The 288,358-nt window shown below is 33.0% G+C and overlaps 3 protein-coding genes across 15 annotated transcripts in view; all 3 read left to right on the top strand.

The window, feature by feature from the left end:
• Positions 1–13,126: 13,126 nt before the first annotated feature.
• Positions 13,127–27,155, top strand: LOC126892717 (uncharacterized). The gene is made up of 2 exons (XM_050662355.1): positions 13,127–13,546; positions 26,584–27,155. The coding sequence occupies exons 1-2, from the start codon at positions 13,267–13,269 to the stop codon at positions 26,760–26,762; spliced, it is 459 nt and encodes a 152-aa protein (XP_050518312.1). The 5' UTR covers positions 13,127–13,266; the 3' UTR covers positions 26,763–27,155.
• Positions 27,156–58,703: 31,548 nt separating this feature from the next.
• On the top strand, positions 58,704–176,466 carry LOC126892715 (RING finger and CHY zinc finger domain-containing protein 1). 2 transcript variants are annotated; one of them, XM_050662351.1, is made up of 7 exons: positions 58,704–58,975; positions 89,095–89,256; positions 89,314–89,469; positions 104,272–104,550; positions 134,902–134,995; positions 160,118–160,225; positions 176,069–176,466. In XM_050662351.1, exons 1-7 carry the CDS (start codon positions 58,880–58,882, stop codon positions 176,137–176,139), a joined length of 966 nt encoding a protein of 321 aa, XP_050518308.1. In that variant the 5' UTR covers positions 58,704–58,879; the 3' UTR covers positions 176,140–176,466. The 2 variants fall into 2 exon arrangements, with proteins under 2 accessions (XP_050518308.1, XP_050518309.1); XM_050662352.1 differs by lacking the exon at positions 160,118–160,225.
• Positions 176,467–221,997: 45,531 nt separating this feature from the next.
• The window catches only part of LOC114325175 (protein daughterless), a 551,617-nt gene continuing 485,256 nt past the window's right edge, over positions 221,998–288,358 (top strand). For 7 of the 12 annotated variants that reach the window (XM_028273163.2, XM_028273159.2, XM_028273160.2 and 4 more), the window contains exon 1: positions 221,999–222,141. In XM_028273163.2, the coding sequence (XP_028128964.1) occupies positions 222,057–222,141 (85 nt within the window). In that variant the 5' untranslated portion in view covers positions 221,999–222,056. Of the gene's footprint in view, positions 222,142–260,477; positions 260,552–268,149; positions 268,224–288,358 lie in introns of those variants that run through there. The other 5 variants (XM_028273157.2, XM_028273154.2, XM_028273153.2 and 2 more) reach the window with 3 other exon arrangements.

The raw sequence follows: 288,358 nt of genomic DNA, 5'->3' as shown, positions 1-288,358 counted from the left end.
TGTTCCCCCAATCATCATATCGTTTGTCGAGCAAAGTTCTATTAATCTCGTGCCATTGTCATTGCTTTCTCCCATGCCATGAATCCCCATTACATGTTCCTTTCCATTATTATTAGATCCTACTTTGGCGTTCCAATCCCCCAAAACGATTTTTATATCCCGTTTATATGTTTTTTGTATTTTTGCTAGCAACATATACATCTGGTCGTAGAACTCTTCCTTTGTTTCATCTTCTTGTTGATTTGTTGGAGCATACACATTAATTATTATTAAGTTTCTAAATTTGCTTTGAAATCTTCCCCATATAATTCTCTCAGAGACATTCTCCCACTCCACCAATGCTTGGGCCGATGCTTTATTTAACATTAATGCCACCCCTTTTTCTTTGTCTGAGTTTATATCTTTGCCAGAATAGATGACAGTAGTTCCACACTGTAATTGGATTCGTCCTGACCCATTCCATCTAGTTTCACTGATCCCTAGTATGCTTATGTTGTATCTACCCATTTCTGTTGCTATCTGATGTGCTTTACTTATTTCCGCCATTGTTCGTACATTCCAACAACCTATAAATATGTTTTCCCTTGTATCAATTTCTCCTTCTATTGATTTCCAAGTTTTGTTTCTATTTCTTTTTTTCTTGCTATTTACCCTATTTCTCCCCACCTTGTCTGTTTGCAAAACCATACTCATATCCATTTCGCGCGATGTTGTCTGCGTATGTTGTTCTGGTTTTAATCTTAGTTTTTTGCTGGATGGGTTACTTTCATCATTTTTTCTCTTTGGTCATTTTCGTTGTGTGGAGATCTATCACTCATTGTTCTGGCTCTAGTTTTATCTATGGGAGTTTCTGCAATATTTTCCTTTCTTTGTTCATCCGTTGGCCATGTTTTGACTTCTTCTATTCCGTATTCATCTCCGTTTATTATTAGCTTGTCATATTTAATCTTCGCATTATATCCTTTTGTTCTTGCTTCTTTCATGTGCTTTAAAAGTATTTTTCTTTGTTCCAAGATGGTTTTTGGGTAATCCTCATTCACGAACCATTTTGTTCCTTTTAATTTCCCGCTTGCCTTTAGGATTTCCATTTTTTTACTTCCACTTGTTGGCTCAACAAGGACCGGTCTTTCCGAGTTGTTAGTTTTACCGCCTAATCTTCTAATTTCTGTTGTCTCTTGGTCTGCTCTGCAATGTACTTCCATTTTGTTCATGACTTCCTGCACTTTGTTTGACAACATTTGGGTATCTTCATTTTCTGTTTCTTCAAGACCGTATATAATTAAGTTTTTTCTCTTCATCTCTCTCTCGATTTTCTCCATTCTATTTCTCTGTTGGTTTATTTCTTGCTTTAGTAGCATATTTTCTTTTTTGAGCTCCTGGTTTTGATTTCTTAATTCTTTAAGCTCTTCTTGGATTCCATCCAATTTTTGCTCTATTCTCGTATCTCTTGCTTCCATTCTGTCCAATTTTTCTCGCAAATCCTTAATGAATTCTTCCATGTTGTTACTATTTGACTGTGGGTTTAGGGGGAAATTTCCACAAAGTTTGCGTCTCCCGCACGGTTACCGCCGAAAACCTACTGCAATTCAGCCCTCAGCCCGTACGGGAGCTGGCTTGACTTGCTTCGTTCTCTCTTTTTCTTTTATTTTTTCGTATCCTCCTAGAACCGACTCTGGGTATTCAATCGTAGTCAATTAGATACTAAAGTATATTTTTACACGCAAATAATTTGGCTGTCTGCGGTAAGTGCAAAAAAAACCGAATCGACTTCGTGGAAATTTTTGCCCTTCTTATACTGGCCTATTTAAAAGGTATTTATTTCTTCCTTCCCTATTTCTCCGTGCTTTTTCAGATTTGGCAACACCGCCAAAAATTGTTCAGTGATTACCTTCTTATGGAATTAAATAATTAATTGTTTTGTTTATTTATAGCTAACTTTGTTTTTTGACTTGCACTTGCTCTGCAGGTTTTATTCACTTAAGGCTATGGATACATAATTCGCAAATATTTTACGTGTATCCCTACTTTTTCTGTCTTTACACGGCAAATTACGTGTAGTAAAATTCACACTGGTATGGATATGTAAACATTACTAGAATGTCATTCTACTTGAAAATGTCATCATTAATTTAAAGAGATGGGTTTTGAATGTTCTTGGATAACTGTTATTTTTATAATTGCAAATTATTAATTCAGTTAATAAATGTGATATTTTTTTACTAACTATGTACCTATTCAGTGATTGTAATAATTTATTTGTACAACAAAGACTAATACTCAATCGAGAAAAGAGGAAAAATGTTAAAGTGATTTTTTAATAATATTGTTATGGAACGCTTACAATTTTGAACATCTTTAACAACAAAATACTTGGATCACAGAATATATTATCCTGATGTATTCTCTGCTTGGATCTTCCACAAATAATACACAATAAATAACTTTTTATTAAGTTCACGTCTTAAATCAATTATTTATCAAATACACTATATATCAATAACATTTAATCAATAACCCAACATATTCCCGGTGCAATGTCAAATATTTAAAATTGTCACTGATTGTCAGTGTCTGACTGAAAATATATGCTGACAATATTATATTCGGCTGAGTGCGTTGTAAGACAAAGATAGATTTGGAAAATATTACCACGGCATTGTGTTCATTTTTTTCGAATCCTGAAAAAACCAATAAATATTTTTGAAAAATTTAAACGCAGAATGAAAGACTAAATTATTACCGAGGGCCGAAAGTCCCTTAGAAGAAATAAAAAGTTTATTTTGAATGATATATTTGAAATTAAAAATCACACTAAATTTTCTCTTAGTTTTTCACCCCTGTAACTTATTAAAATAAACATTATAGAAGTTCTCAGGGACTTTCGGCCCTCGCTAATAACGTAATATTTCATTCTGCGTTTAAATTTTTCAAAAATACTTATTAGTTTTCTCAGGATTCGAAAAAAATGAATCCCCATTTGAATAGCATTGCAGCCGAAAATACGTACCGATCCTCTTAAAAATGTTTGTTTCACTGGGAATTACCTCGGAATACCTTACCGGCAAGCAATCTGCAATCTTGGTTGTTTAAAATCAGTTTTATAAAGACGATAGAGAAAAAAGTATTTTGTTTTTGAAGAGGTCCCCCAGTATGCGCCAATGTTTCTTCTTCTTTGGCATCATAACTCTGGATGGGTCTTTGCCTGTCTGGCTATGTCCTTCCATTCGGATTTCTCTTGTGTACTTTTTCTCCATTGTCTTATGTTCATGGTTTTCATGTCGTCTTCCACGTCATCCATCCCTCTCGTTCTGGCACTTTCTTTTTTTTTTCGACTTCCTATCGGCTTCCATTGTAATATTTTCTTTGTTGTTTATTCATTGTCTTTTCTCTGCACATGTCCCAGCCACGACAGTCTTTGACTTTTCACAAATTGTACAATATCGTAACCTTCATTCAATTCATTAACCTCGTTGTTTCTACTGATTCTCCATGTGCCGTCTTCCTCTTGCATCGGGCCATGTACTTTTCTCAGTATTTTTCTCTCGAATGTACTGAGTTGGGCTTCATCCCTTTTCGTCATTGCTCAGTAGTGATGTAACGAATGTCATTTTTTGAACATTCGCGAATACGAATGCGAATATCTGCTACCGACATTCGCGAATGCGGATGCGAATATTTAGTTTTTTAAAAAATTTTCTATTTTTGTAATGTTTTCTAAATTTATAATGAGAAGTTAATTGATATTTAGTGTAAATCAAACTGAATCTTAAGCTCTATTACATAATACCAAATAAAAAATAAAGTGAAGATTGATAATGTGATTATACGAGGTTGTTACATTTTCTTAATAAAAAAAAGATCATAAGAAGTGGATAGATTTTGATTTTACTAACCTAATGTTATCTTCAAATTATTTTTTTCTGATATTCATATTCGCAAAACATTCGCACAAATTTCGCGAATGCGAATATGCAAAAATATGCGAATATTCGCGAATGCGAATACGAATATTCGTTACATCGCTATTGCTCAGGTTTCACAACCATACGGGTCTAATCAATGTTCTGTAGATAGCCATTTTGGTTATTTTGTCTAATAATTTCGATCTCATCAATCTTTTAATAACATAGTATGTACGATTCCCCTCTGGAAATACGTGCAGTAATTTTGATCCTTAGGCTACGGCTCCACGGGCGAGAAATTGACGCTAGCAGTAGCAGTAAAATGAACTTAAGGTTCCGCGGAACGGAATGGGAATAGCCGAACTGAACCGACTACGCACAAATCCTGTAGTCGGTACAGTTCGTCTTTTCCTATTCCGTTCCGCGGAACCTTAAGTTCATTTTACTGCTACTGCTAGCGTCAATTTCTCGCTCGTGGAGCCGTAGCCTTAAGGCCGCGTCTCACCATCAAATAATTTGATCAAACTTGACGTACTTGAGGAAGTACGTCAAAGTGACGTCAGAATTGCAGTTTTTTTGAAATTCTAAAAATCTGTGCTCTCACTATCAGTCTAGTTTGATCAAATTTTTTGTATTGAGTTGTCTAACTTGTTTGTACTTTATTTAAAATTAAAATTTTTCATTATTATCCACAATGAACACTCAGGATGTGACGTCACTAACTGTCACTTTCAGTTTGCTCAAACCAGTTTGATCAAATTATTTGATGGTGGGACGCAGTCTTTACGGAATTCTTCTGATTTCTGTAACCAGATATGTGAAGGCATCCACACGTTCAAGAGTATAGTTGTCTATTGTGATAATTTTCATTGTCAGGTGTTCTTTTGACGGTCATGTAATTCGTTTTTGCTGTTTTTGAACGCTTCAGTTAGTCGTGTTAAAGTGTAGAACTACATCGTCTGCATATGCAGTAATTTGTACTGTCTTAGTGTTTCATTGGTTTTTCTGATGAGTGACTCAAGAACTAGGTTGAACATTGTTGTTCAATATGCAAATGCAGCCATAAGTGGTTAAATTTATCCATTGTCATTCGGTTATATTTAAAAAATTTTTTTTGATCGTCTAAAAGTTGGGAGTATACGGTTGCAATTCTCCTGCTTTTGTGCGTTTCCTTAGCATTTTAAGCACCCAACAACGTTTTTTTCTATTTCTGCAATATTTGTTTCCATTTTCTGTGCCTTCGTCTAATATTAGAGCAATTTTTATGAACGTTCAATTTCAACATTGTTCACTACACAAAGCAACCAACCCGCGGCAAGCCTTTCGCAGTGTGCATTGGCTCCGGAAACCTTGCCCGTGTCTTGCCGTTGCCGGTCCGGTTCCTTGCACGTCTAATGATAATCAGGCTTTAATTCGATATTTCATAAACCGACGACTTTAACAAAAAATCCCGAAACAGGTCGATTTTCAACGAAAACGTTTCGTGTATAAATTCGCAAAGTCTGTGTGTTATTGCGTTGCCGCTCCTGCAACACTTAGAGCAGATTTATCGATGGATTCGTATGTAGTTTTGTCTTTTGAATCCAAATCTGAAAACGGCATTTCGATATCTCTAACCGTCTTTGAGATAATCGACCTCAAAGTCTAAAATGTGACGTCACAATCCTTTTATTTTCTTCCGACACACTAAACGTCAGCTGAAATCGTTGCTAGTAAGTAGGCTAATTTTTTAATCTGAATTTGTTAAGCAAAGCATAGGTTATTTACATTATTTGAGTTTGACACTTCGTGAATGTCAAACTAAATTTTAAATAAAGTATTAATAAAATATGAATGACATTTGATAGTGAATTTAATTATTAAATAAAATAAATGCGATGTTCAAAAATACAATTTGAGTATATTTTGAAAGCAATAATTTATTAACAATTTTAAAAAGGTTTATACAAGTATACAGCCTCCCCTTTAATGGACTTCTTCCATTGTTATGAAATTCCTCCTTCCATTTGTTATGAAATGAAATTTGGTATTATAGTCGGTTCGCCAAACTTAGACACAACTGGCTAGTGATTTTAGTAGGTATTTTTTAGTAATTATTAACTATTTAGTACAGTAGAGAGTCGATAATCCGAACCCTGGTAATCCGAACGCAAAAAATAATTATAAAATTAAAAAATATGATCACGGACCGAATTTTTGGATTTAATATGACAATATGGGCAAAATATGACCGAGGATTTTTGTTTTGTTTATGCAGAAATACATACAATATATTTGTTTATAATGGAGGTGTTTTATTCCTGGAAACAAAAACGTATGTACATATGTAAATTATGTACTATGTTTATGAGCTTTGTATGTATTTTGAACATATGTTCGATAATCCGAACTACCCCTGTACCAATTAGTTCGGATTATCGACGCTCTACTGTAATTATTTTTTTTTTGACAAATTTATTAAATTGCATGTGACAGAAAAAAACGCACGTGCGTCGCGTCGGTGACATTTTATAACATTTATTCTAGTTGTCAATAGATGGCGCTATAATCGAAAAAAAATTATATACGAATTATACAGGGTGTTTCATTAATAATTGTCCATATAGTAACTGGAGAAACCTTAGCACAAAATACGAAGATTTAACCTAAAACACTTAAATAAAATGTGGTTCCTTACTGAGTTACAGGGTGTTTTATCTAAAAATTTAAAAACTATTTTTGCTCAGCATTTTAAAACTATTCGACGTATCCTTTTCATACTTAGCAGAAATTATAGGTGCTGTGCAAACTACTAAATTGCGTAAAACAAACGTTTCTGGCTATTACCAGATGCGTACGACGGGGGAAAGTGAATGGTTGACCCTTTCCAAATTCTACGCTACTGGCGGAATTGCTATTTTAGTTCAATTTTTGGATTCTCCAATACTTTCTATGAAAATAATATACTCTTCATTCGTAACGATAAAGTCATTAGTTTTCGAGATATTTGAAGTTAAAAATGAAACGACACGGTTATTTTGATTAATGTATTGTGTCGCTTCATTTTTAATTTCAAATATCTCAAAAACTAATCATTTTATCGTTACGAATGAAGAGTATATTATTTGCATAAAAAGTATTGGAAAATCAAAAAATTACACTAAAATAGCAATTTCGTCAGTTTCGTAGAATTTGGGAAGGGACAACCGGTCACTATCCCCTGTCGTACGCCTCTGGTAGTAGCTAGAAACGTTTATTTATCTTAATTTAGTAGGGTGTACAGTGCCTACACTGTCTGCCAAGTATGATAAGGATACGCCAAATAGTTTTAAAGTACTGGGTACAAATAATTTTTTAAATTTTAATCTTATGAATCATATCATAAATAATCAAAATAACTGTGCCGTTTCATATTTAACTTCAAATATCTCGAAAAGTAATAACTTTATCGTTACCAATGAAGAGTATATTATTTACGTAGAAAGTATTGGAGAATCTAAAAATGGCACTAAAATAGTAATTCCTCCAGTGGCGTAGAATTTGAGAAGGGTCAACCATTCACTATCCCCTGTCGTACGCCTCTGGTAGTAGCTAGAAACGTATGTTTATCATAATTTAGTAGGGTGTATAGTAGTCGCACTTTCTACCAAGTGTGAAAAGGATACGTAGAACAGTTTTAAAATGCTGAGCAAAAATAGTTTTTTTAATTTTTAGATAAAACACCCTGTAACTCAGTAAGGAACCACATTTTATTTAAGTGTTTTAGGTTAAATCTTCGTATTTTGTGCTAAGGTTTCTCCAGTTACTATATGGACAATTATTAATGAAACACCCTGTATAATATATCTACGGATATAATATGTACAAATTATAAGACTATACAAGTCAAAGAAAATACCATTTTATAAATGCAATAAACACAATTGATTTGATTTTATGCTAAATTGCAAATAAAATGTGACAACTTTGGGCGCTTGCCATTTTTTAATTTAATTTTCCATTTCCAACAATCGTTTTTTCCGATTATAACGCCATCTATCCATAACTCGAAAAAATGTTTCGAATAAAAGTTACTTATTTTTACGTAAGGAATCCAAACCTGTAATAAAAAATGGGGGCCCCTATTTAAGATTTTAAAGTAACCCCCACCCCACCTCCCTAGGGGGTCGTGTTTGGTGTCATTCGATAGATTTTTCAAAAATATTGAATAAGTGTATTTTACAGTTTTTCGATCTGATGTTCATTTCGCGGGATTCGTATTTAAAATATTAAATTTACCCCCCACCCCTCTCCGTAGGAAATGGTGTTTGGTATCATTCGATAGATTTTTAAAAAATATTGTGCACATATATTTTTTAGTTTTTCGATCTGTCATTCATTTTTGTGAAATATTCGCTTTTTTCTTGTGAAACTTTGGGACTCACCCATTTCCTTACGCCCGGCTCAAATCGTCAGATTTTTGAAATATACACTCTTTTGCATGTATCTAATCTGACAATTTCGAGTTTTTTTTAAGGATATAAATATATAAGCAGTGGCGGTTTCTCCATAAGTGCACATGTGCACGTGAACCCCCAAAATTATTTTCACACCAACATTCATATATATGTAATATTTATCATTCTATAAATTATAACATTTTAATCTAACTATACAGTAATTGAAATTCGAAATAACAGATCCAAGGAGTTTATAAGTATCTAATAGGTAACATTTAATTATTTTTATTCTATTTCAAAGGAGAAAGTTGACGGATGCGAGGCCTTAGACAGAACCCCGCGTTCACCGCTCTCACAGTGGTTCCTATCCCAATGACTTTTCATACGACAAAATACAACTCACCACCCACCCCGCTACCCGCTATAGCCCACAAGTTTAGATGGCTACAGGATCACAAGTTGGATGTGATCTTATGGCATGATCTTTGGTGTTTTCAACGTGCACGGAACACGTATGTTTAAATTTTGCTTTCATGAAGTTCGAATTTCGGAACTATATTAAGAATGGAAGGATTTGTGGACGTAAATGTTAGAGTGGAATATTTAAAATCAATTAAATTTTCTTCATTATATTTAGAAGAAAAATTAAAAATGCCGAAACCAAATTTGTTAATTAAGAATGTACCAAAGTGCAAACGTCGGGATTATACATGATTAGGTATTTAAAATGGAGATTTGTGTAAAAACTTACAAATTGTGTAGGTGTGAAGCACATATTTAGAGAAGAGGAAGCATAATGAATAAAATAGAAGATACGATTTTAACTATCCAGTTGGAATTCCAGATTGGAATTCTCCAATTATGTACTTGTTACGATGCCAGTGACAACTGCAGAAACAGAACGATGTCTCTCTGCATTGAAACGTATCAAAACTTTCCTTAGGAGCAGTGGCGTAGCTGAAGATTGGGAGGCCCCCCGCGACAATTTTTGTGGGCCCCCATATTATAAACATAACATATTAGACAACTAATAACAGTATAACTAAAACATGTGTACATGACAATGTTTGGCCTTTCTTTAATGAGTCTTCATCAGTAATGTTAATAGATTTTTGGGAATAGACATGAAAACCTATTATATGCATGTCTCTTAATACCACAAACGTATTAGTAAGTTGTTGCAATATTATAACTAAATTTACATTGAAAACATGAACTTTTTTTTGCTACAAGTTATTTTTTCGTCGCAGCTGAGTCAATTGTAAAATTTTTTATACGTTTTATTTGTTTATTTTTAAATTCCGGTATAATACTCCACTTCTGCTATTCCTGCTGCTTCTGCTAAAGTTTCGGAAAACGAGTTTCTCATTTCTCAAAGATTATAACGTTTTTTCAAAAAGTTGAAGGGCGGTCGTTAACTCTACCGTTTCAGATTGCAAAATTTTTAATGTTAGATTAATAAAGTTAAGTATTTTAGATCGAATAGTAATGTTAACGCAAATTCAAAATTATTTGTATGCTCTAATAATGCACAAGCTTCTAATTTTTCATCGTCTTTTTTAGATAGCAATGAAATTTTCGTTAAAGATTTCATTACTTGTCGGAAAGCTCGAAGCAAAGCCATAACAGCATCATGTCTGGATGACCACCGGTTTTCACATAATCTTTTAAGTGTTGGCGTGGCGATGAATCCCAAGTAATAATAGTACATAGTACCTACATCCCATCTTTTAATACTTGCACCAAAAAAACATACTCTCTTAATTATATCGTAAAAAACAACTCCTGTACCTACAAGCTGTTGTACGCCTGATGAATATACAGCACTCATAACGCTTGTCCCATCATACCCCTTTCCTCTGCAGTTGTGTACCGAAAGGTGCTTTGACTGTATAAATTTTAAAATTTTATTTCCAAGACCTTTGCACTTTGGTCTAACATGCGAATAAATCCCAAAAAACTTTCAACAACTTCTGCTTTGGAAGGTAAATTATTTTCATCGCAAGTTATTTTTACGTACCGGAAAATAAAACTAATAGTAGTGAGGAAAGTATGCTAAATTTGCAGTTACTCGAGCGTTATGGGGACTTATTGGGTTACGACGATTAGATCCTAAAACCAAAAAAAGTTAAGTAAAGTTTTGCATTTAAGTGGGGAAATATGTCTAATAAGAGTTACTTATTTTTAATGTCTTAAGTAATCCAAAATCTGCAATAAAAAATGGGGGCTCCTATTTAATATTTTAAAGTAATCCCCCATCCCACCTCCGTGGGGGGTCATGTTTGGCGTCATTCGATAGATTTTCTAAAAATATTGAATGCGTATATTTTGCAGTTTTTCGATGTGATTTTATTTGGCGAAATATCGCGTGGTTCCTATTTTAAATTTTAAATTTACCCACCACCCTTTTCCGCCTCGGGACGAGTTTGGTATCATTCGATAGATTTTTAAAAAATATTGAAAACGAATTTTTTAGTTTTTCTATCTGACGTTTACTTCTCGAAATATTCGCTTTTTTCTTGTGAAACTTTGTGGCTCACCTATTTCCTTACCGTCAGATTTTTAAAATATACACTGTTCTGCATGTATGTACTTAACTTATCTTATCTTAATTTGACGATGCCGGTTGTTCGAACGCTAATCAACATTGATCACTATCAAATATTTAATTACTGTCACAACTGTCAATGTCAACTTTGGTTGGGTTGCTGAAAACATAGTTAATTATAATTATGAGATTAGTTAGTCAATTAACATAACAATTATTAGCATAATTGATTAACTAATTTCATAATTGTCATCAATAATTATGTTTTCGGCAACCTAACCAAAGTTGACATAGACAGTTGTGACAGTAATTAAGTATTTGATAGTGATCAATGTTGATTAGCGTTCGAACAACCGGCCCTTAGAGTTTTTCTAAGGATATAATTTTTTTTTTCGGGCCCCCCTTAACGAACTCCCCTCTATTAAGAGCTAATATATGGAAGTGGTACATTTACAGGGAACAAGGTTTCGCACCATGTCATATTCTGACGCGCTCGAGTAACGGCAAAAATCCCTGCTTGGGCTCCCCTACCATGAGCTGATCATGTTTTGAAATATCTTGAGTGGTATCAAGTTTGAGTGGTATCAGTTTCTTGAGCCAGCAAATTTATAACTTCGTTTTGTATTTGGGGACTCAAGTAATTTGTTTTAAGTTATTGTTTTTATCGATTAATTTCTTAGCTAAAACAGGATCATATTTAGCTAGTAAAAGAACCACTGACAAAAAAATTACCTTTTTGGGATTCACTTTCATCTAAACTACCAATATGTCCACTAAACGCTAAATTGCACCCGGAAAGAGTAAAGGCCGCGTCTCACCATCAAATAATTTGATCAAACAGTTTGAGCAAACTCCGGAAGTACGTCAAAGTGACGTCACAATTGCAGTTTTTTTTTAAATTCTAAAAATCTGTGCTCTCACTATCAGTCTAGTTTGATCAAATTTTTTGTATTGAGTTGTCTAACTTGTTTGTACTTTATTTAAAATTAAAATTTTTCATTATTATCCACAATGAACACTCAGGATGTGACGTCACTAACTGTCACTTTCAGTTTGCTCAAACCAGTTTGATCAAATTATTTGATGGTGGGACGCGGCCTTAAGAGTTCGTCAATTACTTGCTTCATTACTTCCTTCCAAATTCCCTATTTTGATGCTTATTAGGGAAATATATTTTGATCTTTAAAAAAAAAGTAGAAGTATTAAGCTTGAAGGCTTTAAGGGGCCCCTCCTAACGTCGGGGGCCCCCCCTAACGTCGGCCCCCCCCCCCCCCGCCTTGCGGGCGTCAGCTACGCCACTGCTTAGGAGTAGCTATTTCAGGATCGATTAACTGCACTCGCAATGTTTTCAATAAAAAAAATGATTCAAGAAATTCCAAATTTTACTGAATTTGTTTGTGAATAATTTATCTAAAAAATAACAGGCGACTGACTTTCGTTACAAAACTTGCTTGTAACATTTAAACACTAAATTATAATTTTAAGTCAATAAAATACATTATTTATTGTAATTTTTAATAAGGTCCTTTGATTTTTACAATTTGAAAACACTCAAAAACCTTTACCTACGGAAATAGGGTCTCAAGGCCTTTTTATATGTGTTAACATTATGTGTGCACCCCAATATTTTACACCAGGCGCCGCCACTGTATATAAGTGAAAATATATAAATTTATGATTAAAGTTATTTATAAAAGAAATTTTACCCTATAGGCTCTGGATATTCGTCTATTAAAGCCCTTGTACTTCGTTCAACAATTTCTCCAAACATGAGAGAAGTCATTTTTAAAACTATTTCAAATTTCAAAACAAATATGCTGACTTGAGAAATTTAGGCATTCCAAATCACGTGATATAATATGGCTGCTGGATGGCGAAACTGTCATCCATAGGCGTATCCAATGTTTAAACCACTTCATATTTAATTTGCTATCACAATTTCACAAATTTCGCTACACAATTAACAAAAAAAAAAACCAAACAGGATATTCTTTACAAATTTGTCAATATTCAATGTAAACATTAGATACGAAATGACCACCCCCCTTAACTATGTCTATGGCCATGTCAGTTTAGCCATCCACCGGCCACCACTGACAGTTCATTGGAATCCCGGGAATCCCTAATTCCAAAATTCCTAACCTCAAATTATTTTCTTTTCTGCTTCTATTTCATGAAAGATTTACTTTTATCTACTCCAAACGTCAATGGATAAGAAATGTTTGTATGTCTATGGTTTTGTGTCACGGTAACCTAACCTAAACTTACTTCGCGCCCTAAACTTGTATGCTTCTATCTTCTTTGTTTACATTTTTTACAAAAATAAACTTTTTTCATAGTTATAGCACGTTAACGTTACGATTTCTCTTATCCAGAAAAAATTAAAACTGTGTTAAAAATGTCCAGTTCTGATAGTGATAGTGAACAAAAGAACATTAAAAAACCCAGGTACCCTCGGAGATATCAAAAAGAATGGGAACAGCTGCCCGAGTTTAAAGAATGGTTACAAAAAAGCGAAAAATATGAATATGCAAGATGTAAATGTTGCTACAAAGAGATTAATATAACAAGCGGAAAGGAGGCTTTAATTAAACACAGTTTAAGCAATGTGCATAAAGAAAGATTAATTACCCCTTTTATTCCTGAGCCTAGAAGTTTAGAGGATGAAGTCGATGATGGTAGGTTTATGATTTATTCTTAGTGTGACCAGCTCCAATTCAGTGCAATTCGGGACAAGGCTGAAAAAAATATCTAAAATCCGGGACCTTTCAATGAAAATCAGGCCATTTTTTAAATGAAGAATTTTAACCCTCGTAAGGCGGTGCTGAGATTATTACGTAAACAACGGTGCGGGGTGCATTTGCACCTGCACCCCATCTGTATATCCATTTTTTTTTATATGTGAACGTCGGGGAAATTAATTTGAAAGATAATTAGGACTTATTTATTATAGTACGAAACATAATCTTGCAAAAAAGTACTCATTCCTTCTTAAAAAAAAATTATTATCGTCGCAAGACAAACACATGAAATTTTTCACAGAATGAGCAACACAAAGTTTTTACACATAATACAGTTATGCCGGGACTTTCGATCTTTTTTCTTCAACATAAGTAACACCGACCTTGTCCCATAGCTCTGTTAGCTCCAGGTGGAACATCAGAAACGTCAGATGATACGAAATTTTCATCATTTGCACCCAAAAGTCATTTTTTTTCAAAAAAGCACGTAAACGCAAAGAGTTTTAAATGCTGTAATGGGTGGAATACGTTTAGAATTGAATTTAAAACGAATAAAAAATGGGCAAAAATCAAAAAAAAATTATTAAAAAAGATAGGTGAGAAAAATGAGGTCTGGGGTGCACCTGCACCCCACACTGACTTACGAAGGCTAATATCATTTTATTGATTATTTAACATTTTTATGTTGACAATATTTTTGATGGCATTAAGCCACAATAGGGAACTTGCATAAAATTTTAAATTCGAAAAAAATGTTATAAATCACAACAGAACATAATTTAGAACCTGTATCAAAGATAAAAATGTTTTGTTTGTCTTTCGTTTGGCCCCTAAAGACGACTAAAAATTCAACTTATACCAGCCACCCCAAAATGCCTCGTGACGTCACGCCGTTGTATGTTTACATTATACACCAATTGTATATATAATTTTAAATTAGACATTATAAACCTCAGTAAAAAATACAGTTATGTGACGTTAAAAGTGTGTTTGATCGTTTGAACTATTCATAGAAAATTTGTTCTTTTATAAAATGGTTTTATTTTCAATAGTAAACCTTCTTTCCTTTCCTTCAAAAACTGTATCAAACTCCAATCTCAACAAACTGGTATATATTATTACAACAACATACGATAAATGTCATTAGAATATAAATATTTTTCCTTTATTCCCAACGACGAGCTGGCCAAATACCCAAGTAGGTGGAGGCCAATAAACTAAAGAAGGAGAAGAAGAATATACCTAAATATAATGCTGTGTCTAGGTACACGCTAACGTGTACGCAAATAAAAAAGTTAGAGTGTCAGAGTGTTGGAATTTGTTTAATCGCGTTGTGTTTACACTTTAATTTTAATATTGATTAGTAAAGAGATTTCTTATTTTTTATTTGTTTAGTGTTTGTTTTTAAATTAACTATGCAGTGTGGACAATTATTTAGTTGTTTTAATGAGTTTAACAACATTTTAAAACAGTATGAAAAAGTTAAGAGACTGTAAATTAATATATACTTTTTTAGTTATAAGTGTAATAGTACTACCATCCAAAATTAAAATAAAAGGAAGACCTAAAGCTTTCACAATGATAATTAACTTGTTCTGAAGCTATTTGCTTGTGGCTTTTTTGTAATCAACTATTCTAAATGGGAACTAAGCCACAATTTAACTAAAAAAATGATTTTATTAACGTTTCATCTAAATCGGATGTTGTTGTCAAAATACAAAATATTATTAAATTAAACAAACATGTTGTTGCTTAGTAAAAAATTTTTTCTAATAATTTATTTAATCTGACTTTTTTTTGTATTTTGACTAAGACATCCAATGTGGATGTCGAAACGTTAATAAAATAATTTTTTTAGTTAAATTGTGGCTTATTTCCCATTTAGAATAGTTGATTATAATAATTAACTTATGTATAAAAATTATTTTAACAATATTTTGTACGTGTCATGTCAACTAAATACATATATTTATTTTGCTAACCTAAATATATACTTTTATATATACTATATACACTGATTTATGACAATTAAGTTTGAAACATCTGAATAGTTCTGCTTCCCTTCCCTTAACAAATATTTTTCTATCACACAAACACTAAACATATCAAAATAGCATGTACCAAAATATTATATACAGTCACTGCGCACACTAAATAATGACGTCACTGGCTTGATGAAGTTTAATTCTCGTGTACCTAACTTTTTTATTTGCGTACACGTTAGCGTGTACCTAGACACAGCGAAAATAACCATAGAGTAGAGTAGAGTAGAGTATTTATTGGTAATAATGTACAAATGTACTTTTACAGGTCAGCAATAATTAAAATTGTCTAAAATTACATTAAAAGTTGACAGTACTTCAGTAAAAAAACCTATTACTAAAATTTAAAAACTAAACACTAATTAAATTACAGGACAAAACAAAATTTAGATCTGAAGTACTCCTCAAATGAGTAGAAAGCACCCATCAGAAGATAATTTTTAATTTGTCTCTTAAATTGGTTAAAATCAAGACTTTTAATAGATATTGGTATACAGTTATAAAATTTCAATGCTAGGTATCTGGTTCCATTTCTGGTCCTCTCAAGTCGACTGAAGTCTGGTACAAGGGCATCATGATTTCTAGTCTGATAAGTATGCTGTTGTGTTTTATACAGATCTACATTTTGATGAACATACAACAGGCACTGCATAATGTACACAGAAGGTAGTGTGAGAATCCTCAGGTTTCTAAAAGACTGCCTACAATCGTCCCGATAACCCTGACCTGTGATTATGCGAATACACTTTCTCTGCTGACCAAACACCTTATCTATATGGCAAGAGTGTCCCCAGGAAAGGATTGCGTAAGTTAGTCGTGAGTGAAAGTTGCTGTGATATGATGTAAGAAGGGTTTGAAGGGAGGTAACCTTAGATAGGTTTCTAAATAAAAAGAGTTGGCTTGAGAGCTTTTGGGAAAGTTTCAGTATGTGCCGTTCCCAAGTGAGTCCCTGATCAAGATAAACACCAAGAAATTTAGCTTCCTGTGAACAATCTGTTAAAATGGGATGTGTAATGGTGTTATGTCTTAGGGTAAAGTTCACTGTTTGTGATTTTGAGTTATTGAGAGAGAGAGACGATTTGCCAAAAACCATTGGAACAAATTGCTCTCTGTGGTCTCAAGATCAATATCACTGATTTGGAAAGGGTGGTAACTTTGATAGCATGTAGTATCATCAGCAAATAGGACTGTGCTTACCGGGCCCTCTTGTGAAAATCCCAAGTCATTTATATAAATGAGAAATAATATTGGACCTAGAACTGACCCTTGAGGCACTCCATACATCAAAGGTTTTTTATCAGATTTAAGCTGGTTAAAAAACACATATTGAAATCTATCTGATAGATAAGACTCAATCAATTGAATAGACATAGGATGAAAATTATAGGCATGTAATTTTTTAAGAAGAATACTATGAGTGACACAATCAAAAGCTTTAGTAAGATCAAGGAACGAGGCAAGGGTATCAAGAAAGTTTTCAAATCCTTCCAAAATACTGCCTGTAAAATAATCGATAGCAAGTGTCGTTGTTTTGTTTTTTCTAAATCCAAATTGCTGCACTGCAAAAAGCCGATTAGATTCAAAATAGTCATTGATCTGCTTCTTTAGGATTCTCTCAAACACTTTGGAAAGAATTGGCAAAAGAGAAATTGGACGAAAGTTATTATGATCATCAGCCGAACCTTTACGTTTAAAGAGAGGTATGACTTTCGCAGTTTTAAACACTGAAGGAAAAATGCAGGATGAAATTGAGTAGTTTATTAGTTTAGTTAAAGGTAAGCTAATGTTGTGTTTAATTGCCTTGATTATTTTTGTGTTCATTCCATCCGGGTCCTTGCTCTGGCTATTTTTTAATTCTTGAATTGCTTTTACAACTTCCTCCAAATTTGTTGGCTCAAATCTGAAGGAGCAATGATTAGAGGCGAATGAAGGAGCATGTGGTATAAAACTAAGGTATGTATTGAATGATTGGTCAGTATGATTAAGTGTATTTATTACATTTTCAGCAATACCACAGAAGAAATCATTAAAACTATTTGCATTGAGTGATGAATTTTTTATTGGTAAATTCTTACATCTTGAGTTTATTAGGGACCACATAGCCTGTTGACGGTTGTTAGAGTTTGATATAAAATCATCATTAGATTTAATCTTTGCCTTATGTATAGCATGTCTGTATTTTTTCCTATATTCTGAGAGTGTTTTCTTTGTCACTAAAACGGGGTCACTTTTATTTAAAGATGTCAAAAATTGTAGTTTCTCCCTCATAAGTTTCAAATCATCATTAAACCAAGAATTTTTTAATAATAATAACTAATGTAAAACTATGTGACGTCACGGTTCGTTTGAACTATTTTATACCGCAGAAGACTTTAAATATGTATTTCTAAGTTATTATGAGTTTTTGAAGCATGAAATTTTGGAAATCTCATTTTTAAACAAAGCTGAACATTATTATGCAATCAAAAAAATGTGCAAGTTCCCTATTGATTGTAATGATAATTACATTTTTGTTAGTTTTTGACGTTTCAACTTCCAATCCGGAAATCATTCTCAAAAAATGAAAAATTAGAAAATCAACTGATGTTGGATTTCCATGTAAATACATATCACCTTAAGTTAATATAAAATTGTAATTATGATTACAACCAATTGTGGCTTAATCTTATCAAAAATACAATGTATGTCTTTTCATAAGACGATAATTAAAATACAATAAATAAAAATGAAAAACATCCACTAATAATTTTATTAGTACAGTAGAGCGTCGATTATCCGAACTAATTGGGGGATATGGGTGTTCGGAAAACCGATTTGTTCAAATAATCGAACTATATTGAGATTGTCATACATATTTATCCACAAGTGAATAAAAACCATATTTATATAACTGTATATTTGTTTATACCTTGATAATGACAAATAGCAATTAAACAAAAAGTGTAGTCTTTGCAACAACATATTTTCAAAGTTCGGATAACCGGTCGTTCGGTTGATCGACGTTCGGATAATCGACGCTCTACTGTATTACATTTTAGAAATTGTCGACTTTTTTCGCCCAAAAATTCAATTTGATGTGAATCCTTAGAAGAATAACGTATTCAGAACTTCAAAATAGAATTTTACCAAATAGTTGAAAATTCGGATGGCCCGAAAGCCTTGTCCGGGACGCCGGGACACGACTTTGTAATTCAAGCCATGTCCCGGACTTTTCGGGCTAGTTGGTCACACTATTTATTCTGTAAGTTTAATATTTATGAGCAATGTTTTTACTTTTTCTATATAGTCCAGTTGGGTTAAACGAATAACATGCCTAACCTTGCATTACGAGTTGCCTCAAATTTTATTTTTCAAATCTTTAGGCATTGTAAGTATAACTAGACATGTCTAGTTAAACAATGCTTTAGGGGAGGGGGTCAACAGTAGTGTAAATGTTGTGTTAGCCGCCATCTTGATTTTAAACGAGAACCGTTTTTGGTTTTTGTTCAATATCTCCGCCATTTTCAAGTTTTTGACAAAAAGTGTAGAAACTGAAATTGTTTAAAATGCAATTTTCTATAATTTCAATTGTTATAATTTTTATCGTGCGGTCGATATTTTCCGAGTTATGGGGAGAAAATAGTGATAGAGCATAAATATTGAATTATTTAATTATCTAGTTCATTAATAGTTTTACATTACAACAAATATGTACAGGGTTATTCACTATATTTTGACACCCCTGTAAACTGCTTTATTTAGAGAATTAGAAAAAAATGTAAAATACAAAAGTTATTCGATTTTTAAATTATGATTTTGTGACATATATATCGTACTCGTGACGTCATCCATTTGGGCGTGATGACATAATCGACTATTTTTTTAAATGGGTGTTGGGGTCGAGTGCTAGCTCATTTGAAAGGTAATTCAATTCTCTATTCAGTAATATAAACATTAAGATAATTATTTGTATAGGGTGCATTCTACTGCTGTCAGAAAACAGAAAGAAATGTTTATTGAACAAATAAACATTGAATTTAAGCAAAAATCAATGTTTATTTGTGCAATAAACTTTTATTTCTGTTTTCTAACAGCAGTAAAATGTATTATAAATTACATACATTCTTCTTTTTGTGTCAAAAAATTTTTGGATATCCTGTATAAATAATTATCTTAATGTTTATATTACTAAATAGAGAATTGAATTTCCTTTCAAATGGACTAGCACACGACCCCTATTCTCATTTAAAAATAATAGTCCATTACATCTTCACGCCCAGATGGATGACGTCACTAGTATGTTATATAATATGTCAAAAAATCATATTTTAAAAATCGAATAACTTTTGTATTTTACATTTTTTTCTAATTCTGTAAATAAAGCAGTTAACAGGGGGGTCAAAATATAGTGAATAACCCTGTACCTATACAAGAGAATTAAATTTTATACAATGTTGATGTCTTTCATTTTTTTTATTTGATATTTAAGGTAGTATGTATTTGGTAAAAGTGCAAGCATAAGACCCGCCTGATTTTATAGCAATAGGGATGTTCACTAATTTTTAAATATAGTTAAATTCAATAGATTACAAGGTATATAAAAACGTAACAATCATAAAACTGTTTAAAAATGTATATTTTTTAAGATAAATGAGTTCATAATGTTGATTTTCTAGGAGGCTAGAAAAACGGTACCCTGCAGCGAGGCTACGGTCTGTGACGTCAGCAGTCGTAACATCTTTGATCGACGACTAGTTTTGTATACTTATTTACGAAGTGTATTTGAATGTGCGCAGTTTTCTACGTATTTGATTATTAAAAATGAAGCCAAATAAGTGGTGTTTTGTTTCTGGGTGTGTAAATACATCAAAAAACAGTTCTGACAAGATGTTTATGACCGTTCCAGCCAATTTAAAAGAGAAAAAGAAATGGTTTGTTGCAGCTAGAACTTAAAATAACTAACTTAAAGAACTAACTTAATAAAATAAATATTATAGAAGTTTTCCAGAGACTTTCGGCCCTTGGTAATAATGTAATTGTTCTTTCTGCATTTACATTTTTCAAAAATACTTATTAGTTTTCTCAGAATTCGAAAAAAATTAATGAACTTAAATAGCATTAGACCAAGCTTTTGCACCTACCCCCTTAAGGAGTAAATGAAAAAGTTTCGGGACCTCAAATTTGTATTCCTTAAACTGGGATATTCCTAAAAACGAGATTCTAATAATACATACAGTAAAAGTAAACCTTGAAATAACTACATGTGGATGTAGGTATGACTTTATATTATATTAAAATCATTAATAATTTAGTGAAAAGATTGGTTGAAATGAAAATGTATAATACCCAAGTTCAAAAATATTTTTTACCTTGGATCTAGAGTTGAAAAGGACAGAGCAACATTTAACAACATGCATGAGAAATATTTTCACCCATTGCGACATAATATCTCTCTCACTAAAAATGCGGCTGCTAAAATGTTATTATTTCCGGTCTTGCTATATGGCGCAGAGGCCTGGACAATAATGGAAACATTAATGAAAAAGCTAGAGGCATTCGAGATGTGGGTGTACCCAAGTATCCTCAGGATATCCTGGCGACCCACACCAACGTACAGGTATTGCGTCGAATGGGAAAACAAAAAGAAATCTCTTTTACAATTAAGGAACGAAATCTTAAATATTTCGGTCATCTCATGCATGATAAATATCGTATACTCCAACTGATAACGCAAAGTAAAATAGAGAGCAAACGCGGACCCGGAAGAAAAGACACTCATGACTTAAAAACTTACGCCAATGATTTGGACAAAAATCGATCGAGTTATTCAGAAACGCCGCAATGAAATTAAAATTGCCATGATGATAGCCAACGTCCACAACGGACAAGGCACATGAAGAAGAATAAAAATATTTTTAATACACCTAACCAAGGTAAGGTAATAACCAGCCAATGTATGTATACAATATGCATGCATACAATGCATGCATACAACTTTCTCTATTTTTTTTTTGTGGAGTATTAAGCATTTATTTTTTTAGCTTAAAGAAGACATGGAAAATTATATGGAATATACACTCAGTAAAGCTGTGGTAGATTTATTTTTTTACAAGATGCCAATAAATCATACACCATTGTTACATCTACACTACAGTCGGTAGTTTATACGAATCGGCTTTCTGAAAGCCTTCTTCCATTCTATTTGTTTATTTTTGTAAAACCCAAAATATGTCCTTACAAACAGTCTATCCACTTTAAACTAAACAAATTCACTATAAAACTCCACTTTAACCCTGATAAAACAAGAAGAGGACAAAATAAAATGACCTGAAACGTCAAACAGGTAAACAATAACACTATGAGAATGGCGCGCGCTTGGGGTATGCAACTAGTGACGTCAGGCCAATAGAGAAGCGTTCTTGAAATTTAGAATAATGCTAGATTTCTAATAAAGATTTTTTATAGAAAGGCTTTTTCAATTTTGGTGAAATTTTGGACAATTATTCCTAGGGTACTTCTTAATCGTTTTATATGTTTGAAATTACTTTTTAATTTTTTGTGAACATCCCTATTGTTCAATATCTCTGCCATTTTCAACTTTTCGACAAAAAGTGCAAGGACTGAAATTGTTGCAATTACGATTTAGAGTCTTTTCGTCTTCCTCGTTTTTAACTCGAAAAGTACTGACTTGGTGAAAAAATTTTATGGAACAAAAGTTGCTTAGAATTAGTCAGTTTATCTATTCCCGGACTTGTGTTTTTTTTTACCCCCGAGAAAGGGTGAAACTCACCCCCAGGGCAAAAGCACGCATCGGCACAATATCACTTTTTTTCTTTGACTTGTTAACTAAGTGTGTGCCTTTCATGTCAATCCAAGCGGTTCTTTAAAATTTAGAGGTTTTGCAATATTTTACCGTTAGCGAAGTACTAATCCTATGTATTAGGATTTTAAATTTTAAAATTTTATAATTTTGTATTGTATTTAAATCAGTGGCGGCCCGTGGGGTAGTGCCATGGCTCTATGGCACTACCTTCCTAACTATGCAGAAGCATATTTTTATTTTTAAAATCTTTTAATGCCTGTTAATTTTTTGTGTGTATTTCTTTTTATCTTCATAAATGATATAAAATCTGGCAACTGTGCGCGTAGTACAATCTCTGCCACTTACAGCGGAGATTATTCGGCTAGAGAATCTTGAGCCAAAATTGGTACTGCCACGGCTGAAAAGAGAAAGATTTTACAAGAATCCTATATAAGCGATAGAGAAAGAGCTATATTGGACTATTTATTATACCTTAAATCAGAATCTCGTGCCGGGCACAAGATTTTGAGTTTCTTTAAAAAACTGGCTGGCTTGTCGCTTTTGTTATGTCTATTTTCTGTTTTTGTATTTATAATACATATTATTATTAAACTTTTAGTGCATCATGATCGTGGGTGTAGTATAAATAATATTTTGATTATTAGTTTAATTTATTAATTCACAATAAATCAGATTAGTATCTTAAAAAACTCTTTTGGTGGTTTTTCTTTACAAATTTTATAAGGTTTTGTGGAGCTTTCGAGTTAGCTTAAACAGGTCACGACGAATAAAAATTCACAAAATAGAGGCATATTTAAGGAACTGGTCAATTTTAGCGCCGAATTAGACAACGATTTAAAGGTTCATAATATTTAAAGTTCCAGATCTTTTAAAGGTCTACCGTCTCCTGACATGTAGTTGCTTCTAATTTATTTACCTATGTCGGAGAAGTTTTCTGCTTACAAGCGTCGATTCCCCGAATCATTTTTTAATGAAACATGGAGACAATTTTAATTTTTAAACAAAACTCGGTTTAAAACTGAATTAGAAGTACTGTATTAGTGAGACGAATTAAGTACTACTACCTCTGGGGCTATTCCGCTATGAGTTTTATTAAATGAGGAAGGTTTAAAAAGCACATTGGAAGAAACTATTAAACTTTTAAGCATTTTAATTATGGGCTATTCCACGAATATACGCCGGTCTTGGATTATCGCGACAACGAATATTTTAGTGTGCAACATATGAAGTGCGAAAATAAATGGCTCTAATAATTGTTCCAATAAATAACAATGTATTTTGCAATTTACTTTCGTTCTTCATAATTTGCACAGTAAAATATTCCTTGTCGCGATAATCCAAGACAGGCGTATGTTCGTGGAACAGGATATGCCATCCCTATATCAATATCTGAAGCAGAACGCTGTTTTTCGATGTTAAAACGAATTAAAACATTAGTTAAAAATCCAATGAAAGAATAACGACTTAGGTAGATATGTTATCTGCAGAAAAGTATTTTGTAAATGGTATTGATAATTTTAATAATAAAGTCATTGAGTACTCTGCAACCAAAAAAAAACAAGAAGGATGTATCATAAACTTCAAAAGTGGTATTAACACAACGTTGTGCTTGTGTGTAAATAATGAAATAGTATTATTTTTATAATTTTGTAAATAGAGACTAAATCGTAATATTAGGCTATTGATTATGTACTATATAAAGGAACTACAACGTTAACGGGGTTTTATTATTTCATATGGTCAATGAACATCTATATATGAAAAAACCGCGGAGTGCTACCATTTAAAGGGGTGCGTTTTTGAGAAATGGGTGAATTAGTACCTGGGCACAGGTTACATTAGGGTGAGTTCTATGCACTTTTGGTACAAACACGTCTACATAAAAATTTTTCCTGGTTAAATTTCCTATCTAAATATAACTTTTTAAAGTCAAAGATACGTTTTTTTACAAAAATATATTCAAAAGAAAAAGCACAAAGAAACCCAAAAGAAAGAAATTTTGTTTTTTGTCTCATAACTTTTGTCCACGGGGATATAGGTATAGACATTGCTTCACAGAGAAAAAACTTACATATTTTCTCTTTAAAATGATGTTTGGTAGAGGTCATTAGGATTTATAGTTTTCGAAATATGATTTTTCAAAATTCGCCACTCACAGCAATTTTGGGCAATTTTCCTTGTTATTTCGCAAATATTGTTCTGTAACTTTTTTCTACGCAACTTTAGGTATATGCAATGGTACATGTAGGTAAGAGGAATAGAAATCAATTACCTTTAAAATGTTCTACTGTATAATGTTGTACGACTTCTTTTAAAGAGGTTATCTTTTTCAAGATTTTATACTTTTAACGAGTTTTTATATTTTTTACGATTATTTTTTAAATTTCCCATTCTAACTTTTTTTCTACATTTAGATATATTTCAAAATATGGATTAATTCCAATATTTACTGTCAAAGCTCCTTTGCTTGTCAAAGCTTTACTTGAAAAAATAGCATGTAAATGTACCAAAGGATGTACAAAAAACTGCGGTTGTAGGAAGATAGGAATTAGTTGTTCAATATTCTGCAAAGGGTGCATGTACATGGGTACTAATTGTGGGAACTCTAAGATAACTGAGGTGTTAGAGGAAGATATTGAAGCTAAGGCTAACGAAGAGATGGACTTTGGTTTTAAAAATTTTTTAAATGTCAACGTTTGAATAATTTTAACTAAAGTGATCCATGTGTAACTGACTAAGACTTATGCTTATGTAATTTTTTTAAAAGAAATGATTTTAAATAATACAGGTAAAAAAATATCAAAGAATCACTCGGTTTCCATTATTTAAATATAGATGGTACACCATTTTAAAGAACAGAAAGTAAGCCCTCTTTATTGAGCAATATATAGTATATTCATGTACAAAAAAAAAGTTATAATGAGAAATTTAAAAAATAATCCTAGAATTTTTTGTAATACACCATTTTAAAGTAAACAAAATAAGCTTTTTTTATTATATAATATAATATATAATATAATATTATATTATATATAATATATTATATAATAATATTATTTTATTTTTACATTATATTATAAAAAATCGTTAAAAGTATAAAACCTTGAAAAACCATAATCTCTTAAAAAAAAGTCGTACAACGTTATACAGTAGCAGTAGACCATTTTAAAGGTAATTGATTTCTATTCCTATTACGTTTACCATTGCATATACCTAAAGTTACGTAGAAAAAAGTTACAGAACAATATTTGCTAAATAACAAGGAAAATTGCCCAAAATTGCTGTGAGTGGCGAACTTTGAAAAATCATATTTCGAAAACTATAAATCCTAATTACCTCTACTCTAACAGCATTTTAAAGAAGAAATATGTAGGTTTTTTTTTCTGTAAAGCAATGTCTATACCTATATCCTCGTGGACAAAAGTTATGGGACAAAAAAGAAAATTTCTTTCTTTTGGGTTTCTTTGTGCTTTTTCTTTTGAATATATTTTTGTAAAAAAAAGTATCATTGACTTTAAAAAGTGATATTTAGATAGGAAATTTAACCAGGAACAATTTTTATGTAGGTATGTTTGTACCAAAAGTGCATAGAACTCACCCTAATGTAACCTGTGCCCAGGGACTAATTCACCCATTTCTCAAACACGCACCCCTTTAAATGGTAGCACTCCGCGGTTTTTTCATATATAGATGTCCATTGACCATATGAAATAATAAAACCCCGTTAACGTTGTAGTTCCTTTTAGCTATCTTATTTTGAATATAATCAATAGCCTATATGTACAAGCTAAGTAATATTAGCAGTAAATAATGGTTGTAAGTTGAGAGTTTTTTATTGTTAATGAATTTCCGGAACTGTTTTGATAAATTTTGAACAATTTCTTGGCACCTCAGGTAAATATACATAAGATACATAAGGTAAAAGTATCAGCGCCTATTTTTTTTTAAATTTTTGTTTTATAACTTTTTTGACAATATCGTGAACCCGTCACTAAAAATTTTGGCGGCTGTCCGAATTCTGGCACTACCTTCTAAAGTGGTACGAGCCGCCACTGATTTAAATTGGGCATTTGCTTATAAACAAATACATAAATATTTATATGTATATGTATACCTATAAAATTTTTTAGCGGAAAAAGTTCTGGCAGATTTTGTTATTAAACACAAGTTTCCGCCGCTTGCCGTAGAACATCTCCCAACACTTATTGCAGCATGTCTTCCCGATTCAGAGATAGCTCAACGATTGGCAAGCAGATTGGATACCAAGACAAAAACTGAAGAGACTGTAGATGAACCTCATCTACATTGAGACTTCAATGGACTTCACAGTTTCCAGCTATTATAGGTATTGTGAGAAGACCTACGAAATACCAAATTTTTTGTAGATACCTGATGAATCTAGTAATAAGACTACAATGAAACACCTGTGTTTAGTGGTTATAGTACAGGATCATTTTTAGCATTAATGCAACTTTCTGGGGCAGATGCAAATACGCTGTGTGGTCACATCAAACATTTTTTTATCATTTTATCTTTTATTTTAACATTTTATTATTTTATATTTTTATTTTTTTATCTTTTAAAATTTTAATGACATTATTACAGATGGTGTTTTTCGAATGTATTTCTTTTATTATATTCGTTTTAAGTTCTAAGTTTTTTTGTTTTTAAGTCCACCATTAAAAATATTGTTTTGTAGAAATTTTTGTTTTATTTTAAAAATCTACTGATTTTTGTCGAAATCTAACAATTTTTCTCGACAATTCTACCGATTCTCCTTCAACGGAGCCTTCACTGGAGACAAGGCTCCCATAACTGTTGATAGCCCATGTTATGAGGCCGCTACATAGACATAATAAGACACCTCGATGCACAGCGCGGCTCATACATCACCTTGTCTATCATTATTATGTCTATAGTTCGCTCCCATATGAAACAATCTGATTCGGTTTCTTTGCGGATTTCTGTTAAAAAATGTCCCCTTTAAACAAATCAGGTGCCGGGCGAAATTTTTTAGCAGAAATTGCAGAAAATAATTCAAAATATCATTTTTTGCTCCGAAACTTACTTTATATTGTTCAGGTCATTTTAAACAAAAAAGGTCTCTTGTCATTTTTCTCACGTGCTGGTAGTTTTCGAGGCCTGGAAACTTATACGTAATTTATTATTTTTGAGGTTGTCAAGTGCCTAAATGAAGTTTAAACATTAAATTTCAAGATTCTAATGAATAATCGGGGCTGGTTTCAATTTAGACTATTGCTTTCTAATTGTTCATAATGCGCACTATATGGTGCGTCTCTTTAGTAAGTTTAAACATTCAATTTCAAGATTCTGATGAGTAAACGGTGCTTATTTCAATTTAGACGATTGCTTTTTAATTGTTAATTATGAGCTCTATATGGTGCGTCTCTGTCGCTCTATCATATTATTGGAATTTTAACTATAATGGGAAATAAGCCACAATATTATTAAAAAATGATTTTTATTAACGTTTCGACGCCCAAATCGGGTGCCGTTGTCAAAATACAAAATACTACTAACATAAACAAAAATGTTGTTGCTTAGTAAAAAAATTCTTCTAATAATTTATTTAATCTGACTCATTTATATCGGCAATTCAGATACATATGATACATTTTAAAGTAGAAGACTTTAAAATGATATTGCCAATATTGATGAGTTGCGTTCCTGGGACGACTTTACTGAAAGATAGTTCATTCGATTACATGAAATCAACCCAACTCAAGAATATCCGTCACAAAAAAAAATCATAGCATGTGATCTGTCTTTAAAAAGACAACCATATGCAACGGTGACATTAAAGTTCTCGCGTTAGAGATCTCATAGTAAATCACGAGGGAAAACCAGGAAAAACCTCGTGATACTATCCCGACATCGTAAGTATTTGGTCTTACATTTAATTTACTCTCAAAATTAATACCAAATTCTGACTTTACTATAATTTTGTTTAAATTATAAATAATATTAATAATACATGGATATATAAGTAATACTAAAATATAAAATATGTACTAATTCGACTATTGACTTACTAATTGTGGTATTTTCTTTCTATTGACTTCCTCTTTCAGTATGGGTATCCACATCCTACTGCATTCCACCGAGGAATTTGCTACACAATTGGTTTCGTTTAGCATAATTAGAGCTGCTTCTTTGATTTTTCTCTTTTTATTATCTGTTTCTTTCAGGACTATACTTGAATCTCTCCACTGAACTCTATGTTCATTATCCCATGCGTGTTGACATATTTGAGATCTATCAAATTTTCTATTTTTAATATAAGATTGATGTTCACTTATTCTAACGTTTAATGGTCTTGATGTTTCACCTATATAAAACTGTTCGCATTCACAAGGTATTTTATAAATACAATTCTTTGTTCTTTCTTGTTCATTGTTAGGTTTAGTTTTAGATAGAATAGATCTCAATGTGTTGGTTGTTTTGAATGTTGTTGAAATGTTGAATTTATTTCCTATTGTTTTAAGTTTCTCGGATAGTCCTTTTATGTATGGTATTGATATTTTCCTCGTATTATTTCTTGTGAATGTTGTAGGATCCCGTTCTATGTTGTTCTGTTCCATTCGATCCAATCTTGACAATTCCTTATTTATAAACGATAAAGGATAATCATTTTTTAATAAAACAGATGTTAAGAATTGTTTTTCTTCTAAAAATGAATTTTCGTTAGAACAAGTAATTTTGGCTCTATCATATAAGGATTTTATGATTCCCTTTTTAACGTTGATGTTGTGATTTGATTTGTAATTGAGATATCTGTTGGTATGTGTTGGTTTTCTATACACTTAGTCGCATATCCAGTATCCTTTGAAACTAAAACATCGAGGAAAGGCAGGGTGTTATTATATTCCTTTTCCATTGTAAATTTTATTGTCTCTTCTTGATCTTTTATAATATTCAGGAATGTATCCAACAATTCTGATTTATGAGGCCATATTGAAAACACATCATCTAAATATCTCCACCATACAGTGGGTTTTAAATTTTGTTTAGAAATGATATTAGTTTCGAAATCCTCCATAAATATATTAGCCAATAATGGAGATAAAGAGGAGCCCATTGCTAGACCAAAATTTTGTTTATAAAATTCATTATTTAGTTGAAAATAGGTATTATTAGTACATAATGTCAATAACTCCATTATAGCTGATACATTTAGTCTTGTCCTAGTTGTCAATGTATCATCATTCTCTAATTTCGTTTTGATTATCTTTAAAGTTTTATCTAATGGCACATTTGTAAATAAACTGTTTATGTCAAAACTTACTAAAATATTATTTGGATTAAACTCAATAGTTGATAATTTGTTTAAAAAATGTTTTGTATTTTTTATAAATGTGTCATCATTATTAGCAAATGGTTTTATAATGTTTAATAAAAATTTTGATAGTTCACTACAAGGAGAACTGATGGTACTACAAATGGGTCTAAGTAGTATGTTCGTTTTATGAATTTTCGGCACTCCATAAAAATGTGGTGACTTACTGTAATGAGGTGTCATTAATTTTCTTTGATAGTATGTTAGATCATTTTTAAATTTGAATAAAGTTCTATAGATTTTGTTTTCCAGTGTTTTCGTTGGATAAATAAAAATCATTTTTTAATAATATTGTGGCTTATTTCCCATTATAAATAGTTAAAATTGTAAAAATGCCACAAGAAAATAGCTTCAGAACAACATATTATTGGAGTATTTAATAGCACATTAGCAATAATTAATTGAATAAATAAAAATAATTTCTGTTTGTTCTTTACTTTTTCTTTCAAATTGACATTGAGATACCTCTTGCCGTCATTATCAACATGAGTTCATCTGATCCTAGGCATTTCTTTTCACTTTTACCACCTATTTTAGCATTTAACAAGTTTTTGGCATTCTATCTTGGGTCATTCTTCTGCCATGCTCTAACGATCTAAGCATTTGTGTTCTTACTACTGCAATTATTATATTAAACTCCTTATACAATTCTTCTAATTATTTGTTTGTTCTTCATTTCCACTAATTGTTTATCATTGTTCCGCCAAATATATTTCCCCTACTTATAACATTGATTCTGTTAGATTTAGCCTATAATATATTTCCCGTACATATAACATTGCTTAAAGACTGTCCTATCGACCGGAAAAGTGATGGCCACCATTTTGTGGGATTCACAAGGTGTGATCTACGTCGACTACCTGAAGAAGGACAAAACTATCACAGGGTTCTACTATGCCGAATTATTGGGCTGATTTGATGCCAAATTGCAGAGAAAACGACCCCATTTGGCGAAGAAAAAAGTGCCCTTCCACCATCACAGCGCACCTGCTCACACCTCCACCGTCACCATTGCCAAATTGGCAAGTTTGCCAACTGTTGCCCCATCCACCGTATTATCCAGATTTGGTCCCGTGCGACTTCTTTTTGTTTCCAAACTTGAAACTCACTGGTCAGAAATTTAATTCGAATAAGGTCATCGCCGTGACGGAAGACCACTTTGCAGACCTCGAGAAAATGTATTTTTCAGACGGGTTAAAGAATTTGGAGCATCACTGGTCAAGTATATCGATATAAAAGAGACTATTAGTGAGAAATAAATAGCCACTTTAAAAAAATTGTTTTGCATGCTAATAAAGTACTTATTGGACCGTCCTAGTATGTGGCTTGATCTGTTAATATTCATCATCATCATCATCATTTGGCTCTACAACTCTATGTGAGTCTTGGCTGCGTTTACTATTTCCCTCCATTGTTGTCGGTCCTGAGCAGCTATTTCCCATTGCTGTACTCCCATTTTGCGTAGATCGCTGGCTACTGCGTCCTTCCATCTCTTTCTTGGGCAACCAACTGACCTTTTTCCATCGGGCCTTTCCCAGAATGTGGCGTTTAGAAGTCTTTCGTCACTTGATCTTAGTACGTGACCCGCCCATCGTATTCTGTTTGATTTAATGTAGCGTACTATGTTTTCATCTCCGTATATTGTCTGGAGTTCATCATTGTGTCTTCTTCTCCATTCTCCTGTTGTCTCTTCTCTGCAAGGCCCATAGATAGTCCGCAGTATCTTTCTTTCCAAGTACCAGTAATTTTGTTGTTTACCGCTGATTCAGAGTCCAGGTTTCGCTTCCATACGTTATTGTGGGACGAATTATTGTCTTATATACTCTTATTTTTGCTGGTCTTGAGAGTATTTTTGATTTAAGTAGGGTCCTTAACGAGTAATATGCCCTGTTTCCTGCAATAATCCTGGCTGCCACGTCCTTTTCATAGTTATTTCCAGATGTTATGATCGCTCCCAAGTACTTAAATTCTTTGACGACTTCAAAATTGTATTCATTAATTGTTACGTTTTGTCTAACCCTTGGTCTTGGGTTCTTCGTAACCACCATGTACTTGGTCTTGTCCTCGTTGACCTTAAGACCAACTTCCTTGGCTCCGTTCTCGAATAGGGTGAAAACTTCTTTTGCATCTCTGGTGGATTGTGCAATTGTGTCCACGTCATCCGCAAAGGCTAATAGTATTTTTGATCCTTGGGCGGCAAATCCGTTAGTCAGTTGTGGCTGAGCTTTCCTTACTGCATGTTCCAGTGCGAAGTTAAACAGCAGGGGGGCGAGAGGATCTCCTTGTCTAAGTCCGGTGTCAATGAGGAATTCCTCCGACGTGTTGCTGCCAACTCTGATTCGTGCGGAAGCGTTCTCCGTGCTCACCTTTGCTAATCGTACCAGTTTTCCAGGTACTCCCATTTCTACCATAGTCTCCCACAATGCTTCTCTGCTAACAGAATCGTAAGCTTGTTTGAAGTCCACGAAGATTTGGTGTACATCGCGGTTGAATTCCCAGTTTTTTTCCAACACCTGGCGTAGGACGAAGATCTGGTCTATAGTCGACCTTCCCGGTCTGAATCCGCTTTAGTAGTCGCCTATTATTTCCTCTGCGTATGGAGTTAATCTTCTAAACAGTATTATGGATATAATCTTGTATGTTGTATTAATTAACGATATTCCTCTATAGTTCCGACATATCTGTTTGTCTCCCTTCTTGTGAATAGGTATTATATGGCTTTCATGCCAGTGTTTCGGTATTTCTTCTCTTTCCCAGACTTCTCTTATAAGATGATATATCTCAAGATGTAGTTTGTCTCCCCCTTTTTTTAGTAGTTCCGCCTGTATGCCGTCTGGGCCTGGGGCTTTATGGTTTTTTAGGGACGAAATTGCGGACTTTACTTCAGCTAGTGTGGGCCCTGGTATTTCAGGTTCGGCTAACTGGTACTGTCTTTGTTGCCCTGTCGTTGTGGGGTTTTCTGTATTTAAGAGTTGCTCAAAATACTTTCTCCATTGGCGGCTTATCTCTTTGTCGTCAGTGAGCAATTGTCCTGCATCGTCTTTTATAAATCTTGGGCTGTTGATCGTGTTGCCCGTCATTGTTTTTATGTCCCTATAAAACTGTCTAGACTGACCGGTTCTATGTTCCTCCTCGAGTTGCTGTATTCGTGCTTCTAGGTACTGTTTCTTTTTTCTTCTCAAAAGTCTTCTCGTTTGAGTCCTTACTCTGTTGTAGTCTTCCCTGTTCTCTTCTGCAGGTCGCGTTAGTAGCTCCAGCCTCTTGATTGCTTTCTGCTGTAAGCTTTGTTCGCACTCCTGGTCAAACCACTGGTTTTTCTTCTTGTTATTCTTTTGTTTCCCTATCGTTTCCGCTGCGGCGCTTTCTATGGCGTTTGTTATATTTTGCAATTTCTGGTCTATGGTCAATTCTGGTGTTGATGTCTCTTCTTCTTCCATTGTCTGCAATTTATTTTGGATCAGTGACTGATATTGGTGTTCATTATCAGGTAGATCGAGCCTTGAAATGTCCCATCTGTTTCCTTGTTGGCGTTGCTTTGGATGTCTCGTGTTTAGCCTTGTTCTCATTTTTATTCTGACCAGGAAGTGGTCAGAGTCACTTTCTGCTCCCCTTAAACTGTGTGCGCCGATGATATTGCTAGAGTGTCTTCCGTCGATGAGCACGTGGTCTATCTGGTTTCGTGTGATTCCGTCATTTGACACCCAGGTTACTTTATGTATATTTTTCCTTTGGAACTGTGTAGTTTTCACTACCATATTGTTGGCTACAGCGAACTCTGCCAATCTTGATCCGTTATCATTGGTGTTATCGTGTAAGCTATGTGTACCGATCACCGCTCTAAGATGGTCCTCTTTACCTAGTTTGGCATTGAAGTCTCCCAGTATGATTTTGACGTCGTGTCTGGGTGCCATTCTGTACTGTTGTTCTAGAATTTCATAAAATTCCTCCTTGTCGTCTTCAAATGGCTCTCTGTCAACTGCTCTGAAACTTTGGGTTCTGGTAGTCCTTGATGTGTAGAACAAAAGACTCACTGGGCGCGTAGCTAAAAATGGTTTTAAGATATAAGCATCTGAAGATATAGGTACAGTAAGGACGATCCAGATAAAGAGATAAAATGTAGAATCGAGATAGCCCGCACGACATTTTTAAAAATAAGGTCATTCTTCTGTAATGATCCCTTGCAACTTCAACTTCGAAAGCGCATGATTAAATGCTACATTTGGTCAGTCCTCTTATATGGTGTCGAAGCATGGACATTAAAAATATCCACCATTAACCGTTTGGAGGCCTTTGAAATGTGGCTGCACAGACGTATACTGAAAATACATGCTGACAAATGTTGCAGTCCTTAAGAGGGCAAATGCTACCCGCGAACTGCTTGATTATATCAAATATAGAAAGATGGCCTATTTTGGACACGTAGTAAGGGGAGACCGGTATAATATTCTTCAACTTATTATGATGGGTAAAATCGAAGGACGCAGAGGAATTGGTAGAAAGCAGGCCTCTTGGTTGAAGAATATCCGGGAGTGGACAGGAATAAAGAAAGCAGAACACCTATTTAGAATAGCTCGAGACAGAGACAGTTTCGCCATGTTAATCGCCAACGTCAAGGGGACTTGATAGGGCACGTTAAGAAGAAGAGGACGTTTGAGTTGGAATAAATTCATTTTCTCGAGAATGGGTGATTCTGGAGATAAATTACGAATCAGGTCGATCTCTATTTTTAAATTATAATTTTGTATCATATACAGGGTGAGGCAGATAAAGGGCCTATTAGAAATATCTCGAGAACTAAAGGTAAGAAAATCATGAAAATTGTTATACAGGGGTTTTGAGGTGTGAACTATTAAATGAAAATATTTTGGTCTCTTTGCTACTTCCGGTTATACCGGAAGTTGACTGTAACTTCGTTTTTTTAAATGGGACACCCTGTATATTTTTACATTTTTGGATTTTCCTTGATTTCTTCTTTCTTTCAATATAAAGTTTTGTAATATTATACAGAGTAGGTTAAAAGATAATTACGTTTTCTTATTAATTTCGCAGCAAAATTCACACCCTGTAGGCTTGTAGTAGTTTGACATAATAAACTCTATTTATGTTCAAATGATTTTTAATATAGTCTACTATTGTTAGGAATTATTGGTATAGTTAAATTTTTCGTTTTAGTATACAAGGTTGGTCGAAACTCGGAATGAGTATTTTGTGAGTTTTCTTAAATGGAACACCCTGTATTTTAGTATTGTAATGAAATGTTGTTTTATAGTACATTTTAATTACTTAAGCACTCCCTATACCTAACTGCTTTAATTTGTGAGTTATTGGTGATTCAAGCAAAACATTAATTGCAACACAAAATATGTGAAATTGTATTAGGTTGGCCGTGAAAATATTCAATCATAAATAATTTTTTGAAAATAAATACATATTAATCTAGACTGATACTTAAAATTGCCAATAATGGTTGAACTGTCAAAATACCATCGAAGTTAAGATTGTTGGTGCGGTTAACAATTAAGCACAATTTAAAGCAGTTAGGTATAGGGAATGCTTAAGAAATAAAAAAGTACCATGAAATATCATTTCATTACAATACTAATATATAGGGTGTTCCATTTAAGAAAACTCAGAAAATACTCATTCCGAGTTTAGACCCACCCTGTATAATAAAATTAAAAATTTAGCTATACTAATAATTGTTAGCAATAGCAGACTATATTAAAAATCATTTGAACATAAATAGAGTTCATTATGTCAAACTACTACAATCCTACAGGGTGTGAATATTGCTACGAAATTAATAAGAAAACGTAATTATCTTTTAACCTACCCTGTATAATGTTACAAAACATTATATTTTAAGAAAGACGAGATCGAGGAGAATTCAAAAATGTCAAAATATACAGGGTGTCCCATTTAAAAAAACGAAGTTATAAGCAACTTCCGGTATAACCGGAAGTACCAAGTAGATGAAAATATTTTCATTAAATAGACCAGTCTTCAAAACCCCCTTATTCCAATTTTCATAATTCAGTTACCTTTAGTTCTCGAGATACTTCTAATAGGCCCTTTACCTGCCTCACCCTATATATCATACTAGTGACGCATCCATTTGGGCGTGATAACGCAATCGATGATTTTTTTAAATATGGGTCGTGTGATAGCTCATTTGAAAGGTTATTCAATTCTCTATTCATTAATATAAACATTAACATAATTCAAAAATGAATAACCATTTTCAATTTCGTTGCAACGTGAAACTACAGCCGCATTATTATTACAGTCCAATCAGAGAGAGTGTAACAAGCACCTCTACCGGTTTCGAAACTTATTAGTCTCTCATCAGGAGGCACATATGCTGCTCTCTCTGACCCAACTAGGAAAAACCCCGGCGTGCAGTCATGTATTGCAACGAACGAAATGGCAGGGATGTCCTAGCGGCAACTGCTAGCAAAAGACTAAGTTTTCAATCTAATAGCACACAAAGCAACATCAAAAAATGCTACTCTACATCCTACCAGATTCAAAACAATTGGAACCTTCTCTGCTAACACCTCCGAGGCTTCTACAATTTACAAGCCATAACGGATGCTGGAACTTTACCGCGCTGAGCAGATGGGACGTGAATTATAAATTGTAAAATTCCCTCATCTTCCTTAGTCTCAGCATCCGTTATGGCTTGTAAATTGTAGAAGCCTCGGAGGTGTTACCAGAGAAGGTTCCCATTGTTTTCAGTCTGGTGGGATGTAGAGTAGCATTTTTTGATGTTGCTTTGTGTGCTATTAGATTGAAAACTTAGTCTATTAAAATATTAATTTATTTAGAGTGTGTCCAAAATTTTTGAAGTTATACTTCTTTAGGCACGAGGGTGAATTTTTATTTTCCCGGGCGCATGCGCACACCGACAGTATGGTATTAGTCGCTCAAACGTTATACGGGATCTGATTGGGTGTTAAAATCATCTGTCAAAATTGTTCAATAATATGGAGATTATGGATAAACAAATGTTGTGTATATTAGTTTTTATTGTTGTGATGGCAGAGAAAAAAGTAAGTTTATAATTGTAGTGACTTTTTAAATAGTTTTTAAAAGCGACAGATATGTAATAATTGTAAATGTTTCAGTATCCTAATAAAATATTACATGGGGACCTACCTATTTGGAAAATTTAAAATGAACCTACCAAAACAGTATGTAATGCTTTGATTTCTTCTTCTTCGTCTAGCCATTCACGTCCACATCTGAACATAAGCCTCTTCAAGTCTTCCTTTCCATTGTTTTTTGTTGTACGCTACTTGTAGCCAATTTTTCCCGGCAGTTCGTTTCAGATCATCTGTCCATCTCATAGGAGGTCTGCCTCTGGGTCTTTTGTGTTCGTATGGTCTCCAGGTTAGAATTGTTCTGTGCCATTTGTTAAGATCGCTCCTAGCTACATGTCCAGCGTATTCCCATTTCAATTTTAGTGATTTTTGTACCACATCGGTGACTTTGGTTTTCTGTCTTATCCATGTGTTTGTTTTTCTGTCCTTAAGTGATATGCCAAGCATTGCTCTTTCCATCGCATGTTGAGTGACTCTGAGTATGTTCATATTCTTTTTTGTGATTGTCCATGTTTGTGCCCCATATACCATATGTTAATATCGGAATAATGCATGCATCAAAAACTTTAGATCTAAGTTGTAGTTGAATTTGCTGATTTCTGAGTATATAGTTCAGTTTGCTGAATGCTGCCCATGCTAACTATCTTCTTCTTTTTATTTCTTCCGTTTGAATTTCCCTATTTAGTATTATTTTTTGTCCTAAGTATATATATTCTTCAACTTTTTCTATAACTTTGTTGTTTATTATTGTCATCGTTTCTTCGGAGTGCATGACTTTTGTTTTGTTTAAATTCATTTTCAGTCCTATTTTAGAAGGTTCTGTGTATAGTTCTGAAAGCATGGTTTGCAGTTCTTGTAGGTCAGTAGCTATCAGGATTATGTCATCCGCAAATCGTAGATTACTGAGGTAGCGGCCATTGATGTTTACTCCCTTATATTTCCAATTTAGATTTTTAAAAACGTCCTCCAAAACTAAGGTGAACAGTTTGGGTAATAGAGTGTCTCCCTGCTTAATGGTTCAGGGTTCGTGTATTCATTTTCATTTAGGTAGTATGTAGCTGTAGCTTGGTTCATAGTTTCTTTTATTAAGTTAATATATCTGCTGTCTATTCTACAATTTTGCATTGCGTTTATTACGGCCGTGTGTTCTATAGTGTCGAAAGCTTTTTCGTAGTCTACAAATGCTATAAAAACTGGAAACTTGTATTCGTTACATTTTTCTATTAATATTTTTGTGGTTAACAGGTGATCGGAAGTTGAATAGCCTTTTCTAAAACCTGCTTGTTCATATGGTTGGTATTCATCTAATTTTCTTGTTAGTCGGGTAGTTATGACTTTGGTGAGTATTTTAAATAGGTGTGACAATAGACTTATGGGCCTGTAGTTTTCCAACTTTCGATTATCACCTTTCTTGTGTAATAAGATTACTTTAGAGTTGTTCCAGCTCTTAGGGACTTTGCCCTGGTGTAAACAACTGTCTATAAGCTTAGTTACAATTGCAATGAGTTCCTTACCTGCTTCTAATATCATATCTGTAGTAATACTATCTTCTCCTTTAGCTTTATTTCTCTTCATGTTTCCCAATGCTGTAGTTACCTCTGAAATTGTTACTTTTGGCATTATTTCCGATCCAACATTTTTTATTAATTTCCGTGCTGGTCTCATTTCATCGTCTTGTCGATGTGTTCTGTAGAGTTCCGTGTAAAATTCTTCTATTCGTTTCAGTATGCTTTCTCTAGTTGTAATTTCATTTTCGTCTTTTCTCATTAATGATATCTGACGTCGTCCTAGTGTCGGTCTGAGGCATTTCATACTCTTATTTTTTTCAATAGTTGTTATTAATTTTTCTTCTTCTTTTCTTTTTTGTTTTCTGATTCCTTTTCTAATCTGTCTATTAAGTTCTCTATATTCTGCGGTTCCCTTTTTGTTAGATTTATTTAAGATCTTCCTTTTTTCTATTTTTTGTCTTCTTCTTCTTCTTGTGCCACTCCTATCGGAGATTGGAAATCATCAAGGCTACCCTGACTTTGTTTACAGCTGACCTAAAAAGTTCATTAGTGGTGCAGCCAAACCACTCTCTCAAATTCCGCATCCACGACATTCTTCTACGGCCTGGATTCCGTTTTCCTTCTATTTTTCCTTGCATTATATTTTGAAGTAATGCGTATTTATGACCTCTCATCAGGTGACCCAAATACTCGAGTTTTCTTCGTTTTATCGTTAATAAAATTTCTGGGTCTCTTCCTATCCTTCGTATTACTTCAAGATTTGTGATTCTTTCAACCCAACTTATCTTCAGCATTCGACGGTAGCACCACATCTCGAAACTTTCAATATTTTTTATGTTGTTCTGTTTGAGAGTCCAGGCCTCTACACCGTATAATAGCGTGTTAAACACGTAGCCACTTAGCATTCTTAATCGTAGAGGGATGCTTATATCCCAGGCAACCAAACGACGTTTTTATAACGTAGATAACACGTCATAAAAATGACCAATTGACGTGTTTCTATGACGTAGTACTGACGTTGAAAATCACGTGTATTTGTCTCATCGATTTGACGTCATAATTGTGACGATTTTAAAACGTAATCGTATCTACGTTTTTTTCACGTCGAGATCGTGACGATTTTCAAACGTCAAAAAGATGACGACCTTTATGCGTCGGTAAAATCACGTCTTTAATACTTTCAAAAAGTGACCTCTTTCAGATGTTTCAAAATAGTATAAAAATAGGTAACATGAAACCTATAGGCCTACTTCCCATGTGTCGAAAATATACTACCACTTGTTTAAGATCGCTTGTGCGCTAGAAGCAAAATTGATTCTGCATGATTGTACCAGCTCTCACATTATAGAATTTTCACTAGTTATATATACCTACTTACTGTGTCAAAACTGAAACAACATACATATATGAAACTAATAAATAATTTATTAACAAATTATCCAGCGTACTGGATTTTAACGCTGTCTTAATATCTTCATTTAACGCTTAATTAAAAACAAATAAACATAACCTCAAATAGTTGTCAAGAAGAATTCCTGCATTAAACTAACTCACTTAGCAAAAACGCATAAAAATCTTTTAATTAACACGTTTCTTCAACTATATATCTAAATGAAAAGTCTTATTTTATCACACAAAACACAAACCGCGTAAACAATAAATGAGAAATTTCTTATGAACATTTAGCGTTATACCTAAACGAAATTGTTTGGAGTCAATACAAACAAGCAAGCTCCTCCCAATTTTGTGACGTCAGACTTAGGGTGTCTAAAATTAAAACGTTTTTTAAACGTAATTTTAACGTCATTAATCTTACGTATTTAAAATCACCTACAAAAGACGTCTATATGACGTAATGTTCAAACACGTGTTATATTCAACCAAAAACTGACGTTTCGTCAACGTTATATGACGTCACTTGGTTGCCTGGGATCTCTGTTGCAGAAGAATTTTCTCATCTTTATGAAGGTGGCCCTGGCAATTTCGATACGTCTTTTTATTTCATTGTTTTGGTCTCCAGTTTCGTTTATTAAAGTTCCCAAGTATTTATAACTTGATACTTTTTCAATTTGAATGCCGTTTATACTAATATGTGCTGGTTGTGTCATGATTTTACTGAAGACCATATACTTGGTTTTTTTGATATTAATGTTTATGCCATAATTGTTGCAAGCAATATTTATGTTTATAAGTAATCGTTGTAATTCTTCTACTGTTCTTGCAACTAGTACAGTGTCGTCTGCGTATCGAATATTATTTACAACCTCTCCATTGATTACGATTCCTTCATTTGCTTGCAAAAGTCCCTGACATATGCTTTCACTATATACATTAAATAGCAGTGGTGACAAAATGCATCCCTGTCTTACTCCTCTACGTATTTCTATTGCTTTTGATATCTCGTTTTCTATTTTGATGTTAGCTTTCTGATTCCAATATAAGTTGAGAATTATTCGCAGATCTTTATTATCTATGTCTTTTCTTTCAAGAATGTCTCTTAGCCTATCGTGGCGTACTCTGTCAAACGCTTTTTCAAAATCGATAAAACATGCATGTACTTCTTGATTAACGTCTAGGCATCTTTGTGTAAGAACATTCAAACCGAAGAGAGCTTCTCGAGTACCTAGTCCTTTTCTGAACCCCATCTGTATATTACTAATATCTGACTCCAACTTTTGATAAACTCGGTTGTGGATGATTTTTAGAAATATCTTTAGTAGATGGCTCATTAAAGATATTGTTCGATGTTCTGAACATTCTTTTGCATTGGATTTCTTTGGCAGTGTAACGAATGTAGACAGCAGCCACTCTTGAGGTATAATACCAGTATTGTATACTGTGTTAAATAAGTGCAATATTATACCTATTGATTCATCATTCAAGAGCTTTAGTAATTCAGTAGGAACCTCATCGGGTCCATTTGCCTTTCCAGTTTTGGAATTTCTAAGTGCCATTTCTACTTCACATTTTAGGATTTCAGGTCCCGTTTCACCATTTACCTTGTCAATGTTATTTCTGTTGTCCTCAAATAATTCTCTTATGTATTCACTCCATCTATTAATTTTTTCTGTTAAGTCTACAATAATATTTCCGTCTTTGTCCTTAAGCAAACTTATTTGATGTCTTCTTTGGGTTCCTGTAAGTTCTTTTACTTTTTTATGTATATTGAATGTGTCATACTTTCTTTCATAGTCTTCCATTTCTACACATTGTTCTTTAATCCATGATTCTTTGGCCTTCTTTATTATTTGCTTTATGTTCTTATTTGTTGTAATATTTCTTTATCTAATTCATTGTGTATTGTTTTTGGTTTTTTCAGTTGCAGAATGCTTTTGTTTACTGTTTCGGTTATAAGGTTATTCAAATCATCAATATCATTGGAGTTTATCTGCTGCATGTTAACTTGATTTAATGCATGCATTATCTTTTTATTAAATCCACTATTTTTTATTTCTTCAGATGTCCATTTTTATCTTTTTTCATTCTTTTTCTTTCTAGTTTTTTGTTTATTACTAGTTTTGTTCTTATTATTCTATGGTCGCTTCCTAGGTCAAACTGATTTAATACCGATACGTCTTTTACTAGGTTTCTATTTTTCGTTAAGATATAATCTATTTCATTCTTTGTCTTTTTATCGGGGCTCATCAATATCCATTTTCTGCTTGGTTTTTTATTGAAAAAGGAGTTCAGTGAGTACATGTTATGTTCATTCATGAAATTGAGAAGCATTTCTCCTCTATCGTTTCTTTGCCCGTAGCCATAATTGCCAATTAAATGTTCATAATCTTCTTCTTTTTTGCCCAATTTAGCATTAAAATCTCCTAATAGTATTTCGTAGTTTGCTTTATTTGTTTCTATAGCTGTTCTTATTTCATCATAAAATATTTCTACTTCTTCTTCATCGTGGCTTTTGGTTGGTGCGTATACTTGGATCACTTTCAGAGTGGTTCTTTTATTAATTCTCATGATAAGATATGCTACTCTGTCTGATATGGGCTTGAATTCTTCGATACACTGTGTGAGGCTTTGTTTTACCAAGAATCCCACTCCAGTGTATTCGCCACCTTTATGCATAAAATGTGTGCCATTTTTTAGTATTACATACTCATCACTTTTTCTTCTGGTTTCGCATATACCCAGGATATCCCATTTTATATCCTCTAGTTCATTTTCTATTTCTGGGAATCTATTGTCGTCCGTCAAAGTTCGAATATTGTAAGAACATAGCCAAATTGTCATCTTGTGGCAGCCGGGTCCTGCCCAGGGATTCTTGGCACCCACTCTTCCGTCTGTTGTTTGATCGCTGCCTTGATCAAGACTTTGGGAAATGCTGGGGACTGGGGGCCTTTTCTTTTTTGTGCTATCCATTGACTTGAAGGTCCAGTGCGGGTTGAGGAGGGAAGGATTTGGGTAGGTTTGGGTTGGTGGGTAGGATATAGGGACTAGGATCCGCTTCTCTCCCGGAAGAGGATTGGGAGAAAAAGCCGAGCTCGCGTACGCAAGGGCAGGGGCGCATCCCTGAAGCAGACTTGTCCTTAGCCAGGCCGCACATCAAAGAAACATGAAACGTAAATTACGTTTCATGGAAATAAACCACTGCTAAACAAATATACGTCCGGCCATTTATGAAACTCTCCGAAAATAAAAATGTGTCATGAGCATGAATCACACTCGTTTCATTGGTAGGCGGACTTTGAGATTTGTTTAGCAGTGTTTTAGTTTCATGAAACATGTTTTCCTTTCATGTTTCATGTTTTTCGTTTCATGTTTCGTTGGTGTGCGGCTTGGCTTACAGGGATCGTAAAGAGAGTCTACCCGCTACACCATGCTTTGATTTACATGTTTCTTTACTTCTTTCGCAAGAAGATTGTAGCGGGATTCGTGGGAAGTTGTAATAGTTTATCCAATGCTATAGAAATGAAGTTTGCATGTGGAATAAGAAAAGTAAAGATTATCACGACCGCAATATGAAAAATGCTGCCTACGATAGGCTAATAAAGTACAAACCTATTGATTCTCATGCCAGTAGGGATCTTTGTGTACGTTCCAATTAAAGTATTATTGCGGTACCATTAGTTAAACACAATGTTTTTAAAACTTTTTTGCCTCTTTGCATTTTTTCAATAAGGCACCTTTTATCGAGATGTGGCTTCTTTTTTAATATGGTTCAAAATATACCTAAAAATGTAAATCATAAATAAATTTTCCTATTATTATCAAGTCTCCATAATCGTACTTAGCCATATACAAATATGTGGTGGATTTGACAAATATGCAAAATATCTCGATAAATACGCTGACTTTTCGAAAAAGTACTAAGAGGCAAAAAAGTTTTTAAAGCATTGTGTTTAACTAATGGTACTACAATAATAATTAAATTGGAACGTACACAAAAGTTTGGGGGGTTTAAAGGAACAAAACCCCCATCAAATTTTTATGGGGTGTCTAAATTTTACTATAATTTTTTCTTAAGATACTACTGCCATAAGAATGCCACATGTTCATTTTCAATAAAAAATCTCCCAATAGTTTTCGATATATTGGAAAAAATCGATTTTCATTTTGTAACTTCAAAGGGCTGTAACTTTTTTTATGTGCACATTTGTACTAAGGTAAGTTAGGTTCAATCGAACTATTTTTGGTCCCAGAATATGTGATTAAATTTATGACCTGTATTTTTGTTACAACCTGTATTATTCCATAAAACAATTCAATCCTAACTGCAAGACGCAAGAGTCTCGCAGGCTTAGTCGTGTTGTTGCTCAAGTCTTGTACGGTCAGTCTTGGTCTTGGTCTTGGTCTTGGTCTTGCTAAAATAAGGCGGTCTTGGTCTTGCTAAAACGCAAGAACAAGACCAAGACCGATTTTGGGCAACACTACTCCCAATCAATAAATGAACGTCATAGATACGCAGTAGGCATCTTTCTAGACATGGCCACTTATAAAAATTATACATTCCTTTCTCACCAATCGGACAATACGCTTCAAAGTTTCAAACCAGTTATCATTCACTCCGCGAGCTGGGGTCCCACAAGGTTCAATTTTAGCTCCAACATTATATACAGTCTATAAGAGTAACATCCCCCATCCTATAAATAGGTCCGAGTCTGTCCTACCGTATGCTCATGATATCGTTCTCTTTTCTTCAGGCAGTGCATACTGCACCTGTTCTGTATTCGATTACCCCAAACGCAATTAAATAAAATCGTGAAATGGTGTAACAAATGAAGAGTTACACTCAATCCCACAAAAACTCAAATGATTGTTTTCAGACATCCTATGTTAGGATAACTCTCCTTGAAGAAAGACTTGAATTCAGATCATCGGTGGTCTATTTGGGAATTCATTTTAGTATCTAGGACTCTCAACTGGAACACGTATATCAAAAACACCCTACACAGGGTAAGAAAGAGAGCTAACCTTCTGGGAGCGTTATGTGTGAAGTTTGGAAACACATCTAGCAATCTCTCCTACACACCTAAATCAATGTTTTTTACATAATCATTTATCATCATAATATATGTCATTTCCTTCTTCCAACCCATTAAATATTTCACAAAATTGGGGTTAAATTCCAACTATTCCAAAATTCCTAATTTCGTTATTAGTCCTGTCGCCAGGGGGGGTACAACGGCCTCGTTAATTCAGATGGACTTACCCAAATTTTTTTTATGTATTTTGACCCGTAGAACACGAATTTTTTGGGTAACAGTTGATCCGGATGTCGATAAGATTGTTATAGACCAAGAACTTGAGGAATCAAATAACAGCGATTTTTGGCAAAACAAAACAATATTTTGTATTTTTTGGGTCATTTTAAGCAAAAAATATTTCTACAAGTTTTTTAGTAGGATGCACAGTTTTCGAGATAAACGCGGTTGAACTTTCAAAAAATCGAAAAACTGCAATTTTTAAACCCGAATAACTTTTGATTAAAAAATAAAATAGCAATTCTGCTTAGCGCCTTTGAAAGTTCAAGTCAAATTATGTCGGTTTTGATTATTTGCATTGCTAAAAATTTATTGTGTTATTGCTAAACAAAGCTACAAACAACTAGTGCGTGAGTGATGTTTCTATGATTTCTCATTTAAAATCGAACGAGTAGGTAGAATAGGTACTAGTGCAATCAAGACTATTTCTACGTTACATGCGTTAAAACGCATGTAAAAGCACGGGAAACCCTACGTGTTTATAGCTTTGTTAAACAATAAAAAAATAAATTTTTACCAATGCAAATAATCAAAACCGATATAATTTGACTTAAACTTTCAAATGCGGTAAGCAGACTTGCTATTTTATTTTTTAATCAAAAGTTATTCGGGTTCAAAAATTGCAATTTTTCGATTTTTTTAAAGTTCAACCGCGTTTATCTCGAAAACTGTGCATCCTACGAAAAAACTTGTAGAAATATTTTTTACTTAAAATGGCCCAAAAAATACAAAATATTGTTTTGTTTTGCCAAAAATCGCTGTTATTTGATTCCTCAAGTTCTTGGTCTATAACAATCTTATCGACATCCGGATCAACTGTTACCCAAAAAATTCGTGTTCTACGGGTCAAAATACATAAAAAAAACTTGAGTAAGTCCATCTGAATTAACGAGGCCGTTGTACCCCCCCTGGCGACAGGACTATATAGTTCGTGATGCGCGACGTTAGTAACTTCGTGGTTTTTATTTTTTTGATGGCATACCTACTTTTTATTTTGTTTTCGTACTTCTTATACATACTGGTGTACCTTTGTACATCACGCCGTAACCTCCTTCACCTATAAGGTCAAACGACGTGAAAATTTGTGTATTGTTCTTCTCACGATGAATCAGCGTGGATCCAAAATAACTAAAATCAATAAAATATTCAATTAATTTTAACTCAACGAGCATTGTCATAATGTAAACATGCCTTTAACAAGTCATTACACGCACGTGCGGCAATTGGCAGCAGTTTCAAAAAGTCTCAAAACACATCACATCCTTGTGATGATTCAGTTTATACTGAGAATATTTTTTTTGATAAAATACTTACTTACTTTTTGTTTATTTGCGAAAAACAGTCTAAAAACGTGTTTTTTGTTGAAAAATAAACATTTTCAGTCGCAAATAACTCGAAAAGTATTAACTTAGTGAATTAGTGAAAAGACCCTATAAAACGAAAGTTGCTTAGAATCAGTCGATTTACCCATTTCTGGACTTTTCTTAAACGTAAGTGTTTTCACTCCCCAGAAGGGGTGACTTTCTCCCCCCAAGTAAAAGCAAGCCTAAGCTTAAGTCCAATAATGACGTACAGGGTAAGAGGAATCTAAATACAAATTTTCAGTAGTAATTGCACGAGAGCTCTAAAATTATCGATTTGTTTCCCGAGTGACACTTTGACAGTTCTAATTTATTAAATTATGTCAAAGTGGCACGAGGGCAACAAGTCGATAATAATTTTAGAGATCGAGTGTAATTCGCTGAGATTATTTCATGAATAAAGTCTTTTAAATCATTTTAACTAATATTTTATTGATATTTTCACCTGAATATTTGCTAAACCTGTTTCTTGACAAGTATTCTCTGTGACAAGTTGTAAAACATTTACTGCCATTATAATGTCACTGAATGTTCATTTTTGCGTAGTAACCAAGGGCATCTGACGTAATGCTTGCATAGACATAATAACTAGTAGATTAGGCAAGGTATGGGCCGCTCTGTGTATCGAGGTGTAAAGCCAATATTAATAAGGATTGAGTGGTCTAGCCATCTTCGTCTGTCACATGCGCGAAATCGCTTGGTTAAAAGAGATAGATAGTTCCGTGTTACGCTTTTTTGTTCAGTATGTCTTGTCTACCCTTAATATGTCTATGAATGCTTGACGACGGGATCTTATCAAAAATTGTCGCTGTAATTTTTATTTCTGTAGCTTTCTATTGGTTAGAATATCCTATGAATGAAATAATCAGTACCTAGTAATTACACGAGAGCTCTAAAATTATCTATTTGTATCCCGAGTGACACTTTGACAGTTTTAGTTTCACGACTCGAAGGGGAGTGAAATTATGTCAAAGTGTCACGAGGGAAAAACAAATCGATAATTTTTAAGAGTTCGAGTGTAATTTGATAAGATTATTTCATGAATAAAACTTTTTTAAATCATTTTAACCAATATTTTATTGATATTTTCGCCTAAATATTTGCTAAACCTGTTCCTTGTGTTCTCTTTGACAGGTTGTAAAACATGAATTGTCATTAATATCACTGAATGTTCATTTTTTCGTAGCAACGAAGGGCATCCGACGTAATACTTGACGACGGGAAATTATCAAAAATTATCGGTTATAATATCACAAGAGAGTGAGAATAAATTGAAAATAATGCGACAGTTTTTCGAAAATTTGTTGAATGACCCCTCGCATGTGACTGACAAAGATGGCTAGACCACTCAATCCTATGTCGGCGTTACACCTCGATCAAAGAACACCTAACTACCTGGTATACAGATATGTATTCTTTTCCTCGATGCATTGAGGGGCATATCCCTAGCCAAATCTATCCTTTTACATGTCTCTGATTAATACGCCTTTAAAATACTAAAGTGGGAAAATAGAGGAATAAAAATAGATGGGGAAATGCTCAATCATCTACGTTTTGCCGAAGATCTGGGTGAAGCACAATAAATGTTACAAGAATTAGAAAACGTATTCAACAATAGATCTAAAAATGAACATCAGGAAGACCAAATTTATGACAAAGTTAGTTCCCAGCGAACACCTAACCATCCAAAATCAAGTGGTAGAATTAACAGAAAAGTACATATATCTCTGTCATGAAATCAGAATAGGCAAGGACAATCAGACCTGCGAATTTCAACGACAAATAACACTTGCTTGGGCGGCGTATGGTTCACTAAGAGACATCTTTAAGAGTAGCATCCCGATAGCTATGAAACGGAAGACATTTGACCAATGTGTCACGCTCACAAAAACAACAGCACTAAAAATGTGAATGGCACAAAGGCGCACGGAAAGATCGATTCTCGGCGTGACAAAAAAAGACAAAATAAGGAACCAACACCTAAGGAAAAGACCAGGTATCACTGATGTCGTCGAACGTATAACCTAGCTGAAAAAGAATTGGGCTGGTCACATAGCGAGACTAAAAGACTCAAGATGGACCAGAAAACTAATTGACTGGCGCCCAAGAGAAGACAAACGCAGCAGAGGACGACCACCAACACGCTGGATGGACGACATTAATCGAATATCTAAGAACTGGCAACAATACGCACAGAACCGTGAAGAGTGGCGAAAATTGGAAGAGACCTATGTGCAGCAGTGGGTAGAAGAGGTTGCATGATGATGATGATGATTTTGGAATTGGTATACAGTTTTATTTTAACGACTTTTATGTTTATACTTTTTTTATTCATGTGTCATGTGTACCATGATACTATAAATAACAAGATAGTATCTTCCCGTAGCGCAAATACGTCCGAGTTCGCGCATCGCATGACGTAACTGGAGATCGTAATTTGAATTCTTGTTGTTAGCTTATAGTCCAGCGTGTGTCGTCGCCCCCGTTAGGTAACATATTCCGATTCGATTTTGTTGCACAAACTCACTTAAAAAGAGTTTCTTATAACAAATATACAGAGTGCCGGGAGGTCCGCGGTCGGAAAATTGTTTAAACAATTTTTTTAAACAAATTCAAAATATCAATTTTTTCACTTCAAAAAAACAATTTTTTCACTTCGTATAATTTTTTTGATTCTTTGGGCCATTATGAGCCAAAAAAGTCTCTTGTAATTTTTCTCTAAAATTGACTGTTGTTGAGTTATAGTCGATTTAAAATTTGAAAAACGCGAAAATGGCTATTTTCAAGGCTTAATAACTCGGTTAAAAATTATTATTATGAAAGTCAAAAAGTGACTGAATCAAAGTTAAAAGCCCCCCTACAGGATTCTGAAGAAATTTTGTCATTATTTTATTACTGAGCTGTTATTTTTAATTGTTAACCAAGAGCGCTAAGTGAGGCGGCCGTCAATGTGAGTGCAAGTGAGATGCACCATTAGACGGCCGGAATGGTGCATCTCTTTCGCACTCACTATTGACAGCCGCCTATTTATATTCAGTTAGTTGTTAATAATTAAAAATAACAGCTTAGTAATAAAATAATGACAAAAATTTCTTCAGGACTTTCTAGGGTGGACTTTAAACTTTGATTTGGTCACTTTCTCACTTTTTTTTTTTGAGTGAATTTGATGGCCTTGGCCGAGCCAATTAGCCAGACATTTTGTTATTTTAAAAACAAACAAATTTGATTTTTCAATCAGAGGAATTTTTTCTGTATTTCTAACTCTAAATACATAACAAACTAACATTATTATCTACAATTATTATCTAAATAATACTCTGTTTTGGTTGTTCATTTTTTTTTGTAAATTTTTATTTTTTTTTTTGTATTTTTTTTGCATTTTTTTTATATTGTTAATTTGTTTTTTTTTATTAATTTTTTATTGTTATTTTTTCTAAATTGGTTTTTTTACTACGCTAAGACGTAAACCCGATTCAGCCTCGCGGAGGTTTACATCTTCTTAGTTTTTTTTTGCATTTTTTATTTTTTTTTGTTTTTTTTTGCATTTTTTATTTTTTTTTTGTTTTTTTTTCTTTTCTTTTTCTCTTTTTTTTTGTTCTTTTCTTTTTTCAATTATAATATACAATAATTACTTAAATCTACAGGATTTAAAACAAAATAACAACAAAACAAACATGTTTGTTTTGTTTTAACAAACATGCCTGCCTTGTTTTAACAAAATTTCCTAAATACAGGGTAAATTTTATTGCTACAATCTATATTTACAATTTTTGATATGTTCGTAAATTGTTTTTAATATATTAATCTCTTCAGAAAAAATCAAATTGTTCAGGTAGACGGGAAGTGGAATTTTTAATATATTAAGATTATCATAAAATTTGTTTATATTTACTGATTGATGTGAACATTCGAGGAGAATATGTAGTAGATTACCTTCTTTTCCACACTCACAGTTAGGTGACTCTGTGAGACCCAGACTGTACATATGAAGGGGGGTAAGAGCATGATTACATCTCAATCTATTTATAACTCTTATGAAATGGCGGTTTGATACAGAATGAAACCATCTTTTAATGGGAATTTCAGGTCGCATTTGTTTGTAATTACTACCAGTTCTCGTGTTTCGATAATACCTTTGCCAATTTTCTTTTTGGTGTCGTCTACTAATAATATCAATATCCGAAATGGGTAGTAAGTTCATGGGAAGTTCTTCGCCTATTTCTAGGGCGGATTTGGCTAGCCTGTCTACTATTTCGTTACCCCTAATGCCTGCGTGTCCCTTTATCCATGATATAATGATGTTTTTTCCTAAATTTGCAATTTTATTATAAAGAGTCATAATTTCCAGTTCTATATGATTGAGTTGTTGGTACTTATGTACGTTAGTTAGTCTATCAACGACACTCTTACTGTCTGTAAATATTATGCAGGGTTCGTTACTAAATATGTGTCTTAAAGCAAAAGGTATCGCTATCATTTCAGCGGTGTATATCGATGATTCACAAGGCAATTTGAATAATTTTTTAAATCCACTTTGAATATTGATTATTGCACATCCTACTTTGTTTTGTACTTTGGATCCATCTGTATAGTAAAACTGATAATGTGTCCATTTATGAAGTATAAATGATTGAAAAACGGCTGGATTTAAATTAATATCCATAAAAAAAGTATTAATTTGTTTTGAGAAAATTTCTTCTAATACATGGGAATACATAGGTGAAACTTGATTTTCATAAGTATAGAAAGTACTTCGGTATTGAGATATTTTCAAGTAACTATCTACAAGAAGGGGACATTTTTTCTTTGTCCAATATTTATGAGTTAGATCTAAAATTGATAACTTATGTATATCCTGCAGATAGTTTGTATTTTTTCCTATAGCTCTAGTAATAAATTTATCACTTAAAAACTGTCGTCGAAATTCCAGGGGTGGTTCTATCGCCTCAACTTCCATTATATTAACGGGTGTAGACTTCAAATATCCAAGACAAAGTCGAAGACATTTATTTTTTTGTATTTCTAATTTATTCAAATGTGTGTTTGCAGCAGTTCCATACAGATGACAACTGTAATCGAAAATAGGACGAATCATAGTACGGTAAAATAAAAGTGCTATATTTGGATCGGCACCCCAATTAGTTCTACAAAAGGCTCGTAGAATATTCATTGCATTTTCAGACTTTTTTATGATATGATGCATGTGATCCTTCCATAGAAGTTTTCTATCCAAATAAGTACCGAGATATTTTATACAATTTTTAATAGGATATTGAATTTGACCTACTGCCAAATGACCTTGTGGAATTTGACGATTTCTGGAGAAAATGCAAATTTCTGTTTTAGATTCTGATATTGCTAAACCAATATTTTGATAGTGATTAAGAACAGCCTTAATTGAGACATTAAAATTATTTTTACATATATCCAATGATTTGTGGGATGTGTAAACTACTACATCATCAGCATATTGAATAATCTTGTTGTGCTATTAATACAATTTTCTAAATCAATATTATATAAAATATATAACATTGGACTTAATATGCTACCCTGTGGTAGTCCTATATTTGTAAGACGTGGAGTGGAGATGGAATTGTTGATTTTTAAAACCGTCCATCTATTAGTGTACAGTGTCCTCAGAAATCTAGCTAAGTTGATGGGAAAACCAATGTCTACTAGTTTTTTATACATAATGTCCAAATTAACGGTATCGAATGCAGAAGAGACATCTAGAAAAGCAGCCATAGTATACGCATTATCAGTAAAGTTTATTAGTATAGATGAGACTAAGGAAGTTATCGCATCTTGAGTTGATTTTGATTTTCGAAATCCATATTGAGATTTTGGGAAAATATCTTCTTGCTCTAACCAGTGTTCAATTCTATTTTTTATTAATCTTTCTAACGTCTTTAGGAAGCAAGAAGCTAGGGATATTGGTCTATATGAACTATAAGAATTTTCTGGTTTTCCAGGTTTGTTAATAGGTATTAGAATATATTCCTTCCAACTCTCTGGAATTTGTGACGTATCATTCCAAATTTCATTAAAAATATGTAATAATGATATTTTATATTGAAGTGGTATATGGTATATCATGGAATATGAAATATTGTCTTTACCTGGAGCACTGCTATTTTGTTGACTAAGTACTCGATCTAACTCCCACAATTTAAATGGTTGTTCTAAGCCAAACTTATCCCTTGAAACTGTTTCGCTGTATTCTGGAAAATATTGGGAAGGTACCCACTGAGAAGATATTTTATTATGAAATTCATCTAGCCAGCTTGAATTTGGATTTATTGGAAACTTGTTGGACTGTTTGCGGTTTTTAAAGGCGTTTACTTTCTTCCATACTTCACTGATTTTTGTTTTGGAGTTAAGGCTTTCGCAGTACTCTATCCAATTCTGTTTTTTCTTTTGCTTGAAGAGTTTTTTTGCGACAGCATCAAGTCTCTTAAATTCAAATAAATTATTCCTTGTAGGGTTTTGTTTATATTTTCCGTATGCAATTTTACGGTTATCAGCAGCAGTTTTACAACTTTCGCACCACCATTGGTTTGAGATTTGTCTCTTATGTATGACGTTAGATGAAAACTTCGGTATTGCTAAATTGGCTGCTTTATTGATGTTTGCTATTAACTGTTGATAATTACCGGGAGAATTTTCAGCTTCTAGTACAGAGGTGTATAAGTCCCAATCGGCCTTGTTAAGATTCCAGATCTTATGAAAGTTTTCAGTTGGAGATGAAGTTGTATTATCTGTTTCCATGTTTATGATAATCGGAAGATGATTGGATCCATGAGGATCTTGTAAGACACTCCACGTTAAAAAATTTGAAAGATCTTGAGTACAAAATGTTAAGTCAATAGCAGATGGACTGTTACTAGTTGCTAATGTGGGCGACCCATCATTCAGACATATCAAATTACAATGATCAATACTTTCTAAAAGTTTTTTACCATAATTGTCTTCAATTTCACAGCCCCATGCGATACTGTGGGCATTAAAATCGCCACCAATAATAAAAGGCTTAGGAATATCTGTAAAGAATTCCAACCATTGTCTTTCAGATATCTGGGTTTTTGGTTCAATGTATACTGAGACAATAGTAATAGGATTTTTGTTTCGAAAAATTTGAACTGAAATACATTTATGAGTGAAAGGATGTCTATTTTTAAGATTTATTTCTTCACATCTTATGTTTGATTTTAATAAAATGGCAGTTCCACCATACCCGTCTGCACGATCTGATCTAAAGCAATTATAACATTTAAAATTATAATAGTATTTTGATTTAAACCAGGTTTCTGAGAGTAATGCTATGGAAATTTGATTTTGATATAGCAGATATTCTAAATTTACTTTATTAGCTACTGCTGAACGACAATTCCATTGCAGCATATTCATATTTGTGATGTCTGCGAATTTGAAGACAAGGGTTGGTTTACATGATTACTAATTAATTGAACTATTTCTGACTCTGATACATTAACATTGTTTGTTTGTTTTATATTATTTATAATATTGAGAACTACTTCTAAAACTAAACTTATTGTTGAATTTAATTCCTCTGATTGTGATTTTACTCCAACTGAGTTTTTTAAATAATGTTGACTATTAAAAATTCCTCCCGAGACAAAAGATGAGTTTGGTTGAGAAAGAATTTCTTGTCTTGAAATTTCAATGGGATTAGGGCTAATTGGCCTGTGCCTTTTGTTTGGGCTTGAAGATGTAGGAGAAGAAAACATGTAATTAGTAAAATTATTTTTATACGATTTGGGTTGTAAATTCTGGGTCTGCGAGAATTGTGATTGAGAAGAATGAGACTGTATTATGCTAGATGGGGTAAGTCCAGATTGAATCCGTTGGGGATAATTTGTCGAGGAAATTACACTATTTTCCATGGCAGAGGTATTAAGAGCGACTATGTTGGCGTATGTATTTTTTGGGACCTGTTTATTTGCATCAAAGAAATTAACATTGGAAGAGCTCATGGTTTCCTTCACAATTTTTTGCCTTTTAAATTCTGGACAAGAAGATAAATTAGTTGTAAGGTGATTTCCTTGACAGCTAAAGCAACGTGGTAGGTAGTCAGTACTAGTACAATCTTTTGTGGTGTGGGATTCCTGACATTTACTACATCTCGGTCTACTTCTACACTGACTACCTAGGTGGCCGAAACGGAGGCAGTTATAACATAATAGTACCTTTTGTTTGTAGGGTCCTACTTCCTTAATAACCTTATTAATAGAAATATATTTTGGCAAAATTTGGGATTTAAAAGTAACAATGCAAGACTTAGTAGCAACATATTCTATTGACTTACCTTCATCTGTAATTTTTTCTACTTTACGGTTTATTCTTTTGACGTTAGAAACTTCAAAATTGCAATGTTGATCAAATGGTTTTATTTTACCTTTTATATACTCATCCGAAAAGTCTTGTTCAATATCTCTAATGACGCCCTGTCTATGGAGAATAAATTTTGGAATGTACAATACAAAGTTATTTTTAACAAAAATGTTATCGTTTTTATGAGTTATTAGAAAATTCGCTGATTTATAATCTTTTAACTTGATTCTAATCCTATTCCGACCTATAGAATCAATACTAATAATTTTGTTATCTATTTGCGGGAAGTTAGAGAGAATTATATCTCCAATTTTGAGAGCATTTAATTTGCCTTTGAATTCAGCTGTATTATGTTCAACATAAATATGGTATGGCCCTAAATCAGTACTTACATACACAAATTCCTCTCTTTCTTTTGACATAATATTGTCGATTTTATCATTTGTTGACGAATTTTGATTAATTAATAAATTATTATCAGTACTTACCGGATTATTTTCATTACAAATGTTATTTTTATTAAAGGTTGTCACCTGTCCGACTGGATAAATATCCATACTTACATCTTTAATTAAACTTATCTTTTTTTGAGGTATATCTGGGGGTACAGGGTCAGGGGGTTTCCCCCCGACTTGCAGGTCCATTTAATTGGTTTTGAACACTCTATCCAAACTTCCTTATATACCACCAAATTTGAACAACTATTTTAAGACACAATTTTAATCGGATATTGTTTAATTTGGTTTTACTCTTGCCGATAAACACGTCTGAATCGTAGGTGAACTACAGTAGAACTTTAATGAAAAAAAAAACGCTAAAAACTAATATTTTCTTCGGAGAAATTTAAAATATTGGTTTTCACTTTTGACGTTTTTTTGACATTGACTTTCTCACTTTCATAGTAATAATTTTTAACTGGGTTATTAAGCCTTGAAAATGGCGATTTTCGCGTTTTTCAAATATTAAATCGCGTATAACTCGACAAAAAATAAATTTTAGAGAAAAATCACAAGAGATCTTTTTTGCTTATAGACCTAAATTCCGCTTACCAAAAAAAGTTGATTAATAGCAAGCTGAAAATATGTTAATAGCTTAACGGTGTCTAGTCGGACAAACTTTGATGTAGGGGAACATTGGAACAGGGTAAGTTTTAATTGTGGAACAGTTTAAAAATTTGGAACGTCAGATTACGAAAAGGTTCCACGTGTTTTGTCGGACAACTTCCAATTGATTTCTTACCATTTCATTAAACCCTCATGCAAAAATCAGACTGGTGTTTATCACCAACTGCGCATTTTAATGAGTGGAACACGAAGAACATGTCAAATGACAGAAATCATGTTGGTTAGTAATAGCAGTCTCATTTTTGCATGAGAGTTTAATGAAAGGGTAACAAATCACTTGGTTCTGTCCGACAAAATACATGGGACGTTTTCGTAATCTGACGTTCCAAATTTTTAAACTGTTCCACAATTAAAACTTCCCCTGTTCCAGTGTTCCAGTACATCAAAGTTTATCCGGCTACACACCGTTAAGCTATTAACAGATGCTTGCTATTAATCAACTTTTTTTTGATACGCGGGATCCAGGTTTATTATAATGATCCAAAAAATCTAAGAAAATTGAACGAATCGAAAAAATTAATGTTTTGAAATTGCTTAAAAAAATTGTTTAAACAATTTTCTGACCGCGGCACCTCCCGGCACCCTGCAGATTTTTTAATAAGGAACACTTTTTTAGTAAGTTCGTGCAAAAAAATCGAATCTGAATAATTTACCTAACGGGGGCGACCATACAGCCTGGACTATACAACCGCGAGCAATTCAAACTAATCGGAAATCATTCGTTCATTACGAACCATTACGAACTTGGGTCTCCAGTTACGTCACGACTCCCTTCTCTTCGAGATGCGCAATATATTATCTTGTTATTTATAGTATCATGGTACTAAGTATTAGTCAATATAACTTTTTTAAGAGTATAATTATTAATCAAAATTTCAAGTAAACTTAAACATCATTCAATTTTACACGAAAAAGGTACTCTTGGTAAAACTCGATACTGTGTACCGTTTTCGGAATATTTTGATTTGAAAATTATGAAGTAATAATTGATGCTGGTAGTAATGATAAAGTTCTAATAGGTATACCTCTATTTTCTCCAAGTGTGCCATGGAAATCTGACATTTATTGATTGTTATGACGATAAATCAACAATAATTAGAGTTTTTAAACCTTGTTTCAATTTTTCAATTTTCAAAAATGCGTAAAATTTTTTTTTCTTCAACGCCCTGTATCTTGAAAACGGATGGCGTTACAAAAAGTTTTTACTAAGCAAACCCCAATTATTTTTCAGTTTTTTACCTACCCTAGAGACGGGGTTACCTTTTTTTGAAACACCCTGTATATTTTTACGTTTCAACAATTTTTTTCTTTAAATTTGAATCTTGTTAAATTTGAATCTTTTTCCCTCCCCGTAGATTTGCCACTGACTTGCGTACAGAAGTGCACAGTGCACACACTCTTTTTTTATTGCTGTATTGTATATTTATACAGTATGTCCCTGTAAGTTGTATCCATATTATGGAAAACTTTTTTATTATTAACTTTACGAAAAAAGTTATTCTTCATAAAAAGCTCTGCATGGTTCAAAACCTAAGATTTTACCATCAAATATCAAATTTTTTGAATATTATACGAGGTATGTCAAAAAGTTTGAATTTCACTTAAGAGTAAAGTAGCTTTATTTTTCACAATATTGAAAATTGCTATTATGAAAAGATGTTTGGAATTAAAAACTATATTCTAGTATGCAATTACATTCTTCTAATTGAAAAAAAAATTTTTTTTGAAAAATTATGGATTAACATTATTTTCAGTTATTTCAACACAGATAACTCTTTTATAATTAATTTTACGAAAAAAAAGTGATTCCTAATAAAAAGTTCTGCATGATCTAAAACCTATAATACAACCATCTTATATTAAATTTTATCAATTTTATACGAGGTCGGTATATGTCAAAAAATATGAATTTCGCTCAAGAGTAAAATACGTTTATTTTTCACAATATCGAAAATTGTTATTAGGAAAAGTTATTTAGAATTAAAAACTATGTTTCAGTATGTAATTACATAAAATTGATAAAATTTGATATAAGATGGTTGTATTTTAGGTTTTAGACCATCCAGAACTTTTCATCCAGAATCACTTTTTTTCGTAAAATTAATAATAAAAGAGTTATTAAAATGGAAATAACAGAAAATAAGGTTAGTTATCCATAATTTTTCAAATTTTTTTTTTTCAATTAGAAGGATGTAATTGCATATTAGAATATAGTTTTTAATTCCAAACAACTTTTCATAATAGCAATTCTCAATATTGTGAAAAATAAAGCTACTTTACTCTTGAGTGAAATTCAAACTTTTTGACATACCTCGTACAATATTCAAAAAATTTTATATTTGATGGTTAAATCTTAGGTTTTGGACCATGCAGAGCTTTTTATGAAGAATAACTTTTTTTCGTATAAAGTTAATAAAGTTTTCCATATGGATACAACTTACAGGGACATACTGTATATTCTCTCCTTTTCGTGTGACTGTTCCTTTTAGCCATCTTCTTGCTCTGTCAAATATTTTTGAAGTCCTGGAAATACTTTTGGAACAGAACTTTCTATTTTAGAGGTCTTTATCTTGAAAAATTATTAGAAAACCAACAGAATGCATGTGTAAACAAGCACACAAAGATATCTTTATAGGACCTTTATGCTCTGTTGCCAAATTTCAATGTCTGGTCGTGTGTTACGGAGGCTAAAAGCACGAAAAAATGTATACTGACGCGCAACTTATTTGTCATTTGTCATGGTTTGTCCAGTCAAGAGTCAAGTCATTTGTGACGTCATTAGGAATAAGTGCGAGAAAAAATTGTGACATTTATTTCAAGCAAAGTTAAAACTAAAACTATTCAATTTTAAAACTTCTTGGATTTTTGTGCAAAATTGGTTTTAATATTATCTTTTTAAAAGGAAACAATGGAAGGAGTGTCCACACCCAGCGCTGAAGGACCGCCAGAGGAAACAGTTAAGCCTGTTGGTTGTTGCCATTACAAAAGAAAATCAAAATTTGTGGTAAGCTTATTATCTGCACTAAAGCCAATTGCATTAATCTTATCTAAATTGCATAGATACGATTTAGTTTCTATTATTACATAGTTTATGCTAGGCACGATAAAACAGATAATTTTTGTCCTCTAATCTTGACCCAAAACAAAAAAAAATAAACATAAAAACTGTCATATCTTTACCTAAATTAATTTTTTTAGAAAATCTGGAAACATTAAGTGATTATTAAACTAATTCTCTAAATGTTGGAAGTAGTGCCTCTCACTTAACTTGCCCTTATTATAAGTTTATTATAGGTACCTATTCTTATTTTTTATACAGTAGACTACCTTTATAACGAGAACTGAAATGACTAAATTACCTCCTTATAAGCTGATTTTGTTATATCAGAAAACAATAATATTGTTCATACATTTATGAATATGCAATTTTCGAAAGCAATTACTTCCTATAGTGAAACCATTCCGAGCAATATAAGATGTTAAATATTGTTTGAATGGTGCTTTTGAAAAAGAGTAGGTGGATAAACATGAAAAAGCTGACAGGCGGAGGAGTTTATTACATTACTCGCCTCGATAAGTACACAGATTTTAGGCATTTCTGTATACAGGCAGCTGGGTTATTTATTTATAGCTATCACCACGCCAAAAACAGGTATGGAATTCATGTTCTTCGATTCCATTTTCCCTCATTATAACCAAATAGGCCTCATTATAGAGGTGTTATAGTTCAATAGGAATTTCATGGGACACCTAATGTATCTCGTTATAAGCGAAACCTCGTAATACCTGTGTTTGTTATAGAAAGAGTATACTATACTAATACAGACATCAGAATTTGATTCCATATAATTCTAGCGCCATTTATTCACCATTGTATGCATATTTTCAACATGACTTTTATTTTATGGTTTATATTCTATTTTAAGCTAGTTTGCCAACTAATCTCTTGGTGTTTTATTAGTTTTTTATAGTACCTTTTGCATGCATAGAATCGGCTTGTCAGATACTCCTAATTGTACTTGTGGCAAAATCGGAGATCTAACACATATGTCATATTAGAATGTCATTTACAAATAAATAATATAAACGACCTTTATAAGGAATTAAAAATTTTAAAATGTTTTTTCCCAATAAACCTTAATACTTTAATATTTACAAATGATATGGAAATTCTTCATCTCATTTATAAACATGTTCAATTATGTAAATACAAGTTGTAAATGTAATATAACTACTAACTAGGTATAATTTGTTAATGTGGTTTGAAAAAATTAAAAAAAAAAAGAAAAAAAATATAAAAAACACATAGGAAAATAATAATAACAAAAAAAAAATTAAACAAATAAAAAAAAAGAAAGTAAAAAAAAGTGTTTCGCACAAATTAAAATGTATATTAAAAAAAAACAGTAAAATAATTCAAAAAAGCAACACAATGTACCTACACTCGTGATCATAAAATCCGGGTCACCTTAAAAATTACTGATATTTCATTTTTAACAAGCTTAATCGTAAATAATAATAACACAAATACAAACTAATATTCTTGTTCTCATGATCATTTTTCAGTGCGTCATTAATTATGACGTCATATACTGTATTGGGTGTGTCGAGACTTATTTCATGTAATTATTGACGAATCTGACAGATGCTAGAATCGTACTTAGCCATAGGTGAAAAGCTGGTGGAATTAAACTACTTAGGAATTTAGTATATTTGATTTTTACACAATATGTTAACATGTAGGTATTTTTTATAAAGGGGAATAAAATTAAAAAGTAAACAATATTGTTAATTAAATTTATAAATATGGAAACATTAAAAAATGACACAAAACTTTCCATTAATTGTGTTTTTATCTCCTTCTCTAGGTGCTGTCTCCGCTTCAAAAGTTGGCAGTCATCAGAGCGATCTTTATTTCTGAAGCCGCGGCTCTAAATAATTAATTGTTATTACATCCAAACCAGTTCCTAAGGTTCTTCAGCCATGAGTTACGTCTCCTTACTATAGATCTTTTTCTTGCATAATGGCCTGGAGTATTAGATATACATCTCTCATCACATGTCCCATATATCTCAGTTTTCTTCTTATTTGTTAGTTCTTCTCGTTCCTTATGCGTAAGTCTCATTACCTCCACGTTGGCTATTCTATCTACTCATGAGATATTTAGCACTCTTCGGTACATCTCAAATGTCTCTAGTCTCCTCACGCCAATGACTAACTTTTAACGAACTAAATTCTAAACCAAAACACAAAAAAATGCACAAAGACGTTGTGAAACACAAGGGAAGTCGAATTCGAAATTTCAAAATGACAGGTACACAAAATACTGACCTGAATAATAACCGTCACTTGACTCTTTGACACTTCTAAAAAATGGCCAAAATGAACGAAGTTTTCGTCAAATGTTCGTAATACGTGTATTTGATTGGCTAGAAAAAACGCGCATTCTAAATATCAACGAATCAAACGTAGGTTAGGAATAGACATCTTATGTATATAACCATTGTAATGCTGCATTATTTTTGTGTTTAATCACGGAGATACCGCTTTTTCCGTCTCATCTAACTTAATGCATTAGAGAGATATCGAAAAACTGTGACGCACTGAAAAATGATCATGAGAACAAGAATACATGTTTCTGACAATTGTTGTCGGCTTAGCGATTTCCTTTATAACAAAGAATTCCAAAATTGCCGATTTCCCGGAAAAGTGCAAACATGTCAAAATGAATGGTATCTATAACTGTCAAACGCAGCGAACACCGTTTATTATTGCCGTCTTAATTGTTCATTAGTGTCATTATTAGTGTTTATTATTGTTTATTTTTTGCCAAAAATGCCTTTGACTGTTGTTGAAACGGCACGAATTGTTGTGGTTGTGGAAGACGGTCATGCTCAACGGCAAGTCGCAAGAATTGTTGGTGTAAGCCTTTCTACGGTTCAACGAGTACTTCAAAGATTTCAGGAGACGGGTTTGCTAACCAGACGGCCTGGCTCTGGACCGAGAAGAAAGACCACAGCACGAGATGACCATTTCCTTGTGTTTCAAGCTTTACGAAACCGGACCTTAACTGCAGTTATGCATCAAAATCGTCTACAGGAAGTGTGAAATTGCAATGTTAGCGTTGCAACAGTCAGGAGAAGACTTCGCTCTTCTGAATTATCTTCTTGGGTAATGGCTACAGGTCGCCACTTCGCCGGGAGGATCGAGTTGCACGACTAGCTTTTGCTCGACAATACGCGCATTGGGAAACTAACGATTGGAGCAAAGTGTTATTCTCAGATGAATCCCGTTTCTGCCTAACTGGATCCTCTGGAAGTGTAAGAGTTTGGAGGAGAACCAGCAAACGATTTTCACAAGCTTGCATTGCTCCAAGAATGCCATTTGGTGGTGGCTCGGTTATGGCTTGGGGAGGTGTGGCTTCTGATTTCTGCACAGAGTTACCTTTTGTCGAAAATGGGTCCTTAACTGCACGAAGGTACATTACGGAGATTCTGGAGGAGCATGTTATGCCCGCCATGGTGGGGCTTAGAGAAGATGCCGTTTTTATGCAGGACAACACACGACCGCACGTTGCCAGGATCAGTATGCAATACTTGGACGAGGTTGGAATTACGAGGTTACCCTGGCCAGCTAGGTCCCCGGACATAAATCCTATCGAACATATCTGGGATGATTTGAAAAAACGTATTCAAACCCATATACCTTCTCCTAACAACGCACAGGAGCTTAAGGATCTGTTAATTAGAGAGTGGAATAACATACCACAACATCTAATCCAGAGTAAAATTGAGAGTATGCCCCGTCGTCTGCAAGAGGTTATTAGAGCAAGGGGAGGCAATACACGATATTAGACATTGAAATTTCACTGATATTCTACCATGTTCTGTACTTTCCATTTTTTTTTCGTTTGTCTGAATTATCAAAAATTTTATTTTGTTATCTGCTGTTTCAATAAAAACAATAAAAAACCGTTTTTTTTTTCAAACGAACATTGATGACAAATAAAAAATACATTAGCTTAGCCTAAAAAAATGTTATTACTGTACCAGAGTCAAAAATGTTCTAAGAAACTTGAAATTTTCAGGGTGACCCGGATTTTATGATCGCGAGTGTACATATCTAAAAATAATATTGTAGTATGTACTTATGTTATGAAATAAGAAATTTATGACTATGAATCTGCAATCAATCACAAACAAGTCTGGCTAATTGGCCTTGCCAAAGCCATTTTTCAAAAAAAAAATAGTACCTTTTGTTAGCATTTTTATTCATCCTACTATGAAAGTATGTATGAGTAGAGTAGAGTAAATTTTTATTTGCATAAATTTTTAACATAATTGAGCAAATAACGTCACATTACTAACAATCACATATTAAAAAATATTACTAATAATCACATATTAAAAAGATATATTAACAATACACTAAAATATACAAACAATACAAATTACATATATGCTGATCAAGGCTGATAGGCCAGGTACTCCACCACAGTATACGGCTCAATGTTAACCAGGTGTTGAAAAACCGTTTTTTTAAAAGCTTTATAGCTTGTTTCCCGTTGAATGTCAGATGGTAGACTATTGTAAAATTTAACGCACGCATACAAAGGACTTCTCTCTGTTAGGGACAATCTGTGAAGTGGAATATTCAAATTAAGGCTTCTTGTGTTATATTCATGATTTGGTAGCAGGTGATAAAATAAAGTAAAATTTTTAAAGAGAAACATAATACATTCATATATATAGATAGCTGAGAAAGTGAGTATATTGAGTGATTTGAATCGGCCTCTACAGGATTCTCTCGCCTTTAGTCCTAGGATCACCCTGACTGCCTTTTTTTGGACTATGAAGACAGTTGAGCTATCCACCGAAGCACCTCAGAAGACTATTCCATATCGCATAAGAGAATAAAAGTTTGCATAATATACCGATAGTAAGATTCCCTGGTCTAGATAGTTTTTCAAAACTCTTAATGAGTAGCAGGCTCTATTTAGTTTTTTTGTCGCATTTTTTATTTGTTGTAGAAGGTTCTGTGTTTTGGGATAAAAGGTTGACTGTATCTGGGAACTCTTCTCGTGATTGGCTGGTTCTAAAGTAAACAAATACTGTTTTATCAGTATTAAGCACCAGCCTATTTCCACAGAACCACTGTTCAGCCTTGTCCAGAGTTTGTTCTGCCACTGTGAGGAGTGTTTCTAATGTTTCTTCCCAAAATAGCATGTTTGAGTCATCAGCAGAGTTTACAAAAAGAGAAAAGGCCCTAAAACGCTTCCCTGTGGTATACCTAATTTTAAGTTTATCGGTTCAGAGTAAACCTTACATCCCTGTTTCTCCAAGCATACTTTTTGTGATCTATCTGTAAGAAATGATTTTATCCATTTCAATGCTGGTCCCTGTATTCCATAACAATATAATTTTTGCAATAGGAGAGCATGATCTAGGCTATCAAAAGCCTTAGATAGGTCTAAAAAAGCACCTAGTGTTTTCATTTTTGACTCTAGTTTTTCTAAAATTTTTGATATAAAATCATAGGTAGCTGTCTCAACTGACCTCCCTGCAAGAAAACCGTGCTGCGAATTACTAAATAAGTTGTTTGTAGTAAAAAAGTTTTGTAGTCTGTAATATATTGCTTTTTCGAATATTTTTGAGAATGATGGAAGAAGGCTTATTGGTAGTTCTCCATCTTAGTAGCATCACCTTTTTTATGTAGTGGCTTGACAATTGCTAGTTTTAGATTTTGAGGAAATTTACCTTGCCTGAAAGAAGTGTTGACTATAAAAGATAAAGGAAGACAAATCTCTGATGAAACAAATTTAATTAAGCTGGTTGATATTTCATCATAACCAGAGCTATGCTTGTTTTTTAAGTTATTTATTATATGGTTTATTTCTTTTTCTGAAACAGGAGTTAAAAACATGCAATGATTATTTTGTTCGATATTAATTTGAAAATTTTTTACAGGCTTTATTTTCTTTACAGCTTCAGCCGCAGCATTTGCCATAAATTGATTTATTTCATCAGAAAGCACCTGAGGATCACCCTCTAAACAAAAATTACCTTGATTTTTTGAATTGCCCTTAATCTCTTTTACCAACTGCCAAGCCATTTTAGTTTTATTTTCACTATTTTCAATTCGTTCCTTATAACAATTTTTTCGATATTGAGTGAGTAAAGCATTATACTTACGTTTTTCTGCCCTGTAAATATCTTTATATTCATCATTATTACTAGATAGTGTAAACAAAACATCAAGCCTAGATTTACAGTTTTTTATATCATCATTTGTATATTTTTTATATCATCATCAAGTAGAAAACAGTTTACAAAAATTTTTTGAACTATATTCATGAAAGTATCCCACTGATCATCTACTTCTAATGTCTCGATAACAGATACCCAGTCAACATTACTCAACATAAGTTTAAAAGAATCTTTATTCTCATTGTTAAATATTCGTTTTTTTGTTATATTTGAGTCAATATTATTTAATTCAAATTTTACCTTTTGAGCAGTATGATCAGATGTATGGGGATTGAATATAACAGAATCAAATATGTCTAGATTTGTAAAAATATTGTCTATACAGGGTTTTTTGTTACCTTGTATGCGTGTATAGTCTTTGATGGAGGGTTTAATATCAAAGGAGCTCAAAAACGTTTTTAATGTACCTGGCCAACCTACACCATCGAGCAGCATATCCAAATTAAAATCTCCAGCCAGAAAAATGATGAAGTCCTTGTCAACTAGGTCACAGAGTATTTGGTCCATTTTATCTATTAAAATTTGTGGGTTTTCGGTTCGGTATATGGACAGCACTACGATCTTTTCCCATCAATTCGCACCTCTGCAGCAGAACACTCAAACACTGATCTTTCTGATAAGCTTGAAATGTCTTCCCGGGCTTTTGCAATAAACGGTTCTTTGATATATACCGCACTACCACCATGTTCCTGTGAACTGCCTCTACAATATGAAGATATCAGTTTGAAATTTTTCACATTGTAGTCCCTCAGTTGATCTTCTGTTTTCCAATGCTCAGTTAGACACAGAGCAAAACATTCATCGTGGTCTTCTACAACAAGATTGATTGCATCAATGCTTGTTGTGATTGACTGCGTATTCAAGTGTATTATTGATATCTTTTGCTGTGTCTTCTGACACCGGGGTGCCTCTGAACGTTCTGAAAATGGTTAAATATTATACCATTAGGCCATAATTCTTCCTTCATCAACTGGGGTATTTTTAGTTCTGGTGCAGTTATTTTAAATGAACTTTTGTATTTAAATTTTTATGTTAGTTATTATGTAGTTAGTTTTATGTAGTTATTTTAAATGAACTTTTGTAAATTAGCTCTACAGACAAGTACACAGGGAATTTGAAAAACACTTGAAAAGCTGACGAACCGACAAGCTACAGTCAAGGATGGAATACCAAACAAATTACTGAAATATTGTGGAGCAGCAATAACATAACAATTAATAGTATTAATAAACGAAACCATAAAACACAATAAAATACCAGAAGAATGGGGAATGAGTGAAATAATTCTGCTATTCAAAAAAGAAGATAAAAAGCAACCAGAAAACTACAGAGGTATCAACTTGTTAAATACTAGTGTAAAATTTACAGCTAAAATTCTACAAGACCTAATGAATCAGAGGATAAGTTTAGGAGATGAACAACAGGGTTTTTTTACTAGAAGTCTGCATGTACAAGTCAACCTTGTAGGTGTAAAGTTCCTGGACCTCGATTTTTGACCCTTCGCTTCATTATCGATCATTCGCTATCTGTACACTAAACAAATACGAAGTAAATACGTTCGATAATGAAGCAAAGGGTCAAAAATCGAGGTCCTGGGAGACAATCCATAAGATTCTAAAGACCAGTAAATTTGTGTGAATTGTTTAGTGTCATGGAATTTACATTAAAATCACCTGTTAAAAATAAGAATTTATGTGGTATAACATTTGAATTCAAAAGAAGATTAAGTTTTTCATAAAATACCTTTAGAAGATCTGTAGCATACTAAAATTTTGTGTTAATTTGAATTATAATTCCACTTCAGTCCACATACCTTGTCTTTTTCAACATACCACTGATCAACGGCGGCTCATGGCTTTAGGGACAGGGTCGACAAGGTTTTGTCTCCTCAGATAGGTATGCCATCTAATTAAAAGGCTTCAATTTCATAGGAGATTTTTGAGTTTTGTTTATTTTTATTTTTTTTTTTAATTTTGTTTTTTCTTATAAATTTAGAACCTAAACCTGTTTATAAATTAACTCTAGTCTATGTTGTTTCAAAGTAGCAAAATGAGTTATAACGTCATTGTAAAATTTATTATTGTTTTGGAGAGATTTTAAAAGATTTTTTCTATTGACATTTGAGACAAGCTTGACATTCTTTCTTGTTTCATGGTGTTTCGACAATACGTTTTGACTCTTTTGAGACAAGAGAAATCCTGTTCATTTGAGGCAGAATTTGCCCACATTTGAGAACAATAATTTATTAATTTCGCGAATTGTCAGATTCGTGAATTAGTATTTGATGATATGCGTATTTTAAATCAATTGAGCTAAAAAATTTATATTTCGATATCTTAGACACTAGTGAATCAATATTCGGCAATGGATAAGCATCAGTGGATAAGCACATTTATGATTTTCGTTTTTAGTTACAAATACTTGGGCCCTCCAAGGTGATTTACTCTCTTCAATAATTTCTTCTTGTTTTAGACGTTTTATTTCTTGTTTAATAAATTCTTCATCTTCCTGTGAATGTCTGCGAGATTTAGTAGCAATAGGGTGACAATTTTAGCTTCAGTAGAAGGTGGCTTAATTTTAGCTTCAGTAAGACAGCATATCTTAAGAGGTTTTCTTGGTCCTCCAAATTTAACTTCTACACTTTCATGTTGTTTCATAATATCTTGACCCAAAATCACATTTGTACATAGGTTGGATAAAACTAAAACTTTTGTTTGATCATATTTTTCTTTATCAATCTGAATATTTATTAAACAATAGCCTTAAATATTTGCTGAGAATGACATAAATGCCATAGAAACTTGGACCCCTTGTATTGAAAAAATTTTAAGCTTATTTTCAATAGCGAATTCATGATCTATAAAAGTATCTGAGCTTCCAGTGTCTATTAAAGCTTTGGCATCAATTTGGTTAACTGTTAGTTTGGCTATACATTTTGAAAGCGATTGAGGTGTTTCCATTGAAGAAGCGATTACCATTGTAGACGCATAAGTTGATCTCGTTTGAAGTTTCTTTGATTGCAGGCACATTTTAGCCCAATGTCCAATTTTATGACAGTTTTGGCAAGTCGCAGCCCTTGCTGGACATAAATATCGAGGATGTCTTGGATGTCCACAAAAATAACAAGTCTGACCAGATTTTGTTTGAACAGAAGCTAAAGTAGTTTGTTCTGAATTTTCATGACTACAAGATGCTATATAATTTAATGCTGCATTATATGTATCAAATTGTTTTTGAGAATCTTCTAAAGATCTAGATTTAGATAATGCTTCGTCCAAAGATAAAGAACTAAACTCTAGTAATCTTTGACGTATATTAGATTGAACGAAACCATTAATAAAAGCATCACGAATATAGCCATTTTTATTTTCTTCTGAAGAAACTGCTTTAAAATTACAATTTTTAGCCAAAAGCTTTAACTGTTGTGCATACTGATCTATAGATTCGTTTATTTGTTGTTTTCTTGTAGCTAGAATATGTCTTGCGTAAATCTCATTTGTAGGTTTAATATACAATTCTTTCAAAATTTTGATAGCAGAAATGTATGTTTTTGTAAATTGATGTAAATTGATTAAAAGCATTTACTTATCTTTATCTTCTAGCGATTTTTCTGTAGATTCATTGTTTTCCAAAAAATTCTTAAATGTTTCATACCAATGTTTGAATTCTTTAAGGCAGTTTGGGAGTTTATTTCAGCCTCTAATTTATCAGGTCTAAAGTACTTCTCCATTGTATATTTATGTGAATAAAATTGTAGTAAAAATGCCTTTTACAGAATTAGGCTTTTATTCACATAAATGCCGATAGTGGGCAGAAAAACTGTAGTCGGATCCAGACACAAAAAAGTAAAGTATTCACATAAAACTTGACAGTAGAATGAATTAGAGTGACAAAACAATTAATCAATAAAATAAGCAATGACAAAAAAAATACTAGATTATACTACATCTACTAAAAGAATTTACAATAATTTTAAAATTTGGAAAATTATAATTAATCACATCATCATCCACTGACCACGTTTCAGTAATGCAAAGATATTTCAAATCAGAGTCCTTATAACCAGCATATAAACAATCCAATTTAAATTTATTTTAACAGTTGTTTCTTCATTCTTCACTTTATTTGCGTATGTGTTCTGGATGCTTCATAAAAAACCTGCTTACATAGGAGCCTACAGGCTATAGTTTTGAGTCCATCGCTAAACCAAAATGTTGTTTAAAAACTGAGACTTTAAAATATGAATATGTTGGGATACTTAGCCATTAACAACGTACAGCTGCTTCCAAAAAAAAAACTGATACGACTCTTAAAGCGTATTTTGTATAAAATAATTGAGCAGTGTATTTTGAAGAATAAATAGGTACTTATTATTTACATACTGTCACTGTCGCGTCGCTGCCAAATCTTAAAATTTGTTGTTTATTTGGGTTTATATGACTGCGGACACTAAATCCATTCTAAAATCTTAAAATTTGTTAGATAACTTATTCTGTTAAACCTCAGAAAATGGCTCCACATGCTAGCAAAGAACTAAAAGCAAGAATTGTAACGAAATTAGAAGATGGTTGGTCACTATCTGCCGTAGCGAAACATTTTAACGTAAGCAGAACACCAGTTTTTAAATGAATAAAAGATGGAGAGAACAAGAAACTCTCGAAAGAAAGCCAAGGTTTGGGAAGAGCTCTCTGAAGAAGACAATTTCATAGTTCCTTTCACGCAGATGGACCGAAGACTAAAATCTGTTATCAGTGCTAATGGAGATACACACACCGGCAAAATTAGCCGAACACGTTAAAAATGGGACATGTTTGATGTCTCGTATTTCATAAACCAGTGGTCCGATTTGAGTGATTCTTTTAGTATGTTATAGCCTTATTCTTTATCAATATCGGTGTAATAATATTGTTGCTAGACAGGTAAATGTCATTTTATACTGGGTGTAACAAGCATACTGTGTTTTTTTCTTAAAGTTCGGAACACCCTGTGGAATATTCCAGCATATATAAAATATTAAAATTAAAACTCGATTGTAGAATTATGCTTTCTTAACATTTTCTTTTTTGATTCATTTGCTTATGTTGGAAAATAAAAAAGTTATGTGCTTTAACAACTAGCCATGTTTTTTATCAATAAATCCTCATAAATTTGCAATTACTCGAGCGTTCTTGTGACCTGGAGTGGATTGTGAAGAGTGGGTGCTACAACCAAAAAAAGTTAAGTTAAGTTTTCCATAAAGTGTGGGACTCTCCATTTTTCAATTTAATTTTCCATTTCCACCAATCGTTTTTTCCGATTATAGCGCTATTTATCCATAATAGGAAAAATGTTGCGAATAAAAGTTGCTTATTTTTACGTCAAGGATCCAAATCTGCAATAAAAATTGGGGGCTCCTATTTAATATTTTAATGTAACCCCCACCCCACCTCCGTGGGGGGTCGTGTTTGGTGCCATTCGGTAGATTTTTGAAAAATATTGAATAGGTGTATTTTGCAGTTTTACGATCTGATGTTCATTTCGGAAAATATCGCAGGGTTCGTATTTATAATTTTTAATTTACCCCCCACCCCTCTCCGTGGGGTGTCACGAGCCCCCACGGAGGTGCGGTGGGGATTTAATTTAAATTCTTAAATAGGAGCCCCCAATTTTTATTGCAGATTTGGATTCTTTACGTAAAAATAAGCAACTTTTATTCGACATATTTTTCGAATTATGGATAGATAGCGCTATAATCGGAGAAAAATGATTGTTTCAAATGGAAAATTAAATTAAAAAATGAAAAGTCCCCCACTTTATGGAAAACTTAACTTAACCTTTTTCTGATTTTAGCACATACTCTTCACAATCCAATAGTTCCCATAACGCTCGAGTAACTGCAAATTTAGTATACTTTCCTCCCCTACTATGAGGATTTATTGATGAAAAACATGGATAGTTGTTAACGCACATAACTTTTTTATTATCGCACATAAGTAAATGAATCGAAAAGGAAAATGTTAAGCAATCCTAAGTCTACAATCGAGTATTAATTCTAATATATTACATATGCTAGAATATTCCACAGGGTGTTCCAAACTTTAAGAAAAAACACAGTATGATTGGTACACCCGGTATAAAATGGTATTTACCTGTCTAGCAACAATATTATTACAACGATATTCTTAAATAATAAGGCTATAACATACTAAAAGAATCACTCAAATCGGACTACTGGTTTATGAAATACGAGACATCAAACATCTCCCATTTTTAACGTGTTCGGCTAATTTTGCCGATGTGTGTATATTACATTACAAAATATTAATTTTATTTTCACATACCTAAAGGGCCTAGCCGGGTAAGATGATGAAAAGTGCCCCCAACCCGATTTGAATTCCTTATAGGTCACCGTTTAGCATATGTAGTGAAATTCACTTTCTGAAATTGTTAGCCCCCTAGGTGGTCATGTGACCCACCTAGAGCCTAATTAGGGTTTTTAAGTTTTTATTTTTTATCTCAGCCGTATCGAGAACTAGCGAAAAACTTTAAACAAAAAAGTTGTAAGATTTAAAAAGTTATGTCCGAATTTTTTTTTTTTTTAATTTTTGGCGGGAAATTATAATTTTAGAACAATTTTAAAATATTAAATGAGTATAAAAAAATAACCAAGACATTCGTTTTCACGAAAAAAATATATAACGTGTATTTTTGCATAATGTTTCACCCTGAATTTTTTCAAATTTTTAAAATTGGTGAAACGCACCTTTAAAAATAAAACACCGCATTTTTTCGGTTTTTTTTTGGTTTTTTGATACAATTTTATACATATTTTTCAAAGAAGGTAACACCGTCACTAGAATAGGTAAAAAACTGAAAAATAACACTAGTCAACAAATAAACAAAAAATTTTTGCGACAGATGTTAAAAGGGCTGTACCGTGGAGTTTAAAGCGCCCTGAATGCGAATTCAAACACTAAAATTTTCCACCACGTATAGATTTTGAGTTATCTTCTTCTTAAGGTGCCGTGCATTTCTGCGCAGGGGTCCACGCTTACATTGTCTTGTCAGGTGATATTTTAGATTTTGAGTTATAGAATGCATCAAATATTGCTATTTATTATAAAAATTCTTTTATACTATATACACATAAGTTCAGAACTAGAAACAAAAACATAGTAAGCCTTTTGTACACAATTTTATGCATATCCCAATTGTCCCATAACACTATGTGGATTAACACGAACACACATTTTATCCTGCATAGTAAAAAACTAGGATAACTCCTGGTTCCGGTTCTTAAATATTATAAGTTTTACTGGCTAGTAAATTCCGTTAAAAAAAACCAATAATTGTAATCTAGAACCTAGAGTTAAGCATGTCCTTTGGACAAGTGAAGGTCTCGAACTAAATCATGTAATTCGGCTTGTTGGATGCAATAAGGTGCTTTTCGTCGCTTTCGTGAAAATAAGAATCATTCTTTTCTGATATATCATCGGGTTTACTTTTATCGCCATACATTTCCAAATCTTCCTCCCAATTTGCCGTGGATCCTAGAACTGGTAAATCTTCTCCATGGAAAGCCGGTTTTATTGCTGAGATAATATCTGGATATTCAATTTTATGCTTGCTTTTCCTTGAAAACACAGACACTTTTGTCATGCAGAAGTAACAGTCGTTAAAACGGTTTAGAACTATATAAGTTTAAATGGGTAGGTTTACTGATTAAGGATCACCTTTGGTTTATTCTTTTTTTAAATAATGTGTTATTCGTAGACATTAGATATCCCAGTGTTCTCAAATTATGCACAATTTTTAGAAAAAATGTTAATTTGATAACATCACTCCCCGACATATTACAAATGACTGTTTTAAAAAAAATTTAGTAAAATATTCATAACTCAAAAATCGTAACTCATTTTTTTTTTTTTTGAAAAAATCATAACTCAAAAATCTTACGTGTTAGGAACTTTTTATCATCATAATCATATTCAGAGAGCAAAAATTAACAAAAAACTGCACATTGCATTCCAGTCGCAAATTTATTGTAAAGTAGTGTAATTTAGGTTTGCTTAACAAAATTTTTTTGTAACGCCATCCATTTTCAAGATACAGGGCGTTGAAGAAAACAAAATTTTACACATTTTTTTACGATTTTGTCGAAACTACTGGCAACATTGTAATAAAACTTAGCGGGTTTTAAGAGGTAGTTACTGTGCATGTTTTGACATACAATTAAGGATTTTGTTTTTTTTTTATTTTTATTTTTATTTATCCGCATCAACCACTCGGGTTATTAGCGGTACATTTATAATACAAAGTAGATAGAGCAAAAGATACATTTTTAGAATATAAGAATGACAAAAATATGGAAATTATTTAGAGTTTACAAAGAAAAAAATGAATCATAATTTGTTATACAGTTTACAGTGATTTACAAAAGATAGAACTTCATTGAATTTTGTGACCAGTGCTTCTTTCAGGCTGTTGGGTATCTTGAATATCGTTTTCGCTGAAGTGTACTCTGGACATTCTATTATTATATGGTTAACTGTGAGAGGTGTTTTGCACATTGGTGGCGGTTTCTTGGAGATTACGTAGCTGTGGGTAAGTCGTGTGTGTCCAAGCCGGAGTCTGCTGATAATTACTTGGTCTTTTCTTTTTGGTGGCATAGGAAGATTTTTTGAAGATACGTCTGGTTTAATGGTTTTCAGATTTGTGTTTGTTTGATCCCATATTTCTTGCCAGATTTTGTTTACATGATTCTTGAATAAAGGTTTAGTGTCAGAGATTGGTATGCCTACTGTAGTCGGAATGTTCACATTGTTTATCGCTTCGAACGCTGTTTTGTCTGCTAACTCATTACCAGTTATTCCTACATGGGATGGGACCCACATAAATGAGATGGTTTTCCCAGAAAATTGGAGCTGATGCAACGCGTCTTTAATTAGAAATAGATTGATGTGGGTAGGATAAACATGTTTGATGGCCTGTAAAGAACTTAGTGAATCTGATAATATTAGTATTTGGTTTTCATTTGGATTTTTACAATGATTTAGTGCGTCAAGTATTCCTTGAAGTTCTGCGGTATAAATACTGCAGCCATCAGATAATCTAGTGGCGGAAATTACGTTTTCTGATACAGTAGCAGCAGCTATTCCGTTGCAACTTTTGGAGGCGTCGATAAAGAAAAGTTTGTAAGAAGAGTATTTGAGTAAATTTGTATGATATTGAAGCCTGATCTCAGCAGAGGTGTGTGAATGTTTGTTAGAATTATGTAAGGAGAGGTCTACTATTGGTAAAGAAACTGTCCAGGGGGGTGTCTGATATTTTTTTATGGATGCTAAGCTGTTTTGATTGATGCTATACGGTAATCTTTTAATGCGTTCGTAAAATGGTATTGCCTTGGTGGTGTAATTTCTGTATTGTTCTGGTGGTTCTTCCGATACTAAACTTGCGAGAAAGGTATTTTCCTTTGCGCTTAGAATTTTTGAATTGTAGCATAGTGATAGGTATTGTCTTCTGAGGTATAATGGTATTTCTTCTGCTAGAACTTGAAGGCTTCTTATTGGAGTAGTTCTAAAGGCTCCAAAGATTAGTCGTAGAGATGTGGTTTGAATGATATCCAGTTTTTTTAGTTGATTTTTGTTTGCTGTTTCATAACACATGCATCCGTAGTCGAGCTTGCTTCTTATTAATGTTTGATATAGCTTTAGGAGAATTCTAGTGTCTGAACCCCATTTATGATTGGATAACACTCTTAGTAAATTTATTCGTTGTTGACAGGATTGAATTAAATTGTTGATATGTGAAGTCCATGTGAGTTGTGAGTCAAATACTATACCTAAAAATTTGATTTCACGGACTTGTTTCAGAGAATATCCATTTAGACACAGGTTTAAGTTGTATTCCTCTCTTCTTTTGTCAAAGATTATTACTTTAGTATTCTCAGTTGAAAATGTTAAACCAGTCTCTAAAGACCACTTTTCCAGGCTGTTTAATGTTCTTTGTAGAATTTGCCTAGCTAAACCTATATTTTTACTTTTAACATATATTACTAGATCATCAGCATAAGTAGCCAAGCCGCACACCAAAGAAACGTGAAACGAAAAACATGAAACATGAAACGAAAAACATGTTTCATGAAACTAAAACACTACTAAACAAATCTCAAAGTCCGCCTATCAATGAAACGAGTGTGATTCATGCTCATGACACATTTTTATTTTCGGAGAGTCTCATAAATGACCGGACGTATATTTGTTTAGCAGTGGTTTATTTCCATGAAACGTAATTTACGTTTCATGTTTCTTTGATGTGCGGCCTGCCTTACAGGAAGCTCTATGTAGTTTGTTATATTATTAATTGCGATTAAGAATAATATTGGGCTTAAGGCCGATCCTTGAGGAATTCCATTATGGAGTGATTTCGATGTTGATATGAATCCATTGGTTTTTACTTGTATGGACCTGTTTTGAAGAAAATTTTTGGTAAAAGCGAGAAACTTACTATCTATTTTCCAGTTTTTCATCATTTTGAGAATATAATGCGTCCATGTCGTGTCGAAAGCTTTTTTAATGTCAAAAAATATTGCGATTACTTTTTGTTGTTTTGTAAATGCTTTATGAATTTCGGATTCTAGTGCGACAATGTTATCAGTTGTCGATCTGTCTGAACGGTATCCGCTTTGTATTGGAGTAAAAAGGTTTCTGTTTTCCAAGTGCCATTTCAGTCTTTTACTTAATATTCTCTCCATTGCTTTGCATATATTACTGGTGAGCGATATTGGACGATATGAGGATGGTAAGTTTTTTGGCTTATTCATTTTTAAAAATAGAATTATAATTGCTTGACGCCATATTGAAGGGAACTTTTTATTTGTGTAAATATTGTTAAAGATGTCAACTAAAATTTTCTTTGCCGATTCCGGTAATTTCTCAATAAATATAGTTGGAATATCATCAGGTCCTGGAGAAGTTTTTTTTTAGCATTACTTAGGCTTTCGTTAAGCTCGTCTAGTGTAATAGGCATATTGAGAGGGCATAAAATATCTTCTATTTCGATTTGTGACAATTCGGATTTTTCTTTGTGTTTTAAGAAAATAGAGTTATATTGGTCATTGCTTGAATGTAATTGATAGTGATCCGCTAAGATTTCTACAATTTCTAGTTTATTTGAAGTAATTAAGTTGTCTGTAGTAATGGTGTCGATATGATTCACTTTGTTTGAGCCTTTTATTTTCCTTATTTTCTGCCATATATCACTTATTGGTGTAGATGAATTTATTGACGAGACATAATCGGCCCAGCTTTCTTTCTTAGATTTTTTGATTAGAAATCTGGATCTGGCTCTTAAGGCTCTAAATCTAGCTAAGTTGACTTCGGAATTGTGTTTTTTAAATATATTAAATGAGTGTTTTGTTTGTTTCAAAGAAGTCTCTATTTCGATATTCCACCAAGGTATGGGTGTTTTAGTGGTAGCTTTAGTTTTTCCAATCGCTTCTCTTGCTGAATCAACTATAACATTATTAAAATTTGTTATTGTTGTGTCTACATCTTCTAATACTTTTAAGTCTTCCATTCGTGCAGTTACTAAACTAATGTACTTTTCCCAATCTGCTGACTTTAATTTCCATGTTTCATATGGTTTTGTATTAATGTTTGCTTCTTTAATATGAGTGGTTAAAATTGGTAGATGGTCGCTGTCATATAAGTGTGAAAGCGTATTCCACTCAAGTAGTGGTGCTAAAGTTGAATCTCTGAGGAATAAATCAATGGTTGAAAACGTGCCATTGTATGCGTTGAAACGGGTAGGCATTCCCGTATTTAATAGTACTAGTTTGAGGTTGTTAATTATTTCCAATAGAGTTTTGCCATTTTTGTCAGTTTTTTCAGATCCCCAAGATTCGTTATGACAGTTTGTGTCAGCCAGAATTAATTTAGGAAATGGAATTTGTTCTATCACTTTTTGTAGTTCTAGGAGTATGGATTCGTCTGGATGTGGTAGATATATACTGCAAATGTTGATTTTGAAATGATGAAGTACTGACACTGCAACCGCTTCTAAATTTGTGTTTATCGGAATTTCTTTGGACTCGACAGTAGATTTCACAAAGATACCTACACCACCGCTAGCTATCTGCTGCACCGGTCTACATTTAGTGTAAGATGTATAGTTTTTTAAATTTACTTTATTATTAGAAAGTCGCGTTTCTTGTAAACATATTACTAACGGTGAAAATTCATTGATTAGTATTTTTAAGTTTTCGATATGGCTGTAGAAGCCATTTAAATTCCATTGAACTATGAATTTGTTATAGGGCTTTTCATCGATTGTCATTTATTTCGAGCTTGTGTCATGTGTCACATAATATTAATATATCTACGTCATACGTCTTTGGTTTGTGTCGTGGTATATACCAATAACGTATGACGTAGATATATTAATATTATGTGACACATGACAGAAGCTCGAAACAAATGACTGTGAATGAAAAGTCCTATTGAATAGGGTTACAGTCGCTTTCTTCCTCAGTAACAGAAGAGTAGTTGTCTGTTCCGTTTATCTTTTTTAAAGTCCTTGAAATGTTGTTTTTAAGGCGTCGGTCGTTTGCGTTTGCGTGCACCATTTGCAATTCAGCGCTAAGTCCTTCTAGGTCATTAGTATAATCCTTTGCTATTGTTCCAGGCAATTTGGAGCCTATAGCATTTGTAATTAAGTCACATAGTTCTGTATATTTTAGTGGGTAAGGAGTAGTGGCTGACGATAAAATGGCTTCTATAGGTTTCATTGAGGTTTCGATGTTAAATGCTTTTTTTATTCTTTTGGGTGCAGATTGCTTTGGAGCTGGAAGTATTATTTTTTGATTTTCTGACTCTATTATTTCAGGAGATGTTGAAATTTGTCTTTTGATAGAAGTATGTGCTACTATGTTGGTAGTATTAGATGATAATTCAGATAGGTTTTGTGAGTTGGAGAAGGTAGTTGGTGGTGGGTTGGTTATAGAAGTAGGAGGAGTACTGGATTGATGAGCAGTTGGAGACTCTGATGTAATTGATTTTTGATTTATTGGATAATTTTCTGTTTCAGAAATATTAACATTCATAGGTTGAGATACCTGGTCAAGATTTTGTTCATTAATTGATTCAGTAGTGCAGTTTTTATCTTTATGCCTTGTGGTATTACATTTAGAGCAATTTAGACCATCTAAGGAAAGATAAATTCTGTAAGGGCATTGTCGTGAGATATTAGAAGTGAATTTGGGATAGAATTATTAATTGTTGGAGCAACAAATACTTGACGCCTAAAGCTCAATATATTACTGTATTCAGACTCAGGCATGCCAACTTTTAAAAATGTTATTTTAGACACTGCAGTAAGCTCCAATTTTTTGAGCTCTTCTTCGATTATAGTATTTGGAATACTGGGACAGACACCTGATATCACTAGTCGGCTTGCAGGAGTAATTAATCTTCTGATCGCTATGTCGTTTCCTTGTATTGAAACGGATTTGTGATTATGTAGTAAATTTTCTACGATTGTGGTGTTACTAAGATAGATGCATACTCGGTTGTTGGAGATTCTGGACGCGAAGATGATATTTTTTGGTTGTACTAAAGTTCCTATTGCTGTTATGTATTCATGTATTTTTATGTCTGGTACAGATGACAAAACGACTGCTTGTTGCTTGGTGGGGAAGTTAAAATTGGTTACGGCGTTGGAATAAGTAATTGTTGAAGATGTTGAAGAGATAGTTGGTGTTGATAGTGGTTTGGTATGAGTTAAATTATTGCTATCCATTTTTAATTTTTGCTTTCTTCATTTGAAGGAAATTTTCTAGAGGCGCTCCTGACTTAGTGTAAGCCGGTTATTCGGCGTTTTTATTTAAATAAAAATGGATTTTCTGTTGGTTAGGTTTCAGCAATATTCTTTAAGAAATGGTTTGATATGGTCGAAATGAAAATTGTACTTACAATTTTTCTTCTCTGTACTTAGAAACCACTTTAAACTTCACTCTTATTACAAACTTGTTTTCTAATTATTGGTATAAACCAACAAAAACACGTTTAATCGGAGCTGAAATGTATCGATACTTTTATTATAACGAGTTCCAGGGCCGGAGTGGAATTAAGGATTTGATATTCATCATTGGCGCGCATAGGGGTAATGGTCTGAACTTTTCAAAGAAAGAAAGATAGTACGCCACTGACATATTTCAAATTAACAATCATTTTTGAATTCCTCGTTCAATTTGCGATAAAAAAACTATCTTCTCATTTTTTCATACGACGCGCTGTTTTGCTGTAAAAAATAAAATATCTTAACGCTTCCAAAGTATTTGAATTAGTTTTTATAATGGATGTACGAGTTTATGTAGATGTAGAAACTGCTAGAAGTTCGAATACTTTGTAAGGGTTAAGATGTTTTATTTTTTGAATAAAAATGGCGCGTCGTATGAAAAAATATGAAGATAGATTTTTTGTCACAAATTGAACGAAGAATTCAAAAACGATTGTTAATTTGAAATATGTCAGTGGCGTACTAACTTTTTTCTTTAAAAAGTTCAGACCATTACCCCTATGCGCGCCAATGACAAATATAAAATCTTAATTGTGTGTCAAAAATTACACAACAACTACCTCTTAATACTCGCCAAATTTTATTACAATGTTGCCAGTAGTTTCCGCAAAATCGTAAAAAATGTGTAAAATTTTGTTTTCTTCAACGCCCTGTATCTTGAAAATGGATGGCATTACAAAAAAATTTTATAAAACAAACCCCAATTATTTTTCAGTTTTTTACCTACTCCAGTAACGGTGTTACCTTTTTTTTGAAAAATATGTATAAAATTTTATCAAAAAACGAAAAAAAAAACGAAAAATGCGGTTTTTTATTTTTAAAGGGGCGTTTCACCAATTTTAAAAATTTGAAAAAATTCAGGGTGAAATATTATGCAAAAATACACGTTATACATTTTTTTCGTGAAATCGAATGTCTTGAGTTATTTTTTTATACTCTTTTAAAATCGTTCTAAAATTTAAATTTTCCGCCAAAAATTATAAAAAAAATTTCTCGGACATAACTTTTTAAATCTTACAACTTTTTTATTTAAAGTTTTTCGCTAGTTCTCGATGCGGCTGAGATAAAAAATAAAAACTTAAAAACCCTAATTAGGCTCTAGGTGGGTCACATGACCACCTGGGGGGCTAAAAATTTCAGAAAGTGAATTTCACTACATATGCTAAACGGTGACCTATATGGAATTCGAATCGAGTTGGGGGCACTTTTCATCATCTTACCCGGCTAGGCCCTTTAGTATAGTTTTGGTCTTCCAGACCCTCGTTTTCTTTCGAGAGTTTCTTGTTCTCTCCATTTTTTATTGATAAAAAAACTGTAGTTCTGCTTATGTTAAATGTTTTGCTGCCTCTGATATTGCCCAGTTATCTTTTAATTTGGTTACAATTCTTGCTTTAATATATTGTTGAGTTAAGTGTTTGTTTTATTCCTTAATAATAATAAAAATAACAACAAAACTATTTTATGTATAAACTATCATTTATATACCCTTTATAAAATGCAGGAATTCAAAATAATATCAAAATTTAGACCTCAATAATTATTACAATAATTTATGAATTAACGTATGTGATCAGTTGTTTGTTTATTTTATTATTTGTCTGTCATAATAAATTAATATAATGTGAGACCAATCAAATACACTGCTCAAAATGATCAAATCTTACTAAGAGTTGTATCAGTTTTTTTGAGGTACCAGCTGTACATACAATCCGTACAATACAGGGTGAGGCAGATAAAGGGCCTATTAGAAATATCTCGAGAACTAAAGCTAAGAGAATCTTGTAAATTGGAATACAGGGGTTTTGAGGTATAGTCTGTTCGCTAAACTCAGACGCAACTTTCTAGATATTTTAGTCGGTAATTTTGCCAATTTTAGCAAAATTGGCAAAAAATAATTTTTAAATAGTTAATAATCACTAAATATTTAGTAATTTTGCCAATTTTTGCAAAAGTGGCAAAAAACAAAAAAATTATCGACTAAAATATCTAGCCAGTTGCGTCTGAGTTTAGCGAACCGACTATATGAACTATTTAATGAAAATATTTTCTTCTCTTTGCTACTTCCGGTTATACCGGAAGTTGATTGTAACTTCGTTTTTTTAAATGGGACAACCTGTATATTTTTAAATTTTTGGATTCTCCTCAATTTCTTCTTTCTTAAAATATAAGGTTTTGTAATATTATACAGGGTAGGTTAAAAGATAATTACGTTTTCTTATTAATTTCGTAGCAACATTAACACCCTGTAGGATTGTAGTAGATTGGCATAATAAACTCTATTAATGTTCAAATGATTTTTAATATAGTCTACTATTGTTAAGAGTTATTGGTATAGTTAAATTTTTCATTTTAGTATACAGGGTTGGTCGAAACTCGGAATGAGTATTTTCTGAGTTTTCTTAAATGGAACACCCTGTATTTTAGTATTGTAATGAAATGCTATTTTATGGTACTTTTTAATTTCTTAAGCATTCCCTATACCTAACTTCTTTAATTTGTGATTTATTGGCGATTCAAGCCAAACATTAATTGCAACACAAAATAGGTGAAATTGTATTAGGTTGGCCGTGAAAATATTCAGTCACAAATAATTTTTTGGAAATAAATACATATTAATCTATACTGATATTTAAAATTGCCAATAGTGGTTCAGGTTTCAAAATACAATCGAAGTTAAGATTGTTGGTGCGATTAACAATTAAGCACAAACTAAAGCAGTTAGGTATAGGGAATGCTTAAGAAAGTAAAAAGTACCATGAAATATCATTTCATTAGAATACTAAAATATAGGGTGTTCCATTTAAGAAAACTCAGAAAATACTCATTCCGAGTTTCGACCCACCCTGTATACTAAAATTAAAAATTTAGCTACACTAATAATTGTTAACAATAGTAAACTATATTAAAAATCATTTGAACATAAATAGAGTTTATTTTGTCAAACTACTACAATCCTACAGGATGTGAATATTGCTACGAAATTAATAAGAAAACGTAATTATCTTTTAACCGACCCTGTATAATCTTACAAAACCTTATATTTTAAGAAAGAAGAAATCGAGGAGAATCCAAAAATGTAAAAATATACAGGGTGTAACAAAAATACAGGTCATAAATTTAATCACATATTCTGGGACCCAAAATAGTTCGATTGAACCTAACTTACCTTAGTACAAATGTGCACATAAAAAAAGTTACAGCCCTTTGAAGTTACAAAATAAAAATCGATTTTTTCCAATATATCGAAAACTATTAGAGATCTTTTATTGAAAATAGACATGTGGCATTCTTATGGTAGTAGTATCGTAAGAAAAAATTATACTGAAATTTGGACACCTCATAAAAATTTTATGGGGGTTTTGTTCTTTTATACCCCCCAAACTTTTGTGTACGTTCCAATTTAATTATTATTGTAGTACCATTAGCTAAACACAATATTTTAAAAACTTTTTTGCCTCTTAGTACTTTTTCCAAAAGTCAGTTTTTATCGAGATATTTTGAATATTTTTCAAATCCACCACATATTTGTATATGGCTAAGTACGATTATGGAGACTTGGTAATAATATGAAAATTTATTTATGATTTACATTTTTAGGTATATTTTGAGCCATATTAAAAAAGAAGTAATATCTTGATAAAAAGTGCGTTCTCGAAAAAATACAAACAGGCAAAAAAGTTTTAAAAACACTGTGTTTAACTAATGGTACCGCAGTAAAAGTTTAATTGAAACATACACAAACATTTGGGGGGTTTAAAGGAACAAAACCCCCATAAAATTTTTATGGGGTGCACAAATTTCATTCTAATTCTTTTTTAAGATGTTCCTACCATAAGAATGCCACATGTCCATTTTCAATAAAAAATCTCTAATAGTTTTCGATATATTCGAAAAAATCGATTTTTATTTTGTAACTTCAAAGGGCTGTAACTTTTTTTATGTGCATATTTGTACTAAGGTAAATTAGGTTCATTCGAACTATTTTTGGTCTCAGAATATGTGATTTAATTTATGACCTGTATTTTCGTTACACCCTGTATAGGGTGTCCCATTTAAAAAAACGAAGTTATAAGCAACTTCCGGTATAACCGGAAGTACCTAATAGATGAAAATATTTTCTTCATTAAATAGATCAGTCTTCAAAACCCCCTTATTCCAATTTTCATAATTCAGTTGTCTTTAGTTCTCGAGATATTTCTAATAGGCCCTTTATCTGCCTCACCCTATATAGATACCATTGCATGTTATTATCTACGTCAGAGATCTAAGTTAACATTGTTGCCTAAATTCTTGAAGATTTGTTAAAAGTCTTGAATTCATTTTAAATCAAAATATATCACATAATTATTGCGAAGTGGATTATACAGCAAAACAAATTAATACCTATTCAATGTAAATAAATAAAAACATTAGAAATAGAAAACAAGAATTAAGTTATAATCTTACGTTAAAGTAAATAATAAAAACAATAAATCTGGACCTCGGAGGTAAACTATTTTAGTGTGTTTAGTGTGTGTTTGCAAGTTTAGAGCACTTGGATGTTAATGAAAATCTGATATAGCCCATAATTGGTTGAAAGACAATATTAACCATATTTGAATGATAATACACTCACCGGCACGAAAAACGGGCACCCCACAAAATGGGCTATTTTTGATGGCTCGTATTTCCTAAACCTGTTGTCCGATTTAAGTGATTTTTTTAAATGTTATAGGCTTGTTCTTTAACAATATCGCGGTAATAATATTGTGGCTAGACAGGTAAATTTTCATTGTATACCGGGTGTACCAATTAAACTGTGTTTTTTTCTTAAAGTTCGGAACACGCTGTGGAATATTCTAGCATTTATAAAATTCTGAAATTTAAACCCAACGATAGCCTCAGGTTTTCTTAACATTCTGCTTTTTGATTCAGTCGCTTATGTGGGATGATAAAAAAAGTTAGGTACTTTAACAACTAGCCATGTTCTTCATCAATACAGGGTGTTTCTAAATAAGTGCGACAAACTTTAAGGGGTAATTCTACATGAAAAAATAATGACCGTTTGTTTTATAAACATATGTACGCAAATGCTTCGTTTCCGAGATACGGGATGTTGAATTTTTTCTTACAAATTGACGATTTATTTATTGCTCTAAAACCGATTGAGGTATGCAAATGAAATTTGGTAAGTTTTAAGAGGTAGTTATTGCGCATTTTTAAACGCTTTTATTTAGTTCAATAGATTGCGTCAAATCTTTGGATGTTAATTTGACTACCTTTTCTTCCATGCAAATGAATGAAAATTTGCAGACATATGCATTCGCCGGAACAATACACGAATAAATAACAAAAAATTTTTGTTTATGTTTATTAATTGTTTAAATAAGAATAAAACGATTTTAATGGAAAAAGGCCTAAATTCTCTTTTTTTTACAATGTAGAAACTTGAAACTTTTACGGATTGTAGCTAATGATATAACCTATACATAATTTCACTTTTTACGTTAATTGTTTACGTTATGAGTCATAAATAAACAATAAAGTTTTAAATTTTGAACACTCATATATTTGTTTATACAGTACGATGCAAATGAAAGGAATAAATTCGTTATTTCGTAAAAAGGCGACTTTAAGGAAAAATCCCGAAAGAGGTCGATTTTTATTTTTAAATTACGATATTTTGGCATATATGTCATACTAGAGACGTCATACATCTGGGCGCGATGACGTAATCGATGATTTTTTAAATGAGAATAGGGGACATGCGATAGCTCATTTGAAAGGTCATTCAATTCTTTATTCAGTAATATAAAAATTTATATAATTATTTGTACAGGGTGTCCAAAAATAATTTTTTAATTAAATTATTTGAGAAAAAAGAAGAATGTATGTAATTTATTTAACTCAGAATACATTTTACAGTTGCCCGTAAACAGAAAAAAATGTGTATTTCAGAAATAAACATTGCTTTTCAATTAAATTAAATATTCAAGCCAGCTCCCGCCAGCCACCTGCCTCTTGGAAGTTTTAACATTCAATTTAAGCGAAAAGCAATGATTATTTGTGATATAAACATTTTTGTCTGGTTTCTGACAGCAGTAAAATGTATTTTAATTTAAATTTAATAAGTTACACACATTCTTCTTTTTTTAAACGCTTTTCTTTATTTCAATAGTTTGCGTCAAATCTTTAAGAGGTTAATTTGCCTGCCTTTTCTTCAATGCAAATGAATGAAAATTTGCAGACATATGCATTAGCGGAAACAATACACGAATAGTCAATAAAAAAAATTGTTTATGTTTAATAATTGTTTAAATAAAAAAAAAACGATTTTAATGGAAAATGCTTAAATTCTCTTGTTTTTTACAATGTAGAAATTTGAAATTTTTACGGATTGTAGCTAATGATATGAACTATACATAATTTCACTTTTTACGTTAATTGTTTACGTTATGCTTCACAAATAAACAATGCAGTTTCAAATTTTTTGCCGATTCCGACTACTTTTTATGTTTGTACATCATATATTATGTTTTATATACATATTTTGAAATGTTTGAAAAGTGTAAGACTAAAAAGTAAAAAATAAAAAAATATGAAAAAAAATTTTTAGGAAACGCTTTTCTTTAGTTCCGAGTGACTAAAATTAAAAATATTAAAAAATCAACTAAAAAGCAAAAAATAAAAAAAAAATTGAAAAAATCCAACACATTCGTTAAAGAAAAGCGTGGAGCGAAAACCGTTTATTCGATGAAGACGCGCCACGCTTTTCTTTGACGAATGTGTTTAATTTTAGTCACTCGGAACTAAAGAAAAGCGTTTCCTAAAATTTTTTTTTCATATTTTTTTATTTGACATACAATTAATAATTTTATATTCACCATTGGCGTGCATACGGGTACCATGACCGGGTAGTATGACTGTATTACTTCTGGAAAGTGTTTTTCTGACATCTTAAGATTATCTGCCGTTGTATGTTGGTCTATTCTAGTAACACGGAGATGACTCAATTTTGGGACACCACTGATTTCAGAGTTCTCATCATTGCCAATAACAATAAGTCCATTCCTTCTTTTATGTCTAATAGTGAGCTAACAATGAGCTAAGCTTCAATTTAAAAATGAGATTATTTTGAAGTTTCGATGTCCACTTCGGATTCTCAAATATGAATTATAGTGCAGCCGATATGTGAAACAATTGTGCATTTAATGATAGAAGTATATAATTTGGACCACATATACTGCACATATAAAGGTTCAAATTTAGATATGAGGCCATCTCAGATTTTGCCTTTTACAAAAATGGCGGGGATTCAAAATGGCGACTATGCATATGTGACTAATAGCACGATCACTTTTGAACGAGACTTCAGATTTCAACCAAATTTGGTATATAGGTTCTTTTTTTGATGTAAAAGATAAAGTTCTTGAACCGGAAGAATCAGTTTACCAGAAGTTGTGTTTTCCCTGGTTTTTATGTAAAAATATGCTGTTTTTTTTTAATTCTTTCACCCTGTATGTATTAATTTTTCAAAAAGTTAATACGGCCATTAAAAAGAGCGTAAATATATTTTTTAGGAAATATTTTTAACTTTTTAGTTATGTTAATTACCATTTAATAAATGCCAAATTTATCTTCACATGTGCCTATAGGCGGCAGATTCGTCATACAAGATACATTCGGCAGATACAATATAATATAAAGGTTCAAATTTAGATACGAGGCCATCTCAGTTTTTGTTCCTTTTACAAAAATGGCGGGCATTCAAAATGGCGACTATACATATGTGACTAATAGCACTATAAATTTTGAACAAGATGTCAGATTTCAACCAAATTTGGTATATGTATAGGTTCTTTTTTTGATGAATAATATCGAGGTCTTGAATCGGAAGAATCGGTTTACCAGAATTTGTGTTTTACTGTTTTTTTTTATGTAAAAATATGTTGTTTCTTTTTCAGTTCTTTCACGCTGTATATATAAAGTTTTCAAAAAGGTAATACCGTCATTGAAAAGAGTGTAAATATATTTTTTAGGAAATGTTTTGAACTTTTTAGTTATGTTAATTACCATTTAATAAATGCATAACGTATGTTCACATGTACCTATGGGCAGCACATTCATTTTGAATGTACGCCATTTTTGTAAAAGACTAAATCTGAGATGGCTTCATATCTAAATTTGAATCTTTGTATGTGTAGTATGTGTGGTCCAAATTATATGCTTCTACCATTAAATGCACAATAATTCTTATATTATTATGTACACGAATCTGCCGCACATAGGTACCTACATGTGAAGATACGTTATGCATTTAATAAATGGTAATTAATATAATTAAAGAGTTCAAAGTATTTCCTAAAAAATATTTTTACGCTCGTTTCAACGCGGGTGTGGGGTAATACTGCACTTTGGTTGCATTGGTGGTGTATTGGCTAAACGTGCAGGGCAGGGTATGGTGCTGATAGAAAAGGCATTCAGGCATCAAATATCCAAAAATCTTTTCAGGCCATAATAATGAAAAGACCTTCTCCAAACGCAGTAAAAACTTATACTGAAATGATGGCATCTCCTGAGGTAAAATGTTCCGGAAGTAAAATGAGCCTCCGTTCGGATCTCCGGGTGAGGACTATCTCAGGGGGAACACCATTGCAGGTTAGAAAAATCAGGATAGGGTCTTGGAATCTTGGTAGTCTTACAGGTAAGAGTCTGGAGTTAGTGGATGCGCTCAAACGAAGAAGAGTTCAAATTGCTTGTATTCAAGAAACTAGGTGGAAAGGACAAAGGGCGAAAGAACTAGGTGAAGGATACAAAGATATGACCCAAGACAGAATTGTGTGGAGAAATGCAATTAGGGAAGCCGACCCCGCATAGGGATAAGGCAAAGAGAATGATGATGATGATGACGCTCGTTTCAACGCCGGTATTACTTTTTTGAAAAATTAATATATACAGGGTGAAAAAATTGAAAAAGAAACAACTTATTTTTACATAAAAAAAAAACAGTAAAAACACAAATTCTGGTAAACCGATTCTTCTGGTTCACCTCGATATTACTCATCAAAAAAAGAACCTATATACAAAATTTGGTTGAAATCTATTATCTCGTTCAAAAGTTATTGTGCTATTAGTCACATATGTATAGTCGCCATTTTGAATGCCCGCCATTTTTGTAAAAGAAACAAAAACTGAGATGGTCTCGTATCTAAATTTGAACCTCCATATGTGTAGTATATGTGGTCCAAATTATATGCTGCTACCATTAAATGCACAATAATTCTTATAATATTTGCACCAATCTGCCGCATATAGGTACATGTGAAGATACGTTTTGCATTTATTAAATGGTAATTAACATATCTAAAAAGTTACAAATATTTCCTAAAAAATATATTTACGCTCTTTTTAATGGCCGTATTAACTTTTTGAAAAATTAATACATATAGGGTAAAAGAATTGAGAAAAAAACAACATATTTTTACAAAAAAACCAGGAAAAACACAACCTCTGGTAAACCTATTCTTCCGGTTCAAGACCTCGATCTTATACATCGAAAAAGAACCTATATACCAAATTTGGTTGAAATCTGAAGTCTCGTTCAAAAGTTATCGTGCTATTAGTCACATATTATGTATAGTCGCCATTTTGAATCGCCGCCATTTTTGTAGAAGGCAAAATCTGAGATGGCCTTCTATCTAAATTTGAACCTTTGTATGTGTAGTATATGTGGTCCAAATTATATGCTTCTATGATTAAATGCACAATTCTTATAATTATTTGCACGAATCTGCCGCACTATTAAGCATTATTTTTGTTACAGACTCCCTGTTGCAAGAAAGTGTACACCTGCAGATTTTGTCATGACGAAAATGAAAACCATAAGTTGATTAGAAAAGAAGTAACTGAGCTGATATGTGCTTTGTGTGAAACAAAGCAAAGAGTCCAAAGCTCTTGTCAAAACTGTGGGGTAGCTTTTGGGAAGGTAAGTTCATGTAAAATGTATATAGCAAAGTTATTTTCACCTTTACTTTGTTTGTAGTATATATGCCTAGAATGTAATTTATTTGATGATGAAGACAAAAAGCAGTTCCATTGCAAGGGATGCGGAATTTGTAGGATTGGTGGGGCTGATAGATTCTTTCATTGTGAGAAGTGCAATATGTGCCTTCCAAACCAAATTGAAAGTGGACATAAGGTAAGGCAAATAATTGTAGGATGTTTATTGCATATTCGCTCCGTGCGAGACCATGGTGGGGATACACGAAACTATGCCAGCGTCCGTAGCGGCGAAATATGACAATTTTGGCGAATTTTTGTAATGTCGGTGTCATTATATTCGTTCGCGGACCATGTCGGTTACTTTTTGTCCACAACAACAACAACGCATGTGTATTTTAATTCCATATTATAGTGCAGTCACTGAAGGTGGATATGAGCTCCGATTTCGTTGAATCTCCATCGATTTGTATGAAAATTGGTGAGTAGTTAGTGGATATCTTAAGGAACAAAGGTGACATGGTGCCAACGTGCCATTTTCCCCTGGAGATGGATGCCACCCCTTCTCGGGGGTGAAAATTAGCTTATTAAAAATAACCCCATACTTCGATAAAGGGACAAATTCTAAGCAAAATTTGTTATATAAAGTTATTTAAATAAATCAAAACTTTTTGAGTTATTAAACATCAAAGATTTTAATTTTTCGTGAGAAAAATGCATGTTTCAACAGATTTTTCATAATTAACTCAAAAACTATTAAGTTTTTACAAAAAAGTTACTATTATCAAAATTGAAACTAATAAAAAATGAAATAAACTACTTACTATAAAAACCTTTTAGTGTTAACTGAAAGTAAGTTATAGGTAATTGAATATATATTGTTTTCGGCGAGTACCCAAATCTAAGTATTCAAGCTTAAATAACGGGAAAATGATGCATTTTATAACATAATCTTATTAAACATTTGTTAAAGAACTTAGAAATATCTATAAAATGAGCCCAAGGACAAGTTCATAACATGAATATTTATTTTCCAAAAAATGTTGTTTTTTTTTCAACAACTCCGTTACTTTTTACGACATCAGGTTCACCTAAAAACCATTTAAAAGCTAATTCCAAGGGCAACTAAATCACGTCAAATTTAATCTTTTTAACCCCTTAGTTTTTTTAAAAATAAAATGTTATATGGCCCCGCTTACATGGTTTTCGCAGCAAAATTTAAGCTTTAAACGTTGCTATCTCGGTTATTTTTTACCCTACAGTAATCGTAAAAAGGTAAAATATTTAATATAGAAAAATATAAAATTTGGTTATAAATTATTTTTTACGTATATTGAGTATTTTTGGAGTTATTATCAAAAAAAATGAAAATTACGATAATTTTAAAAATTCCGATTTTTTAAATTACATCTTTTTTTCAAAAATATGCATTCTAAACCGGTCAAAATTGTTAAAGTCATGTATGTATACAGCGTTCTTAGGCGTCAACGCCCTTCGGTAGGGATCTGTGGAGGAGTATCACCAAGCCGGAAGCCCTTATCCCTTCCCGTACCGCTCCTCCATAGGCCGATCAGACGCCAGTTTATTCCAGACCAAGCCGTAGACTCTATTGAGTTTTATACTACGGCGTTGGCCTTTTATAAATTTCATGACCTAGCTGAGGCTCGAACCAGCGACCGCAAATCGCAAATCCACTAAACTTGTCGATAGACTGAGCCCCAGCTAACTGGACCGTCAAGACCGACAAGTCATTACTTATGCTAATATAAAGAAATTCTTATAAGGATTACTATAAATTTTAATTTTTGTGGAAATGGCGTATGTTTTATTTTTCACCTTTTCCTAAAAAATTCGACAAGGTTCTCTTACTTTCATCATAACTTGCTTAATTTTGCTGCTATTAACTTCTACTGGAGCTCATTTGATTGGTATAACCAATTACTTTAACAAGTGTTTAGCAGGTGGGTCAATCCATGCCAAGTGGTCCAATATAAATTAAGTTGGTTGCTTGACTATTTTTAATATTTTTTATTTTTTTACCTTTTAAACTTCAGTCTATAGAGAGTACAAAATTGCATTCATTTTATTTTTAAAAAATTTAGTTTGCCGATGACGGCCATTTTTGTTAAAGCGTGTCGATCATTTTCACGGAAAACATGGCTTCGCTCTTTAGCCAATATTTTTTCTGAGGTTTGTCCTAGAACATTAAATGAAAAACCAAACTTTTTAGAAAAGTATGTTTTAAAAAACGGCCTATAGCATTAGTTAATTTCAAACCACCCTTAAGGCCTTAAATGAACCTCAAAGTTTGAATAGGTAAACTGATAAAATTCCATTTTCAGAATTTTTTTAACAGCATAAGGCAAGCTGATATTGTTTTGTAATTTTTTTCTGCAAAAGATATACGTACATACTTTAAATAAAAAAAGTTTGAGCTTTGAGACTTGAGTAAATTTTTTCAAAAAAAAATCTCAAAAACGTAATCTTTTGAAAAATCTCAAAGTTTGACCCCTTATATCTATGATGGGCACGGATGAAAAAATTTAAAATTTGGCTGAATGTTAGCCCCTAGCAAGTAGAATAAGGAGTAAAAATTTGGAGTTGCAGACTTACGTCATATAGGAGTTACAGGCCTGAGAAAATGGTCAAAAATCAAAATGGTCAAAATTTGAGCGTTTGCGGGCAGGGTAATTAAAATTCAAATAAACTGTCTAATGAAATAAAATTAATCTTTTTTTACCAGATTTCACAATGGATACAAATTTATACAGGGTGGGCCAAAGAAAAGAGTCCACCTCCATATTTGTCAATAGTTACCTATTAGATTTTAAGGAAATGCCGAAATAGGTCCATTTTTATTTTTATTATATTGCAACTTTTTGGGATATAAATTACAATTAAATTACAATTTTTTTATATATATTTCATACATCTCCATGACGTGTTATCGTCAGTGACGTCATCCATCTAGGCGTGATGACGCAATCGATGATTGTTTTAATGGTAATAGGTGTCGTATGTTATCTCATTTGAAAGAGTGTTCAATTCTCTGTTCAGTAGTACAAACAATAATATAATTATTTATACAGGGTGGCCAAAAAATAATTTTTGAATTAAATTAATTAACGCAAAAAGTAGAATGTATGTAATTTATTTAACTCAAAATACATTTTATTGCAAATTATTGCAAATAAACTTTGCTTTTCGCTTAAATTAAATGTTCAAACTGTCAAAAGGTAAGTGGGAGGCTGTTTGTGATTTAATTTAAGCGAAAAGAAATGTTTATTTGTAAAATAAACATTTTTTTTATTTTTTGACAGCAGTACAATGTATTTTTAGTTGCCACAAGACCCCTATTCCAATTTAAAAAAATCATCGATTACGTCATCACGCTCTGATGGATGACGTCACGTAGTATGAAATATATCCCAAAAAGTTGCAATATAATAAAAATTAAAATGGACCTATTTCGGCATTTCCTTAAACTCTAATAGGTAACTATTGCCAAATATAGAGGTGGACTCTTTTCTTTGACCCACCCTGTATAAATTTGTATTCATTGTGAAATGTGGTGAAAATAGATTAATTTTTATTTCATTAGACAGTTTGTTTGAATTTTAATTACACTGCCCGCAAACACTCAAATTTTGACCATTTTGATTTTTGACTATTTTTTTAGACCTGTAACTCCTTTATGACGTAAGTCTGCAACTCCAAATTTTTACTCCTTATTCTACTTACTAGGGGCTAACATTCAGCCAAATTTCAAATTTTTTCATCCGTGCCTATCAGAGATATAAGGGGTCAAACTTTGAGATTTTTCAAAAAATTACGTTTTTGAGATTTTTTTTTGAAAAAATTTACTCAAGTCTCAAATCTCAAACTTTTTTTATTTAGAGTATGTACATATGTCGTTTTCAGAAAAAAATTACAAACCAATATCAGCTTGCCTTATGCTGTTAAAAAAATGCTGAAAATGGAATTTTATCAGTTTACCTATTCAAACTTTGAGGTTCATTTAAGGCCTTAAGGGTAGTTTGAAATTAAATAATGCTATAGGCCGTTGTTTTAGAGCATACTTTTCTAAAAAGTTTGGTTTTTGATTTAATGTTCTAGGACAAAGCTCAGAAAAAATATTGGCTAAAGAACAAAGCCATGTTTTCCGTGAAAATGATCGACACGCTTTAACAAAAATGGCCGTCATCGGCAAACTAAATTTTTTAAAAATAAAATGAATGCAATTTTGTACTCTCTATAGACTGAAGTTTAAAAGGTAAAAAAATAAAAAATATTAAAAATAGTCAAGCAACCACCTTTGGACCACTTGGCTTGGATTGACCCAGGTATATTTTATAAAATGCATCGTTTTCCCGTTATTTAAGCTTGAATACTTAAATTTGAGTACTCGTCGAAAAAAATATACATTCAATTACCCATAACTCACTTTGAATTAACATTAGTTCAGTTCTTTAAGAAAGCGGTATATTCATTTTTTTATTATCTTCAATTTTGGTAATAAGAACTTTTTTGTAAAAGCTTAGTTTTTGAGTTATACGTGAAAAACAGCTTTGAAACATGCATTATTTTTACGAAAAAATAAAAAATTTTATCTTTAATAAAAAAAAGTATTGATTTACGTTGCTAACTTTATATAACAAATTTTGCTTAGAATTTGTCCCTCTATCGATTTATGGTACTATTTTTAATAAAATAATTTTTACCCCCGAGAAGGGGTGGCATCCACCCCAGGGTAAAAGCGCAAGTTGGCATCATGTCATCTTTTTTCATTGAGGTATCCTCTAACTACTCACCAATTTTCATGAAAATCGATGGAGGTTCAACGAAATCGGAGGTGAAAACCTTCAGTGACTGCACTATTGTATTTATTTAATGTATTGTCGTTTATTGATAAATATACCAGGTGCTAGATTCCGTGCACTGTAGATATCTACACGTCGCTTTCTATCGATGTCAATTGTCGTGAAAATATTTGAATTTTTAGCTTTAATTGAATTATTTTCTAGTTTTGCTAGGTTATACTCTAATTGATGCTGAAGTGACACTTCAAAAATATTTGAATTAAAACTAAAAATTCAAATATATTGACATTGATAGAAAGCGATCGGCGTTAGCGATTGTACACAGAATCCCACCCCAGTATATTAATAATTAATTAATAGTAAATATACCGAAATGTATATTTATATGTATATGCTTTTTCTCATGAGGATCTTTCAGTGCGTCACAGTTTTTCGATTTCTTTCTAACGCAATAAATTGCATGTGACAGAAAAAACGCACGTTGGTGATTACATTTCGTCGGTGACATTTGTAACATTTATTCTAGTTGTCAATAGATTGCGCTATAATCGAAAAAAAAATTATTTACCAATTATATAATATATCTACGAATATAATCTGTTCAATTTATAAGACTATACAAATCAAAGAAAATACCATTTAATGCAATAAACACAATTGATTTGATTGTATGCCAAATTGCAAATAAAATGTGACAACTGTCAGATTTAACTAAAATGTCATGTCACTAAAATGTATATTATCACGAACTTACCTTTTTTTCTATCATTTGTGACGCACTGAAAAATGCTCATGAAAAGAAGCATATATATCAGGGGTGGCCAAATTGTGGCTCGCGGGTCACATGTGGCTCTTTGAAGGATTATTTGTGGTTCTCAATGAATGTACCTCAATTACTTTTAATTTTTGTGTTTCAAAATGTCTTAAACTACTGACAACAAATATAAAAGACCAAAGTGTAACATCAGAACCTAGACAAGGAGACTACTTATCACCGTTACAATTCAATTTGACCTTAGAATATGTAATAAGTAAAATACCATCTTGGCAGGGCGATTTGCGAATCGAGGATCAAAATAATTATTGTTGGACTTTGCTGATGATCTAGGTGCAGTCGCTCATCCTACAAGAGACAAGAGGGATATGTTTTCACAACTCGAGGAAGAAACAAGTAGTCTGGGCCTTCGAATAAATAAAGAGAAGACAAAATACATGCTAGTAACCAAAAATCCAATACCCGGAGTTGCCAGAACATTAATGACCACAACTTCGAAGTAGTAAGAGAGTTTAAATATCTAGGGGCGGTAATCACAGACCACAGATGACAACCACATATAAAAAGAGGTCTCAGCAAAGATAACTGCATGGAATAGAGCATTTTACTCCCTATCATCATTATTGAGATCTATGCTGTGAAAAAGACAATATAAATTAAGACTGTACAAGTACATGCCAATTATTCGCTCAATTCTTACATATGGAAGTGAAACATAGACTATACATCAGTGGGAAATAAATAAGCTGCTGGCATTTGAAAGGAAAGTTCTCAGAATTATATTTGGTCCTCAAAGAGATGAATTGACAAGATCGTGGAGAAGGAACCGAAAACTGAATTGGTGACTGTATGGTACTGAAAACATCGTCAGATAATATCTATTATATAAAAGCTAAGATAATATTGGCATGTCATGAGGTAATATCAGAGGAAGACAAAGTGTTTAAAGACAGTGTTTTTTTGAGAGATAGAAGATCAGTAGGCCGTCCCAGAAAAAGATGGAAGGATGATGAAGAATCGAAGTATCCTGAACTAGTAAAAGCTACTTGTAGAATTATTTGCATATTTAAAACAACCATTTTATTTCACTTTAAAATTCGTGAAATCCAAACACTGGGGGAAATTTTTTTTAATTGCGGCTCGCGAAAAATTTCAAATTTTGAAAAATGGTTCGGACTATCAACGAACTTGGCCACCCCTGATATATATTGTATATTTATGTATCAACAGTATTATTTATATTATTTTAAAGTGGGCATGCTCCACTTGTGGATTATTCCCTGACTGTCTCCGCGAACACACCTATTGTTTGTATAACATATTTTATCGAAAATGGTAAATAAATATTACATGTTAACGTCAAATATGTCGTATGTGTATCATCGGCTTAACGTCAAATTATGGTCGCCAATAATGTCAGGCGACTACGCTAGGTGTCGCGTCAGTCATGCAAGGAACGAATAACATATTGTTTTTTTTTTGGCGCGATATTCAATTTTTTTTTGCTTTTGAAATTTTTGAACTTCCTTTAAAAAAAACGAGGCTGAATAAAATGTCGAAAAAAAAATATATTATTTATTGGGTGTCTCCCAAATTATCTCCATGATCTGTTTTCAGATTTTTATAGGATGAGTCACAAAGCAAAAAATCATTTTTCGGTATTTTCTTTAACCATTTTGACTTCTGTTTCAATTTTAAAATCATTATCTGCTTTATGTTCCTTCATGTACATCCCAAAAAAGATCAATAAATTTTTAGACCCATAGATCTGCACATAACAAAAAAAATCGAAACATTATTTCGTTTTCTGGCGATATCTTCGGTTATGATCATCGTAGAAACTTCTTTTTTCCTTTAATTTGTAGGTTTTTTTATTGCCTACATTCAGTTACGGGTAGCGGGTAGGAACTCCTTTGGATAGTCCTATCAGGGAAAATGAATCAATCCCTGCCCCCCGTAGATTCCAGGGGTTTCCTGACCCGGGAAACTAGTACCTGTTTAGGGTCCCTTGTCCAGGGTTACGGATGAAGACCACAACAGCACCCATGGCGGAGAAGGACACCTTTGGTACGGTATGGATGGCGGAAGTGGCAACCCATTAATTTTAGGGTTTGTATGAAATCAACTAGCATGCAGCGTCTGACCCAGAGTGGGCGGCTGCAAATAGCGTCTGCATCCAGAGGATCGGCTAAAATACAAACCAGAGAAGGCAACGGGAAACCACTCTGGTATATATTTCCCAAGAAAACTACAATAAAAGCACAAACAGAAATGGCCCCTAGTGCCCGGCAGTTCTTAGATGATCAAGGGGTGCAAAGAATCCCCGGGAGGAATAATTTAAATATTTTGAATACAAATTTTAAGATTGCAACATGGAACGTTAGAAGTCTGTTCGAAACAGGAAAACTCGCAAATGCATGCCACGAGATGAAACGTTTAGGATTGCAGATATTGGGTTTGAGTGAAGTTAGATGGCCAGGTTCAGGTAAAGTTAAAACCATGAACAAAACTTTCTATTACTCTGGTAATAATGATCCGGCTCATCGTAACGGAGTTGGAATAATTTTAGAAGACAAATACAACGATGCCGTCACAAACTTTGTGCCATTTTCGGACCGATGTCTACTTATTCAACTATCCGGAAAGCCAGTAAATATTAACATCATTCAGACTTATGCCCCTACGACAGATAAACCCATGGAAGAGCTAGAAGCGTGGTATGCTGATGTAGAAAAACTTATAAAGATGACCAAAAAACGAGACCTAACATTTATCTTAGGTGACTTTAACGCTAAGTTAGGTAGAGGAAAGGTATCTGGATTGATTGGAGATTTCGGACTTGAAGTGCGGAACGACAGGGGAGAGAGAATGACCGAATTCTGCCAACAACACAACATGGTAGTGACAAATACGTGGTTTAAATTACATCCTCGCAGATTATACACTTGGACTTCACCACAACACAATGAAAACACAATAATCCGTAACCAAATAGATTACATATTGGTCAATAAAAGATATCACAACGCTATCATCAATGCAAAAACATATCCTGGAACTGACATCAATTCTGATCACAATCCTGTTGTTGTAAAAGTTCGCGCAAGATGGAAAATAATAAAGAAACAAAAACCTCAACACAAACTAGACATACGATTATTGAAAAACGACACTATACAACACTCAGTAAATAAAGAATTGAATAAAAATTTAGGAAATATTGACCACCACAGAATTACCGAGTCCGATGACATAAACGTTCTTTGGAAAACTATTAAAGAACAAATTAACAATGCAATAGAAAAACATCTAAAAGTATCATCCAGAAATAACAAACAGGAATGGATGACAGATAAGATTTTACAATTAATGGACAAACGAAGAGAATCTAAAGGAAAAGATGATCAGGATGGAGAATACAAAAGACTAAATATAATAATTCGAAGAAAAATAACCGCAACAAAAGCACGATTTTTTTAATTTACATAAAAAGGTAAAAGAGTTTACATCAACTACCAAGCGAACAACTTTTCACACCATGCTGAACACTGATGGCAAACTGCTAGAATCAACGGAAGATAAACTGAAAGAGTGGGAAAACTATATTAAAATTCTTTTTCATGACATACGAGAAGAACCAATATTGGAAAATAACAACGAAGGGCCAGCAATTCTGAAATCTGAAATTATAAATGCAATTAACCAACTCAAAACAAATAAAAGCCCAGGTCCAGATGGAATATACCCAGAAACGTTCAAACTAATCAGTGAAGAAAATATCGAAATATTTGTCCTTTTATTCAATCGCATTTATAATACAGGTAAAATACCCCAAGACTGGCTAGAGTCAATATTCATCCCACTACCAAAAAAGCCAAACCCACAACACTGCAATGAGTTCCGTTTGATAAGCCTTATGAGTCATGCAGTAAAAGTCCTGTTAAAAGTAGTACATAATCGTATCTATTGAAAGTGCGAAACAATCATCGGAGACGATCAGTTTGGCTTCAGAGCCGGCATGGGAACGAGAGAAGCCCTCTTCAATTTACTAGTTCTGGCGCAAAAATGCTACGACCAACAGGAAGATATATTTATATGCTTTATAGACTTCGAAAAAGCATTTGATAGAGTAAGACACGACCTACTGTTAGAACGTTTGCAAGAAGTCGGTTTAGATGGAAAAGACATCAATTTACTGAAGAACTTGTACTGGAACCAACACGCCAGAGTTAGGATCGAGGGTTCCACATCCGCAGAAGTAGAAATTAGGAGGGGAGTTAGACAGGGATGTGTTCTGTCGCCTCTGCTGTTTAATCTTTACTCCGAGTTTCTATTTAAAGAGGCACTGGAGGACTCCAAGGATGGAGTCAAGGTGAATGGCGTAAATATCAACAGCATCAGATACGCCGATGATACGGTGTTGATCGCGGATTCCGACTTGGGTCTACAACGACTCATCGACACGACCAACTCGACCTGTGAGCAGTTTGGTATGAAAATAAACATTAAAAAAACCAAAGTGATGTCAATCCGAAAAAACCAAAACGTACCTCAACCTTGCACAATAAACGGCACATTTTAGAACAAGTCAATAGATTTAAGTACTTGGGATGTTGGATCGATAGCAGCTTAAATCCTGATCTAGAAATAAGATCGAGAATAGAACATGCCAGAAAATCTTTCGAAAAAATCAAAAAACTGCTTTGTGATTCTCGAATAAATCTCGAAATTCGACTACGTTTATCCAATTGCTACGTCTGGTCGACTCTTCTCTATGCAGTTGAGACATGGACCCTTAAAACATCAACCGTAAATAAGTTAGAGGCCTTTGAAATGTGGATCTACCGGAGAATTCTTAAAATTTCGTGGACATCGCATACCTCAAACGAAGAAGTGCTGCATAGAATAGGCAAGGCAAGAGAGCTTTTCAACGCAGTGAAAGTCAGAAAAACATCATACCTGGGCCACATACTGAGAAATAGTAAGTACCAATATGCTCAACTTATAGTGAAAGGAAAGATCGACGGAAGGAGAGGACTAGGAAGGAAAAGACTATCGTGGCTCAGAAATATCCGACAATGGACAGGGCTAAATTTTGAACAGCTAATAAGAACAGCTGAAGACAGAGAAGAGTTTGCAATTGTAGTAGCCAACCTCCATTGAGGAGACGGCACTTTAAGAAGAAGACATTCAGTGGTTTCCAACCTGTGGGGCGCGCCCCCCTAGGGGGCGCCAGAGTGTTGCAGAGGGGGCATGCAGCTGTTTCCAAGTTCGAATACAAACCAAAGAAGACGAATAGGTGTCAAAAAAATGAATCTACCTGCTATCTAATGCTATTTGCATCTATTGACATAATAGCTATGATGCTCAGTGAATCATATGCTGATCAACTTAATATCATTCCACTTACAGGTATGTAATACGATGGGAAGGCGAATATATGAAGATCTCTGCGATCAATTAATAGAAAAAGTAAAACTATCTACTTTCGCGTTGCAAGTAGATGAGGCTACCGATGTTCTTAAGGATGCCCACTTGATAACATATCGCTGGTACCTATGATTAGTGTGATTCTTAATACATTTCCAGTGAAAATAATAACTCTTTGATAAGTGTTGACGATACAATTCTTTTTTATATGCGTGTATGCGAAGATTATAAGTCCCAAAATATTTATAACGAAAAGATTTAGTTCATAATAGATGCCGACGAAAACAATTATTTCTGAGAACTTTTTAGTAATTATAATTTTCGTGGACCCACAGAAGAAATGATGTTTTTTGCTGATACTCCTCAAAAAATGAATTTTTTCGCTAACTTTATTAGGGATTATAATTTTCACAATCATTGAAAGTTCTACTCTTAACGGCATTTTTCGGAGTTATACTTTTCGTAGGCGGGGGCGATATATGTAAGATATGTTGTGGAAAGTGATGTTAGAGAAGACATGTTATTCTGTAAACTTATTGAAGGCAATACTACAGCAAGTGAAGTTTTTAATATCATGATAATTTTTTTAATGAAAATGAAATTCTGTGGGAGAACTGTGTGGGACTATGCACAGATGGCTATCTATAGCAGGAAAAATGCCAGTCTACAGGCACGAGTTCGAAAAGTGGCTCCTCGTGAAGTTTGGACGCCTAGCATGATTCATAGACAATCGCTAGTTTTATGCGATGTGGGTGAAGATCTAGTAACAGTATTTGAAGATATTATAAGAGCTGTAAATTTTATCAAAAATAGCCCATTAAGGGCAAGGCTTTTCGCATAATTGCGTGATGCGTGTTCAGAATATAGATCAATTCTATATTATTGTGAGGAACGTTGGCTTTCTCCTGTCAAAGTACTTCAAAGGGTGTCTGAGCTAAAAGAAGCGATCGTCATATTTTTTACTGATAATAATAGAGAATAGGCAAACTTGTTTTATGATACGAAATTCCTTGTAAAACTTGCGTATTCAGTTCAATATTCTTCAAAGACGCAGTATTTTAAATAAATCAATGCAAGGGCCTCAAATGCATGCATTTACGTAGAAAGACAAGATTACTGCATTTATGAAAAAATTAGAACTGTGGATAATGAGTTTGAAAAATTTTGACATGTTTCCCACTTTTAAAATTACCTGTCTTGCTGATGAAATAGAAGAAAGTAAAGTTCTTAGTAATAATCATTTGACCAGTCCATGGAAGCAATTCTCATTTTACTTTAACCCTCGTAAGGCGGTGCGAGATGCAGCTGCACCCCAGACCTCGTTTTTCTCACCTATCTTTTTTAATAATTTTTTTTGATTTTTGTCCATTTTTTATTCGCATTAAATTAAATTCTAAACGCATTCCACCCATTACAGCATTTAAAACTCTTTGCGTTTACGTGTTTTTTTTTTGGAAAAATGACTGTAAGGTGCAAATTATGAAAATTTCATCCTGAATTAGACGTTTCTGCTGTTCCACCTGGAACTAACAGAGTTATGGGACAATGTCCGTGTTATTTATGTCAGAAAAAAAAAGACCGAAAGTCCCGGCATAACTGTATTGTGTGTAAAAACTTTGTGTTGCTCACACTGTGAAAAATTTCATGTGTTTGTCTTGCAGCGATAATATTGTTTTTAAGAAGAAATGAGTACTTTGTTCGTAAATTATGTTTCATAATATGAAAAACAAGTCCTAATTATCTTTCAAATGAATTTCCCCAACGTTCACATATAAAAAAATGGATATACGGATGGGGTGCAAATGCACCCCGCACCGTTGTTTACGTAAGAATCTAAGCACCGCCTTACGAGGGTTAAAGATCTTGACATGTCCAAATATGAATGGATTAGAAACCCGTTTGTGATTGAAAAATATGATTTTAGCCTTACGACAGCAGAGCAGGAAATGATAATAGACTTATCTAGTGATAGCAAATTTTCAAGATTGAGTTGAGAATTTGTAAAATAGATCGTTAAAAAATTAAGCGGGCCCAACAATTTTATTTTTTTTATAGGGGCGCAGGTACAAATAGGTTGGAAACCACTGGCCTACATGTTATTTTATACAAAAATTTTGGCGCAAAATTAAAATTTTTATTTTTTTGAATTGGGGATTTTTAAATAAAGCTGGGCATTCACTGTCAATCCATTTGGAGCCACGCCAAATGGCTTCAGTCAAATGGATTGACGCCAAAATCATAGCACATTCACGATCACTCCAAATTGGTTATCATTTCTTATTTGACGTGGTTCAGTGAAGGCACACAATGTCGGATGCCGAAGAACTCAGCGTAGAATGAACGAAAAATGGACGTGGGTTTGGACATTGACGGGAGGGTGGCGCGATGGCATGACACGGTGTATCGCCACTCACGAGCAGACGGCTTGGCGTCAAGCAACAGCATGACGCAATGGATTACGAAGTGAATGGAAATCCGGATTTTGGCATCACACCAAAAAAGCAATCATGATTCGACACTCACGATCAAAATTTGGCTGTATATCACGCCCTTTGACGCCATAACATGACAGTGAATGACAAGTGTGACAAACTTTAAGGGATAATTCTACATAGAAAAATAATGAATGTTCATCAGTTTACTTGATAAACGCATATCCTCAAATGCTTCGTTTCCGTGATACGGGGTGTTAAAATTTTTGTTACAAACTGATAATTTATTTATTGCTCTAAAACCAGTTGAGATTATGCAAATGAAATTTTGTGGGTTTTAAGAGGTAATTCGTTAGGGCAGTGAACTGTCAAATGAGGATTCCTTCGAACAGGCTTCGCCGGTGGATGAGGATGGATGCACTGGGAGGGTGTAATATTACCAAATTCAGGATTCAAACACAATTTATTTGATGGCACAAAACTCCGCTACATTTCTTGCGGTTACAAGTACAAGAGTGAATGTTCTTACGGTCTACATTACAAAATCACGCTTGCGCGCGACGCTACCATTACATAGATCCCTACACAGGTCGATAATAAAGATTTTAACAATCATGGTAAGTCACCGCTCGTGGTGTCTACAACATGTCTACCATTCGATATGGGATGGCGCAAACATAATTATTGTACATTTTTTTTACATATATTTAAGAATTTTATATTCACCATTGGAGCGCATACGGAGGTAATGGTAGGAATTTTTTAGAGAAAAAAGTAGTATGCCACTGAGGTATTTAAAATTAAAAATAATTTTTGAATTCCTCGTTCAATTTGTGACAAAAAATCTATCCTCCTTTTTTTCATAGGACGCGCCGTTTTTGTGCAAAAAATAAAACATCTTAATGCTTACAAAGTATTCGAAATAGGAGAAATGAGAGGTCCCTGATCTAAACAATAAATCTGACACTTCTGGGGAACCACAGCTTATGTTTCAATTCGGTTCAGAGGTTATGCAGCTTCCGTATACATACGTTTCTGTCTCTCTAGACGTCATCAGTGGGGCTACATGAACAACTCTGAATCGAAATGAAACCAAGCTGCCTATTTAAGCAGAATTATGAAAATAGTTGTGTATCGGACGCTTGGTAGCAACATCTAAAAGAGAAATGAGAGGTCCCAAATCTAAACAAGAAATCTGAAACTTAATTAGACATTAAGGATGTTACCAGAAAGTGATTCCACGAGAAGATTCAGATTTATTGTTTATTGTAATTGGGACTTCTCATTTCTCTTTAATAGATGTCGCTACCAAGCTTCTGATGTGCAGAACTATTTTCATAATTCTGCTTAAACAGGCAGACGTCTTCACGTAGCCCCACTGAAGATGTCTGGAGAGACAGAAACGTACATATGGTGATGGTGCATCATGTCTGAACCGAATTGAAACAAGCTGTTTTTTAATTATTCGAAAGAAGTTTATTTATACATTACATTTATATAGAAACCTATGTTTGTATGTAATTTGTTTGAAATTATTTTTCTAGTGTGTAGAAAACGTCTCCAGATCCAACTGTCCTATATGCCTAGATGACATCCATACATCCAGAATAGCGTGTCATATACCACCATGCGGTCACCTTCTACACAGACCTTGTTTTGAATCTCTTTTATCTAATGGCCTCTATGCGTGTCCTATCTGTCAGACGTCATTAATGAATATGCAGCCATTGTGGAAGTATTGGGACGTGGAAATAGAAAACACACCGATGCCATCGGAATATAGTAATTATTATGTAGGAATACTGTGCAAGGACTGTCACCAGGTAATAACTTAAATTTTTGTATGATAGGGGCGGGAAAATATAGGGTCATAAGTTGGTAGATTAAAATTCAGATTATTGTTGATTAGTCTAGGCGCCAGAAGGGTCACCGTGTCCATTTCAATTCTGATGGACAAACTCAACGATTTCTTATGGATTTTTGACCGCTGATTACGAATCTCGAGGGTGGATTTCGATCCGAGTGGTCAAAAAATTGTTAATAAGGCTCTGGCTCATAAACTAAAAGAGATAAAAAAATGTTTCAAATAAAATTTGTTCCTTAATAAAAAACAAAGAAAAAAACGTTTACTAAACTTAAATCCCATAATTAGAACTTAAGCTATTGTAAAATTAGTGTATTCTTTTTCTCATGATCATCTTTCAGTGCGTCACAGTTTTTCGATTTCTCTCTAACGCATTAAATTGTATGTGACAGAAAAAAAGGCACGTCTGGGAATACTTCGGTAATTATTCTAGTTCGGTGATTATTCTAGTTGTCGATAGATGGCGCCATAATCAAAAAAGAATTATTTATTAAATAAAATAATAATATTATCAATATAATCTGTACAATTTATAAGACTATACAAATGAAAGAAAATACCATTTTATAAATGCAATAGACACAATTGATTTGGTTTTATTCCAAATTGAAAATAAAATTTGACAACTGTCAGATTTAACTAAAATGTCACGTTAGAATAAATGTCATAAATGTGTATTATCACGGACTTACCTTTTTTTCTATAATTTGTGACGCACTGAAAAATGTTCATGAAAAGGAGAATACAATGCAAATTGCAAAATAAGTATTTTTCGAAGATTTATCGATCGTAACTTGGGTACCTTGGCTTTTACGCATGCAAATGAGCCTTAGAAGGTCTCATTTTAAAGCTTAATTAATAGGCTTCCAAACAAAGTTTGTTAAATTACTTTATCTTCATTTGTTTTAAGGTTATACCCGTTTGAAGTTATAGTTTTTTTAAAAAATTGTACATTAATTTGTCTATAAGGGTTTCAAGCAAATTTGAGCTATAAACATTTTTACTTTAATTAACAATAATGATAGAAGAACTCCAAAGGAACAATTTGAGCTTATGAAAATGTTCGTCAGTTTATTTTTCTCCAAGATATCGATATTTTGGCTACGAATTTCGTCACTTACTTGACTGTGAGCCGATCTTGCGCCTCATAGCGCGCCATTAAAATATCGATATCTTGGCCAAAAATAAACTTACGAACATTTTCTTAAGCTCAAAATGTTCCTTTTGAGTTCTTCTATCATTATTGTTAATTGTTAATTAGTCCATGTGGTGAGACCGCTCCCGTCTGAAAAAATTTCTGATTCGGTTTCTTTGTGGATTCCTATTCAAAAGTGTCCCCTTTAAACAAATCCGAAGGGTGCCGGGTGGAATTTTTGGGCAGAAATTGGTTAAACAATTTTTATAAACAAATACAAAAGATCACGTTTTTTTGGTCTGGAACATAAATTTTTAGGTTTTTTGAAGCATTCTAAACAAGAAAGGTATCTTATAATTTTTCTCAAAAATTGATAGTTTTCGAGGGTTTCACCCCTATTCAGCGGTCCCCATAAGCGCGGTCCCCGATTGAGCGGTCTCAATACAGCGGTCCCCGTTTCAGCGGTACCCCGATTCAGCGGTGCCCAATTCAGCGGTCCCCATAAACGCGGTCCCCAATAGAGCGGTCTCAATAAGAAAATAATAATGACAATGATAAGTAATTAGTTTTATTGTAGGATATTATTTTAACTAATTTTTGTTTGAAAATATACAGGTAATATCTAAGTATCTGGTATATACCCCAGTTAATAAGGAAAAAAATCATCGATTTCACGTAAAGATGTTCTACAGGGTTTTCAAAGTTTTAAACGGTAGATGAGGGATAATTGATGATAATTCCGTGAAGACGTACAGCTGATTTTGCTTTTTTTTTAACAATTGTAAAGAATGAAAAAAGAAGTTTTTTGACTATAAAACGTTTCTTGTACATTTTAGAGAAAAATGTTTCAGATAAATGTAGATCTTAAGAAGTTCTTTAATTTGGTGGTAAGCATATTGTAATATGTAAACAATTGACCGAGATAATTGCAAAAATCCCTCATTTTTGCAGTAAATTATAAATATTAATAACTTTATTTTTTGCACAATGACGTAAAATTTAATGACTTTAAATTATGTCAATTAATGAGTTATTTAAGTGTGCTAAATTTCAACCAGATCGACCAAATAGTTTATAAGTTATTCAATTTGTTTATCCCAGAGAGCAATTGTTTATACAACTGTTCTTGCCCTACAGTGACTCTGTGAGATATTTAGCAGATCGCAGTCGATTATTTGAGACTTTAATTTTAAGACGTATTAAAAAAATTTTAACATTTTATTGAAATTGTTATTAAAAAAACTGTTTGAAAAACACCTGACTCTTTAGCTTATAAACAATTAGAATAACTTAGATATTTTTTATGATCCGTGCTTGCATGTAGGCTCAATGAAAAGCTGATGAAAAAATTCATATATAAAAAAAAAGAAAAAATAATTTTATATGACAAACCGAAATCAAGTTAGCATTTATTTTTAATAAATCATATTTCCGTTGTTCATACAAACTAAGAGCTGAAAATTGAACAGATTGTATATAAGAATCTACATTTTATGATCCAGTTTATGAACTGCCTATGCAGTGAAATAATAAAAAGTTGTGACCCTTTAAAGTGATGGAAAATCATGGAAAAATCAATTGATTACATTTTTTTTTAATTATTGAATTTTACAATTATTTCGTAAGAATTCTGTAAATTTTATTAAATAAAGTATATTATTAAGATAAATATATAATAAAAAATATACATTAAAAAAGAAAAAAATAGTTTTATATGACCAGTAGAAATCAAGTTAACATTTGTTTTTTAATAAATCATATTTCAATTGTTTACAAATATTAATAGGTGAAAATTGAACAGATTTTATATAAGAATCTACATTTTATAATCCAATTTATGGATTGTATATGCAGTGAAATAATAAAAAGTAAGGACCCTTTAAAATAATGGAAAATCCCTGAAAAGTAAATTGATTACATTTATTATAAAAGTTATTGAATTTTACAATTATTATTATTTTGTAAGGATTCTGTAAATTTTATTAGATAAAGTATATTAGTTAGATAAATTCTATAATAATTATAAATTAATGCAATACATAATTTTTTTTAATTTGATACTGCCTTAATAAAGTAATTTTTGTTTTATTATAATTTTATTCGATGAATCTATTAATATGTGTCTAGGTAAGCATCTAATAAGTATAAATTATATTTTTGCATTATTTAATGATGTATGTTCAATAATTAGAATTAAATTTCTGTATTCGTTTTAATAGTAATTTATTTAAATAAATTTATATAATTAAGTACAAAAATTAAAAATAAAAGAATGTTCATGAATTTTAATTTGATTATTCTAGTATAGTCAACGTCTACAACTTACAAATTGCTTGTTTGCAAGTTATAGTTCATCTTCTAGAAAGTGTATTTATTTCTTTAAATAAATCATCTAACTCAACTTCGTCAAGAATGACTGCAGCGCGATTGAAACATTTTTTTCTCTTCTTCTTCCAGGCTTGTCGGATTTGTCGTACTGGCATCATAAATGACCATCATTAAAAATGCTCGTTGCATAATGTAGTATTATTTTGAAAATACGTAAATAAAACATCAAATTTGTTGCAAATTATTTACCATATTACCCTACTTTTTATGCAATTGCAAAGCTATATATAGGGTGATTTTGGGACAATTTATTGTTTATTTTATTAAATTCATTTTTTATTGTTAAAACTACTGTCCCCAAGAGGGTCCTGTTTTTACTCATTTTCCTGAACGATGCCTCTCAAATGGCATGCTGCAGAACCAAACGCCGCTGAAACGGGTCGGTGGAATCGAGAACCGCCGAAACGGGGACTGCTGAAATGGGTACCGCTGAACCGGGGACTGCTGAAAAGGGTCGGTGGAATCGAGAACCGCTGAAACGGGGACTGTTAAAATGGGGTCTTACCTTTTCGAGTTATAAGTGATTTAAAATCTGAAAAACGCATTTTCGAGGCTTAAAATCTCATTTAAATTAGTATTTTTGAGGGTGTCAGATACTTAAATTGAAGATTAAACATTCAGCTTCAAGATTCTGAAGAGTGATCGCGTCTAACCTTAACTTATACCGTTATTTTTTAATTGTAAAATATGCGTGTTTATCCGATTTTTTGCCGGTGCGGCGCGCTCTATTTCAAAAATCTCATATTTTTATCCGAAAAATATATTTTCTAGATTCTTTGGGATATTCTAAATAAAATAAGTTTTTTGAAATTTTTCTAAAAGTTAATATTTTTAAAGTTACAAGCGATTTAAAATCCGAAAAGTGCCAAAAAAACGCATTTTCGGATTTTAAATCGCTTATAACTTTAAAACTATCAACTTTTGAGAAAAATGTCAAGAAACTTATTTTATTTACAATGTCCCAAAGAATCTAGAAAAAATATTTTTTGGAGGAAAATAGGAGATTTTTGAAATAGAGCGCGCCGCACTGGTAAAAAAATCGGATGGACATGCATAATTGAACAATTACAAAACAACGGTTTAAGTAAGGGATAGACGCGATCACTCTTCAGAATCTTGAAGCTGAATGTTTAAACTTCAATTTAAGTATCTGACAACCTCAAAAATATTAATTTAAATATGAGTTTTTAAGCCTCGAAAATGCGTATTTTCGCATTTTTCAGATTTTAAATCGCCTATAACTCGAAAATTATCAATTTTTGAGAAAATTTACAAGATACCTTTCTTGTTTAGAATGACCCACAAAACTTTATTCCCACATAATTTTAAAATATTCCTGAGGCCGCTTAAATAGTCCAATTTTAATTCTGTAAAGTACATTAGATAGGTACAGCGTCTTTTTATACAGAAATCATAGTTATCCTTATATATCATAATTATTGTGGTTATTATAGCGACCGTAAATTTTTAATTAACAAGTCAATTGTTGCTAAACTGCTCATTCAATTTCCATCAGCTTCTGGAATTATAATCTATATGAATAGAGCTTTTATATTACCAAGTTATTTAATTATTGATAAACAATTACTTACCTATCTAAAATTTTAGTTGAAAATTAAACACGTCTCTATGCAGAATTTAATTATGGTGAATTTTATTTGGGTGTTTTTGGTGTAAAGTTAAAATCTTTGGAGTTATAAAGCAAAAATTGAAAAAAACACGGTATTCGGGCGCCATTTTGATTCCAGCAATAAAATTGCTGGTAAATAACTTTTCCTTGTATATTGCTAATTAGCCGAGGGTACTAAATAATTCCAATACATCACCCCAATCCTAAAAAAAATTCTCAAAAAACACTGTTGTGATTGTACCGCCATAGTAGTTGCTGAAAACGTAGAAGACCTACAAGTAGCCCGGTAAATGAACGGGAAATTCGGCGATACCTTGTAATTTTCAGGGGCAACTCCGAATTGCATGAAAATTTGGATTTAAGTTCTATTTACCCTCCACTTCAAAGTTGAAATTGTGCCGTTGGTTGCTTTTACTTGGGGGGTGAAAAAACAAGATAAGGGGGTCAAGATAAGACCGGAAATGGATAAATTGACTTATTTTAAGCAACTTTTGTTCTATAGAGTTTTTTACGTAAGTCAATACTTTTCGAGTTATTTGCCATTGAAAATGTTGATTTTTCGACAAAAAAACTACGTTTTCAGACGGTTTTTCGCAAATATCTCAAAAATTAATATTTTATCGAAAAAATATCCTTAGCAAAAGTGTAGCTTATAAAAAACCCAAAAAAATGGTGTATCAGTAAAGTCTATCAATTAAATAAAAACAAAGTTGTAGCTCATGAAAAATACGTTCTTATTCGTCTAATTCCAAATCGAACATTTCAAGGTGAAATCAGCGAAAAATTAAGTACTTTTCCGGAAAAACCCATTTAAACTTTTTTAAAGTGTTTATAAAAAGCTTTGTTTTAATTGTTAACAAAAGTTTTAGCATTAAAAATAAGCGAGTTACGCTCAAAATAAAGTTGGCCCTCTTTTTTTTGTAAAAAATCATGAAAATCTCGCCGTGTTTAGCTCCCCAAATGAAATTAATCGCTACCGCTTTACAAACAATTTACTTACCTATCTATTTTTGAAGATATTCTTCTTTAGCGGCGAATCGATTGAGGGTAAAATTGTACATGATCCGCGCGCCTGCGCACACTGACAGTATGTAGTTCTGACAGTATGTAGTTCATTGCTAATCTTTCAATATAGGTATGTATGTATCTGTAACCGTGCAAATAAGTCATTAAAAGAATATATTAGTGGTTTTAGGAAATGTATTATTTATTATAATTCTTGTGTTTTTGGATTTGTGTTCCTCTGTAGTAAAATAATAAAATATTATGTAAGCATAACATTTTTACACTATATGTCGCCGTGTTGTGTAATTATATCCGAAACTTACATGTCTATTTATAGGACCTCGCTGGAGTAGTGGGAAATGCGTTAGCACTGAGATTGGAAGGTTGCGGGTTCAATTCCTGGCCGATTCATATTTTTTTTATTTTTGGTTGTCTTAATAAAAAATTTTTGAAAGTGGTAGATAAAGTTAGTTTGATTTTTAAATAAAATACAAATAACCTTTTAAGTATATTTACTTCGTTTAAATTACCTATTATATAATAGAAGAATATCTTCTTACGTGCGTACAAAGTACACACACATTCTTTTTTTATATGATCTGTCAGTCTCATCGGTTTAAAGTGTTTATTTTTGAAAGGGTTATAATTGAGAAAGCTTGAATGGGTCACTAATCACGAGTGTATGCAAATTTTGAACAGCCGTATCTTAAATAATTTTTGTCTTACGGAGAAACAAAATGAAACTAGCATATTTATAATAGCAAAACCTACATTTTTTTACTCTTTAAAATTTTTCTTATCACTAATACTTTTTAAGTTATTTTGAAAAAATGAAATTTTTCAAAAATTTTTAGAAATTTTTTTTAATTAAGTATTTTCTATGGAAAATAAGCCACAATTTTACTAAAAAATGAATTTATTAACGTTTCATTATAATTATATTTTTTTAAATTTATTCAAAATTTTTATTTATTAATTTATTATAATTTATTAATTTATATATATAATGGATTTCTACGGCTGTCGCCGCCTCTCCATACCCAGCTTCCAATTTTTTTCTATCGTAACACGTATCTTCATCTAATTGCCTCGAATCCATTGCGTCCTGAATATTGTCCCTCCAGCTTCTCCGTGGTCGTCCCCTTCTTCTTCTCTCCGGTGGGACCCACTCTAATATTTTTCTCGGCCAGCGAGTCTCATTCATTCTTTTAACGTGCCCGAACCATGTCAGCTGTCTCTTTTCAATATCGTCCATTATAGTTTTTTCCACCTTCATACGTTCTCTAATTGTTTCATTTCTTACATGTTCTAATCTGGAAACCTGACAACTTCTCCTCAAGAAGTCCATTTCTGTACTAAGTAGCTTCTTTTTATTTCTTGCACTTATGTCCCAAACTTCTGCACCGTAGATTGTAGCGCTCTTCATTATACTTTCATATATTCTTTTCTTTGTTTCCTTCCTGATATCTTTGTCCCATAAAATTGAATTGAGGGATCTAGTGATGCTTCTACCTTTATTGATCCTGTGTTGTATTTCATCTTCACTATTTCCTCGTTTGTTAAATATAGCTTCCAAATATTTGCATTGTTTCACACCAACAATATGTCCTTGTTCCAATGGTAGGTTTTCAATGTCTTCGTTTCCCACTATGAAGTATTCTGACTTATCCATATTTATTACTAATCCTGCCTGTTGGTAATGCTCATTTAGCTTCCGTATCATATAGCTTAAGTCATCTTGATCTTGGGCTATTACAACTTGGTCGTCCGCAAAGTATAATGTAAATAGGGAGTCATCTCCCACTTCCAGTCCCATCGGTTTTACTGCTTTTGTCACCTCTGTAAGGATTGGTCAAGGTATATTTTAAAGAGAGTGGGAGATAGACAACATCCTTGTCGGAGGCCTTTTGAAGTATTAAATGCCTCAGTGAAATTTTTGCCGTTTTTGATTCTGTTGTTAGTGGTCTCATACAACATTCTAGTTGCTTGTATGAGTTTTCCATCGATACCGATGTCTTTCATTGAATTCCATAGTTCTATAATGGGGACACTATCATAGGCTTTTTCTAGGTCGATAAGAGCGATGTGGGTTTCCTGATTTCTTTGTGTTCTTTTTTCTAGTGCTATTTTTAAAGTGAAGAGATTGTCTACCGTTGAACGTCCCGCACGAAAACCAGCTTGTTCTTCAGCTTGCTTTCCTTGAATTTCTTGTTCTATTTAATTTCTTAATAGCCTGGAGTATAATCTTCCAGTGGTGCTGATGACTGCAATTCCCCTATAGTTTTTGGGGTTATTTTTAGGTCCCTTCTTATGTATGTTATTATCTATTTATTAATTTATAATTAATTTATTTATTTAATTTAATTTAATAAATTAATTTATTAATTTATCAAATTTATTATTACAATAGTATTTTATATTTTGACTACAAATCCCGATTTGGGCTTCGAAACGTTAATAAATTCATTTATTTTTTAGTAAAATTGTGGCTTATTTCCCATAGAAAATACTTACTTATAAAAATGCCACAAGGAAATAGCTTCAGAACAATTTTTTTTTTTTTTCTATAAAACCAAATGTTTTTAAAAATAAGCACTTCAAACCAATCAAACTCACAGATCATATAAACAATACACATACAGTTAAAATAGATGGTAAAGCCAAACGATTAATTTCATTTAGGGTGCTAAATAGAGGGAGGTTTTCACGATTTTTTTTACCAAAAAAAAGGGCCAACTTTTTTTTCAGTGTAACTCGTTTATTTTTGATGCTGTAAACTTTTGTAAAAAACCAATAATAAGCTTTTTTTCGATACTTTAAAAATGTTAATAAGGTTTTCCCGAAAAACGCTTATTTCTTCGTTGATTTCGTGTTGAATTCGATTTGGAATTAGACGAATAAGAACGTATTTTTCATGAGCTACAAATTTGCTTCTACTCAATTTGTAGACTTTACTGGTACACCATTTTTTTCGTTTTTTTATAGGCTACTAATTTAACTATTTTATTTGTGTTTATAAGTGACGAACAAAAAAAAAAAAAAAAAAAACAAGAACAACAGTGTTAAGTGCTAAACAACAGGACAGAAAGGGGCTCTTGGCCCACAAAAGAGCCTTCCAGACACCGGATGACGACTAAGCTAAGTACCTTAGATGATTTTATAGACAATAATATTTTTGAAAGCTTGCCTGAATTGACAGATGACGAATTAGCTAATGATTTAGAAAATTCAAAATTAAATAAGACAAATAAAGTAAATTCAAATCATACCAATAAACTAAAAACAAAATTAGGTCCATCAGACAATTTAAAAATAATAAATAATTCACAAACAAATAAAAAGAAAATAGATATTGCAAACATTGAATTCCTAAATAAAGCTAATTCTACATATTCTGTAGGTAGCATAGTAACAGTAGTTACTGATTCCATGTCTAGTAATAGTAATATATCCACATGTATTTCCCATAATAATTCTAGCGAGGGTGAAATAAGTGAAAGGGAAGATGAAATCAGTGAAAATAGTACAAATATAAGCAACGTACAAAAAGAGAAAAGAAAAAGACTCAATTCCTTAGGAAGCGGCTCAGACAAAGGAGAAATTAAACGTGCCAAAGAAATGGATACATACCACAAAGAACTAGTTCGATCATTGGACACATTAACTGAACAGATGAAAAAAATGGAGGCGGAAAATAAGCGCCTAATGAATCAAATCCATCAAATGCAAGAAGAAAACAAGTTCCAAATGATCAAACTAGAAGAGAAAATAACCGGCAAAGATCAAGAAATACAGAAACTAACTCAAAAGCTACTTGAGATGATAGACAAACATGCGGAAAAGGAAAAGCTGATTTTAAAATCGAACGAAAAACCAACGCAAGCTGAAAAACAAACGCAGAAGAAAACGACGGTAGAAGAACCAACAAATATGCATGAAAAGGAAAGACGTAGAACTTCTGCTAATAGTCCAAATAAAGAAAACTTAATTGAAATGGAAAACAACAATGCTGAATGGACAACCCAGCAGCACCAGAAGAAAAAACAAAACAAAAAAACCAAAATAACAGAAAAAAACGTCACAGAAGAAGAACCGAAAAATATTAGCGCTGCTGAAAAGCAGACATTAATAATACAAAAGAGAAATGAAGAAGCATGCGTAGCCAGAGGAATGCTAAGAAAGAAATATGAACAAGAGAAAGATCAACACACTGAAATAGAAATGGAGACTGAAAACGAAAATGAAAAAGAAAAATCGAAAAACAGTATTCCCAAATTACCAGCGCAAAAACAAAATACCGTAACAACAACAGAAAAAGAACAGCCAACGAAGGCTGCACCTAGACCACCGGCGATTATCCTCAAATCGATAGGAAAAAGCCAAGAGATATTACAAAAAGCCGCAGAAAGGGGAATCGGATCCGCTAATAAATTCGCTAAATCTGGAAGGTCAATCGTGATCCAGACAAATAATAGAGAAGGGTACCTAGCAATGATCAAGATACTTGAAGAACAAAATACAAAGAACCCTGAAAGCCCTATTGAATACATCGCATATCCAATAGATTCAGAACGCACCACAAGATTAGTAATCAGAGGATTACATGAAACAACAGAAACAAGCAATATACAAAAAGAACTTAACAAAAACGGAATCATGGCCATTAAAGTAACAAATATGATCTCCAAGAAGGAAGACAAGAAAAAATTGCCACTTTTCTTAGTTACAATAAACGAAGAAGATAAAGAAAAAATGAAAAGCTTGACAACTCTCTGTTACATGAAAATATATATCGAAGAAGAAATAAGAAAAAATACAGAAGTTATGCAGTGCTATAACTGCCAAGGATTCTACCATGGATCCAAAGCCTGTCACTGTGGAACTAAATGCGTTAAGTGTGGCGGATCACACATTAGCAGCGAATGCACAAAGGACAGGAACACCGAACCAAAGTGCGCAAACTGTGGCGAAGCCCACACAGCTAATTACAGAGGATGCTCCAAAGCACCAAAAAGAAAAACATACACCGCACAGGCACAAACAAGAAACAGAACAGAAGAACACACACCTACAGACAGAAGTACCAACAAAAGCTACGCACAAATAACAAAGACGACAGATGAATCTAAACAAAACAACGAAACGGCAAATCTCATGGCAATTGTAAATGAACAGATGAAAAACTTCATGTTCATGTTCGAGAGGATGACCAATGTAGTGAGTGCTATGGGCAATATTGGTGTAAACAGAACTAACTAATCAGTTGGGCGATCTGCGTATAGGGTCATGGAATCCAAATGGGCTAAAACAGAAAATTAACACCTTGGACGAGTTTTCCAACAGACTCGAACTAGACATCATAGCCTTACAAGAAACTAAGATAACGGAAAAAACAAAAACAAAATTTCCAGGTTATGATGTCTATAGAAATGACTACACAGCCACATCAGGAGGCACGGCGATCTTGGTGAAAAAAGGAATCAAACACCAAGTAATTCCTACACCAGACGGACTCATCACTATGGAAGCCACCATAGTGAGGATCAAGACAGGAAAAGATATGCTGAAAATTGTTTCAGCATATGTTAGACCAAATGATCCAATCTTCAAGGAAGACTTAAATGTCATATTAGACACAGTAGAGCCCTCTATCATTATAGGAGATCTGAACGCAAGATCTCCGAACTGGTTCGATAGAACCACAAACCGCAACGGGAGAATATTGTGTGGCTATCTCGAAGAACGACCAAACACGATGGTGGCGGGACCCATAGAACCCACATGCTTCCATGGTGGAAACAGACTTCCCACATTCCTAGACATAGCAATTCTACAAAATGTGGGTCAACAATACGAAATATATTCAATGAATGAGGGTGACTCAGATCACAACCCAATTGTACTGACCCTGGGAGCAGTAGAAACAAACAACTTGCAAACCTATAAGAAAAAACGAACAAATTGGCCAAACTACAAAAGAATAGTAAGTGAAACTATTGGTGCAATACCAACAATAAATACAAAAGAAGAACTAGAGGAATGCGTTAAACATCTAGAAAAAACGATACAAAACGCTATCGAGGCCAGCACCACAGAAGAAAAAACTCCAACAACAAAAGGAAGATTCAGGGAAATCAGCAATGAGCTGAAAGAACTGATAAACGAGAAAAACAGGAAAAGAAGAAGAGCCAACAGAACAAGAAACCCAGAGGACAAAAGAATTGCTAATGAACTGAATAGGGAAGTCAAAAAACAATTAGACGATCATCGAAATGAAAACTGGGACAACTATATCCAGCAACTAAACCCAAATAAATCCGCGTTCTGGAAGCTATCTAAAATACTAAGAAAAGATAAAAAACCAATCCCTCCTTTACACGGTGAAAATGGAATTGTGTACACAGAAGAAGACAAAGCGGAAGTAATGAAAAACACGCTAGAAAGAGAATGTAGGGAAAACTATCATCCCGATGAAGATCTAGACTTCACAGAAGAAGTCGAACGAAGATGTAGAATTCTAAAAAGAAGAAAGGGCATTATAGGTATTACACACACCTCCCCTGAAGAGGTCAGACAGCTGATCAAGCGTGCTAATGCTAAAAAAGCTCCAGGACCGGACAAGATTACAAACAGAGCTCTGAAAAATCTGCCAGGAAAAGCAATAGTGTACATAACAAATTTAATAAACAACATCTTAAGACTAAGACATTTTCCTGACAGATGGAAAGAGGCTCACGTAATCATGATTGAAAAACCAGGAAAAAATGGTACATTTCCACAGAATTATCGACCGATAAGCTTATTATCAGCATTAAGCAAAATCGCAGAGCGGGTCATATTAGTTAGGCTAAAAGAAGAATCTGAAGCAATCGGAACAATACCTGAAGCACAGTTCGGATTCAGATCCGAGCACTCGTGTGAACTTCAAGTGCTGAGGTTAACAGAATATATCACGAAAGGGTTCAACGAAAAGAAATATACAGCGGCCGCCTTTCTAGACGTCAGTAAAGCATTTGACAGGGTATGGCACGACGGCCTGCTGTATAAAATGAACCAATATGGTTATAGTGAGGCGATGACGTGTCTTCTCTCGTCATACCTAGCCAACAGGAGGTTCAGAGTTCGGATAGGGCCAACCCTGTCCGAAGTTGGGACCATGGAGGCTGGTGTGCCACAGGGGGCAGTGTTGTCGCCATATCTATATACCATATATACGGCAGACACCCCAACTGAACCCAGATCGTTGCTAAGTCTATACGCAGATGATACAGCAATAGCTTTTAGCAGTACCCACCCAGATTTTGCAACAAGACATCTACAAAGAGCTCTTGACGAACTACAAGAATGGTGTGTGCAGTGGAAAATAGCTGTAAATCCTGACAAAACACAGGCCGTTATGTACCAAAAAAGAAGAGGCAGACCAAATGAGGTACTATCCCTATTTGATACCCAAATTGAATGGTCAAATCAAGCCAAATACCTAGGCGTAATGTTGGACAAAAGGCTGACCTTTACAGAACACGTAAAACAAACGGTCAACAAAGCTAAAGCCCTTAGGAGTCAACTGTCATCGCTAATAGGTCGAAAGAGTAAACTGAGATTTAAGACAAAGATTAGGATGGCAAATTGTATAATTTTGCCAACTCTAACATACGCCTCAGCCGCATGGGGGCACACGTGTAAAACCAATAAGAAAAAAATACAAACCATCCAAAACCACATGATCAGGGAAGCTCTGAATATACCTACATATGTCCCATTAAGATATGTATTTGGACATACGCAACAAAAGAAAGTCCTGAGAATGATAGACGAAAGAGCACATGAAATATTTAACAATATCAGACACCATCCTAGCAGATTATTAAGAGAATTGACTAACTACGACGAAAACCAAAGAACGGTACATAGACGGCCTAGACAGCAGTTAGCTGGATATAGAGGAAACCCTTAAGAATGAAAAATTGAGATAACCACAGAATATCGAAACACAAATGTCGCCCTTCAGGCACTAAGTACCCTTCAGGTAGGTCAAATGGACCATAGCCGCGGAATGTGAGCATCAAGGTCACGTACCGACAGACGTGGGCTTGATGGCCACACCTTTCGGGCGCTCAGCCGTCGAGGAGAACAAAATTTATTTTGCCAATTCGCCGGCTGAGTGACCGAGCACACACGGTCTGGACAGCAAGACACCGATTTAGATTGGTGCCTTGATGTCCGGAACACATTTTTTTAGGACTCAAGTCCAAAGTAAAGTAAAAAATTAACTTAGTCATTAATAGGGAGAAAAGCTCTTCTAGCTACCCCTAAAACCAGGTGGCTTAACCACATGAAGTAATACAAAGGGTGTCCCATTACCCAGGGCATCCAAAGTAACATTAAGATCAACGCCTCCCCATTCGGTATGTCCTTCGATGGGGAGGGGTGGAGGTATAGCTTGGGGGTCAGATAGGTACCACTCCATTACGGGGTGTGACCGGTTTGATCTTCGGACATGTGGGTTCCACTTTTCCATTGGAACACACATGTTCCCCGGGGCTGGGGTTGATACGAGCATGTGTGTGTGTGTGTACACTTTTGCTAAAAATATTTTTTTCGATAAAATATTTACTTTTTGAGTTATTTGGGAAAAACGGTCTGAAAACGTAGTTTTATTGTCGAAAAATCAGCATTTTAAATCGCGAATAACTCGTATTGACTTACGTAAAAAACTTTATAGAACAAAAGGTGCTTAAAATAAGTCAATTTATATATTTCCGGCCTTATTTTAAACACGCGTTTTTCACCCCCGGGAAGGGGTAAATGTCACCCCCCAAGTAAAAGCAGCCAACGGCACAAATTCAACATTGAAGTGGAGGGTAAGTAGAACGTAAATCCAAATTTTCACGCAATTCGGAGTTGCCCCTGGAAATTACACTCCAAAACGGTGATTTATTGGGCTAAAGTCCTTATAAACAAAATCACGTATTTGAATCAACAATAGGGACTCAATATAAATGTAAAGAAAATAAAGCTTATGATCATTAGCAAGAAAAAGATAATAGAAGATCAACTCTATGTCAACCAAACCCCTGTAGAAAGGGTGACTTACTACAACTACCTCAGCACCATAATAAATGAAGAATGGACTAACAACTAAGAGATAAGAGCGCGCATCGGAAAAGCTAGATCCACCTTCAACCGGATAGAGGCCTTCTTCAAGAGCCACAGCCTCTCTCTTTGTATAAAAGTAAGCATCTTCTTCTTAAAGTTCCCTCTCCTATCGGAGGTTGGATATCATAATGGCTATGGCCACTTTGTTGGCTGCTGCTCTGAATAGTTGTAATGAACTACAGTTAAACCATTCTCTAAGGTTCCTCAGCCAGGAGATGCGTCTTCTTCATATGCTTCTTCTTCCTTGGATCCTTCCTTGCATAATAATTCTCAGCAACTCATATTTTTCTCCTCCGTTAATGTGACCCAAATATTCCAGTTTTCTAGTTTTTATACTTTTCATAATTTCTAACTCCTTATTTAAACGTCGTAGCACTTCAACATTGGTAATCCTTTGAACCCACTGAATTTTCAATATTCTTCTGTAACACCGCATTTCGAACGCTTCTATTCTTCTTATGTGTTGTCTCTTCAATGTCCAAGCTTCCATTCCGTATAGCAATATAGAAAATATGTAGCATCTTAGAGCCCTCAATCTGAGAGGCAACTGAAGGTCTTTGTTTGTAAGCAGTATCTTCATTTTTATAAATGCTTGCCGTGCAGTTTCAATTCGGACCTAGGTTCCCAAATATTTATATGTCTTAACTTTTTCTATTTGGGTTTGCTCTATCATTAACCTTTCATTTCCATGTTGTGTTTTTGAGACAATCATAAATTTAGTTTTTTTCTTGTTTATTTTTAGTCCGTATCGAATGCAATAATCGTTAATTCTATTTAGCAATTTTTGTAGCGATTCCAGGGTGTCTGCCACTATAACGGTGTCATCAGCGAATCTTATGTTATTTACTATTATTCCGTTTATAGAGATTCCATCACCTAGCTCCGCTATCGCTTCCTGAAATATGGCTTCACTATACAGGTTAAACAGTAGCGGCGACAGAATACAACCCTGTCTTACTCCTCTCTTTATATCAATGTTCTCGGATTCTTGTTCTTCTATCTTTATATTGGCCTTTTGATTCCAATACAGATTGATGATAATTCGTAAATCTCGTCTGTCTATATATCTGTTTTTCAATAATTCTATTAGTTTGTCATGTCGGAACACTTTTTCGAAGTCGATGAAACAGGAATAAATATCCAGGTTCATATCTAAACATCTTTGAGAGAGGACATTAAACGCAAACAATGCCTCTCTTGTTCCAAGTCCTTTGCGGAACCCAAATTGGGTATCATCCATATCATATTCTAGCTTTCTGTATAATCTTCCATGAATCACCTTTAGAAATATTTTGAGGGTATGGCTTATTAATGATATTGTCCTATACCTATAGTCCGAACAATCTTTGGCATATATTGTTTTTGGTATTGTTTCAAAGTGGACACCAATCATTCCTGAGGGATTTTCCCGGTTTTATATACATACTTCATTAAATAGATCCAGTAGTACCGGTAGAGTTTCATCGTCTAGACATTTCAGTAATTCCGCAGGTATTTCGTCTGGACCTACAGTTTTTCCCTTTTTTGCGTTTCGTATTGCTTGTTCGATTTCCTCCATTATGATCTCTGGTCCCGTTTCGCTGTCGATTTCTTCCGGTTCTTGTCTGTTATCCTCAAACAGATCTGTTATGTATGTCTTCCACTTTTTTAATTTTTCTTTGACTTCTATAATAATTTTTCCATTTATGTCTTTAAGAAGGCCATCTTTCTTTTTTCGCTGTGTATTTGTGATTTCCTTTATTTTCTTGTGCATGTTAAAGCTTTATCATACTTTTTAGAATATTCTTCTATTTCACTACATTGATTTGCCAGCCAGGTGGATTTGGCCTCTTTTATTTTCTTTCCTATTAATCTCTGGATTTCCTTGTATTTTGCCTTACTCCTGCCTTTATGTTTCCTTCTTTCCTCCATTAGCTCTAGGATTTCTGAAGTCATCCATCTCGTGTTTTTTTTATTATTTTTGTGGGTAATATCTTCTTTCCTGTCTCTACTAACGTTTTTGTATCATGTTCCATTTGTCATTAACATCTGTTGTTTTTATCACGTCTTGATCGATTTTCTTTAAGTTTTATTCATTTATTTCTTCTTTTAGCCTCTGACGTACAGGTTCTTCTTTTATATTTGAGACATGAAATCGTGGTATATTTGTTTGTTTTTGGATCTTTTTCAGTTTTATCTTCATTACGCCTACTAATGGATTATGATCTGAATTTATGTCAGCTCCGGGGTATGTAATATAAAAGTAATGTAAAGTATGTAAAAGTAAGCATGCTGAGATGTTATGTCTTCTCTTTCCATTTTTATTGTGTTGAATCGTGGATCTTGAACAAAGATATGTGCAGAAAATTGGAAACATTTAAGTTGTAGCTATATCGGAGAATACTTAAAATCCCGTGAACTGATGACAATGAGTCACAAATGAGAAGGTCCTCAGAAGAGTGAAGAAAAACCGAGAGGTACTGACCAGCGTGAAATCTCGAAAGTTACAGTACTTCGGACACATTATACGAAATGAATCCAGATATGCCCTCCTACAAGCCATCCTGCAAGGAAATAATATTTGGAAAGCGAGGTCCAGGAAGAAGAACATCCTGGTTAAGGAACCTCAGAACGTGGTTCAACAAAACATGTGGGCAGCTTTTCCGAGCTGCTGCAGATACGATAAATTAGTCCATTCTTTCACGGTTTTTGCTCTAAATTTTAAAGAACCGCTTGGATTGACATGAAATTTGGCATACGTATAGCTTACATGTGAAGGAAAAAAAGTGATATTGTGCCGATGTGTGCTTTTGCCCTGGGGGTGACTTTCACCCCCTCTTGAGGATGAAAAAATATATGTCCAAAATAAGTCCGGAAATGGGTAAACTGACTAATTTTAAGTAACTTTTGTTCTATAGAGCTTTTTCGCCAAGTCAACACTTTTCGAGTTATTTGCGAGTGAATATGTTCATTTTTCAACAAAATAACCACATTTTTAGACGGTTTTTCGCAAATAACTCAAAAAGTAAGTATTTTGTCGAAAAAAATGTTCTTAGCAAAAATATAGCTTATAAACAAGTAAAAAAAATGGTGTACGCGTTAGGTCTCTGGATCTCGTAGAACCAGATTTATAGCCAATGAAAAATAGATTCATATTCACCAAATTTCAAATACACTCGCGATCATAAAAAGCGGGTCACTCGATGAGTTATTCAAGTTAGATGTCTCGAATTTTATAAATCTGTTGTCCGATTTGAGTGATTTTTTAGTATGTTATAGCCTTATTCTTTAGCAATATCGCTATAATAATATTGTTGCTAGACCGGTAAATTATCATTGTATACCGGGTGTAACAATCATACTGTGTTTATTCCTAAAAGTTCGGAACACCCTGTGGAATGTTTTAGCATAGATAAAATATTGAAATTAAAACTAAATTTTAGCCTTAGGCTCTTTTAACATTTTCTTTTTTGATTTATTTGTTTATGTTGGATAATAAAAAAAGTTAAGCACGTTAATAACTAGCCATGTTCTTCATCAATACAGGGTTTTTCTAAATAAGTGCGACAAACTTTAAGGGGTAATTCTGTATGAAAAAATAATGACAGTTTGCTTTATAAACATATGTCCACAAATGCTTCGTTTCCGAGATAGGGGATGTTAAAATTTTCCTTACAACCTGACGATTTATTTATTGCTCTAAAACCAATAGAGATATGCAAATGAAATTTGGTAGGTTTTAAGAGGCAGTTATTGTGGATTTTTTGACATACAATTAATAATTCTATATTCACCATTGGCGTACATACGGGTATAAACATTTTAGATACATCCCGTATGCACGCCAATGGTGAATATAAAATTCTTAATTGTATGTCAAAAAATGCGCCATAACTACCTCTAAACATCTACCAAATTTCATTTGCATATCTCAACCGGTTTTAGAGCAATAAATAAATATTCAGTTTGTAAGAAAAAATTCAACATCCCGTATCTCGAAACAGAAGAATTTACGGTCATACGTTTATAAAGCAAACGGTCATTATTTTTTCATGCAGAATTGACCCTTAAAGTTTGTCGCACTTATTTAGAAACACCCTGTATTGATGAAAAACATGGTTAGTTGTTAAGGTGCCTAACTTTTTTATTATCCAACATAAACAAATAAATCAAAAAAGAAAATGTTAAGAAAGCCTAAGGCTACAATCGAGTTTTAATTTCAATATTTTATCTATGCTAAAACATTCCACGGGGTGTTTCGAACTTTGAGGAATAAACACAGTATGATTGTTACACCCGGTATACAATGATAATTTACATACCTGTCTAGCAACAATATTATTATGGCGATATTGTTAAAGAATAAGGCTATAACATACTAAAAAAATCACTCAAATCCGACAGCAGGTTTAGAAAATTCGAAGAAATCTAACTTGAATAACTCATCGAGTGACCCGCTTTTTATGATCGCGAGTGTACAATATTCGACGTGAAATATCCAAAAAATTAAGCACTTTTTGGGGAAAACCCATTATAACTTTTTTAAAGTGTTTAAAAAAAACTTTATTTCTGTTTTTACAAAAAGTTTCTAGCATTAAATTTAAGCAAGTTACGCTCAAAATAAAGTTGGTCCTTTTTGTTTTTGCAAAAAAAATCGGGAAGACCACCCCCTAATTAGCAACTTAAATGAAATTAAGCGTTACCTAGTTCAGAGAAATAAGGAAAAAAAATATCGTGTTGGTGACACATCCCCCTCCAGGCTAAAACCAAATTTTTCGAGTAATATGGTCATCTATAATAATAACCTATATGTTTCCTGCAGCCGATTTTGATGATATACATAGTTATAAACAAATGAAGATCAAAAAACGGTAAATTTTCGCTTTTTTCGTCTCTTACTAAAAAATTGGGCATTTTAAACAAATTTGAGAGTAATAAACTCATAAACCGTATAAAAAACTTCAATATGGCGTTCGCTGAATATGTCTTTCCTTATTGGTTACTTGGAATTGGTAAGAATTGGTACTATATCCCTTGGAATTGGTAAGACGTGTTTATGAGTGCTCGTAACTTTTATCAAGTTTTGTGATTATTACGGCTATAATTAAAAAGCTTTTAAAGCGCCAAAGAAACCATAAAATGACAAAGTGAAATTGTGCAGAAAGTGAGCCAAGAAAACAAGCAGAATAATTTGTAAGTACCTACAATTTCTTATATTTACATTTATTGAATAGAACAAAAATATCGCTTGCAAATTAAAGAACTATAAAAACCAGAAACTAATTAGTTCTGATAAGGTGACTTGATTTTGAGCCATCGAGGCGGGCTCGACACTTTTTCGCAAAACAAACTGTTACAAAATAACGATTGGACTATTAAGTAACGGGAGTGAATATAAGTAAGTGAAAATAATCTGTATGTGTACAATTTCTTATATTTATTGGGAAAGAACAAAAATATCGTATGCAAATTAACGAACTATAAATAACAGTAACTATTTAGGTTTGATAAGGTGAAGAGCCTCCGCGCTTTTGAGGCGGGCTCGGCACTTTTTCGCAAACCGAACAGTGACAAAACACCGATTGGACTATTAAGTAACGGGAGTGAGTAATACATGCACGCTGCGCCACAAAAAATGGCTTCGAATTTGTTAACACCGGTAAAAATAATGGATAGATACAAAGTGGATTCGGACGACGACACATCAGAAGACCATAGAAAGAGGAACAGAGAAGAAGAGGAAGAATTGTTCCAAAAAAGTAAAAAAGTGTCTAGATCGCCTAACAAAACCCGTAACGAAGATAATAAGCTCGATCAAATTATTAAAATGATGCATGACTTAACCACAGAAACAAAAAATTTAACAACGGAAGTAAAAGAGATAAAAAATGAACAGAGAAAGTACTGGGAGGAATTAAACGACCTGAAAACAGAATTGGAGAAAGTTAAACAAGAAAACCAAACTAAACACAAGGAGAAGGAAGAAATGAAAAAAGAACTAAACGATATGAAAATACGTGTACAAAGACTAGAAAAGGAAAGGAAAGTAAATAATGTTGTAATACAAGGCTTGCCAATAGATACAATCGATAGAAATGCACTGAAACAAACTGTAGGAAACTTCATGGAAAAAGAAATGAATATCAATGTTCAAATCGAAGAAGTTATCAAACTGGGAGAAAAAACATGTTTGGTCAAACTACAGAACAAGTTTGAAAAAGAAAAGATCATGCAAAATAAAGCTAAACTAAAACACATAAAAGGCAATAAAGTATATATAAATAATGACATAACAAAAGAAGAACTACAAACACAGAAAAAAATAAGACAAGTCGCAAATGAAGAAATTAATAAGGGTAAAAGGGTTACAATAAAATATAATAAATTAATAATAGATGGAAAAACACACAAATGGAATCAATACAGCAACCAGCTAGAAGAAGACCAGGGAAATCCAAAAAACTAACAGAAGATGAAAATACACAAACAAAAGCACAAATCACGACAGACAAGGCACAGAAAAAGGAATTGAGCAAGGACGAAAATAGAAATAGAGCAAAAACGAAAGATAAACATGAAATAGACATAAGAGAGAACATATTTATAGGTGCATGGAATGTAAGAACCCTACACGAAACCGGCAAATTGGAGCAGGTAAGCCAAGAGATTGATAAGTACAAATTAGACATTGTCGGACTAAGCGAAACAAGATGGAATGGTAGTGGATCAACCCGAGTAGGTGACCAACAGCTAATGATATATTCTGGGAATACGGATGTAAATGACAAACACGAAAAGGGAGTGGCAATACTGCTAGCCCAAAAGGGGAGAAAGGCTCTAGTAGAGTGGGAACCAGTGTCAGAAAGGATTATTTTGGCGAGACTTAAGGCAAGATATTATAACATAATAGTAATAAATGTATATGCTCCCACAAATAAAAACGACGAAAATGAGAAGGAAGAATTTTACGAGCAACTACAAACAACGTTTAATAAGATCAATAATAAATATAGAAGAGATATAAAAATAGTAATCGGAGACTTTAATGCAAAAATAGGAAATGATAATAAAGGACATGAACATGTGATGGGAAAGGAGGGAATCGGAGAGAGAAACGACAATGGAAATCGATTAATCGAATTGTGTGAGCAAAATGAACTTTTAATAGGCGGAAGCATCTTTAAACATAAGCGGATACATAAGGAAACATGGAAATCACCGGGAGGGAGATACAAGAATCAAATAGACCACATAATAATTGAATATAAATGGAGAAGCTGGCTGCAAGATGTCAGGAGCTTAAGAGGCGCTGATGTGGGATCAGACCACATGCTAATCAAAGCGAGACTAAAAATGAAATTAGCCAGAGATAAAAACCAAAAAATCAGCAGAAGGAACAAGTACAACGTTGATGCCCTAAAACAAGAATGTATAAGAAATAAATTCAGTGAGAAACTGGCAATTAACCGAACAGTATCACAACAAACTGGAGAGTCAGTCGAAGAAACATGGAAATATTTTAAAGAAGTGATGATGAATACAGCAAAAGAAACAATCGGATTAAAAAGAAGACAAAATAAAAAATGGATTACCAAAGACACTCTACTACTGATAGAAGAAAGAAAAAAGATCAAAGAAGAAATTCTACAAAAGGAAGGATTGGAAGAAGAGAGGGCACTTGAAAGGAAATACAAGGCAAAAAACGCAGAAGTAAAAAAACAAGCCAGAAAAGATAAAAGAAACTATATAAATGAGATGCTAAATATATCAGAAGAAGCAGCGAAAGAAAACGACTTACGAACACAATATACAATCATACGAAACTTAACAGGAAAAACACAACGAAATATACGAGAAGTAAAGGATAAACAAGGAAATAGAATAAAAAATGAGAAAGAAATAATACAAAGATGGAAGGAATACTTCGAAGAGATATATGCTAAGCATGAAATAACTCAAATCATAGAAGATGAAGTAGAATCACCAGAGCTAGAAGTGAATATTGGAGAAATTACAATGGAAGAAATTGGAAACACCCTAAAACTACAAAAAAATGGCAAAGCCGCAGGAATCGACAATATACCCATTGACATAATAAAAGCAGACACCGAGCAGTCAGTAGAGATGCTACATACACTTTTAAATAAAATATGGACGGACGAAGAATTGCCAAAGGAGTGGAAAGAGGGATTGATTATAAAAATACCCAAAAAAGGAGACCTGAGCAAATGCAACAATTGGCGTGCAATAACACTACTAAGTGCCACATCCAAAATGCTGACCAAAATCATTTTGGAAAGATTGAAGCCGGAACTAGATAAAAAACTGAGAAACAACCAAGCAGGCTTCCGTTCCAACCATTCCACTATTGATCACATTTGCACCCTTAGAATTATCTTGGAACAAACAAATGAATGGAATAAAGATATAGATGTGAGTTTTATCGACTTCGAAAAGGCCTTTGACCGTGTAAATAGGGCACAGATGTGGAAAATCCTTAGATTATATGGGATACCACAAAAAATCATAAACTTTATTAAACTCTTCTACGAAGGATACAAAGCCAAACTAGAACATTCAGGTGAAGTAACAGAAGAAATATCCATAGAAAGTGGAGTCAAACAGGGTTGTGTACTATCCCCTACCCTATTTCTTATTATGATAGATTGGGTAATGAGGAAAGTAATCGACGATCGAACAGGCATCAGGTGGAACCTTTTCAAACAGCTAGAAGATCTCGAATTTGCAGATGACATCTGCCTTATAACTGAACACCGAAATCATATGCAAGCAAAAATTGACAAATTGGCACAGTACTCCGACACGATCGCACTTCGAATAAACACAGAAAAAACTAAACTTCTAAAAAATAACCATCCAAATAATAAAATAATGATAAACGGTAAAGAAGTAGAAGAGGTAGACAAGTTCACATATCTGGGATCTGTCATGGAAAGGAGCGGGGGGTGTAAAAAGGATATACAGACGAGAATAACAAAGGCGCAACACGCATTCAACGCTTTAAATAAAATTTGGCAAACAAACGAAATATCGGAAACAACAAAAATTAAAATCTTTAACAGTTGCATTAAAAGTATACTGCTCTATGGAGCAGAAACATGGAAACAGGACGAAAATACAACTAAAAAACTACAAACATTTGTAAACAAATCTCTAAGAAAAATTCTGAAAATATACTGGCCAAATAAAATAACTAATACAGAACTATGGGAAAGGACAAAGCAAACTAACGTATCTACTACAGTCAAGGAAAAAAAATGGAAATGGATCGGCCACACTTTAAGGAAAGACCGAAGCAGCATAGCAAGACAAGCACTTGAATACCAACCAGAGGGGAAAAGAAAGAGGGGCAGACCAGACAACAGCTGGAAAAGAACAACAACGAGAGAACACGAAAAAATTGGACTAAGATGGGGCGAAGTCAAAAAGAGAGCAAAAGATAGAAGAGAGTGGAGGGAATTAGTTCACAATTTATCCAGAGAATAAAAACAAAAGAAGATGCGCTGTCCCGGCCAGACAGCAATCTTACACTTTTGGCCAAGAAACGCATAAGCGCCCAATACTCCACAAGGAGGGATGGAACGAGAGAGAGATTGGTTACTTAGAAAATTGCCAAATAAATCATAAATTTTGAGTTTTTATAAATATTCATAACTTATGTAAAAATTAACTTAGAACCTTCTTATTACATGGAATGCTGAGACTTATGGTGCTTAAATTACACCCTAAATTCCAAAGCAATTGGTCAAATAGTTTAAAAGTTATTTAATTTGTTTATCCAAAATTAATTTTTTTTGCAACACTGAAGTCAGAAAATGATGAAGTTACAGTAATATTTTGGATAGTTTATGAAAGAAGAAAATTTACAGTATTAATTTAATTAAAAAAAAATGACAAAAAATAATTATAGATATTGCAAAATAATTTTGCAAAAACATGTGAATTAAAAAAATGGGGGGGCTAACTTTGTCCCTAAATGTCCTAGAACAGTTGTTTTTCTTTCTAAATGTGTATAAAAATTCAGTCTTTCTAAATATGAAAAAATAATTTTTCTACGGGTAACGGTTAAAAAGTTATTCTAATTGTTTACAAGTAAGCAAAAAATGGACATGTTTTTGCAAATTAATTTTACACTGTTTAAAATAATTTTTTGTCATTTATTTTTAATTAAGGTAATAGTATAAATGTTCTTCTTTTATAAACTGTCCGAAGTATTATTGTAACCTCATAATTTTCTGACTTATAGTGTTGCAAAAAAAATGAATTTGGGAAAAATAAATTAAATAACTTTTAAACTATTTGACCAATTGCTTTGAAATTTAAAATATAATTTAAGTACAAGAAGTCTAGGCATTCCGCGTAATAAGAAGATTCTAAGTTAATTTTTACCTAAGTTACGAATATTTATAAAAACTCAATATTTATGATTTATTTTGCAATTTTCTAAGCAACCAATAAGGATGGACATATTCAGCGAATGCCATATTGAAGTTTTTTATACGATTTATGAGTTTCTTACTCTCAAATTTGTTTAAAGTGCTTAACTTTTTGGTAATAGACGAAAAAAGCGATAATTTACCGTTTTTCGATCTTCATTTGTTTATAACTATGTATATCATCAAAATCGGCTGCAGGAAACATATAGGTTAATAATATAGATGTCCATACTACTCAAAAAATTTGGTTTCGGCCTGGAGGGGGATGTGTCATGAGAAAAACCTTATTTCTCTGGACTAACCGCTCCACAGATTATTTTACTTATGTTGTTTTTATATGATCTGTAAGTTTCATAGATTCAAAGTGCTTATTTTTGAAAAAATTTGGTTTGAAAGTAAAATTTTTAAAAATTTTGATTTTGAAAAATATGCATTTTTTCAAAATAACTTAAAAATCGTTAGAGATACCAAAAATCTCGAAAACAAAAAAAAGTCAGATTTTTGTTCTGAATATCATGTATTTTTTTGTTTTTCTGTTAGACAAAAATTGATTAAGATTTGGTGTTTCTAAATTTGCATACATTCGTGATCAGTGACTCGTTCAACCCCTTTTAACTACAGCCCTTTCAATAATAAGGACTTTGAGCCGATGAAACTTACCGATCATATAAACAATATATACACGAGTCAAGAAACTTGTGAAGTCATAACGATTAAGTTCATTTAAGATACTAATTAGGGGGTGATTTTCTCGATTTTTTTACCAAAACCAAACCTTATTTTGAGCGTAACTTGTTTAATTTTGATGCTAGAAATTTTTTTTATAAAACAAAAATGAAGCTTTTTCTAAACACTTTAAATAAGTTGTAACGAGTTTTCCCCGAAATGTGCTTCATTTTTGGTTATTTCACGTTAAAGTATTCCATTTGGAATTTGACGAATATGAACCTATTTTTCATTAGCTATAACTCTGCTTCTACTAGGTGTAGAGACGTGATATATACACCATTTTTTTAAATATTTTACAGGCTATATTTTTACTAAGAATGTTTTTTCGACAAAATACTTAGTATTTGAGTTATTTGCGAAAAACCGTCTAAAAGCGTGGTTATTTTGTGGAAAAAATGAACATAGTCACTGCCAAATAACTCGAAAAGTATTGACTTAGTGAAAAAACTCTATAGAACAAAAGTTACTTTAAATTAGCCAGTTTATCCATTTCCTGGCTTTCTTTGGACGAATATTTTTTTACCCCCAAGAGGGGGTGAAAACCACCCCCAGGGCAAAAGCACATATCGGCACAATATCACTTTTTTTCTTTGACTTGTTAGCTATGTGTATGCCAAATTTCATGTCAATTCAAGCGGTTCTTTAAAATTTAGAGATTTTGCAATATTTTACCATTAAAGAACGGACTAAAATAATGCCATTCTGATCGTCAACATTCGTCACCGATAGGAACATCAAGAATAAGAAGAATGATTGTACCTTTTGTTTCGGCAGCTCTTAGTATTCCTTTTATCGCTGTATTAAGCGATATTGATAGTGAGTCTCCTTGTCTTGCTACAGTTGCTATTTCTATATTTTTGGAGAGGCCATTATCAGTTATGATTGATGCTATCGACTGATTTTTCATGTCTTTAGGTCTATTAGGTACAATATCACTTTTTTTCTTTGACTTGTTAGCTATGTGTATGCCAAATTTCATGTCAATTCAAGCGGTTCTTTAAAATTTAGAGATTTTGCAATATTTTACCATTAAAGAACGGACTAAAATAATGCCATTCTGATCGTCAACATTCGTCACCGATAGGAACATCAAGAATAAGAAGAATGATTGTACCTTTTGTTTCGGCAGCTCTTAGTATTCCTTTTATCGCTGTATTAAGCGATATTGATAGTGAGTCTCCTTGTCTTGCTACAGTTGCTATTTCTATATTTTTGGAGAGGCCATTATCAGTTATGATTGATGCTATCGACTGATTTTTCATGTCTTTAGGTCTATTAGGTCTGTTCTTATTGGAGAGTCAGATGCTGGCTTGAAGTATGTATATGAAAAATATGTGTAAGTTAATAGCATACTCATAACATTTCTCAATTATTGACTGTGCGATTATGTCTATAGCGTCTATAGTTGACTTCCCCGTCTAAATCCCTACTGTCTATCTTCTATTTTAGTTTCAATGTATTTTGGGAGTCATCTGATTAAAGTTAATATATTTTATCAACTGTTTACCAACGTTGTTCCCTAGAGATGTACATTGTGTTGTATCGCCTTTCTTTCAGATAGGAACGATTCATCTTATTTTCCTTTCTTCAGGCATTTTTTGTCCCAAAATTAATAGTTCGTAGATTTTTCTTTGTATCCTTTCTCCACCTCGCTTTAGTAGTTCGTTTATGATTTTGCCTAGCACTGTTGTTTTTTTTGTGTTTCGGGTTTTTACCATTCCTAAAAATTATTCAATATACAGGGTGTCCCGAAAAGATTGGTCATAAATTATACCACACATTCTGGAGTCGAAAATAGTTCGATTGAACCTAACTTACCTTAGTACAAAGGTGCTCATAAAAAAAGTTACAGCCCTTTGAAGTTACAAAATGAAAATCGGTTTTTTTCAATATACATATCGAAAACTATTAAAGATTTTTTATTTAAAATGGACATGTGTTTTTTTTTATGGCAGGATCATCGTAAAACAAAATTATAGTGAGATTTGTCCACCCCATAATAATTTTATGGGGGTTTTGATCCCTTAAACCGCCCCAAACTTGTGTGTGCGTTCCAATTAATTCATTATTGTGGTACCATTAGTTAAACACAACATTTTTAAAACTTTTTTGCGTCTTAGTATTTTTTCGATAAGCGAGTTTTTATCGAGATGCGGCTTCTTTTTTAATATATTTACATAAAAATTTTATGGGAGTTTTGTTCCTTTAAACCCCCAAATGTTTGTGTACGTTCCAATTACACTATTATTGTGGTACCATTAGTTAACCCGGCACCTGCCACGTGGGGTGCTACCAGCACCCCATAACACATTTTTATCAAATATTTGGTATTTCAAGTTTGGTAACCGAGCTGTGCGTCATAGTAGCTTTCTATAATATTATATAGCATATATGTGTTAGTGTTTGAAGTGGTTATTTAGTGTCATTATGAACTTACAGCTCTAAAGTCGAATTGGAGTGTCATCATCTGGCACTTTAAGTTTTAAATTTTGTTTGTATTTATGATAAACAGGTCAAATTTACATTTTTTATTGAAATAACTGATTTAAATTATTAATATAGACTCTATACTCACTAAATCTTATTTTTTTTTAGATATTTTACTTGACTTCATTTATTATGGGTTGGTACTTGCTAATTTATTTATAACACCTTTTTCATTTTATTTTTTAACTTTTATAACATATTATAGTGGCTAATAAGTTAATAAAACATGTTTATTTATATTCTTGTGTTACTCAACACATTATTTTGTTTTTTAAACAAGTAGATCACAGAAAATTTTTAATGGGTGCTGTGAGCACCCCACGTGGCAGTTGGCGCCTTGCAAAGCCACGTGGCAGGTGCCGGGTTAAACACATTGTTTTTAAAACTTTTTTGCCTCTTAGTCTTTTTTTGATAACTCACCTTTTATCGAGATGTGGCTTCTTTTTCAAAATATACCTAAAAATGTAAATTATAAATACATTTTCAGATTATTAACAGGTCTCTATAATCGTACTTAACCATATAGATTCAGATTCGTTTATATACAAATAATATGTGGTGGATTCGATAAATATTCAAAATATCTCGATAAACACTGACTTATCGAAAAAGTCCTAAGAGGCAAAAATGTTTTAAAAACAGTGTGTTTAACTAATGGTGCCACAATAATAATTTAATTGGAACGTACACACAAGTTTGGGGGGGTTTAAGGGAACAAAACCCCCATAAATTTTTTATGGGGTACACAAATTTCATTTTAATTTTTATTTAAGATGCTGCTCCCATAAGAATGCTACATGTCCATTTTCAATGAAAAATCTCTAAGAGTTTTCGATATATGAAAAAAAATCGATTTTCAGTTTAACTTCAAAGGGCTGTAACTTTTTTGTGTGCACTATTTATTGCATGTAGGTAAGTTAGGTTCAGTTGAACTATTTTTGACCCCAGAATCTGTGGTATAATCTATGACCAATCTTTTCGGGACACTGTGCATATTAAACATGATACATAGTCATGTCATAATAAACATATTGAAGATAAGTGGCGGATCGAGACATTTTCCTTCGGGTGGGGGAAATTCCAATGAAACACCAACCAAAAGACATAAAAAAGAAACTTATATGCATATAGCTTATATCCATTAATTTTCCTAACTAGCGTGTTTATTTGCTAGAATTTGTCTGTCTGGTTTAAGTTCGATGTCAGCTAATATATTTTTGTTTCAACAATTTTTTTCATTAATTTTGGACCTCGTAGGGAGGGAAATTTACCCATTTCCCTCCCCGTAGATCCGTCACTATTGAAGAGTTGGACTAGAATTTTTAATTACTGTTTTAATTTTAGGAGAGTACAGTGAAATTTCACGTGGTAGGATTTAAGTGTGTACACTGCGGCTCTTACAACACCTGTAGAAATAAAGGACCTGTTACTATACGAGGTAAGTGATAAGTTTATATATTTGATATAAGTTGCTCTATTAACGTCAACTTTGTGTGATAACTTTGATAAATAAAAAGGTGTCCACAGAATATTCTAGAAAATTACGATTGAGAAGGTAAAACATGTACAAATATTGATGTGTATTGTTGAATATATACTGGTTGCCATTAAAGAGACAACTAAAGGGCATCAATTATTCGTCTTCAGGGTTTGGGACGTGTGTTGTTTGGTTGACCTGCGTGGATTCATCTCAACACACAGTAGTATGATAAGATTGATCCAAAAGATGGCATAACCAAGACATCCAAAGTGAAAGTTCTCCTCCAACACCAAATTGTTCTGTATGGTCCACATAATGTTCAGAAAAAAGTCACACCATTTTGAGCGTCGGGTTTGGGGGGGAGAGGGGGAGAAATCGGTAAATTTGTAGTTTTTTGCGTTTTTCGTCAATATTTCTAAAACTATGCGGTTTAGCATGAACAATCTTCTATACAAAAATGTTCTACATTAAATTTGAAATAAAAAAGGTTCAATGCATAATCCTTCTAAAATGAACGGTTCCAAAGTTACAGAGGTAATATAGTATAATTGCTCCAAAAAAAGGCCTAACCCAGACATCAAAAGTAAAAGTTTTCCTCCAACACCAAATTGTTCTATATAGTCCACATATAGTTCAGTAAAAAGTTACACCATTTTGATCGTCCGGTTTGGGGGGGGAGATAAGGGAGAGGTCGGTAAATTAGTAGTTTTTTTACGTTTTTCGTCAATATTTCTAAAACTATGCTTTAGCGTAAACAATATTCTATACAAAAATGTTCTACATAAAATTTAAAACAAAAAAGGTCCTATACATAATTGTTATAAAATCAACGGTTCCAGAGTTATGGAGGGTGAAAAGTGGAGGTTTTCGATACTTTTTATATCTTTTGGGCAATTGATGATGATTTTGGGTGGTGAGGTTGACGTCTCTTCAAGGGCTTATCACTAACATACCATCGGCCACTGAAATAGCAAATTTGATTTATAAAACCCAATCCTGTTAAAGAAAATCAGTAGGAAATTGCCCAAAAAATATAAAAAGTATCGAAAACCTCCACTTTTCACCCTCCGTAACTCTGGAACCGTTGATTTTATAACAAGTATGTATAGGACCTTTTTTGTTTTAAATTTTATGTAGAACATTTTTGTATAGAAAATTCTTTACGCTAAAGCATAGTTTTAGAAATATTGACGAAAAACTTGAAAAAACTACTAATTTACCGACTTCTCCCCCATCTCCCCCCCCCCCCCCCCAAACCGAACGCTCAAAATGGTGTAACTTTTTACTGAACAATATGTGGACCATATAGAACAATTTGGTGTTGGAGGAAAACTTTTACTTTGGATGTTTAGGTTAGGCCTTTTTTTGGACCAATTATACTATACTACCTCCGTAACTTTGAAACCGTTCATTTTAGAAGGATTATGCATGGGACCTTTTTTATTTCAAATTTAATGTAGAACATTTTTGTATAGAAGGTTGATTATGATAAATCGATAGTTTTAGAAATATTTACGAAAAACGTAAAAAACTACGAATTTACCAATTTCTCCCCCCCCCCCTCCTCCCCCCAAACCCGACGCTCAAAATGGTGTGAGTTTTTTTTTAACATTATGTGGACCATATAAAACAATTTGGTGTTGGAGGATAACTTTCACTTTGGATGTCTGGGTTTGGGTCTAGTTATACCATACTACAGGTTTTTAGTTGCAATTTCTACAGTACTCTTTGTCTTGTCATTGGTGGTTTGTATAAATGACAGAATTTGAATCATAAGGTCTGGAATCATATTCCCAAAAACCAAAGCTCTGTTACGTCGATAACGGAGCATATACTAACCAAATATAAAGTTTATAATGGAGGTAGAAGATAACCTGTTTTTTTTTTCGGTATACAAAAAACTGACTGCTGTTTACAGGTTTCGTCATACCACCATCAAGCTCAGAATTCTTTTATTAATTCTTCCATTCATTCGGTTATTTCTGCTGTTGAATACTAGAACCTCAAAGACGACCTTGACCGTTTTTAAGAGACCCATATTTTGAACAGCTAATCTAAATCTACAATCCAAACGACTACCTGTCGAGATCTAAATCCTCCTACACGTCAACTTGTCTTTAACTCGGATCCTATTCTTGCAGCTGTCGCCTCTCATAAATATAATAATATCCTTATAGTCCAAGCTGTGGGTGAAAAATAGGTCGATTTCAGGATATAATTCAGGAATTTTTGAAACCTACCAAGTGTTGTAAAGGACGATGGAAGGAATAACTTCGACTAAAATGTAACCAAAAATTTTGTGCGGTTTTTTATTTATGACGTTTTTCATTTGTTAAATTTGCAATTATTAAAGATTTTTAATTTTGCAGCTTAGGATATTCATTTTAGAGAAAAACTTTTAAATAAAAAATTGTAGTAAATTAAAAAACCTACAATTTGAGCTATGGCAAGTTTAATTTTGTTAATAAGTTAATGCAAAACAGCCGGCGAAAGATCCAAAATGGCCGTTTTTTGCAATTGCATTATCTATTGTAAAAATAACTTTTATGTATTTTTTTAATGCTTTAAAATTAAGATCTAATACCAAACCTACAAAAAATTTGTAAGGCCCGATTGGTGAACTTGTTGCTTAGATATTATAACTTGTGTATCCCAAGGGGTCAAATGTCGAAGGCTATAACTTTTTCAAAATAAATCGTAGAGAGTTAATCCACGATCCACTCTCCTTCTAAAGACTTATATTTTCATATTCTGAAGTAAATAAATGCGTATAAGATTTTTCAACCTCTTATTTCGGGTTTGAAAATAAGGGGGCAAATTTCGTTATAAACATTTAGAAGTGAAGCGGCTCCTATACATCCTATGAGTTTCTAACTTGCAGGTTATTGTTGCTGAAGACAAAGTAAATATTCAAAACAAAATAGAAATTTTCTACGACACACTGAAGCCGAGATAATTGTTTTTGTTTTCTTAAATCGTAGTGACTTTATTTATAACAATTAATAAATTATTTCACAGTCATTGACTAAAGAAAGACATATTATCTTAAAATAAAAATTATTTTAACTGAAAATTACATTTAATTATTAAAAATGATTTTTAAAGTGTAGTAGATATTTATTTTTCGTTACGAATGTGATTTATTGTGTCGGTTGCCCTTAGCAACGGTTAGCAACTTATAATACATTGAATTACGGTTTTTGTTTTAAATTTTAAAGCACCGCTTGGATTGACATGAAATTTGGCAAACACATAGATAACATGTCAAAGAATAAAAATGATATAGGCCCCTGTGTGCTTTTGTCCCGGGGGTGAGTTTCACCCCTTCTAAGGGGTGAAAAAATATATGTTCAAAATAAGTTCGGAAATGGATAAAACGTCTAATTCTAAGCACCTTTTGTTCTATAGCATTTTTTCACCAAGTTAATACTTTTCGAGTTATTTTCGAGTAAATACCTTCATTTTTCAACAAAAAAAAACACGTTTTTAGGCGGTTTTTGACAAATAACTCAAAAAGTAAGTATTTTATTGAAAAAAACATTTTTATCAAAAATTTAGCAAATTAAAAATTGAAAAAAATGATGTATGCATGAACTCTCTAGACCCAGTAGAAACAAAGTTCTAGCTAATGAAAAATAGGTTCATATCCGTCAAATTTCAAAGTGAATTAATTCAACTTGAAATAACCAAAAAATCATGCACTTTTTGGAGAAAAATCATTACAACTTTTTTAAAATGTTTAAAAAAATATGTATATCTGTTTTTTTTTAAGTGTTTATAGCATCAAAAGTAAGCAAGTTACGCTGAAAATAAAGTTAATCTCTTTTTTCTTTGGTAAAAAAACTCGGGAAAGTCACCCTCTAATTACCATCTTAAATCAAATTAATCATTACCGCTTCACAAGTTACTGTGCTCATGTATTATTTATATGATCTGTAAGTATCATCGGTTCAAAGGGCTTATTTGAAAAAAATTGGTTTTAAAGTAAATCTATATTAATTTTTAATTTTGAAAAAATCTCTTTTTTTAAATAACTTAAAATTTAGTAGTGTGACCAAAAATTACAAGGAGTAAAAAAATGTATTTTTTGCTTTCCTGAATATTTTGGATTTTTTGCTTTTTTTGGAAGCCAAAAATTGGTTAAGACATGGCTGTTCTAAATTTGCTTACACTCGTGATCATTGACTAGTTCAAGTCCTTTTAACTACAGCCCCTTCAAAAATAAGCACTTTAAACCGATGAAACTTACAGACATAAACAACACATACAGGAGTAAAACAACATTGAAGTAAAATGGATTAATTTCATTTTTTGATGATAATTAGGGGGAGACTTTCCCGAGTTTTTTGACCAAAAAAAAAGAACCTAACTTTATTTTCAGCGTAACTTGCTTACTTTTGATGCTATAAACTTTTTTAAAAAACAGATATACATATTTTTTTACACTTCAAAAAAGTTGTAATGATTTTTCTCCAAAACGTGCATGATTTTTTGGTTATTTCACGTTGAAATAATTCACTTTGAAATTTGACGGATATGAACCTATTTTTTATTAGCTAGAACTTTGTTTCTACTGGGTCCAGAAAGTTCATGCATACATCTTTTTTTTCAATTTTTAATTTGCTAAATTTTTGATAAAAATGTTTTTTTCAATAAAATACTTAACTTTTTGAGTTATTTGTCAAAAACCGCCTAAAAACGTGTTTTTTTTTTGTTGAAAAATGAGGTATTTACTCGAAAAGAATTAACTTGGTGAAAAATGTTATAAAACAAAAGGTGCTTAAAATTAGACGTTTTATCCATTTCCGAACTTATTTTGAACATATATTTTTTCACCCCCGGGACAAAAGCACACAGAGGCCCAATATCATTTTTATTCTTTGACATGTTATCTATGTGTTTGCCAAATTTCATGTCAATCCAAGCGGTGCTTTAAAATTTAAATCAAAAGCCGTGATTCAATGTATTATAAGTTGCTAACCGTTGCTAAGGGCAACCGACACAATAAATCACATTCGTAACGAAAAATAAATCTCTACTACACTTTAAAAATCATTTTGTATCAAAAATCAATGTAATTTACGGTTAAAATAATTTTTATTTTAAGATAATATGTCTTTCTTTAGTCAATGACTGTGAAATAATTTCTTAATTGTTATAAATAAAGTCACTACGATTTAAGAAAACAAAAACAATTATCTCGGCTTCAGTTGGTCGTAGAAAATTTCTATTTTGTTTTGAATATTTACTTTGTCTTCAGCAACAATAACCTGCAAGTTAGAAACTCATAGGATGTACAGGGGCGGCTTCAGTTCTAAATGCTTATAACGAAATTTGCCCCCTTATTTTCAAACCCGAAATAAGAGGTTGAAAAATCTTATACGCATTTATTTACATCAGAATATGAAAATATAAGTCTTTAGAAGGAGAGTGAATCGTGGATTAACTCTCTACGATTTTTTTTTTTTTGAAATGTTATAGCTTTCGACATTTGACCCCTTGGGATAAACAAATTATAATATCTAAGCAACAAGTTCACCAATCGGGCCTTACAAATTTTTTTTAGGTTTGGTTTTGAAAGATCTTCATGCATTCTAAAGCCTTAAAAAATACATAAAAGTTATTTTTACAATAAATAATGCAATTGCAAACGACTTTTCGCAGGCTGTTTTGCAATAACGGATTAACGAAATGAAACTTGCCATACCTCAAATTGTAGGTTTTTTAATTTACTACAATTTTCTATTTAAAAGTTTTTCTCTAAAATGAATATCCTAAGCTGCAAAATTAAAAATCTTTAATAATTGCAAATTAAACAAATGAAAAACGTCATAAATAAAAAACCGCACAAAATTTTTGGTTACATTTTAGTCGAAGTTATTCCTGACATCGTCCTTTACAACACCTGGTAGGTTTCAAAAATTCCTGAATTATATTACGTTTTTTCACCCACAGTCTGGGGTATTAGTAAAAAAGGTATCAAGACCATAGTCTAACCGCACAAGAAAATTTCTGTGTATTCTGTAAAATCGACGACCGCTTTTCTTTTCCTGTGGTGGCAATTCTATCTCATGTTTGGCGTTGCTATACATCGAAGAAACTGGTCTTCCCAACAAAAGGCATATTCAAGAGCATAAAAGATGCCTTAGGTCTAATAAATCTAGGATTTTGTAGAGTGGTAGCCAACTCTGCCAAAAAATCAGGAATTTTATATTGTTTGAAAAATCCATACATTATTTCCAAAAATTTCCTATTTCTTTTCTAAAAAAATCGCGAAGCAGTAGAAATCCGAAGGTAGAGTAGCATCCTGAGAATATAGAGTAAGGCTATTTCTTATCCCACATCTGGACACAAAACTGTGTACTGTCCTCCAAAACGCGGCAACAGGCACTCTCTGTGCTGTAACTTCTAGCCGAAGGGACACAACAATGGTCTCTACTACCTGAGTCGCCACACAGTGTTCAAAATTGGTCAAAACGTGATCGAAACTAAATTTGTTTAAACTGTAAAAGTGATCCGGCTGAAAACTTGGAATATTTGAGGTATTATACCGTATAACGAGTATATTATAACAGGGGTCGTTTTTTTAGTTTTCATCCCTTCATTAGGGGGTGAATTACTTAAAAAATATCGTTATACAGGGTGTTTCATTAAGAATGTCCAATTTGATTTGTAGATTCTAGACCTCAAAATATTAGGATTTAACCCAAACCACTTAAATAAAATGTGGCTCGTTACAGAGTTACAGGGTGTTTTATTTAAAAATTTAAAAAATATTTTTGCTCATTGCTTTAAAACTATTTGACGTATCCTTTTCATACTTGGCAAAAAGTGTGGGTACTGTACACCCTATAAAATTATGTTAAACAATCGTTTCTGCCTATTACCAGAGGCGTACGACAGGGGACAGTGAATGGTTGAGCCTTCCCAAATTCTACGCTACTGGCGGAAATGCCATTTTGGCACAATTTTTCGATTCTACAATACTATCTATGTAAATAACATACACTTCATTCGCAACGATAAAGTCATCAGTTTTCGAGATATTTGAAGTTATACATGTAACGGCACAGATATTTAATTAATGTATTGTGCCGCTTAATTTTAAACTTCAAGTATCTCTATTACCAATGATTTTATCGTTAAGACTGAAGAGTATATTATTCATTATTAATGATAAAATCATAAGTTTTCTCGAGATATTTTAAAATTAAGCGACACAATACATTATTCAAAATATGTGCGTTACTTGTTTAAGTTCAAATATCTCGAAAACGAATAATTTTATAGTTAGGTGTGAGGAGTATGTTATTTACATGGCGAGTATTGGAGAATCGAAAAATTGCGCTAAAATGGAAATTCCGCCAGTGGAGTAGGAATTGGAAAGGGTCAACCCCTCACTGTCCCCTATCTCGTACGCCTCTGGGACTAACTAGAAACGGATATTTAACAATTTCATAGGGTTTATAGTACCTACACTGTCTGTCAAGTATGAGAAGGATACGTAGAATAGTTTTAAAATACTGAACATAATTTTTAAATTTTTAAATAACACACTGTAACTCTGTAAGGAGCCATATTTTATTTAAGTGATTTTGGTTAAATCTTAATATTTCGAGGTCTAGAATCTACAACTCAGACATTGGACATTCTTAATGAAACACTCTGTATATATATTTTTAACAGTGTTATGAGTGGTAAGAAATACTCAATACTTTTAGAAAAAAAAACACAGTATTATTGGTACACCCGGTATACAATGACATCTTACCCGTCTAGCAACAATATTATTACGGAGATATTGTTAAAGAATAAGGCTATAACATATTAAATAACAAATCGGACATGAGGTTTAGGAAATTCGAGACATCAAAAATGTCCCATTTTACAGGTGGTGCGTTAATTTTGCTGCTTAGTATATTAATATACACGGATTATGCGACAGATTATGACGGAAGCTCGAAACAAATGAGAAGCGTTGAAAAACCCTATAACGTATCTGCGCGTAGAGCTAACAATTTTTGATGAATTCGCGCACATTTACATTTACTCCAAATCCCAACATTTTTCCCAATCGCGTCTAAAGAAATATAACTTCAATAAATTGTTAATATAGCTATTTATAAAACTAATGTACAATATATTTTCTAAGCAAAAACACTACTTCATCAAAACTAAAATCTCTTTTCGCAACCCCAACAAATATCATGTGTTTGACATACATACTTGTAAACAATACGTACGAATGCAATTAATTCAGACTAAACGTGCGCAGCGCTCGATGCAATGCTCCATGTACTCAGTTGCTCAGTTTTCCGCAGTTTGTGTTATATATTTTTTTATTCCTTACATTGTAATCTTTCATCTAGTGAAGGATTTAACGTGGCACAAGATGGCACAATAAACGTAATACGCTGTCAAACATTAATTTTATCAAAAATTGTATAGGTTTTTAGACAGCCGATTATATCAAAATTTTAATCACCTTTCCGTGAAGCTAACTATATCATTTTAATCTTTAAAGTATGTATTTTTATCTCCAATAATTACTTTTACATTAGCTATCCACATAAATGAAGTAATAATCAAAATAAAAGGCATATTCTGAGGATTTAAATTTGATGTATAAAATTATATTGAATTTTGTACTTTTGATCATTAATACATCTGGCCCTAACAAACTTAAAAAATCAATTTTTGCTGAAAAGTTGCATCATGAGTAGTACAAACAAACCCCTTAATTTCGGCATTCTCAGATTTATTTATTTATTTTTTTACTTTCGATCACGTTTCCTTCAATTTTGAACACTGTGCGCCAGTTACATACAGGGTATTTCATTAATAATTGGAAATATTTTAACTGTAGATTCCTGGGCTTAAAATATTGCCCAAATCACCTGGTCCGAAAATGCTTTCTAAGGGAGCTAGAGCTCTTTGAAGATGGCGTCTTTTAATTAGTTTTTTTTAAACCTCCAGAACGCTTCTATTTAGAAAAACAAAAATTGATACGCCTATTTATCTTCCAGAGATAAATCGATTCCATAAATTGCGAATTTCTAGAACCGGTCATAGGCGTCGGTTATTTTATCGCATAACTTTTTTTTCTTTAACTTTTAACCATGTTTGACACTGGATTATTATATTGTGAAGTATTCTAGTACTAAAAGGAATTCTTGCTTTAAGTCGGTAGGATATACCGTTTTCTAGAAAAATCAATTTGAAAATATTTCGTTTTTGAATTTGAAAAAATTTGTCAAAAAAATGGTGTATTTTATCGACTTAATCAAGAGTAACTTTTAGCACCAGAATACCTCAAAATTTAATAATATAGTGTCAAAAATGCTTGAAAATTAAAGACGCAAAAAATAATGCGATAAAGTAACCGTTGCTCTACCCAAAACAGACGCATATGACGGGTACTAGAAATTCGCAATGTATGGAATCGATTTATCTCTAATGTTTTCAATCTCCAAGAAATTATCTGCAATTATAATGCAATAGAATTTACTCTTTATTGTTTTCATTTTAATTTGTGGACACTTTTATATTCAGCTTATTTTTAAACTTTACTAATAGCTTTGAGATAAACCCAATTTTTTTATTTTGATTTTTTGCTTGGAAAATGAAAAACTAATATACCCTATGTAGGTAAATCAAGCAAACTCTTTGAACAGTGAAAAAATTTCACACATATATAAATCACGTTTACCTACAATACAATTTTGATAATTTTAAGTTAAACTGACGAATTTTCTTTATTATAGATATTTAAAGTGAAATTAATTTATTAATTTATTCGAACAATACATATATTTATTTGACCGATTATATTAAAGAATACTTATTTGCAGTTTATTCAATGAATACTATTATTTGAGTTTGGTGAAACGTAGATGTGTCAGTTTTATTGATCGAATTACTTTATTATTCGAATAAACTGGTATTTGTCGTTGGTCAAACCGGCAATAATCCTTTCAAATACTTTTTTCAATATATCTATTTTGCAATGATCTGTAATATTTAACTTTCGTTTTTTATTAAAAGTAATATCTAAACCAAATAGTAATTTAGGGTACCTAATGTTTCACAAAAAATTCAGCCCTGTGATGAATCACCGAAGTTATCTTTAATGTTTGCGTTAAAGTTAAGATAACAGATAACGTAAATCCCGTGTGATGTATCATTTACCGTTATGAGATGAGTTATTTTTTAGACGACATAAAGGAAGAAAATATTGAGTTGTCTAACAAAGATAACCTTATGTAGAATCAGTACAAGTTGGAGCGAGAAAGAGAATCAGGAGAAGGTATACTTACCCACCGGCCACCGATGACCGAACAACTATTCGCTGTCCGGTGGTGAATCATAAAAATAGATAGAAATAACAGTACTTAAAACCCTTGGATTTCAACTTGTATCTCTCGATTAATTTTTGTATAATTTTTAAAATTACATTACCCTTCTATTTTTAAATTATTAGCTTTACTTTTCATTTTTAATTATTGATTTAATTTTAATATTACCTACGTGTTTTTGTTATTTTAGGTCTATGTTTTTGATATTTTTAATTTTGTACTGCTTTATATTTGATATGAAATTTGATTTATTAAATTAATAAACCGCCGCACAAGATCCTGAGACAACCTGAAGCAGCGTTCTTCGTTGAATATTCACTTCTTTTCTATCTAAAAACAAGTCAAAAGATAAACCTAACCTTACAAACCCTTAGATAACTACAAAGTTATCTCATAACTTCTCGTTTAACGTCGCTGTATAAAGTGACAGTTGATACACAGGGCTGCTTTATCCATTAGGCAATATAGGCAGCTGCCTAGGGCGGCAAATTGTGAGAGGGCGGCACAGGGTCTTGAAATTTTGATTCGGGGGGGGCAAGCATTATATAATATACAATACATTATATTATATGATGTAATGATGAAAACTGAAAGTATTTTTTGTAAATTTCAGTCATTTTCAGTTTCAGGGGAGGGGGCAACTGCCTCCCCTAACCCTATCAAATGACGCCCCTGGGGCGGCAAAAATACTGTACAAAAAAATATTTGTATTTAAAAATTAAAAGGAAAAACAAATATGAATATTCATCATTCATCCATCAATGAAATAGAAGTGGGCGTTCGTTTCTAAATAAAAGAAATTGCATTCATATCAAAAATAAAACAAACATAGCATTCTGTTATCTTAAACCTAACACTATTCATCCAAAAAAACGGAAGTCATAAATTTAGTGATTATTGGGCCGCCAGAAGCTCCGCAAAGACGGTGAATTGACTGATCACATCAATATTGCCATATTGCAGAAACTAAAGATTACCAGTAGGAAATCGAGTTAGAGTTGGGATTTTCAAACTGAATTATTACAAGGAGATAATATTCGTGTCGTCGCACTGATATAATACTCCAGCCAGGGCAATAAGCAAGAAATAAACCATGTTCGGGACAATGAAATTAATATCAAGGTAGCTGACTACTTTTTAGTTATTGTGGACTTGACCTATAGGATGAAAACCATCATGTTTCCTGCCTAGAGATCGTGTTTTTTAATTATTAACAATTTGGTGCAATCAACGCGATTTTTTCCATTTTTTGCACTCAATTAAAAAGCTAAATAGTTGACATAAAATACAAAATTTATTTTTTTAGAACATTGAAATCCTTCAAAATGACGATTTTTGAAAGTCAAAAAGTTAATTTGTAGCTTCGTAAACTGCAAAATAACTGAAAATCGTTATTTATTAATAAGTTTTCCTAAAACTAACTTAGAACTGTAGTGTTTCGCTTTACTCAAAGTTGGGTATTGGGGTACATAACACACTCCCAAAATTTGAGACATCCATTAATTAGTTTAAAAGTTAGGTATTCTATTTGTTTATCCCAGAGACCTTTGTTTTGCAATAACAAATGACAGAAAATAATGAAGATAGGACAATTCTGCGTATGCCAAATGAAAGTAGAAAAGTGATCCTATCAAAGTGTATTAAGAAAAGATAAAAAATTATCTAATATAGTAAAAAATACTAGTTTATAAACATTTACAATAACTTTAAAAATTTTGTCCGTAGAAAACATCTTCTTACATAGGTATTCGGAAAGATGATATTTTACTCGAATTTTTAAAAATGTGGTTCAAATGATGATAAGTCATAGTAAGTGAAGGGGGAGCTTCTGCGTTGATTGCATTAAATTGTTAATAATTAAAAAACGAACGCGAACTCTAGGCAGGAAACATGTACGTTTTCATCCCATAGGTCAACAATTAAAACAGTTGTCAGCTACCTGGCGGGAGCCGAAAAATGCACGAGTTCAAAAACTAAAAAAGCAACTTAAAACTACTACCATTTTCTATATCTTGGAATCTACTCAATGAATTTTGATATTTCTTCTTTTTTTAATTTGTATGTACTTTTGCGTAAATTACAAATATGCAATTTGTCTAGACATTTAATAATTAATAAACAGTCTAATTTTTAAATAATTTTTGAAAAAATAATATTTTCTCAAAAATCCATTTTTTGTAATGATACTATCATTATTAATCATAGAAAAAGTTAAGGTATATTTTAATGAATAAATTATGTTCAATAAATTATTATTTAATAAAAATAATTTATTTATTAAAATATACTTTAACTTTTTCTATGATCATTAATAGTATGATAGAATTGATTCAAAAAATGACATAACTCAGACATCCAAAGTGAAAGTTATCCTCGAACACCAAATTGTTCTATATCGTCCATATAATGTTCAGAAAAAAGGTACACTTTTTGAGCGTCGGGTTTGGGGGGGAGAGGGGGGAGAAGGGAGAAGTCGGTAAATTCGTAGTTTTTTACGTTTTTCGTCAATATTTCTAAATCTATGAGGTTTAGCATGAACAACATTTTATACAAAAATGTTTTACAATAAATTTGAAATAAAAAATGTCCTATACATAATCCTTCTAAAATGAACGATTCCAAAGTTACGGAGGTAGTATAGTATAATTGGTCCAAAAAAAGGCCTAACCTAGACATCCAAAGTAAAAGTGTTCCTCCAACACCAAATTGTTCTATATGATCCACATATTGTTCAGTAAAAAGTTACACCATTTTGAGCGTCCGGTTTGGGGGGGAGATGGGGGAGAAGTCGGTAAATTAGTTATTTCTTTACGTTTTTGGTCAATATTTCTAAAACTATGTTTGAGCGTAAATAGTGTTATATACAAAAACGTTCTACATAAAATTTAAAACAAAAATGGTCCTATCCTTAATTGTTATAAAATCAACGGTTCCAGAGTTACGGAGGGAGAAATGTGGAGGTTTTCGATACTTTTTATATTTTTTGGGCAATTGAAGATGATTTTGGGTGGTGAGGTTGACGTTTAATTCTTCAAGGGATTATCACTAACATACCATCGGCCACTGAAATAGCAAATCCTGCTAAAGAAAATTTATTTCAATCAGTAAAAATATTATAAATTGCTCAAAAAATATAAAAAGTATCGAAAACCTCCACTTTTCACCCTCCGTAACTGTGGAATCGTTGATTTTATAACAATTATGTATAGGACCTTTTTTTTTTTAAATTTAATGTAGAACATTTTTGTATAGAACATTAAAGCATATTTTTAGAAATATTGACGAAAAACATAAAAATACTACTAATTTACCGATTTCTCCTCTATTTACCCCCCCAAACGGGACGCTCAAAATGGTGTAACTTTTTACTGAATAATATCTGGACCATATAGAACAATTTGGTGTTGGAGGAAAACTTTTACTTTTAATGTCTGGGTTAGGCCTTTTTTGGACCAATTATACTATACTACCTCCATAACTTTGGAGCCGTTCATTTTAGACGGATTATGCAGAGTACCTTTTTTGTTTCAAATTTAATGTAGAACATTTTTGTATATAAGGTTGTTCATGCTAAACCGCATAGTTTTAGAAATATTGACGAAAAACTTAAAAAACTACGAATTTACCAATTTCTCCCCCCTCTTCCCCCCAAACCCGACGCTCAAAATGGTGTGACTTTTTTCTGAACATTATGTAGACCATATAGAACAATTTGGTGCTGGAGGATAACTTTCACTTTGGATGTCTGGGTTTAGATCTAGTTATACCATACTATAATGATATGATTAAGAAAATAGGTATTTGGAAAAAAATAATTTTTTCAAGAAATGTTTAAACAAAGTAGACCCTTTATTAATGAATACATTTATAATAAAATTGCATATATGTAATGTATGTAGAAATTACATACAAATTAAATTGTTAATAATTAAAAAAACGGACGTGAACTCTAGACAGGACACGGGTAGGTTTTCTTCTTATAGGTCTACAATAATTAAAAAAGTAGTCAGCTATAGGGATAGGAAAAACCTACCGGTTTAAACGTAAAACCGGTTTTTTTACTTCGCAATAACCGGTTTTACCGGTTGTTTTTTTTGTCTCGGTTATAACCGGTTTTTTCTTTTTAAAGTAAAAACCGGTTATTAGGTTTTTACGGTGATTAGGATTAGGTTAGGTATTATTTCGGATCCCAATCATAATTATTATTCTCAAGTAATTATTCCAAACAAAACCATAATTCAAATTTTATTTTATTTTATAAAATACAGAAGCAAACTGAATGTGCAATCTCACATCAGCTAGAAACAATTATTAAGTTTTATTATAATATTTCCTTGAAAAGATATTTGTAACCATAATATTTACATAAGAAGTGATCTGGTTGAATTAGACGCAAACATCATCTATTTTTCACACGTAACTCTTGACATTGAAAGTGGGTGAATGACTTTTTCTGATTACCAAAAATAATGCTCTGACTATGAATATCGAATTACTGATTACGAATACGAATTTTCAAGAATTTCGCTACGTTTTCAAAACGATACACTCATAGTGTTGCCAATGTCCGGATAATTATCCGATTTTCGGATAATTTCGTGGACCATCGGATAATTTTCGGATTGAACAATTTTTTGGATAATTTCGGATAATTAAAGGTCTTATTTGTTATGTTTTTTATTTAAATAAATATACGCCTATTAACCATGCAAGTTTTCTTGCCATTGCCATTTACCATCTACAGTGATATGGAAGAGAGGGGATATGACATATGGTGAAGTAGATGGGAAGATGGGATGGGCTCGATTCCACTGACACAAACGCACTATCCAATATGGCGGAACAACTCTTTTGTAGTATATTCTGTTCTATATAATATATATAATTATAAAATTATATTGTATTATATAAATATACAGGGTGTCCCGGAAAATAGTGCGTTCCTTTAAGGTATGGAGAGAATACACAATTTGGAACAAAAAAGTCCTATACCATTTTTTTCTAAAGTTAACCGTTTCCAAAAAAAAGTTAACATTGTTTTCCATATACCTGTATTTTAATGTTTGGAAATTTTAATAAACTGGCAACATCGTACGCACTACGGCATAATAACATAATAAGAACTCGTTTGTGATTGTGATTAACAGTATTTAAAATAATCCAACCTAATAGTAGGTAATACTTAGGTATTTACTATTTGTTTACTAAAATTATTTTCTTTTGAAATGTATTGAAATACCTATTGCATAATTTTAAACGAATTACACATCTTTTAACATAAAAACACATCTTTTAACTAAACTAGTATTATGTATTTAGTAAGGTTTAAATGGGTTGAATGCTGAGTATTGCTGAGGGCTTTAACTGAATTACATAGTTTTAATAGTTTACAGTGGAACTTAAATACACCAGATAATGTCTCAGTAATTTGTTTACTTGTGAACTGAAATAACTAAGTTGTACTTACTTGAAAATAATTAATATACCGAATAGATGCTTCAAGTAACCTTTCACAAACACCATTCATAGGTAATAACATAATAGGTAATACACTCACTATTCGAAAACATTTTCGGCATTGACACTAAACAGGATTCTTTAAAACTATCTGTTTACTATCATCTTCTATCTATTTACATGGGACTGTCTATGCTTAAATTTGCGTACCGCACATAGTTGTCAGATTTAAATTTGGATACCAAAATACATTTTAATTTTTTGGTCAAACGGTTGCATTTAGAAAAAATGTTATAAGAGTTTTTTGTTCTACATGGTGCCTTCTACCTATACCTTTAAGGAACGCACTATTTTCCGGGACACCCTGTATAAATAATTAATAATTTTAATAGTTAATTAATAACATGCACATTCTATAATCTAACATAAAAACCTGCAAGTCGTCATATTTGACACGACATTGTGTCAAGTCAAGGTCATCTACAAATGTACAAATGTCAACTGTCAATGTCAATTGTCAGATTCGGATAATTTCGGATATTTGGCTCACAACATTCGGATAATTTTTATTTTTACATTGGCAACACTCATACAGGAAGTATATGAGTTAAAATGTACCTATTCTACAAATATACAAACATGTTAAAAGTAATACATGTCCTTTCGATAGTACTAATTTTGATCATATTGATATCGAGTCGAATGGAGTATCGCAAACTATGGAGTGTATTGTAAATGTAACTTTGTAACCTATTGGATTAAAAAACCAAAAACCGGTTTTTCCAAAAACCGGTTTTTTGGCCGGTTATAACCGCCAGGTTAAACCGTAAGCAAAAAAAACGGTATAACCGAAAACCGGTGTTTTGTCAAAAACCGCCATCTCTAGTCAGCTACCTGAATATTTCAGTTGTTATGAAAATGATGTAACAGTGTGAAATAGCTTCAGTGAAATAACAGTTAAAAAATAACGGCTACTGCTATCGCAACACATTCCTATATTATACTAGTGCAAATTGCAAATTATACATAATCATAATTTTTCATTTTTATGTAAAACATTCTGTGTTTATTTTCACCGGTCAAAAGTGAATTCATACCATACTGTGATCAGTGTGATTTTTGTTCTTCTCACTTGTGTAAAATATTATTTTTTATAAATTCTATGTTCCTCATTTTATTACATTTCCAAACAATACATTTCTTATTTAAGGGACCGTTCAAGTATTATGTAACGCAGGTTGGGAGGGGGGTCAAAAATCTTCAAAAATCGTGTTACATAATACTTGAACGCTCCCTAAATAAAAAATTCTGCTTGCATTTTTTTTTCGCAAAAATGGTACATGTTTGAAGGGCGGCTACTAGAGAATTGCCTAGGGCGGCAATTGATCTAAACGCGGCCCTGTTGATACATCAGATAACTCAAGAACTGTCAAGAAATAACGCGAATAGTTAAGTTAAATATGATACATCACACCAATTCGACGATTATAAATTATCTACAGGATAACTTTACGTTATATTTAACGTGAGTGATTCATCACAGGGCTGATTATTATTTAGTATTCACCAATTTAGTATGCAATAATATCAATTCGTCACTTAGGTGCAAGAACTATGTATCTCAAATATTTTCAGTTATGATGCCAAGTTTAGTCCATTTCAGCGTTTTTATGTGAATATCGCATCGTACGAAATAAGTAAACACGTAATTTTTGTACTCTGTGCTCTTTGTCATAGGCATTTTTGCATAATAAAAGGTGATTTAGTAAAACGGTACGATTTGACAACGCTGCTGACGATAAAATGAAGGAGCCGCGGGCTTGCGACGTAAACGTTGTGAATCTAGAGAGTGGGAAGTTTAGTTATCGTGGAGAAGTGGTCAGGTGAACAACGCGTATTTGATGTGAAAGCTTATTTAAAAAATTGTGAAAGTTTTGTACGTATACAACGAGCGTTTCGTTTACACTTCGATTTGCCGCCCGCGCTGCAGTTCCGACTAACATTGCTAAAGACTTGGGTTAGGAACTTTGAAAGTAGTGGTTCAACATCACAAAAAAGAGGTGGCAGTCTCAGAACTGCTCGCACACCACAGAATATTGAAGCGATGCCAAATGCATTACAGAGTTCTCGAAGATCCTTACGACGACTATCCCTGCGATTCTTGGCTGTATGTCGCTATTCTGTTAACCAACCTCTGAAGATCTTCAATATTTTCGGCTAAGATGACAGTGTCATCCGAATATCTAATGTTGTTAATGGAAACTCCGTTCACCTTTATTCCAGCTGTTTTACCCTCAAGAGTTTTTAGGATCTCTTCCGAGTAGGCATTAAAGATAACTGTCGACAATACCCTGTCTCACCTCACATCTAATTTCAATTTCCTCTGATAGCTGTTCGTTAACACGTACTTTTGCTCGCTGCTTATAGTATAAATTAGATATGATCCTGAGGTCATTGTAGTCTATCTTCTTTAATTTCAGGACATTCATTAATTGTTCATTTCGTACTTTATCGAAAGCTTCATTATAGTCAATAAAACAGACACATATATCTTGATTGACGTCTAGGCACCTTTGTATTAGGATATTAAGTGAGAAAAGAGCTTCATGCGTTCCTAGGCCTTTGCGAAACCCAAATTGTGTATCACTAATATCTATGTCCAGTTTATGATATATTCGGTTATGGATGACTTTGGATGATTCGGACTTTTTCGGAGTTATAAATTTGGTTCAAGAGTATCACTAGAACATCAATGTGCTGTTCATTTATAATTTTTATTAATTCGATAGGAAGCATTGTCAGGTCCAGGGCTTTTTCCGTTCTTCATTGTTTTTAATGCGTGTGCTATTTCTTCTTTTGTGATATCTGGACCTATTTCTTCTGAAGTAAGTTCTATGTTTTCTAGGTCTCCTCTTTCATCATCGAACAGTTCATCTATGTATTCTTCCCAGCGTTGTACTTTCTCATCGGTCTACGTAGTAATACCGTGTCAAAAGTGCACCATTGAGATTTTGTTTTCTTAGCCCTGCCACTTCTTTTGCTTTCTTGTGTAGATTAAATAGATCGTATCTTTTTTGAATGTCCTCGACCTCTTTGCATTTTTCTTCAAAGTGTTTTTCTTTTGCCTGCTTTATCATCCTTCTTATCTGGTGGTTAATCTGGTGGTTAAAGCACTGGTTAAAGGCAAGCGTCCACAGACCCGCATCGTACGCAACGGATTTTAGTTTGCCTTGTACAGAAACTTATGTAACCGCGTCCACTGATCCGCATCGTACGGATCGCATTATCGATTGTCAAACTAAAATCAAACTAAAATCCGTTGCGTACGATGTGGGTCTGTGGACGCTTGACTTAATCCGGTGGTTAAAAAAGTTATGCGATAATATAACTGTTGCCCTACCCAAAACGGACTCCTATGACCGGTACTAGAAATTCGCAATAGATGGAATCGATTTATCTGTGGGAGATAAATACGCGTACCAATTTTGTTTTTCTAAATAGAAGCGTTCTGGAGGTATTTAAGAAAAACTAATTACCAGACGCCATCTTCAAATAGCTATAGCTCTCTTAGGAAGCATTTTCGGACTAGGTGAATTGGGTTAAAGTGTCTTAAAAATTATCTGAGGAATCTCCTGTCTTCGTTTTTCGGTAGTTTCTGGACATCCTGTATAACAGAATCTAGAACAAGTGAAGAGTACAGGGGAAAAACAAGGAATGTCACGTTTTCATGAATTTTGGCTTTTCTCGCCATGTGGTAGCAAAAACTGAGTACTATCGACTAGACTATCGATTCGGAACAATAACCAGAAAGATCAGTTTATATAAATTTTCCAGTAATTTGTATCCCGGCGAAGGACCAGGATTGTCCGCACGCCACTGAAAAAAAATAAGGAATGTTAACAGTTTTTTGGTAAATTATTAAGGCCATCGGCACATAATTCGCAAATATTTTACGGCTATTCCTACTTTTTCTGTCTTTACGACATGGCAAAGTACGTGTATGGTTCTTTTCATGAGCATTTTTCAGTGCGTCACAAATGATAGAAAAAAAGGTTAGTCCGTGATAAATACACATTTATGACATTTATTCTAACATGACATTTTAGTTAAATCTGACAGTTGTCACATTTTATTTGCAATTTGGTATAAAAACAAATCAATTGCGTTCATTGCATTTATAAAATGGTATTTTCTTTGATTTGTATAGTCTTATAAATTGTACAGATTAAATTTTTTTTATATAGAATAATATAATATTATTTAATATTATATTATTAGCGCCATCTATTGACAACTAGATTAAATGTTATAAATGTCACCGACGAAATGTAATCAGCGACGTGCGTTTTTTTCTGTCACATACAATTTAATGCGTTAGAGAGAAATCGAAAAACTGTGACGCACTGAAAAATGCTCATGAAAAGAACCATAGTACAATTCTCACTGGTATGGATATGTAAACATTACTACTTGACAATGTCATCATTAACTTTAAAGAGAAGGCTTTTGAATGTTCTTGGATAACTGTTACTTGTATAATTGCAAATTATTAATTCAGTTAATAAATATGATAATTTTTTCACTAATTATGTATTCAGTGATTGTAATAATTTATATACTGTACAACAAAAACTAATACTCAATCGAGAAAAGAGGAAAAGTTTTAAAGTGATTTTTTAATAATATATTGTTACTATGGAACGCTTACAATTTTGAACATTTTAACAACAAAATACTTGGGTCACAGAATATATCCTGGTCAATTCTCTGCTTGGATCGTCCATAAATAACAAACAACTAACTTTTTATTAAGTTCACGTCTTAAATCAATTATTTATCAAATACACTATATATCAATATTATTTAATCAACAACTCAAAATATTCCCGATGCCATGTCAAATATTAAAAATTGTCACTGTCTTGTCATCATATTCTATTTGACTCAGTGCGTTGTATGACAAAGATAGCGAATGTTCGATTTGGAAAATATCACCACGGACATGGTGTCCATTTTTTTCAAATCCTGAAAAGATTAATAAATATTTTTAAAGAATTTAAACGCAGCATGAACTAAATTATTATCGAGAGCCGAAACTCCCATAGAATAAATAAAAAGTTTCTTTTGAACGAGATATTTGAAATTAAAAATCAAACTACATATTCTCTAAGATTTTCACCCCTGTAACTTATTAAAATAAACATTACAGAAGTTTTCAGGCACTTTCGGCCCTCGGTAAAAACGCAATCTTTCATTCTGCGTTTAAATTTTTCAAAAATACTTTTCTCAGGTTTTGAAAAAAATGAATCCCATTTAAATAGCATTAGAGCCGAAACTATGTACCCTTCCCCTTAAATAAATAAGTTAATATAGATTAATATTATATTAAGATTATAGACTGAGAATTGCTAAAATTCTGCTAAGAATCTCCTAAGTAGTTTTTAGATGTCATAAGAATTATTAAACCTTATTGGTATTTATCTCAATATGTATAAAATGTGACATTCCGTGTTTTTTTCCTGTACTCTTCAAGTGTGAAGCGGAAATCAACGAGTCACAATTTGGTTTTAGGAATGTTCTGGGCACAAGGGAGGCAATGTTTTGCCTGCAAGTATTCATACAGAGGTGTAGAGATATGAACAAGGATGTTGTGGATGTGACATGTGCTTTGTTGATTACTCGAATGCCTTTGACAATGTAAGACATGACCAACTAATTAAAGTTCTCCAAAACATAGGAATAGACATCCGAATAGGACATCCGAATTGTGACAAGTCTCTACTGGAATCAGACAGCCAAAGTAAAAGTTGGCAATTCGTTCACTGAGAGCATTGAGATCAGAAAAGATGTGCGACAGTAAATTCAAAACGTAGACTCAATGTATACCTTGGAACAGCTGTCTATGAGCCTGTGCTATGAGTTGAAAAGGTCAGAGCAACATTTAACATGAGAAATATATTTACCCCTTTAGACAAGGCGAAAACGGCGGGTTCGAAGGGAAAAATATTCCCATGAGATTTTTTTGCATAATCACATTCGTGAGATATCCCAGAATAAGGTTCAAGAAGTTGCCCACGTGAAAAGTGGGCCAATTTTTTTTTAACAATTTTTTTTAATCAAATTGCAAGAATCAATATTTTTGGCCCGAACAATTTTTTTTTTAATTTTTTGGACCAATCTGGACAAAAAAGGTCTCTTATAATTTTTCTCTAAAGTTGATCGTTTTCGACTTATAAGCAATTTAAAATTGAAAAAAACGAAAAATGGCGATTTTCAAGGCTTAATAACTCGGTTAAAAGTTATTATTATGAAAGTCAATATATGACTAAATCAAAGTTTAAAGCCACCCCTACAAGATCCTGAAGAAATTTTTGTCATTATTTTATTACTAAGCTGTTATTTTTAAGTAAAGTTACGCGCCATGCACGTGTGCGGCCACTGTAAATTCTGAGTGCGAGAGAGAAGCCATTCCAGCAGTCCAATTGTGCATCTTACTCGCACTCACATTTACAGCGGCGTCAATATGATCTAACCCAGGGGTGGGCAAATACTTTTAAGCGCGGGCCAAAATGAAATTTTCAAAATGTCTCCCGGGCCGGATTACTATACCGCGTACTTACTCTGTGCACACGTGAATGTTTCTGTTGTAGTTTTTTCCCTACCCAAGAAATTTTTTTGACAAAAATACTATAAGTATCATTTTAAAATTTAAAGCATTTGGACAAAGAAATTTGACTGTTAATAATAGATAATAGTAATAATAAATTGTCTTACTTGGGTGTACATGGGAACAATTTGCGCCCAGTAAAATATGTCACGCCCAGTAATTTTTAAAGAAATATGGTAAATTATATTAAGTCATAACACGGATCCAGTAAAAAGATTAAGATAAGTGGATAAAATACTTAGGATTCTGGATTACGGAAGATCTAACTCCGATATCACAAATTCGATTAAGAATAGAGAATAGAGCAATCGAGAGCAGCCGTTTTGAAGATTAGTAATTTCTGAGTAACCAAAGACTCAACCTACAAATCCGATATCGGATAATAAAATGTTATATCCATTCTACTCTTCTTTATGCTGTCGAAGTTTGGACTGTTAATGTTGACTTAATGAGAAAGCTTTTGAGATGTGGCTTTTTAGGAGAGTTTTGAAAATACATACCATGGACAGTTCATATTACGAACGAAATGGTGTTGCCACATATTGGGGCACATACGACGCACATCATTAGAAATGATAAGTACAAGTTGTTGCAGCTGATTATGAAGGGTAAAATCGAAAGGAAAAGGGCTCCTGGTAGACGACAAAAATATCCTGGCTGAAGAACATTCGCGACTGGACCGGGTTAAAAACACACAAACGCTTTTATGAAAAGCAGAAGATATCGTTACGGCTGTTCGAAATTATAACGCTTGTTTCACACACTAACAATTTTGACTGTGCGATGGTTGAAATCTACATAGTGGCTCGAGCAAGCATATGAAATCTTTCTCCCTTCACCGCTTGAAACGTTCGGTGAAGGGAGAAAGATTCCATATGATTGCTCGAGCCACTATGTAGATTTCAACCATCGTATGTTCAAAATTCTTAGTGTGTGTTTTGAGCGTAATACTCTCTATTATAGATGTGAACACTACGCACACTGTTGATTTCAACAAAATCGCATAAAAGAGATTACAAAAATTGCTTGCGGGATTTTTAAACGGGCCGGATAAAGTAAGCAGAAGGGCCGCATCCGGCCCGCGGGCCGGCTTTTGCCCACCCCTGATCTAACCGCTCTTTTTTATTAATTAAAAATAACAGCTTAGTAGTAAATTAATGACACAGATTTCTTCAGGATCATGTAGCGGCGACTTTAAACTTTGATTTAGTCACTTTCTGACTTTCATAAAAATAATTTTTAACCGAGTTATTAAGTCTTAAAAATAGCCGTTTTCGCGTTTTTCAAATTTTAAATTGCTGATAACTCGAAAAAGATCAACTTTAGAGAAAAATTATAAGAGATTTTTTTTGTCCAGAATGGTCCAAAAAACCTAAAAAAGAATAGTCCGGGCCAAAAATATTGATTTTTGCAATTTGATTAAAAAAATTGTTAAAAAAAAATTGGCCCACTTTTCACGTGGGCGACTTCTTGATCCTTATTCTGGGATGTCTCACGAATGTGATTATGCAAAAATATCTCATGGGAATATTTTTCCCAACGAACCCGCCGTTTCCGCCTTGTCTAATTGCGACATATCTCCCACTAAAAATACGGCTGCTAAAATGATATGTATTTCTAGTCTTGATGTATAGGGCATGGACCTGGACAATAACGGTAGCACTAATGAAAAAGCTAGAGGCATTCGAAATGTGGGTATACCGACGTATCCTCAAAATATCCTGACGACCCACACCACCAACGTAGAGACATTGAGCCGAATGGGAAAACGAAAAGAAATCTCTTCGACGACAATTAAGAAACGGAAACTTAAATACCTCGTTCATGTTATGAGACATGATAAAAATAGTCTTGCTAGCAGTTGCTGCTAGGGCATCCCTGCCATTTCATTCGTTGCGATCCGTAACTGCACGCCGGGGTTTTTCCTGGCTGGGTCATAGAGAGCAGTATATCTGCCTCCTGATGAGAGACTAATGTAATAAGTTTCGAAACCGGTAGAGGTGCTTGCTACGCTCTCTGATTGAACTAGAATATGATGCGGCTGTAATTTCGTGTTGCAACGAAATTGAAAATGGTTATTCATTTTTTATTTACATGTTTACTCGTTGGAACTTTACCGCGCTGAGCAGATGGGACGTGAATTATAAATTGTAAAATTCCCTCATCTTCTTTAGTCTCGGCATCCGTTATGGCTTGCAAATTTTAGAAGCCTCGGAGGTGTAACCAGAGAAGATTCCCATTGTTTTCCATCTGGTGGGATGTAGAGTAATATTTTTAATGTTATTTTATGTGCTATTAGATTGAAAACTTTTTATTAAAATATTAATAATTAATACTTGTCCTATTTTTTGCCACTAATTTCCAGGATCGTAAAGGAATGCTATCTGCTACCTTTACTATATGTTGCATGTACGCATTAAGAACGCTGAAATATACTAAAGTAATTAGTAACTAATAAAAACTGAACCGTTTCTGAAATAGTTGCAAATAGTGAATTTCTTCTCGCGAGTAAGAATATTTATTGACAATTAGTAGAATCCATCGAATAAACGGGTTACATAGTTCTTGCAAGGAGGTGACGAAACATTTGTATCATTTTAGGCCGTCTAAGAAGTGTGGTTAGATATTTTGCCTTATTTTGCAACTTCTTGATATCTATGACTAGAACAATTTTTTCAAACATTCCCTACCTCTTTTTAACTGCTGCTGGTAAGTTATGCTATTAAGATATCTCTAAAGAAACACAAATCCACGTATTTGCTTGATTTTTTTAACTATTGCTTTTTAATAACATCGATAATACAGGGTGGGCCAAAGAGAAGAGGCCACCTCGATATTTGGCAGTAGGTATTAGATTTTAAGGAAATGCCGAAACAGGTTGATTTTTATTTTTAAATTACAATTTATTGATATATATTTCATACTAGTGACGCCGTCCGTCTGGGCGTGATGACATAATAGATGATTTTTTTAAAAAAGAATAGGGGTCGTGTGATAGCTCATTTGAAAGAGTGTTCAATTCTCTATTCAGTAATATAAACATTAATATAATTATTATTTATACAGGGTGTCCAAAAAATGTTTTTGAATTCAATTAATAGGGATGTTTACAAAAAATTAAAAAGTCATTTCAAACATGTAAAACGATTAAGAAACACCCTAGGAATAATTGTCCAAAATTTCAACAAAATTGAAAAAGCCTTTCTATAAAAAATCTTTATTAGAAATCTAGCATTATTTTAAATTTCAAGAACGCTTCTCTATTGGCCTGACGTCACTAGTTGCATACCCCAAGCGCGCGCCATTCTCATAGTGTTACTGTTTACCTGTTTGACGTTTCAGGTCATTTTATTTTGTTCTCTTCTTGTTTTATCAGGGTTAAAGTGGAGTTTTATAGTGAATTTGTTTAGTTTAAAGTGGATAGACTGTTTGTAAGGACATATTTTGGGTTTTACAAAAATAAACAAATAAAATGGAAGAAGGTTTTCAGAAAGCCGATTCGTATAAACTACCGACTGTAGTGTAGATGTAACAATGGTGTATGATTTATTGGCATCTTGTAAAAAAATAAATCTACCACAGCTTTACTGAGTGTATATTCCACATAATTTTTCATGTCTTCTTTAAGCTGAAAAAATAAATGCTTAATACTCCACAAAAAAAAATAGAGAAAGTTGTATGCATGCATTGTACGCATGCATATTGTATACATACATTGGCTGGTTATTACCTTACCTTGGTTAGGTGTATTAAAAATATTTTTATTCTTCTTCATGTGCCTTGTCCGTTGTGGACGTTGGCTATCATCATGGCAATTTTAATTTCATTTGAGGCGTTTCTGAATAACTCGATCGATTTTTGTCCAAATCATTGGCGTAAGTTTTAAGTCATGAGTGTCTTTTCTTCCGGGTCCGCGTTTGCTCTCTATTTTACCTTGCGTTATCAGAAAAATCAAAGAAGCGGCTCTAATTCTGCTAAATGAAACAAATTGTGTCGCAAATTCCTCGGTAGAATGCAGTAGGATGTGGTTGCCCATACTGAAAGAGGAAGTCAACAGAAAGAAAATACCAAGATTAGTAAGTCAATAACATCGAGCTGGTACATATTTTATATTTTAGTATTACTTATATATCTAGTATTATTAATATTATTTATAATTTAAACATGTTACAAGTCAGAATTTGGTATTATTTTTTGAGAGTAAATTAAATGTAAGACCAAATACTTACGATGTCGGGATAGTATCACAAGGTTTTTTCCTGGTTTTTCCCTTGTGATTTACTATGAAGTCTCTAACGCGAGAATTTTACTGTCGTTGCATTTGGTTGTCTTTTTAAAGACAGATCACATGCTATAATTTTTTTGTGACGGATATTCTTGAGTTGGGGTTGATTTCATGTAATCGAATGAACTATCTTTCAGTAAGTCGTCCCAGGAACGCAACTCATAAATATTGGCAATATCATTTTAAAGTCTTCTACTTTAAAATGTATAATATATGTCTAAATTGCCAATATAAATGAGTCAGATTAAATAAATTATTAGAAGAATTTTTTTGCTTAGCAACAACATTTTTGTTTATTTAGTAATATTTTGTATTTTGACAACGGCACCCGATTTGGGCGTCGAAACGTTAATAAAATTATTTTTTTCGTTTTAATTGTGGCTTATTTCCCATATAAATAATTAATCATAAAAATGCCACAAGGAAATAGCTTCAGAACAACATCAGTTTTAGTATACGATATTTATCATGCCTCATGATATGACCGAAATATTTAAGATTTCGTTTCTTAATTATAAAAGAGATTTCTTTTTGTTTTCCCATTCGACGCAATACCTGTACGTTGGTGTGGGTCGCCCAGGATATTTTGAGGATACGTGGGTACACCCACATCTCGAATGCCTCTAGCTTTTTCATTAATGTTTCCATTATTGTCCAGGCCTGTGCGCCATATAGCAAGACCGGAAATAATAACATTTTAGCAGCCGCATTTTTAATGGGAGAGATATTATGTCGCAATGGGTGAAAATATGTCTCATGCATGTTGTTAAATTATGTTGCTATGTTATTTTCAACTCTAGATCTTATTTCGGTTGTTTCGTATTTCGAGTTGACAACTGTTCCAAGGTAAAAAATATTTTTGAACTTGGGTATTATACATTTTCATTTCAACCAATCTTTTCACTAAATCATTAATGATTTTAATATAATATAAAGTCATACCTACATCCACATGTAGTTATTTCAAGGTTTACTTTTACTGTATGTATTATTAGAATCCCGTTTTTAGGAATATCCCAGTTTAAGGAATACAAATTTGAGGTCCCGAAACTTTTTCATTTACTCTTTAATGGGGTAGGTGCAAAATCTTGGTCCAATGCTATTTAAATTCTTATTTGAGATATATCTTATATATTCTTATAATTACTGAGAAAACTAATAAGTATTTTTGAAAAATGTAAATGCAGAAAGAACAATAATTACATTATTACCAAGGGCCGAAAGTCTCTGGAAAACTTCTATGTTTATTTTATTAAGTTAGTTCTTTAAGTTAGTTATTTTAAGTTCTAGCTGCAACAAACCATTTCTTTTTCTGTTTTAAATTGGCTGGAACGGTAATAAAAATCTTGTCAGAACTGTTTTTTGATGTATTTACACACCCAGGAACAAAACACCACTTATTTGGCTTTATTTTTAATAACTAAATACGTAAAAAACTGCGCACATTCAAATACACTTCGTAAATAAGTATACAAAACTAGTCGTCGATCAAAGACGTTACGACTGCTGACGTCACAGACCGTAGCCTCGCTGCAGGGTACCGTTTTTCTAGCCTCCAAGAAAATCAACATTATGAACTCATTTATCTTAAAAAATATACATTTTTAAACAGTTTTATGATTGTTACGTTTTTATATACCTTGTAATCTATTGAATTTAACTATATTTAAAAATTAGTGAACATCCCTATTGACAAAAAAAAAGAAGAATATAAATATGTAATTTCTTTAATTCAAAATACATTTTACTGTTTCCAGAAATTAGAAAAAATGTTCATTTCTCAAATAAACATTGCTTTTCGCTTAAATTCAATTTCAAGCCAGCTCCCGCTGGCCACCTGCCTCTTGGAAGTTTGAATATTTAATTTAAGCAAATAGCAATGTTTATTTGTGAAATAAAAATGTTTTTTCTATTTTCTGACAGCAATAGAATGTATTTTGAGTTAATAAAATTACATAAATTCTTTTTGCGTCAGTTAATTTAATTCAAAAATTATTTTTTTGGTCACCCTGTATAAATAATGATATTATTCAAAAATAAATAACCATTTTCAATTTCGTTGCAACACGAAACTACAGCCGCACCATTATTCTAGTTCAATCAGAGAGTGCAGCAAGCACCTCTACCGGTTTCGAAACTTATTAGTCTCTCATCAGGAGGCACATATACTGCTCTCTCTGGCCCAACTAGGACAAACCCCGGCATTCAGTCACGGATTGCAACGAACGAAATGGCAGGAATGCCCTAGCGGCAACTGCTAGCAAAAAACTAAGTTTTCAATCTAATAGCACATAAAACAACATCCAAAAATGTTACTCTACATCAGGGGTGGGCACATACTTTTAAGCGCGGGCCAAAATGAAATTTTCAAAATGTCTCCCGGGCCGAAAGACTATACCCAGTATGTACGCTAAAGGCCGCGTCTCACCATCAAATAATTTGATCAAACTTGACGTACTTGAGGAAGTACGTCAAAGTGACGTCACAATTGCAGTTTTTTTGAAATTCTAAAAATCTGTGCTTTCACTATCAGCCTAGTTTGATCAAATTTTTTGTATTGAGTTGTCTAACTTGTTTGTACTTTATTTAAAATTAAAATTTTTCATTATTATCCACAATGAACACTCAGGATGTGACGTCACTAACTGTCACTTTCAGTTTGCTTAAACCAGTTTGATCAAATTATTTGATGGTGGGACGCGGTCTTAATGTTTTTGGTGGAGATTTATCTCTGCCCAAGAAATTTTTTTGACAAAGATACTAAAGTATCATTTTAAAGCATTTGGAGAAAGACATTTGACTGTTAATAATAATAAATTGTCTTTCTGGTGTGTACATGTGAACAATTTGTTCCCAGTAAAATTACGAAATTTTTAATATGGTCCATTATACAGTGCGCTGGAATAAGTGTTACCCCTCCCTATTAACTTATTTATTTTTAGCACATAAGCAAAACGCTCGGACAGGTCGATTTTTAAAACAATCGTAGTATATTCTGGCATCAATGTTTCGAACTTTACGTGAACTCTCTTCAGGTGACAGGCATAACTTTGACTTTTTAAATGGGAAAGTACATCATGTGACACCTCATTTAAAAGCTTTTGAGAAAAATGTATAATACTTAAATCTTTCTTAAGAGCACAAGTGTAAAATTTCGGTCGAATTATTTTTAAATGCATTCATTTTTTGCGGATGCTGAGAAAACTAATATAAGTATTTTTGAAAGATTTAAACGCAGAATGAAAGATTACATTAGGTTTGTTCGTAGAACGATCAGCAACCGTTGCCAACCATCAGACTCATGCGCGTTCGTATTCTACGAACGCTAACTGTTCACTGCGCAACGCTAACTGTTAACTGCGCATGCGTCTGATGGTTGGCAACGGTTGCTGATCGTTTGGATCGTACTACGAACAAACCTATTATTACCGAGAGCTGAAAGTCCCTTAAAATAAACAAAAAGTTTCTTTTGAATTATATATTTTAAGATAAAAATCACTCTTAATTGTCTATTTTTTTCACCCCTGTAACTTATTAAAATCATGATTAAAGAAGTTCCCAGGGACTTAAAACCCTTGGTAATACCGTAATATTTCATATTGCGTTTTAATTTTTCAAAAATACTTATTAGTTTTCTCAGGATCCGCAAAAAATGAATGCATTTAAAAATAATTCGACCTGAAATTTTGCGCCTACGCTCTCAAAAATGATTTAAGTATTATACATTTTTGTAATCAGTATCTCAAAAGGTTTTAAATGAGGTGTCACATGATGTACTTTCCCATTTAAAAAATCAAAGTTATGACTGTTACCTGAAGAGGGATCATGTAAAGTTCGAAACATTGATGCCAGAATATACTATGACTGTTTTAAAAATCGACCTGTCCGAGCGTTTTGCTTATGTGCTAAAAATAAATAAGTTAATAGGAAGGGGTAACACTTATTCCAGCGCACTGTATTAAGCCATAACAAGGATCCAGATAAAACATGAACTTCAGAAATTCGATCAAGAATAGAGTAATCAAGAGCAGCCTTTTTGAAGATGAGGAAATTTCTGAGTAACCAAAGATTCAATCTGCAAATCTAATATCGGATGGTAAAATGTTATGTCAAGTCAACCATCATAGACGAAATTCAAAGGAGACAGATCTGGTCTGGTATGGTCATGTACGACGTCAATGGACGACGACAGGCTGCCAAAACAAATTTTAAAATGGACGCCAAGGGAAAGAAGGAAGAGAGGAACGCCGAAACAATCCTGGCTAGGCGGCATTCAGAAGGCAATGTCGGAAAGGAACCTTCACCCTGACGAATGCAACGACGGACGAAGTTCTATAAAAAACCGGGATAATAATAAAAATGTTATGTCCACTCTCTTCTTCTTTATTGGATTGTTGATGCTGACTTAATGAAAAAGCTGCAAGCTTTTCAGATGTGGCTTTTTAGGGGAATTATGAAAATATCATGGACCGATCATATTACGAACGAAATGGTGTTGAACAGAATGGAAAAGGAACAGAGAGTTTTTGACCATCATTAAAAGGAGAAAGATATAATTTGAAATTAAAAATCACACTAAATTTTCTCTTTTTTCCCCTCTGTGATAAACATTATAGAAGTTTTCAGGGACTTTCGGCCCTCGGTAATGTAATATTTCATTCTGCGTTTAAATTTTTCAAAAATATTTATTAGTTTTCTCAGGATTGGAAAAAAATGAATGCATTACGCTCTTAAAAAAATCGCTTGCGAGATTTCTCAATGGGCCGGATAAAGTAAGCAAAAGGGCCGGATCCGGCCCGCGGGCCGGCTTTTGTCCACCCCTGCTCTACATCCTACCACACTGAAAACAATGGGAACCTTCTCTGGTAACACCTCCGAGGCTTCTACAATTTGCAAGCCATAACGGATGCTGAGACTAAGGAAGGAGATGTTACCAGAGAAGGTTCCCATTGTTTTCAATCTGGTAGGATGTAGAGTAAAATTTTTGGATGTTGTTTTATGTGCTATTAGATTGAAAACTTAGTCAAATACATATTTGTTTACAAGTTTACATACAGTTTTTTTAATGATATTATTGTTTATATTACTGAATAGAGATTTATACACCTTTTCAAATGAGTTATCACACGACCCCAATTCTAATTTAAAAAAAAATCATTGATTACGTCGTCACGATCAGATGGATGACGTCGCGTCGCTAGTATGAAATATACGAGTATATCAAAAATTGTAATTTAAAAATAAAAATCGACCTGTTTCGGCATTTCCTTAAAATCTAATAACTACTGCCAAATATCGAGGTGGACTCTTTTTTTGCCCACCCAGTATACAGGGTGAGCCACGCTCAACGGGACGGAGCCTACTAGGGAAACGGCTAAAGATAATAAAAATTCCTTCCGTAGGAATGCGTAGGTCAGTACCGGCTACAAATTAAAATTTGTGAAATATATACAGGGTGTCCCAATTTAGCGTAATGATATAAAGTTATATATTTTTAAATGGAACAACCTATATTTCACTTTAATTTTGAATTATGCTGAACAAAATAATGTTATTTTATTCAACATTCCCTATACCTATTTTTGACAGGTTTCGATTTATTTGGATTTTTATGAAAATGTATTATTCGCGAAATTAATTAATTACACATTATCGCATGCATTTTAATTAACTTCTTTTTGTCAGTTAATTGTCAACTGTCCATGCTTTACATCAGAATAATTACCATTTGAAACTAATCTACAAAGTGTTCGCAATTTGAAGTGTCAGTGCTGTACAATATTTTGTATAATTACTTTCTTAACTTAAATGAGACACCCTGTATTTTACTTTAATTTTGAATTCTAATCAAAAAAATAATATTACTTTATTAAACAATCCCTATCTTTGATCATTTTCGATTTATTTGCGTTTTTTTGAAAATGCACTATTATTCTTGAAATTAATTAATTATACTTTATCTTACACTGTATTACATAAAGTTCTACTTTAACTTAAACCAAACACCCTGTATTTAAATGCTGTAACAATTATTATAATCAAACTGTTATAAAATTTCATATTAATATCTAGTATCTTCAGATCTATTTGCATTATGTTACCTGGAACATTAAATGTCGTTAATTACATAGCTCATTATACATTATAAAGAATGCCATGAAAAGACAAAAGGTACCTAGCTGTCAAACTATTAACTGTATTGCTTTCAATTAATAGAAATGGCAGATTATTCCATTAAAGACCGAGTAAATATGATTTTAATACTGGGTGAATGTGATCAAAACAGTTTGTTAGCATCAAGAATCTATGCTGAGAGATTTCCCTTAAAACGTCATCCTCGTAAAGAAGTATTTGAAAGAGTCTTAACAAGGTTTCGTGAAACTGGCAGTGTTGTTTATACTAAACGAAAATTGATAAATCCCATAACTGAAAATGAAAATACCGAATTAGAAGTTATTCAATCAGACAATGGCCAGGGAGATTGAAGTAAGCCAAACTAGTATATGCAGAATTCTTAAAAAATAAAATATTACCCATACCATATTCAAATGCATCAGCATTTGTATGGAACTGATTTTGAACGTAGGTTAGAGTTTTGTTTATGGTTTCGATACAAAACGGGAGCAGATCAACATTTTTTTGATAAAATTTTGTTCACTGATGAGTCTACTTTCCATGATAATGGACTCTTGAATCGACATAACTTTCACTATTATAATACGGAAAATCAACATGAATATATTCTACATTCATAATCAAGATGCAGTAGAAGTAAACAAACCGAGACCTGTTAACTGTTACAAGAAGCACTCCTGAATCATGATTTACCACGTATAAAATTTTTAAATAATCATATGTGATTTACAATGTATACACATTATAAATCACGATTCAGGAGTGCCCCTTGTAACAGTTAACGTGTCTCGGTTTGTTTACTTCTACTGCATCTTGAGTGTGAATGTAGAGTAGATGTAGTGATCGACAAAACCGATGATCCCTTAATGTATATGATGGAATAATAGGGGTACATGTGATAGGATCGTATTTTTTTAATGGCCATTTAAATGGACAAAAGTTTTTAAGATTTCTACGAAGAGACTTTTGGATACTTTTGCAAAATATCCCTTTAAATATTAGATGAACAATGTTTCTGCAGCTAGACGGTGCTCCAGCACATTACACGCGTAATGTTAGAGAATATTTAGACAGAAAATTTCCCGGAAAGTGGATAGGTAGGGGTGGTGCTGTCAATCGGTCCCCTAGATCACCTGAGTTAACATCAGTGGACTTTTTTGGGGGATATATTAAAAGTTTGGTTTATCAAACTCCACCTACAACCGCTGAAGACATGAAAACGCGTATTCGTAATGCGTTTGCAACAGTTACTCCAGAAATGTTAAGAAAAGTAAAACAAAATTTTGAACACAGAGTGAGGTTATGTATTGAAGAAAATGGACACCATTTTGAAAATTTAATGTAAATTAATGTTTTGTTTAACTTTATGTAATAAAGTGTAATTAATTAATTTCAAGAATAGTGCATTTTCAAAAAAACGCAAATAAATCGAAAATTATCAAAGATAGGTATAGGGATTGTTTAATAAAGTAATAATATTTTTTTGATTAGAATTCAAAATTAAAGTAAAATACAGGGTGTCCCATTTAAGTTAAGAAAGTAATTAAACAAAATATTGTACAGCATTGACACTTCAGATTGCGAACACTGTGTAGATTAGTTTCAAATAGTAATTATTCTGATGTAAAGCATGGACAGTTGACAATTAACTGACAAAAAGACGTTAATTCAAATTCATGCGATAATGTGTAATTAATTAATTTCGCGAATAGTACATTTTCAGAAAAACCCAAATAAATCGAAACCTGTCAAAAATAGGTATGAGTAATGTTAAATAAAGTAACATTATTTTGTTCAGTAGAATTAAAAATTAAAGTGAAATATAGGTTGTTCCATTTAAAAATATATAATTTTATATCATTACGCCAAATTGGGACACCCTGTATATATTTCACAAATTTTAATTTGTAGTCGGTTCTGACCTACGTATTCTTACGGAAGGAATTTTTAATATCTTTAGCCGTTTCCCCGGTAGACTCCGTCCCGTTGAGCGTGGCTCACCCTGTATAAATATGTATAATATAAGTATAAATAAAATCAATAATATAAGTAAAAATTAAATTGCTTTGATAAATGATATGTTTTCCCCCCTGGTTTTTCCACAACCGACCTCTTATATTTTTCCTTTATACTTTGTTGATTAGTTGGTTGTTGTCTATTATTGTATAGTACAGGAGCCGAAGCTTTTCACGTTGATTAGTTGGTTGTTGTCTATTATTGTATAGTACAGGAGCCGAAGCTTTTCACCTCGCAATTTTTACAGAATGGATCGATTTGCTTGAAAATTTGAGAATAAGTAGTGGATACTCCAAGGATCAAAATCTATATGATACCGAAAGGCGCTTTTACCATGGGGGTGGATGCCACCCCATCTCGAGGGTGGAAATTTTTTATTATATTTTGTCCGCAAAAGTTGAGAGAAACATTCATAGGTTCTATATACTTTATATATATTAAATAAATAAATGTTCTATATACTTTTTTGATAAAATTAATAGTTTTCGATTTATTCGCTATCGAAAGTGTTAGTTTTATATCGAAAAAATCAATGTTGTTCGATAGTATACGCATTTACGATTCACTCAATTTTTGCCGTAGAAAAAACTTTTTCAAACCAAATTCTTGGAAATTAAATATCCTACAATTTCATATTTAAACATTTTTTCGTATCTGTGATGCTAATCTGTCTATTCTGAAGAAAATGGCATTTTTTATCAAACTACAAAAATTCGTTATTTGCTTTTACCTCCATTTTTTTTAACTAGTCATTCTAAGCCAGTCAAACTTCTAGAATCTAATAATAATACATAAATAAAGAAGAATGAATAAGGCTAATGACCAAAAACACCGCTTCACCTAACACCTAAAACATTATTATGCTTCCAATTGGATTTCTCCTTTTTTTCTCCTGTTTTTAACCGTAACTTTTTTATTTTTTATCTTAGAAAGTTTGGTAAAAAAGAATTTTGTAGGCTTTTACAAGATCTGTAAGGCTATTAATATTAAATCCTTTTAAAAACCTCAGTAAAAAGAGGTGACTTTGAAAGGGTTGGTAAAAGTGGTTTTGCATGTTATTACAAGTTTTAATTGTCAACGGCTCACCCAATTTTTGCCGTAGTAAAAATTTTTGCAAACCAACTTCTTGGGAATTAAATAGGCTGCAATTTATTGCAGCCCAGCTATTTAATTCCCATTGCTTGGGAATTAAATAGCTGTGATGCTAATCTTTTTATTCTGAAGAAAAAGGCATTTTTTACCAAATTACAAAAATTCGTTATTCGTTTTTAACTCCATTTTTTTTAAAACTAATCATTCTAAGCCTGTCAAACTTCTAGAACCTATTAATAATACATAAATAAAGAAGACCAAATAAGGTTAATGACTGTCGTAGTTCTTTATTCACCATGAAGCTATCGGATAATATGTTGTTGATTTTTATATTTGCTGGGATGTTGTTATAGAATTTTTGCACTGCTTTTATTAAAGTTATATTAATAGGGGATTTTTCCAGGACTTGTCATAATTTACAAAGTGGTACGGTATCATATGCCTTAATTAGATCGACGAATAGTAGATGAACTAAAGAGAAACAAGAACTGAAACGAGAAAACGAACTAACCAAAACCGAAAACAAAAAGATACCAGAAAAATTAAATGATCTAAAACGGTCATTGGAAAAATTAAATAAAGAAAAAAGAATATAATTATTAGTGGATTAATAATAGACTCCGAAGACCCAAAAACATTGAAAGAGAAAATTACTAATATGTTGGGAAATTATCTAGGAGTCAAAATAAATATTAAAAGATCACAAAAAATAGGCCCACAAACATGCTTAATTGAACTAGAAGATGAAGAAGAAAAAACAACAGTCGTAAGAAACAAATACAAACTTAAGAATGTTTCACCCGAGAAAATGAAGGCCAAGAAAATACAGAGATAGACCAAATAAGTGGAGAAGAAGTAATAGAAGGAATATCAAACATAAAAATAGGCAAGGCAGGAGGAGATGATGAAATTGAACCGGAAATGGTAAAATACATGGGAGAAGAGGGAATAAATTGGCTATGGACGATATATAAAGAGGCGTGGAATCCCTAGAGACTGGCAGAATATCATCATCGTACCAATATACAAAAAAGGAGAACATATAGACAGCGAAAACTACAGAGCTATATGGCTGTCATCGGTATGCTTTAAAATGTATACGAAAATAATAGAAAAGAGACTAAGGCAAGAAGTAGAAATGAAATTGGGAGAAGAACAAGCGGCCTTTAGACCAGGAAGACAAACAAATGACAACACATATATCATCAGGAACCTAATCGAAAGAAATGCTTGAGGAAAATAAATGTACCAAACAGATTGATAAAAATTATAGAAAGTACGTACAAAGAGGTAAAAGGAAGAGTATAAATAACAGGGGAACGATCTTCTTCTTCTTCAAGTCCGTCTCCTATCGGAGGTTGGAAATCATCACAGCTATTCTTATTTTACTGGCGGCTGCCCTAAATAGGTCGATGGAACTGCAGCCGAACCATTCCCTCAGATTTCTTAACCAAGATATTCTGCGCCTACCGATACTTCTCTTACCCCTGATTTTACCCTGAATGATCAGTCTCAGCAGCGAGTATTTGTCACCTCTCATAACATGGCCAAAGTATTCAAGCTTTCTTCTTTTAACAGTAAGTACGGGGGAACGATCAGAGGAATTTAATTGGAAGAGAGGTATTAAACAAGGAGATAGTCTTAGCCCTCTGCTATTCATAATCGTAATGAACGAATTAATAAGAAAAACTAAAGCAAGAACCAACCAACTACAGACAATAATAGGATACCATAGATTACAACCGGTAACAATAGAGTCCTTAATGTATGCGGACGACACAGTACTAATAGCAGATTCCGAGAACAAAATGCAGAAACTAATGGATATATGGGTAGAGGAAATAGAAGAACTAAAAATGGAAATAAACTAGGGAAAAGGTAAGATAATGATAATCAACGACAAAGAAGATAATGAAATAAAGATAAAATGCAAAAACTCAGAACTGGAAATAGTTACAACCTACGAATACCTGGGAAGTATCATTACTAACGACGGAAAAATAGACTGGGAAATAACAAATAGAGCAAAGAAATCAAACAAGTTATACTATGCCTTGGCCCCAATACTGGGAAAAAAAGAACTTGCAAGAGAGGCAAAAATAAACATATTAACACAATAGTGATACCGACTGTGCTCTATGCAAGTGAAAACTGGACAATTCTGGAAAAACATAAGAGCAGAATAAATGCAATGGAGATGAGACATTTAATAGTCTAAGAGCTAGTGAACACTCCGACTAACGGTCGTCCTGTAAGGCTAAAAATTTTTCTAGTGATAATTCATAGCACACCAAGGCCAAAAACCATGACCTGGCAGGCCTCAGCGGTGCACGTGTATCTACCAGGTGAATCGAAAAGTGCAAATTTAGGGGGTAAAATAAACTTTCTCCTGTAAGGTTTAAATTTAAGTATGTGTTTGAGTAAGTCATTTAGAAGAAATGTGTACAATGACAGGCGATTCTGAAGAGCACAAGACCTTGCCAGGCGAGGGGAAAGATTATGGGTTTTTCCTAAAATTATTCTTTTTGCACCGAACAATTTTTTTTTAGGTTTCTTGTATCATTTCAAACAGAAAACGTCTTTTGTGATTTTTCTCTTAAGTTAATAGTTTTTGTTATATGAGCGATTGAAAATTTTGAAAATTGAGAAATCGGCCATTTTTAACCCTAAATCGGATATTTATCTAAAAATTTTAATGTTGCCAAGGTACGTAGATATTCTTTAAACATTGATTGATGAAATCCCGAAGAGTATTTTGCAATAAAATATCGAAAACGCCTTTGTTTTTTTAATTGCTAATCAAGCGTGTGCTACACTGTAGTATAAGTGAGGACGTTTGAGTTTGCATAAATTCATTATCTCTAGAATGGGCAAATTTCAAGAGAAATCGTCAGAGAGGTCGATTTTTATTTTTAAATTAGGACTTTTTGGCATATATATAATACTGGTGACGTCGTCCATCTGGGCGTGATGACGTAATCGATGATTTTTTTAAATAAGAGTAGGGGTTGTGTGATAGCTCATTTGGAAGGTTATTTAATTCTCTATTCAGTAATATAAACATTAACATAATTATTTGTACAGGGTGTACAAAAAAAAATTTCTTCTATTTGTCAAATTTGATCAAAGTTAATTTAATAAAAAAAAAATTTTGTACACCCTGTATAAATAATTATGTTAATGTTTATATTATTGAACAGAAAATTCAATAACCTTTCAAATGAGCTATCACATAACCCCCACTCTCATTTAAAAAAATCATCGATTACGTCATCACGCTCAGATGGATGACGTCACTAGTATTATATATATGCCAAAAAGTCCTAATTTAAAAATAAAAATCGACCTGTCTGGGGATTTCTCTTGAAATTTGCCCATTCTCGAGATAATGAATTTATGCAAACTCAAACGTCCTCACTCATACTACAGTGTCGCACCTGCTTGATTAGCAATTAAAAAAACAAAGGAGTTTTCGATATTTTATTGCAAAAACTCTTCGAGATTTCATCAACCAATGTTTAAAGAATATCTACGTATCTTGGCAACATTGAAATTTTTAGATAAATGTCTGATTTAGGGTTAAAAATGGCCGATTTCGCAATTTTTAAAATTTTCAATCGCTTATATAACAAAAACTATTAACTTTAGAGAAAAATCACTAAAGACGTTTTCTGTTTAGAATAATTCAAAAAGCTTAAAAAAAATTTGTTCGATGCAAAAAGAATAATTTTAGGAAAAACCCCTAATCTTTCCCCTCGCCTGGCAAGGTCTTATGCTCTTCAGAATCGCCTGTCATTGTACACATTTCTTCTGAATGACTTACTCAAACACATACTTAAATTTAAACCTTACAGGAGAAAGTTTATTTTACCCCCTAAATTTGCACTTTTCGATTCACCTGGTAGATACACGTGCACCATTGAGGCCTGCCAGGTCATGGTTTTTAGCCTTGGTGTGCTATGAATTATCACTAGAAAAATTTCTAGCCTTACAGGACGACCGTTAGTCGGAGGGTTCACTAGCTCTTAGACTATAAGAAGTATAGTTGGAAAGACAAAATGGGATAGATTAAGCAACGAGACTATTAGGAGAATGGCCAACCAAAAACCAATAATGAATAAACTAAAAAAGAGACAAATGAATTGGTATGGGCATTTGATGAGGATGCAACCCAACAGAATTACAAGAAAAGTCCACGAAGCAAAGAACATCGTAAAAAGAAAAAGAGGCAGACCAAGAAAAAAAAATGGATACAGCAAGTAGTAGAGGCGAAAAAAGTTAAAGGAAATCACTCGAGGAATTGAAAGTAATGGCAGAAAACAGAAAATAATGGAAGAGATGGGTGAATGTAAATTAAAATAGCGATCTCAAATCCGACCCCCTGATAGGGTACAAGGAAGGGGAGAAAGAAAGAATAGTAGATATATTTCTTTGTCTCTGGCTACTTTTTTTTTTCGTCGAGTTGGTTGAGCGTGAAGATGTGGTCGATACAGGATCTTCCTGCTCGGAATCCTGCTTGTTGTTCGATCGCTAAAGGTGCATATTCATTTTCTATTAGAGTTTTTAAAGTTTTTCCATATAATCTGCTAAAGGTGCTGGTTACAGTAATACAGCGATAGTTCTTGCAGTCTTCCTTGTTACCCTTTTTGTGTATTGCGCTTATCCATCCTGTTTTCCAATTTTCTGGTATGTTTTCTCCATTTGTGTAGTTGTTGAAAATTAAGGTTATTAGCTTGATCAATTTTGCAGCTCCATTTTTTATAAGTTCCGCTAGGATTCCTTCTGGACCGCATGCTTTTTTATTTTTTAGTGATTCAACGAATTCGTCATTTAATTCTACGACTTGCACATTTAAATTGTAGTGCTTTGGTGATGTATTTATGTATTCCTGTCTATTTTCTTGAAGTTCTTTGTAGCGTATTTTCCATTTCTTTAAATCAATCATTTATCATTATAAAAAGTATCTATTTCAAAAATGTATAGTATATATTTTTAAAATGTTATTATTTATTTTTTTTTTTTAGAAGACGAAAATGCTACAGAAGATGTAGCTGCAGAAGATGTAGATAATGAGGAAGAACCAGAAAGAACGTGATGAAATAGAATAATTAAACTAATAAAGTAAGAATGATTGATTGGTAACGAAAAGAAAATTATTTCATATTTCATCTTTTAAGAAGAACTGTAGCTTTTTTTAATCCATAATCTTTTTAAATTTATCACAAGATAGTCTGTTTGATTATGATTTTTTACTTATTGTTATACTATACTACTATACATTGTAATTTTACATATATTTTCTGTTTTTGACTTTGTAACTGGATTCTTTGTATATATTTAATCTTATTTTTAACAATATAGTGTGTATTGTAAAAATCTGTAAAGATATTTATTACAATAAAAAATTATGAATAAAATATAATTACTTAATAATATAATCAATTGATACGATTAGTTAAAATGACGCTAACTAATACAGTCAATAAAGTCATGATAGAAGGTAGATTTTCAAATCAGTTTAACGTCAACAGAGATTTAAAACAAGGGGACCCTCTGTCAACAGACAATCTAGTATAGAAAAAACATAATTAGAGGAGCCAATATCCAGACAAGCGGCACGATTCTTAATAAAAGACAACAGTGCATAGGTTTTGCAGATGACTTGGTGTTTCTGGCACGTTCAAGAGTAGAACTTCGAAAAATGTTCAAATAATTTGAAGAAGAATGAAAAGAAGATGGCCTGACTATTCGCTCCGTGCGTGACCATGGTGGGGATACACGAAACTATGCCAGCGCTTGTAGCGACGAAATATGACAACTTTGGCGAATAATGATTGAATAATGATTTTTTTTTCAATAGATATTTCGCTTACCTTATTATTGCCGTTTTGATTTTTATTATTTATATTAATCTAAAAAGAGAAGTTCCCTAGGTTGGCTCTATACCATATAGTTAAAAAACTCTAACATGAAGTAAAAACCACTTCTATGTAATTGGTATATTTATTAAAATTTAAAATCCGAATGGATTGAATAAAATGTGTCCAATTCAGAACGTTTTCAGACCTATCGGTCCATCATCAGTGAATTTGAATACTTGCTAAATAGCCCCAGAACCAACAATGGTTGAATTTATAATTCGATCTACATTATGTCAAAGTAATAGGTCTGGATCCCGCGTATGAAAAAAAAGTTGATTAATAGCAAGCTGAAAATTTGTTAATAGCTTAAGGGTGTCTAGTTGGACAAACTTTGATATATGGCAACACTGGAACAGGGGAAGTTTTAATTGTGGAACATGTTAAAAATTTGGAACGGTCAGACCACGAAAACGGAACATGTATTTTGTCCGACAGAACAGACTTAAACTCTCCGAACAGAGATTAAACTCTCATGCAAAAATCAGACTGCTATTTATCACCAAATGGGCGTTTTAATGAGTGGAACATGTAAAATATGTCAAATGACAGGAATTATGACAGGTAATAAATAGCAGTCTGATTTTTGCATGAGAGTTTAATCTCTGTTCGGAGAGTTTAAGTTTGTTCTGTCGGACAAAATAAATGTGCCGTTTTCGTGTTCTGACCGTTCCAAATTTTTAACCGGTTCCACAATTAAAACTGCCCCTGTTCCAGTGTTCCCATATATCAAAGTTTATCGGACTAGACACCCTTAAGCTATTAACAAATCTTCAGCTTGCTATTAATCAACTTTTTTTTCATACGCGGGATCCAGACCTATAATATTGAACAGGCTAAACGCCGATGTTAAAAGATATAACCTCCGGAAACATGGTGAAACCCTACCAGGAAACTTAAACAACCATCTAGGCCAACGTTGACTACCAAGTTTTAGCAAGTATTCAAATTCACTGATGATGGACCGATAGGTCTGAAAACGTTCTGAATATGACACATTTTATTCAATCCATTGGGATTTTTTAGATTTTAATAAATATACCAATTACATAGAAGTGGTTTTTACTTCATGTTAGAGATTTATATTAATATTTTCATACTGACTTTCTTTCCATTCTGGTGGTATATTCCTATCGCCAACTATTTCCATTTTGTGTTACACACATACCATAAAATTAATAGTTCAATAGACCGAGCTAATGTTTTTTTTTTGCTTAGACTTACCGTCATACTGCCAGACACATAAGGAATACAAGTTATCAAGTTATACAAAACAGGTTTAAAACAAAGATAACAACTAAAAGGTATTAAGTAACACTAAGCTTAACAGCTAAAACAACTAACTACCAAAGGTATTAATTAAAAATGTTTAAGGGAATTATAATGATAAGTTGCTGTCTTTTAAAAAGTTAATTAAAGAGTTGTATACATCTACAGAACCAAGTGATAATAAATATAGTATATTCCAAGGAGTTGCTACTTTACATTTTAATAAATCATTTATTAATTTAGATGAGTAAATTGTATTTTTAGAACAACCAAAAAATATATGATCTAAATCACTTTCCTCTTCACAATGCTCACATTTATCATTATCCAAAACCTGTATTTTAAATAAATGCTTTGGATAACATGCGTGCCCGAATCGTACTCTAATAATAGAAGTTATGTACTTTCTAGAAGCTCTACAAGACTTGTACCAAGGAAATTTGGGAATATCGAGCTAATGTTAAAATCTGGTAATAATTCACACTGCCTAATTGCTTTAGATGTAGGGAAGGACGTGTACCTCTGGACGTTTGTACCTTTGGACAACTTAAGTATTTCGAAAACTACAAACAGTATGAATCTACAAAGCGTCAGCTATAATATTTTATGTAGAGTTGGCAGCAGTGTATGAAAAACTTGTTTGTTACTGTGTGTTTAGAGCTCCGAGTTGGTGTTGAAAATTTTTATTGATAAAAGTAAGTTTATTAGCAATATTCACCAACATTAATTTTAGCAATCGCTGTAGTTATTGCAAAACTTTTGATATCATAATAAAGAGTGATAATCTAGATAACACTTATGCAAAATATTTTTAGTTGCATCTTAACCGAAAATAGATTATCGTGTTTAAAACTTTAAATATACGCTGCTTGTACCTGTGGACACACTGTTGCTTGTACCTCTGGACGTGTCCAAAGGTACATACAAGAACGTTTTTATCGTGAGTAATTCTTGTAACGAGAATAATTTGTTACAGTGCCACGCAGTAAAATTGGTAGAAAGCGAGAACATGTACCACAAGAGTCATTGAAGGAGGCATTGCATGAAGTTTTGATGAATAATGCATCTATACGTAGCGTGGCGAAGAAATGGCATATAAGTAAATCTACGTTACACAATTATATGAAAAAACAACAATTTGGTAACCAGTATTAATGATATCACAGTTTCGCCAACAAACTACTGTTTTCATAAAGTATTTAGTGTTGCAGAAGAGAAGCAACTGTTTAATTATCTAGAAAAAGCTGCCTGTCTTCATTTGGGACTTACTAAAATCCGAACTAGAAAATTGGCATTTAATTATGCCACAGTGTTAGGTAAAAAAATACCAGACTCGTGGCAAGACAAGCAAATTGCACGCCGAGAATGGCTAGTTCAATACAGAAAGAGATGGCCGGCGTTATTTCTAAGGAAACCAGAGGCAACAGGTTTAGCTAGAGCCACTAGTTTTAATAAAAACAACGTTGAGCAATTTTTTAATAATTACACTGTTGTTATGAAGATGTATCAATTTGGTCCTGAACGTATATATAATTTGGATGAAACTTCAAATTTTACAGTACAAAAACCATCTAAAATATTAGCGCCTAAGACCATTAAACAACTTGGGAGTTTAACCTCCGCAGAAAGAGGAATTAATATTACAATGATAGCTTGCGTAAATGCAGCAGGTCAAACTGTCCCACCATTATTTATATTTCATCGTGTGCACTAAAAGATCACATGACAAATGGAGGTCCACCCGGATGCATTGGGGCAGCAAATCCTTCAGGATGGTCATCAGCAAAGATTTTTCTGCAATTTTTGGAACACATAATATCTTACACTAAACCTACCCAGGAAAAACCGATACTGATTGTCATGGATAATCATGATACGCATATTTCAATAGACGTAATTGATAAAGCCAAAATTCCGGTGTAGTTTTATTAACAATTCATCCACATACATCGCACAAAATGCAGCCCTTGGACCGAGTGGTTTTTGGTCCATACAAAACTTTTTACCACAAAACTGCAGAAGACTGGATGTTAAGTAATCCTGGTAAACCAATAAGTATTTATGACGTTGCAGGCATTGCAGGAAAAGCTCAAGGTTCATAAATAGACAGGTTGCATGGTAACTTTCCACCAATCAGCGTCGAGAATCTAATGGCGGGAGTGACGTCACCCAGAATGCTGCATTCAAATTCATTCACTTCACTCGTTGAAATGAACTCGGAAAGTAGGAATGTTTTTAATGATTGAAAATATATATGTATATTTAAAAAAAATACTTTGGATTTTTAATGACTATTTATTTAATATATTCTTTAAAAAATGTGGTAGATACCTGTAGAGTTACAAAAATCATATAATATAATTGCAATTAAATATTTGCAGTAGAATAGCATTACTACTTAAGAGGAAAGGAACATTTTGACGCCTGTCAAAATTTTAAATGTATTCATTTTTTTCGAATCCTGACAAAACTAATAAATATTTTTGAAAAATTTAAACGCAGAATGAAAGACTACTTTATTGCCGAGGGCCGAAAGTCCCTTAGAATGAATAAAAGGTTTCTTTTGAATGATATATTTGAAATTAAAAATCACACTACATTTTCTCTTAGTTTTTCACCCCTGTAGCTTATTTAAATAAACATTATAGAAGTTTTCAGGGACTTTCGGCCCTCGTTAAGAACGTATTCTTTAATTCAGCGTTTAAATTTTTCAAAAATATTTATTAGTTTTCTCAGGATTCGAAAAAAATGAATCCCCCATTTAAATACCATTGCAGCCGAAAATACGTACCCATCCCCTTAATTAAAGCAGAAGTAGATTCTTTCTTGTGTTTATATATGGGACTAAATCATTCAAATATCCTAGGTATATTAATAATGGGTTGAATACAATTTACTTTTTTAAATGATTTTGAGTAGGTATATAATCATTTTGAATTGGGGATAATGCATGTAGTAGATTATTATAAATTCCTTCTAACATGTAAACCATGGTGAAAAAGAGATTCAACTAAAGATTTATGTACCTATCAAAATTAGTAGCTTTTCACTTAAGTTTAACATAAGAGCATCTGATTACGTTAGGTACTGGATTATAGTATCTAAAACTATTAAAACATTATGATTCCATTCAATAGGTATCTGTGAAGTTTTACATTAACAGTAAATTATAAAAAAAATACAATTTCAGTGCAATAAAGGGAATTTTCCCCATTTTATATATTCATTTACTTTATAATTGTTTATTCAAACGATCTTCAGATGGCTGCAATATTAGTTATAATTTTATATGAAACAATTAGGTACAAAGATCTATTATCTATAGACTTAATTAGATATATTGTTCAATAAGTCTAAGCAGATTGTAACGTACACAAATGATGTAAACTTGATGTGAAGAGCCGCAAGAGATATTACAGAACTCTATGTGGAGCTTAAAGAAAATGCGAAAGAAATAGGGCTATGCGTCAACGTATATAACACTTCTTGTAAAAGAGTTTTGGGTTTAAGTTATTATACTAAAAACACGTAATGATATCTATAGACATATTATATCTCAAGATATAAACACAAATTAAAACACTAACGATATTTAGTAACAAAATATAGCCTCCAAACCATGCACGTATCCTATTATGTTTACAAACAATTCGTAAAATTGATCGTCTGGGTGACGTCACGATGACAATATTTCATTTGTCAATGTCAAAGTTACCATACAACCTATGGTATAGGGACCTTGGGAAAAGCTTATCTACAAGCATTCACACCAAAAAATATTGTAAAAAGTTTTGAGGTTACAGGTTTGTGGCCAGTTAACACCAATATTTTTACAGAAGAGGAATATCTGCAATCGTACGTTACAGATCGACCGGAGACAACAATGGCTGACAAATCTACATCATCTACCGCTCCTTGTGACCCAACTTCCAATTATCTAACAATAAAACACTGAAAACGTTTGTTTTCTATACTTCCACAAAATTTATTATAACTAAGTGACTACAGCTGTTTCGGCAGAGTGCCTTTCTCAAGTGATATAGTTTACAATGTGTTTGCCTTTTTAAGTTTTCAACTGAAGAGGTTGAGGAGTGGGGAGCTGTTTGTCTCGAGTTGGTCATTCAGAATTATATATGTATTTTTCAGTTTATTAATTTCCATAGATTCTAAAAAAGATAGCTTAAGGCCTTTATTTTGAATATGCAGAATTTGAAACTCTTCATTGAAAGAGTGATTATGATCTAGAAGGTGAAGTGCGTATGTAGAAGTGTCTGTTTTTCTATTGTTGAATGCCCTTTTGTGCACTAGAACTAGTTAATAAAATACAACATTTTCAATTGCCCAACAACTCCAGACTAATTTCATTTGACGTAAAAAATCTTTTTCCACCTACCTCTACCGAAAGTATACTTTTCCGGACCTGATTGTAGGGAGCAAAATTGTACTTTTCCTCCCTAGGGAGGAAAATATTTTTCCTCCCTAGGGAGGAAAAGTAAAAGTGACGTCATAGTATTTCATTCATGAAATATAACTTATTGACGCCCTGTACAATATCTTTTTTCTATTACGTAAGTATCTATAGATTTTAACGTTTATTTAAAAACACTCTGTATTTTGCAGAATGGTAAAAAACCGTAAATTGTTATTCTGATTAAACAATGTTTACATTAATAATTTGACTTATATTTGACAGTTGACAGTTATAATGTACCTACTTGTTGGTTTTAGTTCTAATAAATTTTGTTGGTTAGTTACATAAATATATTAAGTGAAAATAAAAAAATGACTTGTGAGGAAGGTGGAAAATCCATATGTATAACATGGGAGTCAAGTGCCTTTTCCTCCCTTGAATGATTACTGCCCTCCGCTACGCGTCGGGCAGTAAACTTCATTCTCGGGAGGAAAAGTAGCACTTTCCTCCCTTTGTTATACAAATAGCTATTTCCTAGTGTTCCTCCTACAGAATCTTTTGTTTTAGTTCAGAATCAGAATCAGAAATGTTTATTGCTTTTAACTACAGTAATGCTTAAAGTAACATAATAGCTCACCTAATAAAACATTTTCCCCCATGACCATTAGTCGTCTGGGGGGTTGGCCAAAATATTAATCAACATTTTTTTATCTATAACTAACAATAAAATTAACAATTATTAAAAAAAAATGTAACTAATGAATGTGAAAAAAAATTATATAGTTTCCAGTGAAATTACCTTGCTGGGATAAGCTTATACCAGGCACCAGTATACATAATGAAATTTTATAAAGTATTATGTATGTACTTAAATAAACATATAAACACAATTAAATTAAATATTAATTAAGATTTAATAAAGCATAAAAGGTCACTCATTAATTGAGAAGTATATATTAAATTTTACCTATTAATTAGAGTGTCGTGAATACAAGCTCAAAATCGGTTAAGAACTGGTGAAGAGGCACAATACATAAAGAAGAAGAATAGAATGTCATGAGTCTAATAGTTATATTCCAACACTAGATTGTATCTATACTTCCATGCATCCCTTGCATATCCAACCAGTTCCCTCCAGCCCAAACCTCTCATAAGTTCCAACAATTCTTCCCTATCTAATCTACTTTTTCTGAACCACTTCATTCTGTATTCACGTAGTATCGGACATCGTCCCATGAAATGCAAAATATCTTCCACCTCCCTCTCATTACACAAAGCACACTTTTTCCTATCATCAGCCCTACCAGGTCTATCATTGAGATACAATACTCCACATCTAATCTTGAATATCCACCTTATATCATTAAAACTCACCTCATCCCTCATATAACCCATGACAACGCCTAGTCCCATTAACTCTCTATAATGATTGCAGAAATTTGATCTAGTTGCTCTCTCCACTGCTCTTTCCTTTATCCCAACACGAATGGCTCGTATCACCTGTTATAACTTATCCTCCCAAAAACTCCTATTTTCCCACTCTGTGTTAAATTCCACTCCCCATCTCTCTCCCAAGTTTTCCCAATCTCTTCTCCAACCACAGTTAGCTCTTATCATTTCCTGAAGCAGAAATTTAGGCAGACGTCCTTCCTCATACTCTAAAACTCTCTTGACATATTTTTTATGCAACTTCATCGTAAATAGATACACATGCTCAATGTTGGTTTCTAAATCCAACATATAGTTTGGACAGTAACTCGGAATATTTAACATTTTTTTTATAAAAAACCTTCTTACCTCCTCAACTTCCTTAAATGAAAAACTGGCATGTCTCAGATGAGGTGTCCTTTTCAGACCATCGACACATTTGTTTTGAAATGACAGGCAATGAGCTTATCAAGGAAACTTATCGTAATCCTCGTAAAACAAACTGGGAAGCATATCAAGCAGACATAGAATATAGCTTAGGCAGGATTAACGGGAAGATAAGGCATACATTGGACCTAGACATGGCTGCCGAACAATTTCAAGAGATTGTCACGTCAGCGTTCGAAGACAACTGTCCGGAGATAGTGAGGAATTCCAACAGGAAAGTTCCCTGGTGGAATCATAATCTTGCAAATCAAAGGACAGAGGTTAGACGAAAATTTAATTTCGCCAAAAGGTCAGGCGAGTGGGGCGATTATCGCAAAGCTCTGACTGACTACAATAAGGAACTGAGAAGGGCAAAAAGAGAATCGTGGAGAAGGCATTGTGAAGAGATAGAAGGGACTTCAGAAATGGCAAGGCTCCATAAAGTTCTCTCAAAGGACCCTCAGATAAGTATTCCCTCGCTCCAAAAAGAGTCAGGTGAATACACTCAGAATGGTGAAGACACCCTGAAAGAGCTTTTCAGGGTGCACTTTCCTGAGTCTGAGACAAAACTGATACCACTAGACACATGGCAAACCGGACTGGATATCATGAATTATGGTTCTAGGGAAAACTGGCATGTGGCAAAAGAAGTTATAAACCAGGACAAAATCAAATGGGCAATAAACTCATTCGAGCCATATAAATCACCGGGTCCGGACGGGATTTATCCAATACTTCTACAGAAGGGAAACGACCTTCTTTTCAAAAAATTGTGTAAGATACTGCAGGCTAGTTTAGGGCTGGGGTACATACCAAAAGCATGGAGGCTGATAAGGGTGGCTTTTATACCCAAACCTGGCAAAATCGGACAGGAAAGGGCCAAATCTCTGCGGCCATTAAGTCTGATGTCATTCGTACTAAAGACCTTAGAAAAACTGCTCGATAGGCATATCAGGGACGGTGTATTGGTTGAAAGTATGGGGCAAAAGTACGCACATGCGTACTTTTGCCCCATTGAGTGGGGCAAAGGTACGCATTTACATTTTTTTTTTCAAAAAGTTATCAACACTACAAAAATGATATTGAAGAATTTCCACTTGCCTAATATGATTACAAAATGTATCAATTTCACTTTCATCTATACTCCGTGCCAATTCAAGCATTAGGAGATTCACTAGAGATGAAAATTTAGAAAATGCGTACCTTTGCCCCCACCTACCCTATCACTTGAGAAAGGCACTCTGCCGAAACAGCTGTAGTCACTTAGTTATAATAAATTTTGTGGAAGTATAGAAAACAAACGTTTTCAGTGTTTTATTGTTAGATAAAATGAACTTCCATCAAGTAACGGTCGAATCCATCAATTATTTACAACTTCCAATTGTTTGACTTTAATCCCAGCTGAACATTTATCTACCCTGTCTACTTCCGTTTCTAATCCTATTCCGTCCACTTCTTTTCAAGTTGATTATCCAACTTCAGGATCTTTAGCTGCACCACAGAGTGAATATACATCACCTGTAACCGATCTGCCTCTCAATATCTCTATAGAGTCTATAGCTCCGTTTCCAAAAGCGCCAGCTAGAAAAGATTAGATAACATGGTTGAAGAACATGATTTTCCTGAGTTCCAATCAGAAATAGATCTTGACATAGTAGTAGGAGATTTTATTTTGGTTAAGCTCTGTTCTAAAAAGTTAGTTAAACATTACGTAGCTAAAGTGCTGGAAACGATTGATAATAATACTAGTTATATTGTAAAATTTTATGAGAAGACTCAACAAAACTTCCATTTCATAGAAGGAAAAGGAGAACCATATGCAGCTGAGTTTCAAGACATAGTGCTTAAATTACCACTGCCTCAAAGCGTGGGAGAATCAAAAAGGTTTATTTCTTATATTAAGGCTATGGGTACATAATTCGCAAATATTTTACGTGTATCCCTACTTTTTCTGTCTTTACACGGCAAATTACGTGTAGTAAAATTCACACGTATGGATATGAAAACATTACTAGAATGTCATTCTACTTGAAAATGTCATCATTAATTTAAAGAGATGGGTTTTGAATGTTCTTGGATAACTGTTATTTTTATAATTGCAAATTATTAATTCAGTTAATAAATGTGATAATTTTTTCACTAACTATGTATTCAGTGATTGTAATAATTTATTTGTACAACAAAGAATAATACTCAATTGAGAAAAGAGGAAAAGTGTTAAAGTGATTTTTTTAATAATATATTGTTATGGAACGCTTACAATTTTAAACATCTTTAACAACAAAATACTTGGATCACAGAATATATTATCCTGATGTATTCTCTGCTTGGATCTTCCACAAATAATACACAATAGGGCTTTTCATCGATTGTCATTTGTTTCGAGCTTCTGTCATATGTTGTATAATCTGTGAATAATATTAATATACACGGATTATAGGACAAATGACAGAAGCTCGAAACAAATGACTGTGAATGAAAAGCCCTATAAATAACTTTTTATTAAGTTCACGTCTTAAATCAATTATTTATCAAATACACTATATATCAATAATATTTAATCAATAACTCAACATATTCCCGATGCAATGTCAAATATTTAAAATTGTCACTGATTGTCAGTGTCTGACTGACAATATATGCTGACAATATTATATTCGGCTGAGTGCGTTGTAAGACAAAGATAGATTTGGAAAATATTACCACGGCATTGTGTTCATTTTTTTTCGAATCCTGAAAAAACCAATAAATATTTTTGAAAAATTTAAACGCAGAATGAAAGACTAAATTATTACCGAGGGCCGAAAGTCCCTTAGAATAAATAAAAAGTTTATTTTGAATGATATATTTGAAATTAAAAATCACACTAAATTTTCTCTTAGTTTTTCACCCCTGTAACTTATTAAAATAAACATTATAGAAGTTCTCAGGGACTTTCGGCCCTCGCTAATAACGTAATCTTACATTCTGCGTTTAAATTTTTCAAAAATACTTATTAGTTTTCCCAGGATTCGAAAAAAATGAATCCCCATTTGAATAGCATTGCAGCCGAAAATACGTTCCGATCCTCTTAAATTCAATGTAACTTTTGACAATTATAATAGACTAAGAGCCGCTATAGGTGAAAATTCTTAATCATTTTAGGCACGACGGGACCCTATAACTTAAATAGTAGAAGCTAAAACAAAACGTTTGAGCACTGTGCCGTCACTTTTCAGTGGCACATGCGTCTACAGTGGCGCATCAAACTTTCCACTTATGGACGGGATACATAAATTAAAAAATACCCGGGATAATTTTAAAATTTCAAAAAATTTACATGTATAGTTAAGGCTTTTATGAAACACTTCTATTTTTTATAGACCTGTAGGTTGAATGTACATAACCTCAAAAAAAATTTAAAATTTTTTTTTTTGAAAAAAAGTATATAACTTTTTTTGGGGATAGCTGCAGATCTAATTTTTTCTTAGTCTTGTGTATTTTATCAAACACTATATTTCTAATTTTTTTCAGATTTTTCTGTAACGTTAGTCACCTTCAAAGATCCAAAAAACTGTTTTTTAAGGGGGTTTTGGGGGGTTTGAAGGTGTTTTTCTGATTTTTAAATATTCTAAAGAACTCAGTTACTTCAAGTTACATATAACCTATAAAAACAAAATTGATTTGATATATTATGAAGTCTATAAAATAGGGAAAATCCCCCAAAACCCCCCAAAAAAACAGTTTTTCGGATTTTTGAAGGTGGGGAGACTTACGGAAAAATCTGAAAAAAAATTAAAAATATAGTGTTTGATAAAACACACAAGATTAAGAAAAAATTAGACCTGCAGCTATTCCTCAAAAAAAGTTATACGCTTTTTTGAAAAAAAACATTTCTTTTAATTTTTTGAGGTTATGTACACTCTACCTATGGGTCTAAAAAAATAGGCATGTTTTATAAAAGCCTCAACTATGCGTGTGATTTTTTTGAAATTTTAAAATTTATTGCATCCCACCAAAAAAAAAATAAAAACGAAAAATGAAGTTTTTGATGATGGGGGCAGGGGGAAGGGGGTGGTGGGTTAAAATCACGATAAATCCTATGTGTTAATCACATAGAACTTAAAAAAATAAAAAAAATTTAATTCTGTTAGTAAGTTCTGTTAACTTTTAATTTATTTGTCCCGTCCATAAGTGGAAAGTTTGATGCGCCACTGTCGACGCATGTGCCACTGAAAAGTGACGGCACAGTGTTCAAACGTTTTCTTTTAGGTTCTACTATTTAAGTTATAGGGTCTCATCGTGCCTAAAATGATTAAGAAATTTCACCTATAGCGGCTCTTATTCTATAATATGTTTTAATATATTCATTGAAAAATATTTTATTAGTATTGTTATTAGTAATAAACAATGTATTAGTTGACTATCCATTTTTATGATCATTAAAAAATATATAACACATTTTTGTAATTAATTTTTTATACGTCCAAAGGTACAACCTCTGTCCAAAGGTACATACAAACCAGTCCAAAGGTAGACGTAGGTGCTGTCCCTTTGGACAATATGACAGTATTTTAACAAATGGATGTTGATTTTAAAATGGTGCAACTTATAGATTATACAAAATTCACAATAATTCAAAACAGTCTGATAAATAGGTTGGCACTAAAAGATTTTTTTCTTAGCAGTATAATTTGTCTAATAAAAAAATCCAAAAGCAATATTTTGTGAAATGTCCAGAGGTACACGTTCTTACCTTACACTACACTTCTTCTTTAGGTGCCGTGTCTGTATTCAGACGTTGGCCGTCATCATGTTTACAATTTCCTGAAATCTCTCTCTATCGGCTGCTGCGCGAAATAATTCTTCTACCGTGGAACCACACCATTGTCTAATATTACGCAACCATGAAAGTTTCTTTCGACCAATCCATCTCTTTCCCTCCACTTTTCCTTGTATTATAAGGCGAAGCAGATGGTATTTAGGTCCTCTAATTATATGGCCGAAGTATTCTGTTTTTCTCCTCTTTATGATGCTTATGAGCAGACGTTCCGAATTCATCATTTGAAGAACATCTTCATTGGAAGTGTGCGAAACCCACGATATCTTTAGGATTCGTCGATATCACCACAATTCGAATGCTTCTATTTTGTTTAGCATTGTGGTTTTTAACGTCCATGTCTCACAACTTGTAGGATAGACCACACATAACATTTCAGCACCTTCTTTCGAATATTCTTCGACAGGTTTCTATTACATAAAACTGGTTTCCAGGTCATAAAAGCCTTCCGTGATATTTCGATCCTAGTTATTATCTCTTCATCAGAGTCACAATTTACATTTAACCAGCTGCCAAGGTACTTGAAATGATTTACCCGTTCTAACTCCTCTCCATCAAGAGAAAGCTGACCTTGATCTATATTAATCTTTCCAACTGCCATCCACTTTGTTTTTGAAATGTTGATTTTAAGGCCTCTCCGATAGCTTGCTTCACTGACTAGATTTAGTAGTGTCTGAAGATCTTGTAAATTTTCAGCAAGAATGGCTGTATCGTCAGCGTATCTAATATTGTTGATTACTTCTCCGCCTAGCCTTACTCCCTCTTGTCTGTCACACACAGATTGAAAAGGGTGGGTGATAAAACACAACCTTGTCGTACTCCACGTTTTATCGGCAGTTTTTCAGTACGACTGTCTCCAATTTGGATAGAGGCTACTTGATTGTAATATAAGTATTTCAGCAGTCTTATATCGTAGTGGTCAAGTCCTGCTGCCTGCAGGCAATCGAAAATTGTATCATGTTGTACTCGGTCGAATGCCTTCTCGAAGTAGATGAAACAAACATTCTTGCGGAATTCACAACTTTTTTGTAATAGAACGCGCATACAAAATAGTGCTTCTCTAGTTCCTAGACCATTTCTAAATCCAAATTGCTCATTACCCATTCTAGTTTCGCACAGAAGGAATACTCGGTTTTGTATAATACGTAAAAGTATCTTAAGTGTGTGACTCATCAAACTGATTAGTCTAAAATCGCTGCATTTGGTGGGCCTGCTTTTCTTTGATAATGTTATAAACAGTGACTCCAACCAATCATCTGGTATTTTTCCTTCGTTGTAAATTTTGTTAAAGAAAGTAGTCAAGTAGGTAATGTTTTCCTCATCCAAAAGTTTAAGTAGCTCAACAGGGATTTGATCTGGTCCAGGTGCTTTATTGTTTTTGGCTTGTTGTATTGCTTTTATGACTTCTGACTTCAGTATACTGGGACCACTACACTTAATTAATGTTAATACCGGTAACTAAACTATAACGAAAATGTGAAGAAAAATCCTTAAAATTGATATTTTCTTCAGAGAACTTCCAAATATGCGCTTTTTAATTTGACGTTTATTTGACACTCGAACTTATTGCTTGTATAATAAATTCTGTCAAAAATGGTAAATTTTTGACACATTAACGTCAAATATGTCATATGTGTATCATATTATTATGATATTATGTTTAACGTTAAATTGTGTTCGCCAAAAATTTCAGGCGACTACGCTAGGTGTCGCGTCAGTCATGCACGGAGCGAATAAACCAAGAAAAAACCAAGTATAGGGAAATGAGAGGAGAAAATGCTGAAGAAAATAAATGGATTACTCTAAGGACAAATGAACAAGATTATAAATCTGAGGAGGTATCAAAATTTGAGTACCTTTGAGTAACAGTTACAAATAGAGGAGACTAAGAGAGAGAGAGAGAGAGAGATAGATAAACGGTTGTTAAAAGGTAGCAAAGCAGTAGGTTCATTAAACGCACTGTTGAAGGCAAACAACGTGTCCAGGGCAGCCAAGATTCGAGCATATGAAACAATAGTGAGACCAACGGTGTTGTATGCATGTGAAACTTGGACAATGCCACAAGAAAGAAAAGTCCTAAGAGTTTTATCAGCAGGAGAACAAGGGAAGAAAAGAAGAGGGAGACCACGAAGGAAGTGGTTGGATGCCGTCCGGATTGACCTAGAAGAAATGGATACAAGAGACTGGAGAGGACAAGTACACAGAATCGGAAAAAGTGGAAGAAATTAGTCGACATTCGAAACCAAGGGTCTCTAAGGCCTGTAGTGCTGTTTATATAATCAATTGAAGCATCCTGATCCCAGCGGCGGATCTAGCATCGTTAAGAGGGGGGCCGATTGGCTAAACTGAAAATTGGATCGAAGAACTGAAAAATACCTGTTCAGTAATTTTTAAAAATCTATCGAATGACACCAAATACGGCCCCCTACTCCAACCCCTAGAGGTGGGGCGGGGCTAAATTTAAAATCGTAAATGGAAACCCCCAGTTTTTATTGCAGATTTGGATTCCTTACGTAAAAGTAAGTAACTTTTATTCGAGACATTTTTTCTATTCTATAGAAATAGTCTGTCTCGAGAAATACACTTCCAAATAAAAAACGCGTGTTTAATATTTTTCAAAAACCTATCGAATGACACCGTGTCGTGTTTGGTGGCATTCGCATTCGATAGGATTTTGAAAAATATTAAACTTGTGTTTTTTGATTTTTTATTTGAGTTTCTATAGATATTAAACAATTTCTATAAATTACCCATGGTGTCACGATAAATCGTTTTTCCGATTATAGCGCCATTTATCCAGAATTCGAAAAAATGTCTCGAATGAAAGTTGCTTACTTTTACGTAAGGAATCCAAATCTGCAATTAAAACTGGGGGTCTCCATTAAATACTTTAAAGTTACCCCCATCCCACGTAGGGGGTCATGTTTGGTATCATTTGATAGATTTTTAAAAATTATTGAACACATATTTTTCATTTTTTCGATCCGATGTTCATTTCGCGAAATATTCAACGGTTCCGCTACTTTTGGGTTGGGACTCCCTATATATATTATAAAGTTGACAAAATAAAAATAAATATATGTAGTGAATTATCATTAAAATTTAAAAAACCTACAAAATGAGACTTTATAAGTTAACAACAACAGTAGTTTCGGAAATGTAATAATGAATTAACCAAATGTAATTTTCAAAATATTAAAATACTTTACTTTTTTCAAGGCAAAAAAATTCATGTAGAAATAGTTTTAATTTTATTTCGTAATGGGAAAGTACATAATGTGACACCTCATTTAAAATCGTTTGAAATACTGATTACAAAAACGTATAATACGTACATGCGCAAAATTTTGGTCAAATACTTTTTAAACGCATTAATTTTTTTTTCGAAACCTGAGAAAACTAATACGAGAATGAGACTAAGTTTTCACTCTAATGGCATATAAAACAACATAATGCTATTCTACATCCCACCAGAATGAAAACAATGGGAACCTTCTCTGGTTACACCTCCGAGGCTTCTACAATTTGCAAGCCATACGGATGCTGAGACTAAGGAAGATGAGGGAATTCTACAATTTACAATTCACGTCCCATCTGCTCAGCGCGGTAAAGTTCCAACGAGAGTGGTTCCCTTCATACTCCACACAGAGTAAATGTAAATCAAAAATGAATAACCATTTTCAATTTCGTTGCAAAACGAAAACACAGCCGAACCATATTCTAGTCCAATCAGAGAGTGCTGCAAGCACCCCTACCGGTTTCGAAACTTATTAGTCTCATCAGGAGGCACATATGCTGCTCTCCCTGATCCAACCAAAACAAACCCCAGCGTACAGTCCCGGATTGCAACAAACGAAATGGCATAGATGCCCTAGCGGCAACTGCTAGCAAAAAGACTAAGTTTTCACTCTAAGGGCATATAAAACAACATAATGCTATTCTACATCCCACCAGAATGAAAACAATGGGAACCTTCTCTGGTTACACCTCCGAGGCTTCTACAATTTGCAAGCCATACGGATGCTGAGACTAAGGAAGATGAGGGAATTCTACAATTTACAATTCACGTCCCATCTGCTCAGCGCGGTAAAGTTCCAACGAGAGTGGTTCCCTTCATACTCCACACAGAGTAAATGTAAATCAAAAATGAATAACCATTTTCGATTTCGTTGCAAAACGAAAACACAGCTGAACCATATTCTAGTCCAATCAGAGAGTGCTGCAAGCACCCCTACCGGTTTCGAAACTTATTAGTCTCTCATCAGGAGGCACATATGCTGCTCTCCCTTCTTCTTCTTTAAGTACCGTGCCCAAATTTTTAGGCGTGGGTAGCTTCCATAACAATTTGCCGATATCGTTCTCGATCTTGTGCGGCATGTAACATTTGATCTGCTGATAAGCCAGTCCATTGACGAAGGTTTCGGAGCCATGAATATTTCTTTCGACCAATTCCTCTTTTTCCGTCGATCTTTCCATTGAGTATTAACTGCAGCATCCTGTATCTGCTACCTCTCATTATATGCCCCAGATATTCAAGTTTTCTCTTTTTTATCATCTTCATTAAGTCACCTTCGCCTTGACCTACTCTGTTTAAGACTTCTCTGTTTGAAATGCGTTGAACCCAAGATATTCTGAGCATTCTACGATACGACCACATCTCAAAGGCTTCTAATTTGTTCATCATGTTAACCTTCATGATCCAGGTTTCACATCCATATAGTAATACAGGATACATATAACATTTTAGGAACTTGATTCTTAGTTGTAAATTCAGCTGAGAGTTGCTCAGAATAGATCTAAGTTTCATAAATGCTCCTCTTGCAATTTCTATACGAGTTTTAATTTCTTCATCCGGATTTAGTGTCTCGTTTATCCAACATCCTAGGTATTTAAAATGGTTAACTTTTGTTATTGATTCATCACTGACAATTAGTTGCATAGGGCCGACGTCTTGTTTACGAACCACAAGTAACTTTGTCTTTGTTGCATTTATGTTAAGTCCGTTATAGGAGCATTCTCTAGTGACTCGATCAATAAGGAATTGAAGATCTTCGATATTTTCAGCCATGATCGCGGTGTCGTCTGCATATCTGATGTTGTTAATAGTTTCTCCCCCGATTCGAACTCCACATTGTCCTTCCAAGGCTTCATTAAAAATTATTTCTGAGTATACGTTAAACAAAGTTGGGGATAACACATAACCCTGTCTGACACCTCTTTGAATGCAAATTTTGTCTGTTTCTTTGCCGTCTACCAGAATAAAAGCTTCTTGATTCTCCCTGATCCAACCAAAACAAACCCCAGCGTGCAGTCCCGGATTGCAACGAACGAAATGGCATAGATGCCTAGCGGCAACTGCTAGCAAAAAGACTAAGTTTTCACTCTAATGGCATATAAAACAACATAATGCTATTCTACATCCCACCAGAATGAAAACAATGGGAACCTTCTCTGGTTACACCTCCGAGGCTTCTACAATTTGCAAGCCATACGGATGCTGAGACTAAGGAAGATGAGGGAATTCTACAATTTACAATTCACGTCCCATCTGCTCAGCGCGGTAAAGTTTTAACGAGAGTGGTTCCCATCTATGCCATTTCGTTCGTTGCAATCCGGGACTGCACGCTGGGGTTTGTTTTGGTTGGATCAGGGAGAACAGCATATGTGCCTCCTGATGAGAGACTAATAAGTTTCGAAATCGGTAGGGGTGCTTGCAGCACTCACTGATTGGACTAGAATATGGTTCGGCTGTGTTTTCGTTTTGCAACGAAATTGAAAATGGTTATTCATTTTTGATTTACATTTACTCTGTGTGGAGTATGAAGGGAACCACTCTCGTTGGAACTTTACCGCGCTGAGCAGATGGGACGTGAATTGTAAATTGTAGAATTCCCTCATCTTCCTTAGTCTCAGCATCCGTATGGCTTGCAAATTGTAGAAGCCTCGGAGGTGTAACCAGAGAAGGTTCCCATTGTTTTCATTCTGGTGGGATGTAGAATAGCATTATGTTGTTTTATATGCCATTAGAGTGAAAACTTAGTCTCATTCTCGTATTAGTTTTCTCAGGATTCGAAAAAAAAATTAATGCGTTTAAAAAGCATTTGACCAAAATTTTGCGCATGTACGTAATTACTAATAATTAATAAGGGTATTCTTTTTTCCCATACTAATAAAATATATTTATATGTAATTCATAATTCATATAATATTGTAATTTTGACATGTATAATTATTCATTTAAAAAAATAAATAAATGTTTTTGTAATCTTTATATTATAATTAAAAAAAAATAAATCACTTGGGTTCTGACTGATCCTGGCCGAGAGACAGCGAGATCGAAATAGTGAGGGCATGCCCTATACAAAGCTCGAACACCACAAAAGCGACTAAAATCCAGGAAAAGCTTCCTTATAACAGTGCAGGATGAATCGCCTGAGTACTTTCCTCTTCCCCAGGTTCAATGGACCGGGCAGTCTCAAGACTTTAAAACGTGGAAAACTTTGAATAGGATAAGAACGGGGGTCGCTCCAGTAAAATCAAACATGGTAAAATGGGGGAAAATAGATCAAGATGATGTGAACTGTGACTGTGGAGAAACAGAAAAGGTGGAACATCTTCTTACATGCAGAAACTGTCCCCATCGGTACCCTCGAAGATTTGTGGCTCGCCAACAAAGATGGAACCGATGTATCCCGATACTTAGCTGAAATTTTATGTCGGATTTTGGTATTGTTTTTTATCTTGTTCCTCTCTTGTGCTATTGTATTTTTTCCATGCCTTTTTCTTTTTCCTCACTTCTACCTGTATATCTGCATTCCACCATTCCGTCTTTTTCTTTAATTTTCCGACTGTTAGATTGCCGCATATCTCTTCTGCCTTATTCATTATTACTTCTTTAAGTTTTTTCCCATTTTTCGTCCGTATCCATTTCTATTTTCTTTCTCTCCTCCATTTTGAACTCAAGTTTCTTCTTGATATCTCCTTTTCTTTTGTTCATCTTTTACCTTTTTTTGCTATTCTACTATATTCTATCTGTTCTTGTTGTACCGGTTTTCGTCATGTCATCTCTGCCATTACTAGTCTGTGATCAGTTCCAATCTCTGCACTCTGTTCTGTCCAGACTTGTTTTATATTTTGTTTCATTTCTTGCGTGTAGACTACGTAATCTATTATGCTTTTTGCATCTCTGCCTTCTGCTACAAATGTATATTTATCTTGTAGTAATTGCTGTGTAAACGAGTTTCCTATTAATAGGTCGTTTGTCTGGCAGAATCTGATCATTTTAATTCCATTTCTGTTTAGGATCTCTTCACCATGTTTTCCCATGCACCCAAGTCCTTTGTTTTCATCTTTTCCTATCCTTGCATTCCACTCTCCCATTAACACTATTCTTTCGCATTTTTCTCCTATCTCATCTAGGGTATTCTGTAGTTCATTGTAGAAATCTTCCATTTTTTCTTCTTCCGTTCCTTCTGTTGGTGCATATATTTGCACTGTGTACCATTCCTCTTCCATTTCTATTTTTATATACATGATTCTCGAGGATATAGGTTTGAAATCTGACATTCTTTTTCCTATTGTCTCTGTGACTAATATGCCTACTCCTTCTTTCGCTCCAAGTTGTTTGTCTACCCCGGAGTAATACATCGTGTAATTTTCTGATATTTTTTCTTTTCCTCTTCCACATTTCTTTGTTTCACTAATACCTATTATTTGCATTTTAAATTCTTCCATTTCTTGCACTAATAGCATATCCGGACACGATAAAGTAAAGGTAAGTACCTAATAAGATACATAAAAAATAATAAAAATGCACAGTGCCAGCAGAAATATTAAAAGTAGGCGGAGATATACTGTAGCAAAAGGGAAAACGAAAAAATGCCAGAGCAATGGAACACAGCACTCATCTGTCCAATTCACAAGAAAGGTGATAAAACCATAGATATAATAACAAGTAGATTAGGCCAGGTGCGGGAGCACGCCAAATAGAATTCTATTTTAGTGACGTCACGTTGCCTAGCAACCGTCGATTCTCCCATTATGAAATTCTATTTTGTGACGTCAGCAAAATAGAATTCTATTTGGCGTGGTCTGGGCCCAGGTCCGAAAAATAGCGTAACGCGGAGCAGTTCGGGTCGGTGGTCTATCTAGCTTTCTCTCTCTAGCATATGATGGTTGCCGCCTCTGTGTAACTGTCGTTCCATTACTCCCACCTTTTGGGAGATACACTCGCACGACAGACAAAGATAGCTAGACCACCGTACTTGATATTGGCGTTACACCCCGATGCATTGAGTGGCATATCTCTAGCCTGGTCTATTGTTAACATGTCTCTGGATAAAACTGTCTGTGAAAATTACAGAAGAAACGCATTATTAGAAGTTAGCCGAGGATATAAAGCACTAATATCGCCTAAACCTCTAACTTTTTTAAAGTAAGACGGATCGTTATAAAACCTTTTGCTTTTTATTCTGGAGAGCTGCAGAGAAAAATTGTTGACCACTTGGCATGATGGACAAACGAAAATTGCATTGTGGTAGGCGGAAAATGCATTTTCCAAAATGCATCTCAAAGCGATCAAAAAATAAAAATTCACAACTCAGAAAATCCGTGGGCAGTCCGATAAGTACTTAGCCTACAAAAGAAAAAGGAAAATTTTGGAAAAGTGGCAATTTATTTCTCTACATAGTCTCCTTTTAGCTCGATACACTTGACTCAGTAATGCTCCAACTTCCTTAACCCGTCTGAAAAATACCTTTTCACGAGGTCTGCAAAATAGGCTTCCGTGGCGGCGATGACCTCCTCATTCGACTTAAATTTCTGTCCAGCGAGTGTCTTTTTCAAGTTTGGAAACAAATAGTAGTCGCGCGGAGCCAAATCTGGAGAATACGGTTAATGGGGCAACAGTTCGTAGCCCAATTTGGCCATGGCGACGGCGGAGGTATGAGCCGGTGCGTTGTCATGGTCGAAAAGCACTTTTCTTTGCCAAATGGGGTCGTTTTTTGTTCAATTCGGCGTCGAATCGGCCCAATAATTCGGCATAATAGGGCCCTGTGATCGTTTTGCCCTTCTCCAGGTACTTACTTACTTTCCGTGTCCGGAACACCAACAACTTTAAATTCTGTATTTCCAATGGTTGGCCACATAGATGGCCCTGTCATTTGCTATAATTAAGTCTTGTTCTGTGCAGGTCTCTCTCATCTCTGTGCATGATAGTAGATGCCGGCTGGTCTGAACCGCGCCACAGTCGCAGGTATCGTCCTCCTGGTATCCCCATTTTTTCAGGTTACTAGCACAACGTGAAACGCCGGTTCTTAGTCTGTTTAGCGCTTTCCAAGTCGGATACGGTAAATTGTGTGCAGCAGCCATTTCCTCCGAGGGAGGAAAATGTGTCGCGGTAGCTGACGCTTGCCATAGGTGTATTCGGCGCGTCTCTGGCGCTTCGGGGATGGATCTTGATGTTTTCAGGAAGCTTTTCCGAGATCTTAGTCTGCTTGGCTGAGTTTGGTGGTCATATAAGGGGTGTCTTCGGTCCGTCTCCTGCTTTTTCCGTTCTACCTCTGACGTGACCTTCCTCCTGATAGGTGGTGGAGCAATTCCAGCAATGGGGTATACCTCTTCGATAGGTGTCGGTTTCAGGCAACCCGATATTATACGGACCGTTTCATTTAGAGCCACGTCGACGTTCTTTGCGTGAGCGGAGTTTGCCCATACTGGTGCTCCAAACTCCGCGGCCGAAAAACATAATGCAAAGGCAGAAGTGCGGAGAGTGTGTGGTTGTGCTCCCCATTTTGTATTAGTTAGCTTGCGGATGATATTATTTCTGGCACTTACTTTCTTCTTGACATCTTGACAGTGGTATCGGTAAGACAGAGTTCTATCCAGACGGACGCCAAGGTATTTTGGCGTCTTGTTGTGTTCCAGCATCTGACCACGCCATTCCACCTCCAGCGACCTTCGGGCATGCTTGTTTCTCAGGTGAAAAGCACATACCTGGGTATTTGTGGGATTGGGTTTCAGATGGTTTTTATCATAGTATAGAGCTAAGTCTCCCAGGGCATCTGTCAGTTTCACTTCGACTTCATTGAAGGTTCTTCCCTGAGCTGCCACCGCTGTATCATCAGCGTAAATAAATTGCCTTGTTTGTTGGTGTATGGGTTGGTCGTTGGTGTATATGTTGTATAGAATCGGCGCGAGGACACTTCCCTGTGGTAGCCCATTTTTTTGGTCCCTCCACCGACTGTTCTTGGACTGGAGCGTTACGTAGAAGCGTCTATTCTGGAGGAGACATTTCACTAACCTTGTTAGTCGGAAATCCTTTGTATTTCGTAGAGTTTTGCGAGTAGCCGTTGATGGTTAACTGTATCATAGGCGGCAGTTAGGTCTATGAACGCTACTCCTGTTATTTCCTTCCGTTCAAAACCATCTTCAATATGTTGGGTGAGATTAAGAATTTGACTGCAGCAGCACTTTCCGGGCCTGAGTCCTGCTTGTTCTGGAATAATTTTAGTCTCCACATATTCTGCGATCCGGTTCAGTATCATTCTTTCAAAGGCCTTGAAAAGGTGGCACAAGAGAGATACAGGTCTAAAACTCTTTGTATCCGCCGGATCCTTCCCTGGTTTTAAGAGGGCTACCACTGTAGCTTTTCTCCAGATTTTGGGGATTTGTAATGTACGGATGCAGCAATTCATCATTTTTACGAGCCACTCTACGGTTTTTAGTCCAAAGTTCTTTATTTGCTCTGTTCGTATGTCGTCCAGGCCAGCCGCTTTATTATCTTTCATTTGATGGATCGCGCCTCTCATCTCCTCTAGACAAAAAGAGGTACCTAGAACATCTCTTTCTTCGTCGATATTCCGTTGAGCTCTCACCTTGTTCTTTCTTGATGTCGTCTTACCGTTCATTAGAAGATGATGGGCTATCTGATCGGGTGTGACTTCTGTCATGTTGACTGCCGGAGCAGCGGGATCGTTGCCAAGATTCCGAATCAGCTTCTAGGCACGTCTGCTGTTTTGTTTCATGTCCAGACTCGTGACCAGCTTGCACCACCTTTCCGTTCTGTTGGCGGATATCGCATGTAACATTTCCTCCCCAGCCTGTATTGTCGCTTCCGAGAAAGGGTCTTCTTCATATAGCTGTTCGTATCTTTTAAGTAGGGGTTTAGATTCCTCATTGAGCCCCGCTATGTACTCAGTTCGACAACCTCTAGGGATAAATTTCCGTGATACTTGCTTTACGATTTCTACAAATTTATCGTATGAATCAGGGCAAGGTTCTAGCTGGGAAACTTCTTGATCCAATGTTTCAGAGAATTTTTCCCATTTTGCTTTAGTAAAGTTGAACCTTCTCTTGAAAGGAACAATTTCGTATCTGATTGCCGCGTTGGAAAGACAAATTATTGGTCTGTGCTGTGTCTTTGGGAGGGCACTTCCAACGATTTTTGTCACCTGGTCTCCAATTCTGTCGCTGACAAATATATTGTCTGGGTTGTAACCTCTGCGCCATCTTCCGCTGTTGAACGACGCAGGCTGCTTTGGATCGTGAATAAGTTTTAGGTTCATGCTTTCAGCCCATTTTTCTAGTTCTTCGCCATTGGAATCTGTTTCGTTGTAACCCCACGCGACACTGTGACAGTTGAAGTCACCCAGTACGAATTTGATTTGCTGTGATTGAAAGTTATTCGGTTCCTCAAAAGCAAAGTCAGCGTTTGGTGGTTTGTAGATTGACGTTACTGTACAGGAGTTTATCTCCACTGTGAGGATCTCGATGTCATTTTGATCTGTTAGAGATGTGGATGCTACGTCGATATCTGGTCTGACGAAGACTGCGCTACCATATTGGTCGTGTGGTCTCTCCAGTATGAGCTTCATACCCCGAATCCTTGGTCTGCGGCTTGCAGTACCTCTATGGGTTTCTTGAACCAGTAGAACATCGACACCATGTTCTCTGCACATATTAGACAATAGGTCTCCAGGTAGTAGATGTAGTTTACACCTTGTGAATCCCAGAAAATGCTGGCCATCACCTTTCCGGCCGATTGGGCAGTCTTCGCCTTCTTCGGAGCACGTTCGCCGGGTGCTGTCCACCCTTTCGGCTGTTCCTTGGTTTCTGATGTATACCAGTGAATCCATGTTTCGTCGACGGTTATGAAACGACGTAAAAACTCCTTTGGATCACACTTAAATAGCGTTAAGCACTGCTCTGAAATGGTCTCACGGTTGCGATTATTGTTTGAAGTGAGCAAACGCGGCACCCATCGCGCCGACAGCTTTATCATGCCCAAAATTTCATGTAGGATATGACCTACGCGGTCTTTTGAGATGCCTACTGTGTCAGCTATCTTGCGCATCTTCAGTCGGCGGTCTGCCAAAACAGGATCGCGGATTTTTGTCACGTTATTCTCCGTGGTAGCTATTTTCCGGGCACCTACGCATGGCTCATCAAAAACCGACCTTCGTCCACGTTGAAACTCATTAAACCAATTTTTGACAGTTGCGATCGAAGAAGAAGAGTAGTAGTTCATAGTATCCAAGCGCTTTTTGATTTCGCTGCGTGATTTCTCTTCCAAAAACAAGATTTCATCACCAATCGTTATTGCTCTTTTTCCATTTTATTAAAATGCGCGGACACGCTGACTTTCACACTTCGTGAGTTCAATTTTCATACTCGGGAGGTTTTTGAGGTCGCTGAACAGGAAAATCGTGTCGGCGAAGCTGGTGTCCGGTATCTACGTCGTCTCTTGGAGTTTTATCGAAATTCGTTATAAAAATAGTTGAAATTTACTTTCAGGGTTTTTGAGATGGCTGAACACGAACATTGCATCGAAGGTACTTTACGAAGTACCTGGTGCCCATCAGTATCTACGTCATCTGGAGGTTTATGAAAATTCGTTATGAAAATAGTTAAAATTTATTATCCCGGGGCTTCTGGGAGGTACCTGGTGCCCGGTATATACGCCATTTCCTGAAGTTTTATGGAGATTCCTTATAAAATTCTTAAGAGGAAACAGTAGCGATCAACAGGTAGCGAAAACGCGTTCCAAGATCGCGGCTGTAGTTTTGAATATTTTTTCGAGATATTTGGCACACGTATTCGTAATATAATAAAGAATGGCGGTAGAGAGCCCAATTTGAAAAATATATTAATATGTGAAAATTACTCTGTAATTAAATACAATATTAAAAAACGAGCCTATACCGCCATTAAGAAGAACAAAAAAATACACTTTTTTTAAATAAACTTTTTTATCCGATGCCTAGATTTTGTGTCATTTTTGGAACTACTAAAATTTTTTATTTCATTAGTAGTTCCAAAATGACACAAAATCTAGGCATAGGATAAAAAAGTTTATTTGAAGAAAAAGTATTTTTTGTTCTTCTTAATGGCGGTACAGGCTCGTTTTTTTAATATTGTATTTAATTACAGAGTAATTTCCACATATTTATATATTTTTCAAATTGGGCTCTGTACCGCTATTCTTTATTATATTACGAATACGTGTGCCAAATATCTCGAAAAAATATTCAAAATTACAGCCGCAATCTTGGAACGCGTTTTGGCTACCTATTGATCGCTACTGTATCGCCTTAAGTGAGTAACGGTAAGTTATTTTTATTATACAAATAGTTTTTAAATTTGTATTAATTTTAAAATAATTTTATATATAGGTATACACCGTTTTTTTTTCGGTAGGGATCTATGGAGGAGTATCACCATACTGCAAGCCCTTATCCCTTGCCTTACCGCTCCTCCATAGGCCGATCAGACGCCAGTTTATTCCAGACCAAGTCGTAGATTATATTGAATTTTATACTACGACGTTGGCCTTTTTATTAATTTCAAATGAGCGGGCTGGGGCTCGAACCACGATCACAAATCCACTAAACTAGTCGATCGACTGCGCCTCAGCCAACTTGGCCGTCTGATCGGCGGCCAATAAATAATTTTAAATAAAGAAAAACCCCATGAGATGACGTAGATACCGGTCACCAGGTGCCTAGTGCAGTATCTTCGATGCAATATTCGTGTCCAGCGATCTCAAAAACACCGAGATAATAAATTTCACCTATTTTCATAACGAATTTCTCCTTATACAGGGTGTTTCATTGGAAAACAGAAATACTTTAACGGTGAATAGAGGTCATAGAGCCGGTTCTAGATATACTACATTTTTTGCCCTACCGACTTTTATAACCGAGTTGCAGGGTGTTTTATCCATTTTACCCATTTCTTTCCTAAGCCATAACTTTAGAACCACCCTGTATATTTTTTTGATATTTGGTACACTATGTCTCATTCAAAACTCAAACGACCGACATACTAACCATAAGAAAAAGCCAGGTCCGGCTTAACAAAAAATTATAAAGTAATTGTGACCTTAAAACAACACCCTGTATATTCAAATTTTGAAAATATGTTTGCATATTTGAAAAGAGCACAAAAAAGTAAGTTTAACGGTTCGCTTCAATTTTTCGGCCAGACAATTTTATGACCTTAATTTTGAAATTATATGGAATTTTTTAAGAACTCTGACATTAAATAGCAGATATTATTAACTTTTAGTTATAAATTATTAAAGTTAATGAATAAATACTCTTTTTAAAAATAATCAATAGTTATTTACCACATTGGAACGACCCAATTACTAATGACAAGAAAAATCCAGGTCCGGATTAACAAAAAAATATGAAGTAATTGTGACCTTGAACCGACACCCTGTATATTGAAATTTTGAAAATTTGTCTGCGCATTTTAAAAGAGCATAAAAAACTGCGATTAAAGATTTATTTTAATTTTTTGCGCCGTTGATTTAATTACATCAGTTTTGAAATTATATTGAAATTTTAAAGAATTCTAAGATTAAAAACCAGGTGTTATTAATCTTTAAAAATTTAATGTTAATGAATCAATACTTATTTTAAAAATACTTAATACTTATTTAATACGTTGGCTTCATGGATTCTATGGATTTGTTGCTGCACACAGTACCGGCGCTAGGGTAAAAGGCGCCCGCCTGCAAAAGAAGCATAGGCGTCCTTGGGTTTCTTTTAAATTAGTATTTTGTATAGCACCGGCAGAAAAAAAGCTCATTTTGGCGCGCACTCCTTGCAGGCCCGTTATCGCCGGCCCTGGCTGCACATCATTAAAAATGAGAATTTTGATATTTTAATGATTTAGTAAATTATTTAAAAAAACAGTTATATCTAATAAAAAAATCGTTTAAACAATTCAACAATTTAACATAAATTAAAAATATTTCAACTATAACAGTTGCTCAAAATGTCCGCTATTTTGTTCGATGCATTTCCTTGCTCGTTTTAAAAGATTTCGAATCGATTTTCTAATTACATTGGGATTGTTCTTAATGTTTCTGACAGCTTTTTGTCATCTTGACAGAATTAATCAATATGATTTCAAAATTGCCGTAATTAAATTATCTGCGCAAAAATTTGACATGCACCTTTGACCGCAGTTTTTTATGCTCTTTTAAAATACGCAAACAAATTTTCAAAATTTCATTATACAGGGTGTTGTTTTAAGGGCACAATTACTTTATATTTTTAACCCGGACCTGGATTTTTGTTGTGATTACTAATTGGGTCGTTCCAATGTGGTAAATAAGTACTGATTATTTTTAAAATGAGTATTTATTCATTATCTTTAATAATTTATAAATAAAAGTTAATATCTGCTTTTTAATGTCGAGAGTTCTTAAAAAATTCAATATAATTTCAAAATTAAAGTCATAAAATTGTCTGGCCGAAAAATTGAAGCAAACCATTAAACTTACCTTTTTGTGGTCTTTTCAAATATGCAAAACAGATTTTCAAAATTTGAATATACAGGGTGTTGTCTTAAGGTCACAAATACTTTATAATTTTTTGTTAATCCGGACCTGGATTTTTCTTATGGTTAGTATGTCGGTCGTTTTGAATGAGACATATGTGTATCAAATATCAAAAAAATATACAGGGTGGTTCCAAAGTTATGGCTTCGGAAAGAAATGGGCAAAATCGATAAAACACCCTGTAACTCGGTTATAAAAGTCGGTAGGGCAAAAAATGTAGTATATTTAAAACCGGCTCGGTGACCTCTATTCATCAATAAAATATTTCCGTTTCCCAATTAAACACCCTGTATACAGCAATACCTCTACAGCTTAGCCGACCCGATACTCGTGTGCAGTGACCTCAAAACCCTCGGTATAACAAGTTTCAACGATTTTCATAATGAATTTCCATAAAACTGCAGGAGACGACGTAGATACCGGTCACCATGTACCTCTTACAACTTGGCGGGACGATAAAACCCCGTGATAATAAATTTCAACTATTTTCATAACGAATTTCCATAAAACTCCAAGAGATGACGTAGATACCGGGCACCAGGTTCCTCGTACAGCACCTTGAATGCAATATTCGTGTTCAGCGACCACAAAAACCCCGATAGACAACTATTTTCATAACGAATTTCCATAAAACTCCAGCAGATGACGTAGATACCGGGCACCAGCTTCGCCGACACGATTTTCCTGTTCAACTACCTCAAAAACCTCCGAGTATGACAATTGAACTCATTTTCATGATTTATTTTCCGAGTTGTGAATTCTTATTTTTTGATCGCTTTGAGATGCACTTTGGAAAATGCATTTTCCACCTACCACAATGCAATTTTCGTTTGTCCGTCATACCAAGTGGTCAAAAATGTTCCTGAAGCTCTTCCGAATCGAATGCAAAAGATTTCATAACGATCCGTCTTAGAGTGAGGGTGAGGCCCCATTGTTTGGTTTATTCGTAATAATAGTGGGTAACAAAAGTAACAATAGAACGCATTAAAAATTATATGAAAACGACGCTACGACAACGCAGCGCAAAGCACTAATGGGGCTCGCTCTTACTTTAAAAAATTTAGAGGTGTAGGTAATGCTTTATTTCCTCACCTAAGTAGTAGGTATATTAAGATCTCTGAAATCTTAAGTTTATTATGATATTAGAAAAGCTTATTATCGATCTCCTGAGAGGACAAAAGGATATGAGAAGAAAAGCTTATTGAAAAAGATTTCAGCAGCCATCATATTGACGTCAGTAGATTAGATATACAGTGCGCTGGAATAAGTGTTACCCCTCCACATTAACTCATTTATTTTTAGTAAGGTACACCCGGGGTAAGTGGAACCCCTAAAATTAAAAATTTAAGTTCAAACATGCATGGAAAATGAAATTATGTGTCTAAGATCAAGTGATCACAATATGCAATAGTGCTAAGTATATTGTTCAAATTTATATAGGTACAAACCCTGCTTTTCTTAAAAGAACAAAAATTAAATGGATAATAGAAGCTGGTTGCACTAGGTTCCACCTTCCCCTAGTCTGGGGTAATTGGACCACAGCGTTATTTTATTCATTTTACTATTGGTAAACAACAATAAAAAATGTTTTGATGCTCGATTTAGTGTCATTTACTTCTTACTCCTACTACGGCCGCATCCAGCTGATCCTGGATATAGCATGGGGGTGTCTTTTTTTAATGTACTTTCCAACCATTATAACCTGCAACAACAACAAAATTAGTTTTCGAAAAACTTTTTTTTAAAGAAAATTTTTTTCAGCTCACAGTCGGTCAATATCGTACTTTAAATTAAATGAACAATTAAATCAAAAAAATAAAGTGGTAGGTACCAAATACAAGCATCCGCTTGCCCCTTTGTTATGATTTCCACTTTCCCCAAATGTGTAAAAACCCTGAGGCAAGTGCAACCTATCAACTTATCTTAATATTTTTATAAAATGGTACAAATCTTATTAAGAACGTCAAACTTATAAGGCTAAACAAATACCACCAAAAACACCACGCTGAATTCACTACTCTTAAAATCAACAATGATTCTTAATACAATACAGGTGCCAAATTATAATATGCGTAGTTATTAATAACGACCAAACTGCAATGACGTTCAGTATTTGGAGCAACAGAGAAATTCTGTACCGTAAATGTATTCTATATCCCACATAACAATGATGTTCGTATCATGTTCTAAGCATATACTACCAACGTTTGTCGGAGTATATTCTGTTTAATATATGCGTAGTACAAGCATAGCATGTACCTTAAAAAACATTCTAAAGTAGTCGGAGTATTGTCGGAGTATATTCATGTTCTTTGCATATACTTTAAAGTATATTCTCGTACCGAATATACTGAGTACATTCGTGTACGTAGTAACTCGGAATATTCCTAAAAGTTTATTCTTAGAATATACCTTTATCGAATATTCTTAGCACATACTTATAAGTACATTCTTAACACATACTTATAAGTAGATACTATTCTTAGAATATACCTTTATCGAATATTCTTAGCACATACTTATAAGTATATTCTTAACACATACTTATAAGTAGATACTTTTAAAATATCTTAAAAATAATATGTATATATAGTATAGGAAGTTTATCAACTTCGTTATATTTTAGAATAATTAATAAAATTTATGTATGTAGGTAGTATTGGACGAATTTTATTTCAAAATTGTTGTATGGTAAAAAAGTTTAAACATTAATTGTATTAACGTTTACATAGATACTATTAAAAATTCATTTTCATAATTGAAATGACTTTACCATTTCGAGTTTATCATGAATCATGAGTATTTTTATATCCTTGGAATTTGAATTTAGGTACATTTCGCAGAACCAAAACGTGCCAAACTACACAACCAAAGGCTTTGGCGTTGCCAACCGTCGAGTAAGCTTTTTCCGTCAACTTACCTTAAAAATTCCCACTTTTATAAAAAAAACTTCCCTCCTGTTTACAAAATCTGAGAAGATATGTTTAATTATTTTCAAATATTTTGATTTTTTCTTAATATTTTACAATTTGGAATGGATAAGTTACCTTTTGAGTTAACTTTTTCCTTTTATCACCTTTTATGTTGAAAATTCCCGCAAAAAGGAAAATTTCTCTCCATTTGGCAACACTGACCACCGATGTTATTCCACAATACATACATTCATTCATTCATATCCCCCATCTGACCATTTCTTACCTGAATGGATCAGGGATAGGAAAAAACCGTAAAATATGAAAAAGAAAACAGGCATTATTTCATTATTTGTGTCATCTATGGATCTATGCAGTGTTGAGGATGAAGACGAATGATGTAGTACTAGGACTAAAGAACATACATACAATATCTTTATTGTAATATCTTTATTTTGTTTGCGGTGCTTCAAAATACATAAAATATAATCTATTTTGGTAACTCATTAAATAGGTAAGTACATATAAGTATTACATAAATTTTAGTTACTTATGCATAGTTTAGTTTAGCTAAATATATAATGATTTATATAAATGACTAAAATTTATAAATATGTACTTACTTTTTAAGTAATATTGTAGAATGTAGGTACTAACTACATTCTCATTTGCAATTAAAATATGTAAATATAATAAGTATTTGGTAGAACCAGTAGAACCTAAGATGAGATTAGGTGATGCTGAAAACATACTTCTAAGCAATATAGGACTTGATAGCACTTTCTTAGAATATTCTTAAAAATATATATTCTTCCCATACAAAGATGTGCGGTAGTAGGTACGTTCTAAGTATATAAATAGAAGGTTTATAGCACTTCCTTGGAATATTCTAAAAAGTACCTTCTTGGTATAAACTAAAAAGATGTGCGGTAGTATGTTCTAAGTATACACATAGAAGGTTTATAGCACGTCCTTGGAATGTTCTAAAAAGAACATTCTTGGTATATACTGAAAAGAAGTGCGGTAGTACATTCTAAGTATATACATAGAACGTTTAAGTACTGTAATGTAGTATATACTCAGTATGTGCTCTGCACATTCGCAATTGTAATTACGCATATTCTCAGTATATACTTTTTCTGAAAAGTATGTTCTATGAATCTACTAAGAACATGAAATTGTTATGTGGGATTAAGGCCATTCCTTCTAAATCATAACGGTGAATACTCTCTCTCTCAAAAATTTCTTTCTACACGTAAACGTTTACGTGCAGAAAGCCCAGATCAAAAATTCTGTTCACCTGTTATCGAGCCGATAGACAAACCGGACACCCCCTGGGTGGCAGTTAAGAAGCTAAACAATAAAACGATTAACTTGTGGTCATTCTTTTCTTCAGTGGGATTATGGGTAGGTAATTAGAATGTACATTGTAAATTATTGTAGAAACGTGCAAAGTTATATTTTCGAGGACAATATTAATTTAGATTTCAAATTTTTAAATAAAACAAAATTAGATAGGTACAGCATGATATTTTGAGGTCACGGTATTGCTGAGTCGGGTTTTTTTTATACATAATACCTATCTTATATTTTCTTTTGTTTTTAGGACATTTTAGGTCATTTTTTTTAAGGACAAATTGTCTGTCTTACTTTACATAAAAAAGGAAACAAACAAAATTGCGATAATTACCGTGGAATAGCAGTTACTAGTACCATTAGTAAAATCTATGGGAAAATGATCAAAAATAGAATAGAAAGAGAATATACTGATATGGAGGCAGAAGAACAGGCAGGTTTTAGAGCTGGTAGATCGACCATAGACCACCTTTTTTTGTATCACTCAACTTATAGAAAAAAAGGTTGCCGTAAATCAAGAAGTCCACTTTTTGTTTGTTGATCTAAAAAAGGCCTACGATAGCATCCCCCAAAATAAGTTATGGAACACTCTAAGACAAACGAACATCAACTCAAATCTCATAACAGCAGTGGAAAAACTATATGATAACGCCAACGCCAAAGTTAAAATAGGAGCGAATGTTTCCAAAGGTTTCGTAGTAGACAAAGGACTGAAGCAGGGATGCTGCCTTTGAAACTTTGGAAGCGGAAATGCAGCGGCATGGGTATACAATTAAATAATAACAACCTGTACACTCTATATGTTTTGCTGATGATCAAATTGTGATTGCTAACGAATATGACGATCTGGAATACATGACTCGAAAATTAATCGAAGAATACAAAAAATGGGGATTAGAAGTTAACATAGATAAAACAATGTACATGAACATCGGTGGCAACGAGCAGAGTCTAATTTTAAATGACGGACAACACATTAAGTACAACAATAAATATTCTTATTTAGGAGTAGAAATCACGGACGACGGCAAATCAGATCAGGCTATAAAAAAACGAAACATTCAAGGTAGAAGGGCCATATCGCAACTAAATAGTATTATTTGGGATCGACATATATCCAAAAAAAATAAACATCGAATATACAACACTATTATAAAGAGCATAGTAATGTATGGAAGTGACGTGTGGCAATTAAAGACAACTACTGAAAGAACACTACAAGCCACGGAGATGGATTACTGGAGACGTGCCGCAGGAAAATCAAAACTCGAAAGAGTTAATAACCAACGTATACGAGAGATTATGGGAGTCACACATACGATTGTCGAAGATATAAGAGTACAACAATTAAAGTGGTATGGACATGTGCAGAGAATGCCAGAACACCGTCTGCCCAAACAGATTCTAGATTGGTCACCAAATGGAAAAAGAAAAAGAGGCCGACCCAGAAAGAGCTGGAGAGAAGGAATAGACAGAGAGATCCGAGAGAGAGGTTTAGACGAAGACCTTTGGGAAGATAGAGATGCATGGAGATTGGGCATCGGAAGACGTCGGAGGACGTTTTAAACCGATTATATATATATATATATATATATATATATATATATATATATATATATATATATATATATATATATTGGCTGTCTTAATTTTAACTTTGATTAAGGCTTGGAAATGTAATACATTTTTGTGAAATGTTGAGAATGTGGCGACACGATACTCTTGCCTCTTGACATATCCTAGACATATAAGTCTTTGTGACTTTATTATTTTAACTATATAGGATCTGGTTGGTTATATAATTCTTTCAATTCTTGGTTGGTTCTCACTGTCTAAAGTTCTCTGGTGCCATCCTTAACTGCTCCATATATTCCTCTAAGAATTCTTCTTTCTGCGATTTTTAAGTTTTGTTATTGTCCATGTTTCACAGGCATTCGTCATTTAGGTCTTATTACAGAATAGTAGATGCTTATTTTCGTACAACTGGATACATAATCTAATTTCAATATTTTTTGTAACGCAAACCAACAACGATTGGCACTTTGTATTTTGTTGTTAATCATTGTTTATGAGTAATTTTATTATCAGATGTGATCGTAGCTCCCAAATGTTTAAACTGATGAACCCTTTCCTTTCAAAGTTGTTCTGGTGCATTGTAACGTTTTGCCCTATTCTGTCTCTCTGTCCCGTTCATGTTGTAGCTATATATTTTGTTTTATCCTCATTTATTCCTCGGATTATTTTGCGGCATTTCTCAGTCTAATAAAGTCTACAGAAAACTGCTAAGCAAGGTGATTCCATTGAATCAATAGACGACGAACTGAACTCCTTATATGTGGCACCAAAAAACTAATTCGACTGATTACAAAAATTGTTAATATGTGTATAAATGGATACCCCGTTGCCAGCTAATGGAAAGCGGCATAAATTTCCTCAATGTACAAAACAAAGAAAAGCAAAAAAAAGCTATAGGATGCCTTTCTCTGGAACAAGAAAATAACAGAAAAGATATAATTTAATATCTATGAAACTGGTAAAAAGCATGCTTTTATACGATTGTGAAATGAGGCGATTAACAGAGAGAAATATAAGAAAGACAGAAGCCGCGGAAATGGATGTAATAAGACGAACGCTAAGTACTTCGCTAAGGTCTGGAAATTAACACAGAAAAACAAAAATAATGACTCAGACGAGAAGAAATATAATCCCACAAAACATTATACAATTATACATGAAGATGACATTGAAACGGTTGAAAAGTTTACATACCTGGGAGTAGAAATTGAATATATGCCGACGGATCAGAAGATGGAGAAATACGGAAGAGAATAACGCAGGCAAACAGAGCTTATTTTGCCCTCTCCCATATATTTCGGTCTAAAAGTGTCCACCGAAATACAAGGATGAGAATCTATAAAACCTTAATTCGACCAATAACATGCTATGGCATGGCAGTGAAGCCAGGGTCCTGAAAGAAACATCCAAAAACAAGCTCGACACATTCGAAAGGAAAGTACTGAGGAGGATACTAGGACCTGTGAGGGAAAATGGAATCTTCAGAAGTAGATACAACAACGAGCTTTATCAACGTTATGAGGAAACACCCCTGTCAGACTTCATTAGAATACAAAGATTGCAATGGGCCGGACGTGTGATAAGAATGGGAGAGGATAGGCGACCAAAAAGAGCACAGAATGCTAGAATGCAGGGAAAGAGACCGGTTGGAAAGCCAAGAAAGCGCTGGGAAGACAGTAAACAGCGACGCACAAGTCGTTTTAGGAGTCCGTGTATGGAGAAGAGCAGCCACAGACAGGCAAGGGTGGAGGCAAAAAATAAAGGAGTCCAGGGCTCAATTTGGGCTGTAGTGCCGTAATTTCGAAACGGGAGAGGATAAGAAATAAAGAAATTAGAGCACGCATGAGAATACAAGGTACAGTCATGGATGACATACAACGAAAGCAGCTCAAGCTCAAATGGTTCGGAAATGTCCAACGAATGAAAATTAGTAGACTCCCGAAACAAGTAATTGCATTGTCACCTACAGGAATACAGGAGAGAGAAATACCTAAGAGAACATGGATGAAAATAATAAGAAACTCAATGAGTTCCAAATCCAAAGAACTTAGAGAAGATCAATGGAACAGCCGAATTGAATGAAAAATGGGATCGGATAACGTCGAAAGACGTTCTAAACGGATTATGCATATCATATTATACATGATAATACATACAATGAAAAAGTTTATATAAGTAACACGTATTATAAGAATTTGAGTAGCATCATGAGCAAGATCGATAAAATGAAATTACATTTATAAATATAGAATTATGTAATGTTTCTTTAGAGGGTGTTTTGAAATAAAAATTATAATAAAAATTTTGTCAAAAGTCTAAATAATCTTTGTCCATTCATAAGCACTAATTCGTTTTCGTTAATAACATTATTGATAATCCTACCGACAGGGTTTCTTTACCTGCTGGCTGACCGCGGGCTGGATATCGACAACAAGGACAGAATGACGGCCGAAAGAGATACCTTTTAGCAAAACTTTGAGATTTTTAAAAAAGTTTAAACAAAATAGCTGCTTTGTGTTACACTTTATGTTAAAAACAAAAACAGTTTCGGAAAGTGGGAAAAATTCTCTAGTGCCGTATTTAAATTTAAATTTTTTTACGTTAATTTTAAGCAAAAAAGTTTAAAAAAAACATATTGTTTAAACAATTTAATAATTGATAAGCAAAAGTGCACTAGAACTTTTTAATACCTTTCATATAAAAAAAGAATTATCTCAATATCTGCCATAGTTTTTGCGTTATTTTGTTTAAACTTTTACATTGGAATTTAGCTATGTTCAGAATCGTGAGGAACAGCCTTAAGTATACAGTTCTTTACACTATTTCTCAATAGCTGGCAGATAAAGTACGCATTTAAATATTTTTAAATCTCATGGTTTTCACTTCACTTACCCCAGTGTACCTTATATAAGCAAAACGCTCGGAGGGGTGGATTTTTAAAATAATCATAGCACCTATATTATAGCATCAGTGTTTCGGACTTTACGGGATCCATCTTCAGGTGACAGTCATACCTTTGATTTTTGAAGTTATTCTTCTTTAGGCGCGATGCGATTGAGAGTAAAATTTCATAAATCTGCGTGCATGCGCACACAGACAGTAATAGTTCGTTGCTAATCTTTCAAGATAGGTACTTATGTATGTATCTGTATCAGCGCAAATAAGTCATTAAAAGAATATATAGTGTTTTTAGTAAATGTATTATTTATTATAATTTTTGGATTTGTCTTTCTCTGTAGTAAGATAATAAAATATTATGTAGGTATAACATTTTTATATGTCTATTTGTCACCGTGTTGTGTATATCCGAAACTTACGTGTCATTTAAAGAAGCTCGGTGGCGTAGTTGGTAGAGCGTTGGGTCAGTGATTGGAAGGTCGCACCGGTCGCGGGTTCCAATCCTGGACGATTCATATTTGTTTTTTATTTTTTTGGTTATTTTAATAAAAAAAATTTGAAATTGGTAGATAAGAAAGTTAGTTTAATATTTAAATAAAATAGAAATAACCTGTTAAGTATATTTACTTCGTTGAAATTATATAATAGAAGAATAACTTCTTACGTGCGTACAAAGTACACACACATTCTTTTTTTTTTTAATGGGAAGGTACATCTGTGACATCTCATTTAAAAGGTTTTGAAATACTGATTACAAAAATGTATAATACTTGGGCAAAATTTCGGCCTTTTTCGTTTGTGGTTCCAGGGTCTCCAATGTATAATCATGTTACTTAGTCCATCTTTCATCCCTCTTATCTGCGTTAGGACACGTCCGGCGAACTTCCATTTAAGCTTTGCTGCTTGGGTTGAGACATATTTGGCTTTGGTTTTTTTTTATACAGGGTGGTGAATTGGAAAACGGGCCATAGGAAACTCAATGTAAAATTCTAAACTGTTGAATTCCTGCTTCCCTAATTATTCTACATCAAAAGACATGAGAAACTATTTGTAGAGGATTGAAATCTTTATTGAAAACAATTGTTAAAATTGTTCTACGAATTAAACACATTCCAAAATTTTGTAAAATATAATATATTTTATCAAAGTATTTGCCAAATTTAGGCCACACACAGTGCAAGAATGTGTATAAGGTTGCCTTCGGTCACAATGAAATTATTATATTAACAATATTTTGAACTGTCAGTGTTTTTATTTTGTTAGATACTAGCTGACCCGGCGAACTTCGTACCCTTAGAAATATATAAAATTTACTAAAGTTTACATGCTAAAGTTAGTTCCAAAAAATTGCGCTTTGTTTATCGTCATGGTAAAAGCCAAGGGCACGGCACATTGTAGATATCTGAAATCAAATGGCAAATCTGTTGGAATCATCGGAATAGGGCTTTTCATTCACAGTCATTTGTTTCGAGCTTCTGTCATGTGTCACATAATATTAATATATCTACGTCGTACGTTATTGGTATATACCCATGATACAAACCAAAGACGTATGACGTAGATATATTAATATTATGTGACACATGACAGAAGCTCGAAACAAATGACAATCGATGAAAAGCCCTATACGCGGGACAAAGACATCCTCTCCTTTGTATTTCTCCTTGGTGATTGTGGCCCAGCAAATTAATAATAAATTTACTTGAGAGTTACATTGAGAAAGTAAACTACCAATTAATCGCCACTACTACTTTCGATACCTAAACAACTACAGGGTGTAACAAAAATACAGGTCATAAATTAAATCGCATATTCTGGGACCAAAAATAGTTCGAATGAACCTAACTTACCTTAGTACAAATATGCACATAAAAAAGTTACAGCTCTTTGAAGTTACAAAATGAAAATCGATTTTTTCGAATATATTGAAAACTATTAGAGATTTTTTATTGAAAATGGATATGTGGCATTCTTATGGCAGGAGCATCTTAAAGAATAATTATAGTGAAATTTGTGCTCCCCATAAAAATTTTATGGGGGTTTTGTTCCCTTAAACCCCCCAAACTTTTCTGTACGTTCCAATTAAATTATTATTGTGGTACCATTAGTTAAATTCAATATTTTTAAAACTTTTTTGGCTCTTAGTATTTTTTCGATAAGGCAGTTTTTATCGAGTTGCGGCTTCTTTTTTAATATGTTTACATAAAAATTTTATGGGGGTTTTGTTCCTTTAAACCCCCCAAATGTTTGTGTAAGCTCCAATTAAACTATTACTGCGATACCATTAGTTAAACAAAATGCTCTTAAAACTTTTTTGTCTCTTTGTATTTTTTCGAGAAGGCAACTTTTATCGAGATATGGCTTCTTTTTTAATACGGTTCAAAATACACCTAAAAATGTATATTAAAAATTATACATATTATCATATATAGAGTGTCCCAAAAGTAGTGGAACGGTCGAATATTTCGCTAACTAAACATCGGATCGAAAAACTGAAAAATACGTGTTCAATCATTTTCAAAAATCTATCCAATGATATGAAACACTAATCCCCACTACACCCCCTGGAGGTGGGGTGGGGGTCACTTTAAAATCTTAAATGGAAACCCCCAGTTTTTCTTGCAAATTTGGATTCGTTACGTAAAAGAAGGCAACTTTTATTCAAGACGTTTTTTCGAACTGTGGATAGATGGCGGTATAATTGGGAAAAACGATTTATCCTGATACCATAGGTAAATTATAGGAACGGTCTGATATCTCACGAAATACACTTCCAACTGAGAAACCAAAAAACAAATTTTTAATATTTTTTGAAAACCTATCGAATAACACCAAACATGACCCTCCAACCCACCCCCTGGATGTGGGGTGGGGGTAACTTTAAAATATTAAATAGCAACCCCCACTTTTTATTGCAGATTCGGATTAGTCATAAAAAATTAAGCAACATTTATTCGAAACATTTTTTAAAATTTCTGATAGATGGCGCTAATAAATCGAATTTTTCCAATTAAGGCGCCATCTATTAACAATTCTAAAAAATGTTTCGAATAAATGTTACTTAATTTTTCATGACGCATCCGAATCTGTAATAAAAAGTGGAGGTTGCTATTTAAGATTTTAAAGTTACCCCCCACCCCACATTCAGGGGGTGGGTTGGAGGATCATGTTTGGTGTTATTCGATAGGTTTTCGAAAAAGATTAAAAATCTGTTTCTTAGTTTCTCATTTGGAAGTGTTTTTCGTGAGATATTAGACCGTTTCTATAATTTACCTATGGTATCAGGATAAATCATTTTTCCCAATTATAGCGCCATCTATCCACAGTTCGAAAAAATGTCTTGAATAAAAGTTGCTTACTTTTATGTAACAAATTAAAATCTGCAAGAAAAACTGGGGGTTTCCATTTGAGATTTTAAAGTTACCCCCTACCCCACCTCCAGGGGGTGTAGTGGGGGTTGGTGTTTGGTGTCATTGGATAGATTTTTGAAAATGATTGAACACGTATTTTTCAGTTTTTCGATCCGATGTTTACTTCGCGAAATATTCGACCGTTCCACTACTTTTGGGACACCCTGTATAAATTTTCATATTTATTACCAAGTCTCCATAATCGTACTTAACCGGTGGATTTGACAAATATTCAAAATATCACGATAAAAACTGACTTTTCGAAAAAGTACTAGGAGACAAAAAAGTTTTAAAAATAGTGTGTTTAAGTAATGGTACTACAATAATAATTTAATTGGAACGTACACAAAAATTTGGGGGGGTTTAAAGGAACTAAACCCCCATAAAATTTTTATAGGATGTCCAAATGTCACTATAATTTTTTCTTAAGATTCTACTGTCATAAGAATGCCATATGTCCATTTTCAATAAAAAATCTTTAATAGTTTTCGATATATTGGAAAAAATCGATTTTCATTTTGTAACTTCAAAGGGTTGTAACTTTTTTTATATGCACATTTGTACTAAGGTAAGTTAGGTTCAATCAAACTATTTTTGGTCCCAGAATATGTGATTAAATTTATGACCTGTATTTTCGTTACACCCTGTATATTGCTGTTTACTGAGTAAGAAGTGACACCGTTAGACGCCTGGTGGGATGACTGGTCTTTCAACTGATAATTATTACTGGTCAGTTATCGAACTCGGTTAGAAATTATTAAGTTACTAATCTGGCTATTAACAAATAAGAGTAGGTCATAACAGGGCAAAAATTCAGTGGTGTATGTATTTTTTAATTATTCTTGTTCCTTTGAAACCATAAACCTGGATTGGTCTCTGCCTGTATAGTTATGTCCTTGTCCATTGTCGTACATTCATAGTTTTCAGGTCGTCTTCAACGCCAAACAACCATATGGTTCTAGGCTAGGACTTCATTTATTTCGTTTTCATGTCGACATCTATTGTAATATTTTCGTTATTATTTTTGTATCTTCTTATCTCTAGACATATACCAGCCATAACAGTCTTTCACTTCTCACAAATTTTACAATATTATACCCTCCATTGACACCATTGAATTAATTAATTTCGCCGATTCTCGATACTCGCGGAGTTGGCATCTAGGTTCATGACTATGACTTTAATTAAGATCATCATACGATCAAATGCATATAGTCCATTCATTAACGGTAAAATATTGCAAAACCTTTAAATTTTAAAGAACCGCTTGGATTGACATGAAATTTGGCATACACACAGCTAACAAGTCAAAGAAAAAAAGTGATATTGTGCCGATATGTACTTTTGCCCTGGGGGTGGTTTTCACCCCCTCTTGGGGTCCAAACAAGGGGTCCTCTTCGTCCAAACAAAGTCAGGAAATGGGTAAACTGGCTAATTTAAAGTAACTTTTGTTCTATAGAGTTTTTTCACTAAGTCAATACTTTTCGAGTTATTTGGCAGTGAATATGTTCATTTTTTCAACAAAATAACCACGCTTTTAGACGGTTTTTCGCAAATAACTCAAATTGTAAGTACTTTGTCGAAAAAGCATTCTTAGCAAAAATATAGCCTATAAAAAATTTTAAAAAATAGTGAATATGTCACGTTTTTTTATTTAGTAGAAGCAGGTTTATAGCTAATGAAATATAGGTTCATATTCGTCAAATTACAAGTGGAATACTTTAACGTGAAATAACCAAAAATGAAGCACATTTCGGGGAAAACTCATTTAAACTTATTTAAAGTGTTTAAAAAAAGCTTCATTTTTGTTTTATAAAAAAATTTCTAGCATCAAAATTAAACAAGTTACGCTCAAAATAAAGTTAGTCCCTTTTGGTTTTGGTAAAAAAATCGAGAAAATCACCCCCTAATTAGTATCTTAAATGAACTTAATCGTAACGACTTCACAAGTTTCTTGACTCGTGTATATATTGTTTATATGATCTGTAAGTTTCATCGGTTCAAAGTCCTTATTATTGAAACGGCTGTAGTTAAAAGGGGTTGAACGAGTCACTGATCACGAATGTATGCAAATTTAGAAACACCAAATCTTGATCAATTTTTGTCTAACAGAAAAACAAAAAAATACATGATATTCAGAAAAGCAAATCTGACTTTTTTTGTATTTCGAGACTTTTGGTATCTCTAACAATTTTTAAGTTATTTTGAAAAAAAGCATATTTTTCAAAATTTAAATTTTTAAAAATTTTACTTTGAAACCAAATTTTTTCAAAGATAAACACTTTGAATCGATGAAACTTACAGATCATATAAACACAATATAAGTAAAATAATTTATGGAGCGGCAACGATTAATTTCATTTAAGTTGCTAATTAGGGGGTGGTCTTCCCGATTTTTTTTTGCAAAAACAAAAGGGACCAACTTTATTTTGAGCGTATCTTGCTTAAATTTAATGCTAGAAACTTTTCGTAAAAACAGAAATAAAGCTTTTTTTAAACACTTTAAAAAAGTTAAAATGGGTTTTCCCCAAAAAGTGCTTAATTTTTTGGATATTTCACGTCGAAATATTCTATTTGAAATTTGGTGAATATGAATCTATATTTCATTGGCTATAACTCTGGTTCTACGAGATCCAGAGACCTAACGCGTACACCATTTTTTTTACTTTCTTATAGGCTATATTTTTGCTAAGAACGGTTTTTTCGACAAAATACTTACTTTTTGAGTTATTTGAGAAAAACCGTCTAAAAATGTGGTTATTTTGTTGAAAAATGAACATATTCACTCGCAAATAACTCGAAAAGTGTTGACTTGGCGAAAAAGCTCTATAGAACAAAAGTTACTTAAAATTAGTCAGTTTACCCATTACCGGAGTTGTTTTGGACATTTATTTTTTCACCCCCAAGAGGGAGTGAAAGTCACCCCCGGGGCAAGAGCACACGTCGGCACAATATCACTTTTTTTCTTTGACATGTAAGCTATGCGTATGCCAAATTTCATGTCAATCCAAGCGGTTCTTTAAAATTTAGAGCAAAAACCGTGAAAGAATGGACTAATAGTTTGCGAGTCTATAAGGAACATACATACATACATACATACATACATACATACATACATACATACATACATACATACATACATACATACATACATACATACATACATACATACATATCTACATACAAACATTCATTTTTATTTATATAGATTTTACCGTTTTTATTGTTTAATAAACAATAAAGTCGAAAAGATTGTCCTCAGTTCAGGAGAAAGTAGTAATAATAAAAATGTTTTATTCAGTCAATAGTTTGCGTACTGCCAGAAATAGTAACGTGTGGCCTTACTTTTACGCACTTACTTAGGTATGGCAAATGCATTCTATTTTTCAAAATTTTGGACTCTGTTTAAATCGTAGAACAATTTTAACTTTTGTTTTTAATACAGATTTTAATCCTCTACAAATAGTTTCTCATGACTTTTGATGTAAATAATTAGGGAAGCAGAAATTCAACAATTTAGAATTTTACATTGAGTTTCCTATGGCCCGTTTTCCAATTCACCACCCGGTATATAAAATGCAATATCTGATCAGTCGATAAGGAAATCATAAGGCTTTTCATCGACTCTCATTTGTTTCGAGCTACTGTCATATGTTGTATAATCTGTATATGAATACACAGATTATACAAGACATATGACAGAAGCTCGAAACAAACAAGAGTCGATGAAAAGCCCTTGTCAATTTTTGGTCGTTTCCAAGTTCCAAGAGACAATTCAGAATTTGAACAAACCAGTCTTTTTGGTTGTCTAAGCATTGGCGTATTTGGTCAAAAGATCTGAATTGATTGTTTTATAATTTTTAGTACCAGATTTATTATACACTGTTAAATTTTTAAAGAGTTGTTTATAGCCCTAAAAAAGTTGCTGTTAGTGACAATAAGATTTACAAAATATTACTTCTTGAACTGTTTGGCATGTCATGAATCTTTGCTCATACATTAATTGGACAATCTCCGCACTTGGCACATATCTACATATTAATAATTATTTTCATTATATATTCCTATATTTTCTATATAAATTCTAAGCTCCAATTTTACATTGGAAGACCAGTAACTATTATGATAATTTTTATGGATATATTATGTTTGCAAAACAAATATCTATATTTAGGTCACTTGTTTCATCTCCTCTCATTTTCAAAAACATATCTCAACATCGTTAAATTTTCAGAATGTGTTCATAAATAATTAAAAAAATAAATGGAAAACAGTAAATTTTTGTGAAAGTTATCAAATTAAAAGAAAATAACTTCTTAAGCTTAACTATTCCCCCCGACGACAGATGGTGCCAATAGTCATTTAATCTTTTGTTACATTTTAAGAGATAAAACATTATTTATTTAATCATTAATTTTATCTTGAACAACCGCAAAGTACTACATTAATATTAATATTGTTCAAATTAGCATACTATCGGGAATGATAACTATTATTTTCAACAATTTCATATTTTCTATTTATTGGGAATATTTATACATAATTATAAACATTTTAACGTTTTATTATACATTGTAAACAAACTAAAAGAAGTTTTTTATATGTTTAAAATGGAGTGTTAAAGGAATAATCTTGGAATACATAATAAATAATAATTTGAATATTCCCGCTTGGTTTTGACAATTCGGTGGCTGGGTGTCGGTTGATTTGTCAGATTGTCAGTTAGTGTATGAGTGCAAAATGGCTACCAGTGATGATGAACCTATGCATCATTTGTATGAAGTTTTTACAACTTGTTTTAATAAAGTAGCGAACAAGGCACCTGGTAAGTCATTAATTATTCTATTATTTACGAATTTAAATCAACGTTGGTATATATTTTGCGGTTAATAGAGCGTACAACGCCAAAATAATACCATTCAAACGCGTGCCATCTCAAAACATTGGAACAGCTTGCTTTAAAAACCCTTTTATAAAAATTTTTGACTACATTGAAAATGCATTTGTCTGTCGTGTTTTATAAATTGGAATATGTCTGATTATTTTTCGTCAATCTGTCAGCGGATTTCGCTCGAATAATTCGTTAAAAAAGTGTTTAATATTATTTGTGTCATCGTACTCTTTGAGGAAGATATTTTAGTGTTTACATCTTGAGTTCAGCGAATGTCTGAGGTCCCGTAACTCTCTGGAAGATGAGTATCATTATCCATGAGGAAATATTTTTATTAGAATTAGTATTTAGCTGCTAATGTAGGTAGTTCTTGGTTAAAAAGTATGTTTTAACTTCGCTATTAAGAACAATACATTCACCTAGATAGTCATTTCTTGGCAGCTAATTATACCTAAATTGCTTAAAACCAATCTTTATTATTACCATATGCAATTAACTGATCCTCACAGTACCTACAAGACACGAATTCTTTAATTTAGTTACTTGAAAAAACGTTACAGTTTTGATTATAGTCATCATAAGCAAAGTTCCTGCATTTTTACAATATTTATTTGACAGACTTTACTAAATGCAATTAAACACAAGATCATTAAAATATCTTTATTTTATTCATTAAAAAGCATTACTTTTTCATCTCTAAATGTTTATTTTAAAAGTATTGTTTATTTACTTTTTTCATTAGGCAATTTAGGTAATTTGTGTCATTGTTTATATTTACAGTTTTGTGTTAATAATAATCCATGAATGAATAATATTCTATGTCATAATGCCCAGTAACTTAACGTTTTTGTTGCAAGAACTTGTCCTTATTTTATAGGATATTGAAATACTTCCAGACAAGACCAATAGTTTAACTGTTTCTTAATAAATGAATTATTTGAAGATAAAAATTTGTTAATAGTGGGAATCTGTATTTTGCATAATATGTGAAATATATATTTTTGTTTGTTTTTTCTATTCAGTATTTTGTTTGTATATTATGTCACTTTTTGACTTATTCCTGTTAGGTTATTTACCTACTTGTTTTTATTTTCTTTATGTGTTGAAAGATTGGTATCATTAGAAAACACTTTTACTAAAGTTAGATCTAAACTCCCATGGACAATAATGTTGGTTTCTGATGGTTTTGTCCTTTCTTCTATACAATCACTAATACAGTTTTATGAACAATTATAACTGATTTTTGTTTGCTGAGCTATGAGTCTTATTGTACATTGTGTAGGTATATTGTAGTGTGTGTCTTGTTGTTAAGTAAAGTCAGCTTCATTGTTTTATAGCTTATTATCTATGAACAACTGTGGTCTGATACATTCACTGAAATGATAACCAAATAATTGTTAGATGTAGCAGGCAGGACATTTTAGAACAAATGCGGTTTAGTATGTAATATAGATTTTTTTTTAATTTTTCATCTTCATGTTCTTTTCAGAACCTTTTTAGGTAGGTACATTCTTGATGAGTTACAATAAACTGCAACCAAACCATTCCCTTAGATTCTAAGCCAGGATATTCTAGATGTTTGGTTTCTTTCTTGTATTTTCCTCATGAATCAACTAAAATTCTATTATTTACGAATTTAGATCAACGTTAGTGTATATTTTGTGGTTAATAGAGCGTACAACGGCAAAATAATACCATTCAAAAGTGTGCCATCTCAAACTCTTTAATAAAAATTTTTGACTACATTGAAAACGCATTTGTCTGTTGTGTTTTATAAATTGGAATATGTCTGATTACTTTTCGCCGGTCTGCCAAAGGATTTTGATCAAATAATTCGTTAAAGAAGTGTTAAAGTGTTAAAGAGGTGTAATGTTATTTGTCTCATCATACTCTTGGAGGAAGATATTTTAGTGTTTACATCTTGAGTTCAGCTAATGTCTGAGGTCCCATAATACTCTGGAAGGGGGATATCATTATACATAAGGACATATTTTTATTAGAATTAGTTTTTAGCTGTTAATATATCGTCGCCTCAAAGCAACAGTGGGATATGTACATATCCTACTGTTGCACTAGTGCACCGATCAACCAGTTAAGTCATATGGGACTGATGCGATGTGTATGGTATATACGCATATACAGTGCACTCGTGCAACAGTAGGATAAGTACATATCCTACTGTTGCTTTGAGGCGATGATATACTAAATTTGCAATCAAGATGCAGTAGAAATAAACAAACCAAGACATGTTAAATACTACTGGGAGCACTCCCGAATCATAATTTACAATGTATAAATTTTGGAAATCATGATTTGGAATTTACATTATACATTGTAAATTATGATTTGGGAGTGCTCCTAGAAGGATTTAACGTGTCTTGGTTTGTTTATTTCTACTGCATCTTGATGGTAAATTTAGTATAGGTAGTTCTTGGTTAAAAAGTATGTTTTAACTTCGCTATTAAGAACAATACATTCACCTAGATAGTCATTTCTTGGCAGCTAATTATACCTAAATTGTTTAAAACCAATCTTTATTATTACCATATGCAATTAACTGATCCTCACAGTACCTACAAGACACAAATTCTTTAATTTAGTTACTTGAAAAAACGTTACAGTTTTGATTATAGTCATCATAAGCAAAATTCCTGCATTTTTACAATATTTATTTGACAGACTTTACTAAATGCAATTAAAATGAAACACAAGATCATTAAAATATCTTTATTTTATTCATTAAAAGCATTACTTTTTCATCTCTAAATGTTTATTTTAAAAGTATTGTTTATTTACTTTTTTCATTATTAAGGTAATTTATGTCATTGTTTATATTTACAGGTTTGTGTTAATAATAATCCATGAATGAATAATATTCTATGTCATAATGCCCAGTAACTCTTAACGTTTTTGTTGCAAGAACTTTTCCTTATTTTATAGGATATTGAAATACTTCCAGACAAGACCAATAGTTTAACTGTTTCTTAATAAATGAATTATTTGAAGATAAAAATTTGTTAATAGTGGGAATCTGTATTTTGCATAATATGTGAAATATATATTTTTGTTTTTTTTTATATTCAGTATTTTGTTTGTATATTATGTCACTTTTTGACTTATTCCTGTTAGGTTATTTACCTACTTGTTTTTATTCTCTTTATGTGTTGAAATATTGGTATCATTAGAAAACACTGTTACTAAAGTTAGATCTAAACTCCCATGGACAATATTGTTGGTTTCTGATGGTTTTGTCCTTTCTTGTATACAATCACTAATACAGTTTTATGAACAATTATAACTGATTTTTGTTTGCTGAGCTATGCATCTTATTGTACATTGTGTAGGTATATTGTAGTGTGTGTCTTGTTGTTAAGTAAAGTCAGCTTCATTGTTTTATAGCTTATTATGTATGAACAACTGTGGTCTGATACATTCACTGAAATGATAACCAAATAATTGTTAGATGTAGCAGGCAGGACATTTTAGAACAAATGCGGTTTAGTATGTAGAACAGATTTTTTTTTAATTTTTCATCTTCATGTTCTTTTCTGAACCTTTTTACGTACATTCTTGATGAGTTACAATAAGCTGCAACCAAACCATTCCCTTAGATTCTAAGCCAGGATATTCTAGATGTTTGGTTTCTTTCTTGTATTTTACTCATGAATCAACTAAAATTCTATTATTTAAGAATATAGATCGTTAGTATATATTTCGTGTTTAATAGGGTGAATAACGCCAAAATAATACCATTTAAAAGCATGCCATCTCAAAATATTGGAATAGCTTGCTTTAAAAACCCTTTTATAAAAAATTTTGACTACATTGAAAATGCATTTGTCTGTCGTGTTTTATAAATTGGAATATGTCTGATTATTTTTCGTCAATCTGTCAGCGGATTTCGCTCGAATAATTCGTTAAAAAAGTGTTTAATATTATTTGTGTCATCCTACTCTTTGGGGAAGATATTTTAGTGTTTACATCTTGAGTTCAGCGAATGTCTGAGGTCCCGTAACTCTCTGGAAGATGAATATCATTATCCATGAGGAAATATTTTTATTAGAATTAGTATTTAGCTGTTAATGTAGCTAGTTCTTGGTTAAAAAGTATGTTTTAACTTCACTATTAAGAACAATACATTCACCTAGATAGTCATTTCTTGGCAGCTAATTATACCTAAATTGCTTAAAACCAATCTTTATTATTACCATATGCAATTAACTGATCCTCACAGTACCTACAAGACACGAATTCTTTAATTTAGTTACTTGAAAAAACGTTACAGTTTTGATTATAGTCATCATAAGCAAAGTTCCTGCATTTTTACAATATTTATTTGACAGACTTTACTAAATGCAATTAAACACAAGATCATTAAAATATCTTTATTTTATTCATTAAAAAGCATTACTTTTTCATCTCTAAATGTTTATTTTAAAAGTATTGTTTATTTACTTTTTTCATTAGGCAATTTAGGTAATTTGTGTCATTGTTTATATTTACAGTTTTGTGTTAATAATAATCCATGAATGAATAATATTCTATGTCATAATGCCCAGTAACTCTTAACATTTTTGTTGCAAGAACTTTTCCTTATTTTATAGGATATTGAAATACTTCCAGACAACACCAATAGTTTAACTGTTTCTTAATAAATGAATTATTTGAAGATAAAAATTTGTTAATAGTGGGAATCTGTATTTTGCATAATATGTGAAATATATATTTTTGTTTGTTTTTTCTATTCAGTATTTTGTTTGTATATTATGTTACTTTTTGACTTATTCCTGTTAGGTTATTTACCTACTTGTTTTTATTCTCTTTATGTGTTGAAATATTGGTATCATTAGAAAACACTTTTACTAAAGTTAGATCTAAACTCCCATGGACAATATTGTTGGTTTCTGATGGTTTTGCCCTTTCTTCTATACAATCACTAATATAGTTTTATGAACAATTATAACTGATTTTTGTTTGCTGAGCTATGCGTCTTATTGTACATTGTGTAGGTATATTGTAGTGTGTGTCTTGTTGTTAAGTAAAGTCAGCTTCATTGTTTTATAGCTTATTATGTATGAACAACTGTGGTCTGATACATTCACTGAAATGATAACCAAATAATTGTTAGATGTAGCTCAGGCAGGACATTATAGAACAAATGGGGTTTAGTATGTAGAACAGATTTTTTTTTTAATTTTTCATCTTCATGTTCTTTTCTGAACCTTTTTACGTACATTCTTGATGAGTTACAATAAGCTGCAACCAAACCATTCCCTTAGATTCTAAGCCAGGATATTCTAGATGTTTGATTTCTTTCTTGTATTTTCCTCATGAATCAACTAAAATTCTATTATTTAAGAATATAGATCAACGTTAGTATATATTTCGTGTTTAATAGGGTGAATAACGCCAAAATAATACCATTTAAAAGCATGCCATCTCAAAAAACAGTAGAACCCCGTAAATCCGAACCCCGCGAATCCGAACTTTCGGCAAATCCGAACCAACGGAAAGTGAAAAAAATTTAAAAATTCAAGACAAAAACTTAAAAACATGTTTATTATACAGAGTAAAGCCAGAAAATTGGACAATGTAGGATTACTAGGACTTTGACATTTAAAATTTCTTAAAAATAAATATTATACTTTAATATATAGGTTTATAAAGCGTTTATAAAGGTTAAACACAAACTTATTTGGTTCACTCGTAGTCAACTTGAGTCCAAAAATATTGTCCACACTCTTGCGAGAACGTTTGGCTACTCAAAATCACAATGAAAGCTTTGAACTACTAGTTAAGGCTAACTTTCGGATAATCCGAACTTTTCGGAATTCGAACAGGCTGCCCCCCCAATTAGTTCGGATTTGCAGGGTTCTATTGTATTGGAATAGCTTGCTTTAAAAACCCTTTTATAAAAAATTTTTGACTACATTGAAACTGCATTTGTCCATCGTCTTTTATAAATTGGAATATGTCTTGATTATTTTTCATCAGTCTGTCAGCAGATTTCACTTGATTGATTGGTTAAAAAAGTGTTTAATATTATTTGTGTCATGGTACTCTTTGAGGAAGATATTTTAGTGTTTACATCTTGAGTTCAGCAAATGTCTGAGGTCCCGTAACACTCTTGAAGGTGGATATTATTATCCATAAGGAAATATTTTTATTAGATTTAGTATTTAACTATTAATATAAGTAATTCTTGGTTAAAATGTATCTTTTAACTGCACTATTAAGAACAATACATTCACCTAAATAGTCATTTCTTGGCAGCTAATTATAAGTAAATTACTTAAAACCAATCTTAATTTTTATCATATGCAATAACTGATCCTCATAGTACCTACAAGAAACGAATTATTTAAGTTAGCTACTTGAAAAAACGTTATAGTTTTGCTTTGTAGTCATCATAATTAAAAAACTTCATGCATTTTTACCATATTTTATATCAACTTTCACCAATTGCAATTAAACAGTAGTTCATTAAAATATCTTTATTTTATTCATTAAAAATGATTACTTTTTCACCTCTAAAATGTTTGTTTTGAGAGTATTGTTTATTTACTTTTTTGATTAGTCAATTTAGGTAGTTTATTTCGTTGTTTATATTTACAGTTTTGTGTTAAGTAATAATAATCCATGAATGAATGAATAATATTCGATGTTTATTATTATTTCCAATGCAAAACCACTGTCAATTTTTCTGTTCTAAGAATATTTTCTTCATTTTGTAGGATATAAAAATACCTACAGGGCAATTTCATACTGATTGAAAAAAGAGGACTTTACTATATTAAAGTGGTTTTTAAAGTAACTGTTCTTTATTTGATTGCATAATTTGTTTAAAGAATTCTTTATTGAGAATGTTTATACATTTTTAATTCTTTATTTCTTAATTTGTTTAAAGAATAACTGAATTATGATATTTTTGACCTAAGCTGGAAATAATGATATTGAATGTCATAATTTTTACTGTTTTTTTATGGTAATTTATAATTTTATCTGTTTATGTTATCTATAAAATTCATTAAAACTGGACAAATTGAAAAAACTTTCTTCAACATACTACAGTAAAGAGAAAGATACATACTTCTCTTCTTCCAAGAAATTGACAAATATTTAAAACAATTTTTGTTTAAAACAGTTTAGAACACTTAAATTAATTAAGCGTTGTTTTTCATTTTCTTTGTTAAAATAATAAATAAATATGAAAACAATTCTCAAATACATTATACAAACTTTTTAACATACATATTATTTATTAATAAAGGGAACGTAACAAAAATTGGAAAACTTAAAACATCTTGCATATAAAGAGTTAATAAATTTCTCATAACTGTTCCAGTCTCATAGTAATCCTGTAATCTAAAATTATCAATCTGATATCTGATCAGTCACGTCATCACTGATGCAATTAAGCTCTTTACAAATTGAAACCAACTTAGCAGCTTTGACGTTGCCTAGCCGATTACGTAGTTGGGATTGGTAAATCTTATGTTGAGGAGAAGAGTCTTTCATGTTGGCTGACGATGCATTAGCTGTGTGGATATGTTGAGCAAGTTCCAATCTTGTAGTATTTATTTATATTTTTCATAGAACCCCACCATGTCTATGGTATTACATTCTCAGTTAAATGTTTAGAAAAATATATGGTTTAAAGGGTACACACTTTGCCTGGTAATTAATAATAATTGGCAATGCTTCTGGATGATAATTTATTGTCTGAAAATTTCTGTTTCTTTATTTAAATTAAATGGTCAAAGCCATTTCCATACACTCCTTGAAGCTCCTTCGTATCACATACAAAAATTCGCCATTTGCATGTTTCAAAAAAACACTAAACACCACAAAATAACTTGCAGTAGACGTTATTGCAATAGTCAACTTGCAATGCGAATAACTTATAAATAGTAAATAGTCTGGGTTCCCCCAGGCAATATTTCCTAATTGCAATTGACTTTCTTATCTATTATGTTAAAGAGATCTATTATCTATTATGTTATCAATTAAAGAAAAGTTAAAATCAAAGTTATTAATATTATGTTTAAGAAAATATGATTTAAACAATGTTTTATTTGTTTAAAACATAAAATTGAAAATAAAAAAATGCATGTTTAAAACAAAAAAAAATGTTTAAAATGAAAAAACATGTGTTTTAAACATGTTTAATTTGTTTAAAACATAAAATTTAAAAAACAAAATAATACATGTTTAAAACAAGAAAAAAATGTTTAAAACAAAAAACATGTGTTTAGCATGGAATTAAAAAAACATGTTTTTTGCAACCCTGAATTCCTTTACCACAGCTGTCTTGAGCTCTCCGAATGATGTAGGGGCTGAACTACAGTTAGTCCTGTCGCCAGGGGGGGTACAACGGCCTTCTTAATTCAGATGGACTTACCCAAGTTTTTTTTATGTATTTTGACCCGTAGAACACGAATTTTTTGGGTAACAGTTGATCCGGATGTCGATAAGATTGTTATAAACGAAGAAGTTGAGGAATTACATAACAGCGATTTCTCGCAAAACAAAACATTTTTTTGTATTTTTTGGGTCATTCTAACCAAAAAATGTTCCTACAAGTTTTTTCGTAGGATGCATAGTTTTCGAGATAAACGCGGTTAAACTTTCAAAAAATCGAAAAATTGCAATTTTTGAACCCGAATAACGTTTGAATAAAAAATAAAATAGCAATTCTGCTTACCGCCTTTAAAAGTTTAAGTCAAATTATATCTGTTTTGAATATTTGCATTGCTAAAAATTTATTTTTTGATTGTTAAAAAAAGCTATAAACACATAGTGTTTCCCGTGCCTAATACATGCGTTTTAATGCATGTTACTTAGAAATAGCCCCGCTTGCACTTTTACCTCCTCTACGTACTCGTTCGATTTTAAATGAGAAATCATTGAAACATCACTCAAGCACTAGGTGTTTATAGCTTTGTTTTAACAATAAAATAATACATTTTTAGCAATACAAATAATTAAAACCGATATAATTTGACTTGAACTTTCAAATGCGATAAGCAGAATTGCTATTTTATTTTTTAATCAAAAGTTTTTCGGGTTCAAAAATTAGAATTTTTCGTTTTTTTGAAAGTTCAACCGCGTTTATCTCGAAAACTATGCATCATACGAAAAAAATTGTAGGAACATTTTTTGGTTAGAATGGCCCAAAAAATACAAAAAAATGTTTTGTTTTGCGAGAAATCGCTGTTATGTGATTCCTCAACTTCTTGGTTTATAACAATCTTATCGACATTCGGATCAACTGTTACCCAAAAAATTCGTGTTCTACAGGTCAAAATACATAAAAAAAACTTGGGTAAGTCCATCTGAATACAGGAGGCCGTTGTACCCCCCCTGGCGACAGGACTAAGTACAGGATACTATCAGCCGAGTTGGGGAGATTGTCAGCAACGTGTTGAGAAATCGCTTTTGCACCGCTTCTGAAGCTCGTATGCGTCTTTTTGAGGTGAAGCAAGCAAGCAAGCATAGTGATTTAACCCAGCCTGAGAGACTTGCTCACCCCTAGAGAATGACATTCGTGTGATACAATTCATTGGGGCGAGGAGGATTAACTCCCGTAAGCAGGAATCACTCCACCCCGCTTCAATGCTCCAGACCATCCACTTACCCCCCGATAGCACTCTGATGCGCTATAGGGGCTCTCAATCAGCAAAGTGCTTATCATATGGGAGTCTTGGGTACACGGACTCCCATATGAAATCCTACCCCGATCAATGCAGGCCAGCGTGAGGCGCTCTATTCCCGCTATCTCTAGTGACTTATCTTCGATCTGTTTTGCTTGCTCGGGCGCTGAGTCCCCGCTCTGGGCTATGTCCAGTTCGGTGACTCGGCTTTTTGAGGTGAGAAATGATAGTGTCAGTGAACGTACCATTTAGTCAAGGAAATGAAACTGAAAAAATGGCAAAACCTCGCAATTTTTTCGTCCAGCATCGATTTGTACAAAAATTTGGGATTAGGCGCATTTCACCCTCTAGTTCATTTTCTATATTGAGCCGTTGTACGCTTTTGGTTTTTTAAGGGTGAAAACTATCCCTAATTGTAAAAAATTATAAAATAACATTTTAAACTTTAATATTGTTAACATTTGGTTCTTATTAGTTACATAATGATTGTTTTATGCTTTAAGATATAATATCATAATATTTCAACCCTTACAACTACCCTTGTTGGAGCTATATATAAAAAATTGACTTATCCTAAAAGAATAAGTTCGGCTTACATTGATCTACATAAAAATTTGAGATTAGGATCATCTCACCCTGTACTTCATATTTTATATCATGCTCAAGGGCGTTGATTATTTTTAGGGGTGTAAACTACCCCTTATTGCCAAAAATTATATACAAACATTGTAAACTTTAATATGGGTAAAATTTGGTTTTGATTAGTTAAATAATGATTGTTTTATGCTAAAGGATATATCATATTTCAACCCTTAAAAACCACCCTTAATACCATTGCAATTTATATAAGTAGATAATTAAATAGATCTATACTTACAGAAAAAAAAGTAGAATTAAAGAATTACAAAAACATTTATTTAACAAAAATACGAATTTACAAATATGTACAAATACAAATAATTTTTTAGTCATCTTCCAGTATAGAACTAGTTCTGTGGTATTATACACATTGAAAATTCTCTATAAGCGGACTATTCCAATTTTTCGAAAAAAAATTCGTTTTATAGACATAGCTCCTTTATTTTTTGCGATAAAAAGTTTTTTCAAAAATGATTTAGTTTTTAATTGGGGTGGGTTTAAAGAGCTCGATAAGGGGGTGTTTACTCGTAACTAGAGGTTTTAAACAACTATATCTCACTAACTATTCACTGTAATGAAAATCTATGCACAAGCAAATTTTTGGTTATGAAAAAAGCTACAATTTAGTAGTCTAATTTTTTTTCGCATCTCTAGTATTTTCGGAGATATTTTGAAGACTATGGTGAAAAATGAAATTGCAAAAAATCAATTTTTCTTTAAACTACAATTTTTCTAAAATTAGACCTTTTAAATGGGTTAAACTTCTTGGGTGTATTAATAATATAAATATAAAAGGAATTACAGAAAGGTGAAGACCAATTTTTAATTAGGAGGGTAGTTAGGGGGTTGTTTTCCTGATTTTTTTCATAAAGAAAAGCAGGTACCGACATTTTTTTGATCATGTCACTCAATTTTTATGCTAGAAGCTTTTTGTTTTTTTTTTCTTTTGAAAGGTCTAATTGTATCCTTGAAAAAAGATTATCTAAGTTTTCTTCGAAAAATGCAAAGTTTTCCCGTTATTTGGCTTTGAATATTTCAAATTATACATTTGACGAAAAAAAGCTAACCTTTAACATGCCTTATTTCGGTTTGTATTGGTCGTAAAAATATTATATAAAAATAATTTGGTTTGTGTTACTAAAAGACACAATTTCGATAGTTACAGTTTTTTTGATTAAATGCATATTTTTCGAGTTATTCTCAAAAAACTCTCTAAAAAAGTGGATTTTTTCGTCTAAAAACTGTTACTTTCAACCGCGAATAACTCGAAAAATATTAGTTTTACGAAAAAAATGTAAAAAACATTTTTTTCTTAGAATTACGTTTTACATCGATTTACATGGTTAAAATTTAATAAAAAATTCCCACCCCCGAGATGGGGTGGCAACTACCCCCAAGGTTTTAGCGTACAGCGGCATGATATAGAAAATTATCATTGGACTATTTCCTACCTTCTGTGAAACGAAAGATTGCGAGCCAAAATGCTTCATTTCCTCGACTAATTAGAAGACTGACAGAAAGAAATTTGAGTTCTTTCCGTCCAGCTCGCGCCCCACAGCTGCTCCCACAACACCGTAGAGCTATACTTGGTTTGCGTAAGAATATTCTGATTCTGTGGCAGAATCGAAGAACATAGTGTTCTCAGATGAGAATAGAATAGCCTTAAGAGGTCCAGATGGACGTCAGGGTGTCTACAAGCGTCAAAATGAAAGGTTTGCTCCATACTCTATAACCGAAACAGTGGTTTACCAAAAAGGGTCAATAATGATTTGGGGAGGTATCTTTTACGAAGCCCGTACCGATCTTGCTGTGCAAGTACAGTGCTGTGCTGTACTCGATAGAGACAGTGTGAATGCTTAAAGATACGTGGAAGAAGTTTTCCAAGTCCATGTCATGCCTTTCGCACCGTTCATTGGTGAAAACTTTAGATTAGTGCATGACAATGCACGTTGCTATACCGCAAGATTCACCCGTGAGTACCTTAATGAGTTTGGGATTCAAGTTTTACCATGGCCGGCACGCAGTACCGAGCTTAACCCAATTGAAAACATTTGGGACAACCTCCAAAAACAGGTAAGAGCAAGAGTACCATCTCCTACATCCTTTGGAGAGCTCAATACAGCTGTAGAAGAGAAGTGGCACAATATTCCCAATCGGATATCCAGAATGTCATGAATTGATTGCCGAACCGGCTCCAAGAAGTCCTAAGGGCCAGAAGCGGCAACACTTATCATTAATACTAATTCAATAAAATTGTGTTTTGACTAGGAAAGTTTTGGGGTAGTTCTGATTTCTTCCATTATATAAATATGTATTTTGGGCTGCTGTGTATATATGAGGTTTGCGGACAAAATTTCGTGACGAAACATTGAAAAAATCGCAAAATTTCTGCTTTTTCCCGTTTTTTTGCTTAAATCTCGAAAACTATTAACTTTCAGTAAATGGTCTGCTAACAGAAATTACAGTATGTACTTAAAATTATCTACAAATATCAATATTCGACTTTTTTTCAGAGGAACCGTTTGGTCTAAAATGCAAATTGAAAATTGCCAATTTTTAACGATCTCAGCAAAACCCACTTTTTACATTCCAAAACTTTATTTTTTATTAGAATGCTGTCATTTGATAAATTTCTCCTAGTTTTCTGCACAAATAATAAATGTTAGTTCATATGGCATTTCTCTTGTGACAGCTTCCATGAATCCATTCCCCCTTAGAGGCCTGGAATGTCTCTGCTTTTCCCTTAGAGCCACAGAAGATGAGGCACAGATGGAGTCACAGTTTCAGTTGGTGTGAACATTTCCTTCGGATCTGTTATCTTGATTTCTGATAAACCTTGAGGTTTTGTCCTTTTAAAATGAATTAGTTGAACAGCTCCCTGACTTCCATAAAACTCAGGCGCGGGTTTCGTTTTTAAGTGAGGAATGGATTGGTTAGAAGCTACTGTATGTTTTGGTGCAATACAAGAAATGCCACCTATGACGTGAAACGTGTGGTATCCGTCGATTGTATGTACGTTAAAATCAGCGTTATCGTACACCTGCTGTGTAAAGCACGGCAGGTCAGTTTTCTACGGATCGCTTCAGAATACTGACACTTCCAGGCGAACAGCCTCTGTATAGGATGAACAAAACCCCAAAAAGGAAACTACATCAACCTATTTTCTTGAGGCGTACTTTTTGTAGAGAAAACGGCCAACCCTGCAAGGAATGGTGAGACGAATTATCTGGGCCTTACAGCCGCTACAAGACTTTGAGCAAGCGCGTTGCTTGTCTGGAAGTGTCAGTAATCGCAGGCGATCCGCAGAAAATTGACCAGCCGTGCTTTACACAACACGTATGAGGATAACACTGATTTTAACGTACCTACAATCGACGGATACCACTTTTCACGTCATGGGTGGCATTTCTTGTATTGCACCAAAACATACAGTAGCTCCTAACCAATCCATTCCTCGGTTAAAAACGAAACCCGCGCCTGAGGTTTATGGAAGTCAGGGAGCTGTTCAACTAATATATTTTGAAAGAACAAAACCTCAAGGTTTATCAGAAATCAAGATAACAGATCCAAAGGGAATGTTCATACCAACTGAAACTGTGACTCCATCTGTGCCTGATGTTCTGTGACTCTAAGGGCAAAGCAGAGACATTCTCGGTATTTTAGGATGGAATGGATTCATGGAAGCTGTCACAAGAGAGCACCACCAAGAGAGCTGTACCATATTCATATTATGAACTAACATTTATTATTTGTACAGAAAACTAGGAGAAATTTATCAAATGACAGCATTCTAATTAAAAATAAAGTTTTGGAATGTAAAAAGTGGGTTTTGCCGAGACCGTTAAAAATTGGCAATTTTCAACTTGCACTTTAGACCGAACGGTTCGTCTGAAAAGAAAAGTAAATAGTGATATTTGTAGAGAATTTTAAGTACTTTAATTTCTGTTAACAGACTATTTAGTAAAAGTTAATAGTTTTCGAGTTTTGAGCAAAAAAGCGGAAAAAAACAGTAATTTTTCGCTTTTTTCGCGATTTTTTCAATGTTCCGTCAAGAAATTTTGTCCGCAAACCTCATATTCGGATTCAGCAGCCCAAAATACATATATAATGAAAGAAATCAGAACTACCCTAAAACTTTCCCACTAGGGATCTCGAAGATTACAAATTGACGAAGATTACAAATACTCATATTTTTTTAATTACATTATGATTTCGAAATTATGTTTGTTTGAATTTTCTTCGAAGATTTTTAAACATTGGATTTTTCCTAAGCATCCCTTGATAAACGATTTTTTTTTAAATAATCTCATTGTCTTCTCTTCTTCAAAGTTAGTTTTCACCGTATCTCTAATAAAATGTAGTTAAAGATGTATGTATTTCAAAATGTATTTCTGCAAATTGAAAGAAATACAAGGTGGGCGGTTAATTTTGCCAGTGAGTGTATATTTCACGAAAATATGTGTTTATATTATTAATAATAATTAGTTATACCCCCTTATAACTGGAATTATGTTATATGGAATTCCCCTTTTCGTTTTCTTACCTGACTAGGTATTTCCTATAATAGTGGTAAAGAGATTTTAGATTCCCCGTGGTCTATTATTTCTTTATATAAGATTGTAAAAGTTAATCAACAGGTAAAGGCACCCTTTGTAAAATCTGATAAATTACAATAAGTAAAGTGATTACCAGTGTCAGGTACATTGAAACAATGACAAAACCTTTTATGAACAATGACAATATAATAAAGCAGCGGTTCTCAATCATTTTGGGCCATGTACCACCAAATACTTTTATTATTTTTAGTGTACCACCTAACTAAAATCCCTATCTAGCTAGGTGATCTAATTAACTATAATAGTGGTGCTGATTTTAACTGTTTTTGCGTTTTATGTACCACCTCAAATAACGATATGTACCACCAGTGGTACATGTACCACAGATTGAGAACCGCTGTATAAAGCATTTCTATAATTATTTGTATATTATGTGGAGATTTGTATTTATAATAATACCGTTAATACCTTGTCTATTTTGCTAACAAGAGTTTATGTCTCAAATGATCTTACTGGAGTTCCCCAGTATAATTTATTGCTCATTAAACCATTATTTATAAACGGAAATGTTTTTATTGATGATGATTTGCTCCTTAGGGAAACTTTCGTCAAATATAAAAACATACGGAAATTATCTCTTCGAAAACAGAAATAAAAAGCTTATCGGCCCCATTTTTCTTCGGCTTTATTAGCTCGTACCTTTCCTCGAGTTCACAGATCTGAACTAATTTTTTAACTTTTGGACGAACTTTCAACTCTTTCTGTACAAGTACATACATAGTATGTATTTCGAAATCATTAAGCTGTTTTACAATCAAAAAATATTTGAATAATAGTATTTTCATGTAATTCAGCCATTACCTACTCTAGGCCCAATCAAACTTCTTGCATTACTTTCACCTGTCAATGTTACAATTATAACATTTTTTTTAAATTGTAAAAGTATCAAATTGCGGAGCCTCTCTAGAGTCTAGAGGGACTATTGGGACCGTGCAAGTTCGGCAAAGCGACACCTGGTTTCATAGCTCAGCAACATTATTCGCACTTTTAATTATATTGGCAAATTATATTAGTCCTGGTTACTGGATAATTGTCAAGGCCATAGTCCAAAAAAATAATAAGAAAAAATAAGATTCAGGTTATGTTATTAAAACGTAAACAATTGTATGTAGTAAATAAAATTAGTTATTAAAATGCAGTACTGCAAGCAAAATACAATTAATTAAATTTACCTTTATATAATAATTGCATATCATATCAATATTGTGGAGCAATATATAATGTTTCTTCTTCATTGACAGTAGATATGAAATATACGTCAATTTGACAATTTCAATTGACAATTTAAGAAAGTTACAATATTTCTCCGCTATTCTCTCACGATCGTTTCTCGTATCCCCTCCAAGTACTTGCACACAGGGTTGGGCTGTTTTAAAACAAGCTTTTTAAAACGTTTTAAAATATGTTTAAAAACACTGGAAAAAAACAGTTGTGTTTTAAAACACTGTTTTAAAACATTGTTTTAACAGACGAACTCATTTTTTTTTAACTATTTGTACCGGGTACTTTAAAACTATTAGGCATATCCTTATTATACTTGGCAGAAAGTGTAGATACTGTACACCCTACTTAATATGTTAAATAATCGTTTCTAGCTACTACCAGAGGCGTACAACACGGGATAGTGAATGGTTGACCCTTCCCAAATTCTACGCCACTAACGCAACTGCTATTTTAGCATAATTTTTAGATTGTATAATACTTTCAATGTAAATAATATACATACTTTTCATTCGTAACGATAAAATCATTAGTTTTAGAGATATTTGAATTTAAAAACGAAGGTGCATAATACATTAATCAAAATATAACTGTGCCGTTTCATTCTTAACTTGAGATATCTCGAAAACTAATGACTTTATCGTTATAAGTAAAGAGTATATTGTTTACATAGAGAGTATTGGAGAATCGAAAAATTGCGTTAAAATAGCAATTCCGCCAGTGACGTAGAATTTGGGAAGGGTCAACCATTCACTGTCCCTGTCGTACGCCTCTGGTAGTAGCCAGAAACATTATATAATTTAGTCGGGTGTACAATACCTACACTTGCTGTCAACTACGACAAGGATATGTCAAAACGATTTTGAAGTACTGGGTACAAATTAGGGCTTCCAATCCCGCAGCTTGAGTTCAATCTCAGTATTTGCGGGACTACGAATATTCAATCCCGCGGGATCTCGGTATATTGAAAATAGTCATATTTATATAAGGCAAATAAAACAATGAATTATAGGTCTGGATCCCGCGTATGAAAAAAAAGTTGATTAATAGCAAGCTGAAAATTTGTTAATAGCTTAAGGATGTCTAGTCGGATAAACTTTGATATATGGGAATACTGGAACAGGAGCAGTTTTAATTGTGGAACAGGTTACAAATTTGTAGTGGTCAGACCACGAAAACGGCACATTTATTTTGTCCGACAAAATAGACTTAAACTCTCCGAACAGAGGTTAAATATATTCTCATGCAAAGATCAGACTGCTATTTATCACCTGTCATAATTCCTGTCATTTGACATATTCTACATATTCCACTCATTAAAACGCCCAAACGCGTGATAAATAGCAGTTTGATTTTTGCATGAGAGTTTAATCTCTGTTCAACGAGTTTAAGTCTGTTCTGTCGGACAAAATACATGTGCCGTTTTCGTAATCTGACCGTTCCAAAGTTTTAACCTATTTCACAATTAAAACTGCCCCTGTTCCAGTGTTCCCATATATCAAAGTTTATCGTACTAGACACCCTTAAGCTAGTAACAAATTTTCAGCTTGCTATTAATCAACTTTTTTTTCATACGCGGGATCCAGACCTATTAATAAACTAACTCCACATTTATTTAAGTATTACTACTTATTAGCAGGAGATAATGAGATCAATCAAATTACACCGTTTATTCTTCACAAAAAAGAGTAACAATACTGAAAAAACAAAACATCTATCTTCTTCATAAAATACAGCAACAGAATTTTAAAAATCAACAAAAAAAATACATTTTGATGAACAGTGTACTTTACTTATTTAGTTGCTATATTACTTAGCTATAGGTTATTCGATATGTTCTGTTTCTGAAGGAAACACAACATATCGACTGTGTACCTGCATAATGTCCTAATATGATTTTGGACAACTTTTCAGGGGAGAGGAGAGTAAAAACTATTCTATTTTGCGGTCTGGCTTTGCAATTTTATTCATGACATAGTCTCTTCTACATGAGAGTAAGGACCGAATGCTTGTAGGTCGTCAGTTAGGACCTAATGAAAGAGTTAAAATTAGCGCCAAATTAAATGATTGGTAATTTGTAACTACACTGCGGTGCAAAAAAATCGATCCACTAAAAATTTTATCAGTTTTGATTTTTCGAATTTCCTAAACCTGTTGTCCGAATTAAGCGATTTTTTACCACATTATAGCCTTTTTCATTGACAATATCGCTGTAATAATATTGTTGCTAGACAGTCAAACTGTCATTGTATACCGGGTGTACGAATCAAACTGTGCTTTTTTTCTCAAAGTTCGCATCAACCTGTGGATTATTCTATCATTTATAAAATACTGAAATTAAAACCCAACTATAGCCTCAGGTTTTCTTAACATTCTGTTTTTTGATTCATTCGCTTATGTTGGATAATAAAAAAGTTAGGTACTTTAACAACTAGCCATGTTCGTCATTAGTACAGGGTGTTTTCTAAATAAGTGCGATAAACTTTAAGGGGTAATTTTACATAAGAAAATAATGACAATTTGCTTTATAATCTTATGTCCGCAAACGCTTCGTTTCCGAGACACGGGATTTTCAATTTTTTTTACAAACTGACGATTTATTTCTTGCTGTAAAACCAATTAAGATATGCAAATGAAATTTGGTGGGTTTTAAGACGTAGTTATTGCACATTTTTTAACATATAATTAAGAATAATTGGCGTGCGTACGGGTAATATTATCGGTCATAATACCCGTTTGCGCGCCAATGATGAATATTAAATTCTTAGTTGTATGTCAAAAAATGTGCAATAACTACGTCTTAAAACCCACTAAATTTGATTTGCATATCTCAACCGGTTTTAAAGCAATAAATAAACCGTTAGTTTGTAAAAAAAATTGAACATCCCGTATCTCGGAAACGAAGCGTTTGCGGACATATGATTATAAAGCAAATTGTCATTATTTTCTTATGTAAAATTACCCTTTAAAGTTTGTCGCACTTATTTAGAAACACCCTGTACTGATGACGAACATGGCCAGTTGTTAAAGTACCTAACTTTTTTATTATCCAACATAAGCGAATGAATCGAAAGACAAAATGTTAAGAAAACCTGAAGCTATAGTTGGGTTTTAATTTCAGTATTTTATAAATGATAGAATAATCCACAGGGTGATGCGAACTTTGAGAAAAAAGCACAGTTTGATTCGTACACCCGGTATAGAATGACAGTTTGACTGTCTAGCAACAATGTTATTACAACGATATTGTCAATGAATAAGACTGCTATAACGTGGTAAAAAATCGCTTAAATCGGACAATAGGTTTAGGAAACTCGAAACATCAAAAATGACCCAATTTTTAGTGGATCGATTTTTGCACCGCAGTGTATATTAAAATTTTAAAATAGTGTGTTTTAGTGGTTAGGTTCAAATGCCGCGAAAAACGAAAAATGAGAAAAATGTCAGATAGGACCTTATGCATTTACACTACACAGTCGATATCTAAACTGTGATCTGCCAAACTACTGCGTATTTTAGAGGCAATATACTAAGGAGCAGAAAATGCTCTTTCGATTTTCACACTTGTCAGCGGTATTCCTTTTAAGGCTTTATAATATGTAAATTATAAAGCCTTAAATTATAAAGCCTCCCAGATTCATAGAGCTATTTCGTTTTCTATAACGGACTCAAGTGTATTAGCTCGAAATGGTGACCGGCAAAGTACATTACATGCTGACGATATAGTTATCTCTAACTACTGTTGCTATGTAAGACCAAGATCAGAACACGATGACGGAATCGAAATTTTTTCAGTCCCGCAAATCCCGCGGATCCCGCACCTGTAATCCCGCATCACGCGGGATTGGAAAATGACGCGGGATCCCGCAATACCGAGATCTCGCTATTCCGGGATTGGAAGCCCTAGTACAAATAGTTTTTCACTTTTTAAAGAAAACACCCACAAAACTCAGTAAGGAGCGACATTTTATTTAAGTGATTTGGGTTAAACTGCAATATTTTGAGCCCAAGAATCTACAGTTAAAATATTTCCAATTATTAATGAAACATCCTGTTTATGATTGCTCAGCGCAATCTTTGTATTTTTTTGCATAATTGGCTGTAATTGTTTTACATAATATGTCAAGACACTTCAAGTTCTTTGCACACAACTACTAGATATTCGAGCTTGAATTTTTGAACTGTTTGAAAGACTTCCATGTCTTTATGTAGCCTTTTTAATACATCTTCACCAGAATATGGTCCTTCCAGGGAATCTTGTGCACTAGAAAGCGCACGTCCGCACTCATATTATGAGTCTGAGGTTTCAAACAAATACTACAGAACTTTGTTGGGGCCGCTGCCAATGAAGTAAAAATAGCGCTTATTCAGTAAGAAATTAGATCAGAAGAAGAACCATCTACATAAATAATTAAAAGAGACACAGTATAGCACGACCAGATTCACTTTGTATTTGAGATATGGATGCGCACTGTTGTTGACGTTCGGTTTTTCCTTTAAAACATTTTAAATTTTTAAAATATAAAAAACCAAACGTCAACACTTGGCCCTGGATTCCGTGCACTGTCTACAGTCGCCTTCTATCGATGCCACGTGTCATGAAAATATTTGAATTTTTAGCTTTAATTGAATTATTTTCTAGTTTTGCTAGGTTATACTCTAATTGATGCTGAAGTGACACTTAGTAAAACAAGAAAATATTTGAATTAAAACTAAAAATTCAAATATTTTCATGACAATTGCCATCGACAGAAAGCGACTGTAGATATCTACAGTGCACGGAATCTAGGCCCTGTTCGCATCCAAATCTCAAATACAAAGTGAAACTGGTTGTGCTGTACCTTTCTAAATCTTTCTACTATTATTTTTTGTGTTTCATTACGATATTTTATAGTACGTTCTTTAAAGGTAAAATATTGCAAAACCTCTAAATTTTAAAGAACCGCTTGGATTGACATGAAATTTGGCATACACATAACTAATAAGTCAAAGAAGAAAAGTGATATTGTGCCGATGTGTGCTTTTGCCCTAGGGGTGAGTTTCACCCCATCTCTGGGGTGAAAAAATATATGTTCGAAATAAGTCCGGAAATGGATAAAATGACTATAAGCAACTTTTGTTCTATAAAGTTTTTTCACCAAGTTAATACTTTTCGAGTTATTTGCGAGTGAATATGTTAATTTTTCTATAAACAACCACGTTTTCAGACGGTTTTTCGCAAATAAACTCAAAAAGTAAGTATTTGGTCGAAAAAAAAATTCTTATCAAAAATATAGCACGTAAAAATTGAAAAACACGGTATATATATTAGGTGACTATACCTAGTAGAAGCAGAGTTATAGCTAATGAAAAATAGGTTCATATTTGTCAAATTACAAATCGAATATTTTAACGTGCCATAACCAAAAAACGAAGCACTTTTTTGGGGAAAGCTCATTTTAACTGTTTTAAAGTGTTTAAAAAATGCTTATTTTTGTTTAAAAAAAATTTAGCATCAAAAGTAAACAAGTTACGCTCAAAATAAAGTTGGTCCCTTTTTTGGTAAGAAATCGGAAAAATCACCCCCTAATTAGCATTTCAAATGAACTCAATTGTTACCACTTCACAAGTTTTTTACTCGCGTATGTATTGATCATATGATCTGTAAGTTTCACTGGTTCAAAGTCCTTATTTTTGAACGAGCTGTAGTTAAAAGGGCTTGAACGAGTCACTTATCACGAGTGTATGCAAATTTAGAAACACCGAATCTTAACCAACTTTTGTCAGAAACACAAAAAAATACAAAATATTCAGAAAGTAAAGCCGACATTTTTTATTGTTTAAGATTTTTGGTATCTCTAATCATTTTTAAGTTGGGGTGAGCTGGGGTGAAAGTCACCCCCAGGGTAAAAGCACACATCGGCACCATATCACTTTTTTTCTTTGACGTGTTAGCTATGCGTATGCCAAATTTCATGTCAATCCAAGCGGTTCTTTAAAATTTACAGCAAAAGTCGTGAAAGAATGTACTATTATTCCTAATGTGAAAATCTTCTCACATTACCCTCGTATTAAGAGCAAATACAACAAATAATATAATGAGAATTTTTGAATTCACCGAGTGACACATTAATTTCTTTAAGATGTCCATAAAAGGGTACGAAACAACACATCAAAATTCATTGTCACTACCCGTTATTATACAGCAAAGTTTCTCTTCTGGTCGAATAGATTTAAAATTTGTTTTGACTGTACAGTATCAAAATGTATGTGACGTGTTCACTGGATCCTCTGCATTATAAATTAGCGTCGTTTTACATTATTAATCGGCCCTAAAAGTCTATTAATTAGTTTGTGACAGTTAATGCGTTGTGTTGGTGGCATGACGGTCCCCGGAATTGCGCAAAATGTTATTTGTACGGGGAGGTTCGGTTTGATACAGTTTCCGATGTTTCTATCCAAAAAAAGCACGTTTTATTCGGTGTTCGGCTCTGAATTTGATTCTTCTAAACAAATCGATCTTCAATAATCTCTATGACACAGGCAATATTTTAAAATATTGGCTAGTTTCAGAATTTATTACGTTAATAAACAAACAGGGAGCGAAAAAGTGCGGAGAATATAGGTTAATAAGTCTAATGAGCCATACATCAAAACTTTTTCTTAAAATTATACATCGTAGAATATACAAGCTGTGTGAAGAGAGAATAGAAGACACACAGTTTGGATTCATGAGAGGCATAGGTACGAGAGATGCACTGTTTGTCTACAGGTATTATTCCAAATATTCGGAGATATGATTTGCGATATTTACATCTGCTTTGTGGACTACCAAAAAGCATTTGATACAGTTCAACACCGAAAAATGATGGATGTTCTAACAAAAGCCCAAATGGATGATAAAGACTGACGTTTTACTTATAAATTTACTATGGAATCTCTAACGCGAGAATTTTACTGTTATCGTTGCATTCGGTTGTCTTTTTAAAGACAGATCACATGCTATGATTTTTTTTTGTGACGGATATTCTTGAGTTGGGATTGATTTCATGTAATCGAATGAACTATCTTTAGTAAAGTCGTCCCAGGAACGCAACTCATAAATATTGGCGATATCATTTTAAAGTCTTCTACTTTAAAATGTATAATATACGTCTGAATTGCCAATATAAATGAGTCAGATTAAATAAATTATTAGAAGAATTTTTTTACTTAGCAACAACATTTTTGTTTATTTTAGTAGTATTTTGTATTTTGACAACGAAACCCGATTTTGGCTTCGAAACGTTAATAAAATAATTTTTTTGGTAAAATTGTGGCTTATTTCCCATTAAAAGTAATTGATTATAAAAATGCCACAAGAAAATAGCTTCAGAACAACATAAAGGCTGACGTATAATACAAAACTTAAACTGGAACCAATGTCAGCCACAATAAGAACACATTTTGAAGATGAACCGACAGAAGCGATCCAGATTCTGCGAGGCGTTAGACAAGGATGTATATATTATTTATTTAACCTAGGTATATTCAGAGGAAATATTTAGTGAAGCCTTGAAAAATTGCGAACATGGAATAGTCCTAAATGGAGAACTCCTAAACAACATCCGATATTTAGACGACGCCGTTATTTTTGCAGACAGTTTGAACAGTTTACAGCAACTCATAAACAAAGTAAATGAAGTAAGTAAGTGAAAGATTTGGACTACAAGTAAACGGGCGGATGTAATTTCGGCCGGAAAAAGGGCAGGTACTAAAAGCCGGTAGGTAAATTCGGCCGGAGGTTTTAAGTTGCTTCTTAATTACTTCTTATTAGTTTTGAACCGAAATTTTGCTAATTTTAAAAAATTAATATATTATATTATATATTACACAGTACAATTTTCAAAGGAGGAAGACCTAACGCTTCGTCAAAACCTAACTTTCGGGTATTAGAGTGTAGAGTACCCCAGGAGTGTAATTACCAATATTTTAATCTCATCGTAAACATCAACCCCTCGGCCGAAATTATCCCTGTCATAAATGGTACCCCTTGATTTATGCAGGTAGGCCAAGGGATTACCGGCCGAAATTACGCCCGCCGAAGTAAACATATAAAAACTAAATTTATGGTCATCAGCAAAAATAAAATTAGAGACATCCAACTGCCTATCAAGAGTACAACAGTGGACCGAGTAAAACAGTATACCTATCTTGGAACAATAGTAAACGAACAATGAGATTACTCACAAGAAATAAAATGAATAGAGAAAGAAGGCTAGGAGTACATTCAACAACATGGCCAAACTCTTTAAAAGCCACAACTTAATCTGGCGATAAAAGAAGGCTCCTACGATGGTATATTTTCTCAATATTGTACTACGAAGTTGAATCCTGGACATTCACTGAAGCGATGGAGAAAAAACTTGAAGCCTTCGAGATGTGGCTATACAGGCGAATCCTAAGGATGTCATGGACGGACAAGATAACCAACGAGACCGTACTACGAAGAAAGAGGAAAAAGAGAAGTGATGTTTACAATTAAAAAGAGAAAGTTAGAATATCTCGGACACATAATGAGAAACGGCACTAAATACAGACTACTGAAAATAATCCTCCAAGGCAAAGTATTTTGGAAAGCGAAGTATAGGGAGAAGAAGAATATCATGGATAAAAAACCTGAGGAAATGGTTCTCCACAACAACAACTAATCTATTTAAAGCATCAGTTGATAAAATAATTATAGCCAGAGTGATCGCCAATATTCGAAACGAATAGGCACCAAAAGAAGAAACAAATCGAATTATCTGTTTTGCTTCCATGGAGTTTTATTCTTTAAAGCTTCAAACATTTAGTTATTATTAGCACTAGTCATTTTAAAGAGCTAAATTTATAGAAACAAAGGAAGAAAAAAATTATATATTAAGAAGTAAAAAATGTTCCAAAATTACATGGATTATTTCAATGTTGAATGTAGTATATAAAATACTTGCAGTTAGCCCAATAAATGACCGTTTTGGAGTGTAATTTTTAGGGGCAACTCCGAATTGCATGAAAATTTGGATTTAGGTTCTACTTACCCTCCACTTTAAAGTTGAATTTATCCCATTGGTTGCTTTTACTTGTAGGGTGACAGTCACCCCTTCTCAGGGGGTGAAAAACGCGTGTTTAAAATAAGCCCGGAAATGGATAAATTGACCGATTATAAGCAACTTTAGTTCTATAAAGTTTTTGACGTAAGTCAATACTTTTCGCGTTATTCGCAATTGAAAATGTTGATTTTTCGACAAAAAAACTACGTTTTCAGACCGTTTTTCGCAAATAATTCAAAAAGTAAATATTTTATCAAAAAAAAAATATTCTTAGCAAAAGTGTAGCTTATAAAAAAAAACAAAAAAAATGGTGTATCAGTAAAGTATATAAATTGAGAAAAAGCAAAGTTGTAGCTTATGAAAAATACGTTCTTATTCGTCTAATTCCAAATCGAATACGTCAACGCGAAATCACCGAAAAATAAGCACTTTTCGGAAAAAGCTTACTAACATTTTTAAAGTATCTAAAAAAAGATTTATATTTGTTTTTTACAAAAGTTTCTGGCACCAAAAATAAACGAGTTACACTGAAAAAAAAATTGGCCCCTTTTTTTGGTAAAAAAAATTGTGAAAACCTCCATGTATTTAGCACCCTAAATAAAATTAATCGTTACCGCTTTACCATTTATTTTAACTGTATATATACTGTTTATATGATCTGTAAGTTTGATTGGCTTGAAGTGCTTATTTTTGAGAAAATTTGGTTTTATAGTAAAACAAAATTTTCTAAAAATTTTTGAAAAATTTCCTTTTTTCAAAATATCTTAAAAAGTATTAGTGATAAGAAAAATCTTAAAGAGTAAAAAAATATAGGTTTTGTTATTATAAATATGCTAGTTTCATTTTGTTTTTCCGCAAAACAAAAATTGGTTAAGATATGGCTGTTCAAAATTTGCTACACTCGTGATTAGTGACCCGTTCAAGATTTTTTAACTATAACCCTTTCAAATATAAGCACTTTAAACCGGCAAGACTGACAGATCATATAAAAAATAGATAAAGTAAATTGATTGTAAAGCGGTAGCGATTAATTTCATTTGAGGAGCTAAACACGGGGAGATTTGCATGATTTTTTTACAAAAAAAAAAAAGAGGGCCAACTTTCTTTTGAGCGCAACTCGCTTATTTTTAATGCTAGAAACTTTTGTGAACAATTCTATTAAATCATGTTATAAACACTTTAAAAAAGTTTAAATAGGTTTTTCCCGAAAAGTGCTTAATTTTTCGGTGATTTCACCTTGAAATATTCGATTTGGAATTAGACGCACAAGAACGTATTTTTCATGAGCTACAACTTTGTTTTTACTCGATTGAAAGACTTTACTGATACACATTTTTTTTTTTTAGTTTTTTATAAGCTACACTTTTGCTAAGGATATTTTTTTCGATCAAGTATTTACTTTTTGAGTTGTTTGCGAAAAACCGTCCGAAAACGTAGTTTTTTTGTCGAAAAATAAACATTTTCAATCGAAAATAACTCGAAAAGTATTGACTAACATAAAAAACTCTAGAACAAAAGTTGATTAAAATCAGTCAATTTATCCATTTCCGGTCTTATCTTGAATATATGTTTTTTCACCCCCGAAAAGGGGTGATGTCACCCCCCAAGTAAAAGCAACCAACGGCACAATTTCAACTTTGAAGTGGAGGGTAAGTAGAAACTATATCCAAATTTTCACGCAATTCGGAGTTGTCCCTGAAAATTACACGGTATCGCCGTATTTCCCGTTCATTTACTGGGCTAAGTGTGTATAACAAATTTACTCAGAAACCATCATCGTCATATTGGCTCGACAATCTTGTGAATCTTGGCCTGCTCACAGAGAAGTCGCCATTCCCGTCGATTCCTAGCAACTTCCCTTGAATCTTATGCCTGTTTGCACTAACAGATCTTAAGCTTAAGACGTGCCTTAAGCTCAGCTTATGCAACATATAGGGATGGTCACAAGCTCAAGCTCGAGCTTAGCTCGGCTCGGCTCGTTTGACGAGCCGAGCTTCGAGCTCAAGCTGGTTTGTTTCTTGCGAGCCGAGCTTTCCTTAACGAGCTTGTCAATATTTCAACTAATATTCTAATACTTTTTCTAATTCATTTATTTCTACTACAACTGATACTTTTGTTTCATGACTACACATACCGGGTGGTGAATTGGAAAACGGGCCATAGGAAACTTAATGTAAAATTCTAAATTGTTGAATTCCTGCTTCCCTAATTATTTTACATTAAAAGTCATGAGAAACTATTTGTAGGGGATTAAAATCTGTATTAAAAACAAAAGTTAAAATTGTTCTACGATTTAAAGAGTCCAAAATTTTGAAAAATAGAATACATTTGCCATACCTAAGTGCGTAAAAGTAAGGCCACACGTTACTATTTCTGACAGTACGCAAACTATTGACTGAATAAAACATCTTTATTATTACTACTTTCTCCTCAACTGAGGACATCTTTTCGACTTTATTGTTTTTTAAACAATAAAAACGATAAAATAGAAATACTGACAGTTCAAAATATTGTTAACATAATAATTTCATTGTGACCGAAGGCAACCTTATACACATTATTGCACTGTGTGTGGCCTAAATTTGGCAAATACTTTGATAAAATTTATTATATTTTACAACATTTTGGAATGTGTTTAATTCGTAGAACAATTTTAACAATTGTTTTCAATCGAGTTTTCAATAAAGATTTTAATCCTCTATAAATAGTTTCTCATGTCTTTTGATGTAGAATAATTAGGGAAGCAGGAATTCAACAGTTTAGAATTTTACATTGTGTTTCCTATGGCCCGTTTTCCAATTCATGACCCTGTATATATTTTCAATATACAGTGTCTCCGTAAAATATGGAATAAATTACAGCCGAGTCAGGTTCGGCTCGAAATGACACGAGCCACGAGCTCAACCTGCAGCTCGAAGTTCAAGCCGGGCTTCTATCTCGAGCTCGGCTCGAAATTTCGAGCTCTCGAAGCTTGTCAAAAGCTCGGTTCTGCTCGGCTCGAGTCCATCCCTAGAAACATACTCGTTGCACCATTAAGTCTTAAGGGGCGTTTAAACACAGCGATAAGTCACAGCAACTAGTTGTGATGACAAGTTGCTGTGATTTGTTGAGATTGAAACGCTGTTTAGACGCTGCGATAAGTTGACCACAACAAGTTGAAGAGGGGACCATTGTGTACATTAGACCCTTTTAGACCCTTCAATGAATTATAACTAGTTTTCATCCTAAACAAATAGATCCTGTTACTTTCAAAATATAAAGGTTGGGTATGTTATACAGGGTATTTACAAAGTTATAACCAATTTTATATGAAAATCGTAACAAGTTCAACTCACTGTATAAATAAAAATAAGCACAACGGCAATGGTTTATTGATGCCATATTTTTTTATTTATTGTCAAAATTTTTAAAAATGATTGATATTGCTAATTTACTTTATATCTAATAAAGGGCGAGTTAAAACTCAAGTACATTATTTTTTCAGTAAAATTTAAATGGGATACCCTGTATTTTATATCACTATTAAAAAGTACCATTACCATACTTTCATTTGTATACAACATTCCCTATGCGTACGTTCAGAGTGGAGCGAAAAAAGAGTGCGAGCCAAGAGCAAAGAGCACGAGCAAAGAGCAAAGAAGTGCACAGAATGGAGCGAAGAAAGAGTACGAGCAAAGAGCAAAGAAGTGCTAAACCAGAGTGGAAGTTGGTAGTTACGCGAGACGAGAGTTTAGTTCTTTCCCACTCGGCAGGCATATATAGTTATTTTCTTTTTTTTTTTTAGAAAACTCCTCATTGAAAACGTGGTACTTCCTAACTCGCAGAAAATGTTAGAGAATTCATCGTAAAGGCAGGTATATATATGCGCTCTGCTCGGTGTGCGAGCCGCTCGCGCGCAGCATGTTCGTCAGATTAGTACGTGTTTTCAAGTGGCGCACAAACGGCACGCACACGGCGCACCACAATCTAACTTCTGTCGGTTTTCCAACAAAAGCTTTGATGGTTCGCAATACGTATTTGGACGGGTTTCCGAGTGGTTTGTTGGTTTTGGCGCGCCTGAGTTGAAAATATCATAAAAACATTCATAAATTAAAAATTAAACTTTGTTTCTGGTGAAGCAACACAGTTGGAAAAAGCAGATATAATATTATAATTGTCACCGGAAAGCGAAAAAGGTAACGCACAACTTGAAAGAACCTATAGATTTCTAGCTTCGTTTCTGGTGAAGCAACGCAGTTGGAACAAACAGATATATTATTGTGCCACCGGAAAGCGAAAAAGGTACCTCACAACTTGGAAGAGCCTATAGTTTTCTAACTTCGCTTCTGGTGAAGAAACGGAGTTGGAACAAGCAGATATATTATAATTGTGTCACCGGCAAGCAAAAACCTAACGCACAACTTGGATGAACCTATAGTTTTCTAACTTCGTTTCTGGTGAAGCAATGGAGTTATAACAAGCAGATGTATTATAATTGTGTCACCAGAAAGCGAAAAAGGTAACGCACAACTTGGAAGAACCTATAGTTTTCTAACTTCGCGTCTGGTGAAGCAACAGGGTTGGAACAACCAGATATATTATAATTGTGTCACCGGAAAGTGAAAAAGGTAACTCACAACTTGGAAGAGCCTATAGTTTTCTAACTTCGCTTCTGGTGAAGCAACGGAGTTGGAACAAGCAGATATATTATAATTGTGTCACCAGAAAGCGAAAAAGGTAACGCACAACTTGGAAGAATCTATAGTTTTCTAACTTCGCTTCTGGTGAAGCAACAGGGTTGGAACAACCAGATATATTATAATTATGTCACCGGAAAGTAAAAAAGGTAACTCACAACTTGGAAGACCCTATAGTTTTCTAACTTCGCTTCTGGTGAAGCAACGCAGTTGGAACAAGCAGATATATTATAATTGTGTCATCGGTAAGCGAAAAAGGTAACTCACAACTTGGAAGAACCTATAGTTTTCAGGGACTACCTTTTTCGCTTTCCGCTGACACAGTTATAATATTATCTGCTTGTTCCAACTGCGTTGCTTCACCAGAAACGAAGTTAGAAAACTATAGGTTCTTCCAAGTTGTGCGTTACCATATTCGCTTTCCGGTGACACAATTATAATATATCTGCTTGTTCCAACTGCGTTGCTTCACCAGAAACGAAGTTATAAATATATAAGTTATTTCAAGTTGTGCGTTACCTTTTTCGCTTTCCGGTGACAATTATAATATTCTGCTTGTTCCAACTTCGTTGCTTCACCAGAAACAAAGTTAAATTTTTAATTTATTAATGTTTTTTTTTATATTGATAACGATTTCCGAAGTGAAAGTTGAAACGTCAAGTAAACTTGATTTCAAACTCGAATTGTGGCTTATGTCCAAATAAAATAGTAAATCTTATTTTGTATTTCTCACGCCGGTAAGAAGACAACAATGAAATGACCTTTTTTACATTGGTCCACATGTATATTTTTTATTTCAACTTCGAGATGGATGACGTCACTAGTATGTAAATGCCAAAAAATCATAATTTAAATATAAAAATCGACCTGTTTCCGGATTTTTTAGTCGTCGGTTTACGAAATAATGAATCTATTCCATTTGGTTTTGCCACACTGTAGAACGTAGAACTTTGGAATCCTGAGAAAACTAATAGTATTTTTGAGAAATTTAAACGCATAATGAAAGATTTGCCTGGATGACACAATATGGAGAAATAAAAATATTGGAAAAGATATGAAAGGCAGAATTTACAAAACAGTCATCAGAACAATAATGACATACGCGGCAGAAACACGACCCGACACAGAGAGGACAAAAAGATTGCTCGAAACAGCGGAGATGAAAACCCTTCGAAAAATCGATGGTGAGACTCTATGGGACAGAGCTAAAAGTGCAGATATACGACAGAAGACAGGGTAAGAAACAGAACAATAGAATGGAATGACCACATAAGCCGAATGACAACAGAGTAGTCAGGACAGCGAGAGACGGTTTCCCAATAGGCAGACGATCAGTGGTAAGACCACGAAGACGATGGAACGACAACTTACTAGAGGCACATTGAAAAAACAGACAGTCATGTCTATACAAAAAGAAGAAGAAGAATAATAATTTATGAAAATTTTGATAATAAATAAAAAAATGGCATCAATAATCCATTGCTTTTGTGCTTATTTTTAATTATACAATGAGTTAACTTGTTACAATTTTCATATAAAATTGGTTATAACTTTGTAAAATACCCTGTATAACATAACAATCCTTTATACATTTGTAATGGCGAAGTTAAGAAGATTTTGAATATAAAATAAAATACAGGGTGTTCCAATAAAAAAAAATTAAGTTTGGTCTGCCACTATGTTATCGAACACCCTATGTAACATTCTAAATAATTTTATAAATGTGAATCTCAAAGTTGGCTACAATTTTTGTTATTAACTTTTATTGCTATCTATTACTATAACGGATCTACGTAGCTTTACCCCACTAATCAATCACCCTGTACATTATTTAATTGGATATGTAAATAAATTCTAATTCGGTAAGATTCTCCTAAATTGATGCAAGCCAAGTCCAATGATAAATCGCTGTACCGTTTAGACACGACGATAAATTAAAACAACTCGATCCTTGTGAAAGTTGATGCAATCCGATACCAACCTCAACCCAACTCCAACTTTGATAAGTCGTGCGATGCACCGTTTACACACAATGATAAGTTGCAACAACTCGATTGACCTTGATAAGTTGTTTGATTTATCGCTGTGTTTAAACGATCCTTTAGATCAATTTTCAGCTTGCCACAATAGATTGCCACGTGGATTGCATCTTAAACTCCGTCTGAGTTAAGTCACAGTATAAAGAGGTTCCACAGTAAAACCACTCCTCTGTCGGCGCTTTGATCTCAAGAAGTAATACCGGCAGTACGCAATTGGTAATTCACCAGTGGTGGATGCGGGTTTTCCCTGTTAAAATCCGTACGTTTCTATGCGACTAGCAATGCGAGAGTGGGGCAAAAGCGACTAAGAACATTGCGCGGTCCCATGCGCGACTAAAGATTATAATTATACTTCAAATTTTTCGGAGAGTGGTTCTACTGTCCCTCTTTATACTGTGGTTAAAACGTGCTTATATAAGAATCGAAAATTATGGTGCAACGTAAGACGTAAGTGAGACTTAAATCAGCGCTATCTATAAGCTGAGCTGGGCTAAGCTGGAGCTTAAGATTTTATGGTGCAACCAGGCATTAAGGTCTTCTTTCACGTCATGACTCCATCTACTACGCGGCCGTCCTTTACTTCTGCCTGTTGTTCTGAAGCTATTTCCTTGTGACATTTTTGTAATCAACTATTCTAAATGGGAAATAAGCCACAATTTAACTAAAAAAAGATTTTATTAACGTTTCGACGTCCAAATCGGATGTCGTTGTCAAAATACAAAATATTAAATAAACTAATTAATATTTTGTATTTTGACAACGACGTCCAATTTGGACGTCGAAACGTTAATAAAATCATTTTTTAGTTAAGTTCTGGCTTACTTCCCATTTAGAATAGTTGATTACTTCTGCCTTCTGGGTTTGAGAATGCCGATCTCTTCGTTAGCAGACCAGGACAAAGAAGAACTTGTGAGGTTGGTATGGTATTGATACAAGCATGCTATTTAGGGTGGCAGTGAATAAAATTAACATAGATATGATAGCAACCAACGTTCTGAAAGGACATGGTACAGAAAAAGAAACATCTCTTCGTATAGGAACTCATTATCTGACACCTTAGCAATGTGTCCAGCTAGAAAATAAATAATCTTCATTATGTGTCTATCCGAGACTAATGTTGCCGATCATCATGACAAGCTACTATACGTTGTGTTGGACCAGGTACTTAAGTTCTTTAACTAGAATGCTCTTCTTCTTTTACCCCGCGTTCCAAATATTGCTCCTTGCAGGATGGCTTATAGAAGGGCATGTCTGGGTTGATTTCGCATAATGTAATAAAGTATTGTTACTATCGATATTTGGGGTGGTCAGTAACACCCGGTTTTTCTTCATTATTCTGAGGACCTCCGCATTTGTGACTCGGTCAATCCACGGGATCTTAAGTATTCTTTATTGTAGCCACATCTCAAATGCTTTCAATCTTCTGCACATATCTTCGTCCAAAGCTCCACGTTTAAACACCATAAAAAAGGGCACAGAAGACGGAGCATTGCAGCATCTTTATTTTTGTACCAAAAGAGAGGTTCTGGCTCTTGAAGAATGCCTCCACCCGGGTATAGGTGGATCTAGCTTTTCCGATGCGTGCTTTTATCATTTGGTTGTTGCTCTATTCTTCATTTATTATGGTGCCAAGGTAGTTGTAGTGACTCACTCTTTCTACAGGGGTTTAGTTGATATAGAGTTGCCCTTCTGTTATCTTTTTCTTGCTAATGATTAATGATCATGAGCTTTATTTTCTTTACGTTTATATTGAGTCCATATTGTTGACTGTAATATGTGATTTTGATCTTAAGAACTTAAAGGTTTTGTAGGTTGTCCGCAAATACTACGATCTCGTCTGCATATCTGATGTTTAACCGGTACCCGTTTATTAGAATCTTTTTCGGTGCCATGCAAAGCTTCGATAAATATTCTTTCATAGTAGTTATAGATTGAAGATTCGAGAGGACAAAATACAGCATTGCCTCGCTCCACGCATTATTTTCATAATATGTTATATTCGATGGAATCACTTTCAACTCTAAAATTCGCGGTCCGATTCCAGTAAAGGTTTCTAATTATGATTTTCAGATCTTGGTTGTTAATTCCTGCTTCTGTTAGTATTTTAATCATCTTGGCTTAGTATACTCGCCAAACGTTTTTTCTTAGTCAACCAGACATGCCTATACGTCGCAAGTAACTTTTGTGCATCTGTGGTGTAAGAATTTTACTGAGAACAACGCCTCTCTCGTACCAACAGCATTATTTAAGAACCCGAACTGGTTGCAAGAAATTTGAAAAGGACAAATGACTGACACTGCAGAAAAAGGTGTGCTACTGTCATCGTTGTTCAATATTATTATTAAAGCTGTAGCAGAAGCAGAAATTAATAAATTAGTAGGCGCAATAAAAAGTAATAAATAATGATTAGTAGGGGCAATATTTGTATTGTTAAATTAATAATAAAAGGCAGTACTTAATAATATGTCGGTCTTGACGGCCCAGTTAGCTGGAGCTCAGTCGATCGACAAGTTTAGTGGATTTGCGATTTGCGGTCGCTGGTTCGAGCCTCAGCTAGGTCATGAAATTTATAAAAGGCCAACGCCGTAGTATAAAACTCAATAGAGTCTACGGCTTGGTCTGGAATAAACTGGCGTCTGATCGGCCTATGGAGGAGCGGTACGGGAAGGGATAAGGGCTTCCGGCTTGGTGATACTCCTCCATAGATCCCTACCGAAGGGCGTTGACGCCTAAGAACGGTGTATACATACATACTTAATAATATTCTTCATTGATGATCAAACTTTTTTGTATGCTTTCGAACCATTTGTTAAGGTATATGTTTGAAAGTCATTTTTGATATCAAATTTTGTAGGCTAATTCGGTTTTTTAATAACTCTTTGGCGAGACATGTAACAGCTGGCATTGTTTTGATGAAGAATAATCTAACGGGCTCCTTGCTTTTCCTTATTTCACTAAAGACTCCGAGCAAATAAGTGGATTTGTACCATTTTTAGAGTTGACCATTGTACCATTGTACCATTCCTCTAAAGGCGCTGTTGCCACATGTCCACTTTCCGAATAAACAGGCGATAATACAATAAGTCTTTGTTTGGGTTCAAACAAATTTTGTTAGATTTAGTTCATCTTGGGACACCATACGTATAGATCCATATAATTACATATTTGACCCATACAATTTTATAATGAAGGAGGGTGTTCCAGTCAAGATTTTTTCTAATAAAATTAGACAAAATAGTAAAAGTTTTAGCGTATACTTCCATTCAACCTCAGTTCATGAATGATCGTATTCGATCATTCAAACAAACGAGCAAACAATTCACTTTTCGCTATAAATATATTATAAATCAGCGGTTCTCAATATTTTTGAGTCATGTACCACTAAATACTTTTTATTATTTTTGGTACCACCTAACTGAAATACCTATCTAGCTAGGTGATCTAATTAACTATAATAGTGGTGCTGATTTTGTCTGTTTATGCGTTTTGTGCACCACCTCAAGTAAAAGTGACGTCATGGTATGTCATTGATGAAATAACTTATTGACGCCCTATACAATATTCGATTATCTATTACGTAAGTATCTATACATTTTAACGTTTATTTATAGCACACCCTGTATTTTGCAGAATGGAAAAATCAGTAAATTGTAATTTTGATTTAACAATGTTCACATTAATAATTTGACTTATATTTGACAGTTGACAGTGCTGCTGTACCTACTTGTTAGATTTAGTTTTCTAATAAATTGTGTTAGTTACATAAATAAATTAGGTAAAAATGAAAAAATAACCTGTTATTTGAGGAAGGTGGAAAAATCATATGTATAACATATGAGTAAAGTGCCTTTTCCTCCCTTGTTATACAATTTTAGTTTTACTATACTTTTCCTCCCGAGAATGAAGTTTACTGCCCGACGCGTAGCGTCTGTAGACATTTTAAAAATGTCTAGTTGTTCTTGCCGGCGCTAGGATTTGAACCCCGGCCTACCAGCACGCGAACCAAGCATACTACCTCCTGAGCTACGCCGGCCCTGTTAAATAGATGTGACGTTTAAAATATTCCGGGATTTAACTTCAGGCATCACAGGACTCTTCCCATGTTGGTTGCACAATGTCCAGAGGATAGAACCTCACATAACTAGTCCAGGGCGCATCTGTTTCGAGATGGACGTTGAGAGGTGACTCAAATGTTTTTGCAGAAATTGCTTGAAAATAAATCAAATAATAATATTTGAGTTATCCTCCCTCTCAAGAAGGTTCGGAACATTGTTTAAATAATCAAAATGTCAAAAATTGAAGGAAAAATTCGATTTTTTTCTTCGTTTTTTGATTATAACTTTAAAAGTATTCATTTCCGAGAAAAGTTGTACTGACATAAAAGTTGCGTAATTAAATTTCCTACAATATAGAATTGGTCAAAAATTAAAAAAATAGTCACCCTTGCGAAACCATATAAAATTTGCCATAATTGCGAAAAAACCATACAAAAACAAATATTCGCATTTTACGTTTTTCAACCATTTATGCTACACTTAGGACCTTCATATTTCACCCAGAAAAATCTTATGATACAGTAAAACAATACTGTAAATTTCATTAACATCGGTTCAATAGATTTTGCAAAATAAATTTTGCAATCCAGCTTTCGCAAAAAAAAAAAATTATTTTTTCAAAATGTCACAGGACTGAAAATAAAGCAGATAGCAAGTTGAAATTTTTTTTGCTTATAGAAGTGTACTGTGCCTTTCAGTTGCAATTTTCAAAATTAAAATCGATTAATTACCACGCCGTCAGAAAATTTTTGAAATAAACAATAATTTTTGGTGCTACGCGCAGGACAGCGGTGTTTGATTCACACAAGTTGATTTCCACCAAAATTTCTTCCTATCTTTATCTAATATATTATTTTCTTACTCTATATTTTGTTGTATTTTAATATTTTAATTCCACAAAAATCAAACTAATTTTATTATTGTTTGTGAAGTATTGTTTAAACAATTGCATATGTTTAAAAATAATAAACTTTTATTCTCTAAGTTAAAATATATGAACAAAGAAAGTTTTTGCTAATAAAAGTGTTATTTCAAAGGATAGAGTATGTGTTTTTATTTTGCAATAAACAAATTTATTTATTTATATTGAAATGTAATAAAAATTAAAATGTATCAATCATTATCAAAGGTCATTGGAATGCCCAATCAAAGAAAACTATCCGCTGTCCTGCGCGTAGCACCAATAATTAATGTTTATTTAAAAAAAATCGTAACTTCGTGGTAGTTAAGCGATTTTAATTTTGCAAAATTGCAAATGAAAGGTACAGTACACTTCTATAAGCAAAAAAAATTCAACTTACTATCTGCTTTATTTTCAGTCCTGTAACATTTTGAAAAAATTATTTTTTTACGAAAGCTGGATTGCAAAATCTATTGAACCGATCTTAACGAAATTTACAGCATTGTTTTACTGTATAATAAAGTTTTTTAGGGTGAAATACGAAGGTCCTAAGTGTAGCATAAATGGTTTAAAAACGTAAAATGCGAATACTTGTTTTTATATGTTTTTTCACAATTATTGCTATTTTGCAACAAGGGTGACTATTTTTTAAATTTTTAACCAATTCTGTATTGTGGGAAATTTAATTACGCAACTTTTATGTCAGTACAACTTTTCTCGGAAATGAATACTTTTAAAGTTATAATCAAAAAACCAAGAAAAAAATCAAATTTTTCCTTAATTTTTTGACATTTTGATTATTTAAACAGTGTTCCGGACCTTTTTGAGAGGGAGGATAACTCAAATATTATTATTTGATTTATTTTCAAGCAATTTCTGCAAAAAAATTTGAGTCACCTCTCAACGTCCAAATGTACTAATATTTTTACAGATGGGCCCTGGTCTAAACGGACTTTAAATGGAAACTCTGGCCCGAGTCTCGAGTGATATACATATAGGCTCTCCTACTACCTACTAGTGATATACATATAGGCTCTCCTACTACCTACTAGTGATATGTAGAGGCAAAATGCAACAAATAGAACATCACAACTATACCGTAGAGCATGAAGAGAAGATTACCACGTCCTGGATTGTCAAATGACCTCATCAAACACTAGGTCAAGATACAATCTCATTTTTCACGATGGAGAATAGAAAAAATGAAGCATGGACCTACATCTAAAGATAAACAATCGTGATCGATTAGACTTACTTAAGTAACTATAGACGTCTCAACAATTCACATGTTGCACACTCAACTCACTAAATCTCTATTATAATTCGTCGAATCTATTATAATGCAGTTCCTTCTGTTTATCGACTGATAAAGTTAATTATCTCGTGATACTTAGATAATATTTTATTTGAAACAGACAGTTCTTACTCTATTCGCGTTCGTGATATGTGATAAAATTCGCAAAAAGATGTTTATGGACGATTTTGATTGGTATGGTAAGTAGATTTGTATTAGGAATATGATGTAGTGGTAACTCCAACACTTTTAATTGGAATGTATACACGCTTTAGCTTATTATGTTCCGAAGGCTAATCGTTCCGTTTTGGAGCTTTTAAGATTAATTTTAGATCTGAAACATTTCCATTTGGTTGTTGACTTTCGTTGTCTCTTTTTAAAAGGCTGTTTGATTCTTATATTTTATTTTGTCTTATCTTTCCAGCAGATCTTTATCTGTACCTTGTCCTGCTGGTTTCCAGTAATTTTTGGCGTGTTTGAATGTTCCAAAACCGACGTATAGGTCTGGATCCCGCGTACCAAAAAAGTTTATTAACAGCAAGCTGAAAATTGGTTAATAACTTAGCGGTATCTAGTCGGACAAACTGTGATGTATAGGAACACTGGAACAGGGGAAGTTTTAATTGTGGAACGTGTCATCGTGACAAGTTTATTGTTTTTTGTTATTTGTTTTTAAGTTTATTCGATAGCAAACTTTATATAATACTAGCTGACCCGGCAGACTTCGTACTGCCTCAATAGATAAAAACAAACTTTTGTATACAATAAACTTAAAATAAACAAAAGGAATTCGTAATTAACAAACAAAAAATGCTCGATGTGAATGAGGTTTTATTATTATTTTTAATTAATTACACATGATGTTTGAAATAATAAAGTTTAGTTAGAAGTAACAAAATAAAGTTTGTAGTGCAACAGTTACAATCTTAAATTTGTTTATCTTATAATGAATATAACAGCTTTATTATATCTACATTCAAAACAACCCTCTATTTATGATTGGGTTCGGAGAGATTCCAAGTCTATAGGTGTTGATTAAATAAAATTAAATTCAATTAAAATTAAATAAAAAAGTAAACGAAGTAAATTAAAATTAAATGAAATTGAATAAACGTAAATAAAAATAACTAAAACTGAATAAAATTAAATACAAATAAATAAAATCATATTAACTTAAATACAATTAAATAAAGCTAAAAAAAATAAATAAAAATAATAAATAAATTAAAAAATAATAATAAAATTAAATAAAAGAAAATATAGTCTAATAAAAATAAATAAAATTTAATAAAATGAAATAAAATAAAATAAACGAAAATAAATAAATACTTAAATTAAATAAAATTAAACAAAATGAATTAAAATTAAATCAAATTTTATAATTTGCTGCTTGTTCTTTTCGTGTGCTCAGAATTTTTCTCCTGCTTACGGTTCCGTTTAGAGATATTTTTTGAAAATTTCGCAAGATTAAAAAATTCATATTTTGCCCAATTTGAGTCCCAAAGTTAAACTGTTCCACTTCTCTTCTATGAAATTTGTCGCTCGTTCTTCTTCTGTCCTCAGAATATGGCTACGGCTTGAGACGTATTGCTACGTATTTCGGACACCGATTGTGCTAGAGAAAAAAATTTAGTACGGTTTCGCTAGGAATTCAGCAAGGAGTCTACCTACTTAATTTCATATTTTTCACGTCATTATTGTGAGAGTTACGGCGTCATGGGCAACCCCCTAATGACGTACGGGTATGAAATATAGACAGCAACCTACTCCCAGTCCAGTCCAATCTACCTGCAAAATTTCATAAAAATCGGTCAAGTCGTTTCGGAGGAGTATGGTAACAAACACTGCGACCGGAGAATTTTTATATAGATGTAAAATATTTAAATGGCTATTAAAAAATAACGGTCCGAGATAGAAAATTGAAAATTTAGGATTATATGTATCTTTTGCTTCTACATCTCATAAAAATAGTAAAAAACGGTTTTTCCAAAAATTAAAAAAATATATCAGGGGGGCAACCCCCTTATGACGTACGCGTATGAAACTCCATATTATCCTATTCCCAGTCCGCTCGAATATACGTTTAAAATTTCATAAAAATCTGTTCAGTCGTTCTTGAGTTATAAATTGTGTAACTAACATAACCTCGACTTTCTTTTATATAATATATAGATGTAAAATATTTAAATGGCTATTAAACAATAACGGTCTGAGATAGCAAATTGAAAATTTAGGATTGTATGTATCTTTTGCTTCTACATCTCATAAAAATAGTAAAAAACGGTTTTTCCAAAAATTAAAAAAATATATCAGGGGGGGGGGGCAACCCCCCTTATGACGTACGCGTATGAAACTCCATATTATCCTATTCCCAGTCCGCTCGAATATACGTGTAAAATTTCATAAAAATCTGTTCAGTCGTTCTCGAGTTATAAATGGTGTAACTAACATAACCTCGACTTTCTTTTATATAATATATAGATGTAAAATATTTAAATGGCTATTAAAAAATAACGGTCTGAGATAGAAAATTGAAAATTTAGGATTGTGTGTATCTTTTGCTTCTACATCTCATAAAAATAGTAAAAAACGGGTTTTCCAAAAATTAAACAAATATATCAGGGGGGCAACCCCCTTTATGACTTAGGCGTATGAAATTCCATATTATCCTATTCCCAGTCCGCTCGAATATACGTGTAAAATTTCATAAAAATCTGTTCAGTCGTTCTCGAGTTATAAATGGTGTAACTAACATAACCTCGACTTTCTTTTATATAATACATATATAGATGTAAAATATTTAAATGGCTATTAAAAAATAACGGTCTGAGATAGAAAATTGAAAATTTAGGATTGTATGTATCTTTTGCTTCTACATCTCATAAAAATAGTAAAAAACGGTTTTTCCAAAAATTAAAAAAATATATCAGGGGGGGCAACCCCCCTTATGACGTACGCGTATGAAACTCCATATTATCCTATTCCCAGTCCGCTCGAATATACGTGTAAAATTTCATAAAAATCTGTTCAGTCGTTCTCGAGTTATAAATGGTGTAACTAACATAACCTCGACTTTCTTTTATATATATAGATAGATATGAAAACATGTTTGTTCGACAGATATGTTGGGCATTTTAATAAGTCCGACACGTAGAACATGTCAAATGAGAGGAATTATGTTGGTGGTAAATAGCAGTCTGATTTTTGCATGAGAGTTGAAAGGGTAACAAATCAATTGAATGTTCTGTCCGACAAAATACATGGGACGTTTTCGTAGTTTGACGTTCGAAACCTGTAACCTGTTCCACAATTAAAACTTCCCCTGTTCCAGTGTTCCCGTACATCAAGTTTGTCCGACTAGACACCGTTAAGCTATTAACAAATTTTCAGCTTGCTATTAATTAACTTTTATTTGGTACGCGGGATCCAGACCTAGTAGTTTCTGGTCTTTAACGTGTTATTCTTGTTTCTTTTCATGTTCACCATATCCTGATTCTTCATACTCTATATTATATTCCCTTTTTTTAGTCTATATTCCGGTTCTTCTGGGTCTAAAGAGTTTTGTTTATAATTTCTTTACAGCGATCTTCAACTGTTTTGTTGTATTTGCTCTTTTTGTTGCTATTAGTGTTATTTTAGACGTTTTGATTTTAATCGTCGCAGAAATGTTTGTTTCAGCGTTCACCTTTGTGATATCTATGCTCGTAAGAAGTATTTGGATTAATACTTCAAGTACCTGGTTGGCATTTTTGTAATTTTGTAATAAGTGCAGGGCACAAAATATCCATGATATTTATATAAATATCAAAATATCGGATATACATGATATACAGGGTGAGTCATGAGGAACTGTACCTGTACATACTCCTACCTCGTATAGAGGCCCCTATGGGAAATAACAAATGACCATTAAAAAGTGTCTGCTCCCATTGTTTACTAATATACAGGGCGAGTTTCGCATTTTGACAGAAATTTGTATTCGTCATAATTTTTGAACAGTCAGATCGATTTGTCTCTTATTTTGGTCAGTCGTTACACTATTACCGCCTAATGAACTAATTTATTCAAACTAGAAAAAAATCAGGTCTGACTTTAAAAAAATTAGTTCGTTTGGGTCTTAGAAAAAATTTCACCCTGTATAAGCTTTTTTAAAACTATAATATGAATTTTACAAATTAGACAAATAGGCAATTAAAATGGCATATTTATTTTTTTCCGCACACGATTACTTAATTTTTTATAAAAAAATCAAATTTGACTATGGATTAAAAGTTTGGTAAAGTGAACCATAGATTTAAACAAATTAACTTTTATTACAAAAATTAATTTTTTTAACAAATATTTAATTTATGTTACCACTCAATCAACTGATTTAATCAAAATAGAAAAAAATCAGGCCCGGATTTAAAAAATAAGTTCGTTTTGGTCTTAGAAATAATTTCACCCTGTATACGCTTTTTGAAAACTCTAATATGAATTTTACAAATTAGACAAATAGACAATTAAAATGGCATATTATTTATTTTTTCCCCACACGATTACTTAATTTTTTATAAAAAAAATAAAATTTGACTATGAATAAAAAGTTTGGTAAAGTGAACCATAGATTTAAAAAAAATTAACGTTTATTACAAAAATTAATTTTTTTTATCAAATATTTAATTTATGTTACCACCCAATCAACTGATTTATTCAAACTAGAAAAAAGTCAGGCCCGGATTTAAAAAATTAGTTCGTTTGGGTCTTGGAAAAAATTTCACCCTGTATACGCTTTTTGAAAGCTCTAATATGAATTTTACAAATTAGACAAATAAGCAATTAAAATGGCATATTTATTTTTTCCCCACACGATTACTTAATTTTTTATTAAAAAATCAAATTTGACTATGCATAAAAAGTTTGGCAAAGTTTTTGCATAGATTTAAAAAAATTAACTTTTTTACAAAAATTAATTTACAAAAACAACGTTTTTCTTAAAATTAAAAGTTTTACCATTCTTTTTTTCTATAACACGTCTAGATCTAAAACTCCCCATAACACTTTTTTGGACTCTATAGTTTAACATAGACGTGATCAAATAGATAAATTTTAAATTTTTTCACTTAATTTTTGCGATTTAACTTTGCAATTCACGAATCTGCACCTTTTATTTTTAAAAATTCATAACTTTTACGAGAAGAAGACTGAAAGTCTACAACAATTTTCATAGTCTTCACAATGGTAAGAGATATGTGCTGTAAAAATTTCAGAAAAAAAAAGTTGTAGCGAGTTAAACCGTGATTTCATTTTTTTTTCATTTTTAGGTTAAAATTGCGATTTTGACAAATTTGATTTTTTAATAAAAAATTAAGTAATCGTGTGGGAAAAAAAAAGAAATATGCCATTTTAATTGCCTATTTGTCTAATTTGTAAAATTCATATTAGAGTTTTCAAAAAGCGTATACAGGGTGAAATTTTTTCTAAGACCAAAACGAACTAATTTTTTAAATCCGGGCCTGATTTTTTTCTAGTTTGAATAAATCAGTTGATTGAGTGGTAACATAAATTAAATATTTGTTCAAAAAAAAATTAATTTTTGTAATAAAAGTTAATTTTTTTAAATCTGTAGTTCACTTTACCAAACTTTTTATTCATAGTCAAATTTGATTTTTTTATAAAAAATTAAGTAATCGTGTGCGGAAAAAAATAAATATGCCATTTTAATTGCCTGTTTGTCTAATTTGTAAAATTCATATTAAAGTTTTCAAAAAGCGTATACAGGGTGAAATTTTTTCTAAGACCCAAACGAACTAATTTTTTAAAGCCGGACCTGATTTTTTTCTAGTTTGAATAAATCAGTTGATTAGGTGGTAATAGTGTAACGATTGACCAAAATAAGAGACACATCGATCTAACCGTTCAAAAATTATGATGAATACAAATTTCTGTCAAAATGCGAAACTCGCCCTGTATATTATTAAACAATGGGAGCAGACACTTTTTAATGGTCATTTGTTATTCCCCATAGGAGCCTCTATACGAGGTAGGAGTATGTACAGTTCCTCATGACTCACCCTGTATATCCGATATATATCCAAAAGTGATATTTATATGATATTTTGGAAAACATTTGAATAGTGAAACTAAATTGACCAAAATAAGATTAATATACAGGGTGTCCCGAAAAGAATGGTCATAAATTATACCACACATTCTGGGGTCAAAAATAGTTCGATTTAACCTAACTTATCTTAGTACAAATGTGCTCATAAAAAAAGTTATAGCCCTTTGAAGTGACAAAATGAAAATCGATTTTTTTCAATATATCGAAAACTATTAGATATTTTTTATTGAAAATGGACATGTATCACTCTTATTGCAGGAACATCTTGAAACAAAATTTTAGTGAAATTTGTCCACCTAATAAAAAATTTATGGGGATTTTGTTCCCTTAAACCCCCCCAAACTTTTTTGTACGTTCCAATTAATTGATTATTGTGGTACCATTAGTTAAACACGACGTTTTTAAAACTTTTTTGCCTCTTAGTATTTTTTCGATAAGTCAGTTTTTATTGAGATGCGGCTTCTTTTTCAATATATTTACGTAACAATTGTATGGGGGGTTTGTTCCTTTAAACCCCCAAATGATTGTGTACGTTCCAATTAAAGTATTATTGTGGTACCATTAGTTAAACACAGTATTTTTAAAACTTTTGCCTCTTAGTCTTTTGTTCATAAGTCACCTTTTATCGAGATGTAGCTTCTTTTTCAAAACATACCTAAAAATGTAAATTATAAATAAATTTTCAGATTATTAACAGGTCTCTATAATCGTACTTAACCATATACAAATATGTGGTGGATTCGACAAATATTCAAAATATCTCGATAAACACTGGCTTATCTAAAAAGTACTAAGAGGCAAAAAAGTTTTAGAAATAATGTGTTTAACTAATGGTGCCACAATAATAATTTAATTGGAACGTACACAAAAGTTTGAGGGGGTTTAAGGGAACAAAACCCCCATAAAATTTTTATGGGGTGCACAAATTTTACTTAAATTTTTTTTTAAGATGTTGCTGTCATATAAATGCCACATGTCCATTTTCAATAAAAAATCTTTGAGAGTTTTCGATATATGAAAAAAAATCGATTTTCATTTTGTAACTTCAAAGGGCTGTAACTTTTTTTGTGTGCACTATTGTATTTAGGTAAGTGAGGTTCAATCAACCTATTTTTGGCCCCAGAATCTGTGGTATAATTTATGACCAATCTTTTCGGGACACCCTGTATAAAGATAAAAGTACCTATAAAAGATATATTTTTATTTTAAATAAAAAATACAAAAATATAATAGTATAAAAGATATATTTTTACTTAAATAAATGATACAAAAATATAAACGTACGTATGGTAGTATGTTACATAAACAGAAAACAAAATGATATGAGTATCCAAGTAACACCTAAATTAACTAAAAATATTGAAAACATTAACTTAAACCTTAAGTATTTCTATTTTTCCAAAATAACTTAAAATTCTCAACATTTAAACACTAGGTCAAGATACAATCTCATTTTTCACGATGGAGAATAGAAAAAATGAAGCATGGACCTACATCTAAAGATAAACAATCGTGATCGATTAGACTTACTTAAGTAACTATAGACGTCTCAACAATTCACATGTTGCACACTCAACTCACTAAATCTCTATTATAATTCGTCGAATCTATTATAATGCAGTTCCTTCTGTTTATCGACTGATAAAGTTAATTATCTCGTGATACTTAGATAATATTTTATTTGAAACAGACAGTTCTTACTCTATTCGCGTTCGTGATATGTGATAAAATTCGCAAAAAGATGTTTATGGACGATTTTGATTGGTATGGTAAGTAGATTTGTATTAGGAATATGATGTAGTGGTAACTCCAACACTTTTAATTGGAATGTATACACGCTTTAGCTTATTATGTTCCGAAGGCTAATCGTTCCGTTTTGGAGCTTTTAAGATTAATTTTAGATCTGAAACATTTCCATTTGGTTGTTGACTTTCGTTGTCTCTTTTTAAAAGGCTGTTTGATTCTTATATTTTATTTTGTCTTATCTTTCCAGCAGATCTTTATCTGTACCTTGTCCTGCTGGTTTCCAGTAATTTTTGGCGTGTTTGAATGTTCCAAAACCGACGTATAGGTCTGGATCCCGCGTACCAAAAAAGTTTATTAACAGCAAGCTGAAAATTGGTTAATAACTTAGCGGTATCTAGTCGGACAAACTGTGATGTATAGGAACACTGGAACAGGGGAAGTTTTAAGGGAAGTTTTAAGTTTGGGAAGACCCAAACGAACTAATTTTTTAAAGCCGGACCTGATTTTTTTCTAGTTTGAATAAATCAGTTGATTAGGTGGTAATAGTGTAACGATTGACCAAAATAAGAGACACATCGATCTAACCGTTCAAAAATTATGATGAATACAAATTTCTGTCAAAATGCGAAACTCGCCCTGTATATTATTAAACAATGGGAGCAGACACTTTTTAATGGTCATTTGTTATTCCCCATAGGAGCCTCTATACGAGGTAGGAGTATGTACAGTTCCTCATGACTCACCCTGTATATCCGATATATATCCAAAAGTGATATTTATATGATATTTTGGAAAACATTTGAATAGTGAAACTAAATTGACCAAAATAAGATTAATATACAGGGTGTCCCGAAAAGAATGGTCATAAATTATACCACACATTCTGGGGTCAAAAATAGTTCGATTTAACCTAACTTATCTTAGTACAAATGTGCTCATAAAAAAAGTTATAGCCCTTTGAAGTGACAAAATGAAAATCGATTTTTTTCAATATATCGAAAACTATTAGATATTTTTTATTGAAAATGGACATGTATCACTCTTATTGCAGGAACATCTTGAAACAAAATTTTAGTGAAATTTGTCCACCTAATAAAAAATTTATGGGGATTTTGTTCCCTTAAACCCCCCCAAACTTTTTTGTACGTTCCAATTAATTGATTATTGTGGTACCATTAGTTAAACACGACGTTTTTAAAACTTTTTTGCCTCTTAGTATTTTTTCGATAAGTCAGTTTTTATTGAGATGCGGCTTCTTTTTCAATATATTTACGTAACAATTGTATGGGGGGTTTGTTCCTTTAAACCCCCAAATGATTGTGTACGTTCCAATTAAAGTATTATTGTGGTACCATTAGTTAAACACAGTATTTTTAAAACTTTTGCCTCTTAGTCTTTTGTTCATAAGTCACCTTTTATCGAGATGTAGCTTCTTTTTCAAAACATACCTAAAAATGTAAATTATAAATAAATTTTCAGATTATTAACAGGTCTCTATAATCGTACTTAACCATATACAAATATGTGGTGGATTCGACAAATATTCAAAATATCTCGATAAACACTGGCTTATCTAAAAAGTACTAAGAGGCAAAAAAGTTTTAGAAATAATGTGTTTAACTAATGGTGCCACAATAATAATTTAATTGGAACGTACACAAAAGTTTGAGGGGGTTTAAGGGAACAAAACCCCCATAAAATTTTTATGGGGTGCACAAATTTTACTTAAATTTTTTTTTAAGATGTTGCTGTCATATAAATGCCACATGTCCATTTTCAATAAAAAATCTTTGAGAGTTTTCGATATATGAAAAAAAATCGATTTTCATTTTGTAACTTCAAAGGGCTGTAACTTTTTTTGTGTGCACTATTGTATTTAGGTAAGTGAGGTTCAATCAACCTATTTTTGGCCCCAGAATCTGTGGTATAATTTATGACCAATCTTTTCGGGACACCCTGTATAAAGATAAAAGTACCTATAAAAGATATATTTTTATTTTAAATAAAAAATACAAAAATATAATAGTATAAAAGATATATTTTTACTTAAATAAATGATACAAAAATATAAACGTACGTATGGTAGTATGTTACATAAACAGAAAACAAAATGATATGAGTATCCAAGTAACACCTAAATTAACTAAAAATATTGAAAACATTAACTTAAACCTTAAGTATTTCTATTTTTCCAAAATAACTTAAAATTCTCAACATTTAAGAAACAAAATCAAAATTTAGAAAATGAATTAAGATGATGGTTCAACATCGGAAGTGTCTGAATCAAAACCAGTAAAGCACCCAAGACTTAATTCTGCCTCTTCATTTTCCCTTCTTTCAGTTTCTTGTTCAGGCCAAATCCATTCCAAATTGTCATGTTTTTGGTATGAAGAACTGCTTAAATATTTAAGCATGAATACAAGTTTAGCAGTTTTTTCGGTTCCTAAATTATTTCGTAATTTGGAATGGACAAGCCCAAAGCTTGAAAAGCACCTTTCAATGCCTGCCGTTGAGGCTACTGCTGTAAGTATGTAATTGGTTAATTCGTTCGAGAAATATATTTTTATCAGGCCAAGCAGATTAAGCGATTGGAACAGACTTCCACCATAATAATGGAGATGTTTTTTTTTTAATTTGGACCATACATGAAAGGCGGAAAAGGTTTAGACTTCGAAGTTAGGGCCACTACAAACGGAACAAAATCTGTATTGATTGAATTTAAATATTCATAAGCCTGTTCTTTTTGTTCGGCAGTAAGTCTTTCTCCCAAAAAGCGATGGTCCAGAAGTTTTTTAACCTGCTTATGTAAAAATTAGTACGAAATAAAATACTGATATATACTCGTATATCAACGAATTATATAATATAAATATGATATATATCACGATACATATATATCGTGATATATATCAGTGGATATATTATATCCTTGCGCCCCGAATGAGTGTGCACATATAGTCTGGGCTGATTATCGGAGAATAGGCCATTTTTGGGAAAAGTTATTTACCAGCAATTTTATTGCTGGAATCGAATTATAAGATCCTATATATTAATAATATAGGTATGCAATGTCCTCAGATAGTGTGCTACTTTTTTTATAAACAAAATGGCGCCCGAAAATCGTGTTTTTTTCAATTATTGCTCTATAACTCCGAAGATTTTAATTTTACAACAAAAACTCCCAAATAAAAATTCACCGTGATTAAATTCTGCATAGAGATGTGTTTTTTCCGATCTGCTCCGATGAAAATTTTCCTGGAAAATGGGGTTTTTCCCAACAAAATCTTTAATTTTCAAATAAAGTTTTAGATAAGTAATTATCTACCAATATTTAAATAATTTGGTGACTTATAAGACTTCTTGGTTTAGATTATAGTTCCAGAAGCTGATGCAAACAAAACGAATATTTTAGCAACAATTCAATTGTTAATTAATCATTTACGGTCGCAATAATAACCAAAATAATTATGATACACTGATCAAACTTTGAAATCTTATAAACATGAGATTCCTTTTTAACATTTTGTCAAAAAAATATAAATATTTTATTTTTTTGCATAATCTTTAAATGTTTAAAAAAAATAGTTATAAACAAATTAACGTTTCTCAGAAAATTTTTTATTATATTGTAATTTTAAAAAATAGCTAAAATGCGCATTTCAAATATCTTGAAAATGAATTCTTTAAAACTTTTTTGCAACGATTTACAAAAAAGTTATGAAACAGCAAAGTAAACATACGATTACTACGGTGTTTATATATTTTTTTAATTCTTTCAAAGCGTAGAAGTGAGTATAATGTACAAGCTAATTATTTACAAAAAAATATTGATTATCAACTTAATGGTTATATTTTAATTAAAGATTATAAATATATTTTTTTGTAATTTACACGCGCGAAAGTAGAATAATACAGCACTGTAGCTGAAATTTTCACTCGGAGCGACGACCGGCCGCGCGAGACGTACACTTTTATAAAATAATATATGCTGCGTGTCAGTCGCTTCGAGTGAACATTTTAGCTCCGACTCTGTATCAGGCCTACTTTTGCGCTAAAAATTACAAAAAAAAGTATTTTTAATCTTTGATTAAAATATAACCATTGCACTAATTTTTGACATTCTTTGTGAGTAATTAGATTGTACCATAGACTCACTTTTAAGCTTTTAAACTATTAAAACAAATTATAAACAACGGAGAAAACGTATATTTACTTTGCTGTTTCATAACTTTTTTGCAAATGGTTGGAAAAATGTTTTAAAGCATTCATTTTCAAGACCTATGAAATACGCATTCTAAGTATTTTATAAAATTAGAATATAATAAACAATTTCTGAGAAATGTTAATTTATTTATAACAATTTTTTTTAAACATTTAAAGATTATGCAAAAAAATGAAAAATTTATATTTTGTCGACAAAATATTAAATAGGCATCACATCTTTATAATCTTTCTAAGTTTGATCAATGTCTCATGATTATTTTGGTTGTTATTGCGACTATAAATTTTTAATTAACAATTGAATTGTTGCTAAAATATTCGTTTTATTTTCACCGGCTTCTGAATTTATAATCTATACCAAGAAAGCTTTTATTTCACCAAGCTATATAATTATTGATAAATAATTATTGGCCCAAAAAATTTATTTGGAAATTCGAGATTTTGTTGGGAAAACCCACATTTTCCGAGGAAAATTTTCGTCGGAGCAAATCGGAAAAAACATGCTTCTATGTAGAATTAAATTGGAGTGAATTTTTATTTGAGAGTTTTTGGTGTAAAGTTAAAATCTTCGGAGTTATAGAGCAATAATTGAAAAAAATACGATTTGTCGGCGCCATTTTGTTTATAAAAAAAGTAGCACACAATCTGCGGACTTTGCATACCTATATTAATAATACATATGATCTTATAATTCGATTCCAGCAATAAAATTGCTGGTAAATAACCTTTCTTTGTACTTTACTAATTAGACCAGCGTATTATAACTATTTTTTTTTTTCAAAATTTAAAGATTATGCAAAAAAAAGAAAAATTTATATTTTGTCGATAAAATATTAAATAAGCATCTCATCTTTATAATCTTGATAAGTCTGATCAATGTATCATGATTATTTTGGTTATTATTGCGATCGTAAATTGTTTATTAACAATTGAATTGTTGCTAAAATATTCGTTTAATTTTCACCGACTTCTGGAATTACAATCTATAACAAGAAAGCTTTGATGTCACTAAGTTATTTAATTATTGATTAATAATTACTTACCTTAAACTTTATTTGAAAATTAGAGTTTTTGTTAGGAAAATCCGCATTTTCCGAGGAAAATGTTCGTCGGAGCAAATCGTGAAAAACATATCTCTATGCAGAATTTAATTGCGGTGAATTTTTATTGGAGTGTTTTTGTTGTAAAGTTAAAATCTTCGGAGTTATAGAGAAATAATTGAAAAAAATACGATTTGTCGGCGCCATTTTGTTTATAAAAAAAGTAGCACACTATCTGCGGACTTTGCATACCTATATTATTAATATATAGGATATTATAATTCGATTCCAGCAATAAAATTGCTGGTAAATAACTTTTCCATGAATTTTGCTAATTAGCCCAGAGTAATATGTGTCTGCTTTATTGAGATTCTTTTGCTTGCTGGAGCATATCATTCATTTATTTTTCGGGGATTCACTTCTAGGCTTTTTCTTTTGCTTTTTCCTGTCAGATCTACTGGATGTAAGCTCTTGTTGCTGTTTAGGTAAGGTACTTCTTCTTTCTTTAAGTGCCGTCTCCCAATCGGAGGTTGGATATCATCATCACTATCTCTACTCTATCTACCGCTGCCCAGAAGAGTTCTATAGAACTGCATTTAAACTAGTCCCTTAAATTCTTCAACCATGACACTCTCCTTCTTCCTATACTCCTTCCTCCTCTTATCTTTCCTGCTAAGTGAAGGTACATTTTGTTGCAAATTTATAAAAAATGTAGAAGCTTCCCATATTGATAAGTAAATTAATGGGTATAAAAACATCCTTATCGAGATCTTATCTATAATTTTGAGACATTAAAATGACGCATTACCTGCACGACTTACATTGTCGTACATGTTTGGGGGTGTCCGATCAAATGTAGAAATTGTAAAACAGTTCATTTTTGTTTTCACCCAATTTTGAAAAAATGTGAAAACTTTGTATTATCTACGTCCGTCTGTCCGTCCGTCTGTCTGTAATCACAACTCCTCCGTCAATATATCAGCTAGAATGACAAATGAGGTGTCAACTGAAAGCTGATAATCCAAGGATGGTACTAAAGGTGAGATATTTGACCTTGGCGGTCTGTCCGTTGGTCTGTCCGACCGCGAATATAACTCCTCCATCATTATACCAGGTAGAATGACAAATGAGGTGTCAAATGAAAGCTTATAATCCAAGGATGGTACTAAAGGTGAGATATTTGACCTAGGCTGTCATTCCGTCGGTCCGTACGGCCGCGAATATAACTCCTCCGTCATTATACCAGGTAGAATGACAAATGAGGTGTCAAATGAAAGCTTATAATCCAAGGATGGTACTAAAGGTATATTTGACTTAGGCGGTCTGTGCGTCGGTCCCTCCGACCGCGAATATAACTCCTCCATTATTATACCAGCTTGAATGATAAATGAGGTGTCAAATAAAAGCTTATAATCCAAGGATGGTACTAAAGGTGAGATATTTGACCTAGGCTGTCTTTCCGTCGGTCCGTACGACCGCGAATATAACTTCTCTGTCATTATACCAGGTAGAATCACAAATGAGGTGTCAATGAAAGCTGATAATCCAAGGATGGTACTAAAGGTGAGATATTTGACCCAGGCTGTCTTTCCGTCGGTCCATACGACCGGGAATATAACTCATCCGTCATTATACCAAGTAGAATGACAAATGAGGTGTCAAATGAAAGCTGATAATCCAAGGATGGTACTAAAGGTGAGATATTTGACCTTGGCGGTCTGTCCGTGAATATAACTCATCCGTCATTATACCAGGTAGAATGACAAATGAGGTGTCAAATGAAAGCTGATAATCCAAGGATGGTACTAAAGGTGAGATATTTGACCTTGGCGGTCTGTCCGTCGGTCTGTCCGACCGCGAATATAACTCCTCCATCATTATACCAGGTAGAATGACAAATGAGGTGTCAAATGAAAGCTTATAATCCAAGGATGGTACTAAAGGTGAGATATTTGGCCTAGGCTGTCTTTCCGTCGCTCCGTACGACCTCGAATATAACTCCTCCATCATTATACAGCTTGAATGATAAATGTGGTGTCAAATGAAAGCTAATGATCCAAGGATGGTACTAAAGGTGAGATATTTGACCTAGGCTGTCTTTCCGTCGGTCCGTACGACCGCGAATATAACTTCTCCGTCATTATACCAGGTAGAATGACAAATGAGGTGTCAAATGAAAGCTGATAATCCAAGGATGGTACTAAAGGTGAGATATTTGACCGAGTCCGTCGGTCCGTCCGACCGCGAATATTACTCCTCCATCATTATACCAGCTAGAATGATAAATGAGGTGTCAAATGAAAGCTTATAATCCAAGGATGGTACTAAAGGTGAGCTATTTGACCTAGGCAATCTTTCTGTCGGTCCGTACGACCGCCAATATAACTCCTCCGCCATTATACCGGGTAGAATTACAAATGAGGTGACAAATGTCAAAGTTTAGTAAAAATGACTCAAAATTAGTAAATTCGTATATCAATCCACGCAAAGTTACACGTAAAATTCAAATATCGTCTTCCAGTTCTACTTTCGATTACTTTGGGTGAAAACCTAGGACTTACGAAGTCCAATTACTTGTTACATAAGTAATAATTACATGTGTTGTATATGAATAGATCTTACAAGGGTTACTAAATTAAATTTTGACTAGATTTTTTCTCTTTGGTTACCTAGCTAACTTCCTCTCTATTGCAGCTTGGCGATGACTTCTGCAAATTCATTCCTTTTTGGATTTATTATTAAAATGAAGAATGGAAGTCTAGTCCTACCTATTCCTTGATGTTACATAACATTGCCGTCAGCCAGGACAGTGTTTTCTTTCTATTTTTTCTTCCATTATTAGTTGGAGGAAGTTATATCTTTCGTGTCTGCATAATATAAGCCCAAGATAAGATATTTTATATATATATAATATCGGTTCACAACGTTCTTCGACGTCTTCCGATTTCCAATCTCCATCTCGTTCTGTCATTCCATAGATCGTCCTCGAGTTCTCTGTCCCTGATTTCTCTATCAACTCCTTCTCTCCAACTTCTTGTGGGCCTTCCTGGTCTGCGCCTTCCTCTTGGTTGCCATTCGAGGATTTGTCTTGGTATTTTATTCTCCGGCATTCTCCTTACGTGTCCGTACCAGCTGAATTGTTTCATCCTGATGTCGTCAACAATAGTATGTGTAACCCCCATGATTTCTCGGACTCTCTCGTTTGTTATTCTGTCGCGTCTAGATATTCCCGCCGAACGGCGCCAGAAGTCCATTTATTTTTCAAAATATATAAATATCTTATTTCTATAAGATATTTTCAGTTTTTTAATAATATCTGCACGTTCAAAATCTCTTAAAACGTCTTAAAACTTCTTCTTTTATAACATGGTCAGTCCATTGAATTTTTGGAATTATATACGAAATATCTACATTTTAAAGTTTTCCAGGCCTTGTAATGAGCTAATTGTCAACGTCCAATCTTTCGTTTCATCCAGAGCTGTGCAAGGATCTTCTCTAAGTAGATGTTTAATAATAATGGCGAAATTCTCTTTGGAATTTTTTGGTCTTAGTGTCCCTCATCTCTATTTTAACATGTGCATTTTGGTTAAATTCTGTTGTTCAACCTGATCATGGACGAAATAATTGAGATAAAGTATAAATTATTTTTTAATCTGATTCATTTCAATTCGGCTTCGACTTTTTGAAATAATATTTTTAATGCTTTTTTATCATTTGCCACCGTAATTATATCATAAGTATGTGCTATTATTAGTAGATATATCTTATTTATCGTCTCCGCTATCGATATTTTTTACTATTTGATCCAGCGACGTGATAAATTAATAATACTTTTGATAATGACTCACCTTGCCCCACTCCGTTTTTATTTTCATTTTTCTCGTTTTAAATCTTCTTCACATTGTTTCTCGAATATCTATCATGTTGTTTCTATCAATAAATTAATACATATTACCACAAACATAATTATTGGACATTACTCAATTATACAGGGTGTCCAAAAACTCTACCGACAAACGAAGACAGGAGATTCTTCAGATAATTTTAAGATAATTTAACCCAATTCACTTAGTCTGAAAATGCTTCCTAAGGGAGCTAGAGCTCTTTGAAGATGGCGTCTTGTAATTAGTTTTTCTTAAATACCTCCAGAACGCTTCTATTTAGAAAAACAAAAATTGGTACCCGTATTTATCTTCAAGATATAAATCTAATCCATCCATTGCAAATTTCTAGTACCGATCATAGGCGTCCGTTTTGGATAGGGCAACTGTTATTTTATCGCATAACTTTTTTATCTTTAACTTTTATGCATTTTTGATACTGGATTATTAAATTGTGAAGTATTTTAGTACTAAAAGGTACTCTTGTTTTAAATCGGTAGGACACACCGTTTTCTAGAAAAATTGATTTGAAAATTTTCACTTTGTGAACTAAAAAAAAATTTCAAAAAAAAACTGTTTATAAAGACGAAAACTGGTACATTTATTTATATTCCAGAGATAAAGCGATTTCATTAATTGCGAATTTCTAGTACTGGTCATAGGCGTTCGTTTTGGGTAGGTCAACAGTTATTTTATAGCATAACTTTTTTGTCTTGAATTTTTGAGCATTTTTGACACTAGATTATTAAATTATGAGGTATTCGAGTACTAAAAGTTACTCTTATTTTATGTTGGTAAAATACTTCGTTTTTTGTTGAAAAGTTCTTTCAATTTTTTTTCAAATTCCAATAACGAAAAACTTTCAAATCGATTTTTCTAGAAAACGGTGTGTCCTACCGACTTAAATCAAGAGTACCTTTTAGTACTAGAATACCTCACAATTTAATAATCCGGTTTCAAAAATGCATAAAAGTTAAGGATAAAAAAGTTATGCGATAAAATACTTGTTGCTCTACCCAAAACGCACGCCTATGACCGGTACTAGAAATTTGCAATGGATGGCATCGATTCATCTCTGAAATGTAAATACGCATACCAATTTTCGTTTTTCTAAATAGAAGCGTTCTGGAGGTGTTTAAGAAAAACTAACTTCATGACGCCATCTTCAAAGAGCTCTAGCTCCCTTAAGAAGCATTTTCGGACTAGGTGAATTGGGCTGAATTATCTTAAAATTATCTAAGGAATCTCCTGTCTTCGTTTGTCGGTAGAGTTTCTGGACACCCTGTATAGTCCGAATAAAAAAAATAATATCGAAAATAGTTATTTATGTAATAACCCTCTAACAGGCAAGACCGTCTTAAGACGGTCTTTGTATTTTAGCTAATAAAACTTATACCGATTGGTTTTTGCTGCCACAGTAACGACATGCCTCTTTAAAAAACCTTATTGATGTTATAGTGGAGTCAATGAAGGTTTTCACCTCCGATTTCGTTGAACCTCCATCGATTTTCATGAAAATTGGTAAGTATGTAGAGGAGACCTCAATAAACAAAGGTGACATGGTGCCAACTTGCGCTTTTACCCTGGGGGGGGATGCCACCCCTTCTCGGGGGTGGAAATTATTTTATTAAAAATAATACCACTAATCGATAGAGGGACAAATTATAAGTAAAATTTGTTATATAAAGTTATTCCAATAAATCAATAGTTTTTGAGTTATTAAAGATCAAAAGTTTTGATTTTTCCTGAAAAAAATCCATGTTTTAAAGCAGTTTTTCATAAATAACTCAAAAACCATAAGTTTCTTCAAAAAAGTTGTTATTGCCAAAATCGAAGATAATATAAAAATAAATGAGCTCCTTATTCGAAAAATTCTTTATTAGATATACAAAGTGAGTTATATGCAATTGAATGTATATTTTTTTTCCGCGAGTACTCAAATCTTAGCATTCAAGCTTAAATAACAGGAAAACGATGCACTTTGTTAAATATAGATACTAAACATTTTAATAAAGTACTTAAAGGTAACTATCAAAAAGCTATATAATAAGTCGATAGCATCAAAATTAAGCAAGTTATGATGGAAATAAGAGGACCCTTTCAGATTTTTTAGGGAAGAATGAAAAATGAAGCATACGTCATTTCCACAAAAATTAAAATTTATAGTAAACCCATTTAAAACTTTATTTATTTTAACATGAGTAATAACTTCAACAATTTTGACTGATTTAGAATGCATATTTTTGAAAAAAATACGATTAAAAAAAATTTGAATTTTTCAAATTTTCGTGAATTTCACTTTCTTTTGATAATAACTCAAAAAATACTCGATATACTTAAAAAATGGTAGAGAACAAAATTTTAGTTTTAACTTTATTTAAGCTTTTTCTTTTTTTAATAATTTTTTACGACAAAAAATAATCGAGATAGAAGCATTTAAAACCTAAATTTTACTGCGAGAACCATGTAACCGGGGCCCTTTCACCTTGTATTTAAAAAAAAATAAAGGATTTAGAAAATTATGTTTAATACAGTATTATAGACCTTTTACTTAGCTTTGTAAAAGTTTTTGGATAAATCTCATATTTCAAAAATTAACGGAGTTATTTTAAAAAAACCAATAACATTTTCTTTGAAAAAATTTTATAGCGGAGATTTTGTATGTATACAGGTTGTGGGAAGTCCAATTACTCGTTTGTTGTAGGAGATACGAAAAAAGTTTATTCAGGTGAGATTGGGGCATAGATAATATCAGAATTTAAATACATTTCCAAATATACAGGGCCACCCATATTGACAGGGTGAAACAAAATTATCTTTTGTTTAATGGAACTTCCTGTATATTTTTACATTTTTGGATTCTCATCTATGTTTTATTTCTTAAAATATAAGGTTTTGTGATGTTATACGAAGTAGTTTAAAAGATAATTACGTTTTTTTTTTCAAATTTCATAGCAATATTCACCCCCTGTATAATTGTAGTGATTTGACATCAAAAAATCAATTTATATTCAAGTGATTTTTAATATAGTCTATTATTGTTAAAAATTATTAATCTAGCAAAACGTTTAATTTTAGCTAATACAGGGTTGGTCGAAACTGAATGAGTGTTTTCTCAAAGTTTGAGAGTGTGAGTTTTCTCAAACGGAGCAGCCTGTAATGAGCATTGTAATGAAATGCTATTGTATGACACTTTATTATTTCCCACCTTGGCAGTGAGAACTGAATTTATTTTTGAAATCCCTAACTTTATATCTTTAATTATTTTAAATATTGCAAACGATTAAAAAAATCAAATTAAATTGAAATGAATAACCAGTGTATATCTTCCAAATTTACTTCATAATTAACGTAGCCTGTACCATAACATTGCACAGATTATTATCCCTGTATAGCAACGATATACCATGACTGTGAATTCATACTTGAGAAATGTCCTATATCCAATCTCACAAAAAAAGGGATTCCTCAAACATAATATATATGCAGACAAAATCAGCCAAAGTGATTTGCGATATCTAATGAAAGGTATGTTCCGTTTGTTTGTAGAATTATATTTAATTAGATTTGCTTTAATTACTAAAATAAATAAATCTTCAATTAATTTTATGTATTTGTGGAAAAGGAAACCTAGCATTAGCGGCCACATTTCTATAACGGCCAATTGTTTTCTATTTTAGTGGCCGTTATTGACAGGTTTTACTGTACCAATAATGTTTTATTAAATTATGAAACATTATTTAAATAAAACATTTATAAACTTGAGAAAAGAAAGTTTGCTTAGAATTTACTCCTCTATCTAATTATGGGGTTATTTTTAATAAAATAGTGTTCACCCATGAGAAGGGGTAACATCCACCCCCAGGATAAAAGCGCAAGTTGGTACCACATCATTTTTGTCTCTTGGGGTATCCTCTAAGTACTTACCAATTTTCATGAAAATTGATGGAGGTTCAACGAAATCAGGGGTGAAAACCTTCAGTGACTGCCTTTTTGGAAATATAAAAGAATAATTTTTTTCGTGATTGTCGATTTACTAATTTTCTGATTTTTGGTTGCTATAAGGTTTGAAAAATTAATAAAAATTATAAATCATGCACATAAATGTAAAAAAATATTTATTTTACTTAATTAAACGAGATTGCTTCAGCCAGAATGCTGAAATCTGCATTTTTATTTAAAAAAGAAAAAGGTGGATTTCACCCCTAAAATGCAGAAAGCGCAACTTGGTGCCATATCACTTTTGTTTTTTGAGGTATCCTCTAACTACTCAACAATTTTCATGAAAATCGATGAAGGTTCAAAGAAATCGTGGGTGAAAACATTCAGTGACTACACTTTCAGAAATATAGAAGAATAAGGTTTTCGTGATTTTCGACTTGTTAATTTTCGGATTTTTGGTGGCTATAAGGTTTGAAAAATTTAAAAAAAAAATGTAATTTATGCACATAAATATAAAAAAAATATTTATTTTTCTTAATTAAACGAGATTACCTGCGCCATAATGCGGAAATCTGCATTTTTTACAATTTAAAAAGTAGGGGTATATTGCACCCCTAAAATGCAAAAGCGCAAGTTGTTGCTATATAACTTTTGTTGCTTGAGGTATCCTCTAACTACCTACCGATTTTAATGAAAATCGATGAAGGTTCAATGAAATAGGAAGTGAAAACTTACAGTGACTGCACTTTCAGAAATCTAAAAAATAATTTTTAAAAAAGGGGTGAATTTCACCCCTAAAATGCAAAAAGCGCAAGTTGGCACTATGTCACCTTTGTTCCTTGAGGTATCCTTTAACCGCTCACCAATTTTTATGAAAATCGATGGAGGTTCAACGAAATCTGAGGTAATAACTCATATCCACCTTCATTGACTCCACTATTATTCAATACAACTAAACACATTCTGGCATCGCGATTACGTTATTATCGTTAGTAAAGTGCCAACATCCCATAAAGTGGCAGTGAAAATTATTTCTTCAGAAACATTATTTTTAAATCGTAAAAAAACACGTTTAGATCAAAGTGATCAACTTGATAATTTTATGGTAAGTAGATTATATTTCATATTTCAGTAATATAAAAGCTTTTAGTAAAAACTATTGTGTAAATAGGCTTTATAAACAAAAATACCAAGACAGTCTCAAGACGGTCTTGCCGGTTTACGTATAAAAAATATCTCCTTCAGTATGAAATTTTGTTATTTTTGTGCGTAGGAACATGCTTATTTTCCTGTTCTATTATTTTTCTTTTCTGTGATAGATACATCGTCTAAATCGTAACCATAAGAACAAAATCAAGTTGGAAGAATTGTCTGATGAACAATTATTCGACTTTATTGATTCTGTTGAAATGGACGATAGCATTTATAGTAGTGACGATAGTATTGTGGATCCCGACTATGTTGATGATAGTATTGAGCCTGAAAAGCCTTACAGCCTATCCGAGGTATCGGAGGCTAAATCACAAGTTATTGACGAATGCATTCAGGAAATGCTTGAAGCTTATACAACTGATGCGGATATTCTATCATTTTGTCGACATGGCCGCCACAAATGCATTATAAACGTATACGTGTCGAAAAGGCAAATAATTCCAGTGACTGTTGCGAAGAGGAGAGAGAGAGGTCTCCATCTCTTCCACAATTCCGTGAAGAGATAGCATCTGGCCTTGTTACATTCAAGGAAAAACGAAATGTTGGTCGACCATCATCAGCTCGAAATGGTGAACCTGGTTCTTCTATTAAAACTAGTTCATCTGGTGTTGGAAAAAGAGCGGTTCATCAAGTTGCTGATGTACGTTTTGATGGTGAAAACCATTTTCCAGTTTGGGTTGATCGAAAAGGCAAGAAGAGGTGTAAGCTGTGTAAAAAATTTGATACGCAACTTGTTTTTTTCAAATGTGACCTCCATTTATGCGGCACACATGGGCGCCCATACCCATGGGCAGGGGGGGCCGTGGCCCCTTCTAGCTTTTCGGGTGCTGTAAACTATATAAATGGTTATCCAAAGTATACAAAATATAATGTGCAACATCTACATGTCTGGCCCCTCCTGAAAATTTTTATATGAGCGCCCGTGGCGGCACAGTCGGTAAAAATTGTTTTTGGGATTACCACCATAAAAAATAACATGTTATATACTCATTTTTTTTAATAAATCTTGTTTTATAATAAACATCTACCAAATTTATTTTTTACTCATAACCCGACAAGACCGTCTGCAGACGGTCTTCACTATTTCTCACCTATTTAGCACTTATTCTAGACAAGATTTTTAGCAGAAAATTTAAAAATAAGTTATTTTTGCCTATATTTACTTGAAAAAAAAATATCAACTTCAATAGATAATTTTTACGATTTGCCCTGTTAGAGGGTTAAGAGCGAAAAGTGATACATTATTGCTTGAGAGTAAAGTTGTGCTCCGACCCTTGCTCCCTGGTATTTATATTCGTTATATTCGTGAATTCTCGCATTTAAAATAATGTATTTATTTTACATACCGATCGATAATATAGTTTCGATCTCTATGTAAAATAAATACATTATTTTAAATTCGAGAATTCACGAATATAAATTCCAGGGAGCAAGGGTCGGAGCAAGGATACAATCCATTGCTCTCCGTAGTGAGCAAACCCTTAGAGTTACCGCTCGACGCGTAGCGGAGAGCGGTAATTACTCGAAAGCAATAATGTCATTTTGCGCTTGTAATACATACAACATTTTTTCTAGAATCACTTAATAAAATGAAACTATTTTTAAATCATTACCTTAATTGTAACTATTTTATATATGTCATTATAATGTCATAGCATTAACTTTTATATACAGTGCGTCCATAAAGCAACGCATAAATTCATTATTTCGTAAACGGGAGATTTTAAGCAAAAATCCCGAAATAGGTCGATTTTTGTTTTTAAATTACGATTTTTTGGCATACACATCATACTAGTGACGTCATCCATCTCGGCGTGATGACGTAATCGATGATTTTTTTAAATGAGAATAAGGGTCATGTAATAGCTCATTTGAAAGGGTATGTAATTCTCTATTCAATAATATAAACATTAATATAATTATTTATACAGGATGTCCAAAAAATGTTTTTTTAAATTAAATTAATTGGTACAAAAAGATGAATGTATGTAATTTGTTTAATTCTAAATATATTTTATTAGTGCCAGAAAACATAAAAATGTTTTATTTAAAAAATAAACATTGATTTTCACTTAAGCGTAATGTTAAATTTCCAAGAGGCAGGTGGGTGGCAGCTCTGACATTGAATTTAAGCGAAAAGCAATATTTATTATTTGTCAAATAAACATGTATTCCTGTTTTCTGACAAAAGTAAAACGAATTTTGAATTAAATAAGTTACATACATTCTTCTTTTTGTCTCAATTAATTTAATTAAAAAATTCTTTTTGGACACTCTGTATAAATAATTATGTTATTGTTTGTATTAGTAAATAGAGAATTAAATACCCTTTCAAATGAGCTATCACATGACCCCTATTCTCATTTAAAAAAATCATCGATTACATTATCAAGCCCAGATGGATGACGTCACTAGTATGATATAAATGCCAAAAAATTAAAGTCGCTGGTTTACGAAATAATTAATTTATTCGTTACTTTATGGACGCACTGTATTTCAGTTTGAATGTTCAATATGTTTGTATTGTATGGTTGTACGGTTGCTCCGGACGACGCGCGTAAAATCAAACTTTACGCGGTAGAGTCTAGAGCAGCGGTTCTCAATCTTTTTGAGTCAGGTACCACCAAATACTTTTTATTATTTTTGGTACCACCTAACTAAAATACCCATCTAGCTAGGTGATCTAATTACCTATAATTGTGCCAATAGTGGTGTTGATATTTTGGCTGTTTTGAGTTTTGTGTACCACCTCAAATAATGAAATGTACCACCAGTGGTACATGTACCACAGATTGAGAACCGCTGGTCTAGAGTGATAAAGTGACGGTACTCAGTAAACGTCAACTTTTCGTTGCCATTGACAAGCGAAAAAGTGTTCTTTATCAAGTGATTGTAGAAAAAAATATTTATAGAGTAAGTAGTGTGTGGAATAAGAAAACGTTGATTTGTATTTTAACCACTTCTTCAAATACATATTAAATGGACTCGTTACAGTAAATGGAGTATTCTACTCATTATTATTTAACTTATCGCAATCGTAATAATTATAGACAATTACAAAAATACAAAGGAAAACGGAAGGCAAATTTAGAAGAATAGAATAGAAGAACTGAAGAAGCAGTATAGAAAAGAATAAATATTGAATTCAGATATTACTAAGTTAAATTGAGAGCATACTCTTTTATACAGGCTGTTTCAAAAAAAGATAACACCGTCTCTAGAATAGGTAAAAACTGAAAAATAATTGAGGTTTGCTTAGTAAACATTTTTTGTAACGTCATCCTTTTTCAAGCGTTGAAAAAAAAATTAAACAATTTTTACGATTTTGCCGAAACTACTGCCAACATTGTAACGAAATTTGGTGAGCTTTAAAAAGTAGTCATTGTGATTTTTTGATATACAATTAAGCATTTTATATTCATCGTGCATACGGGTAATGGTCTGAGTGAAAAAAATAGTACGCCACTGAGATATTTAAAACTAAAAATCATTTTTAAATTCCTCGTTTAATTTGTGACAAAAAAATCAATCTTCCTTTTTTTCGTACGACGCGCGGCGCGCCGTTTTTATGCAAAACATAAAACACCTTAACCCTTAAAAAAGCAGTCGAAATAATAAACCTGGAAATACCAAAAAAAGTTTATTAATAGCAAGCTAAAAATTTGTTAATAGCTTAACGGTGTCTATTCGGACAAACTTTGATGTACGGGAACATTGAGACAAGGGAAGTTTTAATTGTGGAACAATTTAAAAATTTGGAACGTCAGATTACGAAAACGTCCCATGTATTTTGTCGGACAGAACATCCAATTGATTTGTTACCCTTTCATTAAACTCTCATGCAAAAATCAGACTGCTATTACTAACCAACATGATTCCTGTCATTTGACATATTCTTTGTGTTCCACTCATTAAGTTGGTGACACCCAGTTGGTGATAAGCACCAGTCTGATTTTTGAATAGGAGTTTAAGGAAATGGTAACAAATCAATTGGAAGCTCTATCCGACAAAATACATGGAACGTTTTTGTAGTCTGACGTTCCAAATTGTTAATCTGTTCCACAATTAAAACTTCCCCTGTTCCAGTGTTCCCATACATCAAAGTTTGTCCGACTAGACACCGTTAAGCTATTAACAAATTTTCAGCTTGCTATTAATCAACTTTTTTGGTACACGGCATACATGCTATGCAGTGTACAAGGATAGCCCCATGCGAACTAAATGAGAATTTTCTGACAACGTTGCCGCTCTTCACGACTTCGGCCGTGAAAGGTAGTATAACCCTCGTTTCACACACTAAGAATTTTGAACGTGCGATAGTTGAAATGCACGATGACCATACTATAGTGGTTCGAGCAATCATATGGAACCTTTCTTCCTTCACCGAACGTTTCAAGCCAGCGCACGTTCAAAATTCTTAGTGTGTGAAACGAGCGTTAGGCAGGTACTTGTAGAGGATTGTCGCTGTTAACTGCTGCGGAATACTTAAGAAGGATTTATTTATGATAATTCACAGAATGGCAAACCCGCTTCCAATATACAACCATACTGATTCTAACGTTTGAAACGGAGAACAGGCATATAATATGGTCCTTTTCATGAGCATTTTTCAGTGCGTCACAAATGATAGAAAAAAAGGTAAGTCCGTGATAATATACATTTTAGTGACATGAAATTTTAGTTAAATCTGACAGTTGTCACATTTTATTTGCAATTTGGCATAAAAACAAATCAATTGTCTTTATTGCATTCATAAAATGGTATTTTCTTTGATTTGTATAGTCTTATAAATTGTACAGCAGATTATATTCGTAGATATATTATATAATTCGTAAATAATTTTTTTCGATTATAGCGCCATCTATCGACAACTAGAATAAATGTTATAAATGTATGTAATCACAGACGTGCCTTTTTTTCTGTCACATACAATTTAATGCGTTAGAAAGAAATCGAAAAACTGTGACGCACTGAAAGATGCTCATGAGAAAAAGAATAGTACATATTTTGTACCCTATTAAAGTATCCTGTACTGGCTTTTATCTTATCGTTTCAGTCTTTACTTTTGAACTCTCTGCTGTCTTTACTTTTGAACTCTTTCAATCTTTTATATTTCTATAAAATGGAAGTAATAAATAAATAACTGAATTGAGGTGATTATAAATATTTTATTTTGTTCCGTTAAAAAAGTTTCATCAAATATCCATAATAAAACGGAATCGTCAATTAGATTTTATCCAACCGATTTTTTTACCGTTACTACAACTGCTACTACAACTTCTGAAAAGAAATATCCTATTTATTCCTTCTCGCCAACCTCCTCTCCTCTCGGAGATTTTTTTGTACGTCTCGTCTGGAGATCCGTTCGTCGTTCGCTGCCTCTTTAGGTGCGCTGACGTTGAGCCCCCTATTTGCAGGTATCTTGGAAGATGCGAGAAACACTAAAAGTAACGTGAACTCCATTCTCTTCACGGTGAACTGAAATGAAATCTCCGTTAGGGTTGGACATAGGCGCGACAACGCAAATTACCGAAAATAAATAGGTATAAATCTTTATACAGTCATGCATGCGCTAAGAACAGACAAAATAACGCAAAAGGTGGAAAGCATAGTACGTTGTGAAATAAAAAGAGATGGAACTAGTAGAGGTGGGAAATTATCAATAACAACCTATAAATTTACATTATTTTGATAGTTTCCCACCTTTAGACGTATCGGAGTCAAACTGGCACAGGAAAATTTTATAAAATTCTCCTGTCACAGTGGCAGTTGCTAAACTCCTCCGATACGTCTAAAAATACTTCCGATACGTTTAAAGGTGAGAAACTATCAATATCATGTAAATTTATAGGTTTTATTGAT

Source organism: Diabrotica virgifera, chromosome 9 (assembly GCF_917563875.1).
Source record: "Diabrotica virgifera virgifera chromosome 9, PGI_DIABVI_V3a".
NCBI lineage: Eukaryota > Metazoa > Arthropoda > Insecta > Coleoptera > Chrysomelidae > Diabrotica > Diabrotica virgifera.
Note: the sequence above shows the minus strand (reverse complement) of the source record. Positions and strands in the feature narration are given on the sequence as shown.

Coding starts and splice junctions, on each gene's coding strand:
- LOC126892715 (XM_050662351.1), top strand. CDS start 58,880: ATGGAAGGAGTGTCCACACCCAGCGCTGAAGGACCGCCAGAGGAAACA. Junction 58,976..89,094: donor AAAGAAAATCAAAATTTGTG/GTAAGCTTATTA, acceptor TTTTTGTTACAG/ACTCCCTGTTGCAAGAAAGT. Junction 104,551..134,901: donor TGTGCAAGGACTGTCACCAG/GTAATAACTTAA, acceptor TTTTAATTTTAG/GAGAGTACAGTGAAATTTCA.
- LOC126892717 (XM_050662355.1), top strand. CDS start 13,267: ATGTCCAGTTCTGATAGTGATAGTGAACAAAAGAACATTAAAAAACCC. Junction 13,547..26,583: donor AGAGGATGAAGTCGATGATG/GTAGGTTTATGA, acceptor AAAATTTTTTAG/CGGAAAAAGTTCTGGCAGAT.